At 39.7% G+C, this 288358-nt stretch overlaps 5 protein-coding genes and 2 long non-coding RNA genes across 11 annotated transcripts; 3 read left to right on the top strand and 4 right to left on the bottom strand.

Moving 5' to 3' along the window:
• Positions 1-31478: 31478 nt before the first annotated feature.
• Positions 31479-34271, top strand: LOC120759435 (uncharacterized). 2 transcript variants are annotated; one of them, XR_005703160.1, is made up of 3 exons: positions 31479-31651; positions 33675-33845; positions 34016-34271. It is a non-coding gene; the product is annotated as an uncharacterized LOC120759435 (long non-coding RNA). The 2 variants fall into 2 exon arrangements; XR_005703161.1 differs by lacking the exon at positions 31479-31651 and adding an exon at positions 32124-32221.
• Positions 34272-41743: 7472 nt separating this feature from the next.
• On the bottom strand, positions 41744-82124 carry LOC120759240 (uncharacterized). Of its 2 annotated transcripts, none has more exons than XM_040078341.2 (2): positions 81868-82124; positions 41744-46969 (listed from the first exon to the last, which is right to left on the bottom strand). In XM_040078341.2, exon 2 carries the CDS (start codon positions 44454-44456, stop codon positions 43353-43355), a length of 1104 nt encoding a protein of 367 aa, XP_039934275.1. In that variant the 5' UTR covers positions 44457-46969; positions 81868-82124; the 3' UTR covers positions 41744-43352. The 2 variants fall into 2 exon arrangements, 1 of the variants encoding a protein (XP_039934275.1); XR_005703140.2 differs by lacking the exon at positions 41744-46969 and adding an exon at positions 80610-81443.
• A 23976-nt stretch (positions 82125-106100) lies between these two features.
• Positions 106101-116770, bottom strand: MAT2B (methionine adenosyltransferase 2 non-catalytic beta subunit). Its single transcript, XM_040078246.2, has 7 exons — positions 116647-116770; positions 113494-113688; positions 112996-113110; positions 112567-112719; positions 109737-109930; positions 108679-108792; positions 106101-107708 (listed from the first exon to the last, which is right to left on the bottom strand). The coding sequence occupies exons 1-7, from the start codon at positions 116707-116709 to the stop codon at positions 107538-107540; spliced, it is 1005 nt and encodes a 334-aa protein (XP_039934180.1). The 5' UTR covers positions 116710-116770; the 3' UTR covers positions 106101-107537.
• Positions 116771-120184: 3414 nt separating this feature from the next.
• Positions 120185-132536, bottom strand: HMMR (hyaluronan mediated motility receptor). Its single transcript, XM_040078245.2, has 18 exons — positions 132476-132536; positions 131907-132005; positions 131255-131331; positions 130352-130432; positions 129447-129635; positions 129143-129229; positions 128757-128857; positions 127735-127809; positions 127423-127601; positions 126500-126648; positions 125995-126209; positions 125302-125418; positions 124363-124521; positions 123056-123208; positions 122850-122949; positions 122427-122603; positions 121782-121944; positions 120185-121154 (listed from the first exon to the last, which is right to left on the bottom strand). Exons 1-18 carry the CDS (start codon positions 132528-132530, stop codon positions 121135-121137), a joined length of 2196 nt encoding a protein of 731 aa, XP_039934179.1. The 5' UTR covers positions 132531-132536; the 3' UTR covers positions 120185-121134.
• A 138-nt stretch (positions 132537-132674) lies between these two features.
• Positions 132675-136876, top strand: NUDCD2 (NudC domain containing 2). Its single transcript, XM_040078328.2, has 4 exons — positions 132675-133052; positions 134295-134343; positions 135475-135626; positions 136541-136876. Exons 1-4 carry the CDS (start codon positions 132864-132866, stop codon positions 136622-136624), a joined length of 474 nt encoding a protein of 157 aa, XP_039934262.1. The 5' UTR covers positions 132675-132863; the 3' UTR covers positions 136625-136876.
• A 133-nt stretch (positions 136877-137009) lies between these two features.
• CCNG1 (cyclin G1) lies at positions 137010-142577 on the bottom strand. The gene is made up of 7 exons (XM_040078327.1): positions 142461-142577; positions 141839-142102; positions 140575-140828; positions 139906-139984; positions 139728-139826; positions 139156-139350; positions 137010-138532 (listed from the first exon to the last, which is right to left on the bottom strand). Exons 2-6 carry the CDS (start codon positions 142100-142102, stop codon positions 139159-139161), a joined length of 888 nt encoding a protein of 295 aa, XP_039934261.1. The 5' UTR covers positions 142461-142577; the 3' UTR covers positions 137010-138532; positions 139156-139158.
• A 4881-nt stretch (positions 142578-147458) lies between these two features.
• Positions 147459-219440, top strand: LOC120759279 (uncharacterized). 3 transcript variants are annotated; one of them, XR_005703145.2, is made up of 4 exons: positions 147459-147795; positions 187808-187986; positions 189431-189560; positions 219152-219440. It is a non-coding gene; the product is annotated as an uncharacterized LOC120759279 (long non-coding RNA). The 3 variants fall into 3 exon arrangements; XR_009208322.1 differs by lacking the exon at positions 219152-219440 and adding an exon at positions 190646-191341 and having other exon boundaries at positions 187808-187926; XR_009208321.1 differs by lacking the exon at positions 219152-219440 and adding an exon at positions 190646-191341.
• Positions 219441-288358: the final 68918 nt, after the last annotated feature.

Here is a 288358-nt window from a genome sequence, read left to right as displayed (position 1 = left end):
CAGATAACATCACAAGAGTGTTCCCCAAGCTTCACCTGCATGGCCACCATGCAAGATCACTGCTTGTTGTCCTAGTTCCAGTAAGATAAAGCTAATCCCTTCTGATGACCCCTCAAGTGTTCATTTCTCAGATTGTTGCAGCGTGGATCGAATAATCACCAGTGATTTTTACCAATCACAAAATTGCAATGAAGAGAAGGGCTGGTGGTGTTGAGGACTTGATGTGAAGTAACACAAGACATCCTTCAGCAGATGAATATTGCTCTCACAGCAATGCCCCAGCCAGCAGAGAGCAGTAAATGTTTCTGAGAAGCCTCACCCAGCCATCAGCAGTGCCACCACACTGCTAAGTCACACTCCAAACTCAGGCTCCTCGCCTCTCTGCTTTTTGTACAGTTTCTGAACATGGAAAGGCTAGAAAAGCAGCTTTGAACAAAAGAAGCCATGACAGAAAATACTGGCTTTTCCTTAACAAATTGTTGAAGAGAACTGAAAAATGCTCATAGTTTACCAATATGAAGATGTATTTTGGTGATAAGTTTCCATACTGCAGACAACATCTTCTACCCTCCTTCCCAAAAGGTTTTTCATGAAATATTAGCATTCAAATTCATCTGTCAAAATGATTGTTGATGTGGTATAGAAAGGCTATATTATCATTTGCTCTGCAGTTTGCCTCAGAGCAGTCTTGATTCAGATATTTACATAACCAAAGATTATGACATCTTTTCCAGCCCTTTTGATGTGTCTGTCAGCAAGATGTCAATCAGATTAATTCTAGCTAGATTCTTTCCTGATACCAAAGAATAGCTGTGAGGCATGAAGCAGTCATTTTGCCAAGGAGAAAGCTTGTTTTCCAAAAAAGACCCCTGACAAATCATTTGAAGCAGAAAACACATTTACACAAGAATGAAAAATGTGTGCTTTATTATCCTTGAGGCCCAGGATGTAGTGGATTTGAAGGCAAGCATGAGCAATGGTAGAAATATCTTTAAGAATATCTTAAAATTACTAAAATATCTCCTACAGCTTATATCAAATATCTTATTTTTTTATTACTAGTCCTTGTAATATAGTGATAGATGCAAACTGGGGAAAACCTTATGTTAAAGGACATAGAATTGGCCAATATTCAGGCAAATGTTGCGAAGCTCTACTGTTCCCAGATAGTGTTGAGACTTGTCAAGGCTCACAGGTTACACAACCTGAATTTCCACAAAGCTCCCCCTTATCCCCCAAACCTTACCTCCATTTTGATTAACACTCTCCTTTCACCACGGTAAGAAGAATGGACCAGAGCTTGCTGACATTGATGAAAATTGTCTTCTAACTTTTTGCAGCTGATTCAGGTGACAAAGTGGGCAAAGCCACTTGTTCTTTGTTAACATTAAGGCTGTTTTGTGCAATTGTTGAGTAAGTGAAACAAGACGGCAACAGAGAGGAAAATTCTCATAAAGGTCAATATCCAAACACAGAGTAAACTGATGTAGAGTAATTCTCTACTAAGACCTTACAGCACAAAATATAAAAAGTTTTTAGAGAGAATATGTTTGTATATAAATTGGTGCTGGAGGAGAGGAAAGATTGAGTAAATAATAGAAAAATGTCCAAAAGGACAGAATAAAGGAGCAGACAGAAAGAGAAGAAATGCAGTAAAAGGATTGGCATCTTACACCTTAGGAGGAGGAAATACGGACAATCAAAGGCAACGCAGTAGATGAACTAGCAAAGGGATAGATCCAAATCCCAAACTAATGCTCTAGAAGAGACCAAATGAAGAACCAAATAACTCATGAGAATTTCTCCAAGCCTTTCCTTCACCTCTTGCTGCTGATGAGTGAGTAAATTGGGTGCTCTTTCCTATCAATGGCTGGATATCACACAGTGGTAAAAGTGAAATTGACTGACAAACATTCTCATAGCTGAGCTTTACAATCCCAAATATTTTACATTTTCCAGATTGTTTTGCAAAACTTCAAGTTCTTTCAGAAAACATGTGTCCTGCTTGTCTAAGATTTCTCAGTGCCAGGAGAGATTACTGAGCAATGATGTATCAGATGAAGGACATCTGCTGACCTTCTTTGCTTGTCCATTGATAAATGTATCACAGTAGAGATAGATCTCATGGTCTCTACAAAGGCCCAAGTTAAATATTGTCTCAAGCATTCTTGCCCTCAGAATACAGAAATATGAACTACTGTCATACTTCCAATCACCTGTTGGCTCAACTGTCAGATTTGAGTCCTTCTCTGTAATTTTAAAGCTTTTTTCTCCAGTGTACACCACCTGACATTATATGAATCATACAGATGAAAGACAAAGGTATCTGGCTGATATTAAATGCTGTCACTCAGCTGGGGCTGGGTAGATGCCAACTGGTCAAATTCTCCAAAATCCTTGAACAGATGCTGTGGCTATTCCAGTTTTATTTCAATTTCACATGCTTCCTATCTATGCTGACAGCTGTTTTTGACAGTCTGCTCTCTTCTTCTCAGCTCTCATGTCAATCTCAGATGCATAATAGCTGATTTAGAGCTTAAACAATAGTGATTAGATCAGGTAGAAGAGGAAGCATGGTGGAAATAAAAAACAAGATACTTCAGTAACCCTTCAAACTCTAGCCACTTCAGCTGAAAGCAAATTTACAGGAACTCATGCAGAAAGCCAAAAATTATTCAGAAGAGCAGAGTAGGAATTCTATCAAATCTTGGGGATGTCTTGTTGGTTTTGTGAGGTTTTTTCAAATCACATTAATATTAATTTCCATGAAGGAGCTTCACTGAACAATTCTATCTTCACAGTCTCAGTATTTAGAAGGGTCAACAGGTTCCAGTTATATCACCTTATTCTTGGCAGTTCTCTGGGAAAAGGCCCTGCACCCTGCAAGTCATTTGATATTTAGCTCTCATTAAAATAATGAAGGCTCTTGCCTTTGTAAATCATTTTAACATAGGTTAAACATCAAATAAATAATCAGAAGAAAGAGTTGTGGATTAGACCCCATCACATTTAAGCATGCCAAGGAGTGCTGTATGCTGTCAACAGGAAAACCCAACCCTACATAAACACTGCTCTCCTCCACAGGAGGGACAGGGGTAATATCGGAAATGCATTTCTGCCATCTGTTAAATAATTCACACAAACAAGAACTGAAGAAGTTGTTTTGGTTTTTTTTTTTCCAGAAATGCTGGCTGTATATTTTAAAAGGTAGCCTATACAATCCTCACATCCATAATTAAGTTTGTGGGTAGACTGAAGAAAAGAATTCCATTTGCAGAAAAGCTCAACAGATGGTATTGTGTATTAAAGTAGAAGCATGTGAAAACTATTTGAACAAATGGCAGGTGTCTCTGTCAACCTTCTCCTGTGCCATTAAAGATTGTCATTTAAGCTATTATTCAGGCTCCCAGAATTTCACAAAAGTCCTCTGAAGCTTGTGCTGGCTAAGGATCTTTGCAGGCCCAGGGATAACTAGGCAGGGAGGAAAAAAAAATAAAAATGTTTGAGACTGGGTCTTGCATGGTTTGGGTTTTCTTCCTGTAAGGCTGAATGAACTGCCTGGTTTAACCAGCAAGGGGTAACACTGCTTCAAGATACATTTTCTTCTGTCTGGACTCTCCTGCAGTGGTTTTACTTAATTAGAGCTCATGGAAAGTATTCAGACCAGAGGAGAGACAGGGCAGTACAAAAAAGTAACCTATTAAAGGTTCACAAGAGGATATTTTAGGGATCTGCATTCTACTACATGACATGTAGGTTTTCTCAGATGGTACATATTCATAATGCACCCTTTTTTTAAAACATACATCCTTTTTGCATGGGACCACCAGTGAAATGGGTTGTATCATAGTCTGTAATCTGGGACCACTGCACATTCATGCCTCTGAATACAGATACTTCATGTGCATAGACTTTCTCCTCTGTGCCTACACCTGCTACTGCTGAAGAGAGACAGGAGGTTTCCCATTCATATAGCAAAATTAGAGGTGCCTATTCACAGAGCCAGAAGGAATAAAATATTTTGTTCAGTTACAAGAAAAAAATGTTGCTAAATACACATAATATAAAGGACATCCTGTTTTACTTTGAAGAGCTTAGATAATTTTATTTTTAGGAATACCTTTGAAAGACTCAAATCCTCTCTAAGCAGCAATTGCCCAAAGCAATGAAACGCATCAATATTTTCATGATACAAAATCCATAGTTAGCTGTTATGGAAGCTTATTCTTAACTTAGGCTTATCTCTAGGCTTCTATTTACCTGGAACACTCAAGCTATCTTCCCCAGGGAAGAGCCTGCTAGCTAGTTCTGATTAGCAAGGAATCAAAGCCTGTCTCACACTCTAACATTTTAGGAACCGCCTGGTCCCAGTTCTGGCTGACCTGCAATCCAGGCTCCAATTCTACACTGTCACAGAGACTCTTTCAAGAGTCACTTCTACTCTGATGAATTCTCTTAATAAGAGAAACCTTGCCTCATGAAAAATGAGAAAGGGCCCTTAGAGCCAGCATGTGTTCAAAATGCTTTCCCCTAGTTCACGCTGGTTTTAGGAATCTTGATCTGAATTCAGTGTCAAAGGGGAGAGCCTGTCTGATGCTTGGGAGGCAGAACACACAACCATCACATCAGCTGCTTAAACCCACGGAATCCTATTATACACATCAGGATGTGCAAGAGCCCTCCAGGCCAACAGGGAGAGGCTGCTCCATTGCCCAGTACAGGAGTCACAGATCCATGAAACACAAATGTGCTTCAAAAGCAACTGCAGCCCATGGAACATCCAGAGGAAAAAAAAAAAAACAACACACAACTGTCCTCCCTTCAGCCCCAGACCTGTTGTGTTCTGGGAGTATATAGGTACACCAACTACTCTTTGTGTAACCCTCTGCAAAAGTAAATCCCTTTATCAAAGAAAGTGTAGATGAATGGATTCCTCAACTTCACAAGCAGAGTTAAAGTAGAGAGCCCTTCTCACTGATAATATGTTCTTCATCTTCTGAACTATTGGCAGATAATTGCTGCAAATTTCTCCTACTTTACTGCATCTTCCCACTTTCATGTACTCATTGGAGATTAAATTCTAAAACTGAAGAACTAATTTCTTTAATGCAGCTTTTTCTCTTCAATTTCGCATACAATACTTCTTTTCTGCTATCAACTCCGGCTACTTTAGGGAAAAGTGTTTAAGCCTGTAGCTAAGTGGGCTGTTTTTCTAAAGAGTTAATTCTGCACAGATTCCTGCTTTCTCAGCAGGTTGTAAAGAAAATGGATGAACAAATGTGCCTGTAAATATAGATTGAAACATTGACATCACATTCTTATCTTAAAATGGAGTATATGGAGTTAGCAATTTTGCTTGTATTGCATACACTGTATCACTGAACAAGAGAAAACCTTTTGCTACTTTTATAGCTTAAGTTAGTCACAAAGCAAATAGGCGCAAAGTGCCTGCACCAACCCAAAGATCACACAGAGCAAAATTAGTTTGCATTGACTTAGAAGCGTTTGGATTGTTTACGCTAAAGCAAGTCCATAAGTGAACACACAGGATCAATTAACAGCTCTAAATAAAGATATAAAATGAACCAGGAACACAGGAATTTCAGAAATAAACTACAGTACTTTCAATTCTGCTGTTGTGCTTTGGGGCTTGGTTTGTTTGTTTTTAAACAGAGCAGACAAAATGCTAGAAAATACACTGAGAACACCTTCAAATTCACCACGTCCCTGCAGATGCAGCTGGTCAGAGCTCTGCTGGGCACTGAATAGACTGGTACAGGAGAAGGTACAACATTAACTACTCGTAGTGAGATAATTGTTCGAGTACAGAAAATAAGTCATTTCAAACAGTATATTCTCAAAACAATTCATTTTTGTAATTGATCTTAAAACTTTTTGCTTTATCCTGGATGATATCAGGACTTAAAAATCAGATCATAAAAGAATTGAATACTGATTTATAACTAAGAGCAAGGGAAGTATTTCCAGGAATGCACATGGTAGAAGTTAATAAACCTGGCTGTTTATCTCTATTTACATTTTGATTTTTTTGGGTTTTTTTTAAGAAGAAATAGCTTAACTTGGTAGTATCTATGGTTAAAAAACCACATCAGGACAAATAAAAAATTATATCTTAAAAATGGTTACATTGAACATGTGCCTTGCTCCCTGAAGATCAAGTGCTCAGTGAGACTAAAACAGTGCAAATACAGCATAGACAGAGCTGTTTTTATCCAAAGAATTAAAAAGGCAGCTGAGAATTAAATACTTTTTCCACCAAATCAAACCATCAAATCAGTTCTGTACTGATGGTCATCACTGACGTGCTCATGTTACATCATCTGGACAGCCCTAAACAGCACTGATAGGAACACCAGCAGAAAAGGAGCCTTTGTGTGCTAACACACCGCTCTCTGAGTGAAATCTGCACTGCCACTGCTTGGGTGGGCTGGAGCATCTTTTGGAAGCGGATTACAGTCCTAATTGTTATCAATCTCCTTCTTTTCAGTTGTGTGAAACTCACTCCAACAAAAGAATCCAACAAACAAACAAAAAAATCTTCTTGCCTCCTACTGATCAAAATCCCAAGCAGGCTGTTTGGGTGAAATTTTTGAAAAATATTTACATTTCCATCTCTAAAACACATTACATTAAGAAAATCAGTGCGAAGAACCCATGCCTCTAACTCTTTTACAAGAATGAAGTCCTATCCAGCTATTTGTGATGACTTATCTGCTCAAATGGAACTTAAATTGTTATCACCTTTATATCTGTGCAACATGCCACAGTGACGTACTGCACACTGACAAAGTTTGGTTTTGATGCTGTTTTTTTATACTAAAACCCGCATTACACTGGTTACTGATCCAGTGAAAAGCATGATTGATTTCCTACTTGGCTTTGCCATTAAAGAGAGAAAGGCCCAGCAAATGGCTCTCTTTGGAAGGTGTCCCACCACTGAAAATCAGTGCCTACCCCTTAATTGTTGACAGATGGCTAAATTCTAACTACAAGCTATTAGAAAAGTAGGATAAATGCACCACAGAGCTGACATGGATTGGATGTAAACTTAACACACCTTCTGATAAAGCTAAAACTTTTAAGAGGAAACATTTTGAGTGACTGAATTCTTATCTTCCTATTCTTGAATCTTCTGTATTTAATCAGCCCTTGACACATAGTTTTAAGACATTTGCTATATGACATAATATCAATCAGGCTGCTTTAGCTGTTTTCATCTTTTGACAACATATCCCATGGATGTAGACTGAAAAGACAGACAGAAGTCTGACATTTAGAAAAACTGTTTGCAGTAAAACAGATTTTTCTGATGATATGAACAGAACTCAGTTCAAATCCAAGATATACCTGACTACTTGAGGAGGTTAAAGAAAAAGAAACACGAGATAGTAAAAAAAAAAAAACCAAAAAAAACCAAAACCATAGAATCATGCAATTACATTTTTATACGGTCATTACATTCATGTTCTACTAAACCTCAATTCAAAGTGTCACATCAGAATTTACTGTCCCTTATCTCATTTACCTGTCAACAGAAGAATATCTTAAAGCCGCCACAAAACAGCAACCAAAGACAGACCTATTCTCATGCAGCTAAATGTCAGAAACATAGAATGAAGCCTAGAGCTGATGCACTTAACAGAACTTGATTATTTTGCTCTAGTTTTTCTCTATAATATGCAGTCCATTCACACAGAAGAAAAATGTTGTTGTATGGGCATCTTTCAAGTGGCATTTGATTATTTTAATAAAGCCTCCTCAAGAATTGCAGACCTGCTTCCTGTCTCCCTTCATAAAAGGTGTTATTCTGCCAGGTGGTTAATCCAGACTCCCTCAAGTTTTAATTATCTCTTTACTTAATGAGTACAGTAGCTGATCTAGATTTATTGCAGTAGCTAGAAGCTTGTGTGAATAAAATATCAGTTCTGTTTGTGATGTGGCAGTTATCTTTGTTTGCAGACTCTTCTAATTACTTCCAGGTCATTAAGCCCATCTTCAGCAGATATTTTACTGTCATTAGAAAAAGTATTATAATGACACTAAAAAAAGTCAATGAGTACAGAAAAAAAAAAAAAAAGTCAGAAAAGGTCAAAATAAAGCTCTAACCTGTTAATTCAGATCTGGATTACAGGCACAGAAAACATGCAGATAACTCAGCACATACCCTGTGAGACACCATAGCAATCAATAGGTTACACTGGGCATTTGTCAGGGCAGAATTTTAGCTTACAAGATATCACATTAAGTCATTAAAAATTATAAGAATAGGTTAAGTTTCTCATTAGTTTAAACATTGACTTCCCAATATGCAACAGGGGGAGAAAAGGACATATGCATTCAAAAATACATATTCATATACATACACATGTGTCAGAACTGACAGTGAATAAATTAGCAAATGTGCCTCTACCTGATTAATTGCAGCAATGGACCAGGTATAATTTTTTTTTTCCATTGCACTCCTGAACATTTTTTGTCAGAGGCAGAAATCCAAATACACACATTTGCCATGTCTTTTCCTGTCTCTTCCAGAGACACTCTTTGCTGAGGCAGAAACCCTGGCTCTAATTGCTTGGTCCACTTTTCACTGAAAGATTGCCTCCATTACCAACATTGCCTTGTACAAATCCATTGACTTCCCATCCTTTCTTTGGTTGTTTGTTTGGGATGTATTTTAAGAAGGTATAGCTGTGGGAATTTCAGCAAGAATTAGATTCTGCCACTTCAGCTATCCAGTCAATGGCTGTGATTCTAATTCCAAAGGAAGATTTCCAAATGCAATCCATGAGAACATCTAAAAAAAAGCAGTTTAACCTAAACATTCAACTGACCACTTATGCTGACAGTCCTAATTGTTCAGAAGGAGACAAAACTATGCATTAAAATGTCTTTTGGCATTGTCCTAAATCAAAGGATTTAGGCTTCAATAAATGTGGCTTCAATAATCAATAAATGCTTGTATTTGCAAACTAATTGCATCTCTTCCCTTTCCTTTCAAAAGCTGTTCCTACAATTTAAAAGCCTGCTGAGACACTGTTAGAGAAATACTTCTGTACTTAAAAAACGGAAAGGCAATTTTCAGTATTTACAAAAAAATGGACCACAGAGCTTCACATTCATTGTGGATTTTCAAGAGGTTTCCAACCTCCCTGGCTAAGTGCATGGTGTCGCTTTTCATTCCATATTAGCTGGGTATGTGTAGGAATCGTCTCTAAGGGTGAAAACCAGAGTTAACAGACACAGCTTGCAGCTTTTGAATAAGAATTAAGGAAAGAGAACTGAAATAAGGAAGATTTCAAGAGCAATGTCTAAAAGAAATTATACCTCTATATTATGCCTGATCTCATAATCGTCAAAACTCATAACTCAAAGAGGGTACTGGAAGGAAAAGTTTCCTGCCAGGGTTTGCATTTCATCTCTAATTTTTCTTCCAGCCCCTCCCTATTAGGCAGGTATCACCTAAAGCCCAAGACCATACATTTTTATTTTTTGATAAAAAAATCCTTTCCCAGTAAAAATAAGGAGCCCAGGTTGGATAGTATGGCCAACATTTAATCCACTAGGCTTACTTTCCAAGTTGTGTTTGTGCCTATTTGCTCTTTTATTCATGAAGATTTGGCAGAAAATCATCATGGTAGCACAAATTTCCCCTTTCTCTTGCATAGTTTCCATTCTGTTTAAGTAAGTCTTGACATTGAACATTGGTCCCTCTTTCTCATTCCTTGGATTTTAAGTCTCTAAAATGCTGCACTGGCAAATGAATTATGGAAGGCACCAGAAACCAAACAAAAGGCCAACCCAACCAACCAAAACAACACAACTACACACAAAACCCAGAATCATCAAGTATCAGATTTTAGAGAACAGAGGATGTCATCAGTTCCCGACATTAAACATACTGGGTCAGCATGTAAATTGTACCTGTAAAATGAGTGCTATTATACTTTCTGAATCAGCCCTCTCACTCCATCACTAAAGTGATCATTTAAGGATCACTAACACTTGTGAAGCTATGGGAAATGCTGTCTGATATTGGTACAGTGTGCTAGACAGGAAGATCTCACAGGCAGGGTCAGGTCTCACAGGCTGGGAAATGCAGAATGGACTGCGCTGTGGACTGGCTGTCACACAGATAAAGTCACTGCTGCACTAAGGAACTTTATTTCAGAGTTCCACTGGAACACGATACATTTCACACAGTGTTTTCTCCACAGAGGCTAGAGGAGGATACAAATGCACTGCCTGTTCCTCAAAAGCAGCAGCAGCAGCAGTCTCAGAGCTTTGCTCTTTTTTTTCCTCTCCAGTCCCCAAGGCATCAGGCAGCCCAGGGCTCCACAGCCCTGACAGACCCCTGTGCAGTTAAAAATCCACTCACTGGCAGCCATTTAAGTTCTTTCTCAAACTTTACCCTATAGCTTCGGATTTAACTCCAAATCCCCAGAATCAGAGCAAATTGTATTCCTGGAGACACTTCCTTAGACTTATTTATTTTCTTTGAAGTACTCCAAACAGGAACTGCTCGACAACTTTCTCAGTTTTTCCTTTACTACTAGAGGTCACTAGAAAAGAAGAAACAGTCTTATTACTAGACACTATTTTAGCATCAGAGACAAAACAAAATGATTCATAATCAACCTAGGACTATACTGCTCTTTTCTTTGGCCCAGATACTGAAAGTTCTGTTTTCTATTTTGTAGAGATGGGATGGATGCTAAAAGTGCATCCTTCAGGTTGGAATGTTTAAATCAACTTAGTTGCTTTTTTTTATTCTTTATGTGTCCACTCTTTCAGGCTGCAATGGCTATAAATCAAACAGCATCACATCCAATTGCACCCTGAAGTAATAATTTAAAGGATGGATACCATATATGTTTAGAATCATCATAGTGATCTTACTAAACACAACATTTCCATGTCCTAATGAGAGATGACCTAGTAGAGAGTGAAGGAAATCTCTCTCACCATAGGTTTTTAAGAAACCATTGAAAGGTGAAGTAACTCCTCCTGGGAAAGGAACTAAATAATATAATTTTTATAGTAGCAGGTAGTTCTCAAATCACTCAGATTGCATGTATTCTATACCTTCTTCAAAACTAAATAAGTTTTAGAAAAACAGTCACAACATAGTGTTATTAATTAAAAAAAAAAAAAATCAAATATCTTTCAAATAAAATTTGTGTCTGTAGCTTGATATATACACCAGATCAGGCAATTCATCTCCTAGGCAAAAAATGTTTGTGTCCTTAATTTCTTCTTTTAAATACACAATACTATCCCTGTTTAATAACAGTCCATAAATCTTAGCAGGCACTCCAAAAGGCATTTACTCCACAAAGAACTCCCACTTGGCAAGTGAACAATAGCTTTCCAAAAGAAAACTGATCTAGTACGATAAAATCCTGATTATATTATCTATGCAATTTCTTTTGCAAAAGAATCTAAGAGATAAAGTATTAACTAAAAAAAAAAGTTCTAGAAGGTATAATCTGTGTTGCTGACCTTGTGCTTTCAGTAATTGCCTCAGCAATAAGACCACACCTGTCCCTGAACTAGCTTGTCTTACATTTCGGAGTCAAATCATTGGATTTGCAGTATCCCAGGATTACAGGACCCCATGTTAGGGAGTTTTCAACTGTATGGAATTGGATGTCAAGTTCTTCATTTTCACCCATTAGCTTTAGACCTAGGGCTGCACAAGCTAAAACTAACCATTAAATTCCAGGTAGAAAGACACCAAGTGTAGTGCACTGGTACACTGCTGCGCTGAAGGCTCTCTGCAGAGATAAATTTCCTTTTTTCTGCATAGTCTCAAATACCTCTTGAAAAAATATGAGATGATTAAGTTTTAGGAATATAAGGATTACAAATGAGAAAATGTGATCACAGGAATATGAGAGAAATGGAACTATTATAGCCTAGCAATTTTGTTTTGTGTGCATTGGTTAACAGTATCAGAAAGTTCTGGTTAGAAACACTGCAATAAATGCACAAAAATCTTTGACAGAAAGTCAGTATTGGAATTCAACTATACCCCAAATTCTGCATCCCTAATCTGAACTAAATTAAACAATGTTGCTGTCTTTGTCCAATAAGACAGTAGCTACATCCCTAATGCTGATTCCAATACACCTGACTGGGTTCTAAATTGGAAATTGTCCAAGACCTGTTTCAACCTTTAAAAGTCTGTCTTAAGGTACTGACTTCATTTGAACTGAAGCACTGTTTCCACCGACTTCACTTTATGTGTTTCTCCAAGACTGACATCCACTATTTAGCAACTTGCATTAACCTCTGCAAGGCAGGCAAGGACTCTGATCAGTGACAGCAAACAAGAACGTGCATCACTGAAACCATCTCCACAGCAACTGACTGTCTCCAAGATCTTCTTTAGCTGGTCAGAAATAGGATGGAGGATTAAAGAAATGCTTGCTGCCAGTTGCTTCCAAAAAAAAAAACACAACAAAACCACCAAAAAAAACCCCCCAATCCTCAAGTAGGAAAGGAGACAGGCATATTTAAAGTGTTCTACTTCAAGCCATTATTTATATGTTGAAGGGGGAAGGACTGGCTGCATATCAAAGAATGCTGCTCAAGTGCTCTAGAAAAGCATTAATTCTGCAAGGCTCAGGAATGTTCAGTCTCCTAACCTGAGCATCTAAATTAGATTCTTACTTCACACCCTTGCTGTCACACTTACATACAACCCTCATTCTGTGCTGCCACAGAAGCACCACTAGGAGCAACAATCTTGAACCAGCAGTCAAAAAAAAAAAAAAAAAAAAAAAAAAAAGAAGAATTAGGTAACCAAGAAGATGTCTACACACATGGTCATAAAGAAATCAGGCCATTTTTCATACTGACAAAAAAAAAAAGGCAGTTAAAAAAGTCACTTGGCTCAGAGATTTGTGGTCATTAATAAGCACAACATTCCATATTGTGGCTAGAAGAGTTACATATCATGAACAAATGATTATTATTAAAAATGCACAGAATCCTGCAGGGAATGCTCATATAAAATGTAACTTTACAACATTGAATTAACTCTTTATTGTTAGCAAATAGCTCTGATGATTGAAGTGACTATTTAGACTATTATAAATTATTATTACACTTTTATACATATACACTATATTTATACACTATTATACATAGTGCTTGCATTAACAATGCATTTAAATTGTCTTGTAAATAATGGTATCCATTGTAAAGTATGCAACATAAAGTTATCCAAAGGAAACACTAAGAAAAGGATTTCAAACACTCTGTGTTTGCTTTTCAAATAAATTAAATTCCTTTGTCCCCACATAAATAACTGATTGAAATCAGTGTTTCAAACACCTTCCTCTTGTATCCTACAGTTTTTTCATCACTTGCACATCATTATTTCCTCAGCCTTCAGTAATGCTAAACAGGACACACTGTGCCAACTCATCTATGATGCAGTACAGAAACTTTGGCCAGCCAATTTTGTCTGGTGACTTCAGGAAATCCACCTCTCTTCACACAGCATCTTCACTAAAGGTCTATGAATCCATGAATTCTCCTTATGAGTTATTTCAGGGAAACTAGGTAACTGCAAAAGATGTTCCAAAGCATGTATTGCTCTTTTTCCTCCTTGGAAAAATGGTTAGATACGAAATACATGATTGTAATGGTTCAGAAATGTTATTTTCTAGATTTCTAGGTTTTCTGTTGTTTTCTCTTTTTGATTGCTAGCATATTCAGATACATATCATATACAGTACGCACCAACACAAATGACTGTATAATCATGATCCATAGAATAGCTTTTATGCTGAATAATGCATTTTGGATATTATTCCAGAGAAGGAAAAGCCAAATCTGAGTTTGTATTTAGAGTTAAGATGAGAGTCACATGGAGTGAAAGTTTTGGTTGAAGCACAGCTGTAGTAAAACCTTTCAGAGTTCTGCATGATGAAGTTTCCCATTTCCACGCAAGCTGAGTTAAAAATACCCATGTACAAAAAATGTATCATCTCTGGAAACCTACTGCTCAAATATACAAAAGGTTCAATCAGACAAATTACTGAATCTCATGGTTTCACTTTCCTTGCACAGTGTATTAGGCTATTGCCTTTTTCAATATTTAATTGAACAATTTTATCAATTATCCTGAGCAAATATGCAAATACAACCACAGCTGCCTCATGCAGCTTTTTCTGACTTAGCATTCATTAAAAACTCTGGTAGACTGGTAGACTGTGTAGCACATTAAATTCATTTTGCAAACATAGCAATTGTCTTACCTAAGAAAAGTGTTTCTTTATAATTAAAACATTTGCTCTTATTTGGCACTTTGCCTTCTGTGAATTGAATTCAGAAGATAGAAAAGGCTCCCCTGCAGCATGAGTATCTCAGGGTAGAAGCACACACTCAGGGCTGGGTTGATGTTAACTCCACCCATGAATGAGAAAGCTCTAATTAGCCATCAACAAAACCGGATCTTTAATTTCCTCCATGCAAGAAATAATAGTCTTGTAAAACCCATTACCTGAAGATACAGTTGGAATCAAGGCCTTTGATGCACAGTTAGACTGGATACCTACACAGAAAATGAGAACTCTGTAGTGGCACAGTTTAAAAAAGGGCAAGGTTTTTGGAAGGGGCTCGAGCTCCCTCATCAATGTGGTTCCTCCCAAAACTGTTCCACTGTGCCTGAGCCACAGTACATCTAAGACAGTCCATATTTAGGAATAACCTTGAGTTGTACTCAGCCACACTGCATTGTCCTTACATCTACATTTGATAAGGATTATCTAATGCATAGGATTCGTGCATTATTTCACTTTCTCTGAGCCCAACATAAATGAGCAGTAGGTGTATCTACATAAAAGTAGATCTCTCCTAAGCATCCTTACACAGGCTTTCTATGTCCATCCCTGTGGACTCCTTGCTGCAGCATCCCACAAATCTGATCTACTAAGAGAAGAGTTTGAAACTAGGTGACACCAGATCTACCTTCAACTGAAAATTCAACATTCAGTTTGCACACGCATGCAGGATGAACTGCTGGCAAGGTCTGAGTTTGGAGGCTTATAGCTCAGATACAAGCTTAAGAATAATCTTCTTTTTCCAAAAGCCTAAGTTCCACTCCTGGAGATGGTGTATTGAAATAAATCCCCAGCCAATGCACTCCTGGTATAGTCTAATATAGCCATATAGAACACAGAAATATTTATGGACCACATTGACATATAGAGAATAATCAGGAGACAAAATGCTAGAAAAAGTCTAAAGAAATTATCCAAGTCAAACTAACTTACTAAGACACATCACCTTCAGTTGGGGTGGAGCAGGTTTGCTTTTGTTTCCAATATATGTTAATGGTATTTTTCATATATTTCCCATAGATGTTAATGGTATTTTTCTTTTGTCTCAAGGTAAATCTGTACCTGGGTAAGAAAAGTTTTTAAAACATTAGAAGTGGGTATCACTTTTCTAAGCAGCTTTTAATGGATCTGCACTTTTCACAGGACTACTGGTTCTCCATTTATACAGTGACACCACTGGCAACTGATTAAGTGTCATTTTATCCTGAAAATGTTTACTGGAGTACCTTCATGAGAATTTTTTTTACATAGATGAAAAAAACATTGTTTGACTTTTTCAAAACAGCTTACTAGTAAATTATGTTTATAAATAAACATTTATCAAGACACAATTAAAGATACTACTTTAAGAAGTGGATCCTATATGCATAAACAGCATTTCTACTGTTAAAAATAAACATAAAATTTTAAAGCAAAAATGCATTTAAGGAATACTTCTATTTTTCCTTCTTTTTATAGCTCATAGCTGGAAGCTAAAATAAAATTACAAACCACTACAAGCATGAAATCATATATTGATACTGCATCCTGAGCACCCTAAAGCCTTTGCTGGGCTATATTTGATACATGACACATTGTCAAAAGCATTTCCTGTTCTTATCACAATAGCTTTGTACCTATTTAGGGAATTTAGCCATTTGAGCAAGTCTTTGCACATAAATAAAGAGTGGGAGCATGAAAGAGAAGGCATTTTTGAGGCTTTTAAAAGAGATAAGAGATTAAACAGAAATGCATTTCTCCAGTTTATGGGTTCTCTGGACTGAAAAGTAGTGTTGCATCTTTCTTTATAGGCCAGTATTTGTGTTTGTCAAATTAGAAGGTAACAGAAACATCTAAAATCCTTTATTTTTTGAAAATGGACGGAAAAGTGCACTTCTGGCTTCTGCCTCCTTCAGATATTAAAATCATCTGAAACCAGTGGAACAGAAGTATTGACAACACTGGACTTTGGATTACAACTTACAAGAAGTTTCCTTTAGATGTCACATGATACTAATTTTGATCCCTGATTCTTTCCACTATCTTCCTTCTATTACGCTTTATCACTATCAAGTCTCTATAGTAATAACAAAATTATTCAAATATAATCAGGGCTCTTGTTGCCAAAATAGTAAAATTTCCTGATTTTCCTCTTGCTCAAGGTTATTCCCGTGTACAATGAAAGATCATTTAGGCTCAACGGCCATGGTGCATGTTGCTCTCTTTAAACTTCAGTTCCTTGCAGGAAGGCACACTCTTAAAGGTGCTGTCACTCCCAGCCAATTTGCAGTGTTATCAGATTGCATAAGCATGCCAAAGAATTCACACAATTAGGGCATTAATGGGTTTTTATAAACTATTACTAGTACAGTGGGTGATATATTAGTATTTGCATGTGTAAATAAATTCAATTAATGTGTTAATTGCACAGACACATGAAAATTAGTTTAATCGAGTCAATTAAATCATAAACAGTTCAGAAATAAGAAAGTAAGCTTGTAATGGAATTAGTGTTCTAATATGCTAGTAACTTTAATAAACAGGATCTTAATTATATGGCAGGTCAAAAAGACAAAATATTTTAATTGATATGAAAAGGAGCTTTTTGTTGCTACACTAGAGTCTAGCTGAGTTTAGAGAAAATGATCCATGCTAATGAGATCAAAATGCTGTTATCTAGAATAAAAATAAGGATTTTTAATAGAAATTTATCTCCAAAGTAGTTCAGATGACTAAACGAAGCATTACTGACTGCAAGAAACTAATCATGTCATAATCTACACGTGATGGAATTATACATTCATACAGTGCTCTCCCCAAAGCTTTTCGGAATAATAAAGCAGAATAAAATATTTGATAGTATTTTAATATTAATCATCATAAATTAATGTTATATTAATACAGCGAACAGCACTGCTGCTCAAAAAAGCAGCGAGCTGTGGAGAAGTGATGAGTCATGAAAAAGGCCATCCCACTCGTTATTGTCTAATTGGCTGTTAATTTATGGGGCAGGGGGTTCCATGAGCAGCACGGCCAAGGTGGGGGAGTTCCAGCTGCGTGCAGGGCTGGGCAGTGGGCTCAGGGACCCCCATCAGCCGTGCTCAGCCTCACGGAGATGAGAGGAGCCGATCCATTTGTCTCAACCCTGCTTGTCAGAGGCACGTGCGGGAGAGGTTGTGCCATGTACGGGATGCAGCTGGGAGAACACGCAGGAGAGCCTTGACTCTGGGGAGACTTTGCCTGGCCACCAGTCCATGTCACCCCTGAGACACGCAGTCAGAGGCTGTACCCTAGAGACACGCTGCAATCGATGGCAAATGTCTCTGCCGAGGGGCTGCATGGGACGTTGGACTGGGCAATGGTCTCCTGCCAGCAGGCACACCTTGGGAGGAGCCAGGGCCATAGAAACTAACTGCATCACAAGCCGTGGGGGCTTTATGAGTGTGGGCTTTTGGCTTGGAACTTTTTGGTCTTTTGCTTTTTGGGGTTTTTTGGAGCTTATGCTTTAGTCTTTTTTGGTGGCTTTTTGAGTCTTATGCATTTTGCCCTGTCCCCAGCTTACCTTTTGTCTCTCCAGCCCTCACTGGCTCTTGCTCACCCTCGTGTCTGCCCTGCCTCCCTGTGTCCCTGACCAACACCCTGCCTGCTTCATCTCTGTGTTCCTGCCTGAGCCACCTGTGTCCAAGTGAGCCCATGGCCACGCTCCTCACTGTGACCCTGGCCAGGCTCCCGGCAGTTCCAGCTACCACAGCGGAGCTCCTGATCCATCTTATCCACCAGCATAGGATTCCTGCTCATCCCTGCAGTTCCAGCCACCACAGCGGAGCTCCTGATCCATCTTATCCACCAGCATAGGATTCCTGCTCATCCCTGCTCTTCCAGTTACCACCATGGAGGTCCTGATCCATCTCATCCACCAGCCAGGGATTCCTGCCCATCCCTGCTGCTCCAGCTGCCATCACAGAGCTCCTGATCCATCTCATCCACCACCCTGGGGTTCCTGCCCATCCCTGCAGTTCCAGCTCAGTGCTCCTCAGAGCCCTGCAGGGGCACAGGGACCAGCTGCCCCAGGGTTTGTGAGGCAAAGCCTCTCCTCCAGCCCTTCCCATCTCACCAAAAAGGCCCTCACGAGGTTCCTGGCTCTGTTTGTAGTTAATGCCATTGTTATTGTTGTTTTTTTGCCTCGTTAGACACACTAGTAAAGAACAGTTATTCCTATCCTCATATCTTTTCCTGAGAGCCCCTTAATTTCTAATAATTTGAGGGAGGGGGTTTCCATTCTCCATTCCAAGGGAGGCTCCTGCCTCCTCTAGCAGACACCTGTCTTTCAAGCCAAGACAGAGACAAAGTCATTACTTGCCTGCTTTTTAATTCCAAGAAAAATCTCTAGGTTTTTTTTTTCCTTTATTGAATCCGCAGTCCAGTGGTAAATTAATTATTAGGTTTAAAGAAAGAAGGGGATAAGAGGCTTTTCCTAAGAAGTATTTGCCTAGGGCTACTGCAATGAAGTCTGAATGGAAAGAATTGTACAGAGGAAAGAAAGTATTTTCCTACTTAACACATTTATACAAAATCATTATCATCTTATCTTGTGACACAATATTCAACAGCTTGATCATAAAAATAATCTTCCAAACCCAAAGAAATGCAATTATTGCCTTAAAAAAACCCACACAAACATCACACAAAAAAGCCACCAAAACAAAACAAAAAAACCCAAAACAAAACAGTAAAAAAACCCCAAAAAACAAACCGCAACACCAAAAAAAAAAAAAAAAAAAGTCCCAAAGCTCCAGTCCGGAGACATAAATGGCTTGTTTCAAACCTCTCCTGATTTTTACCAAAAAAAGTCATATACTGGGACTTCCCTCCAGTCATACAGTTATTAATCATTCTGAACTGTCATTTTTTCACAAGTCATTAAAAAAAAAAAAAAAGTCAAAAATGGAAATAAATTAATTACTTTTTTGCAAATGTGCCACAGTTCCTGTAATTTGATTTGCTATGTTTTTATGATTTCACTCCCTGAGAAGGAAAAGCATAGTTACCTGTTCCCTTAGAGAGCTGCCTCGAGACAAGGACAGCAGCACAGGGAAACATCCTGTCACTGCCCCAGGAGCTCAACACCAGAACAAATGGCACAGGGCCCCCAGAGACATTCAGGTGAAACATCTGTCTGCCCACTCTTTCCATAAAAGAACAGCAGTAGGATTGGGATTTCAGCCTGGGCTGGGTGGGGTGGCAGGCTAGGTCAGGAAGGAGGGCACTGCAGGCAGCAAAAAGGGGTTTGGTGCTGCTGTATGTGTGTGACAACAGCACTGCTCACCTTTCAGGTTCTGGTACTGTGAACAAGAGCTGCACCATGGGTGTCTAAATTTGTCCCCATGAAGTCCAACAGAGAGGAGCATTCACTACTCCAGTGACTTCTTCGTGCTCTAGAATAAACAGCTTTCTTGCATTTCCTTAGAGCACTTCTATTACACCCCTGCCATAAATCAGAGCATGTGTGTCATTTCCTTGACTTTGAAATCTCCTGCATCTCTTGCAATAGAGATTCGTTATAAATGGCTATTCAGCAGCCCCTCTTTTTCACAACACTTCCATGGAAAGAGATGCTGCCAGGGGTGGGAGGAACATGACTCAGCATCTACTTTTTTCAGCTAGAAGTAGTTTTTTCCTACACTGTACTCTAGTAGAATGCGTAAGAGTTCCCTGAACTTCACAAAAATACAGGAAAAAGATATGATTAACACTCTGAGTAAATGTTTCAAAAGTGGCATTTTGAAATGCATTCCTGAAGCCTAAAAACTTTCCAAAGGTATTTGGGTATTTCTTCACTATCATTACTTATTAGTAGGCTGCCAGCCAAGGGCCTGCTGCAGAGAGCCACCCATGCCCTGGACACAGTGATCAGACCCACAGGTCTGAGTGCCCTCCTGGTTCTTCCCTTTTCCAATCATGGGAAAGCAAGGCCTGAAATAAAATTTTCTCTTTGCTCTCAGTAAGAACTAACACTAACAACACCTTGGTGTCAAACATAACAAAATTACACTGGGATAGGGAATGGCTTTTGCAATTGATTTCCAAGTTTTCATCGATGAAAAGGTATTTTAATAACATCTTCATTAACCTGCTTGTCTACAGCAACAATCACCACTCCCTCTTCAAAATGTGTGGTTTTAAAAAGCCAGTATCTCTGTCGGCAGAAAGTAACAGAATGAAAAAACCATTGGTGGCGTGTTGTAAAAGGAGGTCTGGACACAGATATTTCCAATTAGCCATCCCTTGGATCTGCCACGCATCAGCAGCGTGTCGATGCTGCAGCACAACGGAACAGCACAGGCTGTGCAGGAGATTTGGGCTCTCAATTTCTTTGTGCTTCTCCTGCCTGGCTACTGTCACAGCCTCACACGCACACACCTGGCTGATATTTCACCATTTCTGCTTTCTGGCTCAGGGACTTAACAGGGAGCAGCAGGATGAAATAACTGGGCTCTGCAATTCTTTCAAGACTTCCAATTATGTCAGTCAATGACAAAGCAGACAAATTTTTAAGGGTCTTAAATACTTAATGGAAATAGATCCAGAAGAAGCTGTACTTTCACACTGCCTGGAAAAATACCTCACTATAATGAGCCACAGAGACAGCAAATTCTCTCCCTTAAACCAGTATTTTATTTTTTTTTCTAAACTATTTAAATTAAGATGTCATGTTGATCAGGACCAGGACAACAGAAAACTTTGGCCCATACCAGATACCACTGCCTGCAAAGCAGAAAAAAATCCTTTAGCTTCTAAATAAATAGACAATCCATTGAGAGGAAGTTCCACTCTACTCTTGCAGGAGAACTTTAAAGACTGTAGCCTTATGTAATACAATACAGTCTGTTTTCCCTTTCTAATCCCCACACTTTCTCCCCTGAGAAGGAAAATGCTCTTTGAATAATCCATCTCGAAGCCCACAGGGATCAATCTCTATTTTACCAATAGAGTGAGGTGCAATTATTTTGTCATACTTAGAAAAATGAAAGGGTTAAATTCCACATCTCAGATGTGTTTCCAAAGCTTTGCAATCAAACTCCAGAGATCCCAAGCACATCATCAAGAGTTTGTTCCATCCAACTCTTAGTTTCCAGTTCCTCAGTACCAGCTCCATCCTCTGCAAGTCATTTTGGCATGTATCTGTCCAGCAACCCCCAATTTCCAACTCACAGAGCTGCAGGGTTTGCAATGACAGCCATGTAAACACAGCTGGACCTCAGACAGACTACAGAGTTAATGGAAGGTAAGGCTGGAAAATTCAGTCCAGAATGAACTCTGGGCTTCTGCTGTTTGATTTGAGTCTGTTGTCAAGACAGTTCAAGAATGTCCAGCCCAGTCACGGTTCCTGCATCTATGGATGGCTCTATCCTATCACACACAATCCATTTTGAGCTCAGAATAAAAAAAAAATGGAACATCTAATAATTTGAAAAATATACAAACTCTGTAAATAGCTCAGATTCATTTTGTCCAGTTCACATGAAATATGAGAAAAATTTCAGGCCCAGTAAAGATCTCAAGAATCCTCATTAAAAATCATACTTACTTTCTGATGCCAAATTTCACTTTAAATGCTAGGTTGACATTTAAAACACCTTCTTGCACAAAGGGCACTGTTCATATTACAAAAAATTAATTAGCCAGATCTCACCCACTTTTATGTATTGTAATTCATGGCTTACTGAGATTCATAATTGAATAATATGTAGATGTCACCTAGAGGTACTAAACCAATTCTCCTACTTGTAATTGCCTGCCTAAGTAAGAATGACACTAACTTTAGCATTTTCTCTCTGATTAAGGCTGCTATAGATTTGTGGTTGCCGCTGTGTAATATAAATCAATAAAGAATAATTTTCCAGGCAGCAAATCAATTGTCAGTTCACAGACCCTAATACCTCTGTGCAGGATTTATTGAAAAAATGAATGACAGGCTTGTTAGTGGATGTACAACACGCTTTACAGGCACATAATGGTGTAGGGCCCAGTCCATTCCATGGCCTGCCAAGTTCCTTAACTCCTTCCTTGCCTGACACAGCTGTGGCAAAATAGAAAAGTGAACAGATCTCCTAACTGGAAGAAAGGAAATTTAAAAAAAAAAAAAAAAAAAAAAAAAAAAAAGGTATTTGCTTTATTGTCCTTCATTTTAGCATCTACTGTCTCAATATTCCCATTTCTGCCATGAGATTTTAGGGCAAGTGTGCCACTATATAGCCTGATGTTGTCAAATAACAAATCATATAGAGCTGGACTGATATTTTAGGGGTTGAGCTATCTCAAAAAAAGCACCAACAGGATGAAAAAGCACTGGAAACTGCTAACCTGATTAGACCTAACATTTTTATGCATCTTTTTTTGACATTTTTTTAAGCAGATTAGACTCCTTTTCTGTATTTCTCTCCTTGGCTTTTACACAATGATGAACTGTTACAGGATGCTACTCCAGACCCAATGGATCACTTCCGGGATCCATCCTGACAATGTTCATGCTGCCACTTGAAAGTTAATGGGTTTTTTGGGTGTTTTTTTGGTCACCATAACTAGTTTTAACACCTCTCAATGCCAAAAGCAGTGTGCCACATGGTAATGGGCTACTGTAAAATCTGAAAAGACTGAAGTGCCATTTCTGTAGTACAGCTACAGAGCTTCCATGCAGACCATGCTCCAGGACTAAACAGACTCTAGCTCCTTCTTAAGGGAGATAAATGCATCCTAAAGATATCTAACAGTGAACAACAGGCACATTCTTTATCAGCAGAGAATATGTTTGGCCCCACCTGAACTGTGATCTAAAATAAAAATAAATTTTTTTAAAAAAAAATAATAATTCACCCCACACCCCAGGAAAATTCACAAGAAAGAATTTTAAGAAACAGTTCAAAAATCTCTGCTGTGACAGTCAATGTGTGTCACTCTAATTCACTCCCAGATCACTTAGCTCTGTCACTGATGTCACCTTTAAAAATGAAAGGTATTTTAACTTTCCTCTATACAAAGAACTGTGGTCGCTCTCTTTCTAACAAAGCAGAGCAAAGAAAAAGTAAAATAGAAGCTATACACAGAATTTTATGCAGAGAAGGCAAAAATTATGCCTTATACCAGACTATTATGGAGAAAGAACTTGTCATAAATTCAAACTAGGCTCATTCACATAAAATAAAGGTTGAGTGCAACCTTCAAGCAAAGGAGACAGAAAATGTGCAGGCATTGTAATATCCACACTCTCCCACAGTGCTGAGAAAATAGGACCTTAATTATCCAACACTGTTGTCACCTAAAATAAGAACTAATGCTCCCCCACTGGTTTCTGAAAATCCATTCCACCCTCAATTCAGTGGAAAGCCCACACTGCATAGTCTAACTTCTCATCCTACTTTCAAGGCTCACATTTTCTGGTATTGTGAATTTCATATCTTTGCTGAGAAATAAATAGAATTGGACAAAAAGTAGTCATTAAACCCCACTTCTCAAACAAAGTGGGCCTTCAAAAGAAATATTCTCCTCCTCCTTATTCCTGCCATTTCTGCTCACACTTTTCAATACAAGAGTTAGACACTATTTAAAATCAGTTTGAGAATTCTTTTCATTAAGGGGAGATCTGTACATCTCAAGTGAGAGAACAGATTATATAGGGCCTCTAAGAGAGAAGTAAAAAATCCCCAAACACACTATATTCAAACTATTAATTCATCCATATTTGTCTTTTTCCACTTATTTAAAATAAACTGATTTTCTTTCAGGCAAGGGCTTTTCATTCTTCTCGTCACACAAAAAGTCTGATCAGTTAACTCTAGAGTGATAAATTTAGTTTGAAAGAGAAGTTTGGAGTTGACTAATTCCCCTGCCCAAAGCAGGTCCAATTACTTCTGTTTCTTAGGATCTTACTCAGGTAAGTTTTGAGTATCTCTGAAAATAACATTCAAAAGACTTGTTATTAATAAGAAGTGATGGTTTTACACAGGACCTGATCCACAGGCTGAAAATATGTTCCTACTAACACAAAGATCTGAGGTTAATTTGGCTAATTTCTGTTATTTTAACCATACTTTAATATTGAGCACGATATCAAACAGTTTAACAGATCCAGATGGCTGATTGAATTGACTGTGATGCAGTCAATGTTTTCTTTTCAGTGAGTTTAAATGTCTATAGCTTTTTTTCCTCTAATAAGTTCATCACTAACAGCAACCGAATTTATCATTTCTTATGTGTGTACATTGTTTTTAATATTTGATCACTCAAAATAGATCAGAAATGAGACAAATGGAAGATCTCATCTGCAAAACTACTCTTGTTGCAAAGACATCCAAGCTGACAAGGGATCTGAACTCAAAAACATAACGTAACATTAACCTCAGGAAGCTGCAGTAATTCCAGAGCTGCATTTAGCCTTATTATATTTATCTTTAAGGCTTTTATGCATATTCTTGTCTATAATTTGCACATCGCCGTGTTCGTTATTGCAGTAGTGTTTCAGTACATGTCTAATCAAAATAATTACTCCAAATTGTTTAGACCTGTGAAGCATGTAGGACTAAGCCTGCAGTTCAGAAGTCTATATAATCACACAGAGAGCTGCTCTAGAGACTTTTTATAAAGTAATCAAATTGTGAAACTTAGCAATGCAATTGATTTTGTTGTCAGAAGATCTACATCGCTGCCTAGGATGCCAAACCGCTGATGAGAAATTCATTCACCTACGAGCCTGAGAGCAATCACCCACCTACCAGAACATTTGAGGAGGTGGGGGCTCTGTTTTAAGTCAGTCACTTAATTGTCTGCAATGCACTGGTACAGGAAAACAAGCAACACTGAGGAAGATGCATTTTACTCAACAGCTTCTTTTTCATTTCTCACCGGCACTTCTTCCTTCCCAAATAAAGCCCTTCCTTTCATGCCATGTCAGAGGAGACACATGATGAGCTGCAGCATTCAATATGGAGCTGCTTCATTAACAACTGAGTTATGTGACATCCCTTTCACACCTTGCTGTGCGACTGCAACATCATGTCAAGACAAACCCTAACACAATGCATCAGCCCAGGTGGATAGAGAGATGCTGCTCTCAGAAGCCAGCTGTCAGCAGAGGATTTCTGTAGTTTTTGTTCTGTAGGTTGTCCTCACTGAAGGCTGGTTCTTCAAATACATCTTAGCAGGCCACACACTGACTCCTGCATCCTCCTGCACCCACAAATGAGTAGTCATATGGCACAGAACTACTTGAAGTAAAACTCTGGACAGTACCACAGTACTGTACACAACTATTTTTCCTTCTCAGCTTGGGGTGATGCATTGTGATGGGGTTTGTCTTGACAAGATATTGCAGTCATATAGCTCAAAAACCCATTCTCACACGTTTGCCACTGACTCCAATATGTATAATTTCCTACTTTTTCAGAGTTGGTTCATCAGACAACAGTCATATAGAGGACCCTTTTATTTTCTTAGCCCTTATGTACACACTGATTAAATTCTCCTCCAGTTCTCTTTGATAAAGACAGGGGACTGCAATCCCTGAATCCCTCAGTACATGTATTTGAGTTTGTTCTGTGAGATACCTCCAACAATTAAATGCCATTCCTAAACTGTGTATTTTTTAATAACCTCTGTACTCTCATTATGTAGTCTTTACTACTAGCACTATTTGCCTTGTAAAAATGCTTATGCTTCCAGAGACAGGCTGATGAGACTAAAATTCAGGAAAATCCTTCAATTCCAAGTTTGAATCCTTCCCAGAGCAGTTCTCTACCCTAGAGATAAAACTAATTTTCATTTAAGCATATTAAAACCACATTGCTTTCTCATACGCTCCTTTTCAAGTGAAAAAAACAGCTCTCTTGTCAGCACTTCCTGCTGTTATTTACCATTTCACAATTGTTGGGCCCTTTGTGAATATCGCCATTGCTAATACTCTCTTTTGGTGGCCACTTCCCTTCATTCCCTCTCTTGTTGCCAATATTCCACTCTGACCTTCCTCCCATCACCACAATCCATTCGCCTACCTTACCTGAATACCAAGGTCTGTACCAACAGAGAGCAGCCTGGACAGGTTTGTCTGGCTGTTGTAGATGTGTATTCATATTCTCTCAAACTCTTACAGCTTCTTGCCCTGTGAGCTACCATTTTCACCAGCCTTTTCAAAAAAAGCAACTATTAGAATATAAAAGGCTCATTCCCAGCTCTGCAAGATGATGCCCAGCCTGAAGACAACTTTTACAAAGGCTAAAGTATTCCTGCCTTTTTTTTAGTTACTGTTCATCACAATGCAAACTTTCATGTTTTTTCATAACTACTTTTATTACATCTTTCTCTCTCGTTCTAATTTAAATAAAAGCCCTGGAAACCTATGGTTTCATAGCTTGCCCACAACCCACAATTTATGGATGCTACTTGCAACTTTCAAAAGCTTTTAAAAATAGTACTGAATCTATTATTGTGAATTACAGTAATTGCAGCAAAGATTTAAGAGGCACTTTGAGAAATTTCATTTTCATGGTATGTTTCTGAACCCACTTCCTTGGCATCTTGGGGAAAATGCAGTTATTTTTTTCTGAAAGAGATTTTCTTCCTGCCTTTTTGTGTAAAATTTTAACTGAAACTCCAGTATCCAAAGTTCTCTTAAGAAAAAGACAGTGCCGAGTTTCCAATCCCAAGTGCAACAGAGGCCAAGATGGTCCAAGACTAGAGTCATGGCATGATGATTTTTTTGCCTTTTCTTTTTACATGCCTTTGATGTATTCTCAGTATTCTTCGCATACATGCTTGTAATTCTTTAAAGCCTGATATTTTAGCATAGTCCTGGTATTCAGCTAGGCAAGAAGACCAAACATTCTAAAGGCCTCATGGCTGGAGGCCAGAAAGCCTTACACTATCTTCAGAAACCAAGGTTCTCTCCAGAACATCTTTTGTAAACCAGGATTAAACCTCATCTGAGGGTAACACTTCAGAATAGGGAGATGTCTCACCATTCATTTAAGCTTCTCATTGGGCAATCTTTGTCAGATATGCTGTTTTGCAAGGTCTATAGAACTGGATATGTGGTATACAGGGTATAAGGATCCTTATTAAATACTGAGGTAAAAACAGCTTTATCCCTTAACTGTGCCTGCCTCATAATTCTAGGACCAGGGAAAGGTATCAAGAGCCTCACCTCAGCTGTATGGGTGCAACCAGAAAGCAGCCCCATTGATAAAGAACAGCCTTTGGGATCTCAGTTTTCTTCAGCTTCCTAGGAATTTCTTCTTCCAAGCATTCCAACTGAAAGGCCTGATGTGGTCAGTACATTCTCAGAAGAACAATCAAAACCCAACTTGGAATATGCTATCCATGAGAACATTAATAATAGTTTGGGCTGAAGAAGTACAAGTTTGTTGATACATAGAACTGGAAGAAATATTGGAGGAGCTCTCCAGCTCCCCCTGCACAGCCTGCTCAGTACCAGTACTGGATTACTGGTACAACACTCTAAGTTTTCCAGCTTTAGATGCCATCCAGATGATTTCAGCTCATATTCAGCCAATACCACCTCTCTCACTGAAGTTGTAACGTTACACTTTGTTTGGAGGAAACGGAATTATTATTTTACTTTTGAGTTTAAATAAAATGGAGGATAAATCAAAAGTAGTGAGTTCCTTCTATGCAACTACAGTGGCAGGAGTAGAGTGACAGCATCTTGTCCCTAAAACACAAGAAACTTTTAGGAGGGAAAGAAGTGACCATTAGAATCACTGTCTTGGCTTCTGATTTGTGTGCTACTTGCAAGACAGTTTCATTAATGGCTCATCAAGCTTTAAATTACGTGATTGGGATCAATCACGTTGTCCACATACCAGGAGGATTAGCTATTACCATAGGAACAGGAGCTGAATCTCACTCTTCTGTCTCTCTTCCCCTTCCCTCACACTACAGATATTTTCAATGCTCATGTTTGGATGAACAACCTGCAGCATCTTGTTAATACCAACCTTCAAATAACAGATTCACAGAACTGCTCTGTTGATAAAGCTCCAACACAACAGCATTAGTTGGTGTTAGACTTGGTCTAAATTTTCCTCTTCAGGGGGTTTTGAAGTGAAATCCCTATGAAAATTGTACTGCCACGATCCTGAACACACTCCCTTCTCTGAAATGGCCAGCTGCAGGGAAGACAGAACTAAACCAGATGAGAGCAAAGACTCTGGCCTTCTAACTTTGTCTTCTATGCAAGTTAATCAACAAATGAAGGGCCCTCTTGGTTCCTTTGAATTAAAAGAAGGCTTGCAATCCTTCTAGACACACAAATAAAAAAAACACCCCCAAAAAGATGGGTTGGTTTTTTTTTTTTTTCCTTTGGTGATGAAAAAGACGTGGACCAGAGGACAGGATGGGAGCAGAATGGACAAAAGGTTGTGGAGAGAGCAGGAGAGAAACATGTTTTGGATGTGTTCCTTCTTGAACAGTAAATGCAGTGGAGTCTATTACACAGAAGAGAACATGACAAACATTAACAGTCTAATTCTTGTTACAACAGCATGACAACAGCACAATATATCCCTTCCTCACCTTCATCTCGCCTTCATTTCTTTGACTACCAGCACAAGAGAAATAAACTTGCCTCTTTCAGAGCTGGGCTGGGCATGCCTCTGTTACTCTGACACACACACAGACTCCAAGGCATGCCAGCTCCCAAAATGCTCTTCCTCTGCTGCACTAATCTACTTCAGTGTTTGCTGGAGCACAGCAAGGGTTGTTGAATAAGCTCTTTCTGAAGAAAACACTTTTAACAAAGCACATTTTTTCCTCAAGGTTTGTTGATTTTACTTTTCCTTGCTGCTCTCTTAATGAAAAAATAACTACATTGCCCATATACTGTAAACACTAGTAAGTGCTTCTGCTCTGTTTAGTATGTCTCAGGTTCATTTAAATTTTGACAGTGACCAGCAAGCTTGCTCTGTGCAGTGGTATTTTGTCATTTTAATTTCTCCAAATGCCGTGGATTTTATTATATCTTACCATCCAGTGGGCTTATTTAAAATATCCCCTAAGGAAGAGGAATCTGGAGACCCCTGCCTTAGAGTATCTTTAACTACAGGGCAAGTCTGGTTTTCTCAACAGAATTTCTTTTTTTTTGAAGTTATGTGACAATGGGATGTATAGTCAGAAAACTGCAACTTAGCTAATTTCTTAAGCAATGCTCCTCACCTATAAACGTTTGGCTTTCACTGGCCTTCCTTGATAGCAATGTACTATAGTACCTGTAGCAACATGCTTCCATTCAGGAACCAGCCATCAATGCTTTACAAAGCATTTCTGTTGTTGAATGAATAATTTCATGGTCTCCTACTACTAGAAAAGCCAGTATTTTTAGAGCTGCCAAAACACTGAAATATCATTTTCAGATCAAGGCCTAGATCATGATCTCCATTACACCTGTATAGCTGCATGTCAGCAGAATCACTCCAGATTTGAAAATGAAACTGCTCAAAATACAGCCTCATCATCTTATTTATTTTCTGCCTTTTCTCTGATGGCATTTTTAGAACCCCTGATCATGAGGAAAGGTAAGAAGTCAGAGACCTGACTCCTATTAGGAGAGCCTTGATTGCTTCTTAACGCTCGACTGCCCAGCCTCCTTGCAGGCTGTTACAGCTCTGCTGCAGCAGTGGGGAGGAACATCAGCAAAGGAGCTTCTGCCAGCCTGCTGCCCAGACACTCCTCCCAGCAAGCTCAGTGCTTCTTTTGATCTTATTCCCTGGCTTTCATTCTGTCATTTGTTTTCTCCTCTTCCTGTAATACTGGCCCACTTTCTGGCAATCAGTTCTATTCTTGATAGGGGTCCTGTGGCTTTCTGAAACCTCATAATACAGAGAACAAATAATTTACTTAGAAGTTCATTTTTTGCTCTAGCACAGATTTTTTTTTTTTTTTTTTTTTTACCAGTTCATACCTTGTTGCATGGTTGCCCATTCAGTAAAGATATAGCTTTTAAATTTTTACCACTGACTTCATAAGTAGTAGTGAGAAAGAGTGACTAGAATACATCCAAAAAGACAATGACTAACAACCAGATAAAACTGAAAGGAAGTAGAGGAAGGAAGGAACAAGTAATTATTTTTCCCCCCCACTTGTCTACTCCCTACTACTCTCATCACCATCATGAAGGGCAATGGAAAGGGAGTGACATGAGCCAGAGAAGAGCTCTTGCATAGAGTGAAGGCCAGACACAGCTGGATCCAACAAGCCAGCTCACAGCTTCTTGGGTCAGCAGATAACCAGCAACTGAAGAGAGCTAATTAATATTTTTGGTGCATGACCATGCTTTTCAGTTTTAATTGGTGACAAGTGAGCAACCAAGGAACAGTAAGTGGAATTTCATTTATCTGTATAGAGCAGATCAATATTCACTCAGCGTGCAACAACTCCTTGCATCTCAATGGGATGAAATAAATTGTCAGTGAGAAGCATGCTTTAATTATTGTTAGAATGTTCCTAGCTAAATTATTCAACTCCTCAAAAGGCCATCTGATAAATGTTTATTTCTTAATAATTGTGCTGTTTAGGGCTGGGTAGAGTTAATTTTCTTCACAGTAGCTGATATGGGCTGTGTTTTGGATTTGAGCTGGGAACAGTGCTGATAACACAGGGTTATTTTTGTTATTGCTGAGCAGGGCTTGTACAAAGTCAGGAACTTGCCTGCTCCTCACTCTACGCCACCAGCAAGGAAGATGGGGGATGCACAAGGGGCTGGGAGGGGACACAGCTGGGACAGCTGATCCCAGATGGGCAAAGGGATGTTCCAGGCCATGGCATCATGCTCAGCAATAAACTGGGGCAAGGTTGTCCAGGAGCTGCTGCTCTGGGACTGTGTGGGGATCATTCGGTTGGTGGACAGCAATTGTTCCTTGATGGGAGGGGGAAGAAGCCAGTGGCTGTGTGGGGCTTAGTTACCAGCTGGGGTTAAAACAATCCTGCTTTTAACACCTGCTGATTCGTGACAATTGCAATGAACACAATTTAAATTCAGAGCAGGGCTCTAGGAAAATAGTAAGAAATACAAACAAGAAAGGGCTGCAGGAATTTATTTCTTTTTCTCCTCTTCAGCTATTGCAGTGGCCTCCCATGGCATAAGGGGCACTAATTGAATTTAAAGATGTCATAAGCCGGAAGCTCTCCTGCTCACTTCATATCACAATGAATTCCAATTCAACAGCACTGGCAGCAGCAGCAGCACCGGAACAGCACTGAGGAGCTGTAAAGTTCACTGATGAGTGTTAGCTGAGGTCAGTACTGGACAGCAGCAATGAAAATTTCACAGACACTCTCTGCAAGAGGGTACAAAATCAGACTATCCATTTTGCAAATAATGAACCTTGCCTGATGTTATTTTTCAGTGTCAGAGAAAATTCGGATTTCAAACACACCTTATAAAAAACTTCAACTCTGTATTTCAACAGTATACTACAAAATCTAGATTCAGGGTCCTGGAAAGAGAGATAATTACAAATAATATTTCTACATTAAAACATTTTAGATCCTGAAGTATTCCCATCTCATGAGTTTAACTTAATTTTTACTAAAACATAAGTATTCTCTTTTATTTCAGTTCTATTATTAGTTTTAGTGCTGAAGAGCATAATGCAAAGATGCATAATTCATATTATGAAGAGCCCATAATGACACACACCTGCAAACTATGACTAAGGCCATTAGTGTCAATTTGACTCCACATGAACACAGAGCTCAAACCTGCAGCAAGCTCAGAACCACAACAGGATCACGGCAGTGATTCAAAGTGTCAATGAACAAAAGACAATTTCAGAAGATCAAAGGGGAAGATTCTTGTGAATACAGTAAGATTAAATTATTATTCAGGGAAGTTAAATGCTTTGCACTATTTTGTTATCCTGGTTGACACCAACACTACAGAAGAATTTCCTTGAACCTTTCTGGTTCTCAGTATGGATTTTGAATAAGTAACACTGAGATTCTGCACTAAAAACTTCCAAATAGAGTAATATGGCAGAAAGCTACAGTTAATGGGCAGGAAAGAAAAAAAAATAAAATAAAAAAGGGAAAATTGACAAAAGGGGTTATGACCATTAATAAAGTAGAAAGAATGTGAACAATGCAATAAAAGATTATAGAAGGAAAGAAACTGAGTAGAAGATGATGTAAACAGGATAAAACAAAATGAGAATCTAATGAAGCATAAAAAGAGGGTTCATTTAAGGGAAAGCATAATAGGCAGGATGTTCAGAGATGTAGCATTTTCATATACATTGGAAGAGGGTGATATGGCTTTGCTTGCAGCTTGTAAGGATGCTGCAGTAATCCTGATGGTAAATTATGAGAGCCTGGTTAAAAGTCCTGGTGGTAAAGAATGGGAAAGGGTAAACAAGCTTATACTGCCCAATTTTGAATGTGGCACTTTTCTTGTTTGATTCGAATGCTGCTGGTTTTACATCATATCAGAGGCAAAACATAAGCATAGGGAGCAAAAAAGAAAACTCTACTGAGGAAAAAAATCCTTATGAACATGGATTAATCTCTAAGAATTATTTAAAAAGTCAGGCAGAGAAATACAAATTGTGTATCTGTAGTAATTTATGTTAAATGCAGCTTTAAGTGCCACATGTGATATGTCTATATCCTCAGAAACAGAAAAGAGAAATAATAACAGGTGTTGCTGCTGTAAAACATTAGGCAACATGAATGACACCATTTGTTTTCGTAAATGAAAATAAAAAAGCAAGACAAACAAACACTGAAGACCTAAATTCATAAAATATTCAATACCTCACTTAGCTGATGTAGTATGTGACACCCTTTCTTGCTGCAAATCTCACAGCTGCTGTGGTAAAAGAAAGGAAGCAAAGATATGGGAGTTAGTGATAAAATGATGGGGTTTGACATAAGTTATGACAGAGGTGAAACCTCTCATTTAGAAGGTTTCAGGAAATTTGGGGGGTGCAGAGCTTACAGAGATAGCCTCGAAGAGCTGCATATGGTCATGTTATCCAGGAGAGAAGCAGCACTGCAGTTATGTCCTGACATGGGAGTTATTTGGGAAAAATATTATTTGGCTTTTCAGAAAACATTCAAGACCTTTGCTAGCTGAAGAACCTCATTTGTCCCAAGAGATTTCTCTGAAGGTCTCAGTAAATAAGATAGTAGTTTTACCCCTCTCTCATGCAAGCTGGTGAGAATGTTATTTGTATTTCAGTGCTAGCAAGTGCCCTTACAGCAAGTTCTGAAGTCCTGCTCTCTCCCTCCTAATGACACCTTGCCATTTTACTTTCTCAGGACAAGGCAGGTCTAGTTAGAACAAGGATTGCAAAGAGCAAGACTGCAGTCAGTCAGTGAGAAATGGGTACAGCAGGAGAAGCAAAGAGAAAAGGCAGAGGAAGGCAGAACCTGCACAGAGTGAGAACCTGGGACACAGCAGTACCTCCAAGTTGACAGACTCATTTTTAGGTAGGAAGGGGATTTTCTGGGGTTTTTTGGGAGGTGATTGTTTTGTTGGTTTGGGTTTGTTTGTTTGTTTTTTACTGGGCTTTCATGCATTTTTACTATTCTTCTAATCCCCCACATTTGCTCTGATAACTATCGCTTATTCTTTCATTAACTTGAATTTATCTTTGCAGAATAAAGGCTCTCTGGCTGCTCCAGTTTCCTCACTGTGTGCCACTCACCCCAGTGAAAGAACATGAAAAGAAATTAAGAGACTGTGGGAGAGAGATTCTGCTTTCACCTTTCCTAAGATCCGTGGGACAGGGAGTAACAAGAAATACAGTTTTGTATTTCTATCCTTCCCCACAACACAAACTGCTTTGACAGGAAATTTGCAGATTGCTACCTCATTTTTATCTCTTCTCCATGCATTCTCCTTTCCCTGAAAGCAAACTACCAAAAAAGGTTTGTAGTATTCCATTTGCACCATTCAGCAAAACTTAGTAAAAAAACCCACAGCAATTGTTGTGATTTTTTTTTTCACTTTTCCTGCCTGCTGCCTGCACATCCTCCCTCCCCACTGAGCCAGTGCACTGTGATAATCACACCAGTAGCATTTAGATAGAGATCAAGTGATACAAACAGCTGTATCTCAACTCTGATTTTAAACTTCACATTTTACTTGGATGCACATTTTTTCCTCTCATGAAAAATGCTCTTAGATAACAGCAGAACTACCCCAGATTTAGATAGGAAAGGAAGGAGTCTAATCCATCTAAACACAGGGAAAAGGGTTTGCTGGGTTATGCTGTCCTTAATATTCTCTTTAAGAACACTGCTAGAACCATTTATATCTCAAAACAATTACAGCTTCTTGTCATGTTGGGGATGGAGACAGGAATGTGATGAGACTATACCAAGGTTTATGCAGTAACAGTCCAAGTTTATTGTGGGGCAGCTCCTTTTATAGGGTTGTCAAATTTCCCATGCTTACAGACATGATTGGTCAAGGGTCTCAGCTCTGCCCAGCTCACTGGCCACTGACATGGGTGTATCATGCTTCAAAGGGGTTGGCTGAGGTCCTCTGTTTGGAATCTCAGTGAGCTAGGCTGGTCCAGCTGGTATCTGTTAAGCCAAATTATCTGTGAAGTTTATAGATCAGCTATAGCTGTCACACCTTTTTCCAAAAGGGCAGTGCAGACAACATGGCATTACTGTCAGCCTTCCCAGTACTGGTTCCATACTGCTACAAAACCACTCTTGTCCAGAACATTATACACGCAGTGAAAATACTGAATGCCTACAAAACTAATCCTGAATATGTCAGATACCCAGAGGCTTCCTGAGCTGCGGCTGTGACACAGCTAAACACAGGTAGATAGGAAAATAGCCTGAAATACGAAGGCAAAATCTGGGGTTCACTTTCTTTTTACACCTGAGCTAACTAATCTGACAGTGAAGTTTCTACCTCTTGGGTTTAAGTCTTGCTTTATCCTGGAACACCTACAGAAGAGACAGCACTTGGGTTTGGTTAACACCAACTAAAGGTACCACATCCAAGTTTCCATAGAAGTTGTGTATGGATTTCCATAACCACTGCTGTCCTCATCACTGCTTTTTATTTTATCAAAAACAACTCTGATGATCCTGTAAGAGCTCATTGACAATGCAGTGCCTGAATAAGCAAATAGCTATCAAGAGATCTATTGACTTCAGAGAGACCACTTGTGCAAGAAGCAATTCTACAGCCATGACTGATACAAAAAACACATCAATATCCTGTTTCTTCTCCAACCTGTCCTAGAAGAACCTACCAACAATCACAACTCCACTTATATAAATCAAGTTTCAGGTAAGATACATCACCTTATTACATCATTGTTACAGTGATTGTCTCCCTGAATAACCACGGACAGAATTCCAGGTTTCCCTGTAATCCATAATCAGATGCTATAAAATTGCTTTCATCCATCTCATGCTGTGTTTATTGGTATGAACACTTATAGAGTGCCAGTACACTTAGAGCAAATACATCCCCAAATCAAGAAACATATCAGCTTATGCTCCAAAGCACAGCCTGTACTCTCTGATTCACTCCCTGCTCTCCCTCCACTATCAGAACAGCTCAAACTTGGCTTCTAAATCAGCTGCTGAGACAAGATGCTGGAGCAGTGAGACACTGAGGGAACCAGCTCTCTCCCTAGAAAACCAGTCAATTAAATTTTGGCCAGAAGGGATCCAAGCTAATATCAAACATGCTGTCACAAGGCAAAGCTCCCTGGAGCACAGAGTTAATGATTCAGAGCATGTCAGGCTGGCCCAGAGAAGTGGAAAAGGTGGCACACCTAAATTAATAAATAAATACATAGGGAAGCAACCCAAATAAATACCAGCAGTAATTTTAAAAAAGCAATATAATAATAATAATAATAAAGTGCTATGGAGACATTCTGCTGTAGTTGGTACCCTATTTAAGGGATATTCAAATTTTCCTGAAATCTCACCTTAATGCTTGAATATTTTATTTCCCAAGATCACTGATACATAAAACACCAAAGAGTCTGTTAATACCCACAAAAAACCTCAAGCATACGTCAGTCATTTCTGAAGGATACTGCATTCTTGCTAGGGGCAGGTGCAGGATGTTTTCACCTTCGAAATGGAGACTGAAGGTTGGATGTCTTCTTTGCATCTTGTAATTCATACTTATATATACATTGTCACCAGCATTACAATACAAAAATTTGCAAAGTCTCTAAAATATTTATCTGTGAATCACAGTGAATTAAGGGCATCTGATCATATGAAGAACAAGGTTTTCTAAACTTAACATTCTAGACCTAGTAGTAGAGAAATTCACATCCGGCTCTTTTCCATTTATTCCAAATTCAATTGCTAAATTAAGAGATTAATTAGTTTTGTCCCCCAAAAACAGAACAGAGTCCCTCTCTCCTTTTTTGTGTGCACTTCTTACTAAGACATTAAAGCAAGGACCATTTCACCACTAGAATGGGAACCATCAAAAGCCCTGAGAGGATATTCTGAACTATTGTCCTCAAGCAGCAGGAAGAACACACCATACACAAGTGCTTCATGTGCTTCTATTGCAGGAACACCAACAGTCACAAAGAGGCTGAGCTACTTTGGAAGGCAAAGATGTCACTTGCTCTTTCCTTTAACAGCTGTGTTTGATGAGTATATATATGCAATGTATCATTTCTTTATATGTATTGTAAATTTTTAACTTCTGCAGTACAACTTCTAAATATATTTGGCTAAGAATCTTCAGAAACCCCCAGTAATGTTATAAAGCAGGAGATAGCCATCTTCGTGCTAGCTTCATTCTGGCTGAATTACCTTCCCTTTTAGAAGCTGCATCAAATAAGTTAATTAAGTGACTGGAATTAGTTTCCAGGATCATTAATAGACTGTGTTAAAGTCACCCAAATGAAAACTCTCTAAGAGCTGGGCAGTTTTATGTTCATAACTGAAAAACATTTGGACATTTTGGCAAATTAGTTCTGGCATACGTTCACAAGAATATTGAATATTTTTGCTCTGTCAAAAAATATTTACATCCTTACAAATAGCTCTATGCAAAAGCCTTGCTGTAGGAACATCCCATGCCATAGTTTGTAGCAAGTTAGTTATTCATGCTGCTTAGGCAGTCTGAATTATCTCAGCATCTTAGAGCTCCAGCACAGGCCAGTGCTTTCAGCTAGGGGCTACCACACAAGAAAGGCTCGAAGGAACTTTCAACCAGTAAGATCAAGGCCCTGAACCCATGGTCTCTTTAAGGGGAAAAAAAGACACAATATTTCACAAAAAGTATTTGAAGAATAAATTTCTATCAGAAAACTACTAATAAAAAGCAAAACCCTGTTGATAAAGGACAGGACTTAGTGACTCCCCCTTCTGTGTGATCAACAGCCCAAGCTGGATCCTGTGACATAAACAATAAAGCTGAGCCTCCAGGTGCCATGAGAGAAGTTCTGATGCTGGAATAAATCAGTTCTGTGCTGTTAAGGGGAGTGAACACAATGGTGATGGGCAAGGTATAAGAAAATAGAAGTCAAAACAGCAACAGAACAATCAAGTAGATAGATATTTGTTACCAGGGCAACCCAACAGCACGTGCTACAAAGCATATATGCTAGAAAGAGTCTCTGGGACATTACAAAGAGAAATGAGAGAAACTGCAACCCAAATAGGGTTTGGGCTATGCTAGACTTGAAAAGTAGACCTGTTCCTTGTCTGTGAGTAAGGTGATGACATGCAGACCACAGGAATGACATTACCTGGTGGGCAGGTTCTTCAGGAGCTTCCAGGGTAAGTCATGTTCAAGTTTGGCAATGAACACACGGTATGAATGGAGAAGGTAAAGAGAAGTCTGAACTCTCAAGACAGACTGTTCAAAAGATATTGCTATGTCCCTTTGACAAAAATCTCTCCTTAGGCTTGTAACAGATTCTGTGTAAGAGCAAAACCAACTCACTTCTCTTGGTATCTTAGTGCCACACTAACTCCTAGATCAAAATTCAGGTCTTGTAAAATCTTTATTTACTTCTAGCATATGTCACATGGAAGATTAAGGTCTAATTATTACATTTTTACTCTCTCTCTCTCTAAGAAGTTTGGCAAGTTCTACAGGCAACATTTTATGCTCTTATGAAGCATCAGCCAGGAGAAAAGGCACTGGTAATCTGCCTAAGACATCACAACCTACATCACTTAAAGTCTCTTCCACGCCCAGCTCATTAGTTGCTCCGGTTTTTTGCACCTCAGATCACCCAGATATTTTAGCTTTCTGCAGGAAGTCAAACAGGCAGAACTTTTATTACCTCTCCTTTTGAAGAAAGAGAGTGAGAGAGAGAGAAGCAGAAGCCAAGGGTCTTTTACTTTCAAGCAGTACTTCCAGGTTGGATATTTAATGTTGGCAGTAATATTGTAAGCTCATTCCTTTAGAAAATCCCTAGGGGAAGAAGCTGTACCAGAAATACTGGCTGAAATAGTAACCCTTCATCCTTAGGGTCAAAGGAAAACCTCTTCTTGTAAGCTCAATGGAAACCAATCTGCTGGATACGAATGAAAGCTAAAAAAGTTGCCTACTGTACAAACACCTCCAAAGTAAGTAAAACCCTTGAAGGGAAATGACAAAGTAACAGAGTCAAGAGAAATAGCAGAAAGATAAACTATCTCAGGAAGCCAGATTCACTCCTGTGCAATACATCAGTAGCAGGACAAAAAAAGATTGAAAATCATGGCAGGTTTTAATAGATCCAAAAATAAAATTAAAAAAAATCTGACCTAACAACTGTGTCTTCTTCTCCCTCAAAACCAAACAGACACAAAGCAAGAACAAAAAACCACCTGGAAGACAAACCAAAACAACTTCAGAGGAAACCAAAACTTTTGAAATTAAAACTTATAACTTGTCTAACCATTTTAAGTTACGATGCTTGTGACAGCACATTGGAGGTGTTAATTTCTGACTGGTAAAGCAGATAAAGATCCCACTTGAGAAATGAAAAACAAATGAAAAACATATCCAAAAAGGAGCAGAAGAAGAGAACTCAGCACAAGTGCTGATGGAAGAGAGCCACAAGGCCAGCTCTCTAAAAATCAAAATGCATTTCTTTTGATGGAATAGATCTGGATTCATGGTGTTTAGCTCAGTGCAGTATATGGATCAGTTATCATCAATTTGAAAGGAATTAGCTCATTTAAGAAAGAGCAGTGGCGCAGGAGTTTGCTGATGGTGAAGAATATAAACACCAGAAATCTCTGTTTCTGTGATGATATGCAATATTGACAATTATAATCACTAATTGCTCAGGAAATTATTTAATAACAGTGTATATTCATGAGAGCCCCATTTTGTCATTATGAAACCTGCTGGTCAGCGATCAGTACACCTCTAAGGCGAATTCGACAACAGCTGCACCCAAGTCTTTGAGCTTTGCATCTGGACCACAATGAGTAAATGGACTCAGCCAGCAAGGAAGGAAAAGAAGGAAAAAGGATCATCAAGTCCTTGCTGAGACAGCTGGTGGTTGAGGCAGCTGGTGAACAACGCCCTCCTGACCCAGACTGGGTTGTAGCATGCATTTTTGATCGCCAAGGCCCCTTGGGATTGTTGGAACTTTCCCAGGACTTGCATGAGTGGCAAGAAAAAGAGTGTCCTCAGTGTCAGGAAGTAATAGTTATAGAAGTGAGCTGCGGAGTTTGTGGTGCACAATTTGAGAGAGAGACACCAAAGCTTTAGCGTGAGGGTGGTTTGTGTGACCATTGCTGTAGTGGTACCCTTGGTGCCTTTTATCAAGCAGCACAGGTAGTGTTGAGAATACCTAACCCCATTCCTGACGATTTTGGTGGAGTAGCAGATTGCAGATTTGTGCAGACAGTGTGGGCCATTAAGAGAGGGATGTGGCAGGTCCGCATGGTAAGACGTTCTCGCGTGTTGCGTGCCTTTTGCTCATGGTGTCAACAAGTGTTTCAGGATCTTCTCAACTAGCTCATCAATTTTCTAAGAGAACTAACGCATGGGTGACATTTGCCAAAATGACTGGACAGGATTCTATTTGCCTTAGCCTGGCCAGTCCCCAAGACCCATTCAGGACTTGTTTGATAGGAACACCCCTTTGGAGCCCTCATGAATTTAAAGGTTATGTGAAAAATGAGGCAATGCCAAATTTTACTGTGGCAAACAGCACGGTGTGGTTGCCACAGCTGCCCAGGCTGATGGAGGCTGGCAGTGAAAAATTATAGAGCAACTTAATGATACACCTACTTCACCACCTGAAGAATTAGACCTCCTTGAATGTATGAATACCAGCTCTATGCAGTGAGGGAGACTGGGTGTCCTTTGAGGCCCCCACAGAGCAGAGTCTAAATATACATAGCCAGAAACAGGCTGCAATAAATTCAGCTTGACTATCTAGTAACAGTGTACACCAACAACTTTATCCCAAATGTAATTTGACTGGCAAAGCAATGTGATGCCTTCCACCAGAAACATCTTTAATATGTGGGGACCGCGCTTGGAATGGAGTTCCAGCCAGCCCACATGGGGGCCCATGCTATTTAGGGAAGCTTGCCCTGTTTCACCCTAACATAACAGCATTGATGACTTTAGCAAAAGTCACTCGGAGAAAATGTGCCATACATGAGTTGGACTGTACGGACATGGGAAATCCTAAAATTCTGGTCCCAAGCTAGGACAGTGTTAACATCCATGTTTATACCAGGAACAAGAGCTGCCAGAGCAATGACCACATTAAAGCAGATGGCATGCTGGACCAAATCAGAATTGAATGTGACTAGCCAAATTTTGGATGAGCTATCACCGGATGTTACCAGTGTTAATCATGCTGTTTTGCAAAACTGTGCTGCAATTGATTTTGCTTTTAGTACATAACCATAGGTGTGAAGAGTTTGAAGGAATGTGTTGCATGAACCTGTCTGACCATTCTAGATCAATTCGCAAAAATTCCAATTAATGAAAAAAAAATCATATGATTTAAAAGAAAGTTATGATGTATTTAGAGATTAGTTAAGTAGTCTTCAGATTACAAGATAGCTGCAGTATGTTATTAAACAAGTGTTTGTTATATTATTACTTATATTGGATTATTAGTACTAAGTTGTGTAATGTCATGTATTAAGAATATGTTGCATAAGACAATATTAAATGCTTAGCTTGTGCAAAAGAAAAAAGATGAATTGTAGCAGGATTTTTGGAGGCAGACACAGAAAGGCCTTACAGTACTAGGAAAGTTCTGTTGTTTTCGCACTGTCAAGGACGTTGAGCCTGAGAACCAGCACACCGAGCCTGAGAACCAGCTTTTTCACTTAACAAAACTGAAAACAAGTGACTGCAAAAGAATGCTTATGCAGATAACACTAGCGAATAGGAGAGCCGCCTGGAGCTCGTGGACACGAGGAGATAGCCAATAGCCAGTAGTAAAATGCCGCGTGAACAGTTTATGCACTAGAATGATATATGTATAAAAGAACCCTGTGTACCCTCAGTAAAATGAGCATTCACCATTACTTCTGTGAAGAAGGTGTCTGACTCGGGCTGCTCCTCGTGGTTTTTTTTTCAAATCACTTTTACCTGGATCTCACTCTGGAAATGCCAGGGACTCAACGGAGAGCTGTGGGAATGATTTACATTGCACTGAGAGGGGCCACAGTAGTCCAAGTGTCTTTCATCAGCAGTAAACAGAAGTCTGGAGGGTGGGGAATGCTGCATCTGTACCACTGCCTGCTTATCCTCCACCTAAACACAGAGCTGCCCCCAGAGTTGCCATGCATCACTTCTTCTATTCCTGCTGTTGGGTATATTTTGGAGCAGCTGTTATATGTGGCCTTTTATGGTGATCCTGTGGGAAACAGCCATTGGCCTGCTGTGATATCCTCCCCACTAATACTGACTCCTCATTCTCTTTGGTTTTATTGGGAGTTTTGTACCTATTTGTTTGGGTTGGTTGGTTTGTTTTTTTCTGTTTTGGTTTGAGTTTTTTGTTTGCTTTGTTATAAATGACTGGTGAAGTTGGCACAGTCAAACTCTAGAACATGTAAACCAGGCTCAGCTTTGCAGAAATTACTTTTGACTGGGATTAACTGCAGCCCCCAGGCTCAGGATCACCACGATACTTTCAGGTTTTGCCCTGCATCATCAGCCTGCCCAAACTCTGCTCGGTGGCTCACAAATGGACAATTATTGTGCCAAGCTTCCTTTCCAACAGCAAAACCTTGGTCAGCATGACAGAAAAGCAGGGAGAAAAAGAAAATATTCCCCATCGAGAATGAAGCCAGTGTGTCACCATCTTGCCCTCCACCAGTATTCATTTTGGACATTTTCAGACAACCCGGGCTCTAAAGCTCCCATCTCTCAGTTCCTGGTGCTATTTGCGACCCTTCAGCCTTGACTGCCGCTGATCTCACTGACTGCTGTCCATGTGGGGCTGGGCACGCTCAGCCTGGAAAGAAGAGGCGCTGCGGAGGCCTCAGTGCAGCTGTGCAGGGCTTGAAGTGTGCCGTGGGAAAGATGGGGACAGAGCGTTCAACAGGGCCTGCGGTGAGAGGAGAAGGGGAGACGGCTTTCAAGTGCAGCAGGTCGATGTCAGTTGGAAGCTGACGCTTAACCAAGATGTTCTTTTACACTGAGGTTGATGAGGCACTGGCCCCGGCCGTGCACGGAGGCTGGGGATGCCCCATCCTTGGCAACATCCAAGGGCAGGTGGGAACATGGCTCTCAGCAACATGGTCTGGGAGAAGATTGCTCAGCTTGGAACAAGATTAGGGGCCCTTCCAAGCCCAAGTGTCATGGGATCCCATCATTCCATGGTCTCCATTGTCCACTTCACGTCCACGCTGGACTCCTGGGCTTTGTGATGTCACATTCCATGTTCCAACTGGCACTTTGAGCATCCAGCAAAGAGCAGGTCACAATCACTGGCCTTTGTGTCAGCCCACCCTTCTGCCTGCCCCGAGAGCTCTCCTGTCACCCTGCTTCTCACCTGCTCCCTAAAAGCCCTCTGAGTCCTGAAAGCTCCCTGTTGGCTGGGTTTGGCCTGGATCCATCCCTTCACGATGCTGACATTCGTCCTGAGGAAGGTACGGTGCCATTCCATGGAGGTGGACACCCCTGGACTTCCTGGGTGGGCTGCAGCTCTGTGCGGATTGTGTGGCACAGGGAGCCCACTCCGAGGTTTTGCCACCTCTGCAGGCTGCATCGGTCCTGAAAGCTCCCTGCTGGCTGGCTTGGGCCTGGCTCCATCTCAGCATGATGGTGACATTTGTCCTGAGTAAGGTACGGTACCATTCCTTGGAGGTGGACACCCCGGGACATCCTGAGTGGGCTGCAGCTCCGTGCACATGGTGTGGGACAGGGAACCCACTCCGAGGTTTTGCCACCTCTGCAGGCTGTCCCAGAGAGAGAGGAAGAGGAGATGGAGGTGGATATGGAGGAGAAGAAAGACGAGGAGATGGAAGTGGATGTGCAGATTGATCCAGAGGAGGACATGGAAGTGGATGGAGAAGAGCGTGGAGAGGAAGAGATGGAGGTGGATGTGGAGGAGGAGAGAGACGAGGAGATGGAGGTGGATGGAGAAGAGCATGGAGACGAGGAGATGGAGGTGGATGGAGAAGAGCATGGAGACGAGGAGATGGAGGTGGATGGAGAAGAGCATGGAGACGAGGAGATGGAGGTGGATGTGGAGGAGGAGAGAGAGGAGGAGATGGAAGTGGATGGAGAAGAGCATGGAGACGAGGAGATGGAGGTGGATGTGGAGGAGGAGAGAGAGGAGGAGATGGAAGTGGACGGAGAAGAGAATGGAGAGGAAGAGATGGAAGTAGATATGGAAGAGGGCAAGGAGGAAGAGATGGAGCTGGATCTACAGATGGATCCACAGCAGGACATGGAAGTGGTGGTATGTGCTCCCCAGAGGCAGAGTGGGTCTCCTGCTGCCAGGCTGGGGCTGCCACGGGCGGTCCCTGCTCAGGGACACGGTAGCCCGTGCACTGGATTCTGGCAGCCATCCCCAGCCTGCCCTGTGCTTGCTTTGGGCCGCACAGCCCCCAGCCCCAGGCAGGCTCAGTTCTGGCAGCAGAGACCCGCTGTGCCGGCATGTGCCAGCCTGGGCACACCTGAACCACCCTCTGTGCCTGACTGGAGTAACCATGGCGCTTACTTTTCTTCCAGGTCTGAGAGAGATTGCAGACAGAAACACCACCTCCTGTATATAGGTTTTCAAGTTTGCTGTTAGCCTCAGGATCTAGGTTTTAGAGTTTGTTGTTGCCTTCGGGCTATAGGTTGTAGGGTTTGTTGTTGCCTTCGGGCTATAGGTTGTAGGGTTTGTTGTTGCCTTCGGGCTATAGGTTGTAGGGTTTGTTGTTGCCTTCGGGCTATGGGTTGTAGGGTTTGTTGTTGCCTTCGGGCTATGGGTTGTAGGGTTTGTTTTTGTCTTCTGTAAATATGTTTTATATATTATTGTTAGATGTGTTCTTACTAAAATAACCTTCCACAGATTGTTGCTGTTCCCCATATTCTTACCATGTAGAATGTTCTGTAGTTCATGTTTGTTGCTGTGTTTCTGAAAATAAACAATCTTTCTTTTTCAAACCCCATTTGTCTTTGCATGTGCTTTGGGCACGGGCAGCATTTACAAAGTTGTGGTTCCCACTTGCTCCGGGTTCCCAGGGCTGGAGGTCGCAGGGGGAGCTGGCGCAGCCACTCCAGGACTGGGGGTACCTGTGCACACCGGGGTCCCACTGACAGAGGTCACCCTCTCCTTGCAGTTTCTTGGGACACACTTGGTGTCTGTAGGGGCAAATCCTCGTGGGCCCTGTCCCATGGGATCCCATGAGGGAGCAGGGCTGAGCCTGCGTGCTCCTGCAGAGCCTCATGCGTGGCTCTTCGCTGGGTAGCCCCAGGGCTAGCGAGGGTGCACTGGGCTGCAGGCAACCCCTCCTCCTGGGCACCCTGAGGGGCTGGAGACAGCCTGGAGGGAGCTTCAGCACAGGGGCCTCTGCACCAAGATTTCCACACCATTCCTGCATGGAAAGGCATCGCAGGTATGTGCGGTCCGTGCTTGAGGGCAGCAAATCCGAGTGTCAAGCTGCTGGGGACTGATGGGTGGAAAAGTGAGCTCGTTGAGAAAACAAGGCCCAGTGTTTCTGTTGTTGGAAGTCTTAAACAGAGGTGCTACTAATCCAGTTGCTAAAGTATCATGCATCAAGCTGACCATATTTTAAGACTTTGAAAAGGAAAGCCAATTTAAAGAAACCTCTGCTCCTTTCCATTTGCTCTCTTCCACACTTTATGACAGAAAACAGGAGAGAAAGATTGTTTTGGGAACAATGCTTTCAAGACTCTAAAAATAATAGAAAAACTGCTCTGCCACACTCTCAGCTGTTACAGCCCCAAAAGCACTAGCTGTCTTTGCTCACAGAGGCACAATTGTGGGCACATGTGTATCGCACCACAGGACGGTCATTTCTTGTTTTTCTCCTGGAAATAACTACAGCACTTCTGGGGAGCAAGGCAGACATGAGCCTCCTTTAATGGCTCTTGGAACTGGACACATCAAATGAGGCACACAAAGCCAAAGGCCACCCAAACCTGTGATCTCTCAGTGGGTCTTCACATTCTTGCCAGGAAGATGAATGGGAACCACTGTTTTGCCAGGGAAACTGCGTCAGCTGGGAATCTGGTAGAAATCTTGGTAGAAGATGTGCCTTCTGCTCCTCTCAGAGCCAAAATTCCTGCACACTTCTCAGAAGTCCTTCTTAGATAAAAGGACCATGTTCAACTAAATGACAGTGAAGCAAAGTGGCAATCCAGGAATACATCTTCCTGTACACCATATCCTCCATCCACGTGGATGGTTACTCACTGACACAGAGGAGCTTGGAAGGAAGCCAAATGCACCATTGTATATAAAGTCAGAGGTGTTGAGGGATGAACAAATCTCACAGAAATATGGCAACCTCCCCTGAAGACCCAGTTCAGGGAGAGCCTGAACTATTTGGTGCTTCTAGGCATGAAGATGCTCAGGATCTTCCACAGATGCTCAGCAGGCAGTAGGATTGTGCCTGGATGTAGCAGGATTTTTGGAGGCAGACACAGAAAGGCCTTACAGTGCTAGGAAAGTTCTGTTGTTTTCGCACTGTCAAGGACGTTGAGCCTGAGAACCAGCACACCGAACCTGAGAACCAGCTTTTCCTCTTAACAAAACTGAAAACAAGTGACTGCAAAAGAATGCTTATGCAGATAACACTAGCGAATAGGATAGCCGCCTGGAGCTCGTGGACACGAGGAGATAGCCAATAGCCAGTAGTAAAATGCCGCGTGAACAGCTTATGCACTAGAATGATATATGTATAAAAGAACCCTGTGTACCCTCAGTAAAATGAGCATTCACCATTACTTCTGTGAAGAAGGTGTCTGACTCGGGCTGCTCCCTGTGGTTTTTTTTTCAAATCAACCTTAATTGGCGTCGAACATTGGACTTTGGGATGACAACCCAGAGGAGAAAATTAGCGGTAGGACACTGAGCTGTTAGATGTTGACGATAGACATTTCCAACAGATGCAGCTGCATTGAGGCGAGGCCCTCCAGAAAAAAGCGGACAGACGCTGATCTGCCAAGAGATGCATCAGCATTGAGGCAGAAGCTCGCTGTCCTTGCAACTAGATTGCAAGGCTGAGCTGGTAAGGGGAGCAGGGGGCAGTTTTCTTGAAAAAAGGTGGAAGGTTCTGAGTACTCCCTTCCCTGCCCCACTGATGACAGCAAGCATGGAGTGCGAATCTGCTGCCGCATTGAAGTTATTTACTAATATACTCTCCGAGAGAGGAAATACAGTAGCAGAAAAAGTTCTGCAAAAGCTGATTAACGGGGCGCGGGGAAATGGATATTTAACAACCCCCCGATGCTGTGAAGTTGGGGAGGTGCCACAGGGCCCCTGCCGTGCTCTCCCGCCGCCTCCGTCGCCCCGGCACCATCGCTGGCCGATGCCCGGCTCGCTGATCCCAGCCCGTGGACCCGGCCCCCGTCTGTCCACGGCAGCAGCTCCATGGTGCCCGCTGCTCCCCGCCGCCCGCAGCAACAGGCAGGATGAGGAGGAAGCGGCCCCCCGCCACCGCACCCCCATCAACCCGAAAAAATATTTTTGGAGCTTTTCTCGGGAACAAACCCCCCCCTCCAATCAAGGGCTTGTTGGCAACCCAGTGTAGTATGGGGCCCAAATGTTTCACAAAAGCCTCAGGAACCGCTCCCGTGCCGCCGCCGCTCCCACAACGTATGTGCCGACTGCTTCCCCTTTTTCGGCTGTGCCCAAAGAGACACTGGTCAACCAAGAGAGGGGAACCGATGACCCTGCTGTCGACCACCTTCCCCCGACAATGTTCTGCTGCCGAACGAATTGGAGGAGGACGCCGATGATGGAGCAGTGCTTCCCCCCAGCAGAACCTCCGGCAGAACCCCCGATTGGTTTAAAAGAACTGCTTGATCAAATTTAGGCAGTGACACAGTGCCTGAATGAGCAAGTACAAGCAGCAGCTAAGCTGCTGCTGGAAAAAGCCCAAGAACTATCTACAATAAATGCTAAAAATCAGGAGGAGCCAATATTGTTCAGCTCCCAGTTAACTCCAATACAACGATTGCTAGAACACACTGCAGAAAAGCAGTTCCCAGGCAACACCTTCGCCTGCCCCCCCTGTGACTTGATGGTCTGGAATTATACGTGATGCCGTACTAGAAGGATAGTGGGAATCCGCAGGACACATGGCATGTCCTGTAGCATGTTGTCGTGTTCAGAGGTGGCAATCCTGTGTGTGAGCAGCATGAATGGAAAATTTTGCAACAGGCAAAAAATACAGTAAAAGAGCACGGCTTGAAATCTGAAACTGCTCAAACAATGTTAGATTGGATTCATGCTGCAGATATCAATTCTCCAGCCTGGATTGCCCCCAGTCTGATCACCATCATCAAACTGTTAATAAATATATTTACAACTCTGTCATTAGTATGTTACTGCTCAACAGCCTCAAAGCAGGCACCTCCCTGGATATTCATTGTTTGTGCCTGAGGCATTCCAGTCCCTGAGTGCTACAGATGGAAAACAAGCAAGAAGGACAAATAGCAGCACTCTGTTAAGAGAGCTTTTGATCATAGCTGTGATTCATTGTCCACAGTTTTTGTGGTTTTGGAAATTTGTATTGCTGTGCAGCTGGACACCAACCCTGACTGGATGTTTTTCTGTTGTTTTGCTGCAACATTCCTGTTTTACTGTGTGCACTGACAGACGTATGTCTCAAAAACTCTGCACTTCGGCATGATTGATGTGACTGAAGTACAAATCTTCATAATAATCATGCATTTACTGGCAGCGATTGGAGGACCACCTTTTTAGCAATCTCTGATTCCAAAACTGAACATTCAGGTGAAAATACTCCCAAGCTCTTTGTACTGTGGCAGGAACCATATTCTCCTGTACAAACTGAAGTTGGCAAAATGGATCCACTTTAACAGGAACAAGTGTCCTCTCACCTTTTCTTCATATTGGTTCCGTGATTGCCTTGGCCGCAATGACCTACAAAATCCTCCGTGCAGCTCTTTGAGAAGCATCTCTGCCTCTACATCCTAATTACTCTCTATATGGTAAATGGATCCCCACCAACTGGAGTTTCTAATGTAGTATAATTACAGCTGCAATCTGACTTGCTTTTAATTTTAATATTTCATCATATCTTAGTGAAATACTTATTTAGTGTCCACTTGGAATTTATTTACTAAAGACTTAAGCTGGTAAAAACCCAAATATATCTTACTAAGTTGTGTGGCTGCAGCAGCTGCCAAGTAAGAGCCAAGCTGAGGTGGTTTTCACTCGTGCATTGCTGACAAAGCGGTTTCATGCTGAACAGGGTCACAGTAAGCCTTCTGCACGCAGTGAACACCGCAAGCCCTCTGAAGATAAAAAGCCAGATGGTCAGCTCTGGAGAAGAGGAACACTTCTGGCCAGAGCAGCTAATCTCAAATTCGTCCCAGACTGACAGTTCTCCAAGGGCCCTGGCATCCATCATCCACAGTATTATTTTGTATGTAAAATAGTACAGAGAAAAAAACACCCCAAAGGAAGTACAGCGAGGGCACAGGATCAACACCTGCTTTTTTAACTCCGTCACAAGCTCATTCTGACTAATCTCCATTTCCTGTTACATATATTTGACCATAGCCAGACCCATCCCTGTGGAGATACCCTCGGTATGTTCTGCCCTGTGGACATCCTTTGAGTGTTCACTAAATTGTTCTCCCTGGAAATTTCAGGAGCCATTCCACTGGCTGGGAGGTTTTACCCCAAAGGGCAGTGCTCTGATGGCAATAATGCTGCTGCCATCACTGCAGCTCTGTTTCAAGAAATGCCTCTGTGCCCACCTGCTCCAAGCAGAGCCTGAGAGGCAGCCTCAGCACAAATCCTGCCAGAGGCTGGGATGTGTTCATGCCCTCAGAGAACACTCTCTGGGGCATTTTCAAACGCACAGTTAGACACAAGTCCTTGTGTCAGCAAACTGTACAAGACAAGGATGAAATTTTCACTTTTTGCTTATGTTCTAACCCTTTTTTATACCCTTCTTAGGCAATGTCAAAATTCCCTTTTTATATGCTATTAATATCTTGAAATCTTCTTCTTTTGTTGCAAAGCTATTATGGCAATGCACAAAATAGAATCTAGTTCAATACCAGTCAGACTCATCATATGACAGGATTTAAACAAAAACAGCTCCTTCCAGTTTCATTTGAAAATATGACAAAGCCTGTTTATCAAATAAAACAAACCCATCTATCACCTTCTAATTGGAAGCCTTTTTTGCTAGCATGCCTGGTGCCTCACTAATCTGTACACAACTTAATATGGAAGTTAATAAATTATACAAGAGAACTAATTATACCTATTTGTCAAAAGATGAGATAGTTAAACTGAGGATTTAAATAACAAGGAATGAGCATTTTACCCTAATTAGTTTGACCTCAACTTTGGGGGACAGGGGAAAAGCAAAATAAATTTTTCTGGCTAATCTCTTGAGTGGTAAGAGCTATTATCATACAGACAATACAAGGCTGAAAGGGCCACTGTTTCATCAAGCATGGAACACGCATTTCTTTCAAATCACAGTGTACCATCCTGACACCAATCTCCCCAGCTGCCCAATCTGCTTATGGTAGAAGACCATGAAAGGGAAAAAGTTAACATTAATCCATTTTATCCCCTTCCCTTCTTTGCTACTCTGAAGTTATTTGTGCTCATACACTTATTAAAAATCTGCTGTTGTATCTTCCAGCCTACTGTTAAAAACCCACACAAACAAACAAACAAAAAAAGAAAATAAAACCAAAGACATTCTAAGGGACAAAATAATTTCCTCTAAGCATATGTAAAACAGGTCTAGGTATGAAAAACTATCTGAAAGATAGTCACCAGTGGAACGGAAGAGGTGCTGGCCAGCACTAAAAGACAAGGCAAAGAATACCTACAATGCACTCAACACAGGGCCTGCATTTGAGTTTATCTCCTTGACTGCTGTGCCCAGAGCAGTAGAAGATTCTCTCTCTTCAGGTTGCAGCACCGTATATTTTTCACTCCTTCTGTGCTTGTGAGGGAAATTACATCAAAAGAAACTGACAATTTATGCATAAAACATATGTAGATATATTTTCCAGAGTTCATATTTAGGTGAACCCTCTTTACCATAGCTTTGCTGTATGGATGCTGCATACCAAGTGACCAATTTAACAAGGCTAAAACTGCTTTTATAATGAACTCTGAACCTTGAGTTGTTGTGCAATACCTATGGCTCTCTACTGAAGCACCTCTAGGGACAAAAAAACCCCATAACAATAGTCCATACTCCAAAAGAAACCAACAATTTAACATTCTAATATCAGGATAAAGTATCAATATAAGCTTCAGAATCCCAAGTCTCTGGTCTAAGCGAGATCTTCAGAAATAATTTTTACAAGAAAATGCAAGTTGAGAGCCTGTCACAATGTCAAATCAAAAGTGATTAGAACATTCTGTTGATTGAAGCTTCCAGTCATATCCTAGGGACTTTTCTACAACCCTTGCACTGAACAGCAGCATGTGCCAGAAGCCCACTGACATCAAAGCAGTACCTGGTACGTGTGCTGGGCACCATGGGCAGGCACAGTGGAACTGGATTCTGACACATAACCTACAGCAGTGCAAGCATGAAGATATACTCGTTAAATATTTCATAATACCTGTCTTAGTTCTTCAGTTAACTAACCTTTTATCCCAAGGAAACCTAAAAATACTTTTTTTTTTTTTAAACTTTTGCAAGCTACAGGCACTGCTAAAAAACCTGTGTGGACCAAAAAAAGGCATACAGGGAGCTGAGGACCTGAGCCAAAGCTGCCAGAAGTTGATAGTTGGGCATTTAATTGAAAGCCAAGTTTCAAGTACACTTCAGAACAGTCTGAGCTGGCAGTGCCATTGCATGAGGTAATTCTTTGTCTTTATCTTGCTCCATCCATCTTCTTTCCATTCCTGTCTCACTCACTCACTCGTCCTGGTGCAAGTGTCGGCCCAATGCAGTGAGACACAAGGGATGTAACTGGCTGAAACAAAACTGAAGGTGATGGAGGGCTGAAGAGGAGAGTAAAGGTTAGCTTTAACCACATAGATTTTTCCCAATCCACATTACATCATAAATCTTTCCTTCTTTAAGAGTAGAAAAACAGAGACCATCAGCTGGAAGGCAGAATAATCTAAATCTTCTGATCATGAATGTGTCAGTGCAGCCTTACTAAGGATATACCAAGCTAACTTTGTATGGTTTGCCATTCCATGTTCTCACAAAATGCACATTTGTATCTCTGTTCCCTGGTTTTTTTTATTACAACCAAAAGGGAAAAAATGTGTCTGTATGCAGAATTTATTTATGAAGTAAATTCTAAGATTTCCTTCTAGCTAAAGGTGTAAGAACTTTTTTACAGTTAAGCATGCAAGCCTTGCTTTTTGATGAAATCCAGGGACTGCTGATCAGTTTCTAAAGAGAAAGACTTTTTGTAACCAGAAATAGGAAGAAATTGGTATTCTCTCCCTTCAGTCATTACAATTCTCATCAGCTGTTTTTTAACTTAACCTTTACTGGCTTACAACATTAACTAGACAAGTCTACATGTAGTGTTTTTGGAACTGGTTTTGAGGAAGAAGAGAGAGCAGGAGGAAACAGATGATATTTACTGCACAATTTTAAGATTCAATCTGGATGAATCAAAACGAGTCATCTCCCAAGCCAGGAAGTATATGAGGATGTTTAAATGTAATTCAAAAATTCTTCATTCAATTCTGCAAAGAAAATTCTCCTTCCAGCATAGATCAGTCATCTACAGTCACAACCCTTAACTATTTGCTGTGATTTTCTAAAGATCCTAAATCATTTTACACAGGAATAGCATTTAGCCAAATGTTTATGTGCAGGATTTATGCAGCTAATTCATCCTGTCAAAGTGGTTTTGTTCCCCAGATCATTTTGAGTTCTGTACCTGTTCCCCATGTACTGTGTTCCTTCTCACTCTGCCAGGGCTGACAGACTCAGAAAATACTCTGCATTCTACTGTCCAAGTAATAAATAAAAATAACTGATTAATATGAGACATAGAATATTGACATGCCCACCTTGATATATTCCTATGTTCTGAAATTTGGCTGATTATACATATTTTTTTTTTTTTTCTGACCCCTTCTATATCAACCAGGAAGGAGACAACTCTGACCACTTTTTCTCATCTGAATCAAGAAAACTCTACCTGAATACAGTGCAAGAAACTTCAGCCAATCAAGGTATTTTATATCTAATGCTTCCCTCCTCGCCACCTGACCTGTAACACGGCCATACAAAGAAATTAAATGGGTTTGTCACCATTTGCCCTTGAGAAATCTGTTTACTTGGTAACAGATCCTGCTAACTGGAAAGTTGTCTATCCAATTATTTCTTGCTAGATTTAAGCCAAACAGACTGGTCTTTAATTATCAGCCCCTCCTTTCCCTATACCCTCCTGAAGTACTATATTTGCTTTTCCCCAGATACCACTTTCTCCCCTACACAGCCAATTCTTTAAATGCCCTAGAATTAATCACATCAGGTCCAGCTTCCTTGAAAACATTTAAGAACTACACTTAAAGCTAGAAAACTTTGGCACCTGTTTCTTGCATTAAAATAAATCCCTCAGTACAGAAGAATCCTCTGAAACAGCTAAAAACATGTTTTCAACATACATAAATCCTAAAAGAAAGCACAAAGTGGCAGTCATGCGTCTTAAGAAAAAAATTATTCCTATTTAGCAGGCATTAAGATCAAGAGAAGCAGTGACTTATATCAACAAAAATAATTTATAATTTTGACGCAATTGAGATCATAACTGTGCACTTGGGTCTCAAAGTATTTTAGGTGTGTATTTCTATATCTCCCTCACACTACTTGAGTTCTGTTGTTCCATTTTTGGAAAGTAGATCATAATACTAACACTTCTACTTTACCACCCTTAAAACACTATTTCTAGGGGCCAAAATAATCAAGAAGAAGTTAAGAGAAACTTGGGTTTAGTCCTAGAACTGTGTCTTTAACTCGAGAACTCAGAAATCTAATCCTCATCTTTGTTTTCTCTGGCTGATGATGTTGGTGTATCTCACTAGGTCGTGCATAGTTTTGAACCTCACAATGAGACGTCACTGGGTATAGGGAGCCTTGTTTCACACCTAAGGCAGGACATGAACCAAACTCCCATCTTCTCTTTCCCCTTGTAAAAACACATCTGATCTAGAAGGAACAAGCCCCATTAGAATAGCAAAACAAATTTCTGACAGCCTAACACCTTCTCCCTCTAACTACTGCAACTACTCCTTATTGGATTACACATGGTCACTATGATAAAGAAATAATTCTTGGCAGTCCCTGCTACCAAACATCCAGAGGTGGAGATGTCACCTTATGGGAGCTACACTGAATTTAACCTCTCCATTTGTTCTTCACATACTACTTTATTGTTCACACCAGTCCTACAGATGCCAGAGCAAATGACTCAGCCCTTGCACAATGATAGTTGATCGATTACCAGATCGTTACTCTGAGGGGTTTTTTGGTTTTGGTGGGTTTTTGTTTGTTTGTTTGTTTTTCTTCCCCAAAACTGCTGTGGTTTGAATATCAATTTTTGGCTTAGATCAGCTTAAAGGTACTTAAACAATTGCATTCAGTTGATCCTAATGGAAACAGTCCTGAAATATTTCACTAAGGACATCATGATGTCACAGAGTAAACTCTAACCCATGTAAGACAAATACAGCTATTACAAATAACTGCTCTAAACTGCCTGAGCCAGCAGGAGGGGTAAGTGTCAAAGACCTGAGGCAGTAATCATTCTACCCAGGAGAATGCTGGACAATGAATTCAAATGGAAATCAGAAGAGAACACTGGAGTTTTTCATTTACATTCCTGCCATATAACAACTTCTTCAAGCATATTTGTAATTAAGGATTACATTTGTTTAACGACTAAAACAAACAAACAAAAACACCACCAAAAAAACCGGTATCAATTCCATTTTTCAAGGGGGCAATCTCTACCTCATCTATCCAACATGAAATACTCCACTTGATCTTCAATGCAATGTAGAATATTTATTTTTTCATATTTTGAAAGAAACTCAAAGGAAACCAGCACAACACTTCAACTAACTACTAAATGGAAAGAAAAACTCATTTTTCTAATTATCTTTTCCCAAAGAAAATTCTCCTTATTACAGTATCCAATCCCTATACCCTCATCTCTATAATTGTTATTGAAGAGACATTTTGCAACTGGGATTCTTATTATTTGCTGCAGTTATTACAGATTGTATAAATAACGTAACAGTGTATTTCTCTAAGAGAAACATAGAACCAGTTGCTTCAGCCCTCTGGTGACGTATTCTCCTCACTTGACTCTACCTTACCAGCAGACAGATGCATTTTTCTTACAAGGAGTATAATTCTCTGGAGAGACCAGCACTGCCTCAGCTAGAAATTCTGCAAAATGCCTACCATTATGATTTTCTTCAGAGAAATGGAATATCATGAGCTTGACAGGGAACAGGAACTTCTGTTCACTCCTGAACTATCTTTTGTCACTATCAGTTTAAAAATATTTCAACGGAATGTAGCCTAGACAATGGAGCAAAAGGCAGAGCAGCAAATCCACTCAGGGCTATTTCCACCCATTTTCTCCTACAAAAAAAATCTGCAGTGCTACTTACATTGCATGCAATAAATGAACAAAACTTGCTGCTGATCTCAACCCAAAGACTACAGATGTTTTAAGGTCTGAAATATGACTTCATGTTATTCAACAGCTACAGACTAAGGCTGATGAAGTTTACAGTAAAGAAAGCAAAGAAAATCAATAAACAGAGTAATAAATAGCTTGCCTATATAGTACATGTCTTTCACATCAAATACATAAAGGAGGGACAAAAAATACAGAGATCATTTTGTCCTCAAAGTGAACTGTAACACAGCATTTGACTGGAGCTTGTTTCTCACTGCTACATGCTCCTCCTACTTCCGTGGGCAGGAATAAACAATAGGTAAAAGCTATTGAGCCATTGTGTTAAAGTGCTGGCTTTACAGTCTGTTTTCTCTATTAACTTGGTGGTAATTAATTACTACCTATACACTTAATTACAACCAGTTAAAGAAATGTAGTGCAAGTCTGTAAACAAAACTTGGTCAATTTGAGGTAATGGGTAGTTGGAGATAAATGAGATTTCTGCTCTACTGTGTTCATATGTAACATGCTCGACATACTCAATACTACAGCATGAGGTTCCAGAGGATTCTTGAAAACTCCCTGTGTTGCCAAAACAATCTACAAATTTGTACTTCTTTAGACTGACAAATATTATCCTTACAACAGTAGACTTAGAGGAACTTGCTGCAGAACTGACTTAGAAACACTCCCTCCAATAAAAAAAAAAATGGGTTCACCTAGGTGAAGTTTCACTCCAGGTTACCAGAAGGTCATACTGACTAAATAAATACAGTGTACCTAATGAAAAGAAATTACATCACGACTTTTATTAAATTTACAAGAGGAAAGTGATGGGCATCTGTTAGGAAACAATTTGGGGTTTGCAGTGAAAACTGTCCCTATGGAAGTACATTTCACTTCCGGCTGTTTGAGATCCAGCTCGTAACACTGGAGTTTCCAACCCAGCTGAACTCTGAGAGGCAAATGCAGCACCAAGTGTCACAAGAGGTCTAAAGACAGGAAGGAAACGATACTGAAGGGGTAAGGATCACTCCCCTCAAGCACTTGCACGATAATCATCATTAGACTGTCCCTTCATATAGCCCTTGGGCTGTGATGTTGATTACTCTTATTACCAATTCAAGGTACAATTCAGTGAAGGTTTATGGATTCCAGTGTAATCAACCAAACATGACAGCTGATGTTCCAGTCTTTCCCTTCACTGGCTATTTCTGTCCCTATTCACCTTACAGCTTTTCTGACTTTCTCTGGCCTATAAAACTAATAACTCATACTACTTATTACTGCTTACTTCTTTGTTTCATTCCCTTCATTAGTGATCAAAATACTGCTCTCACAATAACTCTGAGTCCACATGTACCATTTTAACTTTCCCTTTGGACAAGTGTAATATGCTCTAAAGTCATATTAAAAACCAGATATTTCAATATAGCCTACATAATTAGTTTCTAGGATAGAAACACAGTTTCAGTCTTCCACAAATCCACACATATCCTTAAGCACTTGAGCTAAACAGAATGAATCCTGGTTTGAGAGCTGCAATTGCTGTTCCTTGTTAATCCCTAGTGTAAACTCCTAAGCACTCAGCCTGTCCAGGAAAATGTGTATTGGTCCAACAATTCTTTTTCAACACTAAGACAGCTACAGGCAATGTTGCTTGGAAAACCACACGGTATAAATAGAATGTTGGCTGATTAGTTTCCACTTATCAAATCAATTTTCTTCCCCTAGAACATACTCAGTTAAATCCTGACGAATTATCCCGTATATGGTACCACAATAACCTCCCTTCCTGACCTTTGTGGCGTGATACTTGAAGTCAACATCACGTTTCAACATTCAAAATCACATATTTCCCATTAACCAATAAGTCAACAGATCACTAATATATTTTTCATGGTGAGCAAACATTAATGCTGTTATTACAATGAAAGCAAGTGCTTGTCTATTTGTTTAAGAGCCTGCCCACCAGTGCTGGAGCCAGTGCAGGTCAGCACCCAGAGAGAGATGTTCACAAAGAACACAGGAGTGGAGCAAGAGCATAGTCATGGCACATTTTGAGCTTTGTGCCTTCCCCCCAGCCTGCTCCAAAGGCACTTATTTTATTCTCAGTTGAGAGGTGCTGCAGCAGTTCAGAACGTGGATCTGACCACTGCCACCAGGGCTGCAGCAGCAGAGGAAGCCTGATGGGACAGGTAGCTGAGCCTGAGGTTTTTTCCCCATGAGGAAAGCAGGGTTCCAATAGTTTCTTCAGATTTAAAAAAAAAAAAAAAAAAAAAAAAAAAGCCACCTCAATATTACTAACGGAAGTTCAACTAAGACTGCACCATCAAATGCCCTAAACTTTAAATTTGATTTGATCTCACTCTGCAAGGTTCCCAGGAATATAAACAGCTGGTACTTTTTGTGATTACACAACTGACTAATAAAGCAATTGCATCTTTAGGTGTTAATCTGCTTTTTCACAGATCATCGCTCAGTTTTCTTTTGACTCTTGGCACATTTTCTCAAATCCACCTTTGCTGACAAGTTATTATAACTATTTAGTAGCAGAAGTTTTTCAAACGGTAGATTTCTGTCTTCTTGTTTACACCTACCAGAACATTTTAAGGTTGTTTTTCAATTGTTAAGATCTACTGTTTAATGTGTCTCATCACCACAGCCTTAAAAAGTCAGACAGACTTCATGAGCTGCTTTGGAATTGTGTCTTTCATCATCAAAAGCACATGCTGCTTTATATAGCTATGCATAACATTTTTCATTTTTTCCCCAAAAAGTTTGCAATTCTCAGATCTGCCATTTCACAAGTGGTTTGAAAAAATACTATCATAGTCTTATTTTTAAAACTACAGCAAGGATTTCACAGAGCACTAGCTGTACACATGGGTGGGATGACTGCAACAGAGTTACACTGATAAATTAAGGCAGTTTAGAGCCTGAGCTGTATGCTCATCTTGCTTTAAAACTCATCTGCACATATGTCAGCCTAGGCACACCCTCCCTCCAGCCTGTACCTTGCTTTGTGCTAAAGGACACCGACAAAAAGAAGGGAAGGATCAGATTTTCTGGTGTGTCCATACATCTAACTCAAATTTAGGATACAGAAATCCACATTAGATTAAAGCAAAGCAGTTCATGTGGGAAAGAAGTTAAGCCGTAGCAAGATGGTAATGAAGGATAAATTAGCCCATAATAAAGACTTCTGGAGTGATGTATTAAAAAAATTACTTCCAGTCCTCAGCTAATTTTGTTCATTTAGATGCACTATACAAATACGCATTTTGCTTGTCTCGGTCATAGGTTATATCTGAAACCTACTAAAAATTATTATTTACTAAGGGGGGCAGTATATATAGCACATTTTACATTTACATTTTACATTTACTACAACACCTTTCATTTGCAATAACTGTTATATTAATTTTTCATGTTTAAAAACAGCCAAAAAAAGGCAAAACATGCCAATATAACCCCTGTAACTATACAATATTAAACACTAACACCAGACTCTTTGTCTTACAACACAAAGATTTCTGCCTCCTTAGTATCATGGCAACATCTACCCTTAGAAGTCTTTGTGACCTTTTGTTAAAGATGGTGGGGGGGAAGGAAAACATTCAAAGCCTTGAAAATGTAAAGAAATAAATTAGGCCTTCTTTTTAGAAAAACAGCATTTGTTTCCGTTCCCTTTAGCTAAAGGACATGAGGAGGGAAACAATTTTTTAGACAGTACTAACAATTCTTTAATACATTAAAATTTAGCCATATTGAACCACAGTTCAGCTTCTTTGGAAGTAACTTGGGTACATGTAGAAGGAAGATAGGAAACACTGGAAAAACAGAGGCCACTGTGGTAATGACATATTCAGATTCTCTCTAGGAGAAATTCAAAGGTAGCACAAAATGGTGTCAGCTACTCCAAAATCTGGCAAAATTACACCAGCTTTAGGTTCAAGACAGAGGCTCTCTCTGACTTTTTTATTGTGCCAGACAACTGCAGACATGAAACTCTCTGTATTAGCTAGCTTTGGCTTTTTGCTTTTAGTTTAAGAGCAGATTAATGCAAACCCAAGGGACAGAAGAAGGTGTACGAGGTGCACAACAACAATAATGCATGAGAGCAATAATCAGGACATGACTGAGACCTGTAAGGCTAGACATGATAAGGTCTTGCATCAAAATCACGAGGTTGCAAGGGCAAAGGAAACAGGTGAAAGGATGTGGGGACTCCAAAGGATAATAAAAACACTGTCCATGGGAGCAGCTGTTTCTCCATCTGGCATCAAGTTGCAACCTTCCCTGAGCACTGGCCAGGTGCAGTACTGCATCCCTCTGTCTGGCTCACCATGCAAGCTGAGCTCATGACACTCCTGTTTGGTTAACCCTGGCGTCTCAAAAGCCTTACACCTTCTTGAGTGGACTATCCCGGTGCACCAGCCACTGCCAGCTTGTATCAACTCACTTGCACAATGCTTTTTGTCCAGGCAGCCTTTTGAGTTCTCATCACCAGCTGCCCCTGTTTGGCCCCTCATCCATTCTGATGGTGCAAGCCTGCCTTCAATGTGCAAATAAGAACATTTTTCTTGCAGGAAATCATCTCTGGTTTTGTCATCATTTTTGATAGAACTTTGCAGGGAGAGGATATGATCTCACTATCAATACAGGTTAAAACTCCTCACTGCCCTTTGAAAAAGGCCATGTGTCTCCTTTGGTACAGTTGCACATATTGGGAGAGAAATGGGGTGATGACGGGGGAAATGTGCTGCACAACACTTCTCAGAGCAAGATCCTAGAGCCTAAGCACACAGAGGTGCTACTTAAGAAGTACGTAAATAAAAGGAGCAAGTAAGACACGCTATAAGTCTTTCTAATTTTTATGGAAATACCTGCAAGAATATTCAATGGCTGTCTCTCTTCCTCTTCAGGAAAAGAGTCTCAAAGCAGTCACTGAAATGGTTTTGTCCTGTTACAGGTTTGAACTTACAGCAGTATCAGAAAACAAAATTCTACCGTGCTTTTGTAGCCACATATTCAGTTTAAAATCCCCATCATCGATCCCACTGTCTCCTTCCCCTTCTGAGCAATGTCAGAAAGCTGTCCATCAGCCACAATGTCCTCTGCATCAGACCAACAGAGCCCAGAGATGGTCTCAGAGTGTCGTATTTCAGACAGCACTTGGCAAACCAAAAGGAAGAAAGATCTGTTATTTTGGTGAGACTGCAGTTCACAGAGCCAGAGTGGCACCAAGTGGTGAGAGGATGAATTTGGGTCTTATCATGTGTATTTTTTCAACCTCACTACAAGCCACACTTGACATAAGTTAAAATGAGATGGTTTGGCAGCTCACTTTTACTGGGGAGCCCAGGTTTTTTATAAATCCTACTTAATCCACACACACACACAAAATAACAAAGGTAGAACTTCCCATAGAGGACTCTTAAGCAAGTAAAGTTTAGCATTACTAGTTAGACAAAAAGCATCTGAATATCAGTAATGAGTAGTAAGTGAACAAAGATATCCTAATTTTCATAATTAGATAAAGATTAATTGTGGGTGTATCTGACCACTTGACTTTTCACACTCAAGGCTACCCTATACTCCACACTGGAGCCATTGCATCTCTTACTATGTTTTAAAAGCAACACCTTTGTATTTATTTGCCTTCTTTCTACCATACGTGACATTCAAGCCACCCCCATTCTTAAAATGTCTTGCACACTGTCACTTCTCATAACACCTCAGAAACAAAGGAACAAAACAAAACAAAACAAAACAAAAAAAAAACCCACAATAACAAAGGAACAAACAAAAAAAATCCACCAAGCCACAAAACAGCCCGTACCAAGGATAATGTGTGCCTGCAAAGATCATGTCAGGAAAAGAATATTCCCCTCTGCTCAGCAAAAATAACCATACACTCCACCTCATTCTTCTCCCCAGAATACACCAGACTTGAAATCAAACCCAAGGAACAGAAGACAGATGAGCAGTTGTGTGAATAATAGCTTAAAAAACAAAAACTACTAAAGCACAGACATCTCCCCACCCCGCGTTCCCATGCTGTTCTTCTCAATAAAAAACACCCTACAGCTATTTCAAGGGCATCAGTGCATTATTTCTATAGAAAATGAGAGATTGTTTTCATCATGCATTTGTACTGGCTAACACCTAATAGGAGCTATTATTTACCCAGACAACTGACAAAAGCGCTCATTCACATGGAAGAAAGTATTTGATGTTAAACATTTGTTGGCTACTTTGGCCCAGTTTTTCAAGTAGTGAAAAGCAGTTTCACCTTTTGCTTGGTTTAACTGATATGCTCAGGATAGAAAAGTCATTATCATGGGAACATGATAATGAATGAAAAACAGAAATTAATATGATCACAAATCTAGAAAAATAAAATGCCATTACTATTGTGACCAAATCCTTAAAAATATTTGAATAGGAGGTACGTGTAATAAAAATATCGCAAACAAGGTCAGTTAAGTAATTTACAAGTTATTTCAATATCTACAGTAAAACAAGTTCTGGAGAAGTGAGGAACTGAAAAGCCCTATTAAAACAGGTCTTTGTTGCACCTGATGCATCCCAGTAACCATGGGAAGGTTTATAACATACCAATAACGCAAAGATGACAGCCTGAGAGTGCAGCTGGGGTGAGGCTTAACTTAAGTAATTTTAAAAACACCAGAGCCTCGGAGGTTCAAACAGCCAGAAGAGTTCTTGAAGCTTTTGACCCCCTTCAGTTGCACAGGTTGTCATTAACATGATCACATTAACAGCATAATCAGGTGGGTTTGACTTCCAGGTAGCAATGCTCAATCTTCATTTCAAAAGAGATGATACATAATGTGAGCTATGAAGATTTCTCCTACACGAAACCACTAAACGTCTCTTCCTGCTTTTTAAAACTTAAATTCAAGGTCAGGTGGATACATTCTGTGTGTGAACATCCCAACTGCAAATTAATGCCTTGTCCATAAGCTCAGCTTTCTTTCTTACTTTTAACAGATGGCAGTAATGTTGATCTACACATTAACAGCAACTGATTTTCAATTCCAAAACAAGAGAAATGATCTTAGTATCATTTCCCACAGAGAGGTAATTAATGGATATTTGCAAGCTGCTTGGAGATCCTCCAGTAAGGGGATTTTTTTGTTCGTTTGATTTGGGGTCCTTTTTGTGGTAGGTTTTTTTCTTCTTCTAACTGCTGTGCAATATTTACAGCCTGTATTTCTCAAAGTGTTGTACAGTTTATTTTTTGAGATTCCTCATACCTCATTTCATTCTTGCATGCTTAAAAGAAAGCTTCACTGGGATTTGTGCATCTGAGACACCACCACCTTCACTTCCTGTCCCAGACCAAACAGGTTTCTCCACCCAAACTCAAATCCTTCTAAAAGCTAGACAGTGAAGACTGAAGCTATGCTGAGGGCCATTCCTTTATCACTTCACCATCTTCCCCAACTCCATCCATTTGTCCAATTTCAGAATTGACAAGTTTTATGCTTAGACTATAAAAACATAAGGAGGACATTACGAGCTTTACACAGTGTATTTGTACCAAGCTCAACGGCCTCCCAATCTAAGGAACAACCGTTCCTGCAATTTTTATTTATTATGAGAGCTTTGATAGGAACATGTAATAGGACTGTGTTGTCTGAAAGCTGCCCTGGATGCTTCTACTTTGGTCACTACGACAAATGAGAGGAAAAGAACAAAAAAAAAAAAAAAAAAAAAAATTCCTACTGTCCACCGAGGTTAGTATGCATTCCTTTTATAAACTCTGTAAGGATATGCTTCCTTGGAGAAGTGGAAACTCATATAATATTTTACAATAGCACTCATCTCCTTGGAGATATAGCCACTGGTAGGGAAGTGTTTGAGAACAAAAAATACTACCTACCAATTTATTGTAAATGAGAAGTTGCATGTTGTGCTATGTTTTGAATTCTTTCATGAATGAACGTTTATTCTGGGATAAGTGGATGTGGATGAATAGCTGACTAAAGTACCAACTGCTTTTTTAAAAGAAGAATTATCTAAAATCAAATCTTCTTTGTTAGATGAAATGTAAATTGCAGAGGGAATATTTAACCATGTAAGGGAAAATCCATAGATAAGATACCACAGACTACACTTAGCAGAGTTAATTGTCTTTACCACTTGCTCTTTCACACAAGTTTGTAATGGAGTGTTTTGTCTAAATAACAAAATACACTGTCAGTAATATCCTCTGATACAGATTTCTTGACAATTAGGCTTTAACGATAACCAAGTGCTGGCATTTGGATTGCTTGGCAGATAAAACTTCTGTTTGCTCAAGAGACCTCAAGCCAACTTCACCTTTTTGCACTAAGCAGAAAAATCTACTGTAAATCACTCAGTGGCTTTGGCAGCATTTTTGACTGCAGCTGGTAATACTGACTTCACAGCCTGTGATGATGACTCTCTTCCAGGTCAGGCATACTTTGTCACACTTTTTGTCTACGTTCCTCAATTCCCATTTTATGGTTTTATTCCAAGTTTAGCGTGCACATTCTGACACTACCACAGTGGAACTGACGACTGCATCCCAAGATATTGTTTACTATGAGAAATTATCCATGTTACATGTGCTATACATCCTTTAGCTAATTGCTGGGGAAAAAAAACTCTTCATTTTTGCTAACAACCACTTTGCACGGAGATAGACAATGCAAAGACTGAAGGATAGCAGAGCACAAGGGGTCATTTTAGTTATTGCTGTCATATATACCATGCTTGGTTTTATTTAATTTGCTTTCAGGGAGCATTACAACTAGCTGAAATATCTAAAAGGCTACTAATTATCCTTCTTGAAAGAAAAGAATTATAATGAGTTTCTTATAAAAGTCCATCTACTTCTCCTAGTTCTAGCTAATCACTTGCTACTTGTCTGCAAATGGATTTGGACTCATACATAATAATAATAGTGACAGATGTTTTTCTGCCAGTCAAACTTAAAATTCAGACTTCAGTTGATTATTATGTGTAATCTACAATTTCCTCCATAATTAAGGCTTCAACTTTGTTCGCATTAACAAGTTCAATTTTGACCTCCCACTCACATCTATTAATGAAGGAGAACTTAAGTGATACGTGAGAATCATGGCAGAAGAAGAATTTCCCTTCCAATTCAGAGTAAAGTGAAGGAGAAAGTTCCAATTTATGGCAATGCCTTATAGATATTGCCACACACAGCAATCTGTCACTTTACTGGAGGGAGAGGAGGAAAGCAATAGGACTTTACTGGACTGAAAGCACATCCTCATGCCCAGAACTGAAGCTGAGAGAACAGAAGTCTGATTTTAAATCTAACTGACAGCTGCTTTACTAAGATCAGGACAGACTATGGGCCAAGAAATAATACACAACAAACAAGCACTACAGTTGTCTTCCCTCTACTTTTGCCTCATTAAAACAACCTACCTTCCTCCAACCACCACCAGTAAAACCCAAAGAAAAGCAGAAAACTTTCGTAACACAGCTGAATTGATTAGGATGGACCGAATGCAGCCCGATGATAACTGATTTATGATGTTTCACTATTAAAGGTACTCACCGGATTTCTAAAAATTCCTCTTTAGGCAGTGTGTAACAGAGAGAGAAGAACGGTGAGAAGATATAATTTAATGGATTTATCTACTGAAAATCTAATGCACAGGGACAATATTTTGTTACCCACAGTCCAATTTTAAAAGTTATTAAGATTTTAATAGGCTCACTAGATGGTTGTGTTGACTCTGACAACCTAATTTAGGCTCAGTGGCAGTTTCAGAGATGCTGCATTAACTGTTGGAGCTGGCCAGTTTAAATAAACTCCTTGCTTCAGAACAGCCACAAAGCAAAATAAACTCTGCAGAATAGCTCAGGTTAGAGGATTTGAAAACAACTGAGGGACCTGAAGAGGCAATATAGAGCCAGGACCCATAATAAATTTCTAAACAGAACTGTGTTTGCTATGCAGGACAGAAAGCACTAAGGAATAGCCTTTTTAAACCACTTAAGGGGGGGGAAATATAATCAAATCTTGGTTTTCTCTCTGTATGCAGCACACTGAGCAGTAGCAGGGGGACTGAAATACAGCTAAGGAAGATGTCATTTGAGTTTGGTTGGTTTTTTTTTTAAATAAAAACCTTCGTTTTATTCCAGAACTTGTGGTTACTCAAAACTCACTCAGATAGAAGCCATGAATTAAAACTTTGGTTGCTGAAATGACTTCTATGCAGATTTTACTTTTCAATAGTGAGGGGGGAAAAGTTGCTTTCTGTTTGTGGGTTTTGTTGTCTTTTTCCTCTAAATCATTTGTTTTCTTCTCATCAGCAACAAAATAAAAAGGAAGAAAGTTAAACTAAATCTTGGTAAGAAGATTTAAGTAGCAGTATACTTAACTCCAGCATGTTCTTTTTATAAATTAAGAATTATATAAATTTGTAATTTATATTCTTCAAGCTGCTGAAAAGATATCAAAGTTCCTCCCAAACCCTAATGAAGACCCAAGGACACAATACCAATCCTCTCACATTCACCTTGTGCACAGGCGCAAAAAAAAATTCCATAAAAATGAAGTTCAGAACAAAACACCACTATGAAACACATTTTAAAGTAAATACCGACTCTACTCTGCCAATATCACAATATATCTCTCAAAAATCAGCTTTATCAGTCTAATTAGTAACCTGTATCATCATGACAATGAAAGAACATAAACATTGTATGTCCTACGTGCACAAAATACATAGATCAACTTTCAAATCCCATGCAAACTACCTGTCACAACAGAATCTTTCACTGTGAGAAGCCAATATAAACTCACATACCTTTTTTTAAATTAAGATATTGGGCACTGCTGCTAGTGGGCAAATCCTGACCATACATTATATTGCACTTCCCAACAATTTTGATGGAAACTATAGGTGGAGACAGATTATAATGGGAACATCTGACTGAAATTCATCTCCCTTTTGGAATGGAAGACATAGTGCTTGAGCCCTGAAACATATTCCATTTCATTCAAATTGCATGCATATTTTCAGGCAAAACTGAATTTATTATTAAAAAAAAAAGTTTTGGAGACTCCTGAAAGAGTTCAGAATGATGCAAATGCTTTGTAACTGTATTTTTGGCATCTGTGATTCTTCTACCATCAGGAAAGATCCTTGCCAAAACATGGAGAAATGTAAAGCCCACAGAGGTCTATCCTTTTTTGGGAGTGACGTCTTCCACTGACATGTTCAGTCACTTCAGGTCCTTGTGGATTCATGGAGTTACTAGCTCTCACTCAGAAGGGCTCCTTCCAACACATTCCCATCAAAACACAGACAACTCCCCTGTCTTTCAAAATCATCGTGCGACTCAAAGTAGCAGCTTGTGCGTTTTGCGGGGGTTTTTTCCTGTTTTGGCGTTTTGCAAGTGAGCAGATTCAAAGCTGCCAGTTATACAGAAGATTTAGAGGGGGGGGGAAAAAACCAAACACCACCACAGCATTCCCTAGGATTGGATACAATTCAGAAGTTAACTACTTCTTACAATAAAAACTTGCAGCAAACCTGACTTAATTGTGGACAGTAATTGCCTGACGGTTCATAAAGAATAAAGATATTGAACAAGATGTTTGAAGAAGTATTTATAACAAATAGTAGCTAACATGGCCTTCCTCTTCCTGCTATTTATTGATATAATCCCTTTTCAAGTTAATTCAATTAAGAGCCTGCTCTGTCATGTAAACTGATCATTAATCCAATTACATGACAGAAATTGATACTATCCTGTTCCTGCTATTGTCTCCAAACACCAGGCACGACAGAAAATAGAGATCTCCTCAAACCACCACAGGCATATGAAAACCAGCAGCCCTGAATACCAGGACCCTGACCTTCAGTGCCATGATTGCAAAGTCAGAGTGCAGGAATATGGAAATGAAGGATGCTGACTATGACAGCATCCAGATGGACTGTGTGCTTCTTAAGAGGAGGAGGGCTTTGGCTACAGAGAGCCAAACAAAAATGTAAGCAGGCAGCTGTTGGGTGGTAGCCAATCACAGCCAACCAGGTTCAAATGCAGAGTCTTTCAAATGGGGTACATAAGAATTGTGTAAGCCACAAAAACTCCCTGCTGCACCAGCCTCGGAGAGTCGTGTCGTGCCGCCCTCTCCCCCACCTTGACAGGTGACAAGTGGTGACAGTAGCCCTCATTCCTGCCCACTGCTCAAAAGACATCATCAAAAGAGGATTCTAATTTTGTTTGAACCAAGATTAGGCAGAGAAATAAAGGCTTACCAGAAGAAACCAGAAATTTAGATATCAACCTCATTGTATAAATGGATCCTGGATTCAGAGTTTGGGCATGCCTTATTTTTAGGGTTCAAGCATTTGTTGATGCATTTCCTTTTACTGTATACACACAGGGAAGTACTAAATGTGTTACTTATAAGAAATTATAGGTAATATAGAAGTATTTATCACTGTTTGAGAAGACAGCGACAAACCTGCTTTCTATCAGTGTGGTTTCAGAATGGAAACTTTCGCTTTTGCTGTTTATGTTCTCTTAATAAATCAAATACTACAGAAGGGGTTTGCTCCTCTTCCCTGCATTTAAGCAACGATCATTTAAGTAAGCCAAAACATTCCTACACTTAGTTTCCACACACAATTCCTCATGAGATGAAAAAGGTGGGATGGAAGAGCTGCAGCAACAGCAGGCCAGGCCAACTAACACAAGTGCTGCAGGCACTGAACTCTGGATATGAGATAACCCTCAAGGAAAGCATTTCTCAGGAGCTGGCAGAAGATTACAGGACAATCCAAAGAGCAAAACTGTAGAGATATGGAAATATTTTATACAGTACAATACACATATGACAGGACACGCAGTCATCCAACTCTCCTGGTGTGGTATCCTGAGCCATTTCTTACCTTTTGTAATAATTAGCACTACAATAAATGTACTATACAAGGAAAAGGGAAACTGATATAAAATATTTCTTTCTGATGATGCTGAGACCCTTTAGTTGCCTAAAATGGTATTAGCAAGGCACACCTCAAAGATAAGAGCAAGAAGTTGCTTGATGCAGACACCTATGAATTATTGATACTGGGAAACCTGTACAAGAAACAGTGTGGATCTCCTGAAAGCATGAGCAGTTGGAAAACACACTCTACTGACCATCTGTTCCTCTCTGATAACATGAAATTAAGTGATTTATTTATTCAGCATTTAAACCCTCTCCCTTCTCTTCATATTAGTCAAGGATGATTATGCTAAATCCAGATGTAGTTATCATATTGTGTGCTCAAGTAGGCAATGTCCTTTCAGCACAGGACTTGCCTTCTGGCCACCCACCCTCAGAATCTCAGCCGTGTTGCTTTGAAGACCCTGTGTAGCCCAAGACCCTGTTCCAGGCCTGCAGGCTGGGCATGTGTTAAGGCTTTTTGTACAGTGATTACCTGAACACACAGAATTACAGCCTGTCCTGGGGGCCACGGTAAGCAAGCACCCCTGAGCTGATACACACATCTGGCTGCAGCTCCTTCCTTTCCACAGAACACAGCTCTGCTTATTTTAAACCTTTGGCTTGGTGCAATTTTAAAACAAGAAACTTACCATCGTTTTGCAGAATTTTCTGAGGTTGGGTGTTCTGTTTTGCTTGGCTTGGGTTCAGGGGGTTGTTTTGTTTTAAGATGAAGGGGCTGCATTGGGAAGAGACTGCTAGAAGCTCCAGGCACTGCAGACCTGCATCCCACACAAAGACCTGCATCTGGGGTTCCAGAAGCTTCTGACATTCTGACAAAAACCTGTGCACACTCAGGTGCTGCACACAGACAGCCCTTCCCTGGAGACTCTTCAGGACGACACAGTCTCATCTGCAATGGCTTTAGAATTAGCCTCTAGGAACTCAGCAGAAAATGAGTCCAGGTTTTCAATGGGCTACAGCTTTTTGCCATAAAGGTAGGTATGATAAAAGTTCTTGTAATAGCAGGTTCTCTGTATTTTTCCAGGAAAAGCATACCAACTTAAGATCTCCTGAGCTAAGGTCAGTCTTTGTTTTGTAGGTTTGATTTAAGACATTTCTGCAGCCTCTACTGGCATTCCTTTGAGGCACCAAGAAGCCCTTGATTCTCATATATATTTAGCCTTTTTTCTATTTGCTTTTACTATTAAAGCATAAAGGCTGGATTGAACTGTTCATCCCACTTGTAAACCAAGAAGAACAAAGTCCTGTAAAGCTCAGCAGCTCACCTTCACTTGTCTTGCAGACCCACACATCCTTTCAAACCAAATTATTGCTCTGAAAAGTGAAGGTGTGATTTACACCAGTTCACTATGGGCATTTTTCACATGAAAATTTCACAATTACTTAGTTCCAAAAACTGCACATCAAAACGAGTTTTTATTATTTTGCCTGCAAGTTAGCAGCAGATGTTGTTTCCATATTGTAAACACAAAAGTGATTTTTCACTGCAAATCCATGATTTAGCTCAGTTTCACCTAAAACTTAACCGTGATTCGTCACAAAACAGAAAACCGCAAAAAGTTCCACGTGCCTCCCCACTTCTAGCAGTAGCGTTGAATGAACTTGGGTAGGAAAATGGGAAGTGGAGAAAAAACCAAAACATTCAACCTCAGTGAAGCTACAAGGTAAGGTTTTAGAAAGTTTGAGGTTTGGAAGATTAGGAGTGTTTTACCTGAGCCCCCGGTAATAAATCCAAGAAATATCTGTGTTGACCTTAACATCTTAACTTTCACATCTCTTGATTCCTCTGATGTGAAACGCTAGTTGTACAGAATAAAACACATACCTCAGATGAATTAATAAAAATACCCTCAAAAATATAATATATTTCATTTGTATGTCCTTATATTGGAGAGGAGTGGTAAAACAACTTTATAAATATGAATTTCAAAGTAATACACACTACTCCCATAAACAAAGATCCTACTATATAGTATGAGGAACCTATCAAAATGGTATTTTTATGGGCCATCTGAATAGAAATTGATGCAACATTCGAAGCAGCAGAAAACTCTCAATTTAAAAATGCGTACTTTATTTTCCTCTCACTCCATTTTAATGTTCCTATTTGATACAGCTTAGTAAGGTTTGGGGTTGGGCTTCTTTCTAATGAACTAAAACCATTGAAGAACACAGCAGTCAAATAAAAATTCTATTAAGCAAGTTAAAGTTTATCTGCAGCTACAGTCAAAGACTCTGGGTCTATAATAAATTCTAGTTTTCCAAAACTTTGCACTTTCCATTTAATTTTGCTATGATTTATGAGTCAGTCTTCTGGGTGCTAACTGTATATAAAAGAAACATTAACTCAGCGGAGGCAACAGTTTGTTTTTTAATAATAAAAAATGCATACTGTTTATACCATTATTGCTTAGGAAATTAGATAAGATCCTTTCTAATACCCTGCACACAGGATACTGTAGCAAACCACTTAACATGCAATAATAGAGTATTGACTGGGCACGGGCAAAATGCAAGACAGTGCTCCCCCCAGAGCAGGCAGTCCCATGCTGTTAGAGCCTTGTTTGTTCCACATTAACAAAAAAAATCGGAAAGAGATTACCACCTCTAAGGCATAAAAAGATCAAATTTAAGAGAAATATTTTGTGGCTATTTCATAATAAACATTGTTCATAAGAATCAGTGTATATTTAATAAACTGAAACAATGGTAGCTTTTTCCTCTTGTCTGGGAGGGCTCTGTGCCCAGGGCTCCCTGGGGTGCTGGACAATCACAAGAAGGAATTACAGCATTTCCCACAAAAGGCCCCCAGAAACAGATGACCATCGTGAGGCCTGTGCAAAGCCTTCTGCCTGTGCTGAAAGTTTTCTTCAGTTCTTCCTGCAGAGATGTGACCAGGTGTATGTCACAAGAGCAGCACAGTTGGGGTGACTTGTTCTGCAGGCACAAAGCCCCGCAGCAGAGCTCAGTCCAGAGGAGAATGAACTCTCCACTTCCCTACACCAGTCTGAGCTCTTTCCCAAATTGTCAGCGCACTTGTTCACTTCCAGCAAAACACGGGCTGCCAGAACCTGGATGCTCAAAACAAACATCTTCCCTGGAGCCAAAGAGCTCCAGAAATAACACCCCAGATCCTGCTCCTGAACCAGCACCCCAGAAAACTCCCGTCAGGTGCTGGGTTTGGGGTTCCAGCAGGAGGCAGGGGTCATTGGGACACCTCCCCTCCTCACACCCTCCTGAGCAGCCCAACCCTTTAGGCTTCGCCCATCATCTTCCCAGAATGAGCACAACTGTCCCCCCTGCTCTTTATGTGGAACAGAGTTACTGAAAATCTCTAACTGACCCAGCTTGGGGTTGACTCTTCCTAGAGAAATATATCTGGATGCAAATACCCAAGAGGCACACAAATGGCAAATTAGTTCCCCCAAAATTTCACATGCACTGCATCTCACTCTGCCTCTGGAGTACTGCTTCATTAAATGAAACCACATCTTTAGAGAAACAGCTGCACTTACTAGTAAGAAAACAAAAATCTCCATACAAAGCAAAGCCATCTGCTCCCTTCAGAGGGAGTTTATACTTGCTTTAAAAGGACAGATAAAATTTGTAATTTTTCCAGAGTCTGGTTGGCTGGACATTTTTTATTTATTCATTTGTTTTTTAAAGTAGAGTTAGAGGTACTTTTCTGTACTACATTTACCCTTGAGTCCTCCTGACAGGGGTTCCTAATTTTCAAAATCACTGCTTTCTACTTTTTCTAAATATTTCTGTCTTCCAAGTCAGCACATCAAAGATACGTAGAGAAACCCACAGAGGGCTCACTGACATAAAGGAGAAATAAATGGCTGTACTGCCTTTGCACTGAATGCTGTCAAATGCAAAAAGTGAAAGAAATAAGAAAAATGTTTTCCAGATGCAATGAACTTGAAAAGATTAAGGAGATGTACTACCCAAAAAATGTTGAAGTAGAACTGTTCGGAGATCAGAGACAGAAGAGGAAAAGCAGCAGTACACAGCGGAGAATTTATATTCTGGGCATTTTTATCCTTTTTGGAAGTGGATAACTGGGGAAGAAGCAAAATATTTAGCTGACTAATTAAAATGTACAGACTATTTCTCCCACAATGCACAAGGTGTTTAAATATTTGCAACATGGGAAAAGCAGTTAGCAGAAGGGAGATGTGAATCAACAAAATGTCAGCTCTCATGAGACTTCAAAATACTTTTATTTTCCATAGAAGCATTTGGAGAAAAGGGAGAAAAAGCTTTTTCTTTTCTTCTTCCTTGTTATAAAGGAATATGTGAAACAGCTTACTTGACAAATAGTTTTACCTTTCTGACAGACAGTTTTCACTGAAAGCAATTTTTCAGGTCTAAATTTTAAATTCAGATCATAGATTTTAAGCTGAGTTCTAGAACTCTTCCTTAAAAATTTCAGCTTTTACCAGGAAAAGGGGCTGATCTGCATAAAGGCAACATTTACTCCCATGTATGTACAAGCTAAATATACCTAAAATACCACTAAGTGGAAAAAGCATAGATCAAGGCACCAAAGCACTTTCCATCAGGAATGCAGAGCACAAAATGTAGCCTTGTGCACATTAACAGAACTTACCAAGTAATTTTACTCAATTTTTTTAAACTATTTCAGTATCTGTTCCATTTATAGCTATAAGCCAAAAAGTCACTTCCATTTTATATAGACCAAACCTTAGGGTGTATGCAACAGTGACGGCTTCAGACACTTGCACTGCAAAAATGTTATGAATCCTCAAGGAAAAGGATTCAAAGGTGCCTTGGGAAAAGAATCCTTGTTCCATTGGTGCTGGAGGACAACCCCCAAGTTTCAAATATTGTAATCAAGCTTGTTTTGACATCAACAGCCATAATCCACATTAAAAAGACACAGGCAAAAATAAAATCACTTGAGAGTATGTGTTTCTGCACTCCTACAGCTGCATCCTAAGCTCTTTTAATACCAAGTTAGCCAAGGGAGAAGAGTGAGCACCTGCTTGCTCTAAGGCAGCCCAAGGCCCTTCACAGGGTACAGGCAACACCCTTGCAGCATTCTTTTCAGATGAATGAAACACAGCTAACAAGCAGGAGTTTTGGAAGAAAGTTTCTCTGGTGTTTAGAGTCAGTTTTGGGTTTGACCTACTAGAGTTTAGAAAACCTCCCTTTCTCCAATTCTAAACAAGTAAAAATATTTTATTTAATTATGTTAAATAGTAATTTAAATTCAAACTTATGCTAATGACATTTAATTTTCAGTCCTTTCAGTTACCTAGAACTATGTCAGGAAGACCTTGTATGTGTGAAGACAGACATAGGAACTGAGTAGTGTCAGAAAGGAAATGAATGTTTGCAGGCCAACTCCCCAGAACTCAGTGTAAAATGTAACTTCTTCCTATTTCCATCTCAAACTTCATCTTCCTGTATACTGTAAAAAAAAAACCAACCACTTAACCCTTCTTTGTCTCAGCTCTCCCAACACCTACACTGATGGGTGTTGTATAGCTTATAACATCTGTGAAGTGCTTCTCACTTCCTTACTGTGTATCAGCTGAGAAGAGCAAAAGTCACACTGCAAACATGGAGATATTTTTACTGATTTCTTTGGAGGGAGGTAAGTGGGGCATGAATGGAAAAAAATGCATTGATGTAGAATTAACATAGATGAAAATCTAAAATGAACATAGGTTTGAAACACGAACATGTGCCAAACAGACAGTGTACAGTAGCTATTCAACTATTGCTATTTAAATTTCACATCTGGGGCAGTAGCAGCCTACAGAAGAGAAAACTCTCTGCAATGAGTAAAAAAATCACCTCTCAGGGTCAGACAAATTTTGAAAGTAACCAACTTTTTTCAAAAGCCTGTCAATCATTCTCACTACAGAAACAATGCATCCCTCTACTGTCTATTGGAGACAAGAGCTCTGATGAGGTAATTCACTTGCCAGCACTGCTGCTCCAAGTGAAGACAAGTGGGATTGTGCAAATTGAGCTAATCGTCTACACTTGATCAACTCAATTAGCTCAAATCAACCCAAGTGTTTCTCTGTCTGCAGTTGCAGCTCAACAGGGCTGCAGGCAGGCTACAATGGCAAATTACACACAAGGAAATGCAGATTTGCTCTGCCTACCCTCCAAGGTGGCCAGATGTTACCTGGTTTGAGAGTTCCACCACTGTGTCAGCAAAACACCCTGCCCTGCTGATCCAGCCTACATCAACCCTTGCCTCTGTCAGCATGAGCTGAGAATAGTTCAAAGGAGGCCATTTTGTTCATAATTAAACAAAATAAGGAAGAAGAGCACAATCAGTGCTCTGTGAACAATTTCTGCACAAAACCAGGGAATATTCATGCCTTATAAAGGTTTCAACTATTTATATGCAACAAGACAGAATTCCTTTGTGGAATAAGAGAATCCCATCTTGGATAACCTTGGTGAATTAGTCCTGAGATTCCAAGGTGCAATCTCAGAGGAAACACAACCAGCTTGTCCACTCGGTTCTCCTCTCTCTCTGCTGCCCAGAAATCATGCTGACCACTGAGATGGGGACAGATTATAGCATATGTACTAAAGAGTATTGGTGATTTTATTGATGAGTCTTTCAAATCATTACTAAACCAAAATAAGTTGTTCCATCCTCAGCTAGTAAAATGGACTGATGACTGTTATCTCAGCCGTGGCAACTGATAAATGAGGCTACTTTACCCAGTCAGGTCCTTGACCCAAATTCACAGTTAGTCAGTGACCTAGCCAAAACCTTGGAGAGAGCTGTCTAATGATGCTTGTCATGACTCAAACTATTCCTTGGCAACTCTACTTGCAGCTTATCTGCCAAAACAGCTGCCAGGGCACCCTACCCTTCCTCTTCCCCCTGTTTGTCTTCCATGGTTAATATACAATTCTTTATAGTTCCACCAAGTGCCTCCCTTTTCTTCTCTCAGTGACAGGACAAATGGTGCTGCTTCATACAAACTCTAAAAATGAAAACAAAAAAACCCTCACACTGGTTTCAGACAGGTTCTTATAACAACAACCCAAATGCCTATCTGAAATTATCCTTTTACTGTACAAGGCATTGTACAAACATACAGAAGGCAAAGAATCAGATTTTGAAAACATCCAAATTGGACAAAGCTGAAAAATTACCGTCTGATTTTAGGCGTGAGGTCAGGGAAACATCAGGCTAAGATTCCTACTAAACATACAGGAGAACTTGACACACCCACAAAATAAAGTGCTTTCTACATCCAAAGATTAAGTATGTTGTAGGTTGGGAGGGTGAGGTGGTTCGTTTGGTTTTTTGGGGGTAAATTTTTTTAGTGTTTTAACAGGCCAGGTTTCAGTTTGGTTTGGTTTTTGGGTTTTTTTGGGGGGGTGTTTGTTTGTTTGTTTTTCTTCCTTTGAAGAAGAGGGAGAGATTTTGTGAGAGTTCTGTTTTCTTGAAAAGTATTTCCTTTCACAACTGTGGCAATCTGACTCCTGCAGGACTGCACACTGGTGTAACAGCCCATTTCTGTTCAGCCTTTAGGGACAGAGAAGTCAATATTCCATACTGGAGGCAAGGATGCTGGGAGGAAGTAAACGTGTAACTGAATTTCAAGTCTGTACTGGTTTTGGTGAGGAAAGAGTTAACTTTAGCTCTGTCGGTTCTGTATTTGGGGTTTGTGCTGTGAACAGCATTGACAGAGGGATATTCTCCCTGCTGTGGAGCTGGGCTCCCTCAGCGTCAGGGCCTCCTCCCTTTCCCACCAGCAGCAGGCTCAGGGCACACAGGAGCCTGGGAGGGGAGAGCAGGGAGTGCTGACCCCAGCTGAGCACAGGGACCCCCCAGAACACTCAGCATCACACCAGCTGAGCACAGGGACCCTCCAGAACACTCAGCATCACACCAGCTGAGCACAGGGACCCTCCAGAACACTCAGCATCACACCAGCTGAGCACAGGGACCCTCCAGAACACTCAGCATCACACCAGCTGAGCACAGGGACCCTCCAGAACACTCAGCATGACACCAGCTGAGCACAGGGACCCTCCAGAACACACGGCATCACACCAGCTGAGCACGGGGACCCTCCAGAACACTCAGCATGACACCAGCTGAGCACAGGGACCCTCCAGAAGGCACAGCATCACACCAGCTGAGCACAGGGACCCTCCAGAACACACAGCATCACACCAGCTGAGCACAGGGACCCTCCAGAACACTCAGCATCACACCAGCTGAGCACGGGGATACTCCAGAACACTCAGCATCACACCAGCTGAGCACAGGGACCTCCAGAACACTCAGCATCACACCAGCTGAGCACAGGGACCCTCCAGAACACTCAGCATCACACCAGCTGAGCACAGGGACCTCCAGAACACTCAGCATCACACCAGCTGAGCACAGGGACCCTCCAGAACACTCAGCATCACACCAGCTGAGCACAGGGATACTCCAGAAGGCACAGCATCACACCAGCTGAGCACAGGGACCCTTCAGAAGGCACAGCATCACACCAGCAATAAAAGCCAAGGCAAAGAAAGAAGGGGAGGGATATTCAGTTTTGTGGCACTTGTCTTCTTCAAGTCACCTTTACATGAGACGGGGCCCTGCTTTCCTGGAGATGGCTGAACACCTGCCTTCCCAAGGGAAGCAGGGAATTAATTCTCTATTTTACCTTATGGTTTGTTCAGTTTTGCTTTATCTATCAGACTGTGTTTATCTCAACCGACCAGCTCTCTCACTCTTACCTTTCTGATTCTCTCCTCCATCCTGCTGAGGGAAAGCAAGCGAGTGGCTGCCAGCCAGGGTTAAACCAAAACAAAACCTCAAAACAAAGCCCCGACTACAAATGCAATGCGCTACTTTATGTCTGTTAATATTCAAGTCACATATTATTATCCTCCACACAGTCACCCAAGCAGAAACAAACAGATATACCTTACAGGGGTGTTATGAGATTAATTAGTTAATAACTAGAAAACAATTTGAAGGTGTAATGCCAGGTTACAGAAATGCTAAGTACCGTAACATTATATACGTAGAAATGAAGGTGAGCTTGCCAGAAATCCCGAGACTGACTGCATGCAGAGTAATTACAGGAGCAGTTCAAGTTATTTTCTTGCTTAATATAACAATCCATGTCCCAGCCCATCAAACCATTGTTTCCAAGGAGTGAATATTGAGTGGAACTAACAGCTCACGGTAATGGAACTGCTCTCCGGAGAACACAATATGTATCACCACCTCATAAGAGAAACAACAGGAACAGAGCAAACTTCAAATGAGCACAGGAACCAGGGTGAAGCTATTCTTTTATCCATGCCAGGACTAGAAAAAAAGTCTAAGAGAAGCTTAAGAAAAAGCATCTCAAAGGAAGAGTTTTAATCCTATCTTTCATGCCAGCGCCGTGCCTATTAACCTCGCTGTACCGAGGGAGTTCAGCATTAGCAGCGATGCCTCAGAACCTGCCCAGAGCACTCAGGAAGGTTTCCTTACAGACACACACACATGCATACAAGAAAATTAAAGTCCAGATTAGGCCTTCACTTCAGCAGATTTAACTCAAAGAATGACAGGAATTCCATAGAACTGACTGTAATTGTCAAGAATTATATCCTTTTCAAACCCCCAAGAGGTCCAGTTCTGAGCTTGGCAGTGTCCAGAGCAAAGCCCAGCTCCAGTTCAAGCCAGTTTTACTACACAAAAGTATTAACTGAGCTACGGAGTAACCTTTGAGAAGTGAAAAGGATGATGAGGCAAAGAAAAAATTCACACACAAAAAAATATGCTCACATAACTTCATATCTCTATATTACTTCATCATTTTCCATCCATGTCTCAGTTGAAGATTCCTGGGCAATTGTCCTCTTGCACACTTCCTGACACTACTGTGTAACTGAAAAATTACATGATATTCCTCAAATCTGCACACTTAGTCACACTCATCAACTAGCTCACCTTCAATTAAAAAGAAAACTGAATTTTGGGAGGATGACATTTTTTGGAAGGATGACTTTTCAGCCTTTATCAAACTCTCTCTCTCTCTACATTCCTAACTACACAGCCTCACAAAATCAATGTTCTTCAAAGAAGAATTCTGCACCTTATGTCTGTCAGGTATGTAACACACATCTTCCAGCTGGTAAGAACAAAAGGGAAGTGGCAGCAAGCTGACTCTGAAGTACTATTGCCTCTTGAACTCTCCTGCTTACAAAAGTGAATCTTAAAGTAAGCCAGGCTTTAGAGACAAAACTCTGAACAAGCACATCAGCGCTCCTGCTGCTCTACACCATTTAGAAGGTACACTGAATGAAATAAACAGCACCACAGCTAAAATGCTGCGTCAACTTAAAAATACCAGTTCTGGCTCTCCAGTATTCACAGACACACAGGAATGTGAGAACAAATACCTCAGGGAATATGGTCAGCATCTCCCACACTACCTGGATAGATGGTAACTGACTGCTCTGTGCTCCAGGAGATGCACAAAGGTGATATTACAATGTGAATGACCAGAGGACAGGTAAAGAGGACACCTCCTGACAGTGCAGGAGCTGAGTAACAGCCTCCTCACCTCCCTGACTAAGGGATTGCTGGGATGCATGGTCCCTTCACTCAGCTGTGCATTCCAGCTGTCCTCACATTCCAAGACTGCTGCAGGAGATGAGAACATCTTTACTGTCAAACCCCACTCACTGAGATCAGGTCTAAACAACAAGCAGTCTCCTACTGCACCTGTGAACAGCTGTTCATATTAACCCTAAATTAAGGGTCCACAGAGATTCCTGTATAACCATTACCAAAGCTTCACCTGAAAACCTAAGCTGATGTAAGTAGTAGTATTTAATATTTAATTTTATCTTTCCTCAGTGTTTTCTCAAATATTTATCTTTTTCCTCGCCATTCCATTTACATTTTAAATTTCACACATTCTCATAAAAATTTCCAAAGCCTCTCATTGCAAAGCCTCCCCATACTACTTAGCTTTTACCATGTTCTGCTGAATTGTTCTTTTGACAGCTCCATGACCAGTGTGGGAAATGTTCTCTTGAAGCTGAGGACAGCAGAGATTCAAACCATGAAAAAGCAATGAGCAGAAGACAATCTCTCAGAGATTACGTTCCAAAAAATTGAATTGGCAACATCTGCTCAATATACTGTAGATAAACAGCAAAGTATTCTCCAACTCATTAACTCAGAGGATAAGATATTAAATAAACCCAGGGGCCTCATGCTTTGTTATCACATTTGAGGCTTGTCCCAAACGTGCCAAATGACTTCTCCTGTACGAAACAGAACCTAAGAACTGAGCTGCAGTTGCGTAGCAAACACCCACCTACATCCTTGGATGACAGAAAAAACCTCCCTGCTTACTCTAACTGTGTTTCTAATTACTAGTCACTTAGCCTAAATTATTAACTGTGTCCTCAGCAGTGATATATGCTACAGGTAAATCTCCAAACAGGATTCTAATAGAATTATCTAATTCTATTAAACCACAAACAACTATCCATTAAATATTTATTAGAAAGCTTGCATTCACTTAAAATAGATTGGAATGTCAGCAAAACACTTCACTGATCCCTTCTTTGTTCCCAGCCTTCCATGTTAAGGGCTCAAAATGAGCTATCAGAATCACACTTATTGATTTAGTACAAATTAGCTGGCTAATCAAAGTCAATAAAAATAAAAAGATCTGAAAAGAATTTACAAAGTAGACTATGGATTTCTTTGAAAAATACACTCTGTTTAAATAAACAAGTTAGTTAAATTCCAAATTACTTGATTATGTAAAGCTTTTTTGCTCATTCTTTTAGCTATAGGGCAGAGTTGGTAAATTACAACTAATCCAATTTTATTTGTAGCACCAATGAGGTGCATTTAAAGGAAAAAAAAAACTGTTTAAAGAATTTAAACAATTCAATAGTATTTTAAGTTCTCAGTACAGTCGTTAGGTTGGATTTTTCTATGGTTTACTCAATCTAACCTGGCACCAGAGCAAAAGCAGTTATTTCAAAAATCAAAGGCTCAAGCAATTCAAAGCATTCAAAATCATGAACAGCACCTATTCACCTTCCAAAAAAACCCCCCAAACAAATGTACAAAACCCCATAAAATCAAAAAATAATGCAAAGTTAAAGAAATGATGAGGGCAAATAAAAAGAACACAGGGCACAAGTAGTCAAATGCCACATTATCACTACAGTGGTATGAGTTATGCAAAGCCAATCTTTATGTCATGACATTTTGTGGCAGAGCCCACTTTGATCAGCACAGTTTTACATATATTTACATACACATTTGAGTCATTCCAACAAAATCCATGCTGCTTACTGCTGAAGTGTAACCAGCCCCCAGTGGCACACATCCTCTAGAGTCATCCCCTCAGAAAAATGTAAATCTATATTAGCTGAAAGAGTAAAACGAAAAAACTCCTCATGCGAGTACTACAACACACCTGTCCCAAAAGCAGACAGGATTTTGTGTTCTTGAGGTGGGAATTGTGTGAAAGAAAGGCAGTCTCTTCCTCTCATCTTGCTATCTCTATGTGATGTACTTTTCCATCCCTCTCATGACATCTGGAAATTCTCTCCATGTGATTCACCTCCATCGCACACTCATCACACCTGATGCAGCTGTTGTAAGCACTGCTACCATCCCACAGGGGACACTGGACACTGCCCAGGATCACACTGCTCTAAAATGTGGGCCTGAGGGTGCACATTCTGCAAGGCAGGGGAAGCACAAATCCTGCAACTTTTCCCACGCTTAGAAGAAATGCTGAAAAACCTAGAGAGGCATAAGGGAAATCAGACAGATCACACACTTCTTCTAATTTCATTAAGGCTCCAAATTATCTTTCATTTCTCCAAATGGTGGCTGGCCACACCCAATCAGAATAAAAGTGCTTTTTGATTTATCTTCATTGTGAATGCTGGCTGAAAAAGAACCCCACTCTTAAACAACGCAGAAGAAAGCTACCGCTGACATTCCAGACCAGTTAGTGAAAATGAATAAAACAGAAACTAAGATTTCCTATACTTAACACTCCAGAGACATATGAGAGGAGCCCAGTTAAACCCAAGCCCTGCAAGGGAAGGAGTTCAGCTCCCTGCAGAGCCTGGCTGACCAAGCAGCCCAGGACAGGCTGACCCACACTGCATCCCACAAGTGCCCAGTGGAAGCAAAGCAACCTGCAGCTGTCTTCACCTACCTCAGGCTTTTTCGGAGGTTGAGCCTTTTAGACACCTGCCCAAAGTTCTTGCTGGTTTAATGTATTTTTTTTTGGCGGGTCTTTGTTTTGAAGTACACGTCCTCTGGCTGTAAGAAAAGTGGGCTCAGTCCTGGACCATGTGCCGCTTTTTGTGGCCTCCTATGCTGGGCACAGAGCAAGATAGAGCTCCATCAGCTCATGAATAGGAGCAATTCACAACCACTTGGCACAGGTGTAATTGACTGCAGAGAGCACAAGATAGGGACACGAAGCCCTGATGAGACCAAGGCAAGCAGAAATTGGCGCTAATTTTTATACAATAGCCAGCACTTTAGCTCTTCACTTGGGAACTTCACAGCTGTGAAACATTAGCAGAAAAGGAAAGCAATTACAGAGCGCTACCACTGGAGGAGCTTAAATTATTTAAGGTTCACCATGCCCCTGATTCATTTTTTCTCTTTTTTTTTTTTCCTCAAGACCAAATGTTGTTCATTTTAACACCGCGAATTTCCACATATTGAGCTGGGATTATATATTCATCTAAATGTATAAAGACTACATATGGGGTTTTTGTTCCAAACACCTTTCTCTCTTCAGTTCTACTCCAAGCCTACTCTCTGATGCAGAATTATGCTGTTAATCCACACTTCATTCCATGTAAAGTCAGTGCACACAAGAACACACAAATCTGTCAGCTTTAACAAAGACAACCCTGGAAGGCTAAGATAAATGAGTGGTTTGGTGGGCTTGGTTGGCTGGTTTTCTAAATGTTGCCATAAAATTTACAACTTGATACTGGTTTTTGCGTTATCTTCATTGTTGAATGCTGCCTGAAAAAAAAATCCCAGTCTTAAACAATTGGTTTGATAATGCAAAATTCCACCAAACCAATAGTTTCATAGGCCAAGTCCTTACCAGGAAAAGGACCAGTTTTTGGTTGGGAGGAAATAGGGTTTAGGAATCCCCTGCAATCATACACAATAAGCCCTGGTCATAAAATGGAAACACAGGGAAAAAAAATTAAAAGGAAACAAAACCACACCAACCAAAACAAAGTAGACACATCTGATGGCAAAAGGTAACAGCTTGTAGCTCAAATTCTCACAGCACCTCACATCATGTCCATCTGCTAATTCTTAGTTCTCACCTTTCCATAGCACAGCAAAGGAGGACTGATCACTGAAGCTAGGATTCAAGAAGTAATCTATTTTCTTATGAGCTGTCACCTAACCCCAACAGGTTAGTTTTTGCTCTAACTCAAACCTGTATGAGCCAAGGTAGCAAAAAAGCTAGGAGTGTTTTATTTACAATAGAGACAATGGCAAAGACAGATTAAAAACTCTGCAAACTGATCACAAAAATTATTCTCCATGTGCAACTGTGTATCACTAGGCACATTTCAGACCTGGGACCGCAGCAAGAAGAACTCCCACAAAGATCCAGCAGAATGATGACACATGGAAGGGCATCATGTAACTGCTGGCACAACAGCAATAAAAGCAAAAAGCATCAGCCAAGGACTGTACAAAATTTATTCTGAAGTATCAAGAGAGCGAAGGATTTGAGTCTTAGTGAGATGTACCAAAAACAATTACTGCCAATTTAAATCAGTGTAACTCCCCAATTTGTGAAGTGTTCTCAAACTTACAACCTTCAAGACCAGCCCTACCAGCACCGTGTCACAAGTATCTACCAAACACACTGCTAAAAGAAGATGCTGTGCAAAGGTCAAAGAAACAGATCCAAAAAGTCAACTTGCTCATAAAGTGCCATTAACACCCTGGAGCCTCAGTGTCTCCATGTCATATATCACATGATCTTAAAAAGTCTGTGCAGACTCATAACTTACAGAATTTAAACTATGGATTTAAGCAATTCTAATCCAGGAAAACCTGGAGGGTGACCCGAGGTCTAAAAGCAGAAGTCTTGATTGCGCAAGCAAAATAGTCAGACCCATAACCCTCAGAGCGACACATTATCTGACTGCCATGAGGCACAAGGACTGACACTCCTACAAATCATTTGGAATTATTTGAATAATAAAGGATAGAGTTCTGAAATGTCAGAATCTGAACTACTGCCTGTTTCTTTTACAGAAGAAAGTCTGAATAGGTACAAAGTCTTTTGAATGCACTCTCTTTAAAGGGAGCAAGAACTCTAGATGGCAGAGGGAGTGATAATATGTAATGTCCTGCACAAAGTTCACCAAGATGAGCAAAACAGTTCCCAAAGATCTCTACTTGTTGAATTCTTCTTGCAAATTTTTTTTTTTACTTCCAGGTCACGGCAAGACTCTTATCAATGGTTAGCTGTCATCCAGTTTTAAATAAGTAACATCAAAAACATCCATTTCAATTTCTTAGGACATAAAATCGCCCAAATGCCCTCAAATACCCAGACTGCCCACCCCAGAAATGACTCCGTTAATCCCCTGACACGCAACAACCCTCTCACTATAGGAGAGTGCTCAGAGGAATTCCATCCCAGATTTCTTCTAAAGTTTTTTGGTTCCTTTCATAAACACTAAAGCACTATCAGACTTCAGATATTAGTTTTAAGAAAACTTGGCAATAAACAAAATATTTATATTTCTGTAAATGAACTCTAGCTAATACTTCGTGAATAACTGATAAAGCTGATAAATATCAGTAGGTTCCAAACTACTAATGTTTGAAAAAACTCATGAGGCAGTGGTATCTACTTTAATGTTGTGATAAGAAAAAGGGATTCATAATAAAGTACACATAAAGGTATTTTGTTCACCTCATTAATGAGTTTTACACCAGTAATTCGCAACAGCCCCCCAAATAAACTAGCACAGCCACAGCAAAAAGCACTCTTGCTCCAAGCAGAAATTAGGAGAGTGAACCCATAGGATGATCTCTAAACTGGCATTGTAATCAAACTGAAATCAGCAGCTGATTTGTCTGAACACAGAAAGGGAAAATGTGCAATATCTTTAATATATAGATGGTGGGGTAGACTAAATGGCTGTCCCACAGAAAGCTTATCTGTAAACACTGCAGAAAGTCTGACGATTTTACCACGATAAATGACTGGTTTCAATCATCTGTGAAAGTAGAAGGCTTGGCCCACAGGAGCGATTACCAGTCCCTAGCCTGAAACAAAGGGCAGTTACAGCAAGATCAAGTATGCTTACAATAGCTGAGCACTTGATTATAGAGTTCTGCAGCAATCAGCAAGAAAGGGCTATTGCAGGGGGGGGGCTTGTGCCTCTGTGCCCCAGCTTGACAGCACTGCCTAAGAGGGATGGGCTGCCATAGAGCCCAACTTAATGAAATGCAAGTCTTCTAAGGAATTTTAGGGATAGAAGAAAAAATATTAAAAAAAAAAAAAAAAAAAATTTGCAAGCCAGGAGACAGAAGAGAGAACTCAGTGTGGTCTTGTCTACATCCAGTTGTAACTGTGTAAAAAGCTGTAGATTCCTGCTGCACACACTAATAACACATGGCAGAGCTGCAGTATAAGTTCCATGCCTACAGTCATTCTCTTCATTATTTTCAGGTTTTTTTCTTCATGGCACAGAGCTGAAGCAAGGCTAGCAGAGCTACATTACTGCACTGAACTACAGAGCACTACAGGCAGTTTCACAATAAGTAACTCAGACTACTTTTAAAGCCAAACAAGATTTGGCATTGCTCCTTTCACATTGTAAATCAGGATTTCTTTTCACTGTAAATCAAAAATTTCTGTCACCACATTAAAATCTCCACTGTGGCAAGACTAGAGGAGAAAACAACCAAGCAGACAGAGAGGAGCTCTTTTTTGGTTTGGGTAATCTGCAATGTGCAGCTACCTGGGGAATGAGTTTGTGCCATTCTCAGCACAGGGCTTTGCTGGAGCACCTGTGGTGGTTCCAGAGGCTTGCAAGAGCACTTCAAGTGCTCACTCAGAGTACCACAGCTCCTTCAAATTCTAATTCCACCAACTAGCTTATACTATATTAGTTTACCTTTGCAGAACCCATCTTCACACTTGGCAACATTTTCTTCAAAGCACCACTCAAACATTCAGACTCAGCAGTGTCAGGAGAATCCACCAATACCAGAGGTTTATGTCCAAAAAGGAGGCACAGGAGTCCTTCAACTTTATTTGGATAAAGGGAGAGAGGCCACAGGGGCACACACCTGTGGGGTTTTCCCCCTCTCGGGGTCTCAGAGTTCTCAGCCTCCTTTTATCCCAAACTCCCAGCTGCAGGTTGCCCTTTTCCTTTCCCCATTGCTGAGGTACCAGGAAGGTGCAGCCTTCCCAAACCTCCCACCCCATATCCCCCCTTGAACCCAGTTTTACCCCATATACCCATAGAACCCACAGTTTTACCCCATATCCCCCCTTGAACCCAGTTTTATACCCCACGGAACCCACAGTTTTACCCCATATAACCGCTTGAACACACTGTTGTAGCCCATATACCCCCCTTGAACCCAGTTTTACCCCATATACCCCCCTGAACCCACTGTTCTACCCCAAAGTGCAGAAGTTCAGCCTTGTGCAGACCCTTGTCTTCTTCAGGAGCCGAGCTCTCTGGGCTGTAACAAACCTGCTGCCCAAAGTCAGGAGAGAGCTCTGACCCATTTCTCAGATGTTAACAGCCAGACCTTCACCCATGAGCTGTTTGTGAAGACATTAGCACACGTCTTTCCTCTCACCATGCAGAATGAACCCAGCCTCTGTTTTGGTTTTACCACAGTCACTTCTCCTCCATAAAAGGCTGGCAGAGAGCCCTGGCACAGAAGGAGCAGCTAAGGGAAGACAAGTCAGATGTTGGTGGTGGTAGAAATCACCAAATTGCTGTGCTTCATGAGACAGAAGAAATTTAGCCAGCTCCAGTGTTTCATCTTTTTGCTACAGCTCCCCAGCATCACATACAGCACCAGCAGAATATGCTGGTGCACGGTATATAAAATATCAGAGTGCATAAAAACAGTTCTCTCCCCTTGCAATTAGAAGATGCACCAGGGACTCCAGTCATAGCTCCACAGAATGTTCAGTAGCTCATGCAAAGTTGAGCAAAGTCAACTGCAGAGGCTGAAAACCATTTCCCAGATGGCTTGGTCAATCCAGGACATTCTCTCATAGATGTGGTTTCTAAAACACTTATGGCTGTGCAAGTTATTGTAATCCCCTTTCCTCTCATGCAGGGTCTAACACACAGCACTTAATGTATTTTTCTCCTTCGCTTCCTTCAACTTGTGCTCATTTTACTTCAATCAATTCTATATAAGCAAGAAGTCATTCCATCTCCACCAGAGCAAATGGAGCCAAAAAAGATTTAAGTCCCCCATCCCATAAGCCACAGCCTTTAACTATGAAACTTGGCAAGAAGGAAAAATGGTAAGGAAATAAAAATTTGATTTACTGTTCATGGTCCCTGGCACCAGACATCAGCCTTGTCAAACAGCAAGCCTAAATACCCAAATCAGGGTGGAGACTATCATATTTAACATTATCACCCTTCACAACCCTTTCAAGTACATTCCCTGTAAATCCTCTGACAGTCTAAATTATTTTAGTTACTTAATTATTTTGGAAAACATCAACAAAAAAGTAAGTGGGAAGAATAAAAAAAAAAAAAAGATAAGATGGAGAACATAGTATTAAACTAAACAACCTAAAGATAGGGAACAATCTTCAGTTTGATAGGTATTTTTCCTGAAGTTCACTATCCCCCTGTGAAAAGATATGTTCTGTCTTTTGCAAATTACCCTATTGACATATTTTAGTGCTGCTCTTCTCTTCATATTCAATTAGATTTTTCCATGATCTGAGAAAATCCAGTGAGAAAAAAACCCCTATTTTTCCATGAATTATTTATGATTGCATTATACTGCAGTATTAAGTATTTCTGTAATTTTGTTCTTTCACTCCCCTGTCCCCATCCCCATCCCCAAACCAAGAGAGTTTGCCTGTTCTACCACTCCTGTTACACATAATTTAGTTGGAATTAATATATATCAAACTTCACAATCAAAGCCCATGAAAGCTGTGCAGGAGTCAGGGTAAATCTAAAATGATAGCAAAGTGAGAAAGTAAAAAGAAAAAAAAAAAAAAAAAGTCAAAGAAAATGTGGTTTTATGATGCCAAATTCAGATTTGTTTAGACTCAAGATTACAACAGAGCAACTAAGCAGTGAAGAGGTAAAGACAGAGTATGGCACAAAGCAAGTGGCATCTAAATTGAAATTAAAAATATCATTCTTCATCAAACTGTTCTATTCTCACTGCATGTGCTGCTCAATTTCTTTAGCTCATCATCTTAAAATCTATCCATGTAATCAATCCATGCCAACACATCACAGAACAAAATGAGGTAAAAAATGAAAGAGCAAGCTTCTCACAGGTGGTTCTCAAGCTGTGGCCTATGTTTTTCTCTCTCTTATTGCAGACATACAAAACAATACACGTCTTTTCAAAATACAGACAAGAAGACATGCACATACACAGACAAAAACACTGAAGTGTCAAGTTCTCAGCTCTTAAAAAGTAAATGTAGGCAACAACAGCACATTTCTCAGCTTTTTCACCTCACAAAATGCTGAAGGTATGCTGAACAAACTCTAAATATATTTTCAGACTATTTTCTTGAGCTCAGCCCAAGTACTGAACCTTTCCAGAGTTTCTGGCCATCGATTGCCTACCTTTTTTTATTTTTTTTTAATTTCAGCGATTTCTTGTGGATTAGTATAAAGACATTTAAATTTACATAAGCATATCATAAATTGGATGCAGCAGGAAGAGATTCCTTCCTATACCTGGGTATTGTGTGTGTGGCTCATTCATTAGAAAACTTGATTAATTTAACCTGTTTCTGGGCATTTATACACAAAGGATATCCTGCCATATTGAATCTATGACTTTTATACACAAATACATTAGTTTTTTGGCCCAAACTAGGAGATCAGAACAGTTATCCTGGAAGGCAGTAACAGTCTCTTTGAGCAGTCCAGGAGCAAGGGAGACAATGTCCTGCAGCAGGTCAATCTGGATGGTATTTATTACATGGCTAGGGCTGATGTTTTCCCAGCTGCCTAAGGGATCTGAATGTCCAGTTCACATAGTGCAAACAACAATTTTAAAAGTAATGCTGCAACTTCAGGCGCAATCAGTCTTGCCTATTCAGGCAAAACTCCTCAGGAAAATGAGAAAATATGAATAAGCTTTCATACAAATTGATTTGCTGAAGTAACCTCTGAATAACTCTCACTGATCCATCTGTTGATTCATTCTGCTCTCAACTGCCTTTGAGTACTCCTGCAGCTGAATATCTGCTTCCTAATGCTTATCCCAGGCTTACCCTTAGCATCCCTCTCTTCTTCTGTGGGTACCACACTTCTACAAGTTCCCCTTGTTCACTGACATGATCTTCTCCTTCATTTGAACAACACTGTCCTACTGTCATTACACCTGCACTGAACAGCAGAACAGTACTGGACATGCCCAAACACCTGAGCTGGGAGACAAGTACACTCCAAAAGGTTTTTTGTTTTTAAGTGTTGGAAAAAGGCAGCAGAAAGAAAAGATGAAAGTTTTCCAGCAACCCCAAAGATAGATGCAGCACAGGCAAGGATGGTGTCGGCCCTCAAATGCTGCCCCCCAGCCTGCCTGGGTGGCCCAATGGATGGGCCAGTTCCTGAGGAGCAGGGACTGCCTGAGCATCTGAACATCTGAGCAGCTTGAGAACTCTGCTGAGCCTGCTAGCAGCTCTATATGGTGTGGATCCCGGGTTGGCTTTGAACTGAAGGCACCCTTCTTGTCCAGCTGAAGAGCAGCAGGACAGGCAATTTTATCTGGTCTTAACACTGACACCCACCTTGAAAGAACTTGAGCACTATTTCCAATTAAAAACTGGGGGGGTTGTGCTTTTCTGAACAAGCAATGGTGCATGTGTAGCCTTCATGCCTTAACTGAAGGGCTGCCAAGTTCCACAAAGCATGTGAGCGAGAGAAGAGTAACAAAACTTACAGAGAAGGTTCCTCTCAGACTAGGAAAAGGGATTAGTTGTTGTGGACCATAATTAAATGAAAGGCAGAGGGAGGAGGATACGTCTGTGTTTGTTTGCATCAGACAAGGAAATGTACACAGGAGTCCAACACCGCACAAAATTAGCATGGTCACTAGAACACCAATTAATCACTTCAGACACCTTATCTGTCTCCCACACCTCCCTGCCTCAGCAGTGTCATCATTTACACTGTAAAATGTTGCTAACTAAAAACAATCTGGAGGCTTAATGGCCCACAGATCAAGAAGCTTGACATGTTAGTGTTGTTCCCCTGCCCACTGCCTCTTTTACACAACATGTAAATAACGCTGGTCCATCACCAAACACTTGGTAAGGATTTGGATTTCCGTTGGATGGCACAAAACACACATGTGGCCAGCTACAAAAGGGCTCCAGGAGAAAAACAGTTTGTGAGGCTACAGGACGCAGAAAGAGCACCTCAAGGGGTCTGCAGTGAGAGACACCAACCTGACTTCACACTGCACTTCTGCCTGCACCTTTTTAGCACAAAGGCACTTGTGAGGGCAAGTCCAACAGTCAAGAGGCACAGTTGTAGTTCTGCTTATAGCAAGGTTGTAGAAACAAAGATTAGAGCACTCTTTAGGGTATTTAGTTGTCACCTAAAGCTTAGTTCTCCTTTGCAAATAGCTTAATAGCCCCAAAACTGCTACAAACACCACTCTGAAGGTGACCTGTATGCAGGAGCAGAACAAATTCACACAGGCAGGTTTTGCTATAATCAGACCATTAAGTTTTACGTTGAATCCATAGTCTGGCATCAACTCATCAATAGCCAGAGAGATGCTTCTTCAAGAGTAACAGGACTGTATAAGAGGTTTGTTCATTTTCCCAAGAGATACACATAATTTAGATAATGAAGTGGCCACCTGTAAGGACAGATAAGTGATCTGGAAATCTCTGAAAAGTCCAATATTTTTTGACACTAGTAGCAGTTTTATAAATCTTAATAGATAATATAATTCTTTTCTTACTATTCAAAAGAGACTCAATGTATAAACACCTCTGAAATCAACTGGTGCTTTGATACTCTCAGTCAAGCTTTTGGAAAGAGGCAGGACTTGCATATGGGGCAACAGTGCCATGAGCCCCACATTCTCTTCACAACCTCCACTTGTTCTGTATGTCCTCCCTCAAACCACTTCCCGAGTTTCTGCACACGGAACAGTTCAACCTCCTGAGTCACAGAATAAGTAACAGTCTTTGTACTATTTATTACCCTGTAAGACGGGTATGGAAGAGTTAAAAAATCAGGTTTTCCTCCCAGATTCCCACTCACTACCCCTTAGAACACATGATAGGCTGATAAGGTCCTGATAAGCTTTAATGTTCTACACATCAGCCCATCAAATTCGACTTGACCAGCCTTAATAGAAAGGCCTGCAACCATCAGCCAAGTGAAAATAAGTCCTAGGTGTTCCTTTTTTTTTCTGGGAGTAGCTTCCCACTCCCAATGGAGCATATTTTAAGCACTGGTAGAATGGTACAGTAAAAACCCCAGAACACCACTGCCTGCTGCATGGCTAATTAAGCCATCCACTTGTGCTGCTGTCAGTCTAGGAACCACCCACTAAAATAAAAAGGGGAACACTAGGAGATTACCCATGGTTTTAAAGGTATTTCATTAGAGCATATCTTTGGTCATAAATTACTGTTTACTTGTCAACTGGTTTCAGAACACCCACAAGGTGTTCTTTGAAGCTAACCTCTTGGATTTATAGGCTTTTATACAGATGTTGAGAAACTGTTTGATCTGAAAATCTGAGTCTTTTGAAGTTGAGAGCTAATGAAAGATTATTCTTTTTTTGACATTGATCAAGCAGTTAATGAGATAAAGTGATGGGAAATATGCGGATGCATCAGCGTGACTTTTTTTTTGGTTGGGATTAACAGGAAACCCAGATGCACTCAGGGCCACATGAGTCAAAATCATAATGAAGAAGAAAATTAACTGTAGTCAGACACAGGTCTTAACCAGAATTAAAGGTATTTGGGGACTCTTAAACTCCCTCACCAGTGCATGCAGAATAAAAAATGGAGCTATTAGGGATGTGGTCTGTGCTGGTTTTGCTGCCGGTGTAGCTGGTCCCTGACACAGGGCTAATACACCAAGGAAAGGGCATGGCTGAACAAAATGAGGATCTAATATAAATGAACTGTACACATGCTCTTAATGTTTCAAAACCTATCAGGCACAGAGTTTTTATAATGCCACAAACACTCCAAGTAGTGACTTTTGAACCCAAGGAGTGAACTTTTTGAACTTTTTTATTAAAATATAGTGCTTCCAGTAAAGCTAATATTAAGTATTTGACATACAGAAACATCCTGCTATTTTCAAACAAAATCCTCTGACAATGGAGTGCCCTAGTTCCATGTACCACTGGCAGAAGTTAGCTCTTCTAATTCACAGGGGATACAGCGTCAGAAATACCAAGACACAGGAAGAAAAGTCATGCAGTTCCAGGACAAATTTTAAGCTTTCAACAATAAATGTAAGAAGTAAAAATCTAGGTAGATTAATTTCTTATATTAAAATACAAATAGTCAAAAAATCATAGCCTTATTTACTATGAAATGAAATAAAATGAATTTGCTTGCCAGCTGTGTCTGTCTTGATCTTTATTAGGTTTTGTACAAGTCATTTGTCTAAGTCAGAAAATTACGTCTAAAAATACAGAAAATATTTTATACCTTTTTTAAGTAGGGTATTCTACAAAGGATGGATAACAATATCATACATTTATAGAAAAAAAAAAAAAAATACAACCTAGCTTGTTTTCCTCTAAATTCTTGCCGAAGTGTATTAAGCCTACTTTTAGCCTTAAAAAAAAAGCTACTGATACAATCCACATTTATTTGCACTGTTCTTTAGATCAAGTACAGTGTTTCCCTTGAAATCAACACAGGAGGATGATGAATCAGTCAAAACTTTTGGTGAGCAAATAAAATCCTGAAATGTAAGGAAAACAGCCCTATAAAAGAGCTTGCAATCCAACTTGATAACTTTGTGCAATTTAGCCTTCCTGAGTCACAGTGAAATGGCAGAGGATTTCAGTTCTGCATCCTCTAAACCTTCAATGCAAGTGACAGAAATGGCAAACAGAAGCCATGGCGGGGAAAAGTAAGATACTTCCATTTCTTTTTTTTAGTACTTTCCATTCTGGGGCAGCAGTGCCAAGGACACTTAGAACTGTTATATAATATCAGTAAGCTAGATAGAATATAAACATCCACCAAAAATAGTAATAAATAATAAGAAAAAAAGGGGGGGGGGAGCACATCTAACAATTTAGAAATCACATTACAAACTGCAAATACAATCGCCTCTAAAGAAAAGAAATTAGTTTTTTGTAGTCGCCCATTATTTCCCAGAAATAACCTAATAATTGCTAACTAGGTTTGTATGTGTTCTCAAAAATCTTCTCCACTGGCATAGTTAATAATGTGAAACCTCAGCCCAATACACGTTTCTACCCTTTTGACAGACTTGCACAACTTACGCAGAACATTTGTTGCCAGTATTTTCAGAAAGAGAAAAAAACCTACCAACCCCACAACTACCCAGTGCTCATCTAATCCAGCACCTCATCTCTGATAGCAAACAATACCAGCTGTTTTGAGAAACACAGGGAATCACAGGATATTCTGAGTTTGAGGGCCCCACAAGGATCATTGAGTTCAGCTCAAGTGAATGATCCATACAGGGATCCAACCCAGGATCTCACATTATTAACACCACGCTCAACCAACGGAGCAAATCTCAAGAAATCCCATCCTGACACATAAGGAGAGGTGTTTCCTTCTCTCCTTGAGGTAAACACTGCTTTATGCCCAGTTTTCTCCAGCTAACATTAACTTGAAGTACTGAGGATAGAGTAGTTGGATTACTGAATATCATGTTAATTACAATTTATTTCAGGGTTGCAGTCTCCAATACCTCACCTTGACCACAAAACAGCCCGTTCAGTGTTCCCTGCACAAAGGGAATGTGAGAATATTTGAGATGTGATGGAGAAGCAGGAATCGAGTTCAAAGTGCAGACTGGTACAAGTTGGTTGGACTGATCTGCTTTAAGTGCTGGTGAGATCTGCTACTGCACTGACCTTTGGCAGTTTCACTCATGCCTGTCATCAGTGAGAAAGGAGGTGGTGAGAAGAAATGTTCATGAATATGCATGCAAACTATAGCTGAATTTTGATTTGGCTGCATTCATGGTGCATTTATATTCATTTCTGTGGATGATCAGATGCTAGAGATTTATTCATGAAAACGAACTGAGCACTCAGTCAACAAAAGGGAATTCTGAGCAACACTTTCAATGGTAAGGCTTACCAATGAGTGGTGAGCTACAGAAGTCACCTAAGCAGGCAAGGAAATAAGCAAAAGGGGGGGAAAAAGTGATTACCAATACTCACGGTGAGATGTTTGTAGAGGAGCTGCTAATCAGTACCAGTTCACTGAGGAGTGGAAGCTCAGTGGTCTGAGCTCTGTCCTGGATCCATCCTCAGGCAATGTAAAGCAGCAGTAACCATTTCTGTAACAAAGCATTTGGAGAGCTACAAGAGGCGTGAGACAGGAGATCTGGCTGGAGATCAGAAATAAACCACTGTACAACCCTGTGCTGTCCTTTCACAAATGAAACGTATCAGAAAGGGAAAAAACGGCCTATTATTTGTTATGACAAGTAAAAATAATAAACTAAAAGAGATCTTAGACAAGGGCTCAACCACATTATGATTTCAGTTTAACTGAATATCTGCACAGTGCTGAGGCACAGTTTAACTGTCCCCAGCAAAGAGATTATCTCATATAAGGACCGTCTTTGCACGTTGGACACTTCCTAAGCAACACAGAATATCAGATTGCAGCAGGGCAAATGGCAACTTGGCTTAGCCAGAAGCCATCAGGAGAGTTACATCACACCACTTTCTTTTCTGGATTATATGAAAATCCAAGGACTGTGCTACAGAAGATTTAAGTTAGAGCAGCACAGAGCCTCAACTGTAAGACTCTTACATTTCGGACTTTCAAATTCTTAAATTTGCCCTTTACTATAAAAAGTCAATGATTTCACCAAGAAAGTTTGATTAGTTTCTTTTACTTTCTGTAATGAAGTGCCATCCTTTTTACACTTGAAAGGATCTTTGTAATAATGCAACATTGATCTTTTGAATACAGATGAGCTAACCTAGATAATAGGATTTGGTACCCGAAAGAAAAGGCGCTGAGTATATATATCTAAGGCTTCAGTGCCATCAAGAGGATTTCAGAGATAAGGCACCTGTTCTTGAGCAAATGTTTAGGTGGGGCACTGTAACAACACCCTTACATTTCCATTCTATTTGTAGGTGATCTTTCACTGCAAGCAAAAAAATCCCTGTCATAACTGAGAATGTAATAAACACACCCACAGAAGGGAGTGATGATGCAGAGCCAGCCAGCAAGAGGTAAAAAGCAAAGTAAAAAGCAGCCATCAGCAACTTCCATGGATATAAAGTTTGGAGCTTCTCTTCTGTTTGGTATCCTGATTACACCATGGTGCCTACTACACTGACTGTAAAAAGATCTTCTGGAAAGAGGAAACAGTTTGAAAAAAAAATGTTAACAGCAATTTCCTGGACATAAAAGAAAAAGAGGAATTTTTACTTCTTTTTAACGTTATCTGTTTCTATATTTAAAATGGAGTTTCACACCAGAAACTGTACCAGCAACAGTGCCCAGTGGAAACCTGACAAGTTATCAGCAATCCTAACAAGTCACCTCCATGTACCCCTTTCTCAGACTGCCAAAATGCAAATTAAACATTGCCAGCAAACAGAGCACAGAACTGGGAACCAAAATAGTTGGGTTTTCTTCCCAATTATGCTACAAACTTACTGCATTTATTTTCTAGCCAGCATAACAAATCTACACCTTTACTCCTTCATCAGTTTCTTCTTTCTGTGCATTAACTTTCAAACCACCATGTGACGGGAGCAATTTCTTGCCATGTTCTCATAACACACTTTCATTGCTAGGTCTGTTTCACAATCTATAATGATTTTAATTAATCTCTCCAAGTACAGGTTGGGTCTATTCTGAGAAGGAAAACCATGCTGACAACAGTCTTAAAAGCAATCCACAAGGAATTTTGTGTCATCCATGACCTGTAACATAGAAAAATGTTTAGTACAAATCCAGTCATATTGAGGATTTTTTTTTTTTTTTAATAAAGCTAATTGTGCCTCACAGCACCTTGTTTAATTCTAACAAAATTCAAGACCTTCCCCTCCTTCTCCAAGAAGAAAATATAGTTTCTAACATCTCATCCAAGCTCTTGCCAGGCTGCTGATGGAATAGCTAGAGCTGAATTCAAACTGTGCCTCGACACCAGTTTCAAACACAGCTCTATTCTAAGTGTGGGCAGAGCCTTTGAGGAAGGCAACATCAAGAGTCCTTTCAACTGACCTTTTTAGACTCTTTTTTGTGATATAGCCCATTAATAGGCTTATTTGGAATACACTTCCCACAGGAAAGATTTGTTTTGGCCCGGGTAACTTCAGCTGGAGGTTTTCTACACAGAGCAATCACTTTGCCGGTGACAGCACACCTGTGCCTCCATTTCAGCTTCAGCTCTCCAGGCTCTCAGACTACTGAAACACAATCATCCAATATTCAGAACATCAAGTGCTTCTGTTAGACCATGATAGCAGCAGGATATCTCCTGATCTTTTCCTTTGCAAGTGCCTTCAGGCAGCACCTATAGATTGGTAGTTTAAGAAGAAAGACAGTCTGAGCCATGGCTTTAACTTGTAAATAGGATCTTTGAAAAAGCAAAGGTGGGAGCTTGTTTCCAGTAAAGCAAACTTGCTTTGTTGTTTGCTTTCGGCATTTTTGTGATAAATCCAAAGAGTAGGAATGGATTTCCTGTCTGCTTCTGCAAACTTCCCTTTACTGAATGCAGCAAAACTGCCAGAATTTAATTTCCAATGTCAACGTGTGTCAGGGTCAAAGACAAGGGGTCAAAAGTGCATTGCAAGATTAGGTGCGTTTCTTTTCAATACTTACGCAATCTGCTATAGTAAGTGAAAACTAAACACTAGGATTTCCAGGGTGTCAAGAGACAGAACATGAAGGCCCTGGCATTTTGTTCCTGACTGCTTTATTAATGCACTTCTGTCATCATATATGAGTAACTGACACTTCCAGACGAAGCAGATGAACACTCCATTTTAAACACAGAAAATTCACACATTATGAAAATGAGATTGTTTATATTTGAGCTAGATAAGCAAAACTAAATCCTGTAGAGTTTTTCCCGCAGTATATTTTACAAGAAAACTCCCTAACCAATTGCGTTCAGGATTTTCTTACCAGTTAGGAAAACTACAGTGTAACATCATGCTTGATGGCACACAGACTTTCAGACTTTGGGCATTGTTGTGGCTTCTCAGCCACCCAGCATTAAAGGAGCCAGTAAACTCATTAACACACACCCCCACAAAAAATAATCCTGTTGTCTCCAGCCATTGTACTCTGCCTGTATAAAAACACACCTGAAATCTTAATGACAGGTTTGGCAGGTAGCGCCCAGCAAGTGATGTGTACCAGCAACTAAACGTCACCTGCAGTACAAGCCCTGCATCGGCGGAGAAACGAGCACCCTACTCACGCAATTAGCACGTGTCCATCAAACTGACAAACGACGATAAATCAGCCACTTGGCCGCTTGAATCAATGTAAGCACAGAAGAAATAACAAACGGGATGAGTTTTTACTGCCCGTCTGTTCAGCGGCAACCGCGAACTGCCGCTGAGACGCGGGCAGCACCGCCCTCCGGCGGCCGCGCTGCGCAACTGCACCCCCGACTGCGCTCCGCAGCTGAACCACGCAACCGCGCCCGCAACCACCCCGGCAACCAGCCCCGCAACCGCCCCCGCAACCGCGCCCCGTAACCGCACCCCGCAACCAGCCCCGCAACCGCGCCCGCAACCGCGCCCGCAACCGCCCCCGCAACCGCGCCCGCAACCGCGCCCCGCAACCGCACCCCGCAACCGCGCCCGCAACCGCACCCCGCAACCGCGCTCCGCAACCGAACCACGCAACCGCACCCCGCAACCGCGCCCCGCAACCGAACCACGCAACCAGCCCCGCAACCGCGCCCCGCAATCGAACCACGCAACCGCCCCCGCAACCGCCCCCGCAACCGCGCCCCGCAACTGCACCCCGCAACTGCACCCCGCAACCGAACCACGCAACCGCACCCGCAACCGCCCCCGCAACTGAACCATGAAACTGCCCCCGCAACGGCCCCCGCAACTGCACCCACAACCGAACCACGCAACCGCGCCCCACAACCGTGCCCCACAACTGAACTACGCAACCGCGCCCCGCAACCGCACCCTGCAACTGCACCTCGACTGCACCCGCAGCTGAACCACGCAACCGCCCCCGCAACCGAACCACGCAACCGTACCCTGAAACTGAACCCCGCAATGGCCCGGGAACCGGGACAAACAGGGAACCCAAACCAGCACCCCTGACACCAGGGATCATCGCCCCAAACGGGGAACCCAAACTGGCACCGCGGGGAGAGGATCATCGCCCCAAACGGAGAACCCAAACCAGCACCCCTGACACCGCAGATCATCGCCCCAAACGGAGAACCCAAACCAGCACCCCTGACACCGCAGATCATCGCCCCAAACGGAGAACCCAAACCAGCACCCCTGACACCAGGGATCATCGCCCCAAACAGGGAACCCAAACTGGCACTGTGGGGAGAGGATCATCACCCCAAACGGAGAACCCAAACCAGCACCCTGACACCGCGGATCATCGCCTCAAACGGGGAACCTGAACCAGCACCCTGACACCACGGATCATCGCCCCAAACGGAGAACCCAAACTGGCACCGCGGGGAGAGGATCATCGCCCCAAACACAGAATTCAGCCCCAGCATCCCACCCCAGTGTTGACCACCCACGTGTTGGGCTAATTGAGGCAAATATGGGAATTCCCCAATATCCCATTTTTGTCCCTGGCTACTTGTGTGTTTGGTTAACTGTAGCAAACATGGGGATTTTCCCATATTCCATCTTTATCCTTGACCACTGGTGTGTTTTGCTAATGGCCATAAGCACAGGCATTACCCCACACTCTCCTCATCGCTGAGCACTCGCAGCACAAGCAAGCCCTGGTGACAGGCAGGGGCTCTCAGCCTCAGACAGATTTTGAAGTCAAAGCAAACACCACCACAGCTCCCAAACACTGATTCTTGACCTAGAGGACAACTCGAAAAGGAAAGGTTGTTTGCAAAGCCACCTTTGCTCCAGTGAGAAACGACGCTCACTTTTAAAATTTCAAAAGTTTATTAAACCTTAACAAAATACAACAAAGGACTGAATAAGGAGAAATTACAGCACTGGGAGCATGGAACGAAACTGCCATGTGCTCGCACCAAAAATATAACTATACATCAATAGAACTTCTTTTAACATACACATAATATTCGTCCCTTAATTGTGAGAGCCAATCATCGCATTGCCCATCTATAACAGTTGGTTTGTACAAAAAATGTGGCTCTGTGTAGGGAGATGATTGTAAAGCACAACTGGAATAGAAGTATTCACTGTGTTACAGTCTTGGAGACACAAAGCAGGCAGTCAGTGTACGTATTTTATCCCAGTGGCAGAAGCACCCACGAAACAGCTCCCTTGAGAACTAGAGATGAGGCTGTCACCTGTGAAAGCTACTCTGACCAATTTAATTCCTCTGTGCAAAGTGGGTGAAGCCTTCAGTGACTTGAGTTTTAAAGCTCCAGCTGGTTTTGATTCCTGAGGAGTGCTCTGAAGTGGTGGCACAGCAGCAGTAAGGCCAAAATTGTGGCATGGATGGGTCTCTATGACATGAACCAACTGGAGACATGAAGAACACACTACAGTCCAATCTATGAAGAGTTTTCCAGCCCAGCCGTATATTCCAAAGTGAAAAATGTCCTTGCTCTGCTCTAAGTTCTAAACTGTTTCATGCAGAATAAAACAAAATCATAAGAATGGCTGCTGCAGAGGGAAATGAAAATTAATTTGGAGGCTCTGAGAGTTGTGCTAGACCCAGTGCTTTACACTCCTGAGTTAATGCAACATGTGGTCTTAAAAGAGATTCCACCACATCTTAAAATGGGTGACTTAGTTACTGCCAGGGTCCTTGATGCCAGGCTGAACCCCTCCCTGCATCCCTAACTTCTGTGACAGTGGATACTCACAGGGGAATACAGGCTGAAACCTCTGCCACACAAACTGCTGCCATCACTCAGGTTATGTCAGGACAGTCCTAGAGCCAGTGGGGGTTACTTAAATGCAATTGGGAGAAACATAAAGGGGTTCACTAAGCGGTCTCTGAGAATTAGTCCACCACCTTTCCTTACTCAAGCTATGTTTATGGACTTTGAAAATGAGTCATCTTTCAGTTTATGTAGAATTAAGAATTTTTCCCCTCCCTCCCCATAATCCAGATAAATTATATCCACTCTAGCTGTCCTGCCTACTCAGAGCTGCCAAGCATATTTATCTTGCCTAATCTTCTTTTCCAGGACCCATGCTGACTCCCCTCAAGCAATTACATATATCTAAGTGTTCTGTGTGCATAATTGCTCTCCATGCATTTTCTGCCACTGAGATCAGATTTACAAGCCTGCAGTGTTCTCAATCTTCTTCTAGTCCTTCTGCTTCTATTATATGCTCACTGGTGCCTAATGCTGTGCCTTGTCCTTTAATAAATTATCAGTAAAATATACACTTTAGAAAGAAAAAGTAAAAATAGCCACCATTAAGACTCGAGAAAGGAAACATTTTGTTTCTCTGATCTCACCCAGACTTTTCTTTCCTACAGGCTTTTTTACTTCCCTGGCCAGGGGGAAGCCAGAGGGGCTGCCCAAGGGGCAGGCAGGCTGAGCTGCTCGTCCTCTGGCCACAGCCTGTCCCCAGCTGACCCGGAGCAGGGGCCAGGCAGTGACCACAGTCACATCTGGGGACAAGGCCTGGGGGTTTTCCACAGCTCTTCCCCTGTGAGCCTCTCCCGGCAGCCCCATCCCGGAGCTGACCCCGCACTGCAGCCAAGGACAGCCCAGGGAAAGGGAAAGGGAAAGGGAAAGGGGGCCGCAGGGCCAGCAGCCCCCTCAGGGCCCTGGCATGTGTCTGCAGTGTGCCCTGGTGATCTAAATCATCCACTGTTAAGAACATGACCTTGCATTTTTCATATCTATTTAGTATTTGTTCTGTTTCCTGCAATGCTCATTGCAGTCATTTCCATTCTCTCATCTTTCTGTGTTTTATCTCTTCCTACTGGAAGTCCTCTCCAAGCATTAAACAAGAAAGAGACCAATCATAACATGACATCTGTAACTAAAATATATAAAAAAGAAAGCCTGAACACAAAGGTATTTTGCTGAACTGCCATTCAACTCCACCTGTATTGCCCCAAAGAGAGGAGGAAATAAGAGTCCTTTGCTGTGTCTTGGGAAAAGCCCAGAGCCAGAGTTTTCAAAGTTCCCTTCCTTTTGTCTGGACTTGCTGTTTCTAGATCTTTCTCTTCTTCTCCTCTACATTAGTTTAATATTAACCTCCAGATCCTCCAGATCTGTGGGATATGCAGGCACTTACAGGAGTGGCCCCATGTCCCAGTTGGGTGAATCAGGCTTCTGGAAGCTGAAGAAGCTGTACTTTTCTCCTGATAATCAAACCAGAACAGTTCTCAGCAGGAGGGAGGAGGACGTTGTACAAAACTCTCCACTTAATTGCACAGAAGATAATGAGAGGGGAGATCAAAAGCACAAGGTTCAGACTAGTATTGTGCATCCAGTTTGCATGGACTGGATATGTAAAACTCCTTTTGTGCTTTTAGAAGCCAGGTTGAAGTGAACAGTAGCCTTAGGGAGTGTGCAGACCTCACGTAGGCTGAGACAAGCACTACTGTGCAGAGTGGTTCCAGATGGACGTTTGCTCTTACAGTATTTACATCTTTGCACAAAAATATAAGATTAATGTTACACATTTTAACATTTTAGTTACCGAGTTAAGCATATCTTCTTTTACACGAATGTATTTGTTTTCAGATAGAGAACTTTTTTATATGGGTGCTAGTTATCTTGCACTTTTAATGTGTCTCAATGTGTTGTTGTTTTTTTTTTTTTTTTTTTCCTTCCAGTTATTTGTTGCCTTTGTGTATCACTGTCATTAGTGTGCACAATTGCACTTTTGTTGGAACTACCCACTATGCACAGACCCGGTCCCTGTTTCTTTTTCCTTTAGCTAATCAGAGATTGTTCCCCAGGATGTCTGGTGCTCTAGGCCCTCAGGGAGAAAATCAGAAGCTACTTCACCTGTGAGAACCAAGCAGCTTTTGATATTGTCTCCTTGATATTCACACACCTGGGAGGGATAAAAAATACTGCTGCTGTCACCCGCTGGGCTGTGTTTCTGCATTGCCCTTTCTTGCAAGAAATAATAAAACTATTGCAAGGCCAATGACTTACAATTTAGATTAATTACTTTGAAAAAATACACAGAATATCACACATAGGAATATGTTCTGGTTTCATTTGGACCCTTCTATTCACAAACTCTTCCTTTCCTGCCATTTCATTCACAAACTGAATTTGGGCAAAATAAAGCCTCTTTATATACAAGGGCATGTTGGTTAATTTTCAGTTCTTTAGACCTACACTCATTTTTTGAACCTCCACTATTGCAAAGCGTTTGCTGCTCAAAATACTTCTCTTCCCACCCCTGCTAGAATATAGAAATATATAATTCATCGTGACCTTGTGCTTTGTCAGCTTTTAATACTTATAATTGACCATCTGCTCCAGCGTAATCATAAAACCTTTTAACATCTCACTTACTCCAGTTTCAAAATTTGACCTCCAGCCTTTCTCATGAATAATGGGCCAAATAAATTTACTTAGACTACTGCCAGTGTCTGTTCCTGTTTAGAGCGATCTGAATGGCTGCCTTGCCCTTGAACGTAACAACTGCTCATCACAATTTGGTGTCATCTGCAGACTTGCTGAGCATGCATTCCATCACCTCTCCCAGGTTGAGGATTCATTCCATTTGTTTCTTCCAGATGTTGAAGGACTCCATTTTCTTCACAGTAGAAATGGTGCAGTTGGCATTGTCCTTCCAATGTATGTCTCAGGTGTTTGCCCTAGAGATGAGTTCTTCAGAGCTGTTGTTGAACTAATTGAACTCATATAGGGTGTTTGTGCTACCTCTTTATATTTCCTGGGTCAACAGAACTAAATGGCTGGGACTGGTATACAAATATAATGGTATACAAATCCAAGCTTCTTTTTTAATGCATTCCTTAACCTTCACTCTTTTTAAGCTTTTTTTCCATGTATTCTAATGACTCAGAGTAGTGACTCTAATAGCGAGCAAGATACATGCTATTAGATGATGATCAGTAATTCTGAAAATTAGACCTTCTGCTTGTTGAGTTAAAAATAAAAAATACACCAGCTGAATCAACTGGCAAAACAGGCAAGAACAGAACCTGGTATTTGAAATTGTTAAGTGAGTATTTAACAACTGGAATTGTTTTGGAAGCTTCCCACAAGACAGTGGCAACAAGTACAACCAGTTGTGTATCAAACATACTAGGCAAATACAGCATGTCTATAAAGGGAGGATCACAACTCCAAGCAATTAAAATTCCTACTGATGACTAAAAAAGATGTGTGTGCTGGAGTGCTGCTAGAGGGAGGAAGAGCATAGCAGGAGGTGAGAAAATGTTTCTATGTACAACAGGCATTAAAAGTATATCAACCCCCAAACTTCAAAGAAGCTTTTCCTGGACATATCTGCCAAATACATCTTTTCTGGATGGAAGTTGGCCATCCTGGAGGACTCGGAGCCTGTTCCCACAACTGCTGACCATGCAGGCTGTTCCCTTTGCTCAAACAGCAGAGCCATGGGTGTTGGTCCAGGAGGACTTTTTCCCATACAGTATTTCTTTAATGTCTCTGCTTGACTTTTAGGCACTGTGAGCAATTAGCTTTCCCAGCTTTCTTTAAAGTAAAAGCTACAAACTGTCTTAGCCCCTCCTTTGCCTTTTACCAATACAATAGCCCCATAAAATGCAGTGTAAGCCCTATCTGCACACATTCTAACTTGTACAGCATTGTCACTGAGGCTGGGGTACGAGCAGTGGCTTTGGGGATCTCATCAGGTCCATCCCCTGTGATTGCACTCACTGCCATCACCAGTTCCCAGACTGCAATGAAAAGATTGGGAACTTAACTGCTGCACTCTTTGATAGTGATTTGAATTAAAGTATCCCCAACAGAGTACTATCAAAACTTAAAAATACATGGAAATCCATAATCTGTATCCTTATTCACCTCTAATCAAGGTACTCCCAAGCACTGATGCTTAGAAATTTTATCCTGTACTTAAATGTAAGCATGGTAAGGGGAACCCTACTGAAGTCAGTGGAACATTAAGCACAGAGAGAAACCTTTTCTGTAATAGCTTTCTTAATGTAATTCCTAATCCCTGCTGTCTACACATTTTTTCTTTTTCCATACCTATTAATGACATTTTTTCATGCTGTCAAATGCCCTATGACATTACACAGCAGTCATTATTTTGGAAGGCAGTGTCACCGAACAGCCAATCCTACTCAAGAGACCTTTTTCAGGTTATAAAGGAGCCATTTCAGACAGAAACTTCACTTCTCTAAGGTTTTAATTAAATACTAATTCAGGCAAGTAACTGAATAGAGTTGTTATAAAGTAAATAAGCAACACTGTAAAGCCACAAGTTCCCTGAGCTCAAAGCTGCAACTCAGGGACCCTCAAGACAGCACTAAGCTTACTATTCAATGTATCTCTAAAGTCCAAAATCTCATGAAAACCAGAGGCTATTGTAGGAGGCTATTTATTTTTTTCTTGTTATACACTTCATTTAAATTCCTGTTATACTGTAATTGCTAGATGCACAAGCAGCTTCGTATATGAGTGACTGGTTGTAAAGTCAGCACATGAAGCAAATAGTTTAAATAAAGATGTGCCACTTAAAAGACCATCCAGTTTCAATTTAATTACAGAGTATGTGGGATCAGAATGGTTAAAACTTCAATAGGTTGTGCCATTAGTGAGTTAATGTAAAACAGCCTCACATCCATTAGGGCAGAAATGACTGACAGCATTGCAGATGAAGTTAGCTGCGCTGCTGGGTGCCCCACGGGCACGGCTCACAGCTCTGCACGTACAGCCAGGTGCTTCGGAGCAGGGCTTGTTCCCCTGCTGCCGTCATGCTCTCCACAAGCAGGTGCTTCCTGAGCTTCCTGGAGAGACACACGGTCCCTTCAGACACATTGGGCAGTGTGAGGGGTGCCAGTGGGGGGAATCCTCCTTAACAGACTTATTTCTCCTTATAGTAATCACTGAAAAAATGGTTCCAGCCAACTGTCCTAATTCCTATAGCCATATTTGCCTCTGTGGCAGAACTTGAATTCAGTGTGCTGAGAGGCTGTTCAGGCTTACACAGGTGTGATGTTATAGATGGGGGATGTCAGGCAAGGCTGACTGAATTATTTTAGCTGTTTCTTAAGAACTTCAGCACACAGAAGAACTTCATCCCAAGGAATTATTTTTTAATGAAGTTTGTCTTCACGGATTCAGTTGCAGTCCCTGTAATTCACAACAGCCTTTGAAATGCGTCTTTCTCCAAGGCTCATGGTGGGTATGGGAGGGACAAGCTGCTGGTCCAGCTGCCTCCTGAAGCCAGCTGTAACTTGGCACATCAGTGTACTGCTGAGTGCACTGCAGCCCAGGGATGTGGAGATCAGAATGTTCTCTTTTTTTGATCAGGGGCGCAGCATTTGGTGCTTTTTTCCTTTTTTCCTTCCTGGTCAAACTGCAAAGGGGAAGGAAAATAGAATCTTCCTGACCCAGCCCTGAGGCCCAAGATGTTTCAGGGCTCGTATTTTCAACACCTTCTGTTATCTTTTGAGTGTACATTTATCACACCCTCAAGGCAGTGACACTGACAGAGAAACTGATCCAACCTAATCCATGCCTGGAAATAATTACTGAATTAAAGAGGGAACAAAACCCCAACAATGAAAAGGCACACAGATTTCAAGAACTGCAAACATTTATGATTCAGATAAACAAATCCTGATGGTAAAGAAAGAACCAACGACTGTTTCTCATGCTGGCAATACATATTTATTGTCATTTTGGAGATAGGTTACCATGTGTGTATCAGGACTTCAGCCTAAAAACAAATTGGGATTATGAATGCTTAGCATATGCCAGTTGAAATGAAATGACTGAACGTGAAGCTGACCCTTAAAAGACCTTCAACTGGTCTATTTTTGTATGTCTCCCCCACATACTAGAAAAAAATTAAATCTGAACATCTTTCTCTTCCCCTTCATTTCAGTCTCAGAAAAATAAATGAACACCCAACTGCACCTTTTACTAGCTTTACTAATATTCTGCTAGAAATATCAGAACATGTATATTGTTGATTCTACAACTTCAAAAGGAAGCAAAGCTTTACAATGTTCTTCCTCCAATTACCTGGCTATTGAGTCCACCTTTAAAGACTGTCTTATATTAGACTCCTGCATCTTTATAATGCTGCAAACCCTCACCACACACACTTTGCTGTTCCAGAACAAGCTGCAGCAGTGCCAGGCCTGGCAATTTGTGCTAAAGCCACAGCAGTGCTACAAATTATTGAATACCTTTCCTCTCCATCTCCCACGTACTGACTAACAAACATCTTCCATTAATTTAACAAGTTGCAAATGCTGTCCCCAAGAAGGGAAGGGAAGGATGATGTTATTTTGTGCTTTCATACAAAAAACAAACAACCACACAGTAAAAATTAAAAAAAAAAAACAACACCATCCTTCAACTCCAATCCCCCACCCAAGAAATACCCAGGTCAAAACTATTGGTTGCCCCCTGTCCCCACCCTCCCCCAGCTTTTGTAACAACAAATGCATACAACTTACTGTACAAATACAAAGCTGCAGGCATTCAATTTACAGAACATTCTGAAAATATTTCAAGCATAAAAAGTACACTTGATAATTGCAAAAATAAAGTTTCACTTTTTTAAAAAACATTTTGATCCGCGCTCAAGCAAAACAAACACTTAAGGATTTCTACTTCAGCTTAACTCCCTAAGAACGTCACCTTCAGAAATTAAAAACAAAAAACTCAGATTTTTGGTGAGAAAGTAACTGACCATGTCTTTTAATGAAAAGAAATGGTATATACAACAATGGCAGAGACCTTAAGCATCAATAACATATTTCAGCCAAAAGTAAGTCAGCGAGTGATCTGAGTCATTCTTAGCATTACACAGTACTCATTACTAAGAACCTCGATCCACCAAGAACAGATATTAAGTTAGACTGGTACAAATGGAAGGAAAAATCCATGACATCAAATAGGCTCAGTTTTTGTCACTGAACTTTTTTTAGGCTAAGTTTCACTAGTGCAAGACCATTTGTTTACCCAATTAAATGAAAGCTCATAAATTTCACAATTTAAGAACACTCATACAAAACTATTTTTTCTTTTAAAAAAGTGCCACATACCATACTTTTACTAAAAAAGTTACAAACTAATGGAAGACCGTCTGTCTCCATCTTTTGTCAACAAGGAAAGGCCAAAGTGATTCTCTGATCCCAGCTCGAAATGGAGTTCTCTGACCTATCCCCAGCATCTCTAACTTGGAGCAGTCCAGTTGAGCATTCTTCGGACGAAGAGCACCCACAACTGGACTATCAGTAATCTAAAATCAGAAACAGAAGACAAAAAAACCCACAACAATAAGTTATCAGAAGTAACAGAGAAATACTTGTACATGTACATTAGAACTTATTCTTCACAGCTTTCTATATAGGTATGGTCACCTCCTCCCTTCCAACTATTTTGTAGGGATTTTTTTGGTTTGAATTTTTTTGCTATTTGCTTGTTTTATATTTAACTTTATTTCAACTTATCAGGCCATGTGAAGTGTCTTAAGGCAATTCTTTCTCACTCTTTTTACTGCCACTATTTGTGTTTTTCAACATTTTGTTTGTATTTTCACTGTGATTATCGTCACAAGGTAAGGAATGTTCCAAAATGTCATTGGAACCATGTCTTCTTGATCAATATACTTGAGGAGAAACAGAGTTGGGCAAAAAAAATTAAGACTAAGTGTTCTCCATTGTTTTTCTTTCATCTTCCAAATCACATTTCAGTTCCAGTGTTCAACAATTCTGAATCTTTATAATTTATTTTGTACATAGATAAAATCCTCTTGACATATGCTCACCACATTATCAGTATGTCTTTAAGAGTGGCAATAAAACCGCAGGGCAGGTGTTTAAAGAAAAGGAAAAAAAATTGTAGTTCTTAAATGCATGTATTCAGAAATAAATCTGGACATTGCACAGCTGTTACAGAGCCCTATCTTCAAGTTAATGTTCCATCAATCTGTAACATTAAAGTACAGAATTGCTTGTGACTAAGGGGAACTGTTCTGCAGAAATACCACTACACTACAGACTGGGAAACTGGCAACTGACTGAGTAATTTTCTAATTCAGCAGGTCAAAGCAGCTGTTGTTCTCCTGAGCTTGATACCAGCCAGGCCCCTCAGCAACAGAGCTGCTGTGCTGCACATGCACAGCCCATCCTGAAGAGGATCACTTGTACAGCTACTTGCAATGATCAGGCACCTGTGTCTGCCTACAGGTCCAACAACACATCACTTACTGGTCTCAAGTGGCTGCTGGGAAGGTTGAAAGCATCTGCAATTGCACACGCCATCTCATACTTAGTCATCTGTTCATTGCCAGACCAGTGAAAGGTTCCTTTTATTGATGAGTCCTAGAGAAGAAAGAGGAAACACAGATGAAAGGAAGCAGCCAGCTGGCCCTCAGGCTAATTCCTGTGCAAGAACTGTGCAAAATTAGCATCCAGCAAGACCCTATCTCAAAAGGCATCTTACAGCACCTCAGTGGTATTCTAGAAACATCTGTACCCTTTCAGAGAACACCTGACCAGGGACTGAGACAGGAAACTGGTGTTACTTCTATCTGACCTGACTTCACGAACAGCTTGTGTCCTGTAGAATGATCAGGAGGGAAAAGAGCTGCCCACCAAACAAGCAGGGTCAAAGAGCTGGGGAAGAGGAACTCAGCTGTTCTGTGATGTTCACTTACTCAAAAACAAAGGCAAAAGGCATCACACACATTCTGAATGTTAAACTGCAATCCTGTACAAGTCCAGTCAAACCAACTGCACCATGCCCACAGTCCAAGTTTTCAAAGTTACTGTGTGAAAAAATAAAGGTGCCTGTTTGCTGTTTGGTTCTGTTACCTTGCAAACATGGTAATCTGAAGGTGCTGTGATGAACAAATACAAGGAAGTAATTCAGTCCAGTGGCTTTTTTTTGCCACTTCAGTGTTGTTAATACAATAAACAAGGGCATCTTTGAGAATTGCATTCAACAACATGGGGTTTTTTCAGTTCAAACTAGCAATTTGTAAAAGGCATATCAGAATAAGTTTGGCATTTCTAATTCTCTCCTCTGTACCAGAGACACAAGACAATTTTCAGAAGGTTCCGTCCCTTCAACCACTTTTGTTTCAAAGACCACAATACCCTCATGGTCATGCAAAGATTCTGTATTACAGCCAGTTCTTTCCTCCCACCCAACATTCCAGAAATGCAAATAATCCAGGTGATGTGCAGTTCTCAGTTGTTCAGAAGCAGAGCTGAGAACTCACACTGTTTTCACCTTGCAGAAGCTCATTTCTTGCCATTCTTACCAGCATTCTCTTCTCTGCTAGTTGCCTGCAAACAGCTGCTACATCCTTGACATTGGTAGGAAATCTCTGCTGCCAGTGGTCCATGTTGGCAGATTTATTACTGAACTGCACTTTATCAAACATAACCGTCACAGCACTTTCCTCCAGTCTTTCCACCTCTCCATACAAGACAGGAATCCTAAGTACTGCAGTTTCTAAAAGAAAAAATATTTTAGATTATGGGTGGGGACAAATGCTGCAGCACAATCTGAAAAGTGGAAGTGTTAAGAAATATGCTGATCATATTAAGCATCTACAAATCACAAATAAAATGCAAGTAGTATGCTGGCTCACAGAATATAATTTTAAATTATATCAAAACAGTTTATAAACACTAAGATTATAGACATTATTATATTATGATTTATTTTCATTTTTGCCATTGATTTTCAGAAAGTTAACAAGCTTCCATTAATTGCATAAAGATGCCTGGTGGGTTAGAACAAAAATTAAAAAATTAAAAACCCTGTCTACTCTGTGCAGCTACTCCAGCATTCCCCATCCTCACTGCGTAAGGGCAAGGAGAAAATTTCCCACCAATCACAAGTCATCATATTCAGGCATCAATTACAAAGATTTTTCATCCATCATGCAGAAGCCTCCTGTATAAAGGAGTATACTATTTCCCAGAAAAAAGACATGAACCTTGAAATAAATGAAAAGCTTGACAAATAAGGAATAGGTTCACAGAACACATTAGTAAATAATGTTAGATTCCAGTGATTTGAGGAATTAACAAAATGCAAAGAGAAGCATATTTCATGATGGAATACATCACACTAGTCTATGTCTGTCATGAAGACTCAAAAAGCCTCTGAGGAGAAATCCAAGGCTATGACAAATTACTTAAAAGTAATAGTTTTGCTGAAAGAGAAAACAAAAAAATTGAATCTGAAATTAGAAGCTGAAGTCATCAAAACATCACCATTCTTAATATATTTGGAGGACAATGCTATAGCTATTGGAGAGACAAACAGAAAAAGCTAACACAGAAATTATTCTCACAGAAAAGTAAACCATAATAAGTACTTAGACAAGGAAAACAAATAGAAAACCCAACGTGACACTGATTTCCTGCTGCTCTAGAAGCAGTTATTTGGTCACTGAGCAGATGTTCTTCCTCTCTTTAAATACTGGTTGAAATAACTCTTTTTTCACTGCATTAAAAATATTAATTCTTTGAGAAGACAATTGCCTTCCTTTCGTTCTCAGCTCTCTGGGACGTGGAGAGGATCAGCATCATGACTAACAGCTCTGAGGATCTTTTGACACTTTGTAGTTTTATAAGCATGACTATATACATATATATATTTATAAGCATGTATCCCCTTCTGACCAAAGTAAAGTATCTTTTTAAAAAAACGTTAAACCCACTTACTGGAGATTTTTGCATTTTACAACAGAAATGGGCAGGGCAGTCCTTCACACAGTGGAATTCTACCTATGCCACATCAGCAAGTTAGTGGTTGGAACACCAGAACATGGGAAATACTTGTATTTGTATGAACTTGTATTTGTATGAATCAAGAGAACTCATATTTTCAAACTCTTTACTCAGCACCACCCCAACACTCCTCCTGCTAATACCACTGCTGCCTGACAGATCCTGCTCCTAAAGGTTACAAAACCAAACTGCAGTGTTGAGCTGGGTGTAGCAAAATACCCACACATACTTGGATTTGGTAAAGTCTTATCGCCATTACCATTCTAGAAGAGGGAGCAAACAGCATCACAGTCAAATTTGGAGATGGTACTTAATCTAGAGGTGGAGTAAATAACTGGTCATTTAAATTTATTTTTACTTAAATGAGACTTTTCTTATCAAAGTATTTTTTTTTACAAAGTTTCTTTCTTACTAGTAATGCAAATTCCATCCTACACAGCATCTATTTACTTACTGGAAGACCATCACACTAATTATCAGTAGCTTGGTTCTCTGGCTGGGAAGCACAGAACCACAGTGTGAGTATTAAACTGACTTATCAGAAGCCTCTTCTGCATGTGTACTGAGATTATTTTCTTCAGATTTTTTGATAAAATACAAGTGAATCTTTCCTTTAAATCTGTGACTGGACACTGACAGTGCACTAACTAGAAACACGCAAATATCTCTTTCATACAAGAAATAAATCGTAAATTAAAGGGAACATGTTCTTTTCCCTTAAGTAGAATTTTAAAATTTATGTTTGCATATTTTGTATGCCAAATTTTTGTTAAAGAAAAGACATAAACAAAATTTTAAAATCTTGTTGTTTAATATGATAAATATGTTATTAACCCTTTAGGAAGCATTACAAGCAGGAATCTGATGTGTGCAGGTGAATAAAACCAAAATGGGTGGACTGCTGGCATATATACGAAGAGTAACAAGGCTCCATGTTGATTTGAGCTGTACTGTTACTGAATCACAAGTCTGGTTTTCCCTTTAAGTAAACATACTTTGACAATACTTGCAATGCATCTCCATAAATAACTGCAGCTACATATGGAATGCAGTATTTCATCTTTCCTTAGGAACAGCAGATTCATAATAGACAAAGGTTTATCAATGTCTATCAGGGAGGGACAAATCCCATGAATGAAGACTGGAACAGGTAAGAAATAAAAGCTTTAGTCAAGATATAGGCAAGAGGGATTGCTCATGAGCAAGGAGACCAATTCCGAATCACATTCTTCTCTGAAACACGTTTCCATGGTTTTGTAACTTCATCATTGAACTAAGAGCCTACTAAGCTAATATATAACTGAGTAAAAATAGAAAGCCTGTATTAAAAATGGTTGAGTATCTTACCTTCATTGTTTTCCAGAACTGCCTTTTCACCCTCCAATTTGGTTTTACCATATAAATTCAGGGGATTTGGTACATCAGTTTCTTTATATGGAGGGCTTGTTCCATCAAATACATAGTCTGTACTAATGTAGATCAGAAATGCTCCAACTCCAGCTAGAAAGAAAATGTTTATAGATAATTTATATTTATTCATGCCTTCTTTGAAATCCCAACAGACCCTTAAATCCTCCCAAGAATCTCATCTTCCATGCACATTCATTCCTGCTGCTTTGTTCCCTGATCCTTCAGAGTTGTGCACACTACTCTTATGGAAAACAGGTTGATTGATGGCAGAAGTGACATTACACTTGTACTGTTTGTACTGATGTCCCTGTATGAACAGATGTAAGATTTTAACAAGACACCAAATCTATGAGATGATCTCCTTACCTGCCTCTTTTGCTAAGTTTGCTGAAGCAGCCACATTGAGCTGAGAAGCAGCATCTGGTTGACTTTCTACAACATCTGGCCTTCTCTCAGCAGCACAGTGCACTATAACATGAGGCTGGAAATTAAAGACTAATTTTAAACAACCAACATGTCAAGAGATGGCAGTTGCCCCCTAACTCTAGCAATGACACCCCTCAGGCAAAACTAAGTAATGAAAATAGCATTGTCATTTTTTAATTACAGCATTCTGAGGAACACCTTTTCCTTAGTATCTTTTTACAATAAAACTATGCTGTTTCAAGACATGAAAAACATTTATCATTAATAAATGATATAAATAAATGATGTTCTGCGTGGGGCAGAACACGCAGCCGCACCTCTGTCAGAGCTCTGCCAAAGCACCAGCCCCACTCATGCCCCAGAACTCTGCAGCACTATCAGCTAACTACTGGACACATAAAGTACCCCTCCCATCCATTTTATACTCCAGAAACTTACCTGAAAATCATGGATAATGTCATGAACTGCAATGGAGTCCAGAAGATTGATCTGTTCAAATCTGGGCTGAGCTCTCCTGTATCCACAACCAACTGCGTTCCAATTATTTTCGTTGAATTCTTTAAACACAGCTCTGCCAAGAAGTCCCGTAGCACCAGTGATCAAAACTCGCCTACTGGGAATGTCAACATCTTCCTAGGGAAATCACAACAGGAAAAGTTTTATTTCTACTGTAATTTTTTACTGTTTTTTTTTTTTTTTTTCTTTAAAAGTATGTACAGTCAGAGGCTACTGTATTTAAAAAAGCTTCTCCTGAGTCTTTTGGAGTGTTTCATGGAACACAAACATCTGGAAGGACCAATACTGCAGCCAGTCAACTATTTAAACATATATTCAAAGGTAATGAAAATAAAACTTCAGTGAGAAGCTCATTTAGTTCTACAACGATCCAAACCACTAGTGAAGACAGAATTTTAAGTTCATTCAAAAGCTAGTAACTTTGTGCAATCTGAAAGGAGGGAAATAACTTACTTAGAAAATAGACCTAAAAGATGTAACATTTAGGGTCCAAATCCCACAACAAATAATTCCGGATAGACTGTGCCTGTTAAAAGCTGCAGCAATACAATATAACTTACTGTAGTAATTAAAAACTTGAATTTTATTATTAAATGGAAGAGTAATTCATTGTTATTCAACACAAAAGTGTAACAGTAAGTAAAACCAACATATCAATCTATATAACAGATTAAAGCTGTACTTCAGCTCCTGCACATTTTGGTACTTGGGACAGCTGTGAACATCAGCACATGCAAACTTTGTCCCACCTCTCACTAGAACACCAAGTTTTCAAGACAGCAAACACAAGATTGATGTCTGCCTCTGCAATCTTTATTTTCCTTTAATGCTTTCCTTCTGTATCTGCCACGAATAAACCCAAAAAACCTGCCTGCTTAAAACAAAGATGAAAGCATAACTTTAGCATGCCTATGCAAAAAAACTTTGGGTGCGCAGAACCCACAAATCTTGGATTTCCTGACCACTTTACACAAAAGGACAATTTGTGACAAATTACTGTAATTCTGTACATCACAGAATGCTTTCTGCTCTGCAATGTCAATAGCCCAGTAATTTCTAAGCATTGTACCAGATTGCTACTTTTTTGATTGCAGCTCTGGAAGACACAGCAATCACTTCCAAATTACTGTCTTTCACCCATGAAGTTACAAAGCTCTTGTTCCATAAGGGTATATGCAGAGGGGCACGATGGAAACAGCCTACCCCAAAACAATTGTTTCAAGTTCCCTGCACAGTGCATGCATTTTTCTCAACTCTAACTCTCCAGATGAAGGATGACTTACTCCCATTAGTACTGGATGAAAATTAATAATCTACATGTGGACAGTTGCCTGAAAATGACAAGACTACAGCAAGTGATGTTTCAAAAAGTTACTTTCATCCTTAAATTTTACCTGAAAACACAACCTGATTTACCATTTTTAAGGCTACCCAGGCTTCTCTGAACAGCATGAGCAAGAACATGCAAGTACTATTTTCTTCTGTACTTCTTCACTTAGCAAAGTCTGCACAGAGTGTCACAGCACCTATGATCAGGGCTTGCACTGCCAGAGGTGCCTGCTAATAAATATCCAACACTTGCTGCAGAACAGAGTCAAAAAGTTCTCTAAAAACATCACTGAATATCTTCAGTAAGTAGGAAGTGACCAACACAAAACCAAGTGTCATTTGCAAAATCTGATGTTCTAAAGCCTCATGCATCTAAGTTTGTTTATTTTCCATATGATAAAGAAGTTGTTCCATCAGCAGCACAGCTTGAACTGGACACAAACAGAGCTTTCACCAAGCACAGCTTGCATGCTACTGCTGTTGTCTGCAAGATTAATTGATTCCAGTCACTTGTTTCAGAAGGGGTAAGACAAATAATATATATTTCTCATAAATCCAACACCAATTAATTACCAGTTTGAACCTCTTCTTGACAGGAGTTTTAACATTCTGGTGATAGAAAACCTGAACAGAAGAACTCTTTCCCTGTTTGATGCCTCGTTCCTTCATAGGACATCACTGAGCTGCAGCAGCATTTCTAAGGTCTATTAATACTGCTGAAACATGCAATTTTGAGGTTTATAATGAACCATCCCATTTATTATTACCTTTACTATTATTTATTATTATATTTATTATTATTAAAATGTCAATTTTAACCAAGAATAACAAAGAAGTATTGTGTTTAGAAGTCTCATTCACATAAAAATAAACAAGTCACAGCATTATCAGATTAAAAATTAGCATTTATGAGACACTAGATCTATTTGTAGATACTACCAAAATATAACATAACCGTATAATCTATAAAAAGAACAAAACATGATGCATTTCACGTTGAAAACCAGAAACAAGTACTTTTAAAGCTTTTTTTTTGTTTGGTTTTTTTTTTTTTGTTTGTTTGTTTGTTTGTTTTTTGTTTTTTTTTTTAATAAAGCTTTTCAAGCCTCATATTTTTATTTAGAAAATCGTGATGAACTCAAGTCACTAATTTTAAGGCACAGCCATTAAAATCCGGAAGCTACTGGTGTAACAGATTTACAACATAAGACGGTGAGATCCAAGTCGCTACAGGGCAGGGAACGTGGGACTGAGCTCTCTGAGCTCTGACATGCCCTGCAGCCACGGAACGCAAAAGGCAAAGCCTGCGGCTTTCCAAAGGCTCGGAATGACAGGTGAACCTACGTTGGTGCTGCCAGAAGTTGTTTGCCTTTCCCTACGCGCCCAACCCTCCTCGCCGCGGCAGCTCACGTACCCTGTGGGGCACCACCGACCCCGCCCGGGCCAGCAGGCAGGGACGCGCCTGCCAGAGGAATCCTACGTGCAATCACCGCACGCGTTCTCCACCGCCGAGCCCTTCCCTGTGCCACGGGCTCGCCGAGAGCGGCGCCGCGTCCCCGTGGCCATTCCGGCGAGGCCGTGCGGATACCAAAGGAGCCAACCCGCGAGGCCCGCGGCCGCTCCCGGCTGCGGTTCGCAGGTACCCGCGGCCCCCCGGGCCCGGCCCCGCCGCGAACCGGTCAGCGCTCCCGGCCCGCCCGCCCGGCCCCGCGCTGCAAACCGGCGCGGCCGCCCCGCCGGCCTGACCTCCACGAGCTCGCAGCGTCCCGGCGCGAAGCGGATCCTGAGCTCCTTCTCCCGGCCCACCATGGCGGGGCCCGGCGCTGCGCCAGGGAGGCTCCGCGCCCGTGCTGAGCGCCGCGCCGCAGGGGGCGCCCTCGCCGCGCCGCGCGCCCCACGCACGCGCCGCCCGCCGCCGCGCGCTCATTGGCCGGGGCGCGGCGGAGGGGGCGGGGCCAGGGCGGGTGTTTAAAGGGACGGGGCGGGCCCGCACGTGCCGGGCGGCGCTGTCGGCGCCCACAGACAGCCCCGCCCCGCGCGCGCAAACATCGCGAGAGGCTCGAGCCGCTCCCCCCTCAGCGCGGACAGCGGCCTGTGCTGCGCGGCACCGCCCGCACGGCCCGCCCCTCTTGGCACCGGTTAAACAGCAATAAAAGTTACTGCACTAAGCACGTGTAACATTTCACCGCACTGCGCCTGGTGAAACTGTGAACTTTGGGGTGTGATTTCTCATTTGTAGAAACGGGGAACTTTAGAATCAGATCAAAATATCATAGTATCCTGCTTAGAGCTCTAGCATGTAGTCCCTATAAATTACTTAATTCCTCTTTTTAGAACAGAGAAAAATAAGCATTTTCAATTTGCCTTTATCCAGAGTTAGATGGAAAAGCAACTGGTAAATCTCACGGAGAAAGGGTGGTTGTTTTTGAGAGCAATGACTGCTAACAGTCTCATATGTATCATTACATGCTTACAAAGGTGACAGACCTGATTTCAATACAAGTTTTGAAGGTAACACAATACTCTATATTTACTGTACCATTTCTGACCCACCAAGGCAGAGACTGTGCCAAGCATTTTGTTAGAAAGAGAACGTAAGTAGATGCATAAAAACTGCTGGCCAAAACTCACTGTAGTTACTTTCACACATGTATCTATGCCAATGAATTTATTTCAACTTGACTTGATTAAAATAGTTTTAATTGGTAGTAGGGAAGAAAACAAGAAAAGTCTATCAAAAATTAATAAAAATCATACTAAAATTTTATAGAATATGGTAAATTACTTTTTTTTTTTGACAAATAACTAATATTTTAAGGATAAAAATGTGTATACACATAAAAAACCACTTCAGCCAGTTTCTGCTTTCATGAATACAGATGTCCTTTTTCCCCTGTAAAAAACTATTGACATTTAATTCCCTTCCATTAACCTTAGAATTCTTCTTCAACATATCTTTAATTCATAACTTGAAATCAAGAAATAGAATCTACAGAGAAATACCGAACTGCTTAGAAGCATGGAGGTAAGAACTCCCAGTACACCTGATGTCACTTCATCTTCTCCCAACACAGACAGCTTGAAAGAACTCCCTGTGCATTTTAACAGAAACCATGATAGGGAAATAAAAATTTCTTCTGGGATCAGAGCAAGAGGAAAATAGCAAAAGCATGAACACCAAGATCTCAAGCTACAATCATCAATCGGCCTGTAAAACATCTTACCATCTTTGTCACCAGAGTAAGTTAAGTTATATGCAGGGTTTTTTATCTTCATTACATTTTTTTTTCCTCAAATATTTACCTTGAGTCAGAATCTGTGTTCCATAATAATAGTGTCCTACCTATACTTTAAATTTCTTCATTATTGTTACATCCACTTTGTGAAACACTGTGATTTTACAATGAAAATTTTATTGTTGTCTAGATCACAGCCACTTAAGCATTATGCATCCCTGGGTGACTAAATGGACCACTCATTAAATTAACATTTCAGACTGTAATTCACAGAGACTAAAGCATAATTAAGTCTCCCTCTCTTTTCCCCCTTGATCTTGTTACCAAAGTGTGGTTGCAACCTATGAATGCAAATATCCAGGGCCTTACCTGCTCCATTTCCAGCAGCATTTCAGGCACTGCCAAACCACAGAGGGAATTACCAGCCTAGGAAATCATTGCAGTTCAACTGTGCACTTGTCCCTTTGTCTGCTGTGCCTGCGGAGAGCACATGGACTGAGAGCAGCACTGGCTCTGCTGACCTTTGAAACCAAAACACAAATCCAAGCCCTACATCACGTGTGGCTCTGGATCCTGTTAAGCTTTTGGTCTGGTCACAGTGGTTCCATTTAAGCAGCTCAGTATGAGCTTAAATTTTTACCTCATAACAGCCAGCATGAGCAAGCAGAGCCATTGTGTGTGCGAGATCCATTCAAAGCACTGGCACTGATCTTACACACTTTGTCTTTTACGGCAAACAGGAGGAGGGCTCTAATTAGGTCAGGCAGGTTGAGAATTCTAAGAGATCTTCATTTCAACTAAGCACAGCCCAGCTCTTGCTACAATACAGCAAGATGAATAACTTTGTGTTCAATCATGGATTTTTCAATTAAAAAAAATCTTCCACAATATAAAAGTAATGGATTTCTGCAGTGAATACTAATGTCGGTTTAGCTACAAATGTCAAGGCTTCCATTTTTAATACTTCATTTCACAGTGCATGAAAGTGAAAAAGCCTCCTAGACTGAAATCAACAAAAAGTCCTCAAGTTCCCCTTGACTTCACCCTTTGCTTCTCTCCCCACCCTGCTCTACATGACTTATCAATGTTTTAAAGTTCAAGGATCACCCTTTGCTGTAAGGCTAGCAGAATTTGTTGCTGGAGTTTCCTTTTTCTTCTGTCAGTATAAGCATGCTCATGCCAGCTGCATAAAACAAGGATATAGCAACCCTAAAAGCCCAGTCCTTGATGTTGACACAAATCCTTAACACTTGCCATTCTTGGCTTCTCTTGGCATATTTGTACCTTCAGTCAAAAGAAAATTACCTTAACTCAGTATCTCCATTTTTATGTTTTGAGTTTTGTGGAACCTTCCACTAACATTCAGACAAATATCTGATTCCTCCACATTTTTTTTACTCCATTTACATATTTCAAACAAGAATACCTTTTTTTCTCCACAAGGAGAGAACTCCAGTATTAAATACTTCTAGCAACTACTTTATCAAAATGTCTTTCAACACTCCAGGCTGAATACCAAGTGCTCTCTTAATTAAAACACCTGAAACTAATCCTCATCCTCAGTCATCAGAGGAACAAGTAATCCTGCAAATACACGAAGATGACATTAACAGACAACAGCTAGCAACTTCTTTCCTTGGACTTAATGTGCATTTTTTGTATATAGTTTCCTAGGAATTATGAAATCTCTGTAAGCTCACAATGTCAGCATAAATGGCAATAAATTCTACCAGCTAAGCTTTAGGTACTGCCTCTGCAGCACCTCTGTGCAAGATAGTTGCAAAGACATACAGTAACAAAAACACAGTTCCACCTTGGACTTACATTCAGTATTTACTTTTGTATTAAGAAAATAAGATAATTGCAGGTTGTATGTATTGCACAGTTCAGCTAAATAATTTCCCTAAGACTAGAAAATATGTTGTTTTCGAGGCAAGACTGACATTGAGCTTTGTTTTGAAGAGAAGACTAGAAAAAAGAAAATTAGATCAATCTCACTTTAACATAATTTTGGGTTTTATCCCTGGCTTGCAAAGTAAATGGACAAATTCTTTAATTTAAAATTTTTATTGAGCGAAAAAATGCTTAATTTTAAATGCAGTTTAACAGATTCTTCCCCCTTGCCAAAGCCCCAGCCTGTACAATGCACATGAGTTCCGTGGGTGTCCTCCCACTCAGATGAGAGCAGCTCTATTGTTATTCCCTGTCACTGTAGCACTGATCACTTAGAACAGCTGGCTACAAAGATTTTGTGGCAGTTTAAATGTCCAGGGGACACAGCATCGCTCTTAATACACTAATCTTAGTCACAGTACACAAGTGTTTAGATAAATGCAGTTAATTTGACTTTGACCTGAAAATGGTCTTCTGAAGATCAACAGCTGCAACACCCAGCCCTAGGATTTAAATTTGCATATACCATACCTAGATCCTGTAGAATATCAAAATTAAGTGTACAGTCCCATTTCTACACTGGTTCTAGAGTGTGTAGGCCACAGAATAAAAAGGATCTCTTGGCAGTATTTCTGCCATTGGTACCAAAGCAGCTATAAACAGCAAAATTAATTTAACATTGATTTGTATACATGGGATAGATGCACAAAAAAAAATTAAAAATATATAAAAATCAAAAAACTTGCATGAAATCTGATTTCATTTGTAATCTTATTCTCCAGTGCTTATTATCCTTTTCCAAACTTAAAATGCTCTGTTCGAAACCTGAGTAAGCAGCCTCAGCATATCCAAAACGTGCAACAGTGAACACTTTCCAGAGTTCACTCTAATGTCGCCAGGAGTCAGGAACATGCTGTCTGTCACCTGTTGCTTCTCAGTAAAACATAGACTATCTAAAAACATGTAACTTTAGATCACTTCTCTAGGGCTCCTACTGATTTGTATTATATACAGCATCCAAGTTCACCTTGAAGAAGCAGTCTGTTGAAGTCTCCTGTAGCACACGAATTTATGGGTGATTTATTCTCTTAATACCAAGAAGACTTCAAATTTTGTTTTTATTACCTGCAATGGAAAAGTGTTACTAAGTTTGAGTTTTTCACCTATTGCTCCCACCACATTAAGTAATTTCTTGTCTCCAGAAGGGCAGAAGGCCCTACACTGAATCTCACAGGATTTCAGACCCTGGAACAGACACTCTAATGTAACTCTCTCCCCTACCCTGCTTCCCTTGGTGTGCCCCCATGCTCTCTCCATCTTTTCCTCCACTCCACATTTATCTGCACACCTTTTGCATCTTACCTTGACACCTGCAGTGGAGTAAGGTCCTGCCAGGTAGCATCTAAAGAATCAGGGTGCAAGGGTCTGGCTGAGCCACTTGTACCCCCTGAGCTGTGTGGGGGACACTTCCTGTCACCTCATGAGCAGGAACATGGGAGCTGCTGACAGAAGGAATATGGCTCTGCTGTCTGATCTGGCACACCACCTGTCCCTGTCAGGTTGTAAGGATCTGGGCTGGAAAGCACAGTAGCAAACTACCCTGGGAGAGCCCTACTGATGCAGCCTCCAACATCTGCTGCAGAACAAGAGATACCACTCACCTCCCCCAGATGCAGCAGACTATGTAAGACTCTCATACTTTCTTTGTTTAAGCTTAAAGAGGTACAAAGGTTACATCAATTTCAAACTTACCTTCTTTTAAAGGTGTTTTTGGAGGAATATTTTCCTTGCTGTCATGCTGGAAAGCTTTGGAAGGATCAAAACGCTTAATGCCCTGTACTGCACACAGCTGCTCCTGAAGTTGTCTGTTGGTTTGCTTTTCCTTGGCTAGCAATGCACGCAGTTTTGAGACATCCTAGAGAAAACAATACCTGGAAGTTAGAGGAACAGGAGAAGACCCTGCTTCATCATTTACTGCAGGAGCCATTTTCCCTAATGGTAAAAATAAAGGCATTAAAACCCAATCCAAACATAGGGGTAAGAGAAATCAACAGCACACACAGGTACTGTGTAACACCACTAAGTAGCATGGAAGTCTGAAACTTTCAGCAAGTAATTTATTAAGTCTAGGACCCCAAAAAAAGGTAAGAAAAGCCTAGCAAGCTATGAGTGGAGGTACTTATTTGTACTGCTGGTCCCTCTGTACGTTGTAAATTCCATCAAAAATGAAACTTGGCATTTCTGGAGGCTGGTGGTTTATTGTAATCTGCTTTGTGCAAGGAATTTAAGAACCAAGAAATAAGTAGCTTGCAGGATTAATCTATAAGTATTTAGAGCAACAAACAGAGGCATCAATAACATTACTAATAGAGATTTCTAATTTTTCATTCCACACACCTGCTTCAGGTGGGTATTGTCTTCCTTCAACTTCATAACATGCTTGATTTTTTGCTTCATGTTCTGGTGGCCAAGTAGTTTAGCATATGCATCACTCAGTTTATTCAGTTCTTCCTGGGCTGCCCCATGCTCCTCCAGGAGAGCATTCTTCTCTGCTTCAAAAGCATCTAGTTGTTGCTGAAATACATTTGAACATCTTAGAAGTCTTTCAACTAAGCATAATTTTTCACAGAAGTGAAACCTACCAAGGAAGATTAGTTTGGGAAGGGGAACAGCAGCTGGCTCATTGGATAGTAACTTGGGAAAACCACTGCAGAATAAATGCCTTAGAATGGAAAGTGGCATATTTGCTTCTCAACAGTAGAACCTGAGCCAACTGCAAAAGTCTTTTGTCAACAGATACTAACAAACTTCACAACACACCTGAAAAGGCTTAACTTTGTTATGTAAATCTTCATACAGTTTGCGCCAGGTCTTGATCTCTTTCTTTAAGCTAGAGGTCACATCTTCACTTATGGTTTTCCTAAAAAGCAAGAAGCAGAGTTCTACTATGTTCCTTGTTAGCTCTCAGCACTTCTTCCCAATAAAACTTGGCTGTGCTATCATATGCACTTTAAGTTTTGTCTCACCTTGATCTTTCTGCTTCAAGTTCTCTTTTCAGATCTTCAGTTTTCTCCTCAAGTTTTTCCTGAAGTTTAGTCATTTGTACAAGGTAAGACTCTTTAGTTTTCTCTGTTTCTGCCTCTTTTAGTGCAAGCTTGGTCTGGACTTCTAAAAGCATCCTGAGGAAAATACCATAATTTCTTAATGAGCCCTTGATTTTTACTTTTTTTTTCCACTACACTAAAGGTAAAACCCACAAGTAACAATGGTTGAATTGAAATAAAGGTTTGCACAAACAGTGCCACAAAGAAAACAGTAGTACAGAAGGCAATTAAGTTTAAGATGAACAACATTTTAACCTTTTCCCATAAGGATGAAAGCAGTCCTTTTGGAGCAAAGAAAGATCATGTTGCTCACTTAAGGTTGTTCAATGCCAACAGCTTTTGGCAGGGACAGTTTAGTAATTAGGCTTTACATGCAGAGATTTGCTCCAGCAGGAACTAATCAAGGTTGTTCAGATGTGGATGTATGCAAGATTTCAAAAACCCTGCACCTATAAGCATGGACCCCTCTTCAGCCACATCTGTTTGTTCCATCCCTTCCCTGCCACCTCAGACAGGAAATACTTCTTCAGTTTTTCTTTTACCAGGTCTAATGGAAACTGGAGACATTAAGCAGGTGGGAGGAAAGAACGGGCAGCGTCTTAACCAGCACAGAACCATGGAGAACATGGATCACTAAACTGCTGTTAGACAGTCAGAAGAGCATGTCCTCAGTCACTGGCCTAACAAAACGTTTTGGGTGTTATTTCTCATCAGCTGCACTGTGTTGCCTCATTTTAGGCAGAGAGAGAACCTCAGTTTACATCACCAGTGTGGCAATTCATGGATGATTAACTGGCATCTGCTCGTGAGCAGAATTTGAGGTAACATCCTCCAGACTAGAGTGGCAAAGAGTGAATTCTCTTTAAGCATTAAGTATTTGCTTGTCTCCTCTGAGGATCTTATTTACAGAGCAGTCACTGTAACTGGTATGTCTGAAACGGACAATATTCCAACAGCTTTCATTCAAATATTTTCCTTTTCCTCTATGTCCCACATACAGACAAAAATCAAAATAACTGATTGGACAGACAGACCACTTTCCTAATGCATACAAACTTCATAAATTTTGTCTGTCAGTATTTTTAACCTTTTGCACTGGGTAAAGCAAGAAACTTCAGTTTACATCAAATACTGATCTGATCTTCTTGAGCATCACATGAAGTTTTAGTTAGAAAGACAAGCCTCAGTTTGCATTCCTTAGCTTAAGGAAAAGTTTGTCTGTGTAGTACCTGGCACATTCTTCATTTGCTTTGTTTTTAGTGGATTCTGCTTCTTGAAGCAACCGCAGATTCTCCTGGCCTACTTTTTTTAGGTTGGCAACTTCTTCTTGCAGAGAGGTAGTCTGCAGTTTAAAACTGCTAATTTCTTCAGCTGATGTTTTCTTGTAGCTGGTATTATAGTACAAATGAGAAAAATCTTGTTACTTCAGGCAAAATGTTTGCACCTTACAAGAACAATACAAGCTCGTGGCAGCAAGTATCAAAGATTTTATAATCTGAAGATATGGCAGTGTACCAGGCTCTGATAAATCCAAAGGTAAGAAAAAAACTAACAGTTCCATAAAGCCATAAGCAGTAACATTATGATAAGTTCTGTGACACAGCTATTACTATATTTTTGTATTTTAAAACACAAAGGACCTACTGTCTCTGAAGCTTATTTTAAACAGCAAAGCACCTACTGTCTGCAGTTGGCATTGGCAAACATTCCACAGGATCCTTCAGGGGTGACACACATACCTGTTAATAACAGTATCCCTTTTCATATACTTCCTAAACCTCAATATTTTAAGGTAAAAGAATTGCAATAACTGTAGGAGACTACTCTCAATTCAGTGCAAATTTTGAGTATACAAGTCTTTTTGCAAGATATTCCGGTGTCAAGAACACCATCACTAGTTATAAATATCATTGTGATTCAAGACCTGAACTCCTCCAAATGGTTACATTTTGGAAGAAACATCCAATTTCCTGAACTAGATAGTGATACTGTGTCACTACACTTGTCTAGTACTCAAGAAATTAATTCTAAATGCCACCAAATACCATCACAAAATCCTCTGCTCTAATAACATGCAGTGTGAAGTACCAAGGTACATAAATAAACAGTACATTTTATTGTCATCTTAGAGATAATGCCTCTCTTATACATTGCTAAAGCTTAAATACCTTTCAAAGTCAGCAATTGTCTTTCCAAGTTTCTGTAGTGTATTGCTGTGCTCTTCTTGGATTTTCAATACAGCACTGCTATGCATTGCCTTGATTTGCTCCAACTCTGCATTCTTCCTGAAACAAAAATTCAGCATTGCACACTGGAGAGAAGTGTGTGAACTCATCACCAAATGCTGCTATCAGTCACAGAAGGCTTGAAGCAGCAGCAATAAATTAATTGTGACAGACCAGTAACTTCTCACATACCAAAGCACAATCTTCACAACAGGTATTACTAAGGATTTTCCCATCCCTTTCTTTTCCAAGGGAGCTATAGAATAGACTGAAGACCTAATAATAAACTTAAACAAGAAACAACTGGCTTGAAAATCTTTTTCTCATTGCCTTCTCCAAGACAGAAATAGCCAGTACAACATGCACATAGCTTACCCATCACAGCAAGGTCAAAGCACGACAATACCAGCCTTTCAACCAAATCCCAACTGGCTTTTGTTTTAAATTACAACAATGTAAAACTGACTCAAGTTACTAATGCTAGTGATTAGATACTATCACTAATCAACAGCCAGCAAGAAATAACTTCAGATCTGCCCATGTCTCTAAAACCTGAATTGGGCTCAGAAGCTGTTTACCCTACTAACTTAACATTTTTTCTTTTAAAGCTTGAATCAGAAAGTTTCTTTCACAAACCCTTTCAACTCTTCTTCCATCTGTGTGAGTTCAAGACCTTGAGATTTGATTTCTTGTTCCAGTCGCTTCACCAACTTTTCAGCTTTCTTCTCCTTTGCATGCAATTTATTCAGCTCCTTCATGGTACCATTCAGCTCTTCTTCCAGAAGATGTCTCTCACTTGTTACTTCATCTTCAAACTCTAGTAACTTCTGCTGCATCGATGCAGATGACTCCTGCATGCCAAAGTACCACAGATTTTAAATCTACCAGTACTTTCTGGGTAGTAAAGGGCTAATTTGCAGTGTTTAAAATCTATGGGAAGAAACAAAACCCCCATCCTAAGAGCAATGATTCTTAGCCCTATTAGGCCACACAAGCTTCTGCAGGCCAGTACCCACTTTGCCATATTAATGATAACTTAATTTGTGGAATGGACATCTCATATGTAACCAAAACAATAATTTTTAGTGCAAATACCTGGGATTACAATCTATTTTTAGACTAATTTATAGCTTATCTTTACCTTCTCTTGCTGCAGCTGAGAGATGACCTCCTCATGTCTCTGAAGCAGTTTTTGGTATTCTTGTTCCACCAAATCAGTTTTTTTTTTCAGGTCTTCTATTTCAGCATTCATACTCAGGAACTGTCCTTTGGCCTCAGACAACTCTTTCTCTGCATTGAAAATTTGTCAATATAACACAGTTCCTTTATCTTCAAATAGCTAAAAAATGCTTCATACTTCCATTCCATCTTGTTTTTCCCTTGCCTAACTACCAAAAATACGGAAAGAAACCCCCCCCACAAAACAAGCCCATACCCACAACCCATCTAGAAACTCCTCAAAACTGGTTTGTGGTATGTCTCTTTAAAATAATTCTAACAGCAGGAATGTTTGGACCAAGAAATTTGCCTTCACCAAAAGAGCAGTAGGGCAGGGAAAACAACTACTTGAGTTCTCCAAAGCTCCTCCCACAAACTAGCACACAGGCAGCTGATACAGAAAACTGAGTACATCTCAGATTGCAGAGTTGCTGCTGTTGGGAGAGAAGGATCCTTGCCACATTCCCAGCACCTCACTGAACCTGTGTTCAAGCTGCTAGCAGTTAATCCACACAATATTACACTGCTTCTCAGTGAAGAGTAAGGAATAAGAACTACTTAGTTTCACCTTTCAGACTAAAGCCACTCCTACAATTCTCATTGTATACTATACACCCAAGTTATCCTCATTGGAAACACTAATTCAGACTTAACAGATATCAGATGTGAAGTGATTTCTCTGTTGTTAAAAACATGCCTTGGTGTTTCTAGCTGGACCTCAGAGACTTGACTTCTCATTTGGAACAAACCAGTCTAAATTGACATTTTAGAAAACACCTATTTGAGGTGCTTTAAGACATGTGAGTGATCCCACATATGGAACAGTGTACAAGAACTATCAATTACCTTTCTCTTGTTGAAGCAATTGACACCTCTCATTCAATTCTTTCATCAGTTTACATGACTCCTCCTCCTTTGCTTTGAGGGTATTCCTCAGGATCTCAATGTCTTGGTCTTTCTTACTCAGTGTCTCCTCCATCTGGGCAACTTCTAGTTTGTATTTCTCAGCTGTTTCTGCAACACTACTGTAGAAGAAAGTTCAGGCACTTGTTACCAATAAGTTTTGTTTGCAAGCTTACACATCAACACAAAGGAAAATGCTTAGGCCTATTGGTTTCCAAGAGGAAAACTACCTTCTTGAGAGCAATTTGTGGTTACCTGAGCTCTGTAATATATTCCATGAGTTTTTCAGTGTCAGACTTTTCTTCAACTTTCTCTCTCTCAGTAGCAGACCTAAAACCAGACAGTTTTTATGACAGATATATTTAAACAAATTCAGAGTTAAGTAATAACACATAGTTTTCTTCTCCCAGTTTGGCTGCAAAACTGATATTGGCTTTAAGAGGTGATTCTACCCACCTTTCATACCTGTTCCAGATAGTCTTCTCATCGTAGTAAAGATGCTAAGACACACTTTGCCACAAGTAATATGCCACAAACATAATGCATGAACATAATGCAGCTTTTGTAGCAAATCAACATCTCCTCCTCTCTTTGTATATTATTACCTTTGTGTATTTTAACAGCCAAATTCATGCTGCAGTGCCAGTTGTGCCAACCTGACATTAAACACAGCTTGGAAGTTCATCCTAGGTCACTGTCCTCAGCAATAGGCTGCATGTTAGCGCATTGTTCTGTGCAGCACACGACTTGTTTTGGGCAAAATGGAAATGCTGAGTTACAACTCACTTTCTACCTACACAGAGCTGCTGAAGCCAAGAGACTCTGCAGTTGCCTTTCTTCAGAGAACGTGCCTACATTAAAGCAGCTCTGAAGGCACCAGCTCTGAAGTGCTCTTTAATGCACTTTTCTGTAGAACACGAATGCATTCATTGAATCCATGCCAAATGCTTGGCTGCTGAATTAGGATTTCAGCTCCTGCTCTAATGCTTTTCTATTCTTGCTCATTCCTACTTAGTAGTCTAAAGGGCCAGAAATATCCCATCCATACAAATATTCTCCTCCAACCTGAACAGCAATTTTTTTCTAAACACATACATCTTCCTTCCCTACCCAAGAAAACCCCACCCATAGCACACCAGAAGACTGAGAGTCGACATGATACAGTTTGTCTTTCGGAAAAAGGTTAGATACACTAGAGAAACAATGTTTCTCAAAGGACAAGCACGGAAACACAGCCAGGTCATATCATCTCATCCAATACCCTTCCTAGCACTTACAATTTTTCTTGTAACTGTGCTACTTTTCCTTTTGAATGCTCTAGATTCCTTTGCACTTCCTGCAGCTTCATTTCCATGTCTTCCTGCTTTGCCAGCGCAGTCTTAAAAAAAAAAAAATCAAACAACAAAACACACATATTAACATTAAAATGATTTAGTAAAAGAAAAGGCATCGTGGAAGAAACAGTAGTGAACTGAAATTTAATTATTACTCCTGCTTAATGATAGCACCAGCTACTACGCTAAATGTGACTGCAAGTATCCCTCTGTAAAGTTATCAGCCACTTGTTAAACAACAAGAACCACCAAGAGCTACTAACGATACTGAGGATCACTGGTTTTACTCCTGAGCAGCTCAGAATACTGTCCTGTGCAAATGGTCATACCTTTTCCTTAGTATCCCTCATGTTTCTGAGCTTCATCAACTCCATACACAGGCTGCTCATTTTCTTCTGCACACCATCTTCAGACAGCTTGTTAGAAAAGATAAAACCACTAAGTGTAACTCCTTTGTATGAATTGCTGTTCACACAACCCTTTCCAAGTGCCCCCCTCCCACTCTATGTTTAGACAGAAAGGCACAAGATCCCAAACCAGACATGCTTTATGTCAAAACAGATGCTGATCAGCAACTAAAGCGTCCTCTTGCACAGGAAGCTCAATAACAGGAAAGCAAATATGCACTCATACCTTTGACTTTAGTAATTCATTGCTTCTTGTTAACTCCAAAAGCTGTTTTTTCAGGCACGCAACATTTGCGGAAAGAGAGGTTTTCTCCTGAACTGCAGCACTCAGCTTTGCTTCAATCTTAACAAGATCTTCATCCAGAGCCTGAAGTTTTTTATCCTGCTCTCCACGTTCTCTCACTAATGCACGAATCTAAAAGATAAGTTATTTTCTTTATTTCCTATTATCATTAGTTTAACCTCTCCAACTAAACCACAGGCATAGATCTCCAAACTGTATTTACTTTCAGATAACACATTCACATTCAGAATACATATCTGCAACTCTCCTTCACAGGAAGGAAATAACAGAATCACCACAATTCTCTATTACTACACACCATACAATAGCAACGTTTCATCTGACTTATTTCATGCTACTAAGCCAGTACAACATGTTAAAATTAGAATAGTCTTAACTTTAATGGGCAACAGAAGCCAACTCTCCTTTTTGGCTGTGACAGACAGAAAGGCAGAATGTGATATTTGAGACACAAGGCACCAATTAGCACACAGAAGGGTAGTGATACAGTTAAGGGTGTCTCTTAAGCATTGAAAGTGCAATAATTAGTGAGCAAAAGATTTCAGCTATAGATTGTTCAATAAAACAAAACCTTTTGGTGGTAGCCAAGAGGTGACTTAGTTCTGTTTTTGAAAAGACTGACAGAAGAGTTGCTCACAATCAGCAGGAATTCATGCAAGTCCATTAAGCTTTGTACATCCATAATATCTGATAATCTTTTGCACAGAGCTATTTGTAAACTACTTGTATGTTGTGTGATGCAAAAGAGGCCAATTCTACCAGCTTGTATTTATTATTATTTTAAGTGGGAGACATGACAGAATTTCACTCACATAATGGATTCATACCTCCTTTTCCAGTGCCTTCTGCTTCTTTTTCTCTTTCATAAGCATAGCATCTTTTTTAGTTTTCACAATCCCATTAGCCGGCTTTGGAAGAGAGATATGTTAGAAATCTCTGGCTTCATAATAGCTGAACACAATTAAATACAAGAGTGGGTGCTTCATACAGACAATACGACAAAGACACATACCAAATAAAGAGCAAACCCTTGTCTGTCCCAGACAGGGCAGAAAAGTATCAGGTTAGGATAGGGTTTACCCTTATACTTTCTCATCAGCATTACTCTGAAGAGACAGCTCATAACCACAGGGACAGGAAGAAGATTAACAAATTTGGAGACTTTAGTACCCCTAAATGTCATAAAAGCATTTTAATAGTGTCACCCCAGGTTTGTTTGCAGAATTTCAGCCTACATCATCAATACTCATAAACCTAATTAGTACATCAGGGCTATCATTTTTCATCTTATTAAGCTATTAATCTTGAAATCCATATCCTTGCATAGGACACTGAGAACCAGTGCATGCAGCACCATCCTCTCCCTGTTTCTTTCACCACCAGGTTTCCACTCTGCCTTGCCTAGCCCATGAGAGCAGGAACAAAAAACCACCATCTCCTTAAAAAGGAGTCACACCATAATTACATGGTGAGCAAGAGGAAAAAAATCCCAAGAGTGTAGCACCAAATATAACAAGCTGCTCTGTAGTCCCAAGTTAATTACTGTATGATTCCCAAGGATGCAACAATTTCATTTTTCCTGCTTAGGTCTTAAAGAACACAGACACAACAATATGCTCCATAGTTCACTTGGGTAGATTAATGACAATTGTATGAAGAGGCTGCCTTGCTTAAGCAGAGAGATTTAGCTGGGATTTAACAGCACTACAGACACCACAGCAGAGCCCTACCGTCAATCCCAGAGATGTGAGTCTCCGTGAAGTCACAGGGGTGGGTGCACTCTTCTCACTGCTCAGATTTGAATCACCTGCAGAAGGATGTAGAAGAGAATGGTGAAAGAAGAGGGTGTGCATGCACCAAACGTAACCAAACTACACAAGTTTAATTGACTGTGTACAAAAGACAACAATCCACCTAGTTGTTAGACTACTGATTTCACAACCCAATAGCAGCTACTTTCTTACTGCAATCAGCCAATTCAGTATTAGTCATCTGGGCACTTGACAAAGAGACTGCCAGGTGACAGGCAGCTTTGATAGTTCCACTTCTGCCAAGTTTCCCTGCCATGATCCAGATCCATAACATCACTTTTCAACTGAGGGATGCTTTAGATATTAAAAATGCATGAAAATATCTCTAGACCCTAGGTTAATAAGTAATTAATTATACTGCTAGAGGCCCCCCTAATTAGTAGAAGTCACGTATAAAGCTATTTTTTGGAAGATACCAATAGATGCTTTTACAGCTGCTCCTTTGAGCTGTTTGGTAGGCAGTGAGTCTCTGCAACAGAAACCAATTTCTGAACAGCAGAGCAGTAACAGCACTAGTAATTGTAGCATCTAAAGATATTTTATCATTTTGTTCTGTGCAATTTTTACTTACTCTTCTGTTTCCTGACCCCTTGGCATGCTTCAGAGGACAGCAAACTTCCCACTCCGTCTGATGGCTTAACGTTACGGGATCCTTGCAGGGGGGTACGTGCTAGAAATGATATTTTCAGAACCGCAGAGAACAATGAAGATAAATAACAGGGTTTTCAGCTTCAGTAAGTTGAGGCTGACGACGCACCTAGGGTATATCTACAGCCAAAATCTCACTGCGAGAGACTCGTCCACCAGAAAACACTCTCGCTAGCACTGCCTCAGCCGTGACAAGCTCTGCACCTTCCTCGCAACAGCGCTGTACTACGGAACCAGAGGCCAGCAAGGCTTGGCACCGCTTTAGTTACTACGTACATAACACACGTTCACTACTGCATTTGACCTGCCAGGGCTAGACACGAAGTCGAGACCTTCTGCCTTAGAAGGGGACCCCTGCGAGGACTCAGAGGGTCCTCAGGCACCGCGCTACAGGCTGCTCCTCCCAGGAAGGGACACCCCGAGGCCGGTCCCCGGCCCCTCGGGCACTGCCGGGGGGCTCCCCCGCTCCCCCCGTGCCCTCTCCTCACGTACCAGCGCTCCCATCGCGGCGGGGCTGGCAGCCGAGCGGCGCGCGCGCGGAAGCCATGACGGCGCTGGGACCCCGCGGCCCGGCGTTCAAAGGGGCCAACGGCCGCAGCGCGCGCCGCCCGACCAATCAGCTGCAGCCGTCCCGCCCGCCTCGGCCAATCGGCGCGCCCGGCGCGGGGCACGCGCGCTGCGGGCCCGGGGGGGCGTGGCCAGAAGTGCGCGTGCGCGGAGCGGGCGCTCCTGGCGGACCGGGGTGAGGGCTGAGGCCGGGATCGCGGAGCGCACGACTCTTTGCGGGGCTCACCCAGTTTGTGCGGGACTCACTCACTTTGTGCGGGACTCCTCTGCGCGCAACCCCTCTGCGGATCGCGGAGCGCTGCCGCCGTGTCCCATGTCGGCTCCGTTCGAGGAGCGCAGCGGCGTGGTGCCCTGCGGGACGCCTTGGGGCCGCTGGTACCAGACGCTGGAGGAGGTGTTCATCGAGGTGCGCGTCCCGCCGGGCACCCGTGCCAAGGACGTGCGCTGCAGCCTGCGAAGCCGGCACATCTCCCTGGCCGTGTGCGGGCAGGAGCTGCTGCAGGTACCGCGGGCAGCCCGGGGGGAACGGGGCGGAGGCCGCGGGGCGCCGGGGGTCAGGGGCTTAATTCGGTTCTAAAATACCTTTGAGATCGTCGAGTCCGGCCTGCGACCGACCCATGTGTCAACCGACCGTGGGCTTTCCTTAAACACCTCCAGGGACTGACCCCGCCACCTCTCTGGGCAGCCCCATCCCATGCTGGGCACGCTTTCTGTGAAATTTCTTCCTGATGTCCAACCCAGGCCTGCCCTGGCACAGCTTAGACTGTGTCCTCATGTACTGTCATTAGTCGTCTGGGAGAAGGTTTGCATACCTGTGCCCTGTGGTGCCTCTCTGTTCTTTATCCCAGGCTTGATACGTGAAAATTGACATTCATTGGAAACAGTATTGTTCACCTGCACGAGGTTTTACACTTTGTACCTGTCCTCGAGTACATGAGAAGAGAGCTGGAGAGGGGCTTCTGACAAGGCCGTGTAGTGATGGGACAAGGGGGAAGGGCTTTAAACTGTCGGAATACAGTGTTATATTGGGTATTAGGAAGAAATCTTTCCCTGTGAGGGTGGTGAGGCCCTGGCACAGGTTGCCCAGAGGAGCTGTGGATGCCCTATCCCTGGAAGTGTTCCAGGCCAGGTTGAACAGGCCGTTGAGCATCCTGGAGTAGTGGAAGGTGTCCTGGCCTGTGGCAGGGGGCTGGAATGAGATGCCTTTAAGGTCTCTTCCAATCCAAACCATACTGTGATTCTATGAAAAAATAAAGATACAAATTCATATGGATTTTAATGTGAATGTGGACAGCATTTCAGTGCAGCTCCAGTTGCTCCGGAAAGAAAAAAACAAAAGCAAAACAAACAACAACAAAAACTAAAACCAGATTTACTTTCACATTTTTCAAGTTTTTAATGAACTGCTCATACTGCCTGTACTCTGCACCAGAGCTAGATGTCACTCCTGGCAAAAACACTTGCATTTTCATTACAAGACTATTAAAAATGGTATTACCTGCTGAGAAACAGAAGCCTTTTCAATGACTCCAGACACTGAAATAATGAAGGTATTAAATGCTTAAATTAAAAAAAAATATTTGCATAACAAGCAATAATTCTTTGTCAGGGTACATGCAAGGGCCAGATCACCCCATTCATTCTCAGCAGAATACAAGGTGGTTGAGTAAAACTTCGTAATTCATTGTGAACTGGATGCTGAACAGGTTTTACTGATTTGTAACATTGTACCTGTCTTTTGCAGGGTAAACTTTTTGACTCTACAGTAACTGATGAAGGAACATGGACCTTAGGTAAATAACCTACATCTGAAGTGACATTATAAAGGCAGTAATAGTTTACTCCCTCTTTATTAATGGGAAAGATTACTTTCTTCCCATAACTTTGTAAAAAGGCAGTCATTGCTGGATTAAGGAACAAAAGCACTTGAGACTAAGATTTGTGAGAAAATCCCACATCCTGGAAGGTCGTGATCAATGGGTTACAAACGTTTCCATGGTGAGTTTTTTGCAAACCCTCATTTAAAGGTAAACAGTTATGGTACAGTTGTGTGGTCTGTGATTCTCCATAATTACTACTTTTTATGCATTACATTTTTTGAATGAGTGACAAAATCTCCAGTCCAGGAGAATCAGAAAGAAATTTAAAATCACACTAAGGTTCCTACAATAATGAGGAAACAAAAAGCATATTGGGCCATTACATCATAAATACTGTTTTCAGAATATTTTGGGGTTTGACAATCATATTTGTGGACTGTACCTCAGAGTCTTCCTATGAAGGATTTTCTTTTCCATTCAATATTTATTTTAAACATTTATTGATAATTTAGTAATTTAAACACCAAAAGTGTTAGTACACATTGTGAAGTGAAACCCAGTCTTTTTCAGTACACAAATAATCTTCAAAATACACTTCTAATGTTTTATTTATTCACTTCAGTAGAACTAAACACGCTGCACGTTTACTTTGAAACTTGGCCATACACACTCCGTTTAAATAATCATCCGTTCATATGTTGCTAAAACTTAGTTCTGGCTTTTGCTGGTAATAACTATCTGTAAAGCCTGACCTCAAATTTTTCATTATTGCCCTAGCAGAGTTGTCTCTATTAATAGATTAAATCTTTGTTGTGAACATCTCCAAGAGGTTACTTTATGTTTGAAGTACATGTACTTATGAACTGTGTTTAATCCCTTAAAACAGCTTCAGCATCTTACAGGACAGAAGGGGAGAGGTGACAATACAGGCTATCTTTGCTTCAGCCTTTTCTTCTTGTTTATTTATTTTTCAAGAACTAGGTTGGCATTAGCATTAAGAATTTAAATTACTTGGGCTTGTTAATGGTGAATTCACCAAACCAAGAAAAGAACCAGCACGTAGGACTGAGTTTAAAGGTTGCTCTATGTGTTTTCATTTAACAGAAGACAGGCAGCTGATACGAATTGTTCTAATGAAGACAAATAGAGATGCTGGAAATTGTTGGACATCTCTGTTAGAAAATGAATATGCTGCTGATCCTTGGGTACAGGACCAGATGCAAAGGAAACTTACACTGGAGCGATTCCAAAGAGAAGTAAGTTAATGGACCATAATTACTCCTTACATTTTTTGTTAGCACACAGAGGTTATGGTCAGGAAAGCTGAGCAAATGCCATGGAAATACATGCTTTAGTTCAGTATCTGTAAAATGCTTACAAGTTTTTATCACTGTGCTTTGATGAAATTACTGTCTGCACTCTGTCAGCAGGGCTTGTGATAAATTCAGGTGAGTTTGGATGTACTACTGCTGTTTTACTAATCTTCCTAACAACTTCTCACTTGTTAGGCTACACAACTTCTGTTATTATCTAGAATTATGACATAGCCATATTTACAATAAAATTCAAACATCAAATTCTACTGGATATGCTTGTTTATAATGTAAGATGGAATGGAATAATTAGCTAGAAAAAATATTCCTTGGTCATTTACTAAAATTGCCTAGATTGTTTTGCTAGGCTTTGGCACACAGCTATTCCTGTAATTCCTTGTAGAATTACAACACTTTACATGCCAGCTGAATCAGCAGGCTGTGTACTGCAGCAGAGAACAGCAGTTTTATGAACCTCATTATCCATCAGGACACATATTTAGATTTTCAAAATGCAGTTTCAAAGGACACCAAAAGCCAGGTCTGTTTGTTAAAATATTTCCTTAATATCTCCTTTCTGGGAAATCTGACTACGTGCTAAGTCAAGAACAGCACTACAAAGTCATTTCAGCAGCAGGCAACCAAACTATGATAATTTGGTTTGTTGATGCATTTTCCAAGAATTTCAGTGCTGTGATAAATGTATGACATGTTGTTATATGTTCTTGTTACAATAGCAGAACATGAACAAAAAGCAATTTAGGGTGGGGTTTTTTGTGGGTTGTCTGAGATTTTTTAAAGCATTTTTATTCTAAATAATTTACTTACTAAACAGTTTTTAATTTTACTTTCATCAGAACCCTGGGTTTGACTTCAGTGGGGCAGAAATTTCTGGAAACTACAGCAAAGGAGGACCAGACTTTTCTAGTCTTGAAAAGTGAACTTTTTATGTGTGATCCTTTAGACAAATTACATGTTAAGAGTTAAGGACTGGAATCATGTAACTGTTGAAGACTTCAGTGATCTCTTCAATGGATTGTTTTCAAAAGTAATTACTTCAGTGAAGAAAAAGATCTTTTCCAGCAGAATGAAGACAAAATGTTACCAGCTGATTTATAAGCTGTGATAACTTCATGATATCAAGGCACAAGCTGTAGAGAAAGGTGTACATAAAAAACTAATGTCTTTAAGCAGAACGTTTGGTTTGGGTGTTTTTTTCTTTTTAGAAACACCACAGTAAATGAATCAGGGTACTCTTCAGGTGTAAGTCACGTTTATAGACTTCCTACGAAGATGTTTCTTAACGAAAGAAAAAAGCTACTTAGCTAAGCACATTTCAATGTTTAATTTAAAGGTACATATCTTGAGACAGGACAATTAGAATTGCACATTGCATCCCCTCCCAGCAGGCTGACCAGACCTTTGAATCACTCTGCCCAGGCAGCACTGACAGGTGTGATACCCACTTACACATTTTGCAGTGCAATCACTCCCATGAGCTCATGAGAAGACTTATTTGTCCAGTAGAGAGCTTTGGTAGGCAGTCTTCTGTGAAAGCTTTAACTAGTTTGAGATACACAAATGGTTTCCACCTCAGCTGGTACCATGACAGGGAAGGGTTGGCTGGCTAACAACTCATCCCACACTCTGATCGCTCCTTCTCCGCTCCATCAGTCCATATGACAATCAGGTTTAACAAACTGCTGCCAACAGTCTCTGTCCCACAGTGATGCAGAACTGAAGAGGACATTGGCAACACTCTCCCAGAACCTCTTTTCATCTAACATACAATAACACATTCTTATTATTCACTTCCTTGTTAGCACTAGAAGCATGAATGCCTCAAATACTGACCTGGTCTTCAGAACAAACAGTTGTGTTTTACAAAACTTCAAGAGATGAGAGTTGAAGCAACCTTCAACGTTTCTCAACTGGATTGCTCCTACAACAGGCCAAGATAGGGAACTAGCCCTGCTCCTATTGTACCTGTACCCATGTGCCTGTTCAGCATCAGCATTTACCTCTAGTACAGCAAAACTCTGGAAAACTAGTGTCAGATTTAGGACATGAAAGGGTCACGGGTGACCCAGTTCTTTCCCTTAGTCTTCAATAGCTATCACCAAGTTTTCACACTGAATGAGATAACTTGTGGCATTGGTAAACTACAGCTCTTACAAAATACTGCAGTTATGGATGCTGTGCTAGTGACTGTCTTTCCTAAAGGAACACAGTAAAGTTTCTCTTTTCTCTTGCTCTACCCACTCAACACATTCAGTGGGTATCACATAGGCTAATGGTTAATGTGCCTGTGGTAGGAGGCCAGTGCCCATCCTGACAGGAACATGTGGACACAAGGTACTGCTCAAACAGCACACCAGGTGAGCTGCCAGGCATTTGCTGTTGTCATCAATATTGAGTGGGGTTAGTCTTTCTTTTCTGAACACACTGCAGCACTGCATTACTGCACATCAGATTTTCCTATTATCACATAATTCTCAGAAAGTGAACTAGGTTTTAGAAATTAATACCTAATTCAGCACCTGCAATTACTGTAAACCAAGGTTAGATTATACAAGCTGCTCTACAAACTATAAGGTGTTAAAATTCCTTGTATTGGGATTGTGTTATGTCACTGACTAGTAAACAGTCTACCAAGTAAGACTGAAAACTGACACCATGTGCTGTTGAATTCATCCTGAAAAGAACTAGTATTTGCTGGAAGGATCTTTAGTTTGAAATGTTACATATTCCTTCCATGAGCTGAGTTCTTCTTTATTAAGATCACGGTTCACTGTTGCTCAAATATTTGTGTTTACAAGGTCACAGGATGGTCTCATTTCATTGTACTCCTGTTAAAAAAAAAACAAAGATACAAGTCAACTGAAGTGCTTTCTACAAGAGCGAAACAAAGGATGAGATCTTAATACAGCAAGACAACAGCAAGATGGCTGTTATAGAAAAATGTGTAGCCTCTGGAAGTAAAGTCTAGGTAAGGAAGAAGTTCACCATTTTTACAGAGTTTAACAACAGTAACAGGAATAACTAAATTACAGATTTTAGCCTTCACTAAGCAGTTATACAAGTAAAACCGTATAAAACTGTCTTACTTGTAAGTGGGTTAACAATTACAAGAAACTCATCCTAACAGGCTGGGTTTCTTTTTGGGATAGGAGCAAGGCAAGGGTTTTTTTTCCCCATTTTCCAAGCTTTACTCCACATTTTAATTTGAATGCAGTCCCAATATCTGTAGAACATGTCTGCTACCACAACACGCATCAGTTCTTTCTCCAGTGTTCATACATTAATTAGGTTGTTACTTCTTTAGGTACAGCGCTGGCTTAAGCATGAACATGAAAACAGGCCAGCTCCACTTAAGTTACATGATTCAGGAGGTAACCTAAAAGGACCCTGGAGGTAGTTAACAGCTAATTTTACTTCTACATTATCAGAAGTTGATTTTACAAGGACTTACCTATTATGAGGTGGTCTCTGGAATGGTAGGAAGGTGTGTAATTCTGTAGTAGCTGTGTTTCAGCTGCCGAGCCGTACGTCCAGACACAATCCATTTTAACTTCTGCACATTTGGTTTGGAACACTTGCTTGAGGAATATTCCGTAAGGCACTTTAACACCAGCTCCTTCCAGAAGGTCAATTCTCTGTTGCTTATCTACATAACAAGACAGAATGTCCTATGTTAGTAACTAGTTAAATCTTTACTTTGTATATGTACTTTCAGCTTTTTCGACAAGACAGGCAGCCAAATATCCCAGGCCAAATGAAAAAAAAAAAAAAAAACAAACCACCCCCCCCCAAAAAAAAGCCCCAAAAAACAAACAAACAAACAAACAAAAAAAAACCACCAAAAAAACCACCAAAAACAAACAAACAAAAAAAAACACAACACACAAACCCAACAAAACATCAAAAGAAAGCCACAAAAGAAACCAATATGCCAATGCACCTGTCCCTTCCTCACTGTATAGACCTTTCCATGCATTTTTCTTCCTTTCAGGGACCTGCCCCTGAAATTTTATCTGCACATACCTTGGAATGTAACTGCAGAAATTCCAATGCCTCCGTCAACTCCAGCAGTTTTTGTTCTTCTATCTCTAGTGCCAAAATAGACAGTGCCAAGACAGAAGGCTGGAGAGAGAGATGTTTTTAAACACTGCTTTGTTAACTTTCAGCTGTTTAATTTTCTTTGAACTTTCAAGATGTTTACCTTGGCTTTAGAAAACATGATTCTGCAGTGACAGGCCTTGAGCTGGGTCTCAAGTCTCTCAAAATTAAGGTATTTTCTCCTGTAATAAAAACAGATGAGTGAATCTAGAGGAATGCAAGCTTGATCATGGCAGCATCGCTCTGGGAACTCAGAGAAGCAGCAAGAATGTTCATTATCTAAACAAAGACCTCATTTATCCCAAAACTTCTGGGGTTACATTCAAACAGGTGTTCAGTTTTGGCAGTCCCAACACCAAAAATAAATCTTGTATTACACTGGGATAAAGTTGCATTATCAAAGCAGGCTTGACAAGGAATTTCAGTGCTTACTAACAAAAAGAATCTTTTTTTAAACCAGATTTTGAAATTTTAACAATGAAGGAGTACTTCACTGCAGCGTAAGCAGAGATTTATTGTACCATCATTACTAAGCAAGTTTGGTTTTCGGCTCAGAGAGCAATACTCCATTTATGCAAACAATATTTTAAATTACAATAATATTAAACCACAGCTGCTCACATTTACGACAATTACCAGTAAGGGGGAAAGTCTGTGGGATTTTCAAAGTACAGAAAGGCCAATTACTCAAGCAATTTCCCTGCTTATTTTTCTGTATTCTACATTCTCTGGTCAAGGGCAGTTATAGCAAAATCAGGATTAGCTATTGTACCTTTCACAGCTTAAATTCTCATGAATGAATGAATGATAGAGCTGTAGAAATTGGAAGGCTGTTATAGCTTTGACTTTCCAACACAATTTCTCCAATATGATTTTCTCCATTCTCATCATATCAGAAACAGTGAACCTATACTGGCTTAATCGAATTAAGTCAGTGGCGAAGGGCACATTTCTCTCTTCTTCTGATGCCTTCACAGCCAAGTAGAAGCAGCTGAGTCCAACACAGCCCAAGTGTTTAGGCTGTACCTAAGGGAAAGTGAATTGTTATTTTCAAAGAAGAAGGCCTCTGATCAGCTATTACAACATGCAAGTATTAAACCGTAGGCACCCATCTATTTCATCAAAAAATTATGGGGGCAAGGGGTTGTTTTGATTTCTGGAGATTGAAAACTAAGTCTTTTATCGTGCATTCTTATCTTTATCGAACCAAACAAGAAAACAGTTATGCACTGTAAACTGCATCTCATTCATCTAAAAAGCAAGACTGCAGAGCAATTTTGATTGAGGTAGAACAGGCTTGTTAATAAGGTTCTAAAATAGCCTAATAAGAAGCTTTTAGGATTTAAAGTGTCATACATACTGGGTGATAGTAAAAAATGAGGGGTTCTAACTCTATTTTAAGTATATATACACACAAATATATGTACATATATATATACAGTCTTATGTTATTCCATAGACAATGCAGTCCTGATTTTTACTGCTTATTCAGAAGTCTTTGAAATCATAATTTTCCCATCCATTCCATCTAGCTTTCTCATTTTTGTTTGAACACACAAGGAAAACAAGCTTTTATTCTTGTCCAAATCGTACAGTGGTAATCCTGTCTTGTTAAACAATTAAAAACAACCCAGGTCAGCATGTCACATCTCCACAGGAGAATGCAGTGCTAACTAATGTTTGACCAGATTTCAAGCGTTCAACAGCATCTTGATATACACAAGGCTTATTGATAGGTTGAAAAGACAGTTAAATAAGAAACAATTTAACATGTTCTTGTATCTATGCAACACGACATGCCTGTCGTGGTCTAAACCATTAACGCGTCCTGTTTCCCAGCTCATGGGCATCCTTTAGTTTTTTCTTCTCCAGAGAAAACACCTTTTTTAACAATACCAAAATCTGAACGGAAAACAACGTTTTTCAGCTCCACACAATCAAGAATCTCTGGAAGGAGCTTAACCTTTATCTAAACCCAACACAGTCTATCTTCGAATAGGAACTGGGCTGAGAGCTTGTACTTTAAAAAGCCTTACCTTCATTTTTGACAAGAATCTATCTAAGAAATTCACAGCCAGTGAGAAGGTCTCCGTGTGGAAGCCGAAGAACTGAGTTAAGCTGAGGAGATCTTTCACTTCGAAGTCTCGCAGCCGTGCGGTCATTCGCAGGCCATTGTCGTGGGCAGCCTCGAGCAGCCGGAGGCCGGCGGCCCGGGGCTGAGCCCGCGGCTCCTGCTCCAGCATTGCGGGGAGCTGGAGCAGCAGGTCCCGAGCCTCGCCGCTCGCCGGGGTATCGATCATCTGCCACGAGAAACAACGCCGGCCAATCAAACAGCTAAATCGCGGCAAACTCACCAAAACCCTCACAAACTCTACGGCCGAGACGCAGCAGCCCCGGCACACGCTCGGAGCGCCCCGAGGCGCCCCCGGCCCCGCAGCCCAGGAGCGTGCGGGGAAAGGCGGGGCCCCGCCCCCCGGGACATGCCCGGGCCTGCCCCTCGCTGCCGCGGGGCTCTGCCGGCGGACGAGCGACCTGCACGCTCCGCCGGGGGACGGAGAGACAGGACCCCACGGAAGGGACGGGAGGGGACGGACGGGACACGGCACGGGGAAGCCAAACGCGGAGCCGGCGGGATGGGAGTCGGCCGCGCGCCCTTACCTTGTCTGTGTGGCGCCGCTCCGTGCCCGGGAGGGGAGCGTCCGGAGCGGGGCCGGAGTGTCCGGAGCGGGGCCGGGCGCTCGGGGCCGGGCGCGCTCCGTGCTCAGCCCGTGCCCGCGGCACCGACGCGCACACCGAGCCCGCGAGCCGCCGCCCCGCCCGCGCAGTGGCGCCCTCTGGCGGCCCCGCCGCGCCACGCCCCGCCCCCGGCCGCGCCACGCCCCGCCCCCGGCCGCGCCACGCCCCGCCCCCGGCCGCGCCACGCCCCGCCCCCGGCCCGCGCCACGCCCCGCCCCCGGCCGCGCCACGCCACGCCCCCGGCCGCGCCACGCCACGCCCCCGCCACGCCCCTGGCCGCGCCACGCCCCCGGCCGCGCCACGCCCCCGGCCGCGCCTGCGCGTGAGGCGGGCGCGCGCCCGTGCTGCCGTCGCCCTCGGCCGGGCCGGCGGCACGTGAGGATCTCTGAGGGGCCGTGAGGGACCGGCTTCGTCTCCTTCTGCCCCGGGCCTGAGGCACGCACCTCCCGGTCAAACCGGCACGGCCATACCGCTCCCCCCCCGCCCCGGCCCGCTGGGATAGTCGTGCTCGTTGGGTCGCTGGGAGCTCCCCGAGCATGCATCCAGCCCTGGTACAAATGGCTTTTGAAGCATAAATGGCTTCTAAACCCTTGGATGGCTCCTGGCTGGGTTTCCAGGCCGGAGCTGTCCCCAAGGGCTGAAGGCTTGTGGGATGCGGTGCTCTAATGGTCTCAGCTCCAGCACGGCTGAAACCCCTCCGGTACAAGGCATTAAAAGGTTCATATCTTTAATGCTCTCTAGCCCCTCCTTCATATTTTGGTATATTCACAGAAGGTGAGATTGTCACCAAAACTGCAGGAAAACCAAAAACCCTCCAACAACACTTCTAGTGTTACAGAACCAAGGCATTGTTAATATGTCATTAATACATGAAGCTATATATAGCTCTAAATTGGTTTTATCACTACTGAGAACTTACCAAAGCAACGGTGAGTTGCTTTGAATTTGGTGATCGCAATTCGCTGTTGACAGCGCTTGGCGCATCCTCCCTGTGTCCATACCAATATTCATGGCTCTGTTGTCACCCCAGGAGGGGATGATGAGAGAGCAGCTCTCTGGGAAGCCTCTGCAGTTGTGCTCCTTCCTTTGAAGGACCCTAAAAGAGGGACTGTTTCATGCATCCATGAGCTTTATCACCTTATTTATTCAATAAATGCATTAAAAGTGATATTCATACTACTTTCTCATATTAAATCCTACATGCTGCAGATTTATTGTGCGTTTGTTTAATTCTTCTCATCACTTACCTCTGGAAATTAATTAAAATTTGTTATATTGGAAGAATCTTCAGCAAATCTTCCATCAGGCAAGACAAGAAGAAAATATAGTTAGAGATGCAGCGATTGTTAAGAAAAATGTATTTTTCATAGCAAGAGCTTGGATTTCTGGAAGGCTCAGTGGAAGTCAGCATGAGGGAGTCCTTGGGTGTGAAGGTGAAATGAACAAATACTGTGCCCGTGCCTCTTTCCTCTCTAAAACACTTGCATGAAAGCTAAGTTTCTACTTGCTGTCCATTTCCCTTCCTTCCTCAGACCTTTGCAGGCTACTGGTTGAGAGAGTGCATCTAAAAGGCACTGGTTTGGCCTTCATCATAATGGCCTTGATTTGAGTGTCTATTAGACAAGGAAAATAATTTGCTAAAAAACTGAGAGTGGAAGCATCAATCCCAGGTCTCATGCCACAGCCCATCTGAGAGAAAATGAATTGTCTTCAAAATGTGCTACGAACTCTAAAACTGTAAATCAATCTGTTGCTATTGGATGACATTCCCATATAATTGCCCATGAATGCAAACTTAAGTATTTCAAGTATTCACAGATGCAGCACATCAGAAATAAAGATTGTAGTAAATCAGATGTCATGAATATGGATATATATGTTGCCAGTAAATAGTCTGAGTTATCTAAATTAAAATTCAAAATTATATATTGCAAAGGAAGTGTTCTTTTTTTTTTTTGAAGAGTTGAAAAACATTTGCAATATTCTTCCTGTCATTACTATGCACATAATAATCATGTGAAGCAAATGATACTTCTTTTCATGCTGCTTGTTTTAAATAGCTTTTATTTCTCAAATTGCTTTTAAAAATAGACTAAGGGAGTGCTGTAAAAAGCAGTGGGCCATGGATGTGGTTTGAAGCCACTGACAGGAGGCAAAATCACTGGGCTGTTTTTTGTTCTTGCGGTAAGGATTCTGGACTGAGGCAACAGCATGGAAAAGCAGTTCATGTTGATTAAATCTAACATATAAGTTATGATTCTAAAATGTTCTTTGGGCTTAGGCACTTGGCAAACAGAAGCCCAAAACACCTTCATGGGGCTACTGTAGCCACTTGGGCAGCAGCTTGAGAAGCGCCTTGCTCTGAGTTGCCAGACCTCGTGCTGGAGTGGTTGAAACGAGTGCACATACTCCATCTGCTCTGCAGGCTGCTGTGTGTGGGTAGAATATGCTTCAAGAGAGGGACTGCAGACAGTGAGAGCACCAGGAACTTCTGAAATGCATTGCAGCTGTTCCCGTTGCAGAGATGATTAAGACTGGATAGTAAAGATGCTACATCTTCTCTCGTAGATGTTTGTTCTGCCTCTTCAGTGGATGTCATGCCTGAGACAAGGACACACAGTTTTCTTGTGGATTGGTCAGGTAGCTGAGGGCACATTGCTCGCAGTGTCTGGGGCTGTGCCAAGCTGGGAAGTGCTGGGAGTGCTGCAGGGGCAAGGGTAGTGAGCCTGCTGTAGAAATGGAGTAGTTGCAGGAGTGGTATCTTCACCTCTTTTCTACTTAACCTGTGTCAGATGTCTTTGAAAAATCTCTGTGTCTATTTATTCCTCACTGCCAGTCAGCACCTGCAGGGTTAAGGAGAGTGGCTGTTAGATGCATAAACACATTCAAGAACCTGGATTTCTGCAAGCTTTGAAATGGGGCCTTTGAAATGAGAATTCCACAATTCTCCTGAGCCTAAACTGAACTTAATATGAACATACTTCCCTAAGGCAGGTCCAAATGACTTATATACTTGTCTCCTTCACATCCCCTGTATTCCCAAGCTCTTGTACTTAAACCCATCTCAGAGATCTTTATTCTCTCCTCTCACATATTTGATATAATGAGAATCAGTAAAAGAGTAACAGCAGAGAAAGTAAATCTCCTACAGGATCTTGCATTTACTTGGGAAGCTTCACCTCTTGCCTTTTGTTTGCCTTTCTTTCTTGTGTGCACTTCTGTACAATTAAGTTAATGAACTAAAGACAATTATTACAACAAGGGAACAAACATGAGAAGCAGCAGGGAGAGAAACCTTTCCAGCTGTTACAGTATTTTTTTTTTTTTTTTAACTGAAATCCCAGAAAAAAATAATTTAAAGAATTTTTATGTTAATTCTGATGCTGTAGTCATAAAACACACAGCAAAGGGTGAAAAGCCAGATTAATTTCTTTACCTGTCTTGAGAATGGGGTGCCAGAAGATATACAGCTCTCTTTTCATAGAAGGTAACAGAAAAGCTGAGGCCAACCCTGGCAAAGGCAGAGCAGAACCTCAGCAGCAATGCCACCACTCCAAAGCAGGAGCAGGGCCAGCCATGGGCAGCACTGTCGTCACCAGACAAACCAGGGGACACAGCAAGTCCAAGGCACATCTGGGAAATCCAATAAACAAGCCTGGCCAAGCAAGGGAGACGGGCAGCCACAGTCCTTCCTGGACCATAGCCTCGAGCTTAACTGGGGCTCCTGGATCCTCAGGCAAGGAGTATGGGGGGGAAGTCTCAGGTGAGACGTATGCACATAATTTAGATGTCTAAACTTTACTGAAGAAGAAGTCTCTCAGAGACCAGAAGGGGCCTCAGTTAGCCCCAACACAGTGAATGATTTGTTTGAAATTTAGATTAAATTAATTCAAAAGTTTCTTGTCAATTTTGCCTTACATTGCATTGTTCATATTTTAATCAGAAAAAACCCTACAGGCCAAAAAGAAGGCAGTGAGCTCTGCATTTCCTTGCTATATATCATTTGAGAGAAGGACGCTTTGTCAGACAATGTCGTAAATACCAAAACCTGGAAAGGATTTAGGCACTGTAATCACCTGTTGATATTCTTACACTGATCTTAGTCAAACATCTGCTTTATGTTTTCTTCTCTCTTTATTTTCTTAATAAAGAATAATTACATGGTAATAACAGGCTATCTCTTTTTTCAAACTAGAAAACTTGTTACTGTATACTGTGTGAAATTGCCAGGTTGAGGAGACTGTCAGGGGTTTCTCTACCTTGACTGCGAAGATAATGCCCAAACCCCTGCTTTGGATAGGGATGATGGCACTCCATTAGCTCTTTTTTCTTTATTACTGCACTGGAATAATATATAATTTATATACTAGTCTCCTGTCTGTATCTGGTATCTGAACTGTATGCTTATGTGATCTCTTTGAGCTGTATTTGTGATGTATTAATTTGAAAAACAATCTTTTACCCCAAAAGTATTTGTATTGACATCATTCAGGAAAATCCTTTGCTGTTTCACAGTCCTTTCCCCCAGCTGTGGTGGTGCATGTTTTATTTGTTCTGTTTAATGCGTATTATATTGGATGTTGTAATAGTTTGTTCCAATGTACCCCCCCCCAGTCCCCACCTGTTGTGTTATATAATACTTAATTAATTGTCAAGCATCCCTTCCCTCACCTGTCCCTGTCAATCCCCTCCCTCCCTTCTTGGGCACCCTGTCTATCACTCTGGAGCCCTTCCCTGAGTTCTGGAAAGTTCCAGGGAGGGCGTCGAGTGATAGGCAGGGGCCCGGGAATCCCCCCACCCACCTCTTGTGATTCGCTCCCAGTTAAGAAGTTGACACTCTGTTACACCCCTTACTATCCTAATTGGCTGACCTGTTGTTGCCACCCCTTGGTCCTCTACCAGTTAAATGCTTGTGTTTGAGTCAAATTTGGGTTTTTCTCTCTTTAGTGGCTTGGTAGGGTGCAGAGCTCTTTGTCAGACTCCCCTTTAGTAAATCCTCAGTTATACCCACTCAGGGAGTTGGCTCTTCTTCTGTTGCTGCTGTTGTCAAGAGTGCCATCAGGTCCACTTGCTGGTGCGGGAATCCAAGGCCCCGCAGGAAGGAGGTTGCCTGCCCAGCCCTGTGACCCCAACCTAAGATGCGTCAGCTGCAGTGAAATATCTGAGCTAGCCCGCGGTCTGCGCCTACCAGACGTTTTGGGACACTGCGGCACCCAACCTTTGTTAAGATCATTAGCAAGCGTTTTGAATGTGACTGGTATGTAGTTTCTGTCCTAGAAGAAGAGGGTGTAGATGGGTTACAAAGTTATGGATCTACAGTGTAAACTTAAAATCTAGTAGCAGTCCTGTAATCTTCACGGTTATATTTTTTCTGCTGATTATTTTCAGCCAGGTATTTTCTCCCACTTTGAGAAGATTTGGGACTGCTTTTTTAGGAAGAGTTGTGTCAGCTGCATTTGGAACAGAGGGTAATTTATTGAACAGACAGGGAAAGCTGAGACCAGGCACTTGTGATGATTAATAAGCCTGCAAAAGTGTGTGTGATTTTGTTAATCACCCTGAGAGGAGCAGCCTGGGGAAAGTATCAGTTTCCTTCAGAGAGAACTGTTAGAAATACTTGAGTCATTACAAGTTTTGCTTATGGACTGAATATTTCCAATGGTTGTGTGGGTGCTGCACATTTGCTTTATGCTTGCTGATAATGAGCTCATTGTTCCTGACTGCTCTGGAATAACCGTTGGTGAACCCTCTTAGCTGAGACTTGACATGATGGAAATATGCGGTTTGTCTTTTTATGTTAAGAAAAAAAAAAAATAGACAGTCAATCTGTTGCTCTTGGAAGCTTTTTTTTTTTTTTAAGATAAATCCCAAATGAATGCAACTTGAAACACTAGTTGAGAGCTCAGGAGCTCTCAATGGTTGAAAACAGTTTGCTAAAAGCAAACTGGGGATCTTTGGCATTTTGCTTGGCCAGAAAAATGGCATGAGCAAATAATTTTTGTTTGATGGATCATGTAGGACTTGAAGATAAGCAAAAATGCACAGAAAAGATTGATGGGGGGAAAAAAAAGTTACCTGAAGATGTTATTCCTGCCACAACCTCCAGAAGCAAGGTGACATTGTAGAAATTTGCCTTGGCTGGGTTTCTGTCTATTTAAAGAAGAAATATTTTGTCCTGTTATCTGTGTCTAACTTTCAAGAAAAGAGGGTCTTCTAATTCCTAATGTGATTTACCAAATGAGTTAAGTAGTTCAGGTAGTAGTTTAAACAACCAAGAGTTAAATATCTTTTTCTAAACCATAGGTTTACAGTACAGCAGTTTCCAAGTCAGTCAGTATCCATGTTGTTGTGCCAACCCTGTGGTTAGAGCTCATCTCAGAATATGGAGTATCAGGCAGGATATTTCAGTTCATGTGCAGAACTACATTCTTCTTTTCAAGAGCTGTTTCAGAACAAAAATGGACTGGTGTTCCTGAAGGCAGAGCTGTGATTAAAGGACAAGCTACTTCTCTGATGGCTTTTTTTTTTGTTTTAGTGGAGATCTTCAGATAACCTAATGAGGTGAATTTTCTTCTTGCAGGGGGAAACCATAGCAACCTGCCACTTTAGAATGCACAGTATATAATCTGTCTGTCCTTCAGATAGTATTTTGCAGTCCAGAAATAGTCATCATTTCCTAATGTGCGAATGTAAAATGTCAGACAAATGTAGCTGGAGTGACAGTGTTGTCTCTGAGGTAAACATGAGCCCTATTGTGCTGCTTGTCTGGTGCTGCACATTGGAAAAGCAGGTCCCAGAGGAGGGCAAAGGAAGTCTGTTTTTTGGTTTTTAATACATGGGTGAGAGAGGTGCTGTGAAATTTGGTTATTGAAAGAGATGCTGCAATCCCTTGAGTGCTACTCTTACCTTGCCCTCCAACTTGTATGTGACCCTACTTATTTTTGTCATTTTGTCATAGTGTTCTTAAATTATGGTATATAGAGTTCCATGTTTTTTGGTCAGTGGTCTCTGGTACCACTTTGTGGAGGTTCAAACAGTGCTGGAAGTACTCAGTAATCCTATAGTGAGAGTTAAGTGCCCTGCAACCTGCTCGCAGCTGGCCAAAGCTGCCAGCTGTTTGTTGAAAACATAGCAAACATTCTTCCTTGGTTAAATAAATAAATGCTTTTGAGCAACCTCACTGACTTCTGCTTGTGTCACCCTCTCACTACAAGATCTGAAACAGCTGAGACAAGTAATTTCTGCAGAAACCAGCACTGATTACTGAACAGTTGAAATTCAGCTTGTGAGCCTCAGAATCTGCTGCCAGTTTTAGGGACTGGCTACCAGTCTGAGAAGGGATGACTTAGCTTTTGTTCTTGTGAAAAGGGCCAAATGAGTAGTGCATTGAAGGAATAAATAGGCAAATATATAATGATACTCCTAGGGATTGGTTTAGACTAAACAGCTAACTATGTATTTTCTTTAAAAATATTATCATGACTCCAGCTTCTGTAGGTAGTATTTAAAAATTAACTTAAGTGGCACAGAATGCTGTTTTTATGAATGTATGTTTTGTGGAATAGAGGCATTGCAAATGGCTTTTTGCTATAAATCAAGCGTTAACAGCCAAAATTATTGTTTAAAATGCTAAATTATTTCGATAGGGCTGTGATTTACTTAAGAGGAGAGCAGAATAATGTTGGTTTTTTTTTTTTTTTTCTGTTTCTGTGTCATAGTGAGCTGAGGCTGTGAGATTCCTTCTGCTCCTTTAAACTGATCTGTTTTCTTACTGTTTGTGACACCCTGATTTGGTTTAAATTATGGTTTATCAAATTTTTCTTGTCACAAGTCCCTTTCCTTCGCTTTTTTGAAAATCATACCTGTTCAATAGTGGTTTTCATCCTTCTGCCCCCTTTAGGTTGATTTTTCATCCACCCTTGAGTAGTTATGCCTTTATGAATAACAGTGGAGCACATTTAAGCTATTCCCATTGTCACTGTTTTTTGTTCTATTACCTCTTTCTATTTGATTGGAATCCCAGTTGTTTTCAGCTTTTGATTTTCTTGCATTGCATAAGTGGTGTTTGCATTTCTGTGTAGATGGATTCGGCACTGAAATCACTTGTTGCATTTCTGTATAGATGGATTCGGCACTGAAATCACTTGTTACCACTCGTGTGGAAGCAAATGCTGTGGGTTTCTTGGTTTGGTGATTTTTTTTTTGTTTGTTTGTCCAGGTGTACTAGCAGGTTTTTCTCCTTGTCTTGCTTGGCCATCTAAAAGGAATCCCTTTGTTGAGAGAGGACACTTAAACTTGAAGAAAAATATAAATGACAGTATGTATTCTCAGATCTGTAGTACCAAAGCTAATGACCGACAATCAACTGCAGACGATCCTGTGGAAAATTCAAGTCTTTCCCAGTAGGACGTGAGATTCAGCCTTCTCCCGGATGAGGGCACTGGTGGCTCACAGATCGCACAGTCCCTGCTCATGTTTAATGTAACACTCATTGCAGACTGTGAGATTCGGTGTATTTATATTGGGAGTTTGAGCGAATGTGTTGTGGAGCTACTTTATAAATTCAGGGCTGAGAAATATGAGAAAAGAATGTGAAGAGAGATATTTTTATGTTGAGGACTTTTAACTTAACATCCCTCGAGGAGGATTTTTGAGTTTTGGAGAAAATCGTGATAACTTGCTGAAGGGAATAAGATGCACTCACTTGACAAATAGAATTTGCAAATCTGTATCTGAAGTTTTCTAGATTTTCAAATGATCAAGTTTTGCAAGAATGAAGAGTAATTTTTGCTGAAGGATCATTTTCCATACACAATGTTTTGTTTTACCATTAGTTTGATACCCACCAAATTACTTACATGCACTTAAATCTTGTACTTTTAATTGCTACATCCTCATGTGGCTGCTTTGCAGCAACAGTTATGGAACTTTTACATGAGTAATTTCCCCTCCCTTTGCCTTAACATAAGGCCCATTATTTTTTTTTTTTTTTTCAATTGGCTTTCAGAATTGAGTAATATTAATGGATTTGAGAGAGAACAATGTATGTTGTTGCAGGTGTTTTAATGGATGTCGTATTTTGAAGTGTGACCTCTTTACCAATTGAAGACTTTTCAATATGGCATCTAGTGACAAGGTTTTGGAGCAGTTAATGCAGCAGTGAAGATAAGATTGTAACTAGACCAATTGCTGAGGTGGCAGAAGAACTGGATTGAATAATAGAACTAATTAGGTAATTGGGTTTTATGGTTTTGAGAGTCTGCTGCTATTATGACCAGTCTGCTTTTGTTTGTTCTCTGTCTGCTCAGCTTTACATAAGCTTGTGCTCCAATAATGATGCAGAACAGGGAGCTGAGGTCTCTGCAGAAGGCTTGGCAGATTATTAAATGAGGTGAAAGTGTAACTCCTTGCAAGCACAACTGCTGCTGGCTGTTGAATGATGGGGTGTTTGTATTCATGTGCCTGCTAACACCACTGTACATGATGAGACTTTCCTGAAGGCTTTGCTAGAGCGATGTGAAAGATATCTAATCTCTGGCAGATGAAAAATGGTAGAGTCACTTGCTTTGAGGTGACAGGGAGCACATCCACACTTCAGTTCTGAGTCTTAACTGCTAGGCAGGGCTTTTATTTTAAGCTGAAGAACAAGTATATGAGCTCTCCTTGCAAATAATTTTGACTATAATATAAGAAATGTATCCAGCTATTTTTTCTCTGTTGGATTTATCTACTAGTATTCCAGTGCTGCCTTGTACTATAGAATAATGCTTCCTGCTTTCTATGCCTGGTAAGCAATGGCATGGATGGGCCTTGGAGGTGAGAATCTAAATTACTCAATCTGTATAAAAACATAATCATTTCTTCACTGTATGTAGGCAGCAAACTTCTGATGAGATGAGGAAGATGTTGGAGGAGTAGGTCTGTATGCAGTCCAAGGGGTAACTGCTAGCTAAATGTGCTGTACTGTGTGGCCTCTGCCTTCTCAATGTGCAAAAGGAGCAAGTGGCACTTTCCAGCTGACCCTTGCACTTCTGTGCAGGAATTGGTTTGTAGTACAAATGCACCTTCTGTGCTGGATGGTGCCATTTTGGCACCTGCATGTCTCCGGGCACTCTGCAGATATTCTCTTTGTAAGGAATGTGTATGTTAAAGCATCCTTGCTGGTCACTTCTTGTGCCTCAAGTAGGGGGGTCCATGAGGGACTGGCTTCTTCCTTTGATGCCACTGGTATGTGCATGGTTAGAACAGAGTGGTCAGTGACAGGAATTTGGGAATCTTTTCTAAGAAAGTGGATGGGGAAAACACCCCTCTTGTGTTTTGCTGAGCTTTGTGGCTGCCTGGAGAACCTGTGCTTCATTAAGCACACAGCTGTAAATTGTCAAGCTACCTGAAACAAAACCAATACTGATTAGTTAAATATTTATGGACTCCTGGCTGGATGTTTATTATGTTGTAACATAGTATGGTTTTCAGGTTAAAGCTGTGAAATAAAATTAGTTCTGATCTTGGCTGGGGAAACCCTTCCCTAGGAGGCATTTACACTTGGCTGGCTGCTGATCAGAATCTAGCATGAGTGTAGGTCTGAGGAACTGCAGAAGCATGGAGAACTGTGGTAGTAATCTGTTTGCACACCTTCTATTTAAAATTTATCATGAGGTTTGTGAATACGTGTATTGGCCAGGAAGCCTATTGCTGTGCTCCATGTGCACTGGGTGTTTATGGGAGGCAAGTCAACATTTTGGAACTTTGACAGGTTATCTCAGTGTGCTGAGGTCTCAGAGACAAGGTGCAATGCCCTTCCTTTTCATTTTGGGTACTCTTCATTATCTTTGGGAAGCACACTTTGCAAATTAAAAGGCTGTTTGTCAAATTGCCTGCTTTGAATAAAGAGAGTTTTCCATAAGGTTAAATTTTCCATGTTGTTATCTATCTTGACAAAATTGCTGTTGCTTCTATCAGTTTCTTAGGTGTCACTTCTCCCTTTTTGATTTGTTCCTTGCTTCCTGTAAATGAGCTTATGCATTATGCATCTAGAAGCTATTTTTTTGGTGTTCCTCTACAGAATAACTTAAAATATGCAACAATCAATGCTGCTCAGAAAAACTGTCATATTTGTGTTCCCAGACTTCTTGGAAGGTTAAAACCCTGAAGCTGACTCAAAGGTGGTAGCATTCACTGTAATGGATTGCACAGAAAATCAATAGGAAAGAACTATTGTTTGAAAATGTTATTACAAGCTAATGTCAGATTTAAAAATATATATCAATAAGATTGTTTTGGCTGGTGACATGAGAACGTGTAGTTTATGCAGTTACTGTGTATAGCTTCATTTTTCTTTCAGGGTAATGAGCATCTTTACACTTCAGTGTTTCATACCTTTCTTTCTCTTACATCTGATTTGGTTTAATTGTAACGTGGAACTTCTTTCAGACTGACAGAGGAAGACCTATAAAGGCTGTCTTCATAATTGTTGCTGTGAGATGAAGACCTGCAGCATGTCAGATGTTTCTTTTTCTTCCTTTCAGTGCTCACTTATTGAGTGTCTCCATTCCTACTGAGGAAAATCACTTAAGGAAGATATGAATTACCAATTACAGCTTTGTTTATCCCAGTAGATAAACAGAAAAAGTGTTTCTTGCTTATCTTGTAGAAAAAAAATATGATTTTATTATAAAGTATTTTTGAATTTCAAGCAGAAGTTTTGAGTCCTTGAGGTACTTAGATACTTAAACAGGAAAGAAATGCTTTTTATGGTGCCTACCACATTCTAGATGGCCTCCTGCATGGTTTCGTGTAACTTCTCATGTATTAAAAATAGCATTTTAAGGATAGAACTTACACACTATTCAATGTGTTGTGGATATAAGCAAACAAAATATTGCAGAAGTACATTTTGAGTATCTAAGTGACTTCTGCTTTAATGGAAACAAGAACAATAGAAGACAGCCATCTTCGGCTGGAGAAGAAGTGTAAGTTCTGGCTTATTATATCTATAAACTAGGAAGAAAGAAAAGGTTTTACTGCAATCATGCAGAACAGCATTGGCTTTTAAGGTATGTTGAAATTCCCCCATCTTCATTCCTAATGTTTCAGTTTATAGAATTCTTAGGTTTATAGTTTAAAGTTTACTGAATGTTTCTGTTTATAGAGAAGAACTTTACTGGATGCATATTTATTTCTGAAACCTTTTGCAAGTCTGCAGCCTGGACTTAGTTTCCTTGGCTGATTTGTTGAAGTTCTCTGCTGCCATCCTTCTCAGGGCTGTCTTTCTTGTTAGTTTTATGCTTTTGTGACTTCTGTGAATTGATGATGTGACCAGAATTGTTTTGCATGGAGAGGACTTGCTCTTCCAGATTTGTTGCTGAGCATTCATCACGACAGCTGAAGTCAACTTGCATCCAGCATGTCTGAAACTTGAGCCTCGAGGCCCAATCAACCCTTTGCTGAAATCAGTGGAGAGGCTGGCAGCAGTGGGACATGGACTGAGGACAAAAAGTCTTTTGAGGCTAAAGTCAGAGTGGGAATATCATGAAATACTGGGTTCCTGCCCAGCTCCAGTGCTGGCTCATCTGTGCTCTGTGCCTCTGTTGCTTGGCTTTGTTTCTGTGAACAATCATTTTAGTACTTTGAAATGTAACATTTTGAAAGCTCCTTCTGGCACAAGCTCTCTAAGTGTGTGAGTGGCCATGTTTTGTTTGTGTCTTTTTGATGATGTTATGTGAAAAATTATAAAACTCAAGTGTGCTGTTTCTTGGTTAGAATACTGTGGACTTTGTAGTATTTTTCCTAGACACAGAAGCAGACATGCCCTTGCTCTAGAGTAAGTGAACCTAAAAGCACATAGGGACTGTTTTGCACATGATCTCCTCCACAGTTATTCCAAGTCTCTAACTAATGTGTTGCTCAACACGTTGTGTCTGAGCCAGGACGTCTGGTCACTGTTCAAAAGGGTAATTACAGGAGGTGAACCTGAAGGACTTCTCAGTACTCTTGGGCAAACCCTTGAGTGGATGAATAAAACTTTTTGTACCTCTTATGAATGGAAGGAGAGCAGGGCAAGGGGTTTGATGCAGCAGTAAACATTGCAGTGTAACTTTGAGGGTTTCTTGTATGGAAAACAGTTCCTGTTTCACACCTTGCAACCTGAGTTGCAATGGGACTCCAGTTGCTTGTAAGCACGAGGATTTGATGTTTGGGTTTTGTTTGTATTTTTTAATTGTTTTGTTTGTTTTATGCTTTGTTTTCATGAGTCAGTGGTTCACTACAGTCTGGACACTTCCACAGCCCCAAACTATCAAACATTTGTAACTTAGAATCACAAATAAAGCTGATGTTTGGCAAGTCTGAACGGATGGTATGTTTTTATTCCTGCTGCTTATTTAGTGATGTTCAAGCTCCTAAATCTATGTTTCTTGACAGTTTTGTCAGCTATCAAAAAGAAATCCTACTTTTTGTCTATAAACCCAACAAGTGCCAGGCTCTTGTTTCTCACTCTTTCATTTGAACATGCTTTATGCTCAAATGTGTCTTGAATTGAGGCAGCTCTGTGGAAGGCGTGTTAGTGACTCTTGAACTGCCTGAGTAAACCAGGGGTGTTCTTACTGAAGCTGTATGGAAGAGAACCAGAACAAAATAATCTGCCTCTGTGAGACTAAATGAGAAAGAGAGCTGGTTAAGATATTTTTCACAAAACGCTTTTCCTAGGATAGGCCAATTTCAATCAAAGCTTGGTTTGAAAATGTTGAAAAGGTTGCTTCTGGTCAGAACTTGGGACATTGTGCCCCAACCATCAGTAGCCTATATTCCCTACTCCTGTACTTCAATTATGGGGAGCTTGGCTTGAAACCTTGGCTAATTGGGCATTTCTGAATTAGAGATTGAAATGGGTCTTGTCTACGTCCCTGATGATAAACCAGAGGAATGTGCTAGTATTGGGTCCTTCTGGATCTTCAGAACCTAATTCCGTCACTGCTTTTTAAAGGTCTTGTCCTCAATGGTATCAAGTCCATGCTGGCTCAAAAGAGATGTGACAAACTGTACCCCTTGACCTCAGTATTATGTGTGAATATCAAGAGATGTTAAACAGTCCTGCCTGGTGTAGTATGAGTCTCTAGTGAAGTGGTTATGTGGGCTAAACATAAAGTCAAATGCCCTGATTTAAATGGTGTTAATGATGTAACCATAGGTTGATCAAATTCTGTTTTGAGGTTGCAGTGGTCTGTAAAATATGCGTGAACTGGCCATCATGTGTCCTTGGATTGTAAAATCTCTACTTGTCTGCAGTGTTTCTTGACTATGTAGTAGGTCTTAATTTTTGGCCATATTACCCTGCAATATTTTGGACTTTCCCCCAGTTCATCTAATCAATATTCTTCCAATCTACAGAAGGAAGTTTTAGTGTGCTGGTTTCCTCTGTTTGACATTGGAGTCATTAATAAATTAGACCTGTATTTCAGACACTGTATAGTAAGACAAAGAAATGATTTTAAGCATTCCAACAGTTTCTGCTTAAAAATCAGAATATGATGCCAAGTGGCATCTTGTGTCATTTGCTGCCAAATACCATTTTGCCTCACAGAATTTGAATCCAATCAAGTGGTGTGAAAGCAAAATTAAAAATCAGCCTACTGCTGTTACTTAGAAGCTTTCAAGTGCACTTGCAAAACTGAGATCAATGGAAACCTTTAGTGAAATATCAAATTAAAAATAGGGATTATCTCACTAATTTAAAAACTAATTTAAAATCAGCTATCTGCAGCAGGGATTCCTGTTCCATGGAGGACTTGCAAAGTTCAGTTCATACGGTTTCTGGTAAAGTTTTTGTGCTTGGGTTTTTGAAAAATGAGAATGATTGTGGAATAGTCTTCCATGTTTATGAATACAGTAATACAGATTGGAGAACTGGGTACAATTCCAACCTGTTTTCTTCCTTTACAAATAAATCCAGATGAAAAGATTAAACTCCTTTAGAAATACTATGTAGATACTCTAAAACCTCCCCAAATTTACTTGCGTTTGGTAATGAAAAGTATTCTATTGGTGTACATACATAAAATGGTTCTATATTTAATGGTATCACAGTCTGATAAAATCCTTTGTGTGGGAACGAAAAGCATTTCTGTAAGGTACAAATAGCTATAAACCGGTGAATCTGACTGAGGCTACCCTGGAACATCTCCACCTGGGCACCCAAGTGAAACTTGGGCCGTGTGTAACTCTGTCAGCAGTAAGCATTGCTGTCACACTCTTCAGAAGAGAACCATGCCTTCATTTCATATAGCAATCGGTGACTTTAACAGTTAAGTGTGTGCCAGAGGGGTTGGGGAGTTTGTCTTCGGGGCTGGGCTGGCAGTGGGAAATGCCATGTGAGTTTCCTGTAAACTGAGTTTTCTTCTGCTGCAAGGGAAGAGCAACCCTTGATGCTTGTTCCATTTGATCAGTGCTGCTGATGGATGGGGGCACCAGACCCCAGTGCTGAAAGCAGAGGAGCTCTTAACAAAATCAAAAATGGTGCTCAGTTCAGTCCATGTTAGGAAAATGTTATATTTCCCAGAAGGACAGAATTCTTTATGGAAGGGAGATGGTCTCTTGATTAAAACTATGAAACTAATGTAGTGGTAGAGTTATTAGATGGCATGAGCATTTTAAAAATAAGCTACTTCATTGACTAGCTGTGCATGCTAGGAAAACAAAAAAAAAAAAAAAGGAAAAAAAATTAAAGAGCTTACACTTTGTTCCTAGAAAGTTACATTAAGTTGATATGTAGACAAAACACGGGCACCTTCTTCATTCAGAATCAAGTGAGCAGACACACAAGAGGTTACAGAGCTTTTGGGAGAAATGTGCTGAACACCAGCACCTCTGATCAGCATTAGCATTCCCTGTTCATTGCAGAGACTCTTTAAAATGCCATTTGCATTGATGATGGTATAATTGACATGGCTCCCTAAGGAGCTGTGAGGATTGTATGAAGCTTAAATCTCAGGAAAAGTCATCTGTTCTTGGGACTCTTTTATAGTCTGACATCTCATTGCTGGCAGGTTTTGCTTTGTTGTATGTTATCATTCTATTAATAAAGGGCCATCAGTATTATGGCTCTTCTCAAGTTCCCAGCAGTATTTTTGTTAAATCTAATTGAACATTAACTTGCTAATTAGCATTACCACTTCATTCTATTGGATAATTGACTGCATATTTGTGTCTTGAATGGCTTTTCTGGAAGATACAGTGAAATAAGCTTTTATAATGAAAATATTGACTTATATAAGTTTTCATTATTTCAGCAGTAAAAGTAGTAGGTTATGCAGTAAAAATTTTGTATTTGGTTTCCAAAGCTCTAAAGGCTAGGGATAAGGTAAGCCTACAAATCAGTGACTAATAACTACAGAATCAAGGAACTTAAAATGTTAAAGGGATCTGGGAATGAATACATGATTTGTATGTCCACGTTACATATTTAGTGAAAAGTCTTGGTAATGAAAACAGTATCAGGAGGAGTAGGAGAGGTGCTGACAATGAATCTGTGACGTGTAAGTATGATTGCTTGCCTTTGGAAACAAAAACTTCCGTTTGAATTCAGAAAAAGATATTGGATGAAATTCTGATCTAATACTTAAGTGCAAATTTGCTGTAATTTCACTGAAGGCTTAACTTAATCCTACACTAAACCTGCGCCAAAAATTCCATTACATCCACTTAGTCTATATTCTTTTAACCTATAATTTATGTGAAGCCCCTTGCTCTGAAAGGAGGTTCTACGTGTTAAGCTCTTTGGACATACTGGTAATTTTGGGGACTCCAAAGAGAAATTACAATGGTGAACAATTTTGAGTGCTTATTTTATGCAAAGGTTGAAAGGCAATTCCTGAGCAGTGAAGGATTGCAGTGTAAATTGCAGCTTTTTGTATGGGTAAAGAAGGTTTGAAACAGTTAATAATTATGTTTAGTGAGCATTTATCTTAAGTGTGTTAAAGACACCAACCACATTACACGTTAAATTATGGAAGGGAGAGGAGGAGGAAGGTCTTTTAAGTGACTATTTTGGTGCAAGTTTTCTCATGATTTTGTCCTGAATTCCAAGTATTTTATGTTAATTCTGTCAGTTGATGAATTATTAAAGGTTTAGAAGTTTCTGACAAAACCTGAAGGTTTTCCTTTTTTGAAAGTGTAAATGAGGAAGTAGGAAGACAGCATTAGATAAGTGTGGAAAGAAAAGAGGAAAAATTTGGAGTAACTAGTGTTAAGGTTGATCTAGTTTATGACACAAAAGCCTTGAGAAATTCACTCTCATAGGTGTTATTGTTGTTGTTTTTTGTTTTGTTTTGACAATCAAACACACTAGTGCCTTTTTACAGGTCTAATAGTGATTGAGGCACCATTGGAAAAGAAGATGGAGGCTGGAGGTAGAACATAAACAGCTCAGGCTCTTCACAAAGATTGTCTGACGCACAGCCAAGGGAACAACAAAGTTAAGCATCCACACTGTTAGTTCCCCTTCCTTTCGCTCTCTGTGTTTGCACGGTACCCTTATTTGTCTGAAAATTAATTTCACGTGTCATCTACCAACCAGTGCAAGACAGCTACAGAAACAGTGTGGTGTGTGAAATTATTTAATATTGGTGCTTCAAATCTAGATAGTTCTTTCTTCATTTAAATACTTTTGAATCAAATTATGCTATCATAGGTTAAAGGAGATACTTGAGAATGGGGAGCTTAATTCTGTTTATTTGTACTTCTTGAAAATGTACTAAATACTAAAGGGTATTAAAAAAGATCCCTTTCTATAATTTTTAATCTTCAAACTTCTGAATTACACAAGAAATATGAATGGTCACAGTGACCCATGGCATGTTCCCTCTTCCCATTGTTGCTGCTATTTACAGTTGTAATTCTCTTTTTGCATCTTGCCCTGCATTTTCAAGGAGGTGGTGCTGAAGAGAATGACCCTCAGACAGTTATTTATCACAAAACATTTACCAATGGTGGCGTCTTTGTGACTTGATCAAATTCTAGCTCTGGTAATTTCATTTCCCTTGCCTCAGGTATCTGTATAATTGCCTGGAATTACATTTTTTCGTGTCTCCTCTTACTGCCTGTTGAGCAGTGGCTATATTGCACCCCAGCTGAAGAATGGGATGCGGGGAGGATGAAGCATTCCTGATGTTTCTCGAAACAATCTGAAAGCTTATTAGTACCTCTAGGAATTTTTAGAATCCATGTTCTGTGAATGCCTAAGAAATTATTATTCAAAGCTTAGCATTCTTCCAAAGGGGTGGGGGGAGGAGATTCAGTCATATCATTGGTGTATCCTAAGCACGGAAATTGCTTTGCCATTTGCATTGTAGCTTATTATTACTGCTGTGTTTTCAATACTCCTGCATGCCAGTATGGAAGGAAAAAATAAACTCCTTTCTCCTATCCTTATGCCTCATTGGAGAGAAAAGATTTGGTATTTTTCTTTGCATTCTTTGTATGGACAGCTGATTTAAATGATACCTGACCTTCAGTAGCCTTGTCCTGAGAACTGCTATGGATTTGTTTTTATCACATCATGAAATGGCTCTCTGTTTAAAACACCACTCAAAGCCAGTCAACCAAAATACTTTCACTACTTCCCTGCCATGGCTGTGTTACAAGAGCCTGCATGGCAGCAATTCTGAACCTCTGCTTTATCCAGTACTGATTCTGGCTTTGTCCTTTTTTCTCTAGGAAAGAAGGAAATTCTAAAAATATTAAAATGAATATTTTCATGCCTGACCTTTGTAAGAGACTAATGACTTAATTCAAGCTTTTCAGGCCAAGGACATTTTCTGCAGGATGGTAGCTACCTGCAAAGTAGGAATTTGGATTTCTCAAGGAATACTATGATAAAATGTATTAAAGGTGATAAAGAGAAGTGATAAACTCAGAACTGTTTGGTGAGTCTTCAGAGACTTCTCTTGAACTGTGTGTTCTTCTGGGACCACAAGTTCACGAGCACTTGACAGAAATTTGGATTGTTTGCTTTAATCATGAGAGTTTTATGTTTAATATGTGGTAACTGTGGTTCATGCAATTTTCTTGGACAATACTAAAAGATGGAGCTTTCCCTTTTTGCTAGACAAAGAAGAAAAATGACATCTCATTGCTTTAAATTAAAAAGAGGTATAAGGCATCCACATCAAGAGTCACAGACACCTTTTTCTATCCAAACTTAATGTAAGAAGCAGCAAGTGTGAGCTTTTAAATTCCCACCAGTGGTACAGTCTCTAGGGATACCATTCAGATATGCCAAAAGTATTCAGCATGCTGTAAAACCTATTCCAAGCTGTGCCCTGGTGATGTCTGGGAAGAGTAGCTGCCTTTCATGTAAGTGCAATTGTCTGCACACTGTCCTATAATTGACAGCAGTTTACTGAATGTTTCCTACAAACTTTGGCACCTGGTAGTTATTTCTGGCCCTGTTTCTGTGTCAGGAGTAGTATTACAGTTGGATGTAATACCAAACAAATCTGATGAACTGGGAAATGAACTTTAGTTAAGCTGTGCCTGGATTCTTCCTTGAAAGTTCACTTTCCTTTTCAGCTTGAAAAAACAGAAATTCGGTGAACAGTGAAGGCCCTTGGTGAAAATGCAAATGACTTGATGCTGGAACACATGTCAGTCCAGGGAGAGCCTAGTGTCCTTTGTTGTCAAGTTGCTAATTATTCACAGAAAAGATTAAAGTTAAGCATGGTTTTCCCAAATGATTTGATATTATATTCTGAATTAAAAATACGTTATGTGAAGTGCTGATGTGGTAGAAAGGATTTCTGTCAGTACAAGGCTACAAGGTTGTCATGGTATTTAGACTAGCAAAATCTAGGACAACAGGTAGAACGGTTGCAAGAAAATACACTGCAGCAAGGCAGCTGATGTCATAATGTGTATCACCTGTGTTCTGTTGTGGGGTGAATGATTTATTGCTGACCATCTCCCCTTCTTTGGAAGGTGTAGTAGATTTTGATCTCTGGTGTGTGAGTTGTTTGCATGTGCAGCCAGGGTCACTTGGCTGTTCTAGCCGCATAGCTGAGGTCAGTTTGACTCATAGCTAGTTAGTGTAATTTGGATTTCTCAGCCTGCAGTGGCAAAAAGTACTAATTATGATCAAACTTGACATTATGAGCAAAAGTTTTGGTTGAATATAATTTTAGGAAGGCATCTGTGCCTTTTGGGCCTTGTTCCCAATTACGCAGGTTGTCTAGAAGATGTCGCTTTAAGCGGCCTAATAATGCATTTTTTCATCTGAATTTTGCATATTACAATTTTCTCCTATACAGAGAAAATTGCTGTGTCTTGAAGACAGTCTGTGTTTCTGGAAGCAGACATGATGTGCTGTAGTTATATAACATAGATTGTCCCACTCTGCACTGCACTGATGTGACCCCATCCTGAGTACTGTGGGCAGTGTTGGCTGCCTCAGTACAATAAGCACATCAGACTCTTGGAATGCATCCAGAGGTGGTTTTATGATGAGATAATAGTATTTCCTTACTCTCTCCTCTGGGTTTTATTAGGAGGCAGGTGTGAAATTCGTTGATGGAAATACTCTTAACCTGGGCTGAGCAGGAGTGTCAATACATTTAATGGGAAATGGTGGTGGTCAGAAGCCTTGGATGTGGAGAAAAGGCAGCTGGCTACCTGTAAGGGACATTTGATTTTTTTCCTGGTTTTGTTTTGGTTTGGTTTTTTGCCCTCCTGTATTCTGCAGTCTGAGATATAGGGATCAGTTGGTAATAGGAATTGTGAGGCCAAGCAAGCCAGTGCTGAGGAAAATGAAAGCAACTGTCGAGCCAGAGGCAGGTGAGATCTTCTCTTGGGACTGCAAAGTTCATAAATCTGTTATGTACCCTTTGTGAGTAAGGAACAGAGGCCTTGCACAGAATTGACATCCATGGGACTGCTTTACCAGCTGTAACTAACTGCTGTGGCCCTTGATCCCTCCTCATTATTTCCAGCTATGGCTCTTGAGAGAAGAGCAAAGGTCCCTGATATTCTAAAAGAAAATGAGAAATAGAGCTCTGTGTGTGTGATTTTTTTTTGCTTCCTTACTGGTAAAAGGAGAAAAGTAGAAGGAATAAGTTTATTCCTTATGCATTATTATGTAAGGCAGTTTTACCAAAAATACTTTGGAATTATCTAGGGTGAAAGGAGGGTTATGCTTTTGTCAAAGTTATTAACTATTACCCAGTCTGTGTCTCAGCCTGTGCTAATGTTATTCCTGGATATTTTGACATGTTTCCTGATAAACAACAGGAAATTAAAGAATTGTAGAAGTTGCTGTAATGGTTAACCATGAATCACATATTATGCTGGTCGACTGGAGCTGTTTGCTCTCCTTTGTGGGTGAAGGAGGACTGTGTGATAGCTGCTAGGGGAGGCTGTGCTGGAAGCCTACAGCTGCTGCACGCCCCAGGTTCTGCCCTCGTCTCTTAGATACTCACAAGCAATCTGGGCCATGTGCTGCCTTTGAGCTTAGAATCATCTTATTCATGATGACTGCAGGGAAACCTGTTCTCAGGTAATACTTGGGAATAAGCAGAGGTATTTCAATCCAACCTGTTTAAGAACTTTTACATACTCTGCTCTCTTTGCTACAGAACAAGGTACTAATGTTTGCTTCTCCTTTCATAAGAGCTTGCCTGCTATTGACAACTTCGAGCATTTAGAAGAAGGAGAACTGCAATTAAAGGCACAGGGATTGCAATTCAGGTCTCCCGGTTTTTGTCCTTTTCAGTCAAAATATCCCCACATTTCTTCCCTTACATTTTTTCTTATAATTTTCTCAATCTGAGTATAACATTACCTTGCTTCTGAAAAAAACAGTAATATTTTTTATTCTGAGAGCTCGAACAAAGTATCATGACTTTTCTATTTCAAGGCTCTGTGCTGTCACTTGTTTGGTCCATCTGCTGTTGTGTCTGTGGGATGGGTTTTCTGCCCATCTGTGACTTCATTCCATTATTTGTGTGCCTGGCTCTGATCAGGCTTGTCTCCTATTAATTTGTTCTGAATCAGTTTGCTATTCCTAGTAGCAATCATTTGATGCTTTTCACCTTATTTCTGCTTGGTGCTTCTGATTAGTGTTCATCTTTTCTGCTCCAGACTCTAGGTGGTGGCTGGGGAAGGACAGGAATAAGTCTTTCTGCAGACAGAATAAACAACAATGGTTTATACTAACACAGCTCGCTTCAGGTGACTTCTTCTTGCCAAGGTGGTTTCACGTTGGTAGTTTCTCTTGATACTGACACTGCTCAGTTCATGGTTTTCTGCTTTAAGAAAGGCTGCTACTCTGCTGGTGAGAGTCTTCTCCCTACTACTTTCTAAGAGAAACCTTCCCTGCTTTTATTTCTAGATAAAACCATAAAGACTGAAAAGGGCTAAGCATCACCACTTATTTCAGCTGAAGCTTTGAGTGTTCAGGAAGGCCTGTCTTGTTCATATCCATGGTAGTGTTTGTTTCTCTCTTTGAAAATGAGCAAGTTATCAGAATAAGTTAATGTAGGATGGGAGTCATGGAGTCTTCTCTGGGCTTTTCACCACGTTCTCACGAGCCACTAACAGAGAGGCCAGCGTATCCAGGAAAAAATGCCCCAGTTCTAAGTTCACCAAATGAAACCAGGGCCATTTTGCCCCCTCTACAAACCTCGAATTGCATCTCTCTAGCCCTCCTTGAAGTGGCTTAATCTAAACTAGTTAAAGTGATATGCTGAAGTACACTTGATTTGCTTTGTTTACTTAAAATCATGTTATCATAGTATTGATGATGTTACTCATGGTTTCTGACGTTTGATTTATTGTTGACCAAACCCACAGGATGATTTCAGTGTTCCAGATAAACTACTGAAATCTCTAATGGTTAGTTAGAAGTGAAAAAGGAAATAGAAAATACACTCAGTTAAATGTCTTTGTCCCATATTTCTTGGCTTCAGAGGTGCCTTCTATGAACGGCGTGTTGTTCCTTATGAAGATGTTTTCATTTACTTGCCAAGCTTTAGGATTTTAAATAAGGCAACTAGGAGTAAGTTTTGTGGGTTGACCGACTTCTCTTCATAAAGCACAGAAATACAGAAAATACAATTCTCCAGAAAGTCACTGCACTGTTGTAAATCCAGAAGCATCAGCTGTTGGTTTGGTTTTGCTTCAGGCTGAGCTTGAAATTGCTTGATGCATTAGCAGTGTACTTGCTTACCCTTACAGGATTGGATCCTGTTAAATGTAGTTAGTTTAGTTTGGAAAAGCTTATATTTGTGGTGCTTGGTTTGTAGAGGGTATTGGTATCCCCCAGCATTTGTTGTTCTTGAGCTTCAGTATATGTTCCAAGCCGTGACTTAATGTAGCTCTTGTCTCAAGGATTAGATTTGCTGCTGTGAAAGGCTTTTCCTCCAGCTTGCTTGGTCCCTGAAGCAGAAAAGTGTTCAGCTTTAACTATTCCCTGTGTATGAGGTGTGCAGAATTGACCATTTTGACTCCTACATGCTTCCTACCAAGTCACATATTGGTCATCGCTTCAGCAGTTTTTTCTACAGTGTCTTACAGAGAAAAGTATAACGATAAAAGGATTTTTCCAAACATTTGTCCACTCAAAGTAAACAGAGCATATGTGAAGCAAATCTTGAGTGTCTTTTCCTTCCCACTTAGGTGGAATTGGTATTCCCTGTGGGTGCACTGGCATAGAGGCTTTTGTCTGCAGAAGCAGGCATGCTGATAGTTTTTGTAAAAATCATTTCAGTGTCAGTCCAAGATAAAACTAGTAATAAAAAAACCTCTTTTCCTTCTGAAAGTCAGTGTGGACCAAGTCAATTTTGTTATTATCTTGTCTGCTGTGCATGAGGGTTCTGGTGGATGTGTTCTCAGCTTCTGCTTTATTACCAAAATATGAACAGGGAAAGTAAAAATATAGAAAAAATATATTAAAAAAATTAAAAGGTAAGAACATATCGCAATCTCCAGGGGCTATAAGGAAATGATAAGAACTGGGGCATGAATATGTAGAAGAATTTATTATGTCTTCTTAATCTCTCTGTGCCACAGCACAGAGCCCTTAACTTCTCCTCCACTTGAGAACGGCAGAATAATGTTCTGAGTCGGAGTACTGAGAAAGAAAAGAAGAGAAAATTGAGCGAATTTCCATGGAAAATACAACCTGTTTCGTGCCTATTTTTCTTTATCTCTGGCTCCCGAGCCCTGCAGGTGGCAATCTTGTGCTGTCTGGGAGAAGCAATTCCCAGCCGTTCCCGGCTGCAGCCGGGAGCTTGCGGGTTAAGGGCGAGAGAGAAGGGATGGCAGCTGATGAAAAAAGATTTTTTTTTTTCCACTTCTTTTCTTCGGCTTTTAAGTCTTGCATCCCTCAATATTTCCTCCCAACCCCTTAATCCCCGGGACGTAGTGCAGCAATTAGCCAGCGAGGAGGAGAGGCAGCCGGAGCAGCGCTGCTGGCTGAGCGTGGGGAGGCAAAGCTGCAGCAGGGATGCTCTCCCGGGGGCTTGGGCTCCTCAGTGCCCAAACCTCCCTCCTGTAGCTTTTCGGGATCACTGAAGGAGTCTTAATTTTGTTTTCCCTTGTGCAGCATAGCCCCGATATTCACTAAGTTCACGGCTGCCTTTAACGTGTGTCGAACAGAAATTGTTCCATGGAAGGATGGCTGAGAAGGATGTGGCCCATTCCGGTTCTGGGGTTTGGTGATTATTCGTCTTTAGCCTTTATCAGCAGGACCTAGAAGAGTGAAGGTCTGAAATTCAGAATAAACTTTGGACAATGTAATAATTTTCTGGATGAAGATGAAAAAAAGGGAAAAAAAAAATTCAGTAACCAGTTTTAAAAGAAACAGGATTAAGCTGATATTTTAACACTGTATTTGCAAGTAGCTTCCTGCCTATGCTCTTTTACAATAAAATAGACTTTTCTGGGGTCTATGTACTACTGAAGTTATATAAGTGATTCTTTCTCTCTCTCCATATATATATATGTATCTCAGGGTTATACTAGGATTAAAATCTAGTAGCTATGATTGGATCTAAGACTTCCCCAATTCTAAAACTTCATATCCATGGATAGTCTTTTTTTTTTTTTCCCCCAATCTGTTTTAGGGGATGAGGAGGTTGGAGAGATCCCCAAATCTCTCTTAGACACAGCTCTGCAAAATAAATATTTAGTTGATATTGCATATTTCAGCAGAACACTCAATACACCAGGGAAATTCGTGAGAGAAAACCTATGACTGGGAGCTGCAGCTTCCAGTTCAGCACAGGGAATCAATTTATGTGGCCGCAGGAAAGTGAGTGAATTCAGAGCCCAGAAGAAGGGATAGCAGTCCTGTCTGGCTGTAAATCATGCAGCAAAGTATCATCCTTGCTCTCATATCACTATATCACTTAAAGAATTTCAAAACCTGAAGTGTGTAAGCACGGGTCTGACTTAATTTTGAGATTAAATGGGGATGCAATTTTGGCGTAAAATGAGCATCTAATCATCTGGGCACTTGTACCGTTAATCTTTAGTTGGTCTAGGCATTCAAAGGGAATCTGACAGTGATAGAAGCCAGCTGTAATTTTGTGCTGTGCATCACCCTCAGGTGAGCTGGCTTAACTGGTCTAGGCTAGCTCTGGTTTTTCTCAGTAGTGATTGACTTTCAGCCTCGGATCCTGGAGCTGTTTGTTTCCAAGTCACACAGATGTCACCTCTCTTGAGAAGGAGGAGTGGAGTTGTTTTGTTGAATGGGCCATTATGACAATACACCTTAGGCTTTGCTCTCATGCATCAGAGCAACACAAGTGATAACCTGTTCTTTCTTCTAAACCTACAGATAACCCCCTGAGTTAGAGTATGGAAAGAAGTGATGCAATAAGAAAGATCTGCAGTGTTGTGAACTCCGAGTCAGAGGGGCTGGTGCACTGGGAAGAAGGAAAGAAAGCTGCATGATGCAGTATTTTTATTGTTTAGCATTTCCCTCAGGCTGACATTACTCATTCCTGTGTTGTTTTTTGGTTTTTTTTCCTTGACTAGCCACAGATTCAGATCTAACCCTAGTCTGACCTTTAGTGAAAGTTAAATGGCAGCTCTCCACATGAAGAGAAATCAGACCTGCTTTTAAAGCTCCATGGGAGATGGAGGCAGGAGGCTTTTCTTACCCTAAGGCGGACAGAAGTGCTGCTGACTAAAAGCTTTTTTGGAAGCTATGCAATGAGTTATCCCAATGCGCAGCTCAATTGAAGGGAAAAAGATCTAACAAGCCCGGGTAGGTAATTTTTCATTAAAGTGTTAGTGGAGCTTGACATTCTTAATCTTGTTCTTCTTCCACAACAGAAACCTGCTTCTAGCACAAACTGTGTTCTAGAGGAGGGCTCAACAGGCAAGTCCAAATAAACCTGTTCAAGAAACTTGTTTTTCTAGAAGACCTCTTCAATCACTCTGTATGGATTTGGTTTTCCCATCATAGGAAATGAGCAAAAGAAATGATTGAGAAGTGATTAGGCTTTCCTTTGTGTGCTACAGCAGGCAGTTTGTTCTATGCTGAGCAACTTAAAACTGAAACAGTTCTTGAATGAGTTCTTCTTGATAGCTGTTCTTTACTAAATAGGTGGTGTTTTTTGTTTGTTTGGGTTTTCTTTTTTTGTTTTTTTTTTTTTTTGTTTGTTTGTTTGTTTTTTTCCCTTATTAAATGCTTCAGTCTCTTTTAAAAAGATACTCTCTATAGGAATGCTTCCACCAGAACATATGGATGACTTCTTTACTTGATTCTGTCAGTTCATATCTTTGGAATGATGAAAATTCTGCCTTGTTACTGAATAAACACAGAGAAGAATGTACTTTTAAGTGTGTGGATTAGTACAACCTCTTATCATTCTGGGGCTGGAATGTCTTGCAAAGCACGAATGGAGCAGTCTTCACACAGATCTCTGAGAAGAAAATACTGTTTACACCTTTTATACTGGGAAACCACAGTGCCCCTCCATGTTTGCTGTCCAAGAGCGTCCATGCCCAGCGTTGAAATGGCATTTTATACTTCTCCCACAGTCATGCAAAGAATTACACTAAATCTGAGCAAAAGAAAAATTATGGTCTGGATCTAATGAAGGGCAATGGACTAAGAAAATTTCAGGCAACTGTGGGAGAACTGGAAACTAAAATTTCAGTTCTGAGACCTATATGAAACTAGTTAACCTGTGTAATCCACAGGGCTTTGCCTTGTTGGAGAGATGCTGTGGCACTTCCTTTCCTGACAAAAGAGAGTTGCTGTGTTTGTGGACTGAGGGTTGTTTTCCTGTGTCTGTGGCTGCAGCACTGATCAGCTGGAGGCAGACGTGGTTTTGCTGTAACGATTGCTGCTCTCAGATGCAGGCTTTGGTTTTTGCTCATTGCCAGTCACCTGTAAATGAAACTGCCAGCGCTGCAGGGGAGGAAGGAGTCAAGGTCCAAATAGAAACAAAGCAAACCTTACTGGCCTGGGGAGACCAGGATCTGCACTCAGCCCTTCAGCTTTTAAATAAATCCAGAGCTGTGAGTGATAGAAGCCAGTCCCCTTTTTGCTCTACTCATCCTCTCACAGAGAAGTTGATTATGACTCCTCTCACCATTGGAAACATGAGTCCTTCTGTGGCCACAGAAGTGGCTGAGGATTAAAAGGGCAGCTGGGCTTTGGTCTGGTCTGTGAGAGGTTCAGAGAGCAGAACTGGCAGCTGCTGGGGTGGTCAGTGTGCCCACTGAGGGAGCTGGAAGAGGGTGTACCCAAACCTCTCCTTGCTCCTGTTTGAAGCACATTTAAAACTGAAGCTGCTATGAAAAAATATGATGGAGGCATCTTTTCCTTCACCCCCCCCCCCCACTAAATGCTACATGGTAAATTTGTGTGCTTAAGTCATAACTTAATGCAATTATGTATCAGTGTTTTCTTTGTAAATGGATGTATAGGTTTTAAAAAAATGTTTTCTGTTTCTTTGTGATAACACTTGAGCATGGCAGTTTTCAGGATGGTGTATATGCCTTTTAGTAGGGAGAAAAAAAAAGCCATGTAATCTGGTAAGTGATGGAATGTAACTGTAATGACCAGTTAATGAGAACCATTATGGCTCATTTATGCAATCTATTAGTTCTTATAAAATACTTCCTAAGGGTCTGTGCACTTTAGGTCACAAATACAATTTGAGAGTATAGATTTTTAAAAATAATTATTGGGAAAATGGTGATTTTAATAAAAACTTCGGTCTGATTTTTCAGAGATGCTGTAAAGAAAAGGACTTGAATGGGTCTTTTTAAGTAGATATATTTAACTTTCCTTGACCTATTCTGATTTTCATCTTCAGAGACTCTCTGTCTTAGATGAAGAAAAATTGTTTTAGCTGCAGCTGGTGGGAAATAAACAATCTACTAAGAAGATTAACTTCATGAGTTATCTATGCAGATGATATTCCTACACTTGAACTTCTGGAAGAATTTGCCTTTGCATTTTTGATAGTTTCTAAATGCTTCAACTATTCCTACTGTCAAGTTGTATCTTCTGTTTTCCCTGAATTCTAGCAGTTTGCATTTTCTGGGCTTGGTCTGTTTGATGGAAGTGATTAACCCATGTTAACATAACCAACTTGTGAGATTACTTGGTTTTGTCTTGTGAACGGGTTCACTTATCTCTAATGTGCTATCGTTTCTGTCTTGTGAAATTGCTGATTGTTTTCTGGCATTTAATACCCATTTATTAACTTTTCAACAGCCTCTGCAATGCAAAATTCTTCTGTGTTCTTTTACTTCTTTGCAAGTAGCTCCTGCAGAATTCTGTACAACACGTTACCATGTTGCAGTTCTCCTGTATTGCTGTGGGTTCAGGTTGCACAGTAATTCACATGTTAAAAGCAATAAAAAACTTTGTGGGAGTCTTTGTTGCAGATGTTGATTCTCATTTTGCACAGCAAAGAAAACATCATTTGTGGTATTTTTCATTCTGTGTTTAGCTCCTATATCATCCCCTTGTTTTTTAGATGCCTCTAGGAAACTGCGTGTGATGGAGAAACTTCTTATTCTGCCTCCCTGCCCTAAGTTTTGGCCAGTTCAACAAATAAGACTTTAAGTCAAGTATAACCTTTTGAATGCAGCCTTAACTTGCAAGCTCTCTAATTTTCTTGCCTTAAGTACTTTTAAATTTGAACTGGAGTTCAGCTCCTGTCTCAGTGGCTAAAGGAAGCGGGGAAAAAGGAGACTGAAGGAAAGGAGGTTAGGCTTGCAGCAAGGCTTTTTTTTGGGACTTGAAGAACTTTTACCTCATGTGTTCTCTGTGACTCGGGGCAACTTCCTGGGCTCAAGTTCTAAGTTCACTTGAAAGTACAAGCTGAGGTTAACAAAATTCATTTCTTTTTCCTTTTTTTATGTAATTGTGGATGCTTTTTTTTTTTTTTTTTTTGTTTTTTTTTTTTTTTTTTTTTTTTTTTTTTGTTTTTTCTTTCTCTGTGGCATTTAGAGATCAGGCCATTGGGGCCATTTGGAGAGCTTTCTTACAGAAATTTTGCCATCTGAAGTTCCTTGACCCTGGCAATGCCCTCCCTCTGGTGCTCTGCTGTGAGGTGTTACAGTCCCACCTTTGGTCAGTTGTCTGTATTTATTGTGAGGTGCTGAAGGCAGGCTGATGCTTTTTCATCATTTTGGGCAAAGTTTGGACTTGATTTTGGAGGTGTTTTCAACCTTTAATGATTCTCTCATAAGCAGACTCCTCGTAGATTAAATCTTATTCCTATTTTAGTTTCAAGTAAGCTTTCAAATAAGGGGAGAATGCTGGCTACTGCATCGTTCTGGGGTTTTAGACAGTAGTCTGATGGCCTGACTTGATGGTTTTGGGTGGCATGTACAGAGTGACTTTGTTCTGGCCAAGTTTACAGTAAATGAGTTTGCAGTGAATGTTCTTCACTCTGGTTTCATAAAGTTTTGTATATTTGTAACCTGGCTGTGGAAATACCTCCAATAGCAAGCACAGAGAGGTTAGTTTCTCTGTGTTTTCATTAGCATACCAAGGATCTATCAGTGTCCACAGAAATCATATGGAGAAATAACCATAAAATAAATGGGCTCTTATAATCATACTCCCATCTCCTCTACAGTTATCATTCCAGAAATGGAGTTCAGGTCTTGATTCAGCAAGAGTTTAATTTTGTATACGTGTGCAAAGTAGGAAACCTGTGACACCCAAACCAACTCTTATGACTATGATGCTTGTGTGACTGTGGTCACACAATTACTAAAGGTCTTAATTTCTAAGCTCTTTGGGTAGGAATCTTTGCAGAACTGTCAGTGGGAGTACCCTGCTCTGTGATACTACATCAGTAGTAATGCTACAGGTTCTTCATGGGCTCAGTCATTGCAGTTTTCTTTGGCCAATGCCTCTGAGCTGATGATAGCCAGGGATTGTTATGGTGTTGAAAGAAAAGGGGAGCAAGAGTGCTAATTTCCTCCTGCAGATAATCCATGTTAGAGGGGGACTTAATCAAAGCATCGTTACTGTAATGAAATTCTCATATAAAATGCAGGACACTAGATATAATTTATCTAAATTAATTACTCTCTGCTGCTAAAAGCAAGTTGTATGAAAAATTATTTGTTCTGCCTATTCATCCATTCTTTATCAGACCTTTTCCTGCTCTGATGCAACATAAGGAGCAGAAGCAGCCTTTTTCATGGTGCTGAGTGGATTAATTTGCACTGATCCCAGGCTAATAGATGAGTTATTTTACCCAAGACAGCATTCAGTAGTTTTAATAACTTAAAAGTTTTCTGTGCCTAAATTAATAGTCATTTTACAAGTAAGCAAAATTCAAAAGTAATTATTTTTAAATTATTCTTTTATTTTTTCCTTTTTTTTTGAGTTGTAAAATAAATGGAAAAAACCACAAACCAACCAATTTCACGTATGCATAATGACACAAATCTCAGGTTGGGTTTTGTGCTCGTGTTACAAATAAGAAAGCTCCTAACATCTCTCAGATTATAAATTCTGTTTACACTTCAAATTTATCTGTCAAAATAAGATGAATCAGATAAAGAGCTTCTCCATCCAGTTAGGGTAAATGAAGACAAATGCCTCAGAAGCAAGGTGAATCAGCTTTAAAAATATTGAAGTATTGCCCTGTGGGATACAAAGTGTGAATCCTGAGTAGAAGTTATGTCTTAAACTTTATTGCCCATAAACCTGTTGTTTTAAAAAGTTAGGGATGATGAACAAGAATAAGCAAAGCTGAATAGCTTGTTTCTGATCTGGCTAAAAGCTGAGCATTTTTCTTGGCAGCAGTAGAAGACTGCAGCACGGTGTCTTTATGGATTGGGGTAGAGCCATATGCAAATTACTTGGTGTGGATTTGGGTTTGGTGTCCAGTTAGAGGCTTCTTTAGTGCTGAATCTGCAGCCCTACTCCAGAGCCAGGATAACAGAGGCAATACTTGGAATCTGAGGCTCTGAAGTCCTCAGGTTGTTGGGAAGAGGATGCTGGGTTGGGGAGAGCAGTGGCTTGGACCTTGGCTCAGCACCAGCTTTTGCTGCCACCTGCGTGCCCAGGCCAGGTTCTGTGGGACTGCAGAGCTGTGCATCCCGTGTGTCTGGGTCCTGAGCTGGGATCAGTCCTCTCCATGGTCCCTTTGTGGTTCTCCCATGAAGATACAGATAATGACATGTGGTTGCTGAGCTGTAATGGTGCGTAATATTAAAATCAGGTTGTCCTTACAGGAATAGACGTGGGTTTTCACTGCTGTTGCCTGTTGAAAGCTTGCTCACAAACTGGAGCTGGCAGACTGGATTGTGTGAATGCTCTTCATCCTGTCTGAGCACACAAGCCTTCATTTTCTTAGTGGGAAGTTCCTAAACGGTTTTTTTAAAGGATGATTCACTTTGATATGTACTAGGAGCAGCTGTTGTGCTGGTTCTTAGCTCTCAGCTGGTACCTAAAGCTGGCACAGTGTCTGCAGCACAAGGCTGATCACAAACCTGTGTTCAGGGCTCTGTCACACAGAGCGTGGCTGCACAGAGGGAGAGCGGCTTCTCAGCAGCTCCTCTCATCTGCGTGGGGGGCTGTCGTGGCAGAGCTGCTGTAGCATAGATGCAGAATCATTTACAGCTACTCTGTAAGCACCTTCAGCTGAGTTCTGTCATGCATGCAACCCCACAAGGCAAGAAACAGGGCGATGGTTCAGCATGATTTTTAAATAGCTGAGACTTAGCCATTAAAACAATCTTCATTTCTACCGTAATGTGGGATTTTAACACAACCAATGGAAATATTCCTGATGGTACTTTCTGAGCCATTCTAATACTTCTATGTAGTAATAAACTTCTTTTTTACAGCATTTTCACTTTATCTGGGAAACTTTAAGCCAGCTTATTTGTTCTTCTAACTTTTGAGCTTCGGATATTGGAGCTCTTCTTATCATAATGTTCTGTTATTACTCAGACTATGTTTGTGAACTTGCCAAACTTTGCTTTGCTCAGGTTTCATGAATTCTTGACTCAGAAAAGAAAAAATGAAAAATGAATGTTTCTCTGTGTGTGCCCAGAGTGGGCAAAGGCATTTTCCCAGGAACATTTCTCTGTCTGCTGAGGAAGGTTTTGTGGAACATGTCCATTCAGCCTGGTGGCTGCTATATTGAGCTGTTAGTGGGCAAAATAGTGCAAGCAGAGTAGTCTTTGGGGGTCTTTTGAATGAATGCACAAGTGCTGTAAAGGAAACTTGTGTGTCTTGTTTATTCTGGGTAGTGTCTGGATGGTCTATAGCTAAAAGCAGTGGAATTTCTCTCATATTTAGGGAACATTGAAGCAGAGAATGGTGAGTTTGAATAGATTACCTTCAGGAAAAGTCAGCCAAATTACTGTTGTATGTTTAAATTTGAGGGATATCTGCATGAGTCTGGATAAGCATCTGAACTCTGCAGTAGTCCTTTGAACTGTTTGAAGGTAGCTTGTTGGTAGCTGCAAGTCTCTAGCTTATTTTTTCCTTTACCTGTGAGACTTAGATTTTCCTCACACATTTGGCTTTGCTTGCTATTGACTCTTGGCAGTAGAAGCTTGCTCCCTGGCTAACCCAAATGTGCTCCAATTCAGGTGGGAAAGGCCATTTTAGGCAAACAAGAAAACTAAGGTCAAACTGACATCATTGTGTATGCTGGAAAAACATGACAAGCACAAATTATACCAGCTTGGTCTAATTAAAGCCTCTAGGCAGACGTGGTTAGCAGCTTCCAACCTTCCCAGTTTATACTGGTCTTATTTTCACTTTGTTTTTTACAAACAAATCAAAATGGACACTTCAGCATCCTGAAATCACCCTTTGGCTTACTTTTGAGACTTGACTGAAGCCAAAGATATGCAGGTGGTTCTGACAGCTGCACTCAGCAATAGATTCTAGTCTTGTGCCCACAGAAAGTAGGTTAATCCACTGCTTCTGGCATCGTGGGCTAGAAGAAACTCTTTGAAAGTACAATTGTGCACTGAAATGCTCTATTTCCCTTCCCACAGTCAAAATGAGCCTCCCTGTGTTTAGTGAGATTTCCTTCTCCTTTATAAGCAATTATTAATGCTAATAATTTTATTTTTGCAATGCACTGAGTTTGTTGAAATAAACAATTGAGTGATGATTTTTTTTTTTTTTTTGGCAGGTGGAATCAAAGTACACTTGCAAATATTTGTAATTGTTACTTCTATGTGAGAACTTTCGTAATTTATTTCTATTAGGAAAAAATACAATCACTTCAATAAAATCAGTCTTTTGGGCAAGTTGGGTTTTTGCTTTGAGCTCTGATGAGCTGGGTAAGTTTGTTTCCACTCAATGTAAATGTGGTTTCAGATTAGAACACATGAATAACAAAAAGGCAAAATAACAGGCACGTTAATGGGCACTGATTAAACTCGGTGAGAGACACATGCATTATTCCTGCATTATTAACTTTCTGACACAGTTTAAATTGCCATAAATTAAATTTGCATGAATGGTTTAGACCCCCTGTAGAATAAAATGCTTGGTTGTGATAATAGAGTAGAAGGAAATTTAAGTCAAAGGTGAAATCTTAACTGATTGAGAGCTGATGAAATTTCTTATCTGTGTTGACAGTGCAAATTCCTTGTGTACTCTGGGTCACCCTAATGGGACCAAGCATCTTCACAGTAATTAAATCACTCTCCAACACCTCTCTTTCTGAAATTGAGGCTATAGGCTGTTTAGGATATACTTTTCTTGCTGTGTGTATGGGCCCCAGGTTAGTGGGAGAACCCAAACACTGAAAGGGGAATGAGGGGACCGGAGACAGAATTTTACATAGATTTTTTTTTTTTTTTTCTTTAGTATATACATGCACCTGTTTCTGGTTTCTATAAACTGGACTTTATCTGAAAATCAGATCTGAGTACTACAGTGAAGTTTTAGCTAATAAAATGTGCAAGTCCTTTTTGCAAGTGGAGAAAAAATTTAATAGCTCTGTACAGTCTTAGGATATGGAGGACTTGGGCAACTTATTTAATACGAAACAATGTTGACGATGTGTTGGTTAGGAGGTTTTTTTGGGGATGGATTAGTTCAATGAAGAGTTCATAGTGGGTTTATTGGAATTTGTTAACTCTTGTATAGTATAAGCATAGATATTGTTTCTTACAACAAATAGTTACAAAGTATTATTAGAATCTGTTATACAAATGGGCAGTGGATGAGGTCATTCACAGAAACAAAGCAAACTGAAAACTATATAAAGCAAATACTGTTTTTTAAAGTGTGTTCTGCATTGAGAACTTCCCTGGTGTTGAGGCTTGAGTGTTGGTTGGTTTTCCTCTGTGTTGTCTTCTCGCTAGAAAATGTTGGTTCCCTTTGTCTTTCCTGGCCCTTTACAAAGAAAAAGGAAGCTGATTTCCAGTGAAGATTTTATTTCTTATTCATCCAGCTGATTACTCCATCAAGATGAACATATTGAAGTAGTTGGAGATGCTGAACCTGTGGCACTGCTGGCTGATTTATTTGCAGGTCCTCATTCAGTTTTTTTTCTTCAAGAGGATTTTTTTGACAGCCTTGCCTCTTGCATCTCTAAAACACATATTGTGCATTCTTACAGCAAACCATTACCCATTGTGAGCTTTTATACAGCTCCCTTTTTTTTTCCCCCTTCTTTACTTGATGTCAATTATTTCATGATGTTCTGTGTATGAAGATTGTTTAACTTTAAAGTCACTTGATATGTTTCTTTCATTCCACTTGATTAAAATAAACTTACTTTTTTTGTTGTTTGTTTTTGTTTTGTTGTTTGTTTGTTTTTGTTTTTCCCCACATTACAGAAAAATCCCTGGGGAAACTTGAAGAAATTATGTAAATGTTTAAAACTTACATCCACTTTATAAATATTGTTATTGATTATTGCATAATTAATTTTACTTAGTAATAATATTTCACTAGTGGCAGTATTTTCTAATTGCCAGAGTAAAAGATACCATGATTATGTTCTGAAAGCAAAGAAAAAACTTATAATGGATTGGATAAATGCTTTTCATCAGGCAAGAGGGACAATGACTATTAGTGTGGGCAGCAAGAAGAAGTTAAAGGCGAGACTGAATTGTTCCCTTGTCTAATTCAACACACACTTGTTTTTGCTTTCTCACACATTTAGCTTTATGACTGAAAGTTAATGTGTTTTTAGGGGAAAAGTGTGGAGAGAAAAGCCATCTGAAAAGGCCACTGAAAGAACATTTGTCTGTTCAGTTGCAAGTGGGCAAAAAACCCCATGTGAAACTTGAGCTTGTATTGAAACATTGTGCTGAGTTGGACATGTTCATGATCCTCTTCCATATCAGAGAATGATGATGTGACAATGCATCAAAAAGTTGATCATGGTTTTGAAAATGAAGTTCTGGATCTGAGAGACTTTGACTTGATGTTTCCAATGCAAGGCACATTAAAGAAAGCAGGTGCACCGTGTTGAGTCAGGCTTTGTGCAAATGTGTCACAGCTCTCTCTTGTGTTGCTGCTTCTAGGAGAGGTGTGAGGGCCCCTCATGTTAAAAAGCTCTCATTGCACTCTGCAGGGACATAGATTTCCGTAGTGAAACTCCTTATTAATTTTGAATCATGAATTGAGAGACTAGGAATAAAAATGATCGAAACAGGCTAATTGGCTCACACTATAAAGACAAAATTTGTGTTCTGTATGAGTCTGATGTTAGTGATGATTCTTGAGCAAAAGCATTAGTTGAAGTATTTCCAGGAAAATTATTGCTGAAATTATTTACAGCAGTCACCATCTATTTTATTGTTTGGATATGCTTGATTACAGCATGGCTGGGATCACAGAAGAGATTCGTTTTTGTGAAAAGAACTTCTGCCAGAACAGAGTCCATGTCAAATGTATACCTCATAGTTCAGTCCTATGCAAGTATTGAATGGCTTTGCATTTCTACTGCTTTGGCCAAAGGCATTGATTTACAACAGTTTGTAAATGTTATTAAATGTTATTTAAGCCTAACAGATCCTCTGGCCTTTCAGAATGCCTGAGTCATACTAAATAAATTTGGAGTTGAACCATCAATAATAGCAGGATGCTGCCTATAATTCTGGTGTTATTTCACAGGTTAATTGTGTTTTGTCTTGAAAACCGTAGCTATAGTCTTACTCAAAAATACATGTTTTAAATAATAAGGGGCTAGGGGAGCTTCGTTCTTTTTCTATGTTTGTTTTTTTTCCCCCACCTACTGTGTTCTTCAAGAACTGAAAGCGTAGGAACATAGCTGAGATCGTGCTTGTTTTGAAGCTTTAGCCTGTAAACATGTAAAGCATCAGACTGAGATGCAGGAGGTGTGGGTGGAACAGAAACTCTTCAGGTTTTTCCCTTCTGTCCCATGGCAGCAGCAGATGGGTGGATGAGGTCATTTACCTATCTGGACTCAGTCACAGTCACCTCCCTGGTCTGGGCTTCAATATTGTGACAACAGGATACTGATTTGGTCATTTCAAGGAAAGGATGTGTGTGGTGTGTTTACAGAATCTCTGAAGTAGCTAGAAATACGTAGAATATACATTGTCACATAAATTATAAAAATGGTAATGTGGACATTGTAATCAATATAAACTGTTATTATATAACCAGTGCTGCTCTATAATATGTGGAGAGAGTATTCTAAATAATGTAAGGAATTAACAATTCAGGAGAAGCAGCCCCCGTGAGCTTCAAAGAAGTCATTAAACACAACCTTTCAGATTTTTAGCATTGTTAAGTTTCAGTATTCAAATCAAATAGCTTCAGATGTATGTACACATAAGTTATGTACTTCTGCTTTTTGCAGCTCAATCAACAAATAAAACACAAGTGAAACAGTTTATTTTTGCTATTTAAAAGCCTCACATTTTATTCAGATCAGTCTTTTCAACATTTGACATGATGACAAGAGCTTGTTATATATTAGGTGTTAGAAGAACATACCTAATGAGATTAATAGCTTTATTTTTGTCTTGACATCTGTCTTAAGCTCTTTTATTTTAAATCTAGACTACAATATAGCTTTGTTTGTAAGAGATCTATTCAGTGTCTATGTCCTACTAGATGAATATTGGAATAATGAAAAATGGATCAATGCATGTGGCATAAATTAGTATGTTGCTGTCAGTTCAGACACACTTAATCTCCATGTCTAGTCCTGGAGGAATGCTCTCATGTTCTTTTTTTCCATGTGGGGTTTCCTGTATAACCAACCCCAGCTCTTATGTGGTGATGAGAGATCCCAATCTTAGAGGGGAGCTCTTCACTGTAAAATGCAATGTTTTATGTGCCAGAGTTTTTGTGATCCAAGTGTATTTTAGCATTGATGTTATGGCAGGTGTTAAAGACTTGTATGAAGTGATTTACTGCTATGGAGCCGTTTGAGTAGAAACTTGAGCAAAAAAATTGTTTGTGGGGGTTTTTGTTGGTTTTGTTTCTTGGAGCTGAAAAACTGTTTGCTTGTATCTAGAATGTGTTATTCTGTGTAAATTTTGAGGAAGAGGGCATCCTCTTCAGTGTTGAGAGAAAAGTCAGGTTTTTAGAGGAAGCCTGAATACCTCTGAGAAGTGTACCAGGTTTTGGTAGCATGCATATCGTGCAGGTTTCTTCTCGTATTAAACCACTGTAGAATGAGAGTACTTTTGTTTTAGTTCTTGTTTCATAGTTGTGGGTGTTGGCAGTGACAGATGCACTGAAGAGCCAGAAGAAATGACACAGCAGAACTTGGACATTAGAGGTAGCATTTAAGTGGCTTTTATGGCTCTGAGTGGGGAATGTACTTTTTAACTGCTTAAAGGGATTTTCTCTTTTGATCATTTCAGCAAAGATGTACAGTCTGTGTAAAGCCACTAATCAGAGTTAACTTGAGGGAATCTAGGATGAACCTGCTTGGCTTTAATTGGAATTATTTAATAAGCAATTACCACTGCTGTCTGCATGCAGAACCAAAAGGGGGAGTTGTGTTTCTCCTGAGGAAGAACCTAGTTCCCATCATGATTCTGTGACTCAGCTTCCTGCTACATTGCCGTGAGAAGGAATAAGAAAATTTTGCCGTATTCGTTGAATACAGTGAAAATGTAGCAAATGTGAATAGTAAGAGTGTTACCTTCTGAATAGATGTGATGAGCTCAAAATTAATTTTTTTCTGTAGGTTTTGAAAGCATATGACAAATCCAGCATTTGCAAGATGGAGAGAAAGAACTAAAGGCTTCATGTGTAAAAACTTTATATTTCTTCTATTTGGAAAACCATATTGATGGCAAGCTGCTGAGTTAAAATACACAACTGTCCCATCATCTTGATCATCTTTTAGGTAATCTCAGCTATATTTTCCCAAAGGCTGGCAGCACAGCTTTGAAAGCTCTTCATTTTTCTTTAGATGATGGCTTAAGTGATTTTGGAATCAAATTCTCTTGACTCTGTTTCTAGGACTAGCTATCTGCTATAGTCCAAAGAATAAAGCTGGGCTTGTGTGCCTCAGGTTTATTATCAGAGTTGTCCTTCAGTTAAAAAAAAAAAAAAAATCGACTGCCTTCCTTTCTTCATACTTGTGAAACTGCTAAAGCTGTACACGAGCTGTCTGAGTGCTTTGACAGAAAAATCAGACAGATGGTTTCTGTTATCAAATTATTTGCCTTTGTGGAAATTGAATGTTTTGTTATAGGAATACAAGTGGTTTGCACTTGGCAGATGAAGAAAAGCATTTTTGTAATGGACTGGTTTGACGCTAAATTGCACAGGAATGAGCTGCAGTATTTTACAGGGGGTGGAGCAGTGGGTGCTGTGCTGGGTCTGCAGGGTGAGCTGGGCTTGCTGCATGCACTGCACTCTCCAGACGGGCTTTAGGTGCCAGGCATGGACTCGTTTTTGGGAATGAATGTGCTCTGGTCAGGTCTGCACAGAGAGTTAGTTATTCAGCTGAAGCACAGCCCTCTTTGAGCCTTGCATGAGTGGCTCAGATCAGTAATTCACCTTGGCTTTACGATGTGAACATATTTCAGTATCAAACGGTTCAGATCAGTAACTTACCTTGAATTTGCAATAGGAACTTGTTTCAGTATTGATTTTGTTTTCTCACATGCCGAAGTCTCTGGAAATTTCACTGTGTTTTCAGTTGTTTATGTCGATAGTTCAAGACTTTAAAAAGAAAAACTTGTGGAAAAGCTGAATCAGTAGACAGCATTGCCTACATTGAAGCAAAGATTATATTCAACCTTGATATTGGCGTGTAACTTGAAATTGAAGTTAGTTTGTGTAGGGGAAGAATTGTTTTGGTCTCTCAGGTACCTCACTGAGGAAAAGACAAGACAAAATACTCATGGAAAAAAAAAAAAGAGGTTGTGTGGGAGAAAGAGGATTATATCATCTCATCTTCTCAGGCTAGAACTTGCAATGAGGTGGAAAAGGCAGTCTCGTCTTTTACAGGCTGTTGTAGAAATACACAGAAATGCAGTTACTGCCATTAATATGCAAAGTACTGAAGTGATGTTGGGTGCAAGAATGTGCCTGCAGGCCTGCATTAACGGTTTAGAAGGCTTTATTGTTTGACAGAAAATTGTGATGCTGAAGTTTCAGAAAAGTGGAAAAACATGTCAGGAAATAAAAAAATGCTTTTCCCCTGCTTGGGTATTTAAGATTAATTAGTAAATAACTCAGTAAAAAATTCACACTTGCTTCAAGGTATTCTAATTGGATTTACTTTAATGTACTGTCGTATCTTACTGGAAGAAATAGTGAAGATTTTTTGATAGTTTGAATTTAACTATACTTAAAATAATAATGGAATCCTCTCAGTGGTATGCAATTTTACAGTATACACATAACCAAAATGAACAACCAACTAATTTCAAGTTGTGAGAAATACAGCAGCAAAATAGTGGTTTACAATTTACTTTTTTACTGCAGGTTTCTTTGGCCACTGTTATTCATGGGAGATATTTCTATAACCTCATTCTGCTTGTGGTTTTGTTGGTTTAGTTTAGTTGGACTTAGTTTAACTTTCAGGCTGAATATACTTAGAGCCAGTTCTGGTAATCTTGCCATATTTTGTATGCTGACATGGTCTTAAATAGTTTTCATTACTGGGTTTGTTTGTTTGGGGTTATTTTTTGGTTTTTTGTTTACCACTTTGAAGAATTGTATTTTCCTTTGCTGCTTAGAGTTTTGGAGAGTGCAGTAATAAATGAGGAATAGTATTTTAGACTTTAGTTGGTACCTAGAGGACATAGAAGGGTCTTTCTGTTATTTTAGTTTCTGCTAAGAGATGAAACATCTGGTAAGTAGCAGCTTACAGCTTCACAGGGACAGGTGATGCTTTTTAAAGATGCTCCATTAACACTATTTTTATTTACTGCTTTACAGAAAGGTAAGTAAATAATTTACATTTTGTTAACATTTAGAGAACTGGTGAGTGTTAAGTACAGGCTGTTATTCCTTTGTCAAGAAAATGCTCAGGTATAATTTGGAAAGGTTTTTTGGTTTTCTCTCTCTTGTCTCATGTTTATGAAGAATATTTGAGAAGGAAACTGCAAAATTTCAGCACACTGCAAGTCTCTAAGAGCTAGGATCTTATTCAGCACACACTTTTTACTGACTTGAAAGTACTATAAAATAATGATGGGCTATTCTGTGCCATTATTTGTGTTGTCATCCGCTGTATTTCTCGAGGATTCAGTGAAAAGGCATTTAAAACCTCGTAGTGCTGTTGTACATGTCCTATATAAATTGCAAAGTGATGGAGATGATTCTTAAAACTTTAATGCTGATCACAGAAAAAGCTGGCTTTTGTCATGTTTTTCTCCAGGTTACTGATTTTTAGTAAGAGTCTTACCTAAAGGATTTTCACCTTTAAAGCTCAGTATGTTTGTCTTTATGCTTCTCTTATTGGCCATAATTAATTTTTAGACTAAAATCAAACCTTTTTTCTATTTTGCAAGTCAGCCCTTTTATTAATACTTAGGATGAGTCTCTGTTGCACAAGTGAAGCTATCTTACCTCAGGCAATCCCTGCTGTGCGTCTGCAAGAAAACATTGCTGCTTTGAAGTCCTGAAAACTGTGTATCCAGCTTTTTTGTCCTTATCCCTCTTTTCAAGTATTTTGCATAGCTCTTTCTCCTAGTTGAAGCTAATTAATTATGCAAGTTAAACACTACAAAAGTGAGAAGGAGAGCATGCTTGAAACGAGGAAAGACTGAAGTTGGTATTCTGCAAATAAAATAAAAATTATTCAGCATAATGGATTGTTTAGGTTTTCAGTATTGTGTCCATCCATGTGGCCTCCCCCTGCCCCTGATGAGTCAAACTCGAGGTGCTTTTTCACTGATAATGGGCTGATGGAGACCTTGGTCACGTTATCTGGAGAGATCTCATCTGTCCCAAGAGCTGTGTGAAATAACCTGCTCTTGGCACTGGTTTCAGACAGTGATCAGTGATTAACGTCTTCAGGAAGAGAACTTGTGTTTTCAGAAGAGGTTGGTAATGAGTAGTGGCTTTAGGGAATTCATGGCAGGAAGGGAAAATATGCTTGGTTCAGGGGGCTCTTTCTGTCAGTGGAATTATTATTCCAAATCACTATTCTCTTATTCTATTAGCTCTCCCAACAGTTAAATATGTTAAGAATCTGAAGTAGGACTTGGCATATGGAGTCTTTAAAGATAAAAGAGAAGGAGAAATACAGTGTTTGATTTTTTCAGAAGTATGGGACTTTACTGCTGGCTTTCCCTTTTCTAGGACACTCTCACTCAATAGGTGCTCGAGCTCTTATCTTCTCCAAGGCATTTTTTTTATTCATTGCCCAGCTGAATTGAGGCACGAGCACAGAAGTTGATCTCTGAAAGGCTACAAGTCCAAAGGCTTGCAGTGCCAGGATGGGGGGTTACAACTTCTCTGACTGCCTTTATGGACACCTGGCATAAGCTTTGAATTCTGTTTTTATTTAACTTCCTGCTTTTTTCTGTTTCAGAAATTGCACAATTAGCCTCACTAAAAGTATCCAAGATAGCTTAGTTGCAAAAGGAGAGGCAAGTGCAAATTTGTATAACTTGTTATCAAAGCCTGAGCCTGTGTCATAAGTACAACTAGAGCAGAGAAAGTAAGACAGTTGAAGACTATTTGATTCCAAGGAGGGAGCTAGGAACGCTAGAAAATAAAATATGAACTTGCATGAAATTATTTTATTAAATGAGAAAGTGGCTTGGAAGCACTGAAACACAAATTGCAATGTTCCTTCTGATGATTTTATATCAGCCTGTCCTTTAAAGAAAGCTAACAAGCCATTTTGCTCCATCATGCAATGTATATGTTACATCAGAGGAGAGTTGGGAAAAAACCCAAGGAGCCGGAGTTGACCTGCAGACAGCCTTGGTTTTATTATCTACAGGGAACACAGAGTTACTGGCATCTTTTGTCACAATAATTACTAATTCAAGTATTTCATCTCTATCCCTTCAAATGCTTTCTTACCACTTCTGTAATTTAGTCTTTCTATTAGGAGAATTCACTGAAGTCCTGTTTAAGGTGTGTAGGAATTCTGGGTGCCATGGAGTTATGTAATGTTTTCAACCAAAACATTTCTGACAGCAAATGTAGTTGTTATTTGATGTTGCTAAAATCATTTAGGTTTTGTTGAAATTTCCTTTAAAAGAAATAAAGGGGATCTGTGAAGTTCAGATAATTCTTTAAAAAAAAAAAAAAAAAGATTTCTTAATTGTTTTATTTCAGAAATCTCACTCTTACTTTGTGGTGAATAAACAGCAAGTTCAAACAATGTTTAGAATTGAAACAAAATGCCTTCATTATCTTAGCATTTCCATATGCACAGGGATTGGTTATTCAGAATGTCAGCACAGTTCAAATAACCCCCTCAAATAGCAAAATTGTTCTCCCACAGCTATTTCCTAGGAATATTTGCATCCAAAAATCACTCTAAAAATAATTACTTGTTTCTGCAGCTTATAATCAGGTAACATGAAAAAAAGGCCTTCATTTTCCATTGCAAAGATAATACTTGAATTAGTATCTGCAAATTGGTAGGAAAGTAATGTACCAGTTTTAATATTGAGGGTGTCATTTGACCTGCTCCTTCTCTGTTTTTGTCTTTCGACTTCTGCTTTGTCCTGTTCTGTACTTTCACTTGATACATATTAAAAACTTGCTACAGTTATGAAATTACATGAAGATCCATCTCTCTCATCTGTCCTGATAATGTTTTTCCAGGCTTTGACAGTGACTTCTTCAAAACTCAATGCCTCCATTTTTATAATTTTGGCGTTTGTCCCCACTCACTCACAGGTAAATGCTGAAGTCCTTCTGGGTTCATGACATTTTTTTCATCCCTTCGATTTAGGCGAACGTAGAATGGTAAATTGGACAGGAGATAAATAGGATGGGAAATAAGTTGTAACACAGAAAGGACCTTCCTCAGTGCAGGGGAGCACTTACCTCACTGTTTTTTCGGATTTTAGCTGTTCCTCTCTCCTGGCACTGCCCTTGGAATGCTCTCAGGCCACTGCTCAGGTGTCCATCTCTTTCCTGCTGTGTTCCCTGGCAGCTTGTCCCGTTCCTGTTCCAGGTGCTCTCTGCGATTCAAAGGCAGCCCCTGTGTGTGCAGTGCAGGATTGTTGTGTGCAGTGGCTGGAAGGGTTTTCCTCAAACGCAGGATTTTGGGTTGGTGGTGAGAAGTGCCAATATGAAAACACTGTGGTGAATAACTTGGGAGCAATACCTGCCAGTAAAATAGGGTGGTTCTTGATCTTCAGTTTGTGTTTCCCAGCAATATCTGAGTGCTTCTTTGCAAGAACGTAAGCCACTGGGATTTTTGGGTTTTGGTTAGAAACAGAAAAGCTGTGTTAGGCTTTTTTAAAGGTTTAAACCTGAATGAACTGCAGCCTAATCTACTACTGCTTGTTGAGTAAAAGTACTCAGAGGGAAATAGCATAATTTTAGAGTTATTTTCATTTTGATATATCTAAAAGTAACTCCTAATAAGAAGAAACAAGCGAGAGAAACTGACTTTAACTGCCTCTACCATATAAAAATTGTCATTTAAATTATCTTGAGAGAAGATGACAATGATTATAAAACATCTAAGCTTATTTTGAGCTTTGACTGAAATTTTGAGCAGTTGGTTATTGCTCTGTTCTATGAATAATTTCTCAAGAATTTTGTGTCGTGTTCTGCCAGTCAAAGACAAAAACTTTTAGTATATTTGGACATGTAAAGTCATATTTTCCTTAAAAGAAATCTTATGCTCAACTTCTTTTCTTTGCCATGAGTGCCTGCTCTTCAGATGGGTTTTTGAAGTGGCACATTTCGTGATCTGAGACTAATTAAACCAAGATCCTTTGCAGTAAAACACACACTTGAGACAGGCGAGTTCAGCTGAACTAACTGTGCCAAGGATAAGAATCAAGTACTGAAGCCTCTTTCTTCATTCAATACAGCAGTAAAGGTGCATATGTGTGGTGGTGACTTTGTCTCTCTCTGTCTTTGCTCACAGAGAATCTGAAATAGGATTTCAGGAACCTTTCAGGTTCTTTGCTTACAGTATGTTCTTCCATACCTTTCGGAAAGTGCTGGAAATATTTCCAGTAATGTAAAATGTTCTATTTTGGTTTTATTGTAACTACATATTAGTGAAAGTTACAACTGTATTAGTTCAGTCAACTTCAGTTTATAGAAGGTTGTTTGTACATATGATTACTTTTAATATTTGTATGAAAAGTCTTCCAAAAAGGAAAATTTGCATTTTTATTACATTTGTCCCTAATTTTTTTTTTCCATGCAGGTTTGCCATACAAGCTGTGAAACTCGTGCTGGTGGGGTTTTGTTAGTCAGTGGTGTGCTTCACTGAAGGCAGAAGAGGAGAGATAGGGGGCAAAGGATTAGCCTTCATTAATACACCTGGTATTAAAGAAGAAAGCTCTTATATTTGGCTCTGAGATGACCGTGCTTCAATCGTTTCTGGTCTGTGTTGTCTTCTTTGAGCAGGAGGGTGGAACTGAGTGTCCCTAAGTTTCTTAGGCAGACACGCAGCCTCCTCAATAGGATTTAGAAGTGATGACTCTGTTGCTTTTTTTATTTTTAACTTACTTCTTTCCTTTAAAATATAAAACTGAATCATAGCATAATTTTGAATTATTTTCTTCAATTATTTGTAGGAGTGACTATGAAATTTAAATCTTGTCACTAAGAACCTTTTCTCTGTTGAAATTTCCTGATAAAACTCACTTTTCTCTGAAGTTTGATAGGAATAAAAACCAACTTAAAAATGTCAAAAGCTTTTTCCAAATAACATAACAGTATTTCTGCTTTCTGAAATAGATTATATAAGGGTTTAATATTTAGATTAGTTTTCTCTGCTTTCTGTGTGAGTTTAGAAAAAGGTTTCCTGCATCTTGCCAGAATGCTTTTAATGTTGCTCTCTAATGGTGCCCTCTCTCTGTCCAGCTGAGGACTTCTCAGTGCCAAAATTAAATGTTTATTAAGCTACAGAGAAAACAGAAAAACAACTTGCATCTAAATTTTGAGGAAATCCAGTTACAAATTTTGCTGAAAAAAAAAAAAAAAAAGAAAGTGTTTTTAGATTCAGGTATATCTATACCTGTGATATATCTGAGTTCCATTAGGGGTGTGAGTCATATTTTCTCTTTAAAGACACAATTATATGCCCTTGGCAAGGAAGGAGTAAGCAAGAGAAATGTTCAAATGTTTTCTCTGGAGAGATTAAAGTGATTAAAGTGATTCTTTGAGGAATATGTTTAAGAATCTCACCAGGTTTAAATGTAAGTGGAGAAGGCAGGAGGGGGAAAAGAATTACCTGACTAAATCTTTCCCTCAAGATGGAAGATCATAAAAAGTGATAGTCTTGACCAGCTTTTTTTCTCTTCTTCAGAATATTCTGGGTTTTTTAGTGCTAGAGAGTTTGGGATTTGTGGGGACATAGAGTGAAAAAAACTTACAAGACAGACAAAATAACCCAGTAATGTTGCCTTCTTGACTTGATGGTGATTTTTTAGACTCTCATACGTTGTGAATTTTCTTTGGAGACTCATGTATACTAAATAAACTTATCTGTACAATGACCAAAGACTTCCAAGGTGAAAAAGAGGATTTGTGGGTCCCTTAGATCAGCTTTTACCCACTCACTCAGTTTAGAAGGGAGCTGAAATAACTGAACCTGTTTATACTGATTAAAAGACAGTATCTATAAATGCTACAGTGTCCCTACAAATGAACCTACTGTGGTATCTGTGGGAGAGGTTTTCTTGTATTTCTGCTTTTTAACCCTTTTCCAGACAACATAATGCCAATCACTGAACAACTCTGCTTTACTGAAATATGTGGTCCCTCTGTGTCTTGGGAATAGCTGGCCAGATCTAAAATTTGAAAGCCTGTCTCTTCCCTGCAGTGTGGTTTCCAATCAAAGGAACAGCGTGGTGAGGGATGGTTGCCATTTCTGATATCTAACGTGCTTTACACCTGTGGGAACCCAGCTCAGTGGGTGAAAGGAAGAAGATGCTGCTGCTGAGCCAGATAAGGTAAATTAAGTCTGGTCTCTTGGTCTGCTTTTCAACCTAAACTTGGTTCTGGGGACATAGGTTGATTATCACTTTATTTGTAAAATGCATGTCCCAGTGAATCAGTGATTTTTGTGTGACCTTATGGTGATTTGAGTGAATATAGAACATACTGTGCTAGAAAGTGAGCTCTGTTAGGGCAGGACTTACAAAACACTGATTTACGGAGGCTGGTTTGAGAGGTACTGAGGGATCCAGAAACCACTGTAATCTGTCAAATCAATCTACACATGACTCTCTAATTCTAACTCTATAGGAGCCATATTTGGCTGGAATTTAGTCTGCCTGTCTAGAAGTAGGACACACATTTTTGGGAAAAGGAACTGCAAACAACATCTGAAAACTGTTGGCACAACATGCCTGAGTCTTCATGCAGGAAAATGTATTTAATAGCATGCAACTGGAGAGGAGAATATGTAATACCTGATTTCATACCATTGGGTGTACAGGAAACTCATCTAGCAAATGCAGGGCAGGGGTGTCTAAAATCACTGTCAGCCTTCAATATTGTGACTTCACCAATCATAGTGAAGTCTTACATATTTACTAATTTTGAGCTTAAAACCAACAATTAACAATTCTCACTCAATTGTGGTGCATTTTAAGCTGTTCATTATATTTGTTATTTAGTCCAGATTTACGTGTCTGATAAAAATGTGTTTGTATTATGAGCCTATAATTTAGGTAAGTTATTGTGCCTGTGGCATAGCTGGGCCCTGAACCAGAAGTGTCTTTCTCTTTAACCACAAAGCTGCTGTTCTAGCTCATTGTGTTTACCTGGGGGGGAAAAAAATCCCACATCCTGTGTTTTACGCGCTGCTTTCAGTAGAAGCTATTTTTCTAGTTTTAAATACGTTTTTGCTCCCAGTAGGATTTTTTAATATTCTTTTTGAAGCTTGAATACATTTTCTTCTCCTAATTTTTCCTTTATCCATTTGACAGCTCTAGCTTTTTGTGCATTTTTTTTTCGCTACAGTTGAAATAATTGTGAAGCACTTTTAAAATTTTTGATACCATTTTGGTTTTGGTTTTGTATTCCATATCAGCAAGCTGGGAATACAGAACCTGTTACCTTGCCACCTCAGAAACAGCAGTGTCCTTTGAGCCCTAGATTACAGCATTTAAGAGCTGGAGGTTTTTCTTTAACTTTCAAATAGAACTTTGCTGGTTACTGAGACTGTGAAGATGCCCTCTTTTTTTCCTCCTCCTTCCCACTTGATCAATGGCAAGCACGAAGAACTCCCAATATCTTCCTTGCCCACTTGAGCTCTCTGTGATTTCAATCTAAGACATTCTCAGTTAGATTCGGCCCGATAAAGATCTCGGAGAAGCTGAGCGCAAGGCACTGGAGTTAGAAATCACCACTGTCTGGGAAGAGCTGAAAACTCAATCTAGTTCATGTGGCCTCTGAGAGGATGAGGCCTCAATCCTGCAGTGACGCAGAGCAATAATCTGTAGAGCTTTCTTGGCGTCGCGCTCAGAGAGCCCCTCAGCCTGGGACCTGGCTGCTGCTTTCCCATCTCCACAGGGCTGCTTGGCTGAAGGAAGCACAAGCTATCATTTATACACTTGGTGCAAGCACACCCTTACACATATAATGTATATTTAGCATGCCTTAATAAAACATTGAATATAACAAACAGTGGCAATGAAAATTACATGCTCTTATAAACATTTTTATTTTAAACAACATTTTGCGCTGTGATGCGGCAGAGGCATCTACAACATAATCAGCCCCGTAATAGGAGAAAGTAATTTCTTAGAATGATCCTAGAGCCCTTTGTTAATGTCAAGGATAATTTGGGCTGACTGATTTGATTGCTGCTCTTTTCCAGCAAGAGGTCTCGATAAATGAAACTGCTTGCCTGGATAATTTAGGCTTATATGATTGCCAGAAAGCTAATGATGCAAACACAGCTGAAATAAAATTTCTGCTTTATACTGGAGGTTAAAAAAAAAAAAAAAAAAGAGGGAGGAAAAAATCCACTAAAACACCTGCCATATGGATGTCAAAACAGGGAAAGAGCCATTTGCCAGTCTCAAGATGGAAAGTGGCTAGTGTGTATTATGAGACGTGTTTCAGACAATTGGCCTTTATAGATCACTAGGACACTATTTTATGTTGTTAAAGACAAGTGATCTATTCCCTTCTACTTCCTGCCCTTGTCAAAACAGGCTGTTAAATTTTAATGACATTAAGGTAGGAAATTTTCTTTAAAGAAGAGGAGGAAAGTGAAACTGCAGATATTTACAAGGAACTTAGTATTCTGCAGTGATTTTCATGGATTGAAGTTACAGCTTCTTCATTTAGAAAATTTATGTATGAATTCCATTACATTGGCTCAGATAATTTCTTTCTGGCGTGAGTACTTTGGAGTAAGAGTGGTTGTGGTGCACATATTGATTCCTTATGTCACATACAGTTCTGTCTGGGAGTAAGAGAGCTGAGTCTGTTCCTCAGCTGCGCTGCTTAATGAGGAAATATTACAGGCCTTGAGGGGTGGGGAAATGAAACCTAAAAGTGGTATTATATTTGGCTCTTAAAATGCTTCAGAGGCCAATTCATCATTTAGTTCTAGGTCAGCCTGTTCCTTATTACTTGTCCTTTTTTTGATTTCTTGTTGGTTTTGTGCTTTTTCGTGACTCCATCAGGATGTACCAACCATAAGCAAATGGTTGCAAAGTTTGCAAATTACTGAGGTTCAAAGCAGGATTATTTGTACAAATTGTCTTTGCATGGACTGTTCACTTCATGTACTTTAATTGAAGACTTCCAATTTTTTGGAAAAACTGTACCTCGTTATGAGCAGAAATCTGACATCATTAGGAGTTAAGCAAGTCAGGGTGTATCAGTGACTAGATAACTCAATGAGTAGTGTAGTTCTGTCTCTAATTAAGTGGATTTACAATGATGAACTTTGGAGCTGATCAGGCAATATTAGTTGTTCTCTTTACTGTTGTTTATTTTAATCTTTTTGTAATGCTTTCATTTTTCATCAAATACTTCTGTCTTACAGATTGTAAAAGTCTAGACTTTTTTTTGTAGGACTGCTAAAGTACATTGGGCTTTATGAAAGTGTAATTAATTTCTTCATGAATTTTTAGGGACTGGCTGGAAAGCTCAGAGTAAAATGTATATGTGTCATACATGCACAGTCATGGACTAGATATTGTTAGGTCAAAAGATGTGCTTCTGTACATAATGAATATAAGATTGTTTAATAATAAAACTTTTTTATAACTTATTTATTGGTATGGTATGTATGAGGGATCATGGAGTCACAATTTTCTTGCAGAGAAGGAAGAATATAACTTCTCTAATGTTCTTATGAATGCTGAATATTTTTAGGTATTATCTTGGACTTATAAATTGTAAAGTTTGAAATCAAAGTATACACATGTAACTTCAGATGTGGAAGCAGTATCCTTCAGTACTGATTTTGATCTATAAATAAGTTTCTAGCCACAGGCATCTGAACCTGGTGATCAATTCTCCACCATCATATTTCTAGTCTGCTTTGCTCTACAAACTAATCTGGATTTTCTCTATGAATTTAATAACTGCCTCTCCAGCTAGGTATGGCCAGAATAATCCCTCCAAATTTTGATGCAGGCTGGAATATTCAGCTTGGCTACTTGCTCTAGAGAGGCAAGGCCATCTCAAAAGCCTGGAATACCTGCAGGCAATAAAGATACCTGTGAGGGATGTGACAGTATTTTTGAATGAGCAGTTTGGATGACAGCCCCAGTGTATTAGCAAATTGACCCAGCTTTAGAGATTCCTCAGAGATTCCAGGTTAAAACAGGTTATAGAAACATTACAATCTGTACTTGAGAATGAATGAACTTGATGGGCTTGTATTCTCAGAATCACGACTATTTTTTAATTGCATAGATTGATTTAATAGAAATTACAGTGTTTCCTTAGAAACCTCACCTTGTTTGACATAGGCAATTAATCAGCAGACAGCTTTGGGATGAAATGCAGCAGCCTAATGAGACCAAATCCTGATTGTGCTGATTAATAATGAGAATTTGTAAAAAAGTGGGCTATCTGATCAGCAGGATTGAATCAGTGTCTGTTTGGGTGTGTGTACACATGGCAGGGAGCGAAGGGATGAGAGGAGGAAACCAAACGTCTTCGAAAAAACCTTGGTGACCAGGAACTGGCAGCCCCACAAGCCCCAGCCATGCTTTGTAAACAGAGTCATTTGGAATGGAAAATGTTTCCGAGACTTTCAGTGAGGTTTATTGAATACAATGTGCCTACAATGACATTTCAACTTTATTGAAGTTGTTTCCCCAATCTCAAGTCCTTTTGCAAAAACTTATTGCAAAAACTGGGAATGTCCCAATTTCAGACTCCTTTTTCCAAAACAGGCTGCTGGACACTGGGCCATGTCTGATGGCCTTGGAGGCCTGACATTGATACCATGATTTCCTGCCTCTAAGACAATCTGGATGGATCTGACACAAGTTCTTTTCTCTTTCTTCTGGCAGGGACAGATACACATTTTAAGGAAGCCTGTGGAATCTCAGAAAAATTGTAGGTAACTGCTTTGAGGTCAGCAAAGCATCCACTTTTATATATGTACACATACACACACACATATTATATATATATCTGTGTGTATGTATATATAGAGAGACTTTCTTTATTTCTGTGAAACTTGACTAAAACAGAAAGTTTTATATCAGTTTTCTAGCACCAGGAACAGAATTCACTTAACTGTTCACAGTGTTTCAGGACAGGTGGTGAAATTGAATAACTGTAAGGGAAATTCAGGTAAGAGAACAAAATTACCCAGACTGGATCTTGGCCAGTACATTAGAGATAACAGTTTCATTTCTGTGGAAAATACTGTGGGATTTTTAAAGGCAATTTGGTTTTATCTTGTATTACAAATATTGCCTGTTTTTATGGCTGCATGATTTGAAGCCTGTATTTGAGCCTAAGGAATATTTTTCAGTAGATTCAAGACTGGGGAATAGCTTATAAAACACATGGTACTGGTGTAATCAAATTTTATAAATAAAATTGTTGAATTTTATTTGATCCTCAGCTGTTATAGGGTAATTTGTAATTCTTAGGAAGTGTTCTTTGTGGTTTGTTCAATGTGGATCTAACCCTCCTGTGCTGGCAGTTATCTTTTTGTTCTTGAAGGAAGGTGTGTGAGTAATGACTAATTCATGAACATATTAGAGGATCTCAACACAGGTGTGGCTGTTGAGTAACAGAGTGTGTAGAGGCAAATCAATCACCTGCTTAGAATAAAGGGAGCCAGGCTGTCAAAATACTAAATGGCTCTAAATGGCAAAACGAAGTGCAGGCAGCTTTCCTTACAGGGATTTGTTAACCAGAAGGAAATAAAAGAGAAGAGCAACGATAATACCTCATTGTGGGCAGAGCTGGATTATTTTAAAGACTGTCCTCTGCTATAGTCTGATCCTAATCTATGTTCTGTTTGTCTTAGCTTAAATTAGTACCAATATTTTGGTCAGTAGCTTTCTAAGAGCTGAATTGAGCCTTTTGTTGGTTTCAGGATTGGTTAAACTAAACAGAGGCACTAATGATTAATTTGAGAATCTAAGTAAGGAAGGCTACTTTGAGTAAAATTATATGCTGGGTGTTCCTGAAGTTCTGTCCATATTTTTAGCAACTTTCTCTGGAATCCAATCAAATATGGTGATAAACTGATAAAGTCTGGAAAGACAAAGAATTGTCAGAACAGTGTCAGAAGGTGTGTTGGTTCTGCATGGCCTGCTTTTTGGTAGTGGGGGGCCACCACAGAGGTGGCTCCTGTGAGATGCTGCTGGAAGCTTCCACCACCATGTCCAGCAGAGCCAATGCCTGATGGCTCTGAAGATGGACAGGCTGCTGGCCAAGGCTGGGACAATGAAAGAGGCTGGTAATGCCTCTGTGGTAATGTATTTAAGAAGAAAATCAAAACAAGGGACAGTGCAGTTTGAATCCCAGCCAGGGAAGAAAAGGAGGTGAGAAGACATGAGGGAAAAAACATGGAGACACCAAGGTCAGTGGAGGAGGGGAAGAGGTGCCCCAGGGGCCAGAGCTGAGATTCCTCTGGAGCCATGGTGAGACCATGGAGGCAGCTGAGACCCTGCAGCCCTTGGGGATCCATGGGGATGGAGAGATCCACCCACAGCCCATGGGGATCCACGGGGATGGAGAGATCCACCCACAGCCCCTGGGGATCCACAGGAGATGGAGAGATCCACCCACAGCCCCTGGGGATCCACAGGAGATGCAGAGATCCACCCACAGCCCATGGGGATCCAGGGGGATGTAGAGATCCACCCACAGCCCTTGGGAATCCACAGGGGATGCAGAGATCCACCCACAGCCCATGGGGATCCAGGGGGATGCAGAGATCCACCCACAGCCCATGGGGATCCACAGGGGATGCAGAGATCCACCCGCAGCCCTTGGGGATCCAGGGGGATGCAGAGATCCACCCACAGCCCATGGGGATCCAGGGGGATGCAGAGATCCACCCGCAGCCCGTGGTGATCCAGGGGGATGCAGAGATCCACCCACAGCCCATGGGGATCCATGGGGGATGCAGAGATCCACCCACAGCCTGTGGGGATCCAGGGGGATGCAGAGATCCACCCACAGCCCGTGGGTATCCATGGGGGATGCAGAGATCCACCCACAGCCCATGGGAATCACAGGGGATGCAGAGATCCACCCACAGCCCATGGGGATCTGTGGGGATGCAGAGATCCACCCACAGCCCTTGGGGAAGGTGCCCAGGCTGGAGCAGGTGATGCCTGGAGGAGGCTGTGATCCAGCTGGAGACCCACTGGAGAGAGGGGCCCTTGCTCCCAGGCTGGAGCAGCCTGTCCTTGGAGGGCTGCACCCCGTGGAACAGTGACCCACACCGCAGCAGTTTTGGGAGCACTGTCTGCGTGTGCAGGGACTCACGTTGTGGCAGGTGCAGTTTGGCCGCTGCTCATGAGATTGGAGCCGGGCTGGAGAAGTTCACAGAGAACTCTCCCGTGGGAGGGACCCCGCAGTCTCACAGGGGAAGGGCTCCTCTCCCTGAGCAGTGGAAGAAATTTTCTTGGGTGATGAACTGACCAAAAACCCCCACACCCTGTCCCCTGCACTGTCGGTCGGAAGGAAAGAGGCGTTGGGGGAAGAAAAGTTGTTTTTAAGGGCTTATTTTACTTCTCATTAACCTCCTCCGACTCTGTTAGTAATAAATTCACTTTGTACCTCTAAGCTGAACCTGTTTTGCCCTTGGAGTGCTTTCTCCTGGTCCTTATCTCAATTCATGAACCCTTAGTTATTTTTTTTTTTCTCTTTTCTGCCCAGCTATGGCAGGGGAGAGTGAGTGAATGACTTCTGTGGGTGCCTGGCATTTGGTGAGTGTCAGACCATGACAGATGGAAACATGAAAGCATTCGGGCCCTGCATAGGGCACAGAATTCTTACAACTGAATGTATAGTAATTTCTTCAACTTTCTTTAACAGGTTTGCTAAACTACTCATGCATTTAACTCTTCACCAAACTTGAATTTAGAGCAATTTTTATTGCTATAATCTGCTCTCCAAATAAAACCATTTAGCTTAAGCAATTCCCTAACACTGGAATGTTTAATAATACATGTAATGTTTAAAAAGTTTTGGAGCAGTTGGTATTTGCTTACTCTCAATTTGGAGGGTGGCATGGTAATGAACAAGTGATGCTTGAAAGGTCAAAAACTAAACAAATAATTCAAGCATTTGTAATTTATTCCCTAATTAAACATTTTGTTGAACATTTTTTTCTGAATGCAGTGTTTGCTGTGTGGTGTGATGGATTATTTGTCTTCTTCCACTTAATGATATGAAAATACCCCATTCATTTCTGCATGTTGACTGTATTTAACCTCTTATAATCCTATCAACAAACTCAGTAGTGAATGTTTTATAACAAAGTTTGAGTTCTTGTGTGAAAGTATTATTTAAACTTGTTTTTACAGCTAGGTACAGTGCTCTTGAGATGAGCTGGTGTCACCTCTTAAAGCCCTGCAGCTTTTATGCACAGTTGTGCCTTGTGTGTTCTAGGTCTGTGAGGCAGGAGAACATCCAATTTTATTTATTCTCTGAAGATGATTGTGGCAAATCTAAGGTCAAAGAGAGTCCATAGGGAAGAATGGTAATCTGCATGCAAGTTTTTTTTTTTTTTTTTTTGGTTCAAATCAGTTTGATTTTTCCTATTAAACATTGAAAGTTTATATTTTGGGGAGGAAGGAGCATTTCATAGCCTTACCCATCAGAAGTTCACAATTTATTCATGGCTAAAATATATCCTAAATGTTAAATGTTAACTCAAAATCAGATTTAGCAACTTTGAAATACTGACTTTTGACTTTTGCTATTTGAACTATCCGGGCAAAATGCACACACTTTTCCCAAGATTTTTATTATGAATGAATCATCTGTGTTGCTTTGACAGTATAAATCAGAGGAATCCAGGAGTTTTTCATGCAGAGGAAATTGGTGAAAACCAGTTCTTTTCCTAGGTTTGTATTTGGTTTTCATGTTAAAATTTTGAACAAAAACTGATTTTGTTTTTTTAACAGCAGTTTAACTTTATTCTATATACTGATTGATACACGTAACCATATCAAGTATTGCAGGTAAGCACTGATTATTTCCATCTATTTTCACTATTCAGTATAACTAAATTAAAACAGATGCCAGGTCTCCATTGCAGTCTGGTTTGACCTTTGGTTGTGAGCTGTGCTGCCAGAGAGAAGGTGCACAGATTGCTTTCGGTGGCAAAGTGGAAGTAGCGCTGAAACATTAATCAAAGGTTTCTCATGAAGAGGGAGCACACAGGAAGGGGAAAGCAATGACAAGTGGTAACTTTTTCTAAGGCTCTATTTCTGTTTCAAGAAGCTGATTAAAAGGAGGAGCCTAAAAGTGTTCTGGCATTAGGGAGTTTAACACTGAGCTTTTTAATTCTAAATGGAACTCACTGAGAAGCAAACAGCTCTAGTTGAGTTCTCTGTATCTTTTGAGCCTCCTCAAAGGAGGCTTTGTGGCCACATGCCTACACAGATTATTGATGTATTTCCCCTCTAAGGCATCTTCTTCATTAATATTCAAATGAGTCAGTTAAGCTGAGGTTTGACAAGTATCAATGTCTTGATTCCATACCCACAACTGCCCCCCTCCCCAGGTCACAAGTGTTGACAATACACAAAAATCAGTTGGAAACAAGAGCATCCAGGAGTTTAGGGAATATTATCCTTGTGGGATATCAGCACTGTGTAGTTTTGGGTCCCATATCTGGCTCTTATTTCTCTGTAAAGTAAGTTACAAATGCTAAACAACATAATGAAGTGTTACAAATGAAAGTCAAACATTTTGTCCTGTAATATTTCCTATAAAGGACTACCAGCTGTCCTGTGGTACAGGAAAATTTGCTGTAAAATAGAGGAAATGAAGTTTTGAAAATAACTTCCCATCCTGCTTCAAAACCATCCGGCATAGTAAGTTGTTCTGATAGGGACGAGTCCCTGCAGACTTCTTCCTCTGTCATCTCCCAGCACATTTAAAGGGAGATCTGGAAATTACAGGATTCCTTTTCTGGTAGAAAAGAAACATATGGGAAAAGTTAAAAGGAGAAAAAGCCTAAGACAAGCTTTCTCAGATTTCATTGGTAGTTTTAAAATTTTGGACTTCAAAAGTTAATCAATGATAAGCAAAACGCAGAGTAACCACATCAGCAAGTTTCTTCAGATAAGAAGTGGAATAGAGAGAGATCAATTCCTGCCTCTTAATTATTGAGGAATAACTACCCAACTTTGAAAAAGACCTCAGTACATCCAAATCCAGGAGCTTCTAATTAGGCTGCTGCTTCAGCAGAGTGGGCAATAGGCACATGTACCTTGGAGGTAGAACACATAAAAACATTCTTCTCATCACTGAATTTCACAGCAGAGTTGATGAAAATTATATTAATTAGAAATTAATTAGAAATTTCAGCACTTAGTGCTGAACTCTTCTGCATTTTATAAATAAATGCACTTTTTTCCTGCTGTTGATTTTGAGTGATGTTGAAAGAGAACTTCCATTGTGCTCAAGCTCATACTTGAAAGAAGATGACTGCAGCTGATGTTTTAAATAGTTCTTAACACAAAGAATGACAGAATGTATACTAAGGTTATGAGCTGCAATTTAATAAAAATACATGGGAATTCAGAATTCTCTTTGATCTTTCAGTGCTTCACTCTTAACCACAAGGTTGAGGTTCAAAGACCTTGCTACTGAGCTTGTTCCCTGCTGCTGTTCCTCTTGTGGGTTTATGTCACAGCCACGGCTCGTCTGAAGATGCACAGATGAATTTGGCCATAACAGAACCCCAATTTGGCCAGCCTAGTTCATTAAAGAGTAGAAGTAAACAAGTCCCTGGGTGAGACAGTGACGGGTTGGATTCGAGCCCAAACTGGGGACCCCAGCCCATCCCATTCAATCCTGAATGCAGACATCTAACTGGCCAGTGAGCTGGGCAGTGTTGAGACCCCGAGCAATCAGGTGTTCAATCGTGGGAATTTCTAACCCCCTATAAAAGGGGGCGTCCAAGAATAAAAGCTGGCTCTTGTCGCATTACCTTTGGTGTGTTCAGTCGTGTGCCGGTCTCCAAAACTGCGACCCCAATGTAGTAGGTTTCTGCTCTGTGCATGGCAGAGGTCATTCTGTGCAGGGGGAATGCCAGCAGGACTTTCCTGCAGTGCCCTTTGTTACTACACTGTGGTGTTCTACAGTGAGCAGTGGGGCAGTCCCTCTATGCTGGGGTAAACACTGCATTTCCTGCTGAGGGTGAAATACTTGGTGGTGTGTTGGGGGAAGAAGAAGATGAAGAAACTCCCAGCCTCTGCATGTGCAACAGGTATTTGTACTGCTGCACTTCGCTACATGGCTGAAATTGCAATTATGCACCCTCTTGTTCAGAAGAGTTGCTAACAGATTACACCGGCTTTGAAGAAAACTGCTCTGAACAAACACTACTTGTCAATAGCATTTATCTTTTACTTGAAGGTATCTCATAACAGTGTGGGCAAAAAACCCAAGTATTTTTCCTGAAGACTTCTATTCCCAAAGCTGTGTCTGCCAAGTTTTTCTGCAAGCTGCTGTGAGGTTTCTGTTAACTTTTTAAGAGCTCCCTGAAGGATGCCACAGTTGGAATCAAACCTGGAAACCCAAGAGGTGCCTTTAGCTTGTCTTCTTTATTTAGCTTTCTAAATGTTTGAGGGGGAATTGTAACACAGATATACATCAAGCAAGGACATTCTTCTGGGACCCAATTTATGCATAAGTACTTTAAAGATTCTGCAAGAAGCCCATAATCCAAGAAGTATCCAGAAATGTAGGTTCTGAAATGTTACTTTGCTAAAGAATCCAAATAGTTTTTTCTGAAGTATGGAATGCACTTAAAAAATGAAATTTCTTTATACAATTAATCTTACGTAACGAATAATTGTATTGCTCTGTATCAGCAGGTAGTTGCTATCATGGTGAAGCCGTAAGATCAACATTTCCAAGAAAAAATGGAAATATTATGTATTATTATAAAAGCTTTTCTTTGGCTTCCCCAGCCATTATCTGTCAGACAGATTTACATGAGGTTTTTTTCTCTGCCAGAAAAGATGAGTGCTGGCTGCCTGCCTTCTTTTCCTTGGCTGCATTATCCAGCTGCCGTGGCACTTGGGCTGACTGGTTGATGGTGGGGCTGAGAAGTCTTTCCGATTAGTAATTTAAATTGGCATTTTGTAATGTTTGTGTATCTATATTGACATTCATTTTGTGTTGTAGCTTTGAATCACATTCAGGAGAGAAAAGTGCTGGGCTGTATAATGGGAAATACTACTTTTAATAGAAGTCCCCTGTTAAGAAGTGCTGTGAAACTGAAATTAACATTGAACAAAAGCAATGCAAAGTTGTTGAGCGATGTTGACCCTCCTCCTGAGCCCTGATCACTTTTTTTTTGACCTTGCAACAACATCTGCTTTGTGGTAGCCCTGGTACTTGCGTGACAGCAAACTGACCAAAGGAAAACGGGATCGTGGTTTACATGCTCACCAAAAAATTATGTGCTGGTGAGATCTGGGTGGGAGTCAAAAAGATTGTTTATTTCAGCATAGAAAGAAGGTAGAAAAAGTAACTCCAGTTGCACAAATGTCTGTTTTGATTCTTGTAGACCAGGGAATGATAGGTGTTGGCTGGAGAGCACCTTGTGTTCTGTGTGCTGGCAGGAAAACCTGCCTGGTGTCTGTTGGTATTGATGAATCCCTTTGTCTTACTGCTTGCATTTGTGCCAATAGCTTCAGTGATTTCTTTTCCTCACTAAGCCACCAAATCCTTTTTCTAATCAGCCTGCTGAATAATTGTGCCGTTTAGTGCTTTTCTTGTCTTACTTGCCTGCTTCCAGACCAATTATTTTGTAAACGTGTGCTCAGAGGTGCTTTTGCCATCTGTTGGAGGAATCACTTAAATGACTGAAGTTGTTTAAAGCTGCTTGTGTTTTCAGTCATTATTTTATCTCCCTTAAATTTGGTATCATCTACAGGCCCTGGAATTTGTTGTTAATGTTGCTGCTACATAGGATTTGTTGTTGACAGCATCCCTAATAAATTAATGAGAAATTTAAGTTATTATTTTTTGAGGTGTTTCAACTTGTATAAAAACTTAAATCACAACAGTTGAGCTTAAAAAAAACCCCAGAAATTTATTTGGATTGTGGTTAATGGGAATTAAAAGAGTTTACTACAGTAGTATAAGCGTGTTTTGAGTTTTCAGTCTGAGACAGAAGTAAATAGTCCTTGTCCCATACATTATTAACAGTTCTTTTAATGTAAAAAACAAGGGAAAAATTCTAAATAGGCAAAATCTTAACACAGAAGCTAAAATGAAAGAATTGAATCATTCACTGGCTGTAAAATCTCTTGGCTGTGTCTTCTGTGGGTGGTGGAGCATTTGGGTTTGCCTGATGCAGCAGGCCTCACCTTGAAGAACCTGGTTTTGTTTTGTTCCTGAACTTTGTGGATAATAACCATTATAACGTTCAAAATATAAAAACATAAGAATACTGAAAAACATAACAATAGTCAGATTTTTCTGGTTGCTTTTGCAGAAGCCAAAATAGATCTTTGCTTTAGGACTCAACCCCTTAGAGGTGTGTGGAACATACTGGCCCCATAATGATCTGAAAGAGCCTGTGACATCTCTGGTGACACCTGTGTGCCAGAGTGACTCCAAGGAGTGACCCCTGACTGCTGTTCAAAGTAAAAGCACACTAAACTTCCTTCCTAATCGTATAAGGCATGAATCTAGAAACAAGGACTATATTTCTGCTTCTCTCATCTGTGCTGAGGTTTTCCAGTGAAGAGGCTCCATGTTTTCCCAAGTCACAGAACCCGGCCAGACCCACTGCAGTGTGGAGGGAGGCTCAGCTGTGCAGCCACAGGCACTGCAGCATGTGTGTACAGGTCTGTGCTTGCTCATCAGCAGCCTGACCTCTGCTCAGTGAGACCCTGCTCTTGCAGCCTGCTCCCCTCTGCCTCTGACATTGCCATTTCTGCTCCATTCAGGATCATTAATATTCTGAGTTCCCTACTCAGGAGTCAGGAGCTCCTTGGCCACTGCCAAGATCACTCTGATGTGAAGCCTCTCTGAAGCTGCAGGAATCACCAGCACTGACTACAGGATAAGAGAGAGTCCAAGGAGTATCTGACTGAAACAACCCAGCCCTGCTGTCTTCCTAATTAAGCCCTGTAGTTACTCCATGCATAAAGCAGCTTCGGTTGTTTGAAGTGCTCTTCTATATGCATATTGTGCATTTATGATCTTGATAACGATTCTTAAGAAGAGGTGCAGTGTAATCTTAATGTGGTATTAGAGCAGTGCAAGGAATTGTGATAGGATGCATATTCCACTGAGCCCAGCAAAGTTTGCTTGCTCCTTTGAAAAAAATGATGATTTGCAAGCAGCCTTCCCATATGGCTACATTTGATAAGGATCACAAATGTTCTTTTTGTTTAAGTGCAAAAAACTTCCTAAGCTGCAGGATAGCTTGTGATTAAATTAAGCCTGAGGTAATTAAATAGAAGGTGACCAAAACGTATTATGTATTTATTCAGTAGTCCTCACCTGCACCTTGTAATTACTCAAGCATGCTTGTGTAGACATGTATGTCATATAGGTAGAGAATATAGTTCTTTGGAAATGCATATGTTTTCTAGTTTATCATCTTTAAAACAAAACCAAAATTCAAACATATCACAAATGCATTTATTTTTCTGCAGCGCAGAAAAAAAAATAACAGTTTGTCTAAAGAGAAGAGACATTATAAAACATTTAGGTTGATAATAAAAGAATGTTTTTCTATTCCTATTTTATTCACAGGACAAACATCTGATGCCCATTGTGTGCCCACACTTGATGTGATAGTACAGCAAGATATTTTTAAGACACTGCAGGATTAGGGGAATTACATAATGGTCTGTTTCTGTAGACCTAAATTCCTGTAACTAACATTTATAAGGGAAGAGGAGAGTTTCCAAGATTTAACTTTGTTCAGCTTACTGTAGAAAACTTTCTTTGGTTGGGGGTCAGCCACTGCAGTGTAAATTTTACGAGCATAAGCCTCTTTTATTTAAGTACTGGATGAAGAGTATGTATTATTCCTGAAGAAGGCAATTGTAAAAATACAAGAAAAAAATTAACGTCATTGGCTGATCAGCTGCATCTGACAATGATATACCTTATTTGGGATTTGTGGTCTGCATAAAACAGCCTTGAAGCTTTTCTTTTTTTACTGTATCTTATCTTCTGTGTTCAGAGAAGTGGATGTGAGCTTAGGCCCATGCTTTAGTGCCCAGATAAATTAGGGCCCTGTAGTTTTTAGCTCCCACTACTTCAGTTACATGAGTACACTGTGGAGAGGGCTGGCTAGTGATACTTATTGCTGGAGCTGTGAGGAGCTGCCATGTGACTGAGCTGGTGTTTAGTGTTGAATACTCCAGGTTTGAAGGGAAAGATTTGTTTCACCAGCTATTCTGTTGTGGAGGGGAGCAAAGAGACCCACCTTCCCCTCTCACCTGTGCCTGTAGTGAGAGCATGGGGACAAGTGCAGATCAGGGGGATGGTGCCAGTGCTGGTGAGTCTGTAGAGTGCTGAAGATAACACTGCCATGTGTATCCTTGGAGGTTCGTTCCCATCCCTCCTCTAGTGTTGAGATGAGCTTGTGTGACACAAGAGTGAGGTTTGGAAAATGAGTGGGGGTTTGAGTCTGTGTTTTGGCTTGGCTTATTTAAGCTCCCTGGCCTGGTAAATGTGAGAGCTGGCATGAGACAGGGTAGACAGACTGTCCAAGGACTGGGATGTGACAGGACCGTCCCTTTCAATTCAGCACAAACCTTAAGCTGACAATATCATTGCAGATTGTGGGTGCCACTTGAGGAAATGTAGCTTGGGTACAGCGCTCAGTGAAGAAATCTTTGCCTTGCCTGGACCTCTTGTCCTCATTTGCCTGCTGCAGCCTGTCTGCTGTGCCAGTGCAGCTGTCCTGGGGCTGTGCTGTAAAAATAACTGCTCTGTGCAGCCAGGGGTGCTGCTCCCGTGGCAGGAGCATCCCTGGGGTCATACAGGAGCAGGCAGGAGCCTTCTGCTGGAGCTGGGCAAAACCCAGAATCAAGCAATGGAGACAATCTAAGTTTCTCTGACTGGTCAGTTTTCCACTCTCAGCCACTAACTAAATGCTTGGAAATTGAGAACAATTTGATTATTCCTTTAAATTAGTCTTTATTGTAGTTTATTTAAATTTAAATATTGGAAATAACTTGAGGAGTACTAAGGCTAATCATTTAATGCATAATCCAGAAAACAAGCTTTTCTAATTATTGATAACATAATTTAAAAAAATCAATGATAAGTAGGTTTTAGGTTGTTTATATATTACAGAAAGCCTTGTAGTTCTGTGTTCAAAAAAACCTCACAACAACTAAGAAATAGGTCCATCCCACAGATGGACTGCACTGCAGGGCAGGGCCAGTTGTCACACCACATTCCTGCTAGAAAGTGGTTTGTATCATCCCAGGATTTAGTTTCCCTTGCCTTCTTAAAGATGGGAAACTTGACTCATAACAGTGTGTGCTGAGGGTTGTGATCATAAGGACTTTGGGGGACCAAAATCCACAATTGATGAGAACTTTGCACCTACTTCAGTAGCATTTAAAAATAAAGTTACAGATTGGCTTAAGCAGACTGTAGCTACTAACAGCAGAGAGCTGCCAAGTGAATTTTAGTACCTGTGAGCATTGACATGTGCAGTTAATGGGGATTTTGTTGTACAGATTCCTTGCACAGTAGCAGATAGGCTTTGCAGTAGCAGAACAGAGTGAATTTCCTCGAGTAGATCTTGATTGAAAACCTCCCTGGGCAGGAATCTGAAGATTTTCCCCTTGGTTCAGCAGCTTTGAAAAAGACAAGGAGTAATTTAGAGTAAAGTAGGAAGTGCAGGTCTCTTAAGAGCACTCAGGTAATCCTACTAGTCTGAGATCCAGATGTATCATTTCAGAAGAGGCAATACCAAAGTACCTTGGTTGATGTGTTCTTGATTAATGTTTAATCTTACATTTCAAATAGTTTTGTAAAAAATAATTTTGGTCCCCACAGATCTTTGTTTCTGTGTAGTGACTTTGCCTAAAGTAGATGTCCCTGAACAATTCTGTATGTGAATTAATGCTGAATTACGGGGGAGAAAATAAATACTAGGTACAAACATCACTGTAGGCACAGAACTTGAATTAAAAGCTGTGGCTTGAGAAATAGGTGTTTATATTAAGGTGTATGTCTTCAAGGAATCCATTTTCAAGCTGTTTAAGGGCTGACTCGTGCCCCATGATCCCCTTTGTTTTGAAATATTTGAATGGAAGTTGGTGGAGGGGTGCTGCCAGAGCAAACTGTCCAAGTGGAACTTTGGGAAGCCTGGTTGTGTTTGAAGAACTGCCAGAGAGAGGGAGGCAGCTGAGATATGTGCTATATCATCTTGACTTCAGAAGTTCTGTTACTTGGCTTTCCAGGAAAATCTGTCCTCACCAGCAGCTTCTCACATGAGAAAGAATGGAAAAAGTGGCTGTGACAGGTGACTGTGTTGGAGTGAAATCTGGTTTAGATTTGACTTGCAAGTAGTATTCTTTTTTTGCTGCCTGTGTTGGTGTGTTAGAACATGAGCATTCCCTCCTTTGCAGCCTGGTGGTCATCACAGCTGTTCTGTATGGCCAAGACTCTTAGCTCTGTTTTTTATTGACCTAAAGAATGAGGAGCCTGAAGGATTTTACCAGCTGGGACATGTGCCATGGATTGATGCCTTGCCTGATACAGAAGAGTGTGCTCAGGTCCAGGTGGTGATCACAGCTCTCCTTGGGAACAACCAAAGAGAGCAGCATGTGAATGGCTCTGGATAAAGGTGAGGAGCTGCAGCCACTGAAACTGCTGGGTGAGGATTTTGTGGGTCTCTAAAGACACTCAGGGAAATTGCCCAAGTGCTTCAGCCTGTGTCTTGATGAGGCTTCTGAAGTCACACAGGAAATCTGTAGCAGAACTGAGAGTTCTGGGTAGAAGTTCTGGATGGCCTCTGTTATTTAGGGAGATCTGTAAGCTCTGGGCACTCAAACAGCCCTGCTGTGCTTATCACAGGTTCTTGTGCCACAGACAGGTTCTCCAAAGGATCTAACCATTTCTACCTTCCATGTACAGCAAGGCTTTAATAATGAAGAAAAAGGCATTCACTTGATTTGCCAGTTCACTGGTATCCGGACAAATTTCTTTTTTCCATTTTTAGGTGTTGGTGGTGGCTTACACAGTTTTCTTTAAATAGAAGTTTTCTTCAAGTTTTTGATCTGTCTCCTCCAATCAACACTGGAACTGAAGTTGTATCATGAGGAATTTGATTCCCAGGTTTATCACTTTGCTTTTATGGCAGACTCTGCCTTAGATGGATAAAGAATTGGGTGTTGTGCTGCTTTTTATTTAGTCTGAAATTAGCTTATATTAAGTGTGTGTGTTCTCTACAGGGGAAAAGGAACAGTGTGATGTTCCAGGAGTTTATTATTTGCTATTTTTCATTTTTAATATCACCAACAATTGTAGGAAGTGATTCGGAGACAAATTACAAAAGAGATGAGTTGTGAAGGCAAGAGAAGAACAGGAAATAAAGTGGAAAAATAGGTTGAGTACAATTCTGATATTGAAAAAGTTTCTCTTCTTTTTATTCTGTTGGAGGTTGGCCTCAAGTATTTGCTTTTAGGGGCATTTGAAGAGATCAGTTAGCCCTTCCAGTTCCTGATATTTACTTCTTTTCATGAGCAATTCTAGCCAGTTAAAAATTATTGCAATGTTAGTTTTCATATGAAAGTTAGCAGGGCTGATTAATTTAAGCAGAGTATACAGCTGAAGGCAGAAGCCTCGTTCAGATCCTTGTTGTTGATGCTATTGACTTATGAGGATGAAGAGTTACGTACTGGAAGATTTAATCAAATATTTCCAGTTCAAATATGTAAAAATGCTGTGTTTGTTTGGCCAAAGCCTCTCCCTTTTCAGCAAGGACAGAAATAAGAGAATTACCGAAAAAATGAGATGATCAGGAGACACAGGTAACCTGCAGGGAATTACACTCCATTGACACATCTCTGTTGGTCTTGGAGGAGTTGGCAAGTGGTTGCTATTAGAAAAAACTTTTTTGTGTGCCAATTGGGTACCTTAGTAGAGCTACATAGTTCAAAATTATTTTTCCTGTGTAGTAGAACAGGGACCAGGAGTTCCAATGTGGATTTGTTTCTGCTGGGAATTTAAAAATGTGAAAGTTATTCCTGATGTAGACTTTAACTTTTCCTAGACTCTGCTTTCTTCTGTCTCTTGCACCCCATCCTTCTTCATAGATTTGCCATTTTTTTCATTGTCATCCGTGCAAGGGGAGGATTCCCAAGGCTAGTTCTTAGCATGTCTCATTTCCAAATTCAGCTTTCTCTGAATGGTTTTTTTTGGTAGTTTAATTTTAACAGAAGGCCTCAAATCCAATCCCAGTCATATTCCACAAAGTAAATTTACTGTCAAGGCTGGAATGTTAAGAAGGAATGAGAAGTAAAATGAACTTTACAAGAAATATAAATACAGCTGGACTAATCACTGCATTGATTGTAAGACTGTTGCAGGTGCAGGGTTTAAATACATAAAATACAAGTCTAACAAGATGTGAAATGCTGATAATGAAGCCCTTTCTGATTCAGCTGCTGAGGTCTTGCTTAGACATCTCCCATGAATTCCTTCCTTTGTTGAGGAAATGAAATGTTTCCTCCAATTAAACCCCTTATTGTTTAGAAGTCTATTTGTTTTCTGAGTCAAAGACTAGATTTTTATTTCTTTAATGCTTATTCTGGAGATTGCACAGGTGTGTTTCTTATAACTTCTTTTTTTTTTTCATTTCCTCTTTTCATATTGTCTTACAAAAAGATTAAGTTGTGTGGAATCAAAGATGTGCTTGCTCTGTTCCAGCAGCTACAGTTTGGTTCTGAGGTACACACAGGAAGAGATTTTAACTTCCCTTCTGCAACTCAGAGTATCTCAGTTTATACATATAAATAAACTGTTCTGTAGGAGACTGACTGCTGCTTAGCCTGAATTCTGAGAATCCCCAGCAGAACCTGAAACAACATTTTCAGTGTTTTTATTCTCCCTGGGCATCAACAGCTCAAGTAGCAATATGTCCCTTTCATATATTCTGGGGGCATGGACTAAAGGATTTCTGTGAAGTACCACAAGAGGACATCTGTTTCATCTCTTTGACCTGCAGCTTTGCAGGTGATAGTCTTTTCTGAAATTTTCCCCACAAGGAAAATCAGAATTATAAGGGAATATGAAGTTCACAGGGTAAAATAAAAGAGTAAAAAGTCTGAAAGAGGACAACAGATATTGGTGTGCTTTTTCAGATCCATTAAGAGTCTCTGGTAAATGCAATCAATCTGAGCTTGTGACCATTGAATAACATTTCACTTGAGTGGTTTTTAGTTTTCCTGAATTTTCAGGAAGAGGATGGACGTGTATATATATGAAGGATGTGAGTTCATACATGTACACACTCCTGCATAAATATACAAACATGTGAAAAAGCCAGTACAATCAGTACTTTGCTGCTTTCAGACAATACTGAAGTCTTCACGTAACAGTCATGTAAGTGAAAAACTGAACAGTTTAAAATCATGCTGTAATTTAGTTTTCAATTTTACATTCATAAGTAATTTCACTTGCAAGTAGTCCACTGAAAGCTGGCTTATGGATTTATTTTAATTAGCTGTCTTCTTAAGTAATTGTAGAATGAAGTCATATATTTCAACAGTCATAAACGTTGCAGTTTTGCTCATTGAAGGGGTTTGTTGTTCTATTAGATTTTCACTTCATGAATTCAATTTTAGCTATGCCAGAAAACAGTCAAGCTGCTTCTAGTAGTTTGTCTTGGCTGTGCTGAGGTGGCAATTGCCATAAAGAAACAAACTTTGTTTTATTCTTTTGAGGGAGCAGGGTAGAGGGAGACTATTAACTATCACTAGAAACCTGAGATGAGATCAATTAAATTATATGATCTGGATGTACTCTCATTATAATCTGGGTCATGATTCAATATCTTGATAAGAGACAAAAAAAGCCATGAGCAAAGACAAGTCCCTTTCTGGTCCTGGGGCTCCCACCCATCTGAGCCATGCTGTCAGAATGAAGTGATCAGTGCTGTGGCCACTAATTTTGAGAAGACTGGTTAATGATATGTGACTTTCTGTACAAGCTGGGCACAAACTCCCTGGCTGCATTAAAACTGTTCTAACAGCTTTTTTAAAAAACATTTTTAATGACGGCCCGAACAAAAGAATGCAAGTTAATTGTCCAGGGAGGGGTGGAGGGAAGAGGGGAAGATGACACACACATGCCAAGAAAATAACTTTCTGAAAAGAGAGGAATTATATTAGCGTGGTTGTGTCTTGTGCAGTTTCTTTTCACAGTTTTAGACATCTTGAGAAATGACTATAACTGTTGCTTAATTTAAAATGTAGAGCAATTTTAAGCAACACCATTTAATCTGCTTTGATTAGTTCTTTGATTTCTCTGGAAGCTTGTATGATAATGAGTGATGCCTTGAAATGTGTGAGATGAACGATCTCTGGTAAAAGTAAGGATTAAAAAACAGGTGGAAACTCAACCAATTGTTTTTAGTGCTATCAACCAGTGCATTTTTCCTTTGCTCCTGCATGTATGGTGCTGTCTTTTTTCAAGTGAGCATTTTTGTAGGCATGCCAAGTGTTTTATAGCATTGCTTGGCTACCTTTGAGTTCAGCTTTGAAATACCACTTACACACTTTGGATATGTCAGATGATGTTACTGTCTACCAGAAGTACTTGGCATGATGTGGTCGGGTTCCAGGTGTTCTGTCTGAGGATGTCCTGCTTACCAAAACCTCTCCTGGAAATCTGCCTTGAGATCAGAAGTGTAGCTGACCAAGGACCTGGTACTCAGTGAGGTAGACACTGTTGTTCCCCTCTTTTATGGCATACCCCTGTGTATTGTGAGACAAAGCATACAGCTGTGTGTACAAACACTGAGCCATAATAGGGAAAAAAAATCTCTGATTGGGAAACTACAATATCTGTTTATTAAAAGAACTTGGCCACAGATATGCAGCTGTCAGTTGCAATTGAAGCACTGGTTTCTGACCACGGATATGCAAACTGGCTTCAGATGCCAAACATTTCCATGTGGAAATCTGTGCACCTCCCCAGGTTCCATGCAGAGTTCATCAGGAATGTTGCCAGGATCTTTAATTTTGCATTGTTATTTCCCACATGAGTAAAACTGAGTTTATGTTTAAGTAATGAGATGCTGTCAAGAGTACAGGGAGCTTCCCTTTCTGTTTTGATTAGGGCAGCAGACAGGTGATGTAGCCTGGGGACACCTTCCAAGGAGAAACCCTGACCATGAGGTCTCCAACTGTGCTTGATCAGGTCTTAATTCAGCCCCCTCTGCTTGCTGGCCTCTCAGCCCCATTTATATTCTTACTCTTCTCCTGGTAACTTTCCACTGCTCTTGGCTCACTGTGCATGTTCTACTTTACTGCTTTGACTCCAATTTAGCCAGGCAGGAGTGTTCCTGTTCCAGGTCAGCAGCCTGGGTCACAGCAGATCCCGAGGTTCCCTGTGGGACACCCCAACGGGGGTTCCTGGTGCAGTGCAGGATGGGCAGGCTCAGGAAAAGCTGGGGAAACAGATGAGGGATGACTCTTCTTATACCCTTGTACACTTATAGCCTTGTGTGCTGGCTGAGCTTTAATGCGTAATTGACAATTGTGTGGAACACATCTGGTTGGGAGAACATGTTTCATATAAAACCTTTATATGAATGAAATAATTTGACTTGGGAATTATGTGTGCCTGCACTATGATTCTGATTTTTTTTTTTTTTTTTCCATTTAAGTTTTAAAATTCAGTTTAGAAGTTACAGGTTGTATGTCACAGCTAGTCTGTAGCTGGACAAGATAAATCGGGGCGTAAATCCAATTTGGCCGAACTGGCTCATTCTAAAAAAGAAATAGAACAAGTCTCTGGGTGAACAATGAGATTTGAACTCAAACAGGGAGCCTCAGCCAATGCTGTTCAAGCCTAGATGCAGAAACACAACTGGCCAGAGGTCTGGGTGGAAAGAGATCCCAAGCAATCAGTTGTCTAGACCTGGGAAATTCAAACACCCCATAAAAAGGGCACCCATAATAAATTCATTGCTGTTTGCTGAGGACACTTGGTGCGTTTGTGTCATCTTGGTCTCCAACCAACGACCCCACATAACAGGGTGGCTTGGCAAAAGCTGTGTTACTGTAAAGAACTTGAATTCTTGAATCCTGTTCCTCTTTTCCTGGAGCTGTGGCGTTGCCATGCTTAGCTCTATAGCCCAGGAGCATGTTACAGCCAGAGTTCCTGCCATGGAGGTTATGAGCAGTAGCACTGTTCAGTTCCTGAGCAGGAGCTTTTTGGCACCTGGCAGAGTCCCAGCAATCAGATGCTGACCAGGTCTGAGCAGGCAAGTTCACTGCAGGGGCACTTGGAATTACAGTCTGCAGTCACGGTGTCCCTGAGGAGTCTGGGTGCGTTGGAAAAAAGGAGGAACTGGTGCAATCTGTGTGTGTTTGGGGTCACCTTCAGGCCACAGACTAAAGGAGGGAAGTGAACGTGGGATTTTGGAGATTGGGTAATAGCTTCACACAGGTTCCTTCGAGTCTTTATCTTAATGTGGACAAATATCCTCTTGCACATCTGTTAACTTCTTAGAAGCCACTGGTCTAAAAATAATACATATTGGAGCAGTGTGATGCCTAAATAATGCAGACAAGGGAAAGGGGGAGCTGCTGATTTTGCCTACTGAAAACATGCTTAAAGGATATTAAAGGATATAGACCTTTAAGATACCACAAAGAAATGTGTATGTTAATGTGTTGTGTTGTTATCGTAAATGAAGTGATCATAATGCAAAGGAACCAAACCATAACCTCACCAGCTGTTTTAGCACGACCTCCTGGAACCCAGCACACCGTTTCAATTTAATATCCTACTTTCATTATGTTAATCAACAGCCATTAAGTGCTAGTGATAATATCTGTCCTGATGTAGCTGTAGGACGTTAGGCCATTTGGCCAAATACGGTGTTTTATTTAACTGCATAATTACACAGAGTAGTATTACTCATATTGATACGATGTAGACAGTTGGCATTGAGAGAAATGGAAGACGCTGTATAATATAGATAAATCAGGGTTTATGATCTGGAAAAAAGGAAAATAATCTTTACATACACATGAAGTATTATTTGCTAATAGAAAGTATGTAGTACGGTGAATTAACTTAAAATTATTTTTCTTCCAAGTCAGTAAACTAAGCCATTGTTCTTCAGTGCGCTAGCGTAACTAAATTGTTTCCTTATGATTCACTGCACAGAATATCAGGTATTTGATTACCCCATCTTATTTCCTACCTACTTGCAAATGCATTCATAATTCTGAAAAGATCACTCATTCAAGTGTTTTGGTTTTATCCTGTTACGCCACAAATTGCTGTTTTCTCATCCCATTATGAAAGTTAATTTTTTGTTCTGCAACTTAGAATAGGATTTGCTTTGCTGCTTGTTTTTGAGGTTTTTTGTTTGTTTCTTTCTTTTTGTGGTTTTTTTTCTTTTGTTTTCTTTTGTTTTGTTTGGGTTTTTTTGGGTTTTTTTTGGTTTTTTTTTCATATCAGAAGTCTTGAATCATGACAACAAAGGCTGTCATCTACTGAAATTGCTAAAAAGTTATATATGTCAGTTTCTTACAGTGCACTGTTTCAGATTGAAATGAGAATTTCTATCAATCAATAGCTTTAAGTACTATTTGCCTTGCTTTATGACTCTTAAAAATGAATGGTATTTCCAAGTGTTTTTGCAGAACTTCATATCTATAGATTTTTCTGCTGTGAATGGCAAAGGTGAGCCCTGCAGAGGTGTCTCAGGAGTCATTGGTAGTCAGTGACACAGGCAAATGAACCCACAGAGCATGTTTGTTTGTCTTTCATAAATTAAAACTGACAGTAGCTTAAAAATCTGCAGCCAATGCATAAAAGCAATAAATCTGTATTTACATAGAATGAAAGGAGATGGTGTTTGTTCGTAAATTCATAATCCGTGTAGGCTGTGTTCCTGATAGCCTGGAACTGGCTGAATGCCTAAATAAATGAGTGGGAAGGACAATTTACCTTCCCATGGAATATTCCACAGAAGTGAAAACCTGTCATTTTTGCAGTGTAAGACCAAAGGCACCAGATGGTTTTGATTTCTTTTGCTGAGGAAACGACCGATCACTGTGGTGTTGATTTTTTTTAAAAGCAGTAGTTTTTAGGGACTTTGCTTATTCAGTGTGGAATAGATTTGTTATCCATTAAAACTTAAGACTGCTCTCAGCATGGGAAGCTTCAATGTCCCCCTTCCTCTGCCACTGCAGTGTGCCTGACAGTGCTGGGAAATACTGGGGTGGCTACTCAGAAATGGTCACGGCACACTTTGTCTCACAAAGCTTCCCTTTTGCCACGATGAGGGGTATTCAGTTTTGTCTCAAATTGTCCTGGGACAGCATCTCTGTATGTGGTAAACAAGATGAATTTCAGAGGAAGAGTCACATCCGCATCAACAGCTGAATAGGGACAAATAAAAAAGATGTGTTGCAGTGGCTGAACTTGGATGTTTCGCTTAGCTTTTTACTCCCAGGTGCATTCCCTGGCTGCAGCCAGAATCTTGCGTTAGAAACATCAAGAGAGCTGTGACAGTCTGGAGGATCCTCTAAGATAAGGAAAATCACCTTTGGAAAGGCTGCTCTTATGTGTGTGCCAGCAGGAGCAAAGCAGGCTTGACCGTTGGGTTTTTGTTTTCCTTTTTTCCTTATTTATGAGGACATGTCAATTTGGCCAAACTGAAGAGATTTCCTGGAACCTCTGCTTATCCAAAATTGGTTGTTGCCCCAGCAAACTGCTGTTGTGGTCAATAAGGTTATGTCACCTTACTGTGAATTGATTTTCTGGGGATAAAATTGTATCCTGTGTTAATGAATATGCTCGAATCATTTCCACTGGCACAAAGGTGTGCCTGTATATGCCAAGTGAAATATCCTGAGTAAGTGTAAGCCGTTCAGAGCAAAATGATTCATCCTAAATTAGATAAAAACTGGCAGAGATCAGTAGTAAATGTAATCTGCCGGATCGATGGGAAAATGCTTGGGTCGTTGGATCTGATCTGGCCTCCAGGCTCAGGCACATTCCCTGCTCAGTGCTTGGTTGGCTGTGTGGGACAGAGCACTGAACTTCTGGCTCACAGGATGCTGTGTATGAGGTAATGTTGACACTGACATCCTCTTTATTATCTTTGGGGCCCGTTTCAGCAGACCTGCTGAAGTCACTGACTCATTGGGAGGTCAGCTTTGAAAACTGAAATTATTATATTGATACCTCCCTCCTTGAACTAACATTCAAGTGATAGGGGAATAGAGGGATTATTTAAGGTACGATCTTCCAGAAAGAAATAAGATCATTTCTGCTGCTTGCCACTTCTCATTTTGTGGCAGTTAAGAAAGATATTGTATTTGTCAATGAAACTGTTATTAAACATTGCACAGTTTTGAGATAGTATGTATAAAAATATTTGTGTGAACTCATAATGTAAGAAACAAAATATTGGTATGAAAAATAACTCTTGGTTTGTTTGGATTTTTTTTGTTTTTTAAAAAAGCATGTACTTAATTTCTGAGGAGTTAGAAAAAAATTGATGTCAAAATAAGAGATCCAGAAGCTAAGAATGTACCTACACATTGAAAGGAATGTGATCAAAACATGTTGCAAAACACACCCTCTCATTGGAGAATACATCAGTTTCGCATTATTTCAGGGACAGATAATTGAATATTTTATTTTGCATATTAAACTATTAATGATCTGCAATTCCATAAGTTCCCACGTGCCCCAAGACATCATGTACCCTTCACACCCTCTGTACCTGTGATGCATCAACACATCAGCTGGCTCAAGGATTTATCCCTTGCTTTCAGGGCTGACGATGAACACTCTCTCCTCTGGCAGGAAAAGGATTTTATGTGGGGAGTTATTATACTGATGTGATAATTCAGTTGTAATATTAAATATACAGGAGAAACATGCAGCACAGAATCACCAGTGTCTGGTTTCTTGGTTTTCTAACTGATAGCTTTTGCTCTATATCAAACGGAGAAGGAAGTTTTGCCACCTTTTTGTCAATAGCATCACCTCATTGCACTCATGTTGTACTCTTCTGCTAACTGCTAGAAAAAGTAATCATTTCTCGGGTTTTGTTCCCAAGATTCAGGTGGTTTTAGAGTCTTTTTGCCTCCTGCAAAGCCATGAGCTGGACACAAGAAAGAGACGGAGTCTTCAGGTTCTGATTTTCAAGGTTGAGCGCTTTGTTTATTGTTTCTTATCTTACAGTTTTCTCAGTGCCCAACAAAGGTCTGTGCAGCTGCTCAGGCATCTGACAACTCCTCCCGCACTGGGCTGTCGTTGTCTTTTATACTAATTGTTATGTGGTTTTTTTAATAGTTATTTGCCAATTCCTATCACTTATACTAAATAGGTAATCTCTACTCTGACCCAATCTCTTTAAACTACTTTATGCCACCGTCACTGCAGAAAATGGAGTGAATGAAGAAGAAAGAGGAAGCAGGAGACAGCACCCTAAGTCCTTCATCTTGCTCCCATCCACTTCTATACTAAGAAACCCAAAAATACAATTTTCCACCCTGTGATAAGCTAAACTACTATCTTTCACACTCTTGTTGCCTGTAATTCATCTTGCAGTGTAGGAAGCCTCTCCTATGAACTGGGATCAAAGCCAGTGTCTTCCTTGGCTCTGTGCCAGGGTCTCAGACCCCTCTGCCCAGGTCTCTGACGCTCCAGGGTAACCAAAGGAATGCCCTGGACTCCGACAATCATTCACCAGCTTCTGATAATAGTGATCAATCAAATAATTTATATTTTTGTCACTGCAGCCAAAGTGGTGCTTTTCACTTCATAAGGAAGGAAAAAATAACCAAGCAAGATGATACCATGGTCTCTTTATATTCCTAAAAAGTGTTTGCCTGTATTATTCATCATGTTACATTGTTTGCTGTTCAGTCCAGTCTCTCATACAAGTTGAAACCATTTAAAAAAAAAAAAAAAAAAAAAGCCAATTTCACTTCCAGTCAGATCTCACTGGAGCTGGTGTGAGGAGGGAGCTGGACTAGATGGCTCCCAGAAATCCCTTCCAGCCTGGCCTCTGTCATCCTCTGTGTGGCTCAGAATGAAACAGAGCTGCAAGCAGGGGGGATGGAAGGTACTTTAGGAAGGTGGAGGCAATGAGGGCAGGTGCTCTGGGGCATGAGCTGTGAATTTGGGTACATTAGGAGCTGGTGCTGAAAATTCACATGGCTGTAAGCCTTTCCAGGAAGCTTGTAGGCCATAAATGCTGCTGGAAAAAATGAACTATCTTGTCTGTGATGCAGTACAACGGGCTGTTGAATGTAAAAATGTGCATTTCTTATACTTCTTTATAAAGAGAATCTGCAGTTATTTTTCCTTATAATGGCTGCTTCCTTCTGTGGTGAGCAGAAACTTCATGACAGCTTTAGCTGGAATTTCTTTTCAAGGACTTTTAAATCCTCAGAGTTTGAAAATAATAGACAAGGCCAAGTGTATCACTATAACCGAGTAATTCAGAATGAATAATGGAAGTGAAGTTTTTGTGTCTAAACACAGAAATATATGCATATTAGTATGGCAGTGTGTACATGAGCTGTGTGCATATTATGTGCATATATTTACATTTCTGGTGTAATACCTTCTAATTGAAAAAAACCAGTGCAATAGCAGCCAATGGGCTATTATGTGGAAGTAGACAGGATTTACGTACCAAAATGTAATCAGTTTTTGTATTACTTCAGCATTTTCAAGATGCAGGGTGTGTAATAATCACTTCAGATACTATACATAATTAAATTATTCAAATGTATTCCACTTCCCAGGTTTCAAGGTCGCAGTGATAGATTAGATATTCTGTTTCTTCTGTTGTCATGTAGGTAGTACAGGCCACTTATAGAAGAAAGCTTCTATTAGAAAAAAGGAATATGTAACCAGGTGAACTTAAGAAAGAGTAATCTTAAATAATTACAAAGTAAAGCAGAGCCTGATGTGAACAAACCTTTTCCCTTGTTTGCTTTGCTCAGGATGGTTAAAGGTGTTTTAAATGCATTATTTGTGTTGTATCCTTATACATGGTAGTAGTGAAATTAGCTTTGTAAACCTAATTTTTTAAAAAGTGATTCATTTTTAAAAAGAATAATATTCAAGTGAAACCAAATGTCACCTTGACTAAGGCTGCTTAATGCAGCATATAGGTGAAGTGCTCATCTTATTCTCATTCTGACTAGCAACTTTTTTTTTTTTTTTTCCCCTTGGAAAGGGGACAAAACTCACACTGTCTCATGACTGCAATGCTGAAAAGAGCAAAGTCACAAAACTCTGCAGGATCCTTCATTTTCTTAGCTGTAGTTATGTTTATTGAGGTCATTTATTTCTGGGTAGGTCTGTATTGCACTTTGCCAAACAAGTTTGATATAATCTCTTGTAAAAATCCAATCACCCTTGTAAATTAAGAAGTCTGTGCTTACTGCTGTGCCAAGATCTCTTCAAATTTGCTAATTCTGAACGTTAGTAAAATTACAGTATGTGGTATTTTGAGACAGATACTGATAGGCATTTAGACATCAATAGTGATGATTGTGGCTGGAGACATACAGTTATATATTAATCAGGCAGCATTGCTTATGTACTAACAAGATACGGCTGATGGTGGTGCTTTATAGAGGTTTGGAAAGTCTGTGCTTTGATTATTGATAATCAGAGATGTGTGTTTGGCTCCCAGGGCACTGCGGATGTGAATCTCAGACTGTCAGAAGATGCCTTGCAGGAGAGGATTGGCAGTGTGGTGTTCAGAGGGAAGGCAGCTGAAGATTACCCACTCTGGGCAGTGCTGGGTCCAGGCAGGCCAAAGGAAGGCTGCAGACTTTCATCTCCTTGTTAATTTTTTTCTGGCTCTATTAAATAACGTGCTGCACCCTCCCCATCCAAGAACCATGAGAATACATTTGCCTGTCAGAAATGCTTGTTTATATTCTTAACCATAGAGAACTACAGCTTACTATATACCCACAGTCAGGGCTTTAATTTTTGGACAGCTAGATGGTGCTGCTTGAATAGCTACTATTATAATTATTTTTGAATTTTATCATCATAATGTTATGTCAAAGTTCAAGATTCAGATATATCCGAGAGAGAATGCAGATTTGCTGCATGTCCCAGGAGACTTAAAATGCAGCTAAAAGGGTACATCTTTCCTGCACTTGACCTGCTGCTTTCTCCTGGTGAGGTTGGTAAAAACCACAGCTGTAATATTGAAATGAATTAAATGAAAACTTGTGAGAGTTTTTCTGTAGTACTCTGTGATGTACTCAGTTGTATGAAAGTGGTGATGGCAGAGATGTGGAGAGAAGTGTCAGGTAAAGTGGGGCAAAATGGGAGGCATTGAACAATAGCAAAGCTGAAGTATTTTCGTAAGAATAACAGCCAATGAGGGCTATATGTGGGATATAATAGCAGACAGTGGAAGCACTTTTGGAGGTGTTCCTCCAACGTGGGAGCAAGGCTTGGAGAAGTTAGAGAGGTACTTGCTGAATAATGTAACTAGTGGGTCAGTGCTGTTGTGAGGGCAGATGGGAAGGGAGGATTTATTTTACAGCAATAAAAGAATAATTATAACTGGAATGAATATGAATCATGAAGAGCTGTGCAACTGAAGTCAGGTAGCTTGTATGCTGGGGCAGCTCTGAATGGCTGCCAGGCAGTTGGAGTTGCAGACTAAGAAAATAAAAATTATTGAGAACATACATAAGCAGCAAAGACACCACAAAACCCAAATTGTGTCAGGAAATTCAGTGTAAACCTGAGTTCTCCCTTTCTGTTTTGAGAATAATGAATTTAAATTATTGCTTCAGCTGAGGGAATAACAGATGCCATATTTGTACCTTTTATTAAAAAGTGCTCTGCAGCTTCCTGAAGTTATTAGCAACTTACTTTTGTGCAGAAGATTTGGAAGATAAATATAAAAGGTAGTGCCATTGAAGGGAGGGAAGATGATGTCCTTGGCTTTGAGGTCATATCAAAAGCAGGCACAACAGATAGGGAGCTGCTTGTGAAGCAGGAAAACTGTGTTTCAAGCTGCATCGTCAGGACTGGAATGTTTTCAAGGAACTTGGTTTGGTTATTGTGCAGGAGTTAGCTTTCATATGCAGTTCTCATAATTTCTCATGCCTCAGCCATCTTAATGTTTATTATTTCACCTCCAAAGGCAGATGGGTGATAGATTAAAAAAACAAACAAACAAACAAAAAAACCCACAACTTATCATTACCATTGGCATCCCCTGGAGAATACCTGGTAGTGAACTCTTCCTCTTTTTGGGAAATGGAAAATAGATGAAAATGGGAGCCTTTCAGCCCTACTTTCATTCCTGTGTACAGGGCATGGAACTGATGTCTGTAACATTTGTGCTTACTGCTTAGCTGTAAGAGTGCTGGGTAAGACTCACACAATTATATCACATAACTAGCTTTAAATTGCTGTGTTTTATGGAAGACAGTTATCATACAAGTTTGTTGTAGTAATATTCAAGCAGATTTTTTAAAATATATTTTTAGCATTAGAATACTGATATTCCACAAATTGTCAGTGACATAAATAAATCTAAGGCTTCCTTTTGTGTGTATGTATATTTTACATTCAGATGTGTACAAGCATACATGCAAAATATTCACTAACATATTTGTAAAATAATAGATAAAGACTAATGCATTTAAAGCAGAGCAAGAGCTGAGCAGAATATCTGGGTGTTGTAAACTGCCACACCTTCAATGGATTTGACTGAATTTATATGGTCTGGATCATACAGAACTAATTGAGTCTCCTTGCACAGGCAAGTATTGACATGTAAGTATTTCAGACAGTAATTTGAGGATTGCTACTGCATTGCTGGGAGCTCCCTTGACTTTCAAAGGTGCTTACATAGATATGAGGGACAAAAGAGAGTTTTTCACACTCATCTTTTACCATGTTTTTGCAAAAATGTAAAATATCAAGAAACACTCTGTTATCATTAAAGGCTGTCCTGTTAATTAATTAATTGATATATTCTAACTCTCTGTCATAGGTTAATATAGGTTAGTACTAACCTATGACACTCTCTTGACTTAAAAAAAAAAATAAAAAATCAAACCCAATTATTTGAAAAGTGTTAGCAGCTTCTAGCTTTTGCACTGATCCATGGTGTTGATTCTTTGAATTCAACTTGCTGGGAATTATTTCAACAGCAGGTATGTTTCCACCACACATTTTGATAATTAGGAGTTCAGAACTTTAATTTCATACATTAGAATTACAAAGAAAGCAATAAAGATGTAAAATAAGTAATTGTTGACTCTATTAACATTAAATATGGAAAATATGACATTTACTGGGTTCTAATCTAAATGTCAAAACATGGGGATGAAAAATAAGGCAAAAGTCTGTGGCATCCATGAAATGACCATCCTGAGATGCATGGATGGCAATCTAGTATTGTTTCCTGAGGTTCCCTGTCAATAGAAATAAAAATCTCCAAGCAAATTGTTCCTTATTAATTCTGCTTTAAAATGTGAAGGTTTTTAAATTGGTGGCACTTCCAAGAATAGAGTATAAAGCAAACTTTCACTTCAAAATATCATTTTAAAGTGAAAGTTTGCTTTATACTTTTAAAATTATTGCCACTGTGGAAGACTTGTCACTTGTGAGAGGGTAGGTTCACCCCACCTTGTGCTGTGCAGCTCTAAGAAATCTGCAGTGTAGACTCAGGCGTGGGACAGGTGTGATATTAATTCTGTGGTATTGAAAAATTAATTCTGGGCGTCAAAAGTAGTGAAATACTCTTTTCTGCTCTCCTCCAGACACAATCTGTGTAGTGTTGGAGAGCTTCTAACACATGATTTCTGTATATACTTGGCTCTTGGGTTGGGTATATGGTTGTAACCACTCTTTTTCCTTCACATCTCTATTTATTGAGGACTTGAACATGTCAATGTAATTCATGTCCAGAAAACCCTGTAAGAGTGCAGGCATCTGAGGAGTCTGGCAGTAGCAGCTTCTTATTAATTCTTGTTGGGAAGTTCTGGAATTCTAGGCTTGCAGAGCTGGGACACTCCAAGGATGCAGCACAATAGTATGAAAAACCTATTACAAAAAAAAAAGAGGAGAATCAACTAATAGTCAACTAATATCTTGAAGTGCTTAGAAAAGCTGATTCATTAGGAAGATTTTTTCCCCTTTGCTTGATGAGAGGCAGTGCAGTTTAGGTGCAGTTACAGTGGAAAACCTGGAGCTCTGGTGGGATAGACCAGGTGGGAAGAACTCCAATTCGAGTGCTTGAAAACTGAGACCCAGGAGCTCAGGGGCTTTGTGGCATGTATGTTCAGACTAGTTTTCTTTCTGAATGTTTTACTTTTATGATTATAAGTTGACCTAAACTTAAGTACATGGGAGTTAGACTGAACTTAGAAATGCCTAAGAACTGTAGGGATTCTGCTTGAATCATGAGCAGGTGTGACATTTTTCCTGCAAAGGTCAAAATTCTCTTAAATTTCTCTTCTTTCATTATGCAACTGAGATGTGATCATTATCCTATTCAAAACTCTCAACTTCCTTGTAATATTTATATTGATCTGTATCTATATATTAATGTCATTACAAGGACAACATACCAAAATATTAATGGCAGATTAATTGATGGCCATGATGCTGAGCACCCAAGGACAGTCCTCAGCCAAACTTTCTCCTTGAGGTCCAGACAGTTTTCACTCCTGATTTCCATGGCTCTTTCCCTATCAGAGTCTCAAGAGGAGCAGTGAAGCAAGTTTCTTTTTCTCACTTTAAATATCTTCTTTTTCTGGGGTGATTAACTAAAATCTTTCCTGTGCTGGATTCAAATAAAATGTACTTGAATGTCAGGGACACTATTTAACACTTCCGAATTGAAGGAAAAAACGGTGTGAAAAGTAATAGCTTCCAAGAATTGTAAAAGAGCAAGTAACTGTTTCGATAGATGTTCAAGCTTGCCAAAACGGAAGATGTTCAACCTGAGAATTAATACTTCACACTAGAAGATAAGAAATAGTGTGTTTACATAAAGCTATTTATTTTATCTTTAAGCTTACCTTGTGTTTGTCATCTTCTCAGATATAATAATGAAAACTCATCTGATTGAAGAAAAAGGGCACGCTGACTAATAAAATTATTGCTGCTCATTTATATTTTGATTAATTACTGCTACAAAATGTGATTTTTAGTATTTGGTGTCAAGTAGAGTAAGAAGAAGTTTTCTGAGGAGGAAAATCTTACTACCTGACCTCTATGGGTGTGTAAAGGGAAGGAAACATGAAAATAGGAAGAGCAGTTCAAGGTGAAAGGAAAAGACAACAAACGACTATAAATTCTCTGGGAATCCATCTGGGTTGGAGGATAAAGATTAATGAGAGATGAAAAGTTAAGCAGCATCCCTCAGTAATTTGTCTCATTATCTCAGATGATACTGAAGGGTAATACTAAAACTTCTCAGAAGTTATATAGCCCTTATATTTATTTTTTTTAATGTTAAATGTGGGGTTTTTTCGATGTCGTATTTTTAAGATGGCATGACTGGGTTCTTTCTAGCACAAAACTAGTTGTATTCATTTGCTCCCCAGTGAAAGCTCACATCACTAAACATCACACACTGCATCGACAGAAGTTCAGTGAGAGCTGCTCAAGTTTCTATGCAGAACTGAATCTTATTTTTATCTGTTTAACTTTGTGAATAGAAACATGCTGAATGTTGCCTCTTCTTAGTCAGGGCTGACACGATCTAGAAAGTCTGTTGTTTCTTACCATATAAAACACAATTCTTCACTACCTGTGATGTGAACATACAATCTAGAAATTCAGTTTTCTTTTCTAGAATATATAGTCTGCAAATCCTTTAGATATGTCCTGCAGTGTTGCATTAACCTTTTCCCGACACTTGAGTATAAACTTTGTCACTCCTTCCCAGTACATAATTTAGTAAAATGGAAATAAAGTGGCTTGGTGGAAAAAGATATCACTAAACTCTCTTAAACTTAACTGTTCAGCTGCTCAGAGATATCAAACCTACATCAGCTGCTTCTTCAGTGGATCACAGGACAGTACAAAAGTTCTTTGCCACTCTATAATAAAGCTATTTATTTAGATAAAATGCAGACTATTTTTCATTGAGGCTTCTCTGAAATAATTGTGCTTTAATGCTAGGGTGTTGTTTCCTGTTATTTTTCCATGATTTTATTTACTAGGATCATAAAATCACTTCCCTGATTTTAATGAGCACTACAGCTGAGAAATTGAAACTCAGTTTAATATGAAATATTAGTTCAGGTTCTGCAAAGAAATGGTAGGTATGTTTTGGAAGAGGCTTTGTGATTTATTTCTTTTAATACTAATTGTCTCGTTAAATAAATATTTATGCATCACTAGGGAAAAAAAATAAATTGAAATAGCCTTTATAACCGTAATTGGGACCAGAAAACAATAATAATCCAAAGCAAATTCTCATTAAGGAGAGTCTCATGGAGAAGTTTTCTCATGAGCAAATATAGCAGCAGGGACAGTATTTCTGAACTGCTGTTGTTCTGTAATATTGGATATTGTAGGACTGAGCAGAATCAAGCAAATAAAGCTCTTCACAGCTGAGTAACTACTGGGACATCAACTTGAGCAGCTGCCTCTGAACTCTAGCAAGTGTTTATTAAAGTTTCTGACTTTGGTGCGTGATCAAACACATTCTCAGTATCAGTGAGAGGTGGTGGTAGCTGCCCTGAAGGGTGCCCTCAAAGTCACTATACCTGAATGTCTTAGGTGGATGTGATTTTCTTTACAATTCCCAATGTCTGTTTATCTTAAAAGCCTAAAAAGTTATTTCAATCAGATTTTCCAAAGGCAAAAGGAAAAATACTTTGATACAAGTAACATTAAACTTTATTCAGAATATCAAAATTTTATTTTTACAAGAAGCAACCTTTTCCTCAAAAAAAAAAAAAAAAAAATCAAGAAATGCCAACTGGCCTTGTAAAAATGGGCTTTAAAATTTTATGGCTAAAAGGAATGATTCAAATGCTGCAAGACGACAATTGTCTCTTTGGTTTGCTGAAGATTTATATGGAGGTAGTGCTGATCTGTGGTGCCACCAAAATATGATAGCATTTGTCCTCATCTTGTCAAAATGGTTTTGGTAATTTGCCAAAGCCAAAAGCCCACAGTGTCAGCTGGAAACCTGCTCTTCTCACTCGAGGTAGCTGAGTCTGCCTCGGGAAGATGGAAATAGAGAACGAGAGCTCTTAGTTACAGGTGGAGTCCCAGGCTAATGGCAGTATTTGCAAAATGCTCTTTCTTTCCTCCTAATTAGCAATTGTGGAGACAGCACTGCAGAGTGTCCGGGCAGCCTTCATTTTCCTCATGTCTGGGTCATATACAGCACATGCTTCCTGTGACCCCTAAATTCCTTAAATCAGTTCTTTCAGGAAATCAAAGAATCAAGGAGGCGGTAAAATCCACTCTCTGCAACTTCTCTATCAGAAGATATTCCACGATTAGTGTCAGGAGAATTTTGTATTTTACTGCAGAGGTTTGCTCATCTTCTGGTTTTCTAAACTTAACACTTTTTTTTTTTTTTTTTTTTTTTTCCCCCCAGCCTTCAGCTGCATAAATTGCTGTCAACAGCACTCAAAATTAAGAGCAATCAGCTGATATTTTGTAGTTAACAATTTTAAACATTTTTTACCTGGTGCTAAGAAACATTTTAATTAGGTCCTAAAAGATGTGCTGGCTTGTTACTGTCATACTTGACTAATACCCTCCTGTTCCAAACAAAAAATCTCCAACCACACCCTTCCTGTCGGGGTAATCCCCGTGGGGCTCAGTACTTGGAGAGAAACTTTCTTGCAGCATCTGTCATAGAGTGTTATGCCCACAGATGCTGGGTTAAATTGTCACTGTAGTGATGTATATGTCAAACTTTGATTTTAGCCATTCTAATAGGTCTTCTCTTTTCATTTTCTCTTCCTGGTGGCTTCCTGTAACCACTCTCATCTTGCTTTCTCTGACTTCTGTTGGGCTTCATTATATTTGAGACTGGAAGTCCTTTTATATAAGTTTTTAAAGCATTTCCAGCCTCAAAACCAGAGAAGCAAATAAAAAGTGTGTAGCTTATTTTTTTTTTTTTTTTTTCCCATCAAGATGCATTAAGGTTCCTCCATCCTGACATCAGCAGCTATAATATGAAGAGGCTATTTTACTCTAAAATCATATCAGAAGCCAGTCCAGGGTGGTTGTGGTATGCCTGGATTGCTTTCAGGTTTTTCAGGATCTGGGAGCTCCTCTTAGTCAATAATGGGAGCTCTGGGCACAAAGTGATGTTTGTCTTGATGTTCCTGTGCTCTCTCTGTCACCTTGTACTGCCTCCAGTAGGACTTAGTTGCCGTCACTCCAGACATCTCTAGGTTAAATTTTGATGCAGGAGGAAGGGAGCAGGGCTGCAGAAATCTCAGGAATCTGCCAAAGTGCAAAAACTATTTGCAAAAACAACTTACAAAGTAGGCAAGGAAGTGCAGAAAGGAACACTTAATCTGCCAATAAATATTTCAATGGCAAATCTTTAGTTTCTCTCTTGAGTCTTTCACTTAATCTTTGTATCCTTGTGCTTATGATTCCTCCCTGCCTTCTATTCTGTATGCTTTCTAAGGCTGGATCTTATTTTTGGGGACTATTTTCAGTTTTTGAAGAGCAAGTACAGTTCTATGCTCTCTCTCTTTCCGAAGAACTCCAGAAGACTTCTGCCCACGCAAGATAGGAATGCTGAATCATTTTCCTATTAGACACATCTTCATGAGCATTTATCAAACTGTTCATTTAATCTAGAGCCTGGAGCAATGCGAGTTTATGAATGAAACTCCCAGGACCAGGATCTTCCCTGCCATATGTCACTGCTTCCCTGAAGAGAGATGGAGATTGATACATGAAAAGCTGTTTTTAAATCAAACTAATTCTTGGTGTGTTGTGGTTTTGGCCCAGCCATAGTGTGGGCTAAGTGAGCAGCTATTTTTCCTGTTTAGGTAGGGCCTTTAAAATAAGTCTGTATTAAAAATGCATACATACAGATACACAGATATACAAGAGCTATTAATAACTATCTTTATCAGGAAATTCATCTAGAAATTAGCTTGACAGGAATTTCTGAACTGAAAAAAAGTTTTCAGTAGCATAACTATAGTCAAGGCTTATCCATTTTATTACCTCTACGTATTTTTCTATTCATGATTTGCTAATTTTATATCTCTAAAAAGTCTTTTAGATTGCTAAAAGTAGTTGATAGCCATAGCAACTTTTGATATATTACTTGGTAAAAGATTTGAATGGATTTATTTTCTGATTTTACAAATGACAGCCATTAAACCATGCTGAGTACTCCAGATTAGAAGCGAGAGGAAAATTCCTGATCAGAACCTACAAATGAGAACATCTTTCAGGTATTTCTAAGGAATTTGGTATTTCACATAATTTTTGTATTAGAACACAGAGATTCAGTGAGTAATATTACTTATTTGGATCAATTATCTTGAAGAGGCTTTGTATGAGATGCATGATTCACACATCCCCTGCCCCTTCATATTGCAAATCATATGGAGGAAGAAAGGGAAAAATAAAAAGGATAGTTCAGGAAGCAATGGTGTCCAAATCTGCCATTTTCTGTTTCAATATACTGTTACTTATCTCTGGTCCTATGAATTCCTGAATTTCATCTTGATAAGCAGAACAGCTTCTTCCACTTCTAATCCAGCTATGACTCTACATCTGTACTTCTGGAAGAGTTTTGAATGAATTATACTGAAACCCAGTGGTATTGTGCTAATAAGTTGTGTCCTTGAAACCTGAGGTAAATTGTGCAAGGACCCATTTAGGTCTTGAATAGAATTATTTTCAGGTGTTTCTGTCTAACACATAATCAAACCACGTTTTGACTGGCTAATCTACCAAGTATAGGTGCAGCATGAAAGAAAGTTCATATTGCATTTTCAGTTCATGGGGTAACAGGGGAATATTTGATTTTGTTTGGATTTATCTCCTTCCTTAGTAGCAGTTTGAGGATAGTTCTCAAGTATTTGCATTTTTTTCTCCTAGGCAAGCAGTGACTTGCAACAGAGCTATATTTGAATTAGCTTTTCTAGCTCTGTGAGATGGAGAATAACTTGAAAATAGATTGTATTGAGATATTTGTCTTGCACATAGTTGCTATGACAGTAATGGACAGCCCCGCTTCAATTTATGCACTAACAGCAGCTCTTCTGACAAGAAACACACACAAGGCTAAAACATAGGCATGACAAGAATGGAAATGGCTGGACAGAAAGCACCATAATCCACGATGAATGATCTGTAAAGCTGGCAGGGGCTGTGTTTTGGGGTTGTGCTGCAAACAGAGCTGACAAGCAGGGATGGTGCTGAGTCAGGACCTTTTCTGCTCCTCACCCCAACCCCACCTGGCCTGGGGGATGCTGTTGGGACACCTGGGAAAGTTGACCCCAAGTGACCACAGGGATGCTCCAGGCTGTAGGGAATGTCAGCAGGTGAACTGAGGGGAGGAGGAAGAAGGGTGGGGTGTTCTCTTTGATGGCATTTGTCTTCCCAAGTCACTGTTCTGTGTGATGGAGCCCTGATGTCCCGGGGGTGCTGAACACCTGCCTGCCCATAGGAAGTGGTAAATTTGGCTTGGCCTGTGTATGCAGCTTTTGCTTTACCTGTAGAACTGCCTTGATATCAATCCCTGAGTTTTTCCACTTTTGCTCCTCTGATTCTTTCTCCTGACCCACTGGAGGGGACAGTGAGTGAGTGGCTGTGCACAGTTGCTGGCTGGGGTTAAACCATGACACAGGTGAGGTGAAAATTAATGTATTTGGGAGATCTGTCTGGATTCTGAGGTTATTTCCATGAGAGCTGTAACATGCAGAGCAAATATGGGGTTAGGGTTTAAGGAAAGAAATGAATTTTGAAGTGTAAATTCAGAGTCCTTTCAATAAACTTCTAGAGATTCAGAAAGATATGAAGACTAACCTAATCAATCCTGAATTCTGTGTATTTGGTTTATTTAAAAGCAAGTAAAGATATCTTTGTATCTTTCAAAATCTGTCAGCTCTATAGAGAAGACTTTCCAAAAGGGAAGTTTTAAAAGCAGGCTTGTGCCGTGCAAGGTTGTGTTTAATTCCTGGTTGACTTCAAAGACACCGAGTGTCCAGCTGCACTGGGAAATCCTCCACGCATAATTAGAGGCTCAGATTGGCTGGAAGGACTCAGTGGTGTCTTTTATTGCAAAGAGAGTAATTTAATTACTGTCCATATACCCTGTTGGGTCTGACTGGAGCCCTGTGTTACTGGGATAAATACGATTAGAGAAGTATCATCATCTTCACCTTCCTTAACCACTCTTGGATAGGGCCTTTTTCTCCATCTCCCGCTTTTCACTTTCACAGTTATATATATACCACAAAGGCTTCTGAATAGTTTTGTTGAGGCAGTAATGGCATAATAAATCAAAACTTAGTTTTAATGATACATTTTGTATCACAGTGACCTTTTTCAAAGCTTTTTTTGGTTTAGCTATTAAAAGTTTCTCATGTAATTTAAGTCTCATGAAATATTTCTGTCTGCCTGCATTGATTGATTGAGATTTTCAACCAACATTTAGATGTTTCCCTTCTCAAACTGTTGACTATGTTGTTATTCCTATTTTACAGGTAGGGAATTGAGGCTCAGGAAAACTCCACACTTTGTGTGAGGTCACAGAAAAGACCGAAGCGAGGGCTCTGGCAGATGATCCCAAACCTGTCCATCTTGTGTCTCCAAGAATCATTCATTGCACCCTCTGTGGAAGCATTAGCTCCTTTGTCCTGTTTATTTCCTAACCCTCAGTTCAGGTTTCTCCATTGTCCACAGTGAGTGTGCAGCAGCTCTCACTGACAGGTCTTGGCAGGGCTGCAGGGATGGTGCAGGGAGAGCAAATGAGGTGGTCAAAGGTGAGGGATGCTGAGGTTCTAGAACCAGCCCTTCTAAGCATGACTTGGAAAAAGGTACAACTGGAAACGAATTATGACTGTTAGTGTTTATCTGGTGATCGTTTATCTTAATATTTAAGTTTATAGTTTTGCACTGGAATATAAACTGTGGAGCTGTCCCTCCCCTAGAACACTCAAGTCTTATCTTTATTTCACCAGCAAGGAGTAACCTAAGAGCAGAAGTGAGACTCCAGTGAAGTTCAAATGTCCAATTCCATTCAATCTGGATGTTTTATCTTTGCTCTTATTCCTTGCAGATACTAATAAATGGTCTCATATTATTAATTTAATTTGAATAATTTATTTTTTTATGTAATTTTAAATTCATCTATTTTAAAAAGAAATGTAAAGAGAAGTTAGTAATTCTAAATATTCTTTTTGTATTTTGTAGAGCATAACATTTGAAACCCTCTTTGGGAATCTTGTCAACAGATCTTTCAAGCACTATTAGCTGTGCAGAAAATAGAAATTTTGGCTGGCAGGGAACATGAAAAAAAAAGCTGTAACAGATCCAGTGGCATTTTCAAAGTGATCTTTGATGAAGAGGTTAATAGAATTTATGAACTGTACTGCTTTAAATTCTTGTAACAATTCCCATCATAATTACAACAAATGTATCACAAAAGGTTCAGGCATTAATTTCATTTGTGTGAGTATCCAGAAGTTTACAAGCTTATTTAAGGCATACACACATTTTGAAATGGCAGACTTGGACGTCAAATCTTAGAAACGTTTCTCTTGAGGATTCTGGTACTCCTACTTCGGGTCAGTATTTTTGTCATACCACAATTGTACCTCTCCTGCTCCTGCCTGGGGTACAAAGAACGGTATGTGTAGATTAAAAAAAAGTAAAACAGAAACCCAAAACACAGCAAAATAAAACCACTTGAAATACCTGAAAAAAAAATCTTCAGAATCCTAAATAAAAGTAATTTAGTTTTGGAAGAGGAACTTTATCATGCACAATCAGCTCTCCTTTACTCTCATGGGTAGTACAGCATTTGTGCAAAACACACTGCAGCTGAATTCTACAGCTTTCCTGTCCAGTGTTTGACACTGGAGTGGTTGATATTTTGATATTCCTGGGATTTATCTGCCATGCAGCCCTAGCTCCAAGTGCATGTAAGATGTAGTTCCAGGCAAATCATTTATAGTCTGGCTTCCTAATGGAATTGTGCAAAGGCTGGGTGACAGCTTGTCAGGCAGGAGTCCTCCTCCCTCCTCTGAAGCACTTCATAAAATGCAAACAGATGAAGAGGACACTGAGAATTGATTGGCTCTGCTGTGCTTCAGGGAGGTAGGGGAGGATTGCTTACTGATGTGGAAAAAGTTAACTTTTATTCAGAGAAGACCCCAGGTATTGATCAATGGCTTGTTATACTGTGAGAGAAGTGAGTGGTTTGAACTGGGAACAGCAGGTCAGGGCAGTCAGCCAGGGCTCTAATAAATAGCTTTCATAAATAGTGCTAGAAAAAATGACTTTGAGTTTCTATAAATGATGCCTTTCATGTCCAGACTAGCAGGAAATTATACATTCTCACATGTGTTTTAAAGGCATAGAAGTTAGTGGCATCAAAAAATGGAAGAAAACAATTCGTGCTTCTCTTGGCCATGATGTGTGCACTTGCTAAGAAAAAGGTGATTGTGTTTATGTGCTTTTTCTGTTGTTGTGGAATATCAGATCACAGAATGGCTTGGGTTGGAAGGGACTTTGAAGATCATGTAGTTCCAGCCCCTGCCATGGGCAGGGACACCTTCCACTAGACCAGGTGTCATCCAACCTGGCCTTGGACACTTCCAGAGTCTGTGTTCTCCATAAGCTACTTGCAATATGGACACTTCTGTGCTCAGAACTTTAATTCTCTCTGTAAGGAGATACTTCAGGAATGCAGTACGTTGACAGCTTCAGTGTATTGATCACATTTTGGGATACTGTGCTTCCAAAAGGGGTAGTTGTTTTTGTTGTGGGTGCTATAAGATGTTCAAATGTGAGAATCATTTCATTTAAGGATGTTGGAAGAAAATGGTGCCTGTGGGAATAAGGGAGAAGGGTGGTGCTCAGAAGATGGCTCAAAGGGCTAAATGGTGTTAGAGGTGGCTAAATGGTTTTAGATGGCTAAATGGTGTTAGAGCTCAGGGAAGGGACATGCAGAATAAAGGTGAAATACCTCTCTCTTCTGAAACTCCAAGGTGAACTGCAAATTCTGGAGTCTGAGCAGAAATTAGCTGGAGATGAACACCAAAGGAGCAAACATTTATTGTTGAGTTTTCAGTGCAAACTACTAAAGGATGATCATCCATCTCCAAAGTGAATATCTCTTCTGCAACAATCACTTTCTCTAACATTTATATCTTGCTCAAGGCTAATCAGGGGAGGCTTATAAATTGTTGAAATCACTTTATAGCACATTTAGAGCTCATTTCACAGCAGTTTAAGGAGTTGCAATGAAGCTAATAGCCTTCTCCATTTCTTAACTGTTTGTGATTTTAAAAAATGATATAACATTTATAGCACTTTAGAGTTATTTCCAAAAGTAACATGGTAAATCTAATCATTTTATAATCAGTACATGATAAAAATCCCAGCACTGTGAAGGCCTATTTTCAAGTATCTTTCATCATGCTGTCCAATGTTTCATTCTTTTGGCAGGGTGATTCTTGCAAAATAAAGGACCTGAGAAATACAACAGACCTGTTTATCAGGCCTCAAACCCTGATCGGGGAGAAAGAACTTTACAGGTTTGTGACCATAGCCTTTTTTTTTTTCTGTGAGGCTGATAAATTGGAAGAGGTTGTAGATGATTCTGTCTTGCAGGAGCAATTAACCTGAAGAGACTGCTCCTTGCTCTGTAGCCATGTTTAATATAACTTGCTATAGCTTCCTGTATTGAACTATCAGAACCAGTTAGAAACAAGAAGTGCTGGATGCTACAGTAATCAATTCACTTATAAAGCAGTCATATAGTGGGAGGAGATGGAAATGTACTGGGCTTAGTCCTTTCTTCATATAATTTATTTTCAAATTCCCATTGGTAAAACTGAGAGGAAGATCTCATTTACTGGTGTAAAACATTTTTATTGAAGAAGCAGGGGTTAAATGTGTGATATTATTTATGTACTGTCAGATATCAACCACTTATCCGGTTGTCAAGGACGCGATCACTGAGTGTCATGACTTCAATAACAGGAATGTTAGTGAACCAATCCTCTCAGCTTTTTGTATTGTGCAGGAGAAAACCAAGCCCTGGAACCTGTAGGTTCAGTGATGCTGCAGAAAATCCCTTTGGGCTTTTACAGTCTGGGCTAATCAGTTTTAACCTTGGTTGGCTTATTAGTGCTTAAAACCACTGCTAATTCAGATTTACTGAGATCTGGCAGATTGCCACAACTTCCCAATTCAAAACCTCAGATCCTGAAGTTCTTGTTAACAAAATTTTTTCTCTGGCATTTTCTTTAATTACCAAGTCAGTCACTGCAATTATGTATTTTAGTTAACCACAAGGTGCTGTGAGGATTCACAGGACGTGAACAGGGAAACTCTTTTAATAGGATCCAACAGCATAGTGCCAGCCAGATTGTCTGCTGTGCCTCTTCAGTCTCCTTGAAAATTTAAGGGCTGCTAATTTCTAGATTGTGACAGTGGTTGCTTCACTTTTTCCTGTCATGTATTTGTGTGTTGCCTTTGTCTTGAGGACAAGAATTGGCAGTTGTCTCTGAAATATTTATAATTCTGCATTAGAATTTTTCAGGCTTTTATCTATCAAAGGCTATTAATTTTCTTCATTTTCAGTGCTGCTTGTGTGGTCATCCTTGAGAACTACATTGGACCTACAGAGTAGGAACCTTTATCATATCAAGGATATAAATCAGAACTGGTATTTAGAGGCCACTGAGTTGAGATATTTAACATAAATATTGGCCTGATAATCTCATGTATAACCTGGACTTACATCTGTACCTGCATTTCTTATTTGTAATATTTTAATTGATGTGAGAATTGGAATTTATTTATGGTCTCAGTGATTGTTTTTTATAATCTTAAATGGTAATGGGTCTAAGAGATAGTGCTATGTTTTATTGAATAAATAGACTGAATAATATTGGGATAGTAAATAACTACAGTTCTCCATGTCTGCAGTTTTTCCATTCTGCTACAGAGCCTATTAAGTTTTATAATTAGATACATGTCATAAACTGTGCGTGGGAATGGTACATCCTAAGAAAACCATTGAGATTGAGAGTATTCAAAACAACTTTTGCCTTCATCAGCATTAGCTCCCATTTCAGTGGCTCCACTGGAGTAACCCATATCAAAATGTTACTAAATATGCCAGAATTATTCCATGTACAGGCAGACATCTGTTAGTTCACTGCTTGCAGTTTATTAGACTAATATGTGTAAACTGCTTTGAGCTATAAATTACAAGATTAGGGCTTTCAATGTTTAGGGATATCATTAGGCATTGTATGCTGGAGGTGGATTTGACAAATGCTCTTTGCTAATGGAGTATATTTAAAGGAAAATCTGCATGAATTAATTTTAATTACTGTCATATTAAGGGGTATAAAACTAACTAATGTCAAAGGTGTACCAGTGCTGTTGATTCAGAGCATTACCACGTGTGTATAATTAGAGAACCCTGTTTGCATAACTATTTCTTCAAATAAACAAACACACAGACTTTCCTTTGAAATTCCAACCATGTCATGGCCTAAATTTTTCAGACATATCTTTTGAGCTATAGTTTATTACAGAAGTATTTCAACATTAAGAAGAAGAAACCAGTAGTGATCACTGAAGCTGCTGGATGATAAACAGAGGAAGAACTCACAGGCTGAAGGTCTGACAAATCCATGTTACCTGTGTTTGGGAAAGAAAAATGTTTTGCCTGGCGTTTTGTTTTTAAAAAGTTAAGTTTTAGCAAGCAGCTGTGTCTCAGGTTCTGTCTGCCAGGTATGATACTTTTCTTGATTTTGTTTTTAATTAATCCCCAAGGTGTCCATGTTTAGTAGGACCAAGAGAAGGAAATGGGTGAGCTTCAGACAGCCCTTCTTTCAGTATTCCATGGACATTGTTAGCTTCTAACTTTGCAAATATGGAAGGAAAATAATGGCAGTGGAATAGTACAAGTTAGTCTGGACTTGGTGCAAGCCAAAGGAGTTCTGATGAGTTACTACATAACAAACAGAATGACTTTCTGGCAACAACTTGCCTTTCCAAAGGACCAGCAGGAAGGAAAATTGTGATCCATGCAACTCTAATAGACTGCTATCTGTAGTGGGAACTCTGATCTCTGTCTTGAGAAGCTGAATACAAGAACAATTTCTTTTACAAGCAAATACAGTTCGCTGTACAAGTAAGTGGTTTAATTCATTGTATTCGTTAATTTCCTCTTTTAAAAGTTTCTGCTAAGGAATCTTGGTTAAGCTGTATGCTGTAGTTAGTGTCTTTCTGGAGCTGGAGAAAAGAAAGAGAAAAAAAAAAAAATTCCCTTTATCTTAGAGAACAGCAGCCTATCCATGGCTTAATGATCCAGCAGAAGCGAGAGGTTTAGTAAGGGGCATGGCAGCCAGTGGCTCTGGAGGAATTTGTGAGTGACAACTCAGGCAAAGCACACTCTGAAGCAGAAACTCCTCCAGCACCTGAGTGCTGCTGTACTCATTTCCTCTCCCTTGTGGGCCATGACAGCTCCTGCCCCACTCTGTTGCTCTGCTAGGGGCTGCAATAGGTGGCAGCACGGAACTGACTTTTTTCTTCTTCTGTCCTTTTGTTTTGTTTAAGTTTTTCATTTGCCGCCCCCTCTGTTTTGAAGGTGCCTTGACTGCTGTGGGGAATGTGGAATGGGTTGTGTCTATGCTTACAAGTTGCAATGCATGAACGATGAGCTGTATGGAGATGTCCTAAAATGGATTTTAGCCTTCCTCCTCTTTTTTTTTTTTTTTTTTTTTTTTTTTTTTTTTTTTTTTTTTGGGGGGGGAGGGGTAGGGGAAGGGGGGGAGGGTGTTATTTGTTTGGTTTTTGCTGTTTCAGATATCTAACATATTTCTTTCTAAACTCCATTTTCTGTCTCCTCTATCTCACTGAAGTTGGAAAATGTCTGTAATCAGATGCATACCAATGGGCATTAGCAAAGGTCTGGCTCTGAAAACTGCAGCATCTACCGAGGCAGGAAAAGCTCCAGCTCTGCTGCATTAACTGTTATACATGAATAGTTCCATCATAGAGTGTCTGGGAATAGTGACATATACACAGAAACTATTATAGCCCATCATTCATTTTCCAGTAGAATAATTCATAAACATTCATAAAAATTTAGCTATGCCAAGTGGCAAATGTCCCATCCTGCAGCCCTGAAAAGCCTAAGATTTCTCATTTTCCATTGTAAACATTTTATTATGACATTTTCTGATTAGAATCACATAAATCTCTCAGCAGTGAATTCATTGCATGTATTTCTTGCTGAGATTGTAGCTACAAGTAAGCATCCTCTGGTATTCTTTATATGTAATTTACCTAGAGAAGGTAGCAGAATAACAATAACACCTCAGAAGTATTGGATCAAAAATTATACAGAGAAGAATATTTTCAATAAGAAAGAAAGCATAACACAAAAGGAGCAAATAAAGTCTTATTTTCTGTGTGTTGTTTGCAAAATGTTTTGAACATTTTATTGAATATATATTCCTTGTGAATTATGCATGGTCTCCAGTGCCTTGGGAAGATGTAAAACTTTATACATTACAAATGGAATACGTGACCTCCTGATGTTTCTCAGATATTGCTTTAAGTTGAAAACTGAACAATTTCATATCTACCAAGGGTTATTTTATCCCCTTTCGAGATGGTTAAGCAAGGATATTGCGGTGAAGGGAAGATTTCTGAATGTGTTCTCTCACTGGAGCCGGCTGCATGTCATTGCAGAAAGATTCTGTATATTGGTGCACTAAAATGGAGGTTCTGTAGGCTAAAAATCCATCTTTCCAGTAAGTTGTAACTGAAAATGGTGTGTTCTAATTCTTTTAATAATTCCAGTGAGGTCTCGTAACTGTTTTAATCTTTATATGCCCAACGCCTGGCTGGTGTTGGGTTCAAGCTGCAGGTCCTTCTGCTGGGTCAGTCAGACTCGTCCTTTTGAGACAAGCACATGCCCTGATGGATGAGTGAGCAGCCAAGGCTGGCGTGGAGGTGGCTTTTCAAACGTGGTGGTTTCACTCCTGTGCTCAATGCATTTTCCATCACACCTTCTTACACCTTTTCAGCCTCAGGTCTGGGTCTGAAACCTGGGTATCAACAGCACGTATTTTACTCTTGCTTTCAAGAAAATGTTCCAGTTTCTAAATGTATTCTCAGCTAAAGCTTCTTAGTAAGATACTCATCCACTCAGTGAACCTTAACAAATATTCTCTTTTGGAGTATCTGTTGAGAAAAAATATGATGTAGGCATGTATTTTGCTTTGCTGTGTATGTAAATTCTAAAAATTGAAATGCTTGAACAAAATTGCATCAACGAATCACTGAAAATTATGTGAGTTCTGCAGAATGGAAATTAAGAGTACAGTGAGAAGTGCCATCAACTTAAGTACATTGAAATACGGAATTTGGGATATGAGCCATTAGAATGCCGTCTCTCACTGCTGGCATCAGAACATGGAACTGAAGCAGTATTTATTAGTAGTCAGTTTTATGTATAAATGTCCTGAGTCTTTCTATTGACAGCATGTTCTGTCACGTGATTCACCTTACCAAGAAAAAAATCCATACTGTTTAGTAGGGATTTCATTAATAACATTCTAGCCCTAGACTTTTCCAGAGATGAAAATTGCTCTGTTTTATAGAAAAGCTCTCTTTTTCTGGGACATAAAGTTCAGCTCTTGAACCTGAGCCATATTAATACATGGTTAAAAGTAGAACAAAGGGAAAAGGGAAAACATTCTCCCCCCCTCCAAGAAAAAAAACAACAAACACAAACACAAAAAAAACCCAAAACCAAAAAAAAAAATAAAAAATCCCCAACAGCGACAAAAAAATCCAACAACAACAACAAAAACCTCTGACCACCAAAACAAGCAAAAAACCCAAAACAAACAAAACAAACCAAAAGAAAAAACAACAAAACCAACAAACCAAAAAACACCCTGCTGAGGTGGGGCTCTGGAGGACTCCCTTGCACTGAAGACATCTTTTCTGAGAGCAGGGGATCCAGCTCATGGTGGTGGATTTGGTACCAGCCAGCACAGAGGAAGCACAAAAAGTAAAAATGACCTGTGGTTTGATTCAGCCCATGGCAGAAAACCTGGTGTGGTCCAAGTTGCTATTTTTGTCCTGGGATGTGGAGGATGAGTTTGCTGGGAAAACATTCCTGTGAGTGAAGCAAAGCTAAGTCAAAACAGTGAAAATGGAGGAGCTGGGAGGTCAAAACTGGCACAAGCCACCTCTTGTTGCTGGGACAGAATATGGGGATGTGATTGTGATGGGAGGAGAGAGGTATGTATATGGATGCAAGGGAAGGGAAAACTATTCCTCAGGGGAGTGTAAAATGTGAAAAAAGGGAGAAAATACCTGAACTCTGCTTACAAATTGCCTCTATTTTGCTGGTGAGAGCAGTTTCCTGAAATTTGTCTCCTGATTGTTCAAGGGGCAACACAGAGTGAGGAAGTAAATGTGGAGACAACAGCAAAACAATGAACTCATTTTTCTGAGGCTGTTCTGTTGTGATTGTTCACTGTAGGTGCACTACACAAAAAAATCCAAATCAATTCTTGCTTCCTTACCATCCTCTGAAGACACACAGTCTTATTTTTATGCTGGTCATGTTCATGATCTTGCATCCTTGAGTAAACAGCTTTCAGAGGGTGCTTTGTTTTCATCAGTTCTCATGGTCTTTTGTTAGAACAAAGGCTGTCTTCTGTAGTTCTTTGAAAACTTATGTTCTTCTGGGGCTTCAGCCTACATGAGGATCTGCAACCAAATGATTAATAATAATAATAATGTCAGATCTTGAAGAATTAACAGGGTCTGTTTCTTAGGTACTCATTTAACAGGTCTGTATATTAAAGAAAGTTATAGAAGATGATGCATCTATTCTTAAAAAGTGACTAGATGGTAAAAAGTGGAAAGAAATGTTTGGATGATAAATATATAGCACAACCTGAATTATTTTGCAAGTGGAAAATACTGGTTTTGTCATTCATCTCTCTTCAGTAGCCTATTCAATTTAATTTGAGAAGATGGACAGGCCTCTGAGATACATTATATGATGAGTCAGCCAGAGACTTAGAGAACTAGTCTAAAGGAAAAAAAAAAAAAAAAAAAAAAAAAAAAAAAAAAAAAAAAAAAAAAAAAAAAAAAAAAAATCCTGCAGGATCCAGATCAGAAAATTGGGTTGTTGTTATTATTATGCATTAGTTGGCAAAGGTAAGCAAAACTGAGTGTTCCTGCTGTCTGTGTAGAATATACCTGGTTCAAAATGTTCAGCATCACCACAAAAATAGTGTTTCATGTCCTGAACTCAATTTTTCTATTAAACTTCTGAAAGACCAAATAGGTACCAGACTAACCAAATGACCATTTCTCCTCCTGAAAGAGCTACAATAATAAAAAAATCAGCTGTGAAACCAGAAAAGTTCTTGAATTCAGACACCATTTGTATGAGGGAGTTATGAATAGTGTTGTTTGTGGCTTGTGCCTGGTAATGAAGGAAAGTTTGAAGACAACACTTGCAGGTAATTCAAGAATCATTTTCACATATTATTGAGCCAGATTTTTCAGCCTTTGTAATGGAGTTTACAATGTAAAGAAAATATTGAAAAAAAGCCCCAACTAAATATGTCTTACCCACCATAAAGGCATATGTGTGTATTTTCCATGTAGCATGCAGTATTTTCTTTTGTAAACTGGTCTACCTTGTTTTCTGTTTCCCAAAAATGAGCTTGTCCTTCCTGGCTTATTAAACTCATTGTCCAATCCAGTGCTAATGTTATTGAATAATTTTGCATTGAAAGTGGCAAATAAAGTGGGTGCTGTATCTCTGTTGCCCTTATTTGGCTTTTCTAGGAATACCCAAGAGATCTGGAGAATGCAACAGAAGCAGCATTTTTACATTGATACCAAGAAACAAGGTTTATATCATGTGGCACTTGGAAAATACCTTTGTATAAATTGGTCTGAATTCAGATCTTATGTGCTTTTATTACACATTACTCTTAAGGATCCAAGTTTAATGTGGCTGTTTAGTTATTTGACTTTCAGATTAAAAAAAAAAAAAAAATCGCTGATTATTTTAGGGTCATAGAATAGCCATGGGAGGAGGATTTTTAAATGCTGTGAAAGTTGTTTAAACAGTAGGCTTATAATAAACAAGCATTTGCTTTGCAGTACTTGTCACAAGAACTGATAAACTTCATCCTGTCTTCCTTCTATGATGATTTCTCTGCTGACTATGGATGTCTGAAAGAACTCACCCAGCTGCAGGACTCCAGAAGAAACTGATGTACAGATCCTGAAGGCTGAACCCAAGTGCCAGCTTTTGCCTTATTGTTATGTTTGTCTCTCCACTTCGGGTGTGGAATCTAAACAGATTTTGTATTTGGATTGAATTGGATTTTCACTTTCACCTGTACCTACATGGTTCAGTCTTTGCATTTTGGCAGAGAGCTTTGCTGGTGCTAAACAGTGTTAATATTCTTTTGGCCATATACTAAACTCATTATCTTAAGTTCTTATGCTGAATTAAGTTCCTTACAGTTATCTATATTAAGAAGAAATGTTAACACTCTGGCAGTGTTTTAAATAAAAATAGTCAATCCTGTCTAATCCTCATTTTCTCTCCTGGACAGGATTGTAATTTCCTCTCTTCTACTCATCTCCCTCCATTAAATCCTACCTCATATTAAATTAGATATTTTCCTAATTTCATGCTTTCTCATTTGTTTATAGGTAGAATTTTTAATGTTCAAACAGGAAATGTCCTTGTTAAAGAGCAGTCTGCTTGGGGTGATTACAGAGATGATGTCTTGGCTGTATTGAGGTCTCTCCACCTGTGGTGAGTACAGGATTTTTGCCCTAATTGAATGGACATTTTGGATATGAACTATATTTTCATTGATGACGTCTCTGTTATTGTTCTCCCAATGCAATACTCTATCTATAGGGCTATTAAATACGGTTTTGATTCAATGCTTTCAAAATGAAAAGCTTTACTTATCTTTTCAGGGGGTTTTCAACTGATTCATCTTCCTCATTTTGCTCACTTTTATTCTCTGTCTCTTTCCACTCCTTTCTGACCTTTCAAAGTTGATCTGAACTAAAAAGGAAATGAAAACCAAAAAACATTCTATTGCTCTCTATTTTGTTGTTTTTTTTTTTTTTCCAACACCTTGAAAGCCAGATAAATCAGTGAGTTCACATATAAACCTAATTTGCTTTCATCTCACTCTAAATTAGGAATTCTGATAAAGTAGGTTTAAAGCATGGCACTTTGGAAGCTGGGCTGGTGTACCTTAACATGTGGAACCCTTTTTAAGGTAGCTGTAATTCCATTTTACAAGAGTCAGCCCTAACTGCTTCTCTTTAAATAGCTCATTAGAGGTCCCCTAATAGGAAAATTTATAGCTCTCAGCTGCTTCTGCATATGCATAATGCATACAGAAATCAGTATCTCATGTGCCCTGTGGCTCAGAGACATTTCCATTCAATTAATAAGCAGTGAAGTAGATGACAAGATTATTAAACAAGTTTATAATAGATGGAAGATTTTATAGACTTATGACGTGGACTGTTGACAGAGCTAAACATTTTTCTGAAATAATGTATCTTTGTTACTTATTGAGAGGTAGAAAGGATATTTTGTGTGGCAGCCACAACTCCCACAGTCATATTCTTGCAGATTGGCATATACATGTGCAGATCTAAGTAAATGTGAATACTTTCCTTCTCCTTTTAATGAGAAGCTGTTCATTGGCACGCTGACTTCAGGCCTCCACCATCAGTAGTGTGACATAGTGTTGGATCTGAAGTTTGCCACTGTTACTCAGTTTTGACTTGGAGCTTGTTATTTTGGGCTCTCTGGTGGAGTTATTAATCCATGGGAGGTAGACAGCAAGTTCAGGCTTCCTGAGTGCTGTTCTCATGTGACCAAATTAGGAGTCAGATGTTTAGTCACATTTAAATAGTGTCTCTCCAATGCAGTGATTGAAACCGAGCTCTGTTTTTAATGAAATTGAAATTCAGAAAGTCTTACACATGGTGGGACTACAGACAAGGCCCATTTTCTGTTTAATGTGTAAACTCAGGTTTTCAAGAATGTGAGTGCAGTTAGTGTTTTGTAGTATGAGGCTAATTGATTCTCATGCCATAAAGCAAGAATAAGATCTTAATTCTAAAAGTCTATAATGGTGACTGGACTAAAGAAAGGCAAGAACACAGGAAATAGGTAAAGAGCCTAGAGCTGATATAAATGTCAAGGAAGCATGTGAAATGAACTGGAGAACAGGAGGAGTTCTCTTACTGCTTTAGAACATGCAGCTCTAACTTCTCTGAGCTTAGTACCACTCTGAGAATCTGTGACACTGGGTGGGCTTTTTAGAAAATATCAAATCATTTTATTGGAAGTGTTAAACCAGTAAAAAAACGCCTAATATGTGCTGCTTGACTGAAAATTTCTAATTGATGATCTTGCAAGAAAGTTGTCAGCAGGATTAATTTCTCTCATCCAGTGAAATAAAAAGCAATCAATAAAAAAAAGAAAAATAAATGACTAGTAATAGGTGTATCTGATTGTTTAAATGAAGCATACCATATGCATTATTATGCCTAACGGCATGTGAAATACACTTCGGATATGACATTGGTGCTAGTTTACTAAATTACAAAGCATAGCAGAGTGAACAAGGCAACATTAGTGGACAACATTATTTAATCTAGGAAGCTTTTTTAAAAAAACAAAATTACATTTGTTGCTTCGTGGTAATTGGGACTGCAGGTTTTGTAATTTTTAAATTATCTTTTTCCCATCAGAGGGCTTGTTGAGCTGCTGCTGGCTGAAGCTGTGTTCACAGCACAGAGACAAAGCCAGAACTATTGATCCCTGTGCCTTGAGCCTGAGGGAGCTACACTGAATTTAGTTTGGAAGCCACAAGAACATCCAGTTTCTGTTGACTCTTATCCAGGAAATAGCATTTACAAGACAGATCTTTAATTGTCTTCTCCTTAATCTTTCCTGCCTGACAATTGGGTTTATTGCTTTCCCATGCCTGTCTGGATTGCCCACTATTATTACACATTTTAAGGAGGAAATTATATCCTGCTAAAAGCTAATAACATGGCAATATAAAGAGGAGTGAGAACCTGTCTAGATAATTCTCTTCAAACAAGAACTAGAGATTAAAACAAGTATAAAAAGATTAGATCAAGTGATCAATCAGAAGCAAAAATGACCCATGTTATGAGGATCCCAGCTGGATCCTACAAAGGGATTCCAAATTCTTGAAAAACTGGGGCTTCTAATCTAGTCTAGATTTTTTTCTCAGTTCAGCACCCATATTGAAGTCCTGCCAAACTCAGATATGAGGAAGAGAATTCTCTTCTCAGGAAGAGAATGTCCTGTGTCAGCTCTTCTCGTGTCAAATAGAGATCAGCTTGTTTTCGTTTTTGTCTTGTACCTCATTTACTTGTGATCCTTCTTTGCTCCAGTCCTTACTCTGGACCTACACGTGGCCAAGTTTCCACAGAGAATATTGCTGCAACAGCTGCAGAAAACTTTGCTTCAAACTACATGGAACTTCTGTGCCAAGAAATCTTTTTATACAAATCATTATCTCTCTTGGAAACCTCAGTTGTGTAAGGAAGGACAGGATTTGAGAGCTGCTCTCTTCTCAGAAACAGAGCCACTTCACCTCCACTGCTCTTGCAGGGCATGTGGTTGTCAAAAAAATTATCTTAAGTTTCAGCTTGAAAAAGAATGTTAGCAATATTCCCTCATTTAGAATAAACCACACAAGAGCATTTTCACTCTTGGGAAATCTTACTTTGAACAGAAATGTGGAATAGTTCTAAAACCTTTTTGTTACTTTTCATGAAATATAATTTCATGGGCTGTGTAGATTCTAGTTCTGTGTCTTGTGTTGAGAACCTTCCATAGTCTCAACCAGGAAGAGATTTGGTTTTTTCTTCATTTTTTTCTGGGTTTTTGCTGTATATTTCAGTGGGTGTCAGTACGTTGAAAACAAACGAAAACCAGTACCATTCAGAGTACTGCTTGCATTTCAGCAAAATTGGCCAAATCATCCAGAATGAAAAGTAAAACTGAATTTAAAGAGTCTTCTAAGATAGCCTTTTATCATGTTGAACCTTGTTTTATATAGAGCTCAGAATGTGCTCACTAATATCTTTTGAGAATGTTGTGATAGTGGGGAATTTGCCTGCCAGAAGGGATGTTCAATTGTTTGGGGAGTTTCTAAATTATGTTTTTCACAAGTGACTTAGCCTGAGGAAAGAACATGTTTGGAGGACAAACAGTCCATCTTTTAAAAAAAAAAAGGGGGGGGGGGGGCAGTTATTTTAAACAGTTGGGGTTCTTGGGTATAGATTCCTAAACCACTTCTTGTTCTTGTGAACCATTAGATGACAGAACTGTTCCTTCTCTTTTTGTTCTTCAACATGCTCATAAATATCTATCTCCCCACATCGGTGAAATATTCTTAAGATACTCAAAGTGATTTGACCTCAGCCATGACTTTATTATTACTAATGTAAATTATTTGCATATGAGTAGTACCCATGAGCTATAGCCATGGCCTATATTTTATACAGAATTAGAACTTGAAAAGGAGACATTTCATATAGCCTGGGGGTTGAAAAATATGAGGAGAGTCGGCAGGTAGACAAAGGACGATGAAGAAACGGGAGACTGGTATCATTTTTTCAGTGTGGTAAATGGTATTTTCAACACACCACCTGTTCAGCCTGGTGTGTGTATTGTTTGTGGGGAGGCTAGAACAAAAAGTAGCTTTCCAAAGGGCAAAAACAGGCTGTCAGGTATTTGCAGGCAACTCCTCCAAGCATAAAATACAGAAAAAGACCATTCCATCCAAAATTAGTCCTAACAATTTAATGACTAGGAGATGGGAGTTGATGCCATTGGCTGCTCTGAGTCAGCATCTTGGCAGTGAGTCAATTCATTAACCTCATCCAGCTGAGGGCAAAGGTCGTGCTGCCTTTCATGTAGAAATGAGTCTTTGTCACGTTGGCAGAGGTCTGGGTCACAGTAGTTTTACATTTTACCACCTTGAATTCCACAACATTAGCTGAGAACAGGGTGAGAAGAAAATCTGGTTGTTTGACACTGAAGTGACTATTATGAAGGCCTGACACACACAAATAAATTCTTCTAACTTTATTTGAAGACCATATGGTTTTATAGAATGTAAATTTGTCAGCATCATGCTATTTGCAGATTTGAGAGACAACATAAGCCTCAATATCCTCAGTACTTTAATTACCTAAGTAAGCATCATGCTTAGTGGCATTTCTGGTTAAAGTCCTAATTAATCTTCTCTATCTAATGAGAATGTGGAGATTTGGCTTGTGGCTTATTATCCTACTCATTATTATGAATGATAGGGCATCTGTATAAAGCCTCCAGTTTTACGCTGCGACATAATTATTTATGAAAAGGCCTTGCCCCAGAAATGGAAATAATGATAATTACATTTAATCTTTTCATGGTTTATTCAATTTTTTTGCAGCGAAACAGATCCCTATAGGACAGAAATTACTGAGGGGAAATGCAAGAAACTACCAGACAGACTTACTGGAAATACATGAAAGTGAGGTTACATTTTTCAATATCCTTGGTATTGTTACTTTTCCTGTTCACGTGTGTACTTTTCATGTGCCTGGCTTCATGTCATTTGCATATTTTATAGGCTAATAACTCTATTTACTGCTCTGTTTTAACAGCTTACAAAGATGGACAGGAGGACTACAAAAAGCTGCTTGTTTAAGCACCTCTGAGTGCGGCCACTGTTGCTGTTTCTGCACTGATAAAGGCACAGAGAGTGCTCGATACCAGGTGCCTCAGAAGGGCGAGTTTGGAGTTAGCACCAAGGGAACTGTGGGTTTACACCAGTCAGAGCCATTCTCAGTACTCTGACACGTTCCGTGTAATGCCTGAGAACGTCCCCAGTGGGTACCTGGCTCTGCTTTCCTTGTGTTCTGCCACCCTGATGTCCTTAGTAGGCATCAAAATGGGAATTTTTGTTTGTATTTTCTTCATCAGCTTTTTATTGTTGAAATGGACTTGAAAAAGTAAAACTATCTAATGGCAAAATATTTTTTTCCTTTTGGAAAAAAACCCTATGTTTGTGGACAACTTCCTCATTTTTTAAAGTTCAAATAAAGCAAACATGATGAAGATCATTTTTGTTCTCTCACCAAGAAGAGTGGTGAAATGGCCTTGTTCTAGGCTAAGCTGGAGAGCTGACTGGTTTTACAGCATTTCTGTGTTCAGTGTGTAAATGTGGATGGCATTTGCAGCTCTCTTAAGTCTGAGAGCCACTGCTAATGGCTTCTTTCCATGCATGGGCAGTGACCCTGTGCTCTGGGAGAATGGGCAGTGGGGCACAGGGCAGAGCCAAGAGGTGTGTGAATGAGGTCAGGGTGTGAGTGAGGTCAGGGTTTCTGAGGAGCGGGCTTGTCTCAGGAATGTCTCCTGGATTTGTGGTGAAGAAAGGATTGTAAGTGTTACTGTAGAAGTATTTGAATGACAGCTGGGTACATGCATTTGGAAATCGATGAATAATGTAGCATGGATAGGTTTTCATGGTTTCTCTTGTCACCTGCCATCCTCTGGTTTAATATTTTGATAAGTGATTTTTATTTTGATTTCTGTATACATCTTTATGTCTGTCTAACTGCACTGCTGGCAAGACAAGGAGGTAGCAAAGAAATGGATGAGGAACTGTTGTGATTTAATCTTAGGTAACTTTTAGTGTCACTTCACCATTTTAGAACAGTGCTGATGAATCACTCTTACACTGGGAGTATGTAGATAATGAAATAGAGAGCAAGAGACCAAGAGCAGAGAACAAAAATATGCAGATTAAAATGTTGTTACCATATGCCACTATTTTTGTTGTTGGCACTTAGCTTTTCTAAGGAAATAGAGCAGAACTTAATGAAGGGAATCATTCTCCCAGTTGCTCTGGTTCCTCAAAAAGGGACCTTGGCAGCGCCAGGCAAAATTGTCTCTCTGAGACTTTGAGCTGCTCTTATGTGAAATGCATTTGAAAGTATTAAATCAGATCTAGTGTATATTGTAGCATGGAAATGTAATTTTAGCACAGATGTCACAAGGAATTACACTATCCCTGAGCAGTGATGTTTTGATCACTCCCTTTAGGATAACATCTTGTACCTTATTAGTGCTGCCCGCTGTCCTGATGCTTGGATAACCACAGATCTCTTGTTTTCAGGCAGTTACCCCAAGTGATGCATGCAGCAAGCTTCTGCTTCTTTTTTTTTGCCATAGTACTCTACAGTATTCAGAATCTTGTACAATGTCTGTTTGCAGCTGCTGAATGCAGCACAATGTCACTTTGGTCACTAGAGTTACACTTTTCATTTTCAACAGTATTTAAAAATTTCATAGAGAAAGGAGTTAATGAAAGAGATTATTAGACTTTTTATTTCTCAATAAACCTGAGTCACAGTAAAAGGAGTGCTTTGGATATAACATTTTTATCCTTATCCATTAACAGTGTCACTAGCAGTGTTTTAAATCCTGGTTTTTATGAGTGGAGTATTATGAAGGAGAATGACTTCTTATGTAAAGAAATCTACTTCATTATTTATGATCTTTTTCCTCACACTTCTCATTTGTGGTTTTCTTTTTTCAATTGGCTTTTTTATGTGTTCTGAATGTGCTAGCTTAGTTCAGCAATTCTTTATAGCAAGGCAGGATCCTAGGGAAGATGCTGAATGTGGGTACATTTGTCATGGAAAAAAGCCCATTCACGTCAAAACGAAGCTGTGTCGACTAGTCTGGAAAGCTTAAATAGGTAACAGTAAATATGGATACCACTTATTCAGTCTTCTGACAAAAATAGAAACCTCTAATGTCTCATGGTTTGTATTTATTTTTGTGCTACTAATTGACGTCTTTGGTTTTGTTAGTATTAACGAAATAGAAGACTTAGTGGAAAAGAAAATCAAGGCTGTGGGATTTTTTTTTTTAAGCCTTAAAGTAGCTGATAATTCTTGGCTTTCTATCTGAAGGTGCATAAGGTTGAATCAAATATTTATTAGTGTGCTCACAGCCCAAGTTTGATCCTCAGCTGTTCAGAGCCACGTTAATGAGGAAGAAAGGAGCATATGATCTACATAGTGTTACAACTGTGCAGAATTCAACTGCTCTTCTTGGATAATGTTTCTAGGTGGTTACAGTGGATTGAAGTGTCTGCTTAACCATGTCACTGGACCTATATTCTGTGGAATATTCCATTAAAGCACTATATGAACTTTCAGGAACTTCTTGAATGTAGCTATGTAGTTTTCTACTGCTGACTACATGAACTGAATAAAAATAAGATTCTTCTGTACTCTCCCAACCCTATGTGAATTGTTGAAGTTGGCAATATATATTTTATATGAAAGATATTTACATTAGGTTTTTTTGGTGGTTTTCTTTTTTTTTTTTCCCTTAACTGAGTATAATCTTTGTATTAATGTATTAGATAGTACAAATTGAGAGCAAGAACAGCCCAGCTCAGAAGGCACTTCCTTTCTTTAGGATGAATTCAGATCTGTATGGCATAATCAATTTGTGTGGTTGAAGTCAAAATTCAGATGAAATCACTGGAAATAAATGTATATGTGATGTCTAAAGGATATAAAAATAGACAGTCTATATTATTACACAAGTGTTATGATGTAGGTTGTAATTGATTCTTATACTGAAAGATGCATAGATGTGCAAAACTGCTGTTAAGGCAATTATGGTTTTCCAGAAAATTAGTCATCTTCCTGTGTTATTTATTTGTATGGAAAACTTGCCTGTTTATTACCTCTTTATTTCTGATCTATTTCTGTGGCCCTTGTTTGAGTTTGCATGAATGTACACGTATGCATACAAAATTTCAGCTCCTTCCCCAATTACTATTAGTAAACTTTTAAGATTTCAAAAACCCCTTTATGCTGTTTCTGTGTACTTGGCTGAAAACACTTCTCTTTTTATTGTGTTTCAGTTAAGAATTACCTGTGGTTAAGCTTCTTCCAAATATGTTGTATAAAATCACATAATCTCCTAGAGAAACAGAAAGATAGGATGCTAAATTTTTCTACTGTCATCACCATCTGGATAGAAAGATTATTATTTTTCTCATTTCTCTGTAAAACAAGGAACAAATGCATCCTTTGAACAAACGTGAAATAAGTGACATCAATAGCTAGCACGCTCAGTAATGAGAGTGCAGATGTCATTTTCTGCGCTTTCCCTGTTAACTTAGTTCTGTTCTGTAGAAGATAATAAGATAGGAGATTTCATGGGAATTAAGACAGCTCAGGCATGATAATGTGAGTAGGACTGGACAAACAAAGCTAAGGAAAAAGGATAATTAATAGTCTCTGTTCACCCAGATCTGAAGAGTGGGAGCACACATAAAAGATATAAAAGTTTGTCCTGTGTGATCCAGCCCCAGGTTTGTTGGGTCCAGTACCACATCTGTGACAGTGACCAAACCCAAATATCTGTGGTATAGGATGGGAACAGAGCACTCTCTAGCTCAGGGGAAGGTGGGGTGACTGTATAGTTGGAAGTTCGATGTGTTTGCCTTCATTATTTCACTCTGCGTCCTCCTGGGCTGGGTGAACCCTTGGAGTGCTGTGGCAGGAGGTTTCACACACGGAGTACAAAGCACCCAGCACCTTTCTGTCCCGTGCCATCTGCCTTGTGCTGACCTCACTCCCTGGCAGCCGGTGACACAGCAGAATGGTTCTGACTCAGGGTAATCATGGGCTCTCCATGGTTCTCCCTATTTGTCTGAGCTCAGTCCTTTGCCATTTACCATGTCACACCCTGGAGTTATGCAACGGCACAAGATATCTTGTTTTTGTATTCCTTCCTAATCTTTCCCTGCCCACTGAGTTTTTTGGGCAGTCAGCTAATGCTTTTATCAGCTGATGTCTTTGTGATCAAAAATTCAAAACTCTTGTTGATGCAAGAGTATGGACAGTCTGGATCATTAAGCATGTGAAATTTGGGTTGGTTTTATTATTATTTTTTTAATCTCTTAATTGCCAGTGAATTAAATCAGTATTCCCCAAACTGAATGTTTTTTTGGCAGTTGTTAAGGGACCCCTCTGCCTTTGTTTCGGCCCACAAGCTCTTCCGTTCTTGCTCCCTCTGTCCCATTGAGGAGGGGCAGTGACGAGTGGCCAGGGGCAGCTGGCCAGAGTCACTCCCCTATTTGCTGATGTGCAGAAACAGTGTGCTAATAATTTTGATTGTGAAACTTCACTGGTGACTTCTCTGTACTGCAAAAACTGTTTACTTCTTTTTTCAAGCTGTGTATACATCTCCCAGAGTAAACACCTTGTGTCTTACTTCAGGTCTACTTAATATCCCGCAGAGCTGTGGTGCAGAAACTTGCATCACCCTTCTTTATTCATTCCTCTTTGTTGATTTTTTTGGAAAACTTTTAAGTTTCGTGAGCTAGGGTTTCCCCTTGTCATTACATAAAGGCATATGGCTGTGTCTCCAGTGTACTCTTGGTCTGTGTGCCAGTACCTCCTCAGTGGTTATCTGGATTGTGTCAAACTGTGCAGCTGATGAGTTTTCCCAACCTTCCTTCCTTCAGAGCACTAGTTTTGCTTTCTCCTGTATTCCTGGCAATTGATTATCACAGGAAACAAGAGCACTGTCATGTAACATCTTTTTTTTTTTTTTTAGGTAAGCTTTTCTTATAACGAATACAGCCTGGAAATAGACAGTTCAATGGGTTTTGTATAAAGCCAGTGAAATTAACAGCTCTGATGTAACACATTGCAAAAGATGATGACCACCTGTTTAACCATTTTGATGACAATTATGTATTTCTTCAGAAATACATGTATTTCTTCAGAAAAAAAAAAAAGTTTATATTAGGAAGTATCTATGACCTATTGATTATGTAAGATGGAACAAAAAAGGGTGACATAATGGTACCTATATTAAAAAAAGTCAAGGAAAAAACCCACCCAGAATGTATGAAAAGGGCATTCTTATGGAGAAATGACTGCTGTTAACTGAGAGTTAAATGTGTGTGTATGTGATTGTTGTGCATATTTTGCCTGGTGAACTTGACTAGCATGTCCAAACAAACAAGTTAAAGGCAGTTAAAAATCACTGCATTTAATCTTCCTAAAAAATGGCAACTGACCCACAGATTTCCTTGAGTGGGGAAGAAACAGGAAGAAAATCTCTAAGTGGATGAGAAATTTTTTTGTGATTTCTTTTTCCACATTAAAAAAAAAAAAAACACAAAAACCAGATTGTAGATACTTATTTAAAAACAAACAAACAAACCCAAAACAACTAACAATCAAACAACTAAAAATAAGTTGAAAATCCTTCCATAAGTATTAATGAGTGGTTGCCTACAGTTTTATGTCTTGCAACCTCCCTTAAAATCTGTCTGGTCTCTCACTAATCCCCTAAATGCTTTTCTTTGTGCTTTTGGCTGTCAACAAGCAGCACATGCTGTGGTAGCTTTGGATCTACTCATGGCTGACTGATCATCTGATTATTTCCCTTTAGCTGATGAGTGAAATGAGCAAGGCAGCTAAAATTTGAATTCTCCCTGCTCTCCTCTGTCAGGCCACTAATTGGATGCAGTTCTCTAGTCAGTCATTAGAGTTCACAAAGTTGAAAGTTAAATTTGTGAAGCCTTAACCTCATCAAATTTGGTTGAAATGGTCCAGTGAATTGAAAAGCGATTGCAGGGAGAATGAAGGACTGACAAATGAAGATGGACAAACAGGGAGTGTGATACATGTTTGCTTTTTTAGGAAAATGAGAAAAAGCAAAGATAAAACATAGGTACTTTCTAATCTGTTACATCATCTCTGAAATAGCTTAACTATAATGGAAATAATTACCTTAAAACTGTATGTTGGTTTGAAATATTCAGATCCTTGTATCTTTAACTATAGAGTATCCATTTGTTCCTATGAGCAACTTTTTGATTTTTGTTAAATTTAATTTAGAATGGTGTTCTTGAGCAGTGCAGTCCTGAAACAGTTAAAGTTTATCTTACTGCTGTATTTCTGTGCCTTAAACAACAATATTTGTTTTGGGAATACAATCTGTCTGCATCTCTCCTGCTGAGTATATTGAAGCTGCATGGAAGTTGCTTGGAAAACACTGCAAATCTTCAATTCTTGCATGTTTAATCCATATGTAATACCTAATATGTAAAAGCAAACCCATTGTGTAAAACACAATTTTGAAAGTTACCTAAGCTGGGATCTTGAGACTTCATAGAAATCCCATCTGACCAACAAACCCTTTCCATACAACTGTAAAATATCAGAATCTAGTGGATGAGAAAGAAATACAGTTTATGAGAGATAATCTGAATGTTATTTTCAAATGAATAAATGTTTATTTGCTGACAAAGGGAGGCTAAAAATGAGTATCCCTAATGCTTGGAAGAAACAGCATGGGCATGGTGGTGGGATTGTACAGCTGGAAATTATAGTCTCCCATAACTTTCCTAATGGGTAAATATAAGGAATTTGGGGACAAACATTTGGTATATGTGTTGTTTCTGACATTTCTGACTATTTCTGACGTCATGGAAAGCTGGGGTTAGACAAACACGACTGACAGATCTGAGTGCTGCTGCTTGGTGGAATAACCCGAGTTATCTGCTGTAGGGTCCGTGGAAGCTTTGCTACGTGAGGCAGCCACAGCCTCTGTCCTTACAGGGAAATGCTGCTCACATTTTTGCTTTCCCACTAATAGCACAGAAAGTGATTAGGAGGGATTCAGGAGAAGCAATTGAAAAACTAACTGGCTTGTGAAAGATTTAATGAACTGAATTTATTTGCATATCCAAGTGAAAATGAATTTTAGTTAAGGATAACACATACAAGGGGAATAATATTCTAGTAGTTGACAGCTTTTCAATCTAGCTGAAAAAACCATCATAAAATGTTCTGGCAGTCAATGTGACAACAGACATACTGGGAATGAAATCCAGGAACACATTAATAGCTCTGTCCATAGTTAAAAGCCATGGGAACAACCTACTTAAGGATGTGGTGAGTAATTTGCCATCATCCAAAATCAGGGGGAAAAAAAAATATAATTTAATCCTGCATTTTTTAAATGGATCTTGAAAAATGTTGGGGTCAAGGCCATGCAAAAAGTGAATAAAAACCATTTCGAAGTAAATTGTACTTGTGATACACACGGGTTACTTCTTGTCTCTGAAGTACAGTAGCATTGCATGTTTTTTATTTTCCCATGGAGTCAGCTCAGTTAATAATTTTTGTTGCTAAATCTAACATGTATTCTACATTGCTAGGGAAAATGGAAACATTTTGTAGAATAGGGGTGAATACTGAACTTGTCAGATTTTTCTTTTTCTTCTGATAAGTGGTAGGTGTTTTATTTCATCATATCTGTTTTTGGGACTGCACTTACTAGATTGCCCCTCAATTCAAAAAAAGAGGGTCCCTTCCACCATTTTATAATGTCACTAGATAATGTAGAAAAGACAGAACAAGTCTGATGAGATGAGATGAGATGAGATGAGATTAGATATTGTTTTGTGCTTTCCAAAAAGGACAGTGTTTGCTTCTAATTTTATCTTTGTCTAGACTGTGCTTCCAATGGCAACAGTGCAGCACTGAGCACTCTGCAGCAGGTGCTGGGATGAAATTGCTTTCAGGAATGGAGTTACCAAACACAGTGCATTTTTATGGTCCACAAAGAGGAAAATCTGGCAGGTGTTTTCTTGGGATCCTCACTGGAACTGACGGTTGCAAGTTTACTGCCCAAAAAAGATGAAAATTACTCAGATTGTAAAAATTCAGACTTTTTAAATGCCTTTCTTTGCCCCAGCAGTTCACCTTGACTTGTTTTGGAATTAGCACTTGTGTTAGGTGAAAATAAAAATTTTGGAGGCACTTGTGCAAAGTATTGCTAAAGAAAGGCTTAGTTGCTTCACTGTTTCCCTTTTGATTTTTCTCTTGGCTATAGAGCTCAGGCAAAACTCTATTTCATGGGACAAGCCCAAATTCTTGTGTCATCCACAGAACCTTCACACCACGTTGCCAGTTTTTATGAAAAAAGAAAAACAGATAATCTGTCAATTGCAGATGGCAGAAAGGCAGTAACCAGTACCACTGGTGAGAGAGAGATCACCAGAGATGTTGGTGGTGGCATCTTCTGCTTGAGCAATGGGAATATCTGAACAGAGCACGTGTTTTCAGTGTACCCCTCTGCACGTCAGCACATCGCTAACTTCTTGACAGAAACTTTCAAAATTCTAAAACACAGAAGGAAGGAAATGTCAGACATAGCGAAGTCTGGATCACAGAACCTGAGACCAATGTTTTCTCTATAGGTTTTCAAGAAATACCTTTTTACAAGAATCATTGTAGAGGATAATTAAGGCAGAAATATAATAATAATAATAATAAAATAGTTTCCTGCAGGAGGAGATATGAAAGCTTTGTCAGTATGGGTCCAATGGACCTGGAAGCTGAAGGACGAGAGGATTGTCCTGGCTGGATGAAACTAGGACACATCATGAAATTATATTCATATTTTCTGGAAGTACTATCAGAAATGAGTTTCCTGATTTTTCTTCTTTTAAAGGGTTAATTAATTTACATTATATGTGTATGTGGCCTTCCCTTTTTATTGCTTTCAAGAGTATATTTCTGCTGATGCCAAATAGATTATTACTTTGTATGTACAACCTGGACAAAGTAGTAGTTCAATAGCTACAAAAGGCTTCTAAAGAAGTAGGACAAATTAAACTTCATTCCCGTTACCTAAAATCAGGTGATGTTGCTAAAATTAAATGTGCTTTTGGGCAGGTTTGACCCACCAGTGCAGTAAGACAAAACCTGGATATCCAGCATGAAAGAGTGTGTGCCCTGTGCATGCTGTAAAAATGTTTCCCCCTCATTTTACTACTACATTAGTGAAGCAGTAAAATGGCATCTGGGATATGAGTCTGATAACTTCTCCCATATCTTCACACACACCTTAGACCCTGTTAATGAATTGTGTATGCCATTGTAGGATGCCTCCTTTTTTTAGGGGATTTTAGTTTTTTTAATAGAAGTATTTTTTAGCTAATCCTTTTTATCAAAAGAAAACAACCTTTGATCACAATTCATTTAAGCTTTCATCTTTCAAGATTTTCTGAAATACACAAAATCAATATGTAATATGCGGAAGATTTGCCCGTGGTGAAAGGTCAAGAAAAAGAATTTTTCTCCTAGCTATTGACATAAACACTTGGTGGTGAAATATTTTTCAAGGTATTTTGTGTCACACTTGAAGTCACATTTTTGAGATAATAATCAATAAAGACCATGATGATAATAATTTTATTCTGTCTGTATCAATGTTTATGAACAGTTTATGAACTGATAAATCTCCCTTTGGCTGCTACAGGGTTGGTTAGCCTTCATTATGAAACAGAATGATTTATTCTGCAAGCATTTTCTTTTCTAATCTAAAATTATAATGATGAAAGCACTTCTTAATTTAAAGTAAAAAGAGAAAGATAAATGCGTTTTTTCCAACTGATAAGACTCAGGGCAGAAATATGTAAGTTGCGAAGTTTGCTCTAAGCAAAAATAACCTCACAGGTATTTTCTTTCACCTGTGAGCGAGCTAATGCAAGTATTCACAGTGCTTGAGAAACTTTGCTTCTCTGAAGTATGTGAGGAGATTAGAGATAAATAGTAATTGTGGAATAAATCTTAAAAAGGGTTACTGAAGTGTAGAGAACTCCAGTGAGCTTCAAAAAGGAGTCAGGGTTTTAGAAGTGCTGGTGGGTGAATGTAGTGACAAAGTACTCACATTAGTGGAGACACTGAGGGAGTCTGCAAAAAGCTTTGAGTTCAGCAGAAAAGGACCTCAAAAAATACCCCCCAAATCTTATAGTGTGATGACTTCAGTTCATTCTGAGACTTGCATGCATTTTACATACTGGAAATGAAAGTAGGTGAACTAAACTGGTATGATTTTTTATTTCTTTCTTTAAAACTGCAGGAAACTGTACAGTGCTCTGTACTGCAAGGGTTAATGTGACACTGTTAATCTGACACTGGCTCTTAAACCCATAAAAATCTGGTTGTTGTCCTTTGAGTGCAACGAAGTTCATGCATTAGGAATTGACTTGATGTTGTTTTCTTATTGAAAATTTATTTCCTTATTGAAGAGTCCACGGAGAAAGCCTGTATTTTTTCTTCATAATATCTTGAACTTTCAAATACAATTGCATTTAATCTTTAGGATACTTTAGGATGTCATTTCTATAAAGCAATTTATCTTTACAAATCACTCAAAGCAGTTGTCATAGAATCTTACAATCATTTGGATTGGAAGGGACCTTTGAAAGTCATCTCTAAGCGGGAAAAGAATAAGCAAAAATATAAATCCAGTGGAAAATTATTTTTGAAATGCATAATTTTAATGCAAAAAGCATTATAAATATTTTTCTCATATATTTTGAAATCTACATCATACGAAATTAGGTTATTTTATTGTGCTTTATTTTGTAGATATTTCTGGAAGCCAGGCTGAGAACTAAGCTCATGGTGGTGCATGCAGCCATTTTGCTAAGGATTGAAAAGACCTCTGGAAACACACTTGGAGTGTCTTGGCCAGTCAAGGTAAGGTTTTAAGTAGGTTTAACTGGTGCTAAAGAATAAAAGCATGATGGGATAAAGGCCATAGACACGCCGTAGGAGGAGGGTGGTGCAGTCTCACTCAGTGGTGATTTACAGAGATGGTGAATGGGTATAACCAAAATTTGGTCTTTGTTGCAGCAGCAGCAGTTCACACTTTTAAATGTAAATAGGTCTGGAAAGCCAGGCAATGGCGCAGCTCTAACACAGGGATTTTGTTTGTGTTTATGACTTAAGCTGAGAGGAAAATCTCGGGTTTATTTAGGGCTGAAATGGGATGTGAACCTCCATTAGCGCATTCTTACACAAGGCAGCATGGATTCACAGAAATAGCAAGCTTTTTAAAAAAAATTTTATGCAGTTCTATATAAAATTGTTGTGCCTGCCTGAAGCCCATTAAGTAGCCAAACCATTAAAATATTCCTACCTCTAACCAGATGACAGTTTTCATGACAAATATATTATAACAGTCAGTGAATGACCACATGGGAGTTATTCTAAAACATCAAATTGTTTTTGGAATATAGAATGCAATTTTGTGAGAAAATGGTAGGCAGGCTAACGGAAGGAATGATTTTATGAAATATAAAGCATAAGGCAACTTTTCAATAAATCTAGGGTTTTTTACTGTGTTTCCATAACAGCATCAGAAATATCTACTTGAAACTAGAAATTAGTAAGTTATAATGACATCAATTCATTAAAAATGAAAGAAACACCATATTATGTCACATTAGATTGCTGTAAACCCATTACATTTTACCCTTATATTTTCTATCTCCACTGCAAATATGCATTAGAAATAGCTGTTTAATGGTAGCAAAAATCAATCCTTGTGATGTATGAAGTCAGACATAGCTTCAGCCCTCCACATTTTCTTCCTCTAGACTTTATTTGCATAATAAAAAATCTATGTTTTTACATGGGCCTGTGAATAGAGTCGTTGGAATAAAAGACAGTTCTGTAATAAGAATTTTATGAAGATCTCAAACAATATCAGGAGAAAAATTATTTCTTTTTCAGTTTAATACACAACTTGAAGAGTTGCCTGTAAAAGCGGATACCAAAGCAGGGCCGTGAAACATATATATATATATAGAAATAGGAAATAAAAATTAAAATGTGCCAAAAAACTCTAAAACAGAATGTCAGCAAGTTGTACTCCCCAGGAGCAAATGGCCAGTTCTGATATAAGCTGAATGACTGTTCCTTTTGCTGGGCTTGGAGGTTGCTCCCATTCCGTGGCACATTTCAGCAGTGCAGACCTGGAGGCTCAGTTGCACGTAGAAGGACAAAGATGAAATTCCCGGGGTCTGCAAAAGGCACAGCTCAGCACAGAACATAGGAGGCTGCACTTCAAACCCTCCAGCTCCTCAGAGCAGAGAAATAACCAAAAATTCAATCCTGAGGACTGCTGGGAGCTTGAGTGCAAGGAGAAGATTGCTTCTTATCTACAGGCTGAAATTCAATCTCCTCCATCTTCTGCAATACAGATATCTGTGTCTTAGCTAGATTTCTTTTGAACATGATGAAGAGAAAGAGGCTCTTCTAGAGAGTGATTCACCAGAACTATTTTGTGGGGTTTTTAAGGAAAAGATTAGGTAACTTTTGTAACATTCTGAGCTGGGTGAAATGCCAGATTTTGCTCCCTAGGAAGTACGGACATTTCATGCTGTTTTCCTGTGGGAACTGTTTGATGAACAAGTTGCTGCTCTCCTGTTGTTTGAACTAGAACTTCCCAAGTGGGCTAACTGGTGGAATCTGTAGTGGTAGCTTTAATGAATAACTCATGCTGGAGTATTTTGTGGTTAAAATTTATGAACATAAAACACTATGATACTGTATTTCTTTCTATGGATCGCTTGGAACAATCCAAGGTAATATCTTCAGGTATTTTATCTTCATATTTGCAAATGACTTCAGTATAAGTTCTGAATGATTTACTTCAGCAAACTTGTATGATAGCTTATGGAGTAAAAAGTTATCAAGAGCAACGTATCCAGTTCAGTTTAGTGTATTGCTAACTGTTTCTAAGATAATAGGATTGGACAAAAAGTAGTGGAATAAATATATATCCACAATATCCCTAAAGGAATACCTGGAATTTTGTGAACTTCAAAACACATTGGCATATGAAATAAAAAGTCATGAAAGATGATTCTGTATTGTCCTGCTCTGGCAGGGGTAACCCATGCAGGCTCATGCAGCACTACAGCTTCCTTCCAGGTTCGGAGGTCTGTGTGCCAGGTACGTGGACCAAAGTGAAGCTGCTGCAGGAAGGAGCATCAGGGGATGCCTGAGTGTCCCTCACAGCCAGAGCCCCACACAGCATCCCCTGCCCTGAGCCCAAGCCTGGGAAGAGGGAGCACTGCTCAGTGCAGCTCACAGCTGTGCTGTTCCTGCTAGGTCTGAATCCCTTCCTGCAGGAGAAGCCATTGGAATTTCATGAGAGATACCCTTAAATCCCCCAGTCTGCTCTTGCAAATATCAGTTCTCAGTTTTGTTCACCCTCAGCTTTTCCCCCCACCTTTGTTTACGTGCTATCTTATTGTTCATACTTGTCTATTTTAGCCATGGCTCAAGGCCAGAATTGAGGCTTACTTTTGCCTCTCTGCAGTATTTTGTATAAATATATGCTGTATAAACATCAGTTGGGATAACTGAGGTCTCTTTAGAATTTTTCTTTTTTCCCAGCTGAATATATTAGGAAAGAATCCCCAAATGCTCCGATACCAGACTAATTTCTGATTTTTTTCGGAGGCGTGAGAGCTAGATAGATATTTCTTGGTGAGCAGGCCACCAAACACAGAGTAGAGAGGAGTTTAATTAACTAGTGTGGAGAAACAGCAGGAGGAGAAAATATATCTCGTGGTAGGTAGAAAGAGAGCAGGATCGATTTGTTTGTACTGGCAGTATTACCCACGGAGTATCACTGCTAACAGGGAAAAGGGCCTCACTCACAGATCCATAAGAGAGGCCAGAAAACATGGATAGCACAAAGAACAGTGTTCACTTGGGGCTGAGATGTTTCTGTGACCTTTAAAAAAAATCTCAACACATTCTGAGATTTTTATATCCCCGGTGATTGTTCTAGGTTGGGTAAAAAAAAAAAAAAAAAAAAAAAAAGGAGTAGGAGCAAAGAAAACCCTTGGAATAGAATGTCTTGTTAATATGAAAATTTATAAAATCACTAAAAAAGAAGGTGCTGGGAAGGCTAAAAAAACCCAAAAAAAGCACTAAATAAATTCAGGAAAAGATGGTAGTGATTATTTTTTCACGAAGTGATGCTGTGCTGTAAAATTCAGCTGCATAAGTAATTTTTTTGATAAGAGACTTAGTTGTGTTTATCAGTATTCTTGTAAAATGTGCAATGGATACCTTCACCCAGTACAAAATTGAAGTGTTTCTGGGTTTTTATCCAGTTTCTGGTAGTTCTGGAACAAAGCATCTCTTTGCTCACTAACATTAATATGAAAGATCTAAAACATATTAAGCTGTCTATGTAGGTGTTTTTAATTAGGTAGGTCATTGGTTAAAATTTGACCAGAGAAGGCTTTTATTTGGGGAACTTACAGAGCTGTTCTCCATTCCCTGTTCAATTGTTAAACTCCATAACCAGTAATAAGCGTCACAGTTTAAATATTTTGAGGAAAGGGAGAAAAATCCAAAACATTTTTAGCATTTTCAGCCAGTTCCTAACAGCCAGTAGATGTCATTCTATGTCTATTTTAATGCCAGTTTCTACTGTTCTCATTATATTTCTCTAAATAACAAATTGCAGACAGGAGTGGGGGAAACATTTATGTTTAACTTTTTCTGATTAATGCACAAGTCTGTATCTTTCTTTTCAGTAATGTAAGGTGTCAGAGTGTGAAATTGGTACTTGATGCGACTCAGGCTGATAAGCTTCTGTCTTTCCTCCTCTTTCTGTTACTCATCCATTAGTACTATTTAATTTATTTATGTGTTTGTACAAGGGATTTGTCAGCTTTGCGCTGTGCATGGTTTTTCTTTCTTTTCTTTCTTTTTTTCTTTACAAATTCCTTTCCTTTCTGAGCAGGTTTGCTTGATGCTGTTTCTGTAGCTTTTCTCCTATCACCTCTCAAGGCAGCAAGGCCAAATACAGGAAGATTTTGTAACCGTGGAGGGACACACAGACTGCTGCCCAGAGTCACACAGAAGAAAGGTCTGAGGCTAAATGGAAAGAGAGGTTCGGTATTTCTTTCTGAATAACCTTATTATTAACTAAAACCTAAATGCAGAGCCCTGCTGGCAATTGTAACAGACAAATAGACTTCTATCTTCAGTAAGGATTTTGCAGTCTTGCTAGGATAAGAAATTTGTAATTAGTCATTTCATTTCTCTCCAAAGTTACATAGTGACTGTCTTGAGAATAGTGTGGGCTGAGGCCAAAACCCTGAGACTCTGAGGAGACTGAATTTCATGTGCTGCCTTTGTAAGGCTCACACCAGCATGTGCCAGTGAGAGTAGGAGGAGACTGGACAGCCTTTCATTCTACGGCTGGAGCAGCTCAGGTGCCAGGACTATCAAGCTGATAGTTTTTAAAATACCCAGTTCTTTTTTTTTGCTTTTTGGCAGCCATTGTTTCACCTGGTGCTGCTCTGTCACACAGGGACAGAGTGTTTCCTCGTGTGTTTCCTTAGCCACTGAACTGAGACAGATGCTCTCCAAGGTACATTTGCTCTGCTCCAGCGCAGAATTTGCAATCCATGGTCCTAGAGAAGCCCTTGCTGTGCCAGAGCAAAACCAGCCCATTTTCTGAAGAATCAGTTACAAACACAAGAACATAGCAAAGAAAGGTCTAATGTGAATTTTAAGATGGCAGAACCTTACTTGGCTTTACAAAAGTAAGGTTTTAAATGAGCCTAGAAGAATATTAAAAAAAAAAAAAAAAATACAAAATTACATTCTATAAAGCCTTTCTGTGATACTTCTTCTTGAAGAGTTAACAATATATGTTACCTTTGAACCCACAAGGGTTAGGCTGAATGGCAAACTTGGTATCTTGGTTTGGGTCTTACCAGTGTTAATGCAGTTTCTCTCCTTGCAGTCACTGGAGTGTAATCAAGGTGGGCAATCGTGGCACAAACTGGTCTTCAGATGCTCAGAAGGAATCTAATCCTGTGTGTGTGTGCTGGGTAATACATGCAGAGAGTTACTTACAAACTGCTGGTCAGGGTCAGGCTGTTCCTGTTGCACTTGGGGCTGTGTGACAGCTCATGCTAATTTCCCACATAACCACACTAATATCACTCCAGTGCCACACTGCTGCTGGAAAGAATTTGACACAGGAGCATTGCATTTCCTCTGGATCTTGGAGCTATGATTTTAGATAATTTTTTACCATAGAGATCTACCATCTCAAGCAAATCAGGAATTAAAGCTAATAGGAATAGTTACACAAAGTGTTTGTGGTACCCTGTGTCTTATTAGCATATTAATATTCATGGCAAAAAATGGCAGTAAAGAGCTACTGCAGTCACAAAAGGAAAAAGAGTAACAAATCCATCATCATCAAGTGATACAAAAACAAGCAGAAGAGAGACTGAAAGTGTCTTTGTAGATACCGAGTGGCAAAATGTCTGTCTGCTGAAGGATATCACAGTCTTGGTACTGATTGAATAGCTGAGAAAATCAGTTATATAAACAAGCAGAACAACCACTACTGTCTGTGTAAAGAGGAAAACAAGAAATAAAGGAAATAAGTGTGATGGGGAGTTAAAAGAACGGAAGAAAATAAAGACACTATGAATAGATGGGATCAAGTGCTAGTCAGTTTAAATGTCTTGTACAGCTACAAGGAAGAGCATGGAAACAAATCACCCTCAACTGGACAAGAAAATAAGAAAAAGGCTCAGGAAATGAATTGTGGCAGAGGGTCTAAAAGACCAAAGATGTTAAAGCTCAGTTGGTTGGACAGAGGACAAAGCTTTTGTTGACTTGCAGTGTGAATCTGAATACCTTTTGCTGAATTCTGTGCATTTTTACTCACAGCACCAAAAATAATGAAATTGCATTCTACCTTTTAAGCTGTGAGTCACTTTGCTGAAGGGTCATTGCCCAGACAGTCTGAATGTGCCCAGCAGACAGAGAATACCAAAAGGGAGTTGAAATTTACATCATGTCTGTGTCGTGACAAAAGAAAATGAAAAGATAGCAACTTCTCAGGGGGTTGTTATTAGGATCCTTTCAATCTGTGCCAAAAGAACATTATTCAGAATTCATACTGGGATGTGACTTGTGACTCTTTAGTCCTGAGTGTGTCTACTCATCATCTGGAAGAAGCTGTATCTCATTGCTGCAGGCCTCTATAAAAAGGCTGGAAGAGGAAAAAGTTGAGAAGAGCATGGAAAGGTCTGCAAGGTGCAAAGGAGAGAGGGGAAGCCTCTAATAATTTCCACACTTTTTCCTATTTTCACCCACATGAATCATGCCACGCAACTCTGAGTTTGTGTGCACTCGGGGGAAGGGAGGACATGCAGGAATTTCTATTTTAATCTGTCACCTAGCCCCATTAAAAGGAAGGATAAATTGCCTTCAGAAATTGGCACAGTCTGGCTGGGATGGCATCAGAGCAGTGAAAAACAGGTGCTTGGAGAGAGGTGAAATAGGTGCTTTGACTGCTTTTTCATGAAATTGTGAGCTTGGCTGCACAGCAGGCCTCATCCTGATCACATTCCCCGGTTCCTGAAAGGACCATCAGGACATCAGTGTTAAAGGTGTGTCTGCTCCACGTACCTGTGGGTCAGCTCAGGCTGGAACACTGCAGAGAGAAAAAGCCCTGCAGTAGCTTTCCTCAGAAAGCTGTTTCCCTGCAGAATCTGATGCACAGGGAGTTGCTTTGCTTCTTAGGACAGGCCATAGCTGTGGAAGGAGGCTGATAGAGGGGCTTCTGCTCCTCTTTCCCCCTTTCTCTGCATTTTCACGAGCGTACACTGAAATGGACGTCACAGTTTTTCAGATATGCCCAGTTTGTTCTCTTCTGTACCTGTGGATGAGAATGCAATATATTATCATCCAGAGACAATAACAACCTATTAATGTATCCCACTATGTTCTTTAGTAATTGTATCCAGAGACTCTGCTGAAGGAAAAAAATTGAGTTAGTGCCTTCATTTGTGCTGTGAATATGATCCATCTTTTCTCCTGTGTCCAGGGCTCTAACTGCAATAATTAGTTGGCACAGACCATTTGCAAATTTGAAATGACTATATTATGTGATTTTTTCTTTGCTTTATCTCTCTGCCTGTTTAGACAGGAAACATATGTCATCATCTGTGGATGCAGCTTCTACAAATAGATGACTCTGTCTTTCTGTGCACTGTGGTGCAGAGATATCTCAGTTACAGATGCTTTGTGGTTTGCAGGGCCTATTCTTCCAAAACTGGTGCTTTCTAAATGCAGAGAATTAACCTTTGCTTATCACTATTCTCTTCCTGACTGTGGCATGTGTATATAAATGCCTTGACATAGGAATTTAATTATTTGATGAAGTCATCATGAAGTCAAAGCAAGCCTTCCGTTCACCTCACCTTCTTCCTTTCCACTTCTCTCTTTTTTTGTGATAAAACTGATGCGATTAGGCTTATGTTATCAAAGCATTAAAGTGATCTTGTTCTTTTTAAGCATTTGTTTTCAGTTCCAAATAGAAGTGATATGTTGTGCTTCGTCACAAGAAAATTTCTTGTTCATGTTGATAAGCCTGAATCCGTGTTGCATGTCTCCAGTGGTGCATTGGTGTTAATTACTGCTGGGTTGGATTGTTTGGGTTTTTTTGTTTGCTTGTCAAAGCTGATGTCTTTGGAATCAGCATCTGCCCAATGCCAGCTGGTCTGATGCAGCTCTTTACCAAATACACATAATAAAAAAAGAAAAAGTATCTGCTAATATTTTAATATTTTACTATTAACATTATTATTCTCAGTAGTCAAAGAAATTATATATGCTCTTCTTTAGGTTGATTTTTTACCTTTTTATGATGCACTAGAATTATAATTTTAATAGGCAGAAATGATATTATTTGGGGGGTAAATATCTTACCATTATTTTAGGTAGAGTTTAAAAGTTTTGAAAGAAGTAATTTTGGAATACTTTAAAAATATATTTAATTTATTAGGAATATATGAAGAATAAACTATTGAGGCTCTGATTTTGTTTGTTTCTGAAATTTCAAAGCTAAATGGCTATTACTTATACCGTACAGAATTTATACCTGAAATGTCAGCTGTTATAATTGGGCTTTTTTTCCCCTATTCCTTTATGGGGAGAAATACAGTAGTCTTTTGAGGTTCTTGAATTTTTAGCTGCTCTTTCTACTGTGAATAAGTAACCTGAAGAAATTATACTGTTTACATGCTCAGTTAAAAAAAAAAAAACAAAAAAAAAAAAACAAACCCAACCAAAGAAAAGACTTTAAAATTTAACTGTCTTCTAGTTTTGGTCACAGGGTAGTTCTAGATACATGAATATTCTGTATATAATGAAAAATACCTGGAAAGTACCAGCAGCTATTCAAAATTACTCTGCCTGAAATAAGCAACATGAAGGTCACACTTAAGATAATAAATATTCATGTAATTAGGTTATGTGTAGCTACATAAAATACAATAGCACCAATCATCACAAGTGATTGAAATATTTTCATCAAATTCAGTGATGATTGAGAGATGAAGAACACTGCCAAGTGAAACAAGTTCTTGGAATACTCCATGGTAGTTAAGAGTTTAATTCTTCAAACAGTTGGGATCATTTAAATGTCTTTGCCAAACCGTTGATTTTTCCTCTTTTGTATGGTGCAGTGTTCCTTGGCAAAGTCTGGGTCAAGTTGCTCCCACTCAGCAGCTTTTTACATCCCTTTTGTGTTAGAAAATTTATCTGTACGTGACACAATGAAATGTAGAACTATTCTACTCTTACAGTTTTCATTACAGAAACAAGACATAACTTTCCTTGTACACAGTAGCACTACCTGTGTTCCTCCCTTTCCCTGTTTGTAAAAGTTAAGGCATTAGCGTGAGTATCTTTTCTAAGTTCCATTTAAAATTATTACTTCCTGCTTCTGAATTTCTGCTGAAATTTGAGCGGGATTCAGCACTTAGCACCTCTAGTCTTAAACCATTTTGTCTCGTGTAACAGTGTGCAGCAACATCTGTCCAGAAGATCTCTGGTTTGTAGCAGTGCTTGTTTCTAACCGGTAAGTTACAAAATACAACATTTTTATTCACCACATGTGTTCATTTATCTTGCACTGCACTACAGCAGTTGGAGCTGCAGGCGTAGCTCTGCACAAGGTACCATGCAGGGAGACAGGCAGTCCCACGGGGCTCTCCTGCGTTTGCATGGAAGGAGAGCCTGATGTTCAGCACTTGGAGTAACAGAAGTTTTGCCTAACCCAGCTAATTTGCTTATCAGCTTGCAGTGCAAAACTGCAAGTATTTTATGGAAGAACAAATTCTAAGCAAGAGGGAAGCGGGCTCTCAGTAGTGTGTGCTGCCCTGCCCTCTGGAAGCGGCCTTACCCAGGCAGGTGAAGGTTGTTTCCAGGGCTCAAAGAGATAAAAAAATCCTCCAGGGTCCGGGTGGCACAAAGGAAGTTTATATACAGCCTCTCAGACACATTACAACTGACATAAGCACCCCCCCACAAAGCACAGGGGGCTGAGGGCTGACATGATCCAAGTAGCAGGGTGAAGGAATTGGTAAGAGACTGCCAATGGTTGAGCTCCTGTGCCTGCTCAGTCAGAGCTGCCATCATAGCAGGGGGTAGGAGGATCAAATAGAACCTTGGAAAGCTTGAGAGAGAAGACCTGTGACTGGTTCTGATTGTCTTAACAAATGGCATTAATTAAAAAAAAAAAAAAAGGTTTTGTTATATTGGACATTAATAAGCTTAATTTAATAGGACTCACATCCAGAGACAATGAAAAACATTAACTGAGATAGAACATTTTCATATTTACCCACCTAGAGTCTGTAATGTCTTTAAATTTCATGTTGTTCAACAGTGTTGGAATGTGAAAAAATTCTAGTTTATGCTTCAAGGTGAGACACTGTTGACTTGGATGAAATAATGAGCTATTCTTATAGAGAAATGTCCATCTGTAACTGTGTTGTATTTCAGTTAAAACCAGTTTATAGTTAATTTCATTTTTTAGTGCTTTCTGAAGTGTGACCCAGTGATTATTTCTTCTTGTCTTGTCCTTGTTTAGTTTCTTAAAAGCAAAGCAAAATAAGAAACCATGCAGTACATCAATGTGTATATTTAATTCAAAGACTGTTCCTGCTTGGCCAAAGCTACTAGAGCACAAAATATACTAAGAAAAGATGTCTTTCTGTATTGTTCTTATGTTGAATCTTCATTAAGATTTCATCAAAAACCCATTAGAATCTTACTTGTTTAGTAACTGCAACAAGAGCTGTTCTTCCAGGGACCCAACAAGTCTGAGGTTCTTGAGGAGCTCAAATTTATCCTACTAAGAAAAAGATATGTGTTTACTCTTTTTTCTTTTTTTTCCCCCCACAATTTTCTTGAATGACTTGACAAGCTACTTCTGTTACATTTTAGCTTGTACTTTTTTTGCAATATATATGTGCAATTATTTTTTTAAGCTACCTTGAAAATAAGGAAACTGAGGTCTCAGGCAAGGAATTTGATTTTGTGATGGAAACCTAACCATCAGTTTTTACTTGATGATATTTCATAACTATGGAATGCAGTTGAGAAAAGCAGGATGTTGAGTGTTTGAAAATATTTCTTATAGTATATATGGTAACCTTTACAATAGTATATGGAGTTAGTAAACTCAGCAAGACATGTGCAGTGAGCACTATCAGATTTGGTTAGATGATGAATAAAACACAAATAATTAAGGTGAATATATAGGGCATTTTCATCTCCATGGCAGGTATGAAATAAATGTCTTTCCAAAGCTGGAAAAAAGTAGATGTATTTGAGAATGAAATACTTGCTGAGATCTCAGGTTCTTCATCCTGTCTGTGTTGTGGTATCCCAAGTTCTGGTCTCTAACTGGAGGTCTGAGAATAGGAAGTTTGGGCCTTTAATCCAGCAGCTAGAAAACTGGCTGATTTTGACAGCTGTTAGTAATCCTCTGGGCTATTTTGAAGCTATATTCTTTATGCCAGTTTGCAAACTGTTCATCTGTATCTAACCTACCTCACTCGTCTGCCACGTTGACATGATGTCTTAATATAGACGAATAATTTAAAATTCACAGGGGTGGATGACAGCAGTGTGTAAGCAAGCAAGAATTTAGGTTGTTAAGAAAGGACAGTGTTGCTGGACACAATAAAATTATGTTAAATGGAAAGAAGAGATTGTTTGCCCATGAATAGAGAAAACTTTCACCACTGTTTCTGACTATGGACATCTCTTTCAAAAGGAATTAAATAATGATAATCTACTGGTTTTAATGCACTGTTTGTTTTCCAAAGAAAACTTTGATAAGACAAACATTTGCAGAGACAAAAAAATATTTTACCTCTACTACAAGATTTGAAGAGAGTTCAGACAGAAGGCACTGGCTAAAAGCACAAATAATTTAAGGATATTGTAGGTGTTCACGTAACCAGCCTATGAATGTCTCTTTAAGTAGATCTCTGCTTTGTTGAGAACTTTGGGAGCTTTTGCTTTTTGATAGTGGTGGTGTGCTAATGAGAGCTAGCTGCAGGGAGGTGTTCTGAGGGACAGAAGGGTATTAGGATATATAAACACACAGTTTATACTGTGTGCAGCAATAAAAACTGCTTTAGTCCAGAGGTTAACAAGAAGGAAAAATCCCCCAAAACCTTCATCTTGCCATCATATTTCAAGGGGCCCAAGAGAAAAAAAAGGATCCTCCTATTTCACATGAAGGTTCTAAATCCAGTCCTTTGGGGCTTGAACAGTCTGAGGTGTTATGAAGTCAAAACCCAATGCTTTTACTGCAGAAGAGGAAAACAATATTGTGACAGATATTAATATCCTATTACTTGAGTGCTAAATGACTTCTGATTTTGGCATGTTTAGATATGGCAGACGCATTTAAGAAATAAGCACTGCCAAGGTCTAATTATTGCAAACTAATTACAGCTGTTGAAGCTGAAGCTCAGGAAGTGTGAAGTGCCTTCAAGAATTGCAATTCCCTGGAGATGTGATTAGATCACAATTGCCACTCTGGTAGTTCTGTTTGGAGCCTTCCTCCGTAAGAAAAGCAGACAGAATTGACAGATAAACTTTGGTTTTATCTGAGTTTCAGATTTTCACAGGCTGATTCACCTGAGTAGAAGACTAACGAACCAGTACAAGAATAGGGTCTTGTGTAGAAAGTTGTAGAGAAATTTTAGCTGTTTACCTGGAAAGTGGGATACAGTATTCTGCAGTCTGTATCCAGAAATGTACATCAGTGATTGTCTTCACTCCTTGGCTGACGGAACACAAGGGCAGTAGCCTTTTAATGCAAGCCTGTGCTTCTGCCTGTGTGAACTAAGTATTGACCTCTCTCTTTGTGCATAATACTCTTGTGTAGATCCTTCTTATGCCTGTGGACTGGTGCAAGCACTTGCCCTGGGTTTTATATTTGTGGGGATTTTTTTGGTTTGTTTTTTAAGTTGCAGTCTTTTAGCATACAGTAAAAGAACATTTAGGGTGAGGACGGAATAGAGCTATGCTATTTAACCTGTCAAACTTACTCTTCAAACTGCTACACAGACAGGAAGCTTCTGAGCTGAAGGCCTCCTCACATGGGGCACTGATTGCACGTTTGAATTACGGATCATAAAGCCTCTGCATACTGATAAGAATTTACTCCAGCACAGTTACTAAGCATGTGCAGACTCCTCTAATCTTCTGCCTAGAAAAAGGAGACATTTGCAATGAATCAAATTACTACTATTCCGTATAGAAGTAATAAAAATGAAGGATGAGAGGAAGCTAGGTGATTTCAGAGATGATAGGAGACTGGAATTTCACTTTGAGTCATTGCTCTAGAACGTCACTGAATTTTTTTCTCCTTGTTGCCAGCCTTGCAAGTAGGTGGGATTTAACACGACCTTAGAAAATCTTGAGAACAGTTCTATTACTGTAGGGGAAGGGACTACAGGTGATCTCACCCCTGATAAGTAACAGCTATGTTAATTACCCAATACAGCCTTGCCCTGATGACTCTCAACTGTATCTAATAAAGGTAAGTGTGATAAAAGGGAGTGGGTTAGCTGGTGAGGAGTGAGCGTGAAGGAACCTTGAGGAAGAGGGACCCAGATGATTATGAAGAAGAAGAGAGGGAATTACTGCTGTGAGGTCAGTCTTGAGTGTGCAGTTAGAGCCTATTTTTGGAACCTGCAGCCATAGTCTAGCTAGGTGAAAGCCTGCAATCAGACTCTGCAAGGGAAGCCTATGGCAGGGGCTTGCTGCAGCCAGAGCCAGTGAATGGCTGGAGTTAGGATGGCTGAGCTGTAAATCACAGCTTTTCATGCTGTGATTAAACAAGAACTCCGTGTCTCAGCTCATTTCTACTCCCTAAGGCTGTAAGAGGGCTGCTGTAACACTTTGCCTTCCTGGAATTTAGGCTATCTGGTGGCTGGGTTGGAAGACACAGTGTGGGATCAGAAGGGTTAGAGTCCATGGTTAGGGAAAAATAAAGAGGACTGTGGCAGAGATAAAGATAACAATCTCCCTTATCTGGCTTTTAATTTTTTCAAGCTGTATTCTTCTATTGATTAAGCAAGGCAATCTATCAGACTTCAAAACTTGTTAGAAAATCCTTCAGGGCTTTTTGCTTGCTGCATAGTGTCCTAGAGCTGTTAACTATCTTGAGTTATATTGGGGCTCCTGTAGTAGCCTGTATTCCCTATGTGCAAGAAGGTAAATAAACCCTTGTGCAAGGTTTGACTGCTCTTTTAATTATGTCTGAGGATAAGAATAGAACTAATTGTTGGAAATACTAGTTTGTTAACAGAGGCTCAGCCTTTTTTGAGTCTGCAGAAATACCATCTTACTCTAAGTACAGAAAGTAATTAACGTTCTGTAAATAGTATCTAAAATCTAGCCTAGTCTAGAAAGGCCATTTTAGGCTTGCTTAGCTCAATAAATATATATCAGACAAAATATTGACTGTAATCTGAATATGTTAGGGGAAACTGGTCTATCAATATTTTTTCTTTTTTCCTTTCCTAGTTTGATTTAGGTGATAGAGGTCTGAACCCAGCAGCTGCCACAATGTTTGATTGGTATTGTCAGTGTTATTTCTGTTTGAAAGAGGTGGCTGTATTCTCTAGGGACTGAGATGTTGTGTTTGTGATGGAAGAGGTACATGCTAGGTATTAAAGCTTCCTAGCTCTGTGGCTGTGCTTCTGGAAGAAGCATATTGGGAAACAAGGACTGGAAAAATCTTCATGGATCAACAAATCATGCTGGTATTGCTGTTTCATAAATTTCAAACTTTACATTAATTAGGATTTTTGTCTTAGCTGCTGTTCTTGGAAAGTTATTCAGGAATATTGTTGTTCTGAAGGCTAGAAACCTAGTTTCCAGTCTGAGAAAATTCACTTTATATGCACTTCTTCATCTACCTACTTTAACCTTTAGCTTAAATTAGTCTTTTAAATACCTAATCTTTACCCTCAAGTGCATTTATAGAGAGCAGTCATATCCTCTGATGAGCTTCTTTCTTCTCATGTAATAGTCTCTTAATTCTTCTGCCAGTAGCTTTTTTTTTTTGCATGTTTCAGTCTCACTTAGCTTTTAAAAGTATGAATAACATAATAATGACAAAGATTAATGTTTTTCAGTCTCTCCTGGAAATGCCTGTTTTGATTCTCTCTAGCTGCTCCTTTACTTTTTTTTTACACTTCTATCCCATTGGTGTCTCATCCTGTGACTGGTGACTAATATGCCCGGGTTTCTTTGTGACATCTACAATTGATGAGCTTACAGCTTCTAGCAAAATTCCCTGTTATTAGTCCTCTGGTGAGCTGAAAGGTATCGAGAGCTGAATGTATAAGGGCTAGCCCTGTCATAATGTTCCTAATTTTGCTTGCAGCAACTTCGTAGGACTTCTGTCACTTTATTTGTAAATCTGTGGGGAAGAGAAGGATCACATTTGTCCATTTTCTTACCTATGGATGAGGTGATGAATTGCATTGTAAGGAAGTAAGTCACAAAGTCAGGACCTCCAGGGCTGCAGCATCTTTAAAGTGAATTACTGCAGGATTGGCACACATCCATGTGCCTGATAATTTGTATGAGGTGTGTGGCTCATAAGAACCTTGGAGGGGCTACAAAGGAGGAATTGAAGGCATCTGAGGCCTCCTGCTGAGATGGCCACTTTGACTCTCTTACAACCAAGTCTGAGCATCTTCTAAACTTCAAGAAAATTCAAAGGTTTTAATTACCACAGTTTATGAAGGTTTGTGACTGAGGACAAAGTATTATTCGTTTTGTGTCTATCTTCCAATGAAACATGAAGATAGAGATATTAGCTTCTGGGTATAGCCCTGAGTTGGTTGTTCCAGTTCCCTTTGAACTTGGGAAGAACAGGAGAAAATGTGAACTGATGAATATTAATGAGTTTGGCCTATGTTCATCTTGAATACTGGGAAGCACAGCAACTGGAGTAGGAAAAAAGAGGTAGCTGATGGGCAAGAAAACTGATAAAGGCATTGAAAAAGTGAGATCGGTGGAAAAAGTCCCTGTATATTTAAATAGATTTTCAGCAATGTATTAGCAGGCCCTTACCTATATAACCTTGAGCTGGGGCAGCAGTGCAAATTCAGTCATGTTTCCACAAACTTCACCTAAGGCCTTTGTGAATTTTTATTAGCTGAGAATTCCCTGTGCTGTGCTGCACTAATGGCTGTATCTGCCCTATAACTTGTGAACACAAGGGACCACAACGATTGAACATTGTTTTTTTAACTTATTATTGGTAGCTACCTAAATTCCCCAGAATATTACATCCCACTACTTAGCAGGCATTTGTACACTGCTGTATATTTAACAGACCTTCAGGTTATAATTTCAACAATAAAGTGCACAGCTGGGTGGCAGAGGGAAAGAAGTGATTCCCAACCAGAGTATGAGTTGAGTGTTTGTTGGTTTGGTTTTTAATAAAATATTCAAGGTCAGAACCATTTTATTTTTTAGGAGAGTTGTAGAGTATCTAAGAACACCAGGTTCTGTAGGGAAGATGATGTAGAAGATGATCAGGCATTTCTGAAGACTGAACCTGGTGAGATTAACCATTTCTTGTGCTAATGCCATCTGTCTCGCTTTATAGACAGGAGAAGCACACTCTGGAATGAGTGTTTCCTCTAACAAAAAAATGGGGGATCCAGCAATCCCATTCTGCCAATGAAAAAATGAATACTAGTGGGTGGAAGTGAAAAAAAACCCAACTGTTTATTGACAAAGTGCCCATGTGGCACAGGAAAAAAAATGAGTAAGTGCTAGATATTGAATTGTCACCTTACCCCTACCCCAAAACCAAACAACAAAAAAAAAAAAGCCGGGGCAGGAAGAAGGCAATGGCTGACCATGTGGTGGGGAGGAGGGGAAAAAAAGAAAAATGGTGAGGGTTTTTGTCTCCGGGAATTAAAACCCAAAGGTTCATCTAGCAGCTCGGGGAAGAAAACAGGTGGGAACCTGGTGAATCTTTGATGTTGGTCTCCTCTTCACAGCAGATGGAGCTGGTGTATTTAGAGTCCTTTCTTTTGCTGGGTTGGCTTTTTCTAAGGTCTGGAGCCAGGATGTGGCAGCCACTTGTGTCCCCACTGGTCCTGTCTTCTTGCTGCAGTCTCCAAGGCCAAGGAAAGCAAAAAAACCTTCTTGCCTGAGCTAATAAAAACTCAAGCTAGCTAAGCAAGAGAGAGCCCATTCTTCCTGGCACCATGGATGCCCAGGGAGCGAGGTCTGAAAAAGCCCAAGGCTCTCCCATACCCACCTAAATGCTACAGCAACCATCTCTGGGCATGGGGCAGACAATAGGGGAATAGAAAACCACCCCAAGACACCATCTTCAGTGTCCCTTGATGTGTCCACACCCTGGCAGACTTCTAGCGGGCCTGGTACCTTGGATCTGGCAGGAGGATACTTTGCTTACAAGTTTTTATGCATGTTCTAGAAACACTTTCCCTCTTTTCTGCAGTGGCACCAACCCTCAAGCAAGTGAAGTTGCCGTTCAAAGTATGATGTTTGAGAATGATCTTTCTAGCAAGTAGTTTACTTTGCTTGAGATTAGCACAATTAAACTCTGCTTGCAAGGAAACCCATCAGAAAAACCTTTTTTTCCAGCTCTTTTGTTTGCTTTCAGAATTTTATGTATAAAACAGCTACTCTAGTTGGTGTCAGCTGAGCCACTGAATTATTTCCATTTCATATGATTATTTTGAAATTGAACAACAGGAACAGTGTTCTGGGTGGTTTTGGACAGAGTGTGGGTTTTGGAACCATCAAACAACAGAATTCTTTATTCCTTTGGTGAGAACAATACCATAGAGAAGTTCTTGGCAGTATGAATGGGGTTTTCCCTCTTCTGTGTAAAATAGATACAAACAGGGGAGTCCAATTTTTCCAGTGCAGTGGACAGATGCTACTTTTGGGTAACCTCCAATAAACCACTCTCAAGAGTCACATATGTAATTCTTGAAACAGACAATTACAGCAAGTAAGCCACAGTCTATCAATTAATGCTTGAAGAGTTGTTCAAGAAAATCCTTCATACACAATGTTCTTTTGGTTGTTAACTGAAAGGATAACTTTTCTGTGTTTAATTAAGTCAAATACATGTATTAGGAATAATGCTAAGTATTAATTTATTTTCCTTTCTAATTTTAATTAGTGTGTACAGAAGCTTATTTTAAAAAAAGACTTTTTTTTTTTTCCCTTTTCCTGTTCTCAGATCCTAAAAACAGAAGAAAATAGTAGATACTTCACATGAAGAATAACTGATAAGTTATCTGAAATGGTACTATCCTAAGGTGTGGGCTGGCACTTTTGGATTGAGAGGGGAACCTTGGTTAGGTCTGTCTGTACAACAGGATAATAAAATAAGTTGGAAAGGGCACTTTCTCTCCATCCACCTGGATTAACTCAAGATACCTACTAAAACTGCTTTATTCACTTAATTTGACTTGAGGCCGATTAGAATCACTGACTATCTTTGAGAGGAGCTAACAGACTGGCAGGAGGACCACACTTCTTGGTAGGAATGTGGGGTTTTACCCATTGATTTTCCCTCCAAAGTTTGTCACCATGCTCCTCAAGAGGAGTTAAAATGTAGAGAGAGGTGTCTGCACTGCTATTGGGAAAATGACATAGCAGCTGCCACTGCACCAGAGACTGTGTGATTAGTTTATTGTTTCATGGCACTCATCAGTTTGGATAAAATAAAAAAAAAAAAAGTTTTTAAAGTGGGCAGGTGTTTAAAAAAGTTATTAGCTTTAAAACAGCTGTCTGTTCTTCACTGAATTTAGAGGAAGGCTTCCATTAGTTTCATTATATGTGCACCTTGGTAAGAAAAGCTGAAAGAGCTTTTATTTATCAGCAAAGCCAAATATTCTATTCCCTCATTGAGCTCTGTGAAGTCAGGCTGTGAAAAATTCTTAAACATCGACACAGAACATCAGAAGATCCTGCATATCTATAGGGAGTTATCTTTACCTGCTACATGTCCATCCCTCTACTTCACCACACCTATCTTATAGCTCAAGACAGAGTCCACTGACCAGTGCTTCTCTTGCTATACATCTTCATTGATGTCTTTGGCCAAGTTTAAACATTATTTATGATTTAAAACACACCCTCCACACAGTATTTGTAGGATTTGGGGGTGATATTAACAATTGTGAACACTCTGCTTTGTTAGTCACTAAGAGATTTTAGGATTATGCGCTTTAATAATCTTTGCACAATGGATTTTTGACAAATACCAAACTGTAAAGCCTCTTTCTTCGGGAGCTGCCTGTGTAATAGATTATTTACAGGTCACTGTTTTTTCTTATTCTGTATTTTTCTGCTTGCCTCAACAATTCAGTATAATCAATTCATTCAACTCTTCATGAAAACAGACAGAGTAGAAAATACTTCAAAACGACTCCTGCCTTCTCCAGATACCTCTCTTTACATGGTTTATATCTGTACATGTTAATCAATACAGGCTGTAGATCTAAATGGCGGTTACTCAAGATGTTGCACAAGCTTGCTGAAGTCTCACTTATGCATGTGGTGTTTTAAAATCTAGGCTTCATCTTTCTGTAAACAGTCTCTGTTTTGATGGGGAGTTCCCTTTTTTTCCATGTATAACTAGGATGTTGTGCATGTGTTGATATCAGTGGTTGAAAATCTGATCCAGTGTTAAGTGAATGGAAAGTGGTGGAAGCGTCTCTTCCAGTGATTGGTTATATATGTGAACAGGAGGTATTTAAAACTTTATATGGTTAAAATTGTGTTTTCTATTGCAGTCCTGATATGTGAACAGTGGGAAATGCTGCAATGATTTCTACATGTGTGAAAACCAAGTAAAAGAGGAGTATACATTTAAAAAAAAAAAAAAAAAATCTGACATGGAAATGGTTTCTTGACCGCCTCCATAATTTAATTAAAATTTTGCAGACTTTTTGGATTTACCAGGAAGGTGATTTCGTCATCCCAGTGTTCATGAATCTCACCTGTCTATGGATGTTGTTTAAATTCCCTTTAATAGGAAAGGGTGCCTATTGTGAGAATTGTTTAAGGTGCCCTCTCATGAGAATGGAGCAGGATTCAATTAGTCCTGCATTACATTTGTGGAGGTGGCATTTGCACTGGCAATGCCTCACTTCATGGCCTAAGATCAGAATTAAATCACAGTGGAAGACTATTTTTTGTTAGATAATTATTAAGCAGTTGTCACAACTTCAGCAACATGAGATTCTGTAAACTGTATTGCAAAGGCCAGTGAGGCTTAAGCCAAAAGAGGAAAAATCAGTTTGAACCCAGTTTTGTGTTTTCTGACCCCAGAGGAAATTGGCATATAGCTAGTGTGAAATCCTTATCTTTGTCTGCTTAATTATAACTTTAGGAAAATGGATGCTTATTTCTGTTAAGCCACAGAATTCAAACTCTGGAGGTGGTGGTGTTTTTTTGGTTTGTTTTTTTTTTTTTTTTTTTTTTTTTTTTTTTGCATAGAAATGAAATCTAGTTAAAGGGCAAAGAGAGAAAAGATTTCTGCAAAGATAGTAGGGTTGTTGGTTTTGGTGTGTGTTTTTTTTTTTTTAATAATTGAGAAATAAGATAATTGTATTTGCAGTTGACTAAGTGCAAATATTTCGGATTTGTGAAGCGCACCTCTGAATTGCAGTGTAGATGGATGGACTTGTCCATTTCATTAGTATTCTGGGGTTGGGATGTGCCAGCTAAATGCAGCCATCCTCTGGGAACTTGTTGTAGCCATAGCAACCGGGCTGCATTTTCCAAGAGCTGTGCAGGTCTGACATCCCTGGAGCGCGAGGCGCGTGCTCATTAATCAACGCGCTGCTTCCCAAGCACGGCAGGGATCGCCCAGCGAGCAGGCTGAGCGAACCCGCGGAGGATTCGCCCAGGTTTTATCTGGCTGGTGGATTTGCTGGTAGTTTGGAGAGGTTGGTCTTGGTTCTCATGGTGTCTCCCAAGCTGGCAGCGCTGGGGCCCATCCTGGGCAGCCCCAGCTCGGGTGCGATGGGCAGAGGCGCAGCGCAGTCGTGCCAGCCCTGTCAGTGAGGGGCTCAGGGCTGAGCACTGCGGGTGGCCTCTCACAAACCTCTCTTGATCGAAACCTCTGCGAATTTTACAGGGCATCTGTATGTGATCTGGGCGAGGCTCAAAGTACTGAGAGTCATAAGGCACTGTGGTGAAAAGAGCCCTAAAACTGAGCAATATTTGAGTTCCTTTGAATTTGTCTGGGAGTCCCAGCTGAAATGTGGTTCATTTTCTCATTGCTTATGGTGAAGTCTGAAATGTAATCAAAAGTAACTCACTGGAATTAACTATACAGGACTTTCACTCTCAATTGGATGTCAACACCAGTGCTTATAAGGAGAGAAAAATGAAATGGCATCATGAAGAAGACAAAATGGTTATGGCCTACCAAAGAATGATGGATGAAGGATTAGAATCATCAAGAAAAATCTTCATCTCTTAGTAAAAAATGTCTTCTATTAATGAAGGTCAGTCTGTATCAGAAATCTATACTGATAGAAAGACAAAGCCATAAAATATAACTTGCATTTCACGGAATGATGTGGACAAAGTATTCTGGAAGCTGAAAAAATATCTCAAGTAATAATGACAAATATGCCAAATAAAGGTAGTATGATTAAAATAGGATAAATAATGCCAAAGTCAGGTATGATAAATGCACAGATGTTTAAAAATTAAAGGAAAATATGGAAATGGAAATGTAATTCATCCATCAAAGGAAAATGTATTTCATCCAAACATTTATTTTGATGTGAAAACTTGATGTATTCTGAAAAATGTGATCAAGAACATTGAAAATTTGAGTGTTTTTCCAGGCCAGTGTCCATTTTTTAAAAATCAAAGTCACTTAAAAAGTTGTGTATATAGAGATAGATAAAATGATTTGCATGCTTTATATATATATGTATAATGTATGTAGTTGTGGTCCTGCCTCTGTTAGAGGCTTACTCTTTCAATCTAGTTGTTGTCAATTATCTTGAACTCAATTAGGCAGAAACTGTAGTCTGCAAGAAGAATTGAAAAATGAGCCCCAGAGTGGAAAACACACTTGCTATCAGCACATTTTCTATCCCCTCCCCCCCAAAAAGACAACATTTTTTCCTTAAATATTTGCAGGACAATTTAAATAAGAGGATTAATTTAATTCTGAACACTTTGTCCTTCCCCACAGAAGAATTTGTACTGCCCTTCTTAAGGTTCTGCTCAAGGAAAATTAAACAAATCTATATCATGTTTAAATCACTGAAGCATCATTAAAACAAGCATACAAATCTGGGAACTTTCTCCTTTTTGTTGGCCTAATCTGACTGACTGAAATTTGGGGAGATTTGTGTAAGTTCCAAGAGCTGTGTCAAACGGTTTTTCTTTGAGATTTGAGGCCAGGTCAGAATTATTCACAGCCATAGTGTCTTTGCAGCCCAGTTTCTCCCAGTGCCTTCTTGCAAACTGTAAGGCTGCCTTTATATCTGATTTAATCTTCTGGTGTAATCCACCTTGTGTCTTTGTCCTGTGGCTTAAAGCTGACTTAAGTGCTGTGAAAGTCTTTTACCAGATTTCATTGGAAGTAGTGTCCTGTTACTAATTCCAAACCTTCTTGGCATAATAAATTATGCTGGTATTTGAAAAGTATCTCTATTTCCACTAAAATCAGTTTTCTAATAAACTTACCCTGATTATCTTTTTTTTTTTTTTTTTAAATAATGGTGTGCTGAGAAAATGGAAGTATCACTGTTAACAGCTGTTAACGAAGTGGTTTATTTCATTAGAATACAAGGCCTGCACAGTTTTACTAAAACCACAGCGAAATGAAGATCAGTTAAGTTTCAGTCACATTTTTTATTTGAATTTGATTAGAGGAAGTAGACAGTATTGTAGATAGTTCGGTTTTGATTTTATTTCTGAAGGCAGATGCATTCTGTTGTTTCCAATATGGTTATTTCAGTGCCTGAGACAGATGTTGTGTAGGCACAGAAAGCTACACTTGCTGTTCCAATGTCAGCATAATTACCCTGCAAGAAGACATTGTCATTCTTTTAAAATAATTTCCATATATCTACACTAATCTGCAGAACTTCCCCATCCTTCAGATTTGTAAGAATAATCTTCTTTCAAAGTAAATCTTCTTGCTTATCTTTCTTTGGGTTAGTCTAATTTTTTGTGATAGGAAAGTCTGCTTTTCTAATGCAAGTGTTAATGAATGAACTCCCTTTCAGTAAGTTCTGTTTTGCAGCTTTGGATGTTTTCATATGTAGTAGATGTCTGAGACTTTTTGAACACAGTTCTTTCAAACCAACGAGGAACAGAGTTCCAGGTCTGGAACTAAGTGTAGTCAATGCTGTACTGAATCTTAACAGGCATTTAAAAACACTAGCAATAGTGTTTGTTTGGATGGCTGGTGTGAGACGAGGTAATCTGTAAAAAACACTTCTTCAGGATGTGGAGGCCCAAGACATCCATAAAAAATGATCTGGAGGCCTTGAGCCAGAAAATCTTTGACTATAAGCCTAAGTCTACCCCAGTGACTTTAATTGCATCCTCTGAGCTCAAGTAAAGCAAATCCTTTGCATTTTTCACAGGAAAATTTTACAGCACTTACTTTTCTACAATGATGGATCAGTAAATGCTTTACCACTCCTTGCTCTACCTCCTCATTGGTCCTTCATCCCCATCTCTACACAAGGTGATCAGTTGAACAAACTTGCACAGTGCAAGCTTTCATCTGTCTAATTTACACAGAGGTGATTTCTGAGGATGGCAGCCAAATGAGGGCAGGTCCTGTTGCTAGTGCTGTCAACAGCCAGACAATTTTGAATTAAATCTGAATTATCAGTATTGCTGTATCCCAACTATTACTCACTGAATTAATGCTTGGGTCGGATACATGTTAATCATATTTTTCCCACAAGATATGTCCTGGCAAACCTTTTTTCAGCTTTTGTCACAATCAGAACCTATCTCTCATAGTGCCTGTCTTCAAGATAAAAAATAGGCATGTTTATTACAAATATTCTGTGAAATATTGTGTAATTTTTGTTAGACAAAATTTTACTCACTGCACATAATGAAAAAATATAAAAAACAAAACAAACCCTCAAGTGCAAAAATGTCTTGGCATTATGAATTCTTACATTAAACACTAAAAGTAAAAATACATAAATAAGGAAATGTAGTGCTATCCTGTGTTTAAGGCTATTACTCCTATTATTTCATTATCTTAGCTATCAGGTTAAATCACCAGAATATTGCCTTTGCTATTTAGAAGTCCCATAGGTCTTAGATTGCCTTCAGAAATGAAGGTCATATTCCCTAACTTCCATTAGAAGTTATTTAAACAGCTGCAAAATATTGCTTTGAATTCTCAATAAGTTTCTTCTTTCTAGTTTTGCTTGCTGTTGCATTATTTTTTTTTCCCGAGGAGTCGTAATCTAGACTGAATTCTGACGTTCTTTCACTAGCGGGACACATTTACAACTGTTGCCTAATGAAATCTAGGACAAAATATGAAGAAAATTAATTATCCACTAATGTGAACTATCTGCAGCTAATTCAGATTTCTTCTTTCATCTGTTCCCTTCTAGACCTTCTAAAGAACAAATACAATTTTTTCTAGACATCAGGTGTCTAGCACAAAACACTTTCTGATTAATTAGTCCTTTCTTTAATGTTTACATCTGGAATAATTTAAGAATAATGTCATAAAGAATATCCAGGAAGATGAAGAGCTTTTCTAAAGCAGTATTTTTACAGACAGTAACATAAATTGAAGAGTTCTCTGCACACATTTGCTAGAAATGATGCCCTTTTTATGTAAAGGAATTCACAGCTGTGAGGTGTGAAAATGCTGATCAGAGGTGTGTCATTACAACAAACAAAGCCTTTCTCTTTGTGGTAATGTTGTAGGATATATTCATATTCTTTGATTTATAACCTCAAATACTTTTGGAGTTGCATTTCTACTGGAAACACAATACTACTTACCTGGGGCAGAAAACACCCCAAGGAATTTCCGTGTCTGGTGCTACCTCCTGAGGAAGGACAGTGAGCACAGACTGGTCCTGCCTGGCTGCTTTGGCTTCTGTGCCTCTCCACAGAGGAGAGGGATAGAAGATGGGTGAGCAGAGGCAAGCTGGAATGATGACATTTCTCCATATTCCCACACTGGAGATGTACACAGGGGTGAGGTCAGAGCCTGGAGAACACTGCCCTGTCACAGCGCTGCTGTAGCACAGCAGAGCTGCCCCAGTGGCTGTTGTCACTCCTGTGTCCTGACCACAGGGCATGGCAGAGACTTCGTCACTCACCAGCGAAAGCAGTGTCAGTAAAAATGCCTTGGGAGATAAAAAAATAATAATATAACTGAAGAAGAATAAAATGTTTAAGATGTGAAGAGTAATAAAAAAAACCAAAAAACTTCTGCTTCAGGGAAATCTTGGAAGAATTGTGGGAGAATGGATTGTGAAAGAATAGAGGTAGTGCTACAGGCCCTGATAAGTTGCAGCTGTGTAGGAAAGGGGACCAGCACTGAAGGAAACAGAAGCATGGAATGTTGGTGTATTGACCACTCACAAAAGGATAAAAGGGCACCCAGGGGTTGTGAGAAGGGTATAGGAGGCTGTACTGGGGACTAAAAAGTGCTGAAGCTTGAAACCATTCTTGGTGTCAGTTGTGAGTCTGCTGTCAAAGAATAATCTAAAAAATCATTATCAACTCCTATGACTGAAGCTAATGAAACCACTAAAAAGTAATCACTGCCTAGGGAGGCAAAAATATGCTGTGTGAAATCAAACTACTGTGTTTCTAATTGTCTTTGTGTCGCATGCCTGCACAAATTACATATTTTATATATTATATGATTTGCTGTTATCAAAATTTAGATAAAAATACAAAGCATATAATTTTAAATGCTGATCATATATATGGTGAAAAGAGATGCCCAATTAATTAAGAGGCTACTTTGAGTTACATGTATTGTAAAATAGCAATTTTTCTTCTGGCTGTAGCTATTTAAAGCACATATAGATGACAGCATATTTGTAAAATTAATCAGTAAGGAGTTACTTTGAAAACTTCCTCAAGTTTCTATGATTGTTTTCATCACAAAATGAAATACTAAAAAAATCATCCTGTAATATCTTTATAATGTTTATAGTTCTACAGAAAAAGGGAAATTTTACTTTGATATTTTCAAGGAAGATTGTCCTATGTCTTAGTTATATTTAAAAGTTTATCTCAGGACTGATTGAAATGCAGAACCATTCTTTCAAGACTCTTATTAACTTTCTTAGACTGCCAGAGAACCTCAAAATAAAATTGTTTGTTTTCATCTTTGAATCTCTCTATGTTCTCCTTTAAAGAATTACTTCTAAAGAATTAGTAAAGTTTTCTCTGTATTAACATAATGATTTTCTCATGTAGAATTACTAATAGTAAAATTCTATAGTATGGGATTTTTGGTGCATCAGCATTTGATGTTCCATTATTATCACTGATCTGGCACTGCCACAAGTTGTTCCCTTCATCATTCCTTACTAAACCCCCTGCACAGGCAGCGATTACATTTTAGTGCTTTCATCAGCATCAGTCACTTTATGTGCTGGATTTGTCTTTCCTCATCACTTTGGAATAATCCCATTCTCCTCCCTCAGCAAGCCTGTTCATGCATCCACTTGGCAGCAGGGAAGAGGAGCAGCCTGCTCTGGGCTCAGGAGTTCCTCTGCAGGATCCAGCCCAGCCATTTCTGCAGAGCACCAGACATCACAGAGCTTGCAACGCTGTCATTCCCAGAGAATATAAAATAATGGAAGCCTCTAAGCTGTTTCCATTCAAAGCCTTGTGCTCTTAGCTAAAGGGTGGAATGACACTGCTAAGTATGCTCAGAGTATGGTGATCAGGGAAAAGTTTTACATCACATTAATAATAGAGGAGGCTTGTTTGGGGTTAGGTTTTGTTGTTGTTTTCTCAATCTGCTTTGTTGCCTTGAGAACACAAAGTAAAATTATGATATGTTGGAGTTTGGATTGAAATCATATTACTTGTGAAAAGACTGCATTAAACCTCAAAGGAGCTTATGCCTTTAAAAGCATTGCTGAGCTTTGCAGCTTGGCAAAATGTGCTTACTCACACCCTTCAGTTAAAAAAGACAGCTAAAAATAGTTAATACAATCAAAATATGCATAAAATAACTTTAAGGTGTCAAGCTATCATCTCTGTTGGATGAGAGCTGAAATGGAAGCTAAAAATGTTAAAGGTCAGACTGTGATGCTCCTAATTTTGCAAGGTAACGTAGGTAAGCAGTTTTTGAATTTGGGGATTTGTGCCACCTATGTTGTAGTTATATCAAAGTTGGTGTGTAAAGTCCAAGAAAATTGGCTAAACTCTGGACATACCAATTGAGATGTTTGCCCCATCCCGAGAGATTCAGATAAATGCAGGAAGCTGCATAAAGTCAAGTAGGAAAGAATCACATCTTCTTTTAGTTTTAACTGTGGAAAAAAATCATTAACTGCAAGAAATGTGTACGAAATTCATATCAGTCTGTTGTCTTCTAGATGCAGAAATTTCCTGTAGGTTAGTAAATGAGAGAACACCTGAGATTCCCAGTGCAATAGTAATTCAGGAGCTGGAGCATCTGTGTCAGATGAGATGGTCAGCATTCAAGTCAGGGGCCAAAGCTCTTGTTAAATATTTACTTGTCTAGGTAGGAGCAGAACTTGATACCAGAACACCTTTATTTTGTGTGCCTTATCTGTTAAATTAATGACTATTCTGGATGGCAGAATCTTGGAAAAAGAAATCAGGAAGACCCTCAAGGCAGAATAAATTACAGCTGTGTACCTCCTGACAAATGTCTGTATAATTGTTTATAAAATCCTCCAGTGATAACTATGCCATGGCTACCCCAGGCAGTTAATTTCACTGTTTCTTCCTTAGTGCCAGAGATTTTTCTCAGTCTCTAAACTGGTGTGTTAGCGTAGTTTAAGCCCTTTGGTCTTTCACTTATCTACTGTAACTATCAAATTGAAGCATTCCCTGCTCTTTTGCCCTTTCTTTTGTTATGCTTCCTAAATCTCTGATTATCTACCTCAGTTTGTCCATGTCTTTGCTAAAGCACAGTTGACAGCTTCATTTGTTTCACAGAGGCAATCCTTGCTGAAGCCTTGCCCAAGGTGACTAGAGAACCATTGTGACAAAGATTTTTCTCATTATTTATTGGGTGTATGCATGCTTTCATGCATATGCACTGGGGTTTGCATGTTTTTATGTTATATAGGTTTACTAAATGGGGGAAATATTTACAATATTAGTTTTGTTGTATTTGTAATGATGTGACATTCCTGCCTCATGCTTCAGTTAGGAAGGAATTTAGGCCTGTTTTTATTTTTTAACAATTTTGTGACAGATTTTTTTTTCTTTTCAGTTTGCCTAGACCACTGTGAATTCTAGACCTCTGCCCCAAAGTGCATGGGGCATGTCTTATTTTGGTGAGAGGTGCATATTTAATAAATGTACTCTCTCTTCTATTCTTAAGGTTAATAATGAGAACAGTGAATAGAACACAGCTATGGATCAGCCTCTGTAGGTGAGTAACTTTTACTGTTTCATAGAAAACCACTATTAATAATTCCATAAACCCAGTTATCCCAAACATTTTTGTATCTCTTCTTCATTACTTTTCTGATGACTATACCTCCCTGGTTCACCTAATAGAATATATTGTGTCAAAAGCTCTACAAAAATTGATATACAGTTATTTCTTCCTCCTTGAAATGACCTGTTGCCCTGCTGGAGAAGAATGTTAGAAAATTAGTTTGACATAATATGTCCTGGATCGATACATACCAGCTCTTGGGCACAACCATGTTTTTAAGATTCCTTGTTATTTGTGACCAGTTTGGGGGTGAAGGGAAATTTCATATATGCTTCCAAACCTGTGGTTTATGGTTCCTATATTCCTTTTAATGACAAATACTGTATATTACATTTTTGGTTTTGCAGTTCCCCACAGATTCCTAATGAGTTTTAATATGTCTGGCTTGTTGCAGCTAGTTCAGTGAGTTCATCAGTCAGTATGAGTAGCTTGTTTTAATCTCTTTTTCTTTATTCCAGACTCTTTCTCTGGTGTTAATTGTTCTACCCACCTGCTTGCAGTTAACATTTTAAAGCAAGGATACCTTTCAGCATGTGAGCTGTCCTGGCTTTCTGATAGCTTTCGTTCTACAGTCAGTACTATACTGCCACATAATTCTCTTACTCCTGACATCTGCAATGATTTCTTGTCGTCTTTGAATTCTTTGCTGGCTTCTTTTCATCTTATGCTTTGACATTTCTAATTTCCTTTTACATACTTCTCCTATGATTTTAGTATAACCCATTTCCAGTTTCTCTGTGCTTCCTGCTTTGGTTTGACACTGGTGAGGAGCTTCTGATGTAGTTATTTTCAACTTTGATATTGGGATACGCAATTTTTGTGGAACTCCCACTCTTCATTTTTTTTTTCCAGTCATTGCTTGCTTTCCCAAAGAATTTGCTGAATCTATTGAACTTCCTTTTCTTTAAGTCTATCTGTTCCTACTCTGCTGTACAGCCCCATTTCTTTCTCAAGTTTCATCAGCTTTTACCATACCATGGTCATTTTCATCGAAACTGTGTTTCTCTTCTTTTCTTGTTGATTAAGTATACAACAGTCTTTGCATAGACTTTTTTTTCTGCCTTCTGGATGTGCATGTGCATATCTAAAACTTATTAGCACCATATTTTACCGATTAATCCATGTTGTACTGTATTTTTTCTGGCTTTAAAGGTTTTCTGGGTAAAGTAAATTAATAACTTGTATTGTGCCTTGGTAGTTGTGGTATTTGTTCACAAAAGTTATGTCCACTGCATTTTCATGATTTAGTTATCTGCAATGGGCATTAGCACATTTCCAGACTTTCAGCAAGTGTAATTTCCCCGATTTGGATCTCAAGTGTAATGCACGAACATGGTGGCCTTTTCTAATGCAGTAACCTGTCTAATTTACTAAGGTTCTATACTCTAGTCATTAAATGCCCATTTTTAAGTATTCCTCTTCAGCTTCTCTTGTTTATTCCCCACACTTCTTGCATTAATGTATAGGTTTCCCAATCACTGGATAGGTTGAGCCATCATTTGACTCATTTCCTTCATACAGCATGTCCAGGCTGTTGGATTTTATGCTTATATGTGTTTTTCTCTTCATTATTACAATCTAGAACCAAATATGATTTGAGAAAACTTGCAATTCAAGTCTCTGTAAGAAGTTGCTGATCCCAATGTAAAAAATATTGTCATAAATCTATTTGCTGTCTTGCCTTCTGACTTCAATAGCAAAGGGCAGTGTTCAGAAGCATGTTGAGTATTTTGAAACAAAAAAGAGGGAGAGGCTGTTCATGCATAACGGTATTACATGATGTAACACTACACCGTGTACTAACTGAATTTAAGTGGTAGTGGTGGGAGGGAAGAGGAAGCTTTTAGTCATGGTTTTTAGATTGCTGCATTAAGTTTGTTCCTGCCTCCTTGGTCTTTCAGAACAGCACTGCTTTTAGTGCTGTTTTTAGTCACATTATGCTGTCGTAGAAAGTGAAATAGAACATTTTCCAAAGGAAAGTACAAAAACATCCCTAAACTTACACAGTGCTCAATTTATCTTTACAGATACATGCATGAATTTTGATTTTGTGTATAATTTTCATTTACTGTATGTGCAAGCTTATTTAATCAGTGTTGTCATAAACAGGCCTCTATTAACATGTTTTTTATCTTGCAAATATGTGCTTTTCTTTTCTGTTCCAGTTCAGAAAAAGTAGTCATCTTAGCACTTTTTGCAGTGAACATCACTGATTTAAAATAGTTACTTAGTGCATGGCAGTGTGACAAATGCAATATTGCTTGACTTCAACAAAGACATTAATCATCTTAGAAAATACAGGGTATGAACAGCAAGGCAAATTCTGTAATTTTGAAGATAGAAGATAAACCTCAACTGAGCTATGTCCCTAAATATTTATGCTCCGAGGAAGTATGAGAACTAAAAGGCTGGCTGGAGTTACAAAAATGAGAAAAACACTTAGGACCATGGAATTCAAGAGGGCTGAGTTTGGCAGGGCCCCCTGTACATTATCATGTTGAAATCCCTGCTCAAAGCAAAATGAATTAAGCAGGTTGCCCATGACTGTGCCCAGTTCGGTTGGGAGCATCACTAGTGGCAGAGAAG

Source organism: Hirundo rustica, chromosome 14 (assembly GCF_015227805.2).
Source record: "Hirundo rustica isolate bHirRus1 chromosome 14, bHirRus1.pri.v3, whole genome shotgun sequence".
In the NCBI taxonomy this organism is placed as follows: domain Eukaryota; kingdom Metazoa; phylum Chordata; class Aves; order Passeriformes; family Hirundinidae; genus Hirundo; species Hirundo rustica.
The sequence above is the reverse complement of the archived record's forward strand: the minus strand, read 5'-3'. Positions and strand labels throughout refer to the sequence as shown.

Excerpts from the sequence above, each read along its gene's own strand:
- LOC120759240 (XM_040078341.2), bottom strand. The coding sequence starts at position 44,456 with ATGCCGGCACAGCGGGTCTCTGCTGCCAGAACTGAGCCTGCCTGGGGC.
- NUDCD2 (XM_040078328.2), top strand. The coding sequence starts at position 132,864 with ATGTCGGCTCCGTTCGAGGAGCGCAGCGGCGTGGTGCCCTGCGGGACG. Across the intron at positions 133,053-134,294 it reads GCGGGCAGGAGCTGCTGCAG|GGTAAACTTTTTGACTCTAC; the intron begins GTACCGCGGGCA and ends TGTCTTTTGCAG. Across the intron at positions 134,344-135,474 it reads TGAAGGAACATGGACCTTAG|AAGACAGGCAGCTGATACGA; the intron begins GTAAATAACCTA and ends TTCATTTAACAG.
- MAT2B (XM_040078246.2), bottom strand. The coding sequence starts at position 116,709 with ATGGTGGGCCGGGAGAAGGAGCTCAGGATCCGCTTCGCGCCGGGACGC. Across the intron at positions 113,689-116,646 it reads GACGCTGCGAGCTCGTGGAG|GAAGATGTTGACATTCCCAG; the intron begins GTCAGGCCGGCG and ends TGATTTCCCTAG. Across the intron at positions 107,709-108,678 it reads CCAGCAGCCACTTGAGACCA|ATTACTGATAGTCCAGTTGT; the intron begins GTAAGTGATGTG and ends TTCTGATTTTAG.
- CCNG1 (XM_040078327.1), bottom strand. The coding sequence starts at position 142,102 with ATGATCGATACCCCGGCGAGCGGCGAGGCTCGGGACCTGCTGCTCCAG. Across the intron at positions 140,829-141,838 it reads GATTCTTGTCAAAAATGAAG|GTACAGCCTAAACACTTGGG; the intron begins GTAAGGCTTTTT and ends ACTTTCCCTTAG. Across the intron at positions 139,827-139,905 it reads TCATGTTTTCTAAAGCCAAG|CCTTCTGTCTTGGCACTGTC; the intron begins GTAAACATCTTG and ends CTCTCTCTCCAG.
- HMMR (XM_040078245.2), bottom strand. The coding sequence starts at position 132,530 with ATGGCTTCCGCGCGCGCGCCGCTCGGCTGCCAGCCCCGCCGCGATGGG. Across the intron at positions 129,636-130,351 it reads AGAAGGCACTGGAAAAGGAG|ATTCGTGCATTAGTGAGAGA; the intron begins GTATGAATCCAT and ends CTTATCTTTTAG. Across the intron at positions 121,945-122,426 it reads ACAATACCCACCTGAAGCAG|GATGTCTCAAAACTGCGTGC; the intron begins GTGTGTGGAATG and ends TGTTTTCTCTAG.